We start from the raw sequence: 240,828 nt of genomic DNA, 5'->3' as shown, positions 1-240,828 counted from the left end.
GGAAGGGAAACTTCTGACTGCCTGAATGACAAAATCCAAAGAAAATGTCTTAGGTGATTTGACAGTGGAAAAGTTTAAATGTAGAGTTTCTTCTTGATTACATGGAAAATATCTCCCTTGTGTTCCATTCACACTGAGATGTGAGACTACAAAGAAATTTTTAATTTACCAAAACTCCATCTAGCATTATGTTCTGGTAATTGATACACAGTAACAACCATAAACAAGAAAGATGTAAATAACAATGCAAGCACTCCACATATTCCTAAAACTGTGTTCTACTGTACCTTAGACAACACAAACGTACATTGAAAATACAAGTGGGTGATAATAGGGAAAGACAGAAGATTAACTCCACAGAGACAAACATAGAGCACACATGAAATACACAGGTAGTCATCCTGGCTATTAACACGTTAAAAGGCACAAAGACTCTAGAGATTTCTAAGTTTCCACAGAGACATCTGGTACAACCAAGTGTTCAAATCTTACCCCACGACATCCCAATGTGGGGGAAAGAGAGGGTCAGCCCACTGACAGATCCTGGAAGTCAGAAAGGTATCCTTCGTGATGGTATCTTCCCTAACATCCCCTTTCTCTTAAGCCAATTTACATTATCCACTGATCTATTCTGTTTAGTGACCAGTGACAGGACCCGCAGGAATGGTGTCAAGCTGAGGCAGGGGAGGTTCAGGCTAGACATCAGGAAGAGGTTCTTCACTGAGAGGGTTGTTGCACACTGGAACAGTCCCCCCAGGGAAGTAGTCACTGCACCAAACCTGTCAGAGTTTAAGAAGCATTTGAACTGTGCACTTAGTCACATGGTCTGAATTTCTGGGTAGACCTGTGTGGTGCCAGGAGTTGGACTTGATGATCCTTGTGGGTCCCTTCCAACTCAGGATATTCTATGATTCTATATTGTCTCGGGGGTTTTTAAATTAGAGATCTGATGAAGAGATGATCAGGTTTGAAATTCAGTACTCATACTAAAATGCAAGTCTGCCAGCCTATCTTATTGAGAAAGGTACAGTTCTTGAGAGCTGGCTGAAAACCAGCTCTTGTTGACAAGCTGTTGTAGATATCAACTGCTGAAAAGAACAGGAAATAGCTGGATAAGGAACAGGAAGTCTCCAAAACCAATTAGAATCATAACATACCCTCAGTTGGAAGGGACCCAAAAGGATCATTGAGTTAACTCCTGGATCCATACAGGACCACCGAAAAATAAAATCATCTGTCTGAGAGCATTGTCCAAACACTTCTTGAACTCCTTCGGGTTCGGTGCCATGACCACTTCCCTGGGCAGCCTGGTTCAGGGCCCAACCACACTCTCAGTGGAGAACCTTTTCCAAACATTCAGCCTGAACCTCTCATCTCAGTTCCATGCCATTCCCTCAGGTCCTGTCGCTGGTCACAAGAGAAAAGAGATCAGTGCCTCCACCTCTGCTCCCCCTTATAAGAAGTCTGTAGGCCATCATGAAGTCTCCTCCTCAGTCTCCTCTGCTCTTGGCTTAACAAAACAAGTGACCTCAGATGCTGCTCATTCATCTTCCCCTTTAGACCCTTCACCATCTTCATAGCCCTCCTTTGGACACCGTCTAATAGCTTCCTGTCCTTATTATACTGCAGCACCCAAAACTGCACACAGCACTCGAGGTGAGGCCACACCAGCACAGAGTAGAGCAGGACAGTCGTGAGCCCAGCTCTCTAATTCACCAAGATCTCTCTGCAAGGCCTTGACAGAATCAACAGCTCCTCCCATTTTAGTGTCATCCACAGACTTATTTAGCATACCTTCAAGTCCTACATCCAAGTCATTTATGAAAACATTGAAGAGAACTGGCCCTAAAATGGAGCCCTGCAAAACCCCTACAGCGACTGGCTGTCAGCCTCATGTAACCCCATTTGCCACAACCCTTTGAGCCTGACCCATCAGCCAATGGTTCACTCATCATGTTAGGTATTTGTCTAGCTGTATGCTGGACATTTTGTCCAGAAGGATTATGTGTGAAGCAGTATGGAAAGCTTTGCTGAAATCCAAAAAGACTATGTCTACCTTCTTCACCTGGTCAACTAGGTTGGTGGCCTTGTCATAAAAAGTGATTAAGTGTGTTAAGCAGGACCTTTCTGAACCCATTTTGGCATTGACCAATGACCGCATTGTCCTTCAAGTGTTTTTCAACAACTCCCAGAAGAATTTTCCCCATAATTTTACCAGGCACTGAAATGAAACTGACAGGCCTGTAATTACCAGGGTCTTCCTTCTTGCCCATCTTGAAAACTGGAATAACATTTGCCAACTTCCAGTCAACTGGGAGCTTTCTGGATTCCCAAGACCATTGAAAAATAATTGAGAGAGGTCTCGTGATGACATCAGCTGGCTCTCTGAGTACCCTGGGATGAATCCCATTGGGCCACATGCATCTAGCTGGAGCAGTAAATCCCGTACAAGTTTGGGGTTGGCTGGGAGTTTACCATTCATGCAGTCACAGTCCTCCAAGTCAGGGCACCTACATTCCCAGGGCCCATTATTGGTGTTGAAGACAGAGGCAAAGAAAGCCTTAAAAATCTGCTTTTTCTATGTCCCTGTTTGTGACATGATCATCTTTAATTAATGCACTAATGTTAATTTTGGTCCTCTTTTTGCTGTTAACTTATTTTAAAAACCCTTTTTATTGTCCTCCACAGTACTGGCCAACTTCAACTCTAATTGAACTTTGGCTGCACAATTTTTTTCCCTACAATGGCAAACAGTATCTTTGTTGTCCTCCCTTGTCGCCCAACCTTGCTTTCAGTGACCATACACTTTCTTTTTCTGCCTAAGTTCTAAAAGAATATCCCTGCTTAGTCAAGCTGACCTTCTACCCTGCATGCTTGGCTTCTGATATTTTGGATTTGCTTGCTCCTGGGCTCTTAAGAGGTGGTACTTAAAAAGTCACCAGCACTGATGGACACCAATGTCTTCAAAAGCAGTTTCCTAGGAGACTTTACTAATTAGTTCCCTGGACAGCCTGAATTCTGCTTTCCCCAAATCCAGGGCTGAAGTTTTGTTGGCAGTTTTCCTCCTATCACCAAAGACTTTACACTCAACTACTTCATGGTCACTATGGCCAAGATGGCCACTGATCACCACTTCACCCAGTAGACCCTCTCTGTTCACAAGAAACTGATCTAGGAGGGTGCCTTTCCTAGTCAGTTCTCTTAGTACCTGCACCAAGAAGTTATCAACAAGGTGTTTTAGGAATCTCCTGAACCTGTTCATATCAGCTGTGTGGTATTCCCAGTTCAAATCTGGCAAGTTAAAGTCACCCATAAGGACAAGGCCAGCTAATCCAGAGGCCTCTCTTAGTTTCTTAAAGAATATTTCACCAGTTTCATCATCCTGGCTGGGTGGTCTATAGGAGACTCCTACAACAACATCCCCTTTATTTGCTTGTCTTTTAATCCTTACCCAGAGGCTCTCAACTGTGTCATCGCCAACTGTAAGCTCCATACAGTTCAGGCCCTCCATTACATACAGTTCAACCCCCCACCACACCTGCCCTGCCTATCCCTTCTGAAGAGCCTATAACCCTCAATCATAACACTCCAGTCACAGGATTTCTCCCACCAGGTTTCACTTATGCCAATGATATCATAGCTCTGGGACTGAGCCAAGGCTTCTAGCTCCTCCTGCTTGTTCCTCATGATGCATGAATTGGTGTAGAAATATTTAAAACGTGCCTCATTTTATCCAGCACCTTGTGGAGATGAATGAAGGATCGCACTAGCATGCAGTCCCTCAGTGTGGCATGCCACCCCATAGCTTATCACTGGCAGGCCTGGTTTCATCCCTTTCCCCCTTCAAATTTAGCGTAAAGTTCTATTGATCAGCCCTGCTAATTCTGTGCAGAAATCGTTTTCCTCCTCTGAGAAAGGTGCAATCCATCAGATGCCAGCAGTCCTGGTGTTGTGTAGACCACCCCATCATCAAGAAAAAAATTAGGAGTCAGAAAGCCTCAGGTGAGAAATTAAAGGTTTTACAGAAGCCTGTTTTGGTGATAGTTTTAATGGACCACATAGAATATGAAGTTTTTCTTGAAAAGAATTTTTCTTTAATGACAAACTAGGTGAAGTGTGGAATACATTCCAAGAAGCCATTCAAAGCAAGGATGGGGAGGATGCCAAATATATATGCAACACCTTTTGAGAGATACACAAATGTTGTTAGCTTTATGGGACATCAGTAAAATGTTAACATGAGGAAGCACTTGACTGTTCAGTTGTCACATATAAGTAACAGTTTGCATAATGCAATATTTGCAGTAAAATCTTTGGCCATGCTCCAGAGAAACCTGCATTTCCATTCTTGTCTCTTGGGACTCCTCTTCTCCCCAGACTCCTCCTTTTTAACTGGTCAGCCCACATCTCTTTCTAGTAGTATTAAGAGGAGAGTAAGCTCACCATCTCTGACTGTCCTGCTGGTATTTCAACACTCAGATCGGGTATCAGCAACCTGTCCTTTCTCTGCCAAACTCTTCTGTTGAATCTTTCTTGTCTCAGTCATAAAGAAGACCGAATCAACACAAGGAGGACTGAAACGTCTTTTAGCTACAGGAAAAGAAATAACTGAATCAGGATCTGAAGCTATGAGTGGTGCTTAGTGAGTTAATCTGTTTTAATCCAAGAAAATAAAAGTCAAACCGTGCTCATTAAGAGGACTTGAATTTTTAATTATTTTTAAAACAACCTAGGGAACATCTGACCTCCCTGCCAATAATTTCTCTGCAGTATTTATAAGCATTTTTGAAGGTGCTGATTACAGTAGTGAATGTCAACAGGATTCTGTATACTATTAATGTTATTACAGGACTGAATGTCAATAGGATTCTGTCTACTATTAACGTTATTACTATTGCTGTAGCACTCTGAAGCTGTAATTATGGAGCAAGGCCTGCCTCTTCTATGTGCTGCACAGATCCAGTGTAAATGACAGTCATTGTCACAAGAACAGTATGAGAAACATTAATACTTAACACAGATCTACATAAGGAAAAATGTAGAATAGCGCTGGTCAGCATGAAAGAGTGCAGTTAAGTCACCAGTGCCTTTATTGAAAAGGAGAATTTTAAGGAAGATTTGAAGCATGATAAAAAATTATTTTTTCAGATATATGATCAGGATCATTGCCCAAGGATGAGGACCATCTTGAGAAAGATTTGAAAATGTAATTAGTGCTCAAAGGAGGCTGGACACTTCTGCTGCCTAGAAATAAACATGTGCATCTCAGTAACAATCAAGGTGAAGATGAGCAGCTTATATTTGATGTAATACAGACAGGAAAACCAGAAGAAGACAACAAAGAGAAAGGTGATAATACTTTAGCTGTATGTTATGACAAGAATTTAGTGTCATATCAACATGTTAGGCCTGAAATGGAAAGATAGCTATTAGAAAAAATGGTATTTGCATTTGCTTGTAAACTTGAGGGTATAGAGAGTGGAAGGAAAGACAGCAAGCTCTCTTTTTCATTGCACCCTCCAGATAATCAGAGAATTCACATTGTGATGAGATGTGTAAAGACTCATACAGAATCCCAGGAGTATACAGAACCAAGGAACCTTGGACAATTTCAGTAAAAATAGATCGTTGTCAAAAGTGGTTGATATGTCAAGAAGAATGAAAGCTGAGCAACAGTTCTGGACTTTGCTGAGAGAAAAGGTGTTAGTAAATTTGATGGGAGAGGTCTGATAAAGCAAAAAGGGACAAAAAGTGATGGTGTAACTGGGAAATGGACCTTCAACATTCTAAAGAGTACATTCAATTAAACAGGAATGAAAAGGAGAAAGAAAACTGAGTATGTACTTGTACAGGCACATGAAGAACAAGGACAGAGTAAAGAAGGGAATATATACAGATGCAAGGCAGACTGAGCACAGAATAGAATGGTATTGATGCAATGCAGGTAATTAGAGAAGGAAGACTGAAGAACTTGCACCTGAATCAGAGAAGAAGATGACAATAAAAAAACTGAAAGGCAGCCAGCAGTAGGGCAAATGGACACTTCATGGGAGAAAGGCACATACAGTTTTCACTGGAAAAAAATGCTGCCAGTTTGTGCAGAGGTGTCAAGAGCAGGGGTGTAGAAGGTTTAAAACAGGGAGCCAAGGTGAGAAAAATGTGACTGAGGTAGTAGGCATGGGGTACAGTTGAGATGGAAGAGAAAAACTGCTTAGTCAGAAAGACTATAGGAAAGAAATTATTTTGCAGTAGGGGAAGACAGGTGTGGAGCAGTGGCTTTCATTGAAATGCTGCAGTGTATATGTATAAGTTCAAAAATGTGAATGCTGAAAGTGATTCAGAGTTGCAGCATGGTGGGGCAGACCCTGCAATTAGAGAAGACATTGGTAGAACTTACAGTAGAAAAATGGAAAGAAAACAACATGTAAGTGTACATGCTAAAAATAATAAAAATAAAAAATAATTTTAAAAAGCCTGAGAATAGATGATAGGTTATTAGAAATTATGGGGGAAAAGATCACGTAAGAAGGCCTGTAGGTGACACTGACCTCAGTATCTTGAGAATAAATACCTTCTTACAATGTGTTCTCTACTTCTGTATTTCAATTCTATTGATGAAGAACAGGAATGCATAATGATTAAATTATTTGTGTGATGCCACACAAATTACAGTCAAACACTGACCCCAACACTCTTGAATCCCAGGTCAAGCAGTTCATGAGCTAATTGCTGTCTGTTGGCTGGTATGAACAGAGGCCTCATATCCCCCTACTCTCTGCACAGCATCTATTTCTTTTCTCAATAGAGGTCTATTAAGAGAAGGGTGTCCTAATTAAGATGCTACTCAAGATATAGAGTAGAATAGACAAAATACTTCCCCATTTTCTATATTCCCTATGAACTTAGAAATGGTAAGAGCAAAGGCATACCCAGAAACGGCTCATTTTTTTAATCTGTAGAAAGGTGGGCAGAGAGGAAAGCAAACTATGCCCCATCACATCATAGACTTTAATGCTTCCCTTAGAATCATAGAATCACTTAGGTTAAAAACCTTAGACCTCTAAGATCATCAAGTCAAATTATTAACCTAGCACTGCCAAATCTACCATTAAACAATGTCCCTAACCAGCACAGCTACACATCTTTGAATACTTCCAGGGATGATAACTCAGCTACTTCCCTGGGCAGCCTGTTCCAATGCTGCACAACCCTTTCAGTGAAGAAATTTTTCCTAATATCCAACCTAAACCTCCCCTGGCATAAATGAGGCCACTTCCTCTTGTCCTATTGCTTGTTACTTGGGAGAAGAGACCGATCTACACCCTACCAGAACTTTCTTTGAGGTAGTTGTAGAGAGCAGTAAGATCTCCCCTGAGCCTCCTTCTCTCTAGGCTAAATAACCGCAGTTCCCTCAGCCGCTCCTCATAAGACTTGGTCTCTAGACCCTTCAGCAGCTTTGTTACCTTTCTTTGGACACACTCCAGCACCTCAATGTCCTTCTTGTAGCGAGGGGCCCCAAACTGAACACAGTATTTGACAGACACAGTATGGGGCCCCACACTGACCCAGTATGGTGCGGCCTCACCAGAGCCAAGTACAGAGGGACAATCACTTCCCTAGCCCTGCTGGCCACACTATTTCTGATGCATGCCAGGATGCTGTTGGCCTTCTTGGCCACCTGAGCACACAGCTGGCTCATATTCAACTGACAATCGACCAAAACCCCCAGATCCCTTTCCACCAAGCAGCTTTCCAGCCACTCTTCCCCCAGCCTGTAGTAAATGTTGAATGGGGTTGTTGTGCCCCAAGTGCAGGACCAAGCATGTAGCCTTATTGAACCTCATACAGTTAAACGGCATAAACAAAGGGTAAGAATTCACTACTCATGAAGTATCTACCTATGCCAACAGGCACAATTTAGGCACAATATACAACACCATGCAAGAGAATAAATTCTTATGACACATCGAGTCTAGAATCCAGGGCAGCCTGCTAGTGATATTGAGGCAATACATTGCATGCATACTGATTTCTATGCCATTGCTCTTTGTTTTGAAAAAGATCTATATGCAGTTCCACTGGGAACATAGGTGTCATATCCAAATAAATAAGGAAATCTAGAAACTAGTTTGTTAACAGTTTGTTATGTAACTAGGGAGAGACACCTTCTATGGTTTGGGGGTTCAAGTTCTGTTCTTAAAACATAAGTTAGGGAAAACTTTTATTTTATTTTATTTTATTTTTAGTCCCTTCAGATTTTGGAGATTTAAAATATGTCCTCATCTAATTTTAAAGATTCTGACTGTGTACCCTATGGAGTCATTTTGCATATTATTTTGATCTATTGATAATTTGCTGAACATTTAGAAACAACATAATTCACTAGCTTTTTTTATTTGAAGGATCTTTGATTGTGAATGTAGATTGTGAATGTCACACACCCTCTAGTCTCTATGGAGAACTGCAAGATCTTCCCTTCAGAAATCTTGTATAGTTACTTTTAAGTATATTGAAGAACATAAGACATTGCTTCTCAAGATCAGGGTGATGGGTGCAGTCTTTCCTGGATGTTTGTAGTTCACCTGCTGATAGAATAAAAGGGATCAATAGACTTCCTATCTGTTCAGTTATGGATGACACTATAGCATGAAATGTCTCATACTAGCATACTGTTAAAATAAAAATGTTTTGTACTATTTTATCCTATTTCTAACCATACAAAACAGTCTGACCACTTCTGATCGTTAATAATGTTTTGCAGCTTTCCACAGCATTAGAGCATTTCATCAAAATGTCCTTTGAGAATTCCAACTAATGTAATTGTATATCACCTAACTACATCCTTATTTCACCAGCTGTGGGGTTCTATCTCACGTCATATTCCAAGTTACCATGTAATTATACTGAGTATTGCTCAATAGTAGCAGCTGCTAGCTTCCAAAGTAAAGGAGTTTCTGTGTTGGAAGGAGCAAACGCATATAGATACACATCAAATAACAGCAATGATAAAGCACCTGTTGGAATATAAATACAGCAGTGAATCTGAATAATTTGTCTGCTTAATGTTCAAAGAAAAATGTCTCTAAAAACACAAATGAAGGATGCTTAGAATGACCATGCAGAGCAAGTACTTTGAGACCTTTGGGTCTAAGATATACAAATGTTGAAGTTTTCATGTTTTTTCTTATGTTTTCTTTGTTTGTGGAGTTTTTGAATAAACTACTTTTATATTAATTTTAGATATATTTTCCAGTGCTAGGCTATCCCAGGCATTGGGAATGAGTCCTGCTGAAGAAAGACGGAAAGAAATTGTTGGGTACTTAGGTTTGTGAAGATACTGTTCTTTTCACAATTAAAAGATAAAGAACTTGGTTTTCAATCAATATTATGTTATCATGATGAAACAACTCACCCTTATCTTACACTTAAGTCAGGCCTAACAGCCCCAGAGTAACTGTAGCAAAAACAAAAAACCAAACCAAACCAAACCAAACCAAACCAAACAAAAAAAAAAACCATGGGGAATGAACAGCCGAGAAGAGGCATGGCAACTGTTCCAAAGTAATGGTACAAATGCGTCATGATTTGATAAGTGATAAGACGAGTGGAAACAGCCTTAACTTGAACCAGAGGAGATTTAGGTTGGATATTAGAAGAAATTTCTTTGCTGAAAGTGTTGTGCAGTATTGGAATAGGCTGCCCAAATAAGTGGTTGAGTCACCATCCCTGGAATTCTTCAAGAAACATGTAGATTTGACACTTAGTAGCACGCTTTAGTGGTGGACTTCAGTATTAAGTTAAAGTTGGACTAGATGATCTTAGAGGACTTTTCCAACCTGAATAATTCTATGATTCTATGATGCAGTGCTTGAATAAACTTCTTTCCTAGCATTTTTGCATCATCAATTATTAAACTGAATATTCTATACATCATGAGTACTTTGGCAGACAGCCCATTTTGTTCATTTTTATACCAATTTTGTACAAACAACATATATAAATCTCAATTTTAGAATAGCTCATTAATCTTCACTTGGCTGAAGATCTTCAAATCTTCACTTTGACCAAGCTGGCTTGTCAAAGCACACTCAGTAGCTGTATCATTTGTGTTATGACATCATCCCAAATTGTGAAGATAAAAGCAATAAGAATTCAAATAAAGGTGTTATAAATCTTACGTTTATATATTTGACCAGTAATCTTACACCGTTAAAATGCCTGGGTCACCACTTTCCAGAGATGCCCATGTTTCTGTTCCTGGTCAACATTGGAACACATTCCAGTGCCTACTCATGTGGTGTTTTCCCTGCTGACATAATCAGCTAGATAGGAGAGAAATATAAAAGCTATAATGGGACACAGTGTTTTCCATGTGGCAGTAGGGCCCATAAACATATGTTACAAATTAAACAGTTTTAAACTAGCCTTTTTTCACTCAAAGAAACCTCCAGTGTTTCTATTATACCCTCTTGATTTAGTTGTTTTCATTCAAAGGGCAGGTTCTGACCTGTTGTGACCAGAGGCTGCAGTGCTGTTAACAAACTGCATGCATTTTTTTAAAAATGCTCTGATTCTGGGAACCTGTATCAAATTTATGACAGCTATGTGGTTTACCTGTCAGTTACCTCTGTGTGAAAACCAGCCCCAGACTTTTTAAGTGGCTCAGTTCTATATGTTAAAGTAAGATTGAAAACTAGCAATGACACAATTCTTTCTGTGCCTTTGAATTGACTGTTGATTTTGGTAAATAGCACTGACTGCAGTGAAGGAGGTTTTGGGACTAAAAACTGGTTATTGAGAACCATCTCCCTTACAGAGATAAGAACATTCATCTGCCCCCCTTGGCTTTATTAATGCTTCACTGAACCCAGCTTCCAGGGCCCTCTTTTCTTAGAAAGCTTTTGTCTATAAGGACCCGCCATTTTCCAAGTGGGACTGTATCTGTTTCTATGAAAACTCAAAGGCAGGTGTAGCTTATAGTTATTAAATACTAATTTTTTGATATGCAATCATTATGGTAATAAATAATAATAATAATAATAATCACTAATACCTGTGAAGTCAGTGGATGGAGGGAAATAGGACAATTCCTAATAGATCTACACACTCATTAAAAAGTCTTCCTGTACTCTCCTTGCAGGTGAGTTAAAGTATGAATTATTTACAGGAACAATCTTACAAATAATTTAAAATAAGGAACAACTGAGAAAACTGTGACCTCTTCCACACAAAATTCATGAAGAAATGTACAGAAAAAGAAACTTTAATCACTTATGTTATTCGTGAGTAATTTTACAGCTTTCCTCTTTGTCCACCCCACTGCCATTGGGAGACATCATAATCACAGCCAAGTTTTTCCCATTTAATATTTTTATCTCCTATGTTCTTCCTTGTCAGACTTGAAACTAGTACAAATAGCTATCTCTGACTTCAGTGAAGGAATGTCCTTAGACAGTGTAAATCACATATCTCCAGGTCTATTTCTCTTTTCTCTCCCCCTACCTAAGTAAATAATTTGCTAACTCACATGCACAATTCACCTAAATTATGCACCAGAGTGAGCAAAGGCAACATGATTAGACTCTGAGGATCAGACTTCTGATGTGACTTTAGTTGCAGACTTTTTCTTTCAAAAAAATAAAAAGTGTAAGGAAAATGAGATACATACTGCATAAGCATATCCTAAGCAGCCATAAACATCCATTTGCTCTTCCCTTTTCTCCTTTTGCTCTTTATCCAGCTCTCCTGACTGACAGCAGCTGTACTTGTGGAAGCATTTAAGTTCACCGAGAACCTAGAAGAAAAGAGATCCTTTGAGTCTTACGGATTTAATATGAGGTTTTGAGCTCTGTGGAAATCTCAGTAAGCCCAAACTGTGGTATACTCTAGAGATCATGACTCATCTCACTCTCTCTATCTCTGGACAGGTAAATGCATGTAAGGTAGTCACTCCTAGCATCAGTACTCTTTGCAGGATTTCCCTTCACTTCCTAGAGAATGGAATGCAGCACACAACATTTGCAAAATGAGTCCCCTTTCCCATCATGCCTATTGTCACCGTATCTGCCAGCATATCTCATTCAGGCATTTAGCACTCCTTGCTACTGTGACCCTAAGGAGTATATAGAAGGCTAGGTTCAGAACTGTAAAATGCTGCCAGATGGCCGCAGGTGAGCTCAAGTTGTATTTCACCTGCAACATTTAATTCCATCCTCCTCATTTAAGATGCAAAAAAACTCCTAATAAACAACACTATGAGATACAAAACTTTTATCTATTTCTTCTGGGAGAATTATCCATCACTTGTAGTCTCTGAAAAGAAGCCTGTCCTACGAACCTGTAGGCACAAAGAAACCACAAGTACCAGAGGATTAGATATTCATGCTCATAAATGACAAGGCCAGAAAGAAGACACTACACTAAGGAAGCAATCCCCTACTTAGGTCTAATAACTATCCATGGTCATTAAGCATATTAATGCATTTGCTTAAAGTGTCTGAAAGGCACTAAAACATCAAGAGTCCGTGAGCCCACTGTCCATAGGTCTTGTAGCAGTTACTGAAACCTACTTCACAAAGTTGTGCCTTTTTTTTTCTCCCCTCCAGCATTACCTTTGGTGACATTGCTAAGGGAAGGGAATCACTGGATTAACTGGTTAAACAACCAGAAGCTACTTGGAGAAACTGAAATACAAAGCTGAACTCAAGACCCAGAGTTGCAGGTGAAGACCTCTTTGAGACAGGGCAGCTCTAAGATATCTTGAAGCTATGCTGAGTTGCTTCATGTCAGTGCATCTTACAGCTATTTTAAATTGGAGTCTGCCAAAACCTCCAAGGGGCCATTATGACAGTTAGAGATTACCACTGAATAAAGATTTCTGGTATGTTCCCTTTGTAATACTTGCTGCAGGGTTGCAGGATGAAAATTAAGGACACTATCTCCTTAAAGCTCTTCCACATTTTCTGACTTTTCAGATAATCTTTCTCTTCTCCAACTCCCTTTATCATTTTATCTCATTTCCCCTGGCTCCTTCCACTGGCCTCACCCCTAGTTTGTTCTATAATCTGCATGCTTCCCTTCTCTTCCTGCCCTTGGCTGCTCCTTTTCTCACTGAAAGCCCTCTCCAGGTTTAAAATTCAGCTTTTCCAGGTATGCTTTAGGCCAGTGTCAGCTTTATTCACACTCAAGGCTCATCTTTCTCCCTATTCCATGTCTTCCTCCCCACCCCCATCAGCCACCAGGAACTGCTATAAATTTTCACATGTATTTTCTTCCTTCAGGAGCTTCTTCAACATATCAGCTACAGTTTCTTTCACTTTATCCCTATTATTTTTGATAACCCATATTCACTCTTCTCCACCTCTTTTCTTCTGTAGTGATCTTTGAAATTATCATTTGACTTGAAACACTCCTTACAGCCCAGTTGTCTCCTGCAATTCCAGTTTTCTTTAGTGGATGAGTTGGTGTTGGTACAGTCTAGTTTAAACCTTTATTTTATCTGTACCATATATGTGTCAGTGGCCTCAATTCTATTCAACAGCAATGGTTTCCAATGACAGTTAATATTCTGAAGCATGCACTGTATTTACACCTGTCTTCTAATGTAATATATCAGCTCTCTAACCAAGTATGTTTTCACACACCTTTGACATCGGAGAAACTGTCCCTCATTCCTTGTTCCATGCTCTGAAAGTATTCTTTCTACCTCACTCTAGTTTAACTTTCTGTTTCAATATAGCTATTCTGGGAGAAAGTTATCCCCCAAAACACACTGAATCAAACATATCACGCCAGAAAAACAAACAAACAAACAAACAAACAAACAAGCAGAAAAATCCCTGCTCAATTAGATACAATACTACTACTAATAATAATAATAATAATAGAAACACAAACACATCACTAAGTGACAAAAAATACCCAAGGAATTGTGTGCACTCAACTTGTCTTAACCCCTTCTGAAGCCCTCTCTCATTCACAGTCGCAAAATACCTTCAACACTTTCCCCAAGATTAACAGAACACTGCAGTAATGTTTTCTGTCCTTCTTTCAGTGGATTTATTCTGTCAACGATTGTTCTCTGCTCAAACTAAAAGCTTCTTCTCTGTTCAGCTCACACGGGGCTGAACCCTGCAGTACTAGTCCCACTGAAGCTGGTGGGGGTGCTGACTCTGCAAGAACCAGATGTTGCCCGTTGAACAATCACGTTAGACTGAATGAACCCCCAGAAGTTGTGTGTTCAGATAAACATTCACATCTGAAGGTTCTTAATCAAAACAGGAGACCCACTAAAACAACCTTCCCCACTACCTCCCAACAATGCCCTCATCTACCTCTTCAAATAAATAAATATGCCCACTTAAAAAAAAAAAAAAGAGATAGAGATAAGATTTCAACTGTTTAATGTCTTTCTCTAACACCTAGTGGGGTATCCGCAAAGGAGTTCTTTTTCTCACTCAGTGACTTTTTAAGGATGAACACTTCTATTTTACGGTAAATAGCCCCAAATCTGACTTTATTAGAAATGTCTAGTGCTGTCTCTTTCAAAAGGCAAGGCACTTGCTTATTAAATCCTCCCTTCTTTTTCTCCTTTTAACAGAAATTGCTTAATGCAAGAAAACACAAAGAGAAACAGTTTCAAATTAATCAACAAAAGATTGAAGCATTAAATCTTTCCCAACTGCATGTCATTTGACTTTTAAGCATAGAGGCCAGCTGTTTTTATCTGCTGTGGAAATACATGCAAATATTTCTAGTGGAAACTCACTTTCTGAAATTTTAATAAACCAATGTATGGTAGAGATATGGGGAAGTAGAGCTCCTAGTAATATTTAGGAGACTGCAGTACCCACAGCATTTAGAATTGTAGCTATTGGAGTGGTATCTCATTGCTGTCTAGATGCTGCCTTATTGACACCTAGTTTCTTACTTATCTTCCACATTTTTCTTTCCAGACGGTGCAGATACATTGTATGAGAAAATGATGGGGAAGACTTGTTCTCCTAGTGAAATCACAAAAGACTTAGTGTCTCATTTTATCAAGAATTTAAGATACACAATCAAATTTGATGTTAAAATCAAAGAGAGGCTTCTAATTTTAAAATGTCCTTTCTGGTGAAAAATAGCTTGAAATATGTAAAACCCCAGATAGTCAGAAAATGCTTCAAAGACACTTGAACTAAATCCTGGTGATAACGTAACTTACTGGTAGATAAGGGTGCCATTCGCATTTTTTTCCTTGTTCTAATAGGAGATGAAAACCATCAACCTGGAAGAAGACAAGCCCAGTAACACTAGTTGGATAGGCGAGAATACGGAAAGAGAAGGCCTAACATAAGGACCAGGGGTAGCTCCTACCTTGGAGACAGCAGTGTCCACTCCCAACCAGGACTTCAAAACCCTCAGGAAGCCTTTCTGAGTCCTGTTTCCCTCTCGCACCAAGCCCATGCAGCAGCACACATGCTGGCACCAACCCAGCACCACGGCACAAGGCTTCTGCTTAGTGGCCCTCGGTAGGGACGTCCACCAGGTAAAAATCATTAGACCTGCCACCAACAAAGACAGTTTCAGAAACAGATGAAAATTTGGCACCAGCAAGAACCCTGCTGCAGCTGCATCTGACCAACCAGTCAGTGACAGGTCATCTGTAATTACCCTTAGAGCTTGCAGGAGCTATATGATTTATTTATTTATTTTCCCAAAAGTTTCCATAAGAACATCTAAAAGGTAAAATGCAAAACAAACTAAATTCTGCAGGGAGATTCATATTAGCTCCACTGACAAAGCCAAGAGGTTATAACTCCCAACAGAGTCAGATGCTGCAGTGAGAGGGAGGAAGAGGTGGTCTTCTCATGTCATTGAACAAGTGCAACTCATATTGGGACAGGTGAGTTAAAACTAGAGCTTGAGTTTCAGATCAGATATTATCGACCCTGTTCTGGTTTACTTGAAAACTAGGGACTAAAATCTGCATGGCCAGGGATACATAGGTCAGCATAGAAGAAGGTGGCTTTACTGCTATCTTGGTCAAAATGACTCCCCAGCCAGGGCAAACACAAAAGGGTACGGGCAAAGGGTACAGACAAAAGGGTCAGGGGAGAGTGGTCGTGACTCAGATTCATTCTCTGATCTCTACCTGGGGCAGTGCTGGTATAATCCAGCTCTTAATATGCAAGTTACTGGTGGAGAATACTATAAATACGGAACATCAAAATGTCATTTGCACAGTCACTTTAAACAGATATGTCCTAGCACTCTCTTCCTCCTGTGTGGAAAAGATAATAATCTGTTAAACTTTATCCTGGAACCATATTTTCGCATTTTAATTAGAGACCCAACACATGCACTAAACACACCCTCAATAAAGGGCACACCTTCATAAAGTCAGTACAGCATGCTGCTGTAACCCAGCAAGGTCACTACCTGAGAGGAATTACCAACAAGGGAACTGGCTTACTGCCAGGACAACCGGCAAAGGTACCAGGGCCCACTTCTGGAGGCCACTGCTGCTCTTGGCCAATGGAGATGTGCAGAGGCAATGTGCTGCCAATTATTTACACCAGTGTTCATCCGCAATAGAGCAAATTAATTTAACTGTCGTTTTTATTTCTTTCCAATGGAGGGCTGCTACTGGTCTGAACGCTAATTGCTGGGTGATTACTGGTGGTGGCTGTGCTGTGCAGGCAGCCTAATCCTTTCTTCCTCTTTTGAGCACTATCTCCCTCTGCTGTCATGCCACAGCTCTGCACTTTGACTGCAAAAGATGACTTCGAAAGCATAACCAAAAGAAGTAGAAAACTTGGACAAAATCCTTGTAAAATTTTTGCTTACTAGTAGTTTGTTTCATCAGAAATGCTTCAATGTCAGGAAGGGTCAGTCCAAAACACTGGAGGCTTTCCAGTGGAAAATGCATAAATAAAGAACAGCTAGGAAATACATTTTGTTCTTACATAGCTCCCCAATCAGGTTTCCATTACTAGTAAGAAATAATAAGAAGTAACAGCTTCTTCTCTGGGAGGTAAGTAACATGAATTTCTAAGCAGCTTAGATCCTCTGAGGAGAAGAAAACATGAAAAGTTTTCTTAGCTTTTTGATGGAAAGAAAACATGGTGGAAATGTCTGTCCAAGGCAGCGATAATTCTTGCATGTCTTTGTATTTATACACAAAATGTGAGGACTCAGAAGGGCCAATCCTGAGCATGGTCTTTGAGGTCACCTAAAATAAAAAAAAAAAAAAAAAAAAAAACACTTAAAATAAAGCTTGAATAAAGGTGTTACTCTGTTGCTTTTCATTGGCATGGATGCTTAAGTTCCTTGCAAGTTTGATCTTCGTTGCTACTTCAGATAGCATGTTAGCAACCTCTCCAAGAGACCCTGGTTTCTTTGTAGATTGGCAGAACTCCCAAGTCAATCTCAGCTCTGAAAGGTAAAGTGATGACACTGTTAGGATTTTGCTTTGATTGATATTTTTCCATCTTTTTGATGAGAAAATCCAAAAGTTTATTTCCTTCCATAAGCCCACAACGAGTTTGAAGCAGCAAAGTGATCTCACACTAGGTTTGCAGTGTCAATAGCTATTTTTATGTTCTCTGTACCCAGGTGGATGAACCATGACAATAAGGTCCCGAGTGATAAAAATGCGTATTAAATCACAGATTGCAGGCATGAGGCTACAGTCTTGATAGTCTGTTTTTCCAACTCAAAATGAGGTAGATTTTTTTTGATTACACTGCATTGAATTCTTGCAAGCATTATCCTAAGTTCTACTATGATTTAATAAGGACCAAAATTTATTCTTATTTGGTTATGAATCTTTCAAAACAGTCATTGTATGCATAGGAGAGCAGATTTTTTTTGATCTGGATAGGTTGGAGAGCTGGGCGATCACCAACCGCATGAAGTTCAATAAGAGCAAGTGCCGGGTCCTGCACCTGGGACGGGGAAACCCTGGCTGCATGTACAGACTGGGCGATGAGACGCTGGAGAGCAGCCTAGAAGAGAGGGATCTGGGGGTTGTGGTAGACAGCAAGTTGAATATGAGCCAGCAGTGTGCCTTGGCGGCCAGGAGGTCCAACCGTGTCCTGGGGTGCATCAAGCACGGCATCGCTAGTAGGTCAAGGGAGGTGATTGTCCCGCTCTACTCTGCGCTGGTGTGGCCTCACCTCGAGTACTGCGTGCAGTTCTGGGCACCACAGTATAAAAAGGACATGAAACTGTTGGAGAGTGTACAGAGGAGGGCTACGAAGATGGTGAAAGGCCTGGAGGGGAAGACGTACGAGGAACGGCTGAGGTCACTGGGCCTGTTCAGCCTGGAGAAGAGGAGGCTGAGGGGGGACCTCATCACAGTCTACAACTTCCTCGTAAGGGGGTGTCGAGAGGCAGGAGACCTATTCTCCATTAACACCAGTGACAGGACCCGCGGGAACGGGGTTAAGCTGAGGCAGGGGAAATTTAGGCTTGACATCAGGAGGGGGTTCTTCCCCGAGAGGGTGGTTGCACACTGGAACAGGCTCCCCAGGGAAGTGGTCACTGCACCAAGCCTGTCTGAATTTAAGAAGAGATTGGACTGTGCACTTAGTCACATGGTCTGAACTTTTGGGTAGACCTGTGCGGTGTCAAGAGTTGGACTTGATGATCCTTAAGGGTCCCTTCCAACTCAGGACATTCTATGATTCTATGATTCTATGATTCTATGATTTTGACACTTGCTATTTAATGTACATATATACTTCAAATTATTCTCTTAAATGATCACTTAGTGCAAGACACAGTGAATGTTTTATTTACACTAGCAGTAGGTTAGGTATTGAAATTTTCATTATCCAAGTTTTTAAGATTGTTGAAAAAGTAGCGTCATGTTTTTCAGTCAGCTCCATTTTTTTATTACTTTTTTTTTTCTTTTTTAATGATGTCTAAATAGAAGCACTGGGAGAACATAACTCCGTAAAATTTAGGGCAGAGACTGGAGCAGAGATTCGGTATCATTCTGTAGCTCTGTGCTGTGTGCCATGCATCCTGCAATTAATTAATGATATCTGAAAGAGAGAAAAAAAAAATATTTCTTTGCATAACATTCCCACTTTGCATCTGACCAGTGTTCAGACAGCAGTGGCACTGTCCCGCTGGAGTTACAATGTAAAGTAATAAACCAGGGTTCAGTGTCAGACTAGAGAAACCTGACCCACAGAAATTAATCTGTCTGTGTGAATCCAGGAGAACATGGAATTTTCAAAATCTTCTGCCTTGCTGTGGATCCAATAGCTCTTTGGCAGAAGTCCGAACCCCATACAAGAGCCATCTCAGAACAGCTTCCTGAGGCTTCCGGTGCCTATATAAGATAATAATATTGTGCTCTTTCTGTCAGTATAACAATTGTATAGCTTTTAATTTGGGTAATGGTTGACAGGTTTAGCATTTTTATGTTTACTCCATTTCTATGTTTACTCCATGTACATAATTCCAGAAAAATATAAAACAACCAACAGAAGCAAAATAATTGCAATGTTTCTCCAATACGCACAGACCCAACATTTACATGCTACTAAATTAGTATGCTAATGATGTTACTGCTTTAATTAACCATGCTACTGTGCCTGTACTGGACTCTTTTCCAAGAACTGTTCAGGTTACTGCATAAGGCAAGGACACTGATTTTCTTTTAATTCTTTTTTTCTTTTTTTTTCCCTTTATTGACAGGCCTGCCAAGTTCACAGAAGAATCAATAACCAAGGATATTCACATAGGATAAGATTTACAATGCATGTTTCACAGACAGTAACAACTGGGACCTCACAGCACTTACTGAAACCAGCAAAATGACAATTGATAAGTCCTCCAGTGCATCCATGTTAAGACATTCTGTCTTTAGTAATTAAAAACTAGGTAATCTCACTGTGTGAAAAGCACACCATAAAATCAGCTCCACTTAGTAGTGTAACTTGACATGCTGACTTTTTACATCAGCTGTTATGTCCTCAAAGCCAGATTCCGGCCCCTGTATGCTACGTAGCACCTTGCTCAATAAAGAGCGTATTCAAATCAAATAAAGGAGAGTAATGTGCTATTCACTGTTTGTATTCTTCTCAAGTGTTCCTTCTTGCTTTTCCTACAGTTTCTTTTACTCAGTATTATACGTGTGATGGTCTGATAATCCACTAATTACACACAAACAAAATATTTTTTTCACTTAGTTATTTTTATCTTAGACATAAATTTAGTACTAACTATATTTCTTTTTCAATTATTTGAGCGTATTTAAGCAAATATGCCTGCTGTCTGCAAAGAAGCCAAGTTTTCTGTTGTGCACTAATAGCTCTGCAAGGTCTAGAGATCACTGAGCACAAGGATTCCTTGGGCATTCAGACTGTAATGTATCCAATGAAATTGATTGTATTTCTTCCTATACTCCAAAAATATTCTTAGCCTTCTGTCAAAATCTGAACAAGCACATTGAAACAAGGAATCCTTTCCATATTTTTCATATATGTGTTTGTACTGACTTCATGCAGCAACTTTTATGCAAAGAAATACTGAAGAAAAAAAAAGGAACTAACCTTATCATAGGTTACTACATGTAGGAAGTATTATAAAAATTATTAATTGCTTGGCTCTCTTCCTTCTCTGTCATATTTCCCTCAGGTCTCTGTTCTGTGCTCAAGGCCATTATTTGATGGGGGAGGTATAAAGTCATAACAGACTGATGTAAATTTCCTTTGAGATGTCTTATATATCACAGATACCACAAGGGAGATGAAACAGCAATTTTGTACCCTTTCATAAGTAAGGATGGAAGAAACGCTTCATCTAAAGAGAACTAAACGGATGCCAGTTCTCTAATTGAGGCCAGTATAGTATATGATTCTTCAGGTAAATCTTTGATAACACTTATTGCCTTTCTCAAGACCCCTTCTGGAAGGAGGGCTTGTAATTCTGAGGAGGAAATGAACAACTCCGAAACTGAAGGAGATAAAGAAGATGTGTATGTCAAGATTCTTAGACATGTTCCATCAGTGTACTGAATTTTATGTCTCTGCTAAATTAAAATCAGAAACTCATTACAGATATGGAAACAGGAAAGCAGCTCTGGCAGTCACTTTTTAAGATCACCATCAGCCTCTGAAGAGTTCAGAAATGTTTTACCAATCTAGTGTGGATACCTGAGTTGTTGGCAAGAAAAGGTGCAGATCTAGAACTCTGACAGGGATATTTTTAGTATCATGGCTTTCCTAAGCATGCCAGGAAAACCACTCATTGATCTTTAAAAGCTTAATTAGAAATTTACCTGGACAAGTTTACAGAAGATGATAAAAACCTGGGGAGAATTCATTTCACAAATACTATAATAAAACAACAGTGCAGGTGAACATGTTCTATACAATAAGTGAGTTCATGCCCAATATCCATTTCATCTCCACATATTGCCTTTAGAAATCACCTATTATTTAGCACAATTTAATAAACTTTTTATAAAACACCAACTAAGTACCATTCAAAAATATTTCTGACTTAACTACAGTGTCTAACTTTTGATGAGCAGCATGTTTGTGCCTTTGAACTGGTACTAAAGAATTTCACCATCCACATTAGAAATAAAGCAGATCCCATGCAGATGCAAGTCTACTGCAGACAAGGGAGGTACCCTGCTTCTTAACACCAGTCAAGGTTCTATCCCAGAAACAATTTAGGCTTTGATTCATTTATAATTGTCACAGCTGTTTTCAGTTGAGCCAATTCATTTGAATAAATTCATAAGGGGGAATGACACTGCTATCCTACAGCTATCTTGAAATTGGGTAATAAATATCAACTTTGGTGCACCGTTCAACCCTGTTAAAATTGTATAGCACTGCTCAATAGGAAAAGAATCTGCAGAAATCCAGTTCTTGTTCAAAAGTGACCAAGAAGCTGCTTATGTGTAGTTTTTGCTCATGGCAATTCAATCAGTAAAACAAAAATATCTTTGCTCAGCTAACTAGTAACTTACCCTTGATGGGAGGGATTGTTGTATATTCAGTATACACAGAGATAATCACAGTGTTTTGCTGTCAAAATCAATGGTAGTAAATTATGAGCAGACCAAAGCTAAGGATGAGAATGAATATCAAAGTCTAAGTGGGTTAATACTGGCTGAAACATAGAAAGGAGGAGAACTACACAGTAACTTAAAATAGAGCATCAGGAATTGATGAGGAATGAGTTGGGGAGCCAGGAAAGTGTCTCAATAGATGAAGTTGGCATAACTAATTATTGAGCTACATAATCAAGATGATAAAATATATATGTATGGTTCCTGGAGAATGGGTTTCCCAGAATTTTGTGTGCTATTGATTTTTATTTCACTCTAAGTGACATTTGGTTTTCTAAACTGCTTTCACTGAGACACTGTAGTGGTAAAATCAGAATTGGCTGGTGGGGAAAAAAAAAAAAGGTGATGCACTTCATATGACAGCGAAATGGACCATATAAGCACTTGCACAGGCAGAAACTGGCAATGTTGTAGATGTTCTTAAAATTTCAAGGGTCAGGCTCCACCAACACATTTAATCCTATTAATTTCAGTGGGAGTCTTCACTGATAAAGATACTAATCAGGAAAACTGTGGAGAACAGCAACCAACCTTTAAAGGGTGACACTACTATAAGACTTCTGGGACTATTACAGGACCATTATAACAGTTCTAATACATTTATCTTTCTTGGTATATAACATTTTTTAAAATTACTTTACCTTATATTTTTGAGGTCTTAGCCCTATATATTTTCAATCTCAAAATTAATCTTTTGTACTAAACATTTTCACTGTCTGATGCTGAACTGTAGAGGACTATCGTATCTCCATCTTCAAGACATACTTTCAAAATGCTGATAATACTGTATGATAAGACTGTCATATATAATTACCATGCTAGCAGTTATGAGGACATTGCTATCTGATTCCTTTAGGTCTTAAATATATGACCATAATGTTTGGAAACAGCTGTCCATCAACAAATCTGCTTATCAACATCTATGTGGAAGAGTTTTAATACATTCTCTCAATGTTTGCAAACTAATATTATCTGCTGCCTTTTCTGTAGCACACAAGGGCCAGCCTAACTGCCAATCCATGCTCTAATCCTAGTAAGACCTGAGAAGAAAAAAACTTACTGCCCCGTCTAGAAAGAGTGAAGGTCAAGCTAATCAATCTAAAATAAAAATGACACTACATGAAAATGCTCACTTTGTCTGAATCCATAATCATTCGTCCCTAATAGAACACTGATCTCCTGCTTTCCCCTTCAAAAATCAAGTCTTATCACTGTTTCTAGGAAAGAACTTGCAGCTCTGTTATAATCAGTTGATGAAATATCCTCCCAGTTTATTCAGTGCCTGTACTTCATCCCATTCCATACAAAATACCACATTCCCTGCAGTGTGGCATATCATCTATTTCAGTCACACTGCTAACATTTTCTCCATTTTCTCTGAGCCTGTCCTGCAGGAATCTGAGCTTGTCAGTGTATAACAGACAGGCAGCCCCCAAGTTCTCAGGCTTTTAATAAAGTAGTTACTCAGAACACCGAGAAAATCAATTATTTTAGAAATGCATTAAATAAAGAAAAAAAAATAGTTACATTTTTACAGCTAACTCCTTAACTGGTGTGAATTAGCAAAGAGCAATTGACTTTGTGTTAATTCAACCCTCACTGGCCTTAACAGGGTAATGCTAACTGGGGATCTGACCCTGACCAGCCAATCCTCTGGAAGCTGAAGAACCTCATTTAAAAAGGAGCAGCATTCTGAAAGACGTTAAGTTCCAATTAAGTTCCAAAAAAATGTCATGAAGGGAGGTAGCTGTGTGGAGAGATGACTGCCACAGTGGGACAGCTGTAGTAGAATTTACTCATTAGGCTACAGCAAGTAATTCACATGGGAGAAACTATGTATGTTTCATCCCAGAGCAAGTATTTCATTAAAGACCTTCTTAGGTCCAAATGAATCCAATCACCAGGCTTGAAGCCTGGGAAACCAGACTTCACATGTTTTACCACCTGCAGACCTGCTTCCTGTGTTACCTTCTCATTATTTGTTTTGATCAATAAAGCTTAGCTCACACTAGCTACCATGAAAAACATCCTTCTATATGGGTTCTTCCTTACTGTTCTCTGAAACATCATCCCTGTGGGGGTCCAACACATCTTCCATCCATGCTATAGTTGCTAACAAAAGCCTTTTCTGTTTTCAGCATTTTTGGTGGGTTTTGAAATATATTTCTATAACACTGAAGTCCTGGCTTGGCAATTTATGAAGAGCTTCTTTAAAATCCAGATATATTATGAACTGTCAATGTCAATCTTGAGTGCAATCTTATCAAAAAACTTGAGGTTAATTAGGAAGGATCCTTCTAAATCATCCTAGATCATCCTTCTAAATCCATGTAAGCTTAACATAATAATTGAGAGTTGAGATCAATTACTCATGTTATGTCAAGGGTATGAACTTACATGGTAATGATTGAGTGCTTGGCCTGAAGGTTCAAAAGTTAAGGTCAAAAAGCATGCCAAATATGCATTTAAAATTTTTTGAAGTCACAAGTTGGAATCAGGACAGGGGGAAGGGGGAAGTTTGGTGTATAGGACTAATGGCTATGGTGCATACTGATCTGAAACTTTGAGGCCAAGTTCAAAATACATTGTAATAGCAAATACAGAGAGAAGCTGGGAATTACTGAGTCTGAAAAGAGGATTGGCAATAGTTTAGAAGCATTTTCATATATTCAGAAGTACCACTTCACAAACAAGAACAAATGTATCTTGTTTTCCCAGTTGATTAACAACTTTAACTAGAGTAAGGCCCTCTGTCCTATGCAGGGCATGAGACATTTGTTGTGCCACAGACTGTCATTAACATGACACTGACCCTCCCTTCCAAGTACGATCTTCATAACACTCTCCAGTCCTCTGGAAACACACTGCCACTCCTACTTTAATCATATCAAGACAAGGAGAAAAGGAGAGTCCTAAAGCAGTCTTGCTCACTCTGGAAGACAACAACAAGAAAAACAAACAAAAGAAGAGATTGGAAAAGACTCATCTTGTTTCCTGTTATTATACTTTTTTTTAATTTTTTCACTTTTTTTTTTTTGGGGGGGGGTGGAGAGGGGGGAGGGGGGTCTTTTTACTGAAGTTATTTATTTATTTTTCTTATTTTTAAAGAAAAACCCACATACTGTAAAAACATATTATTGCCAATACTCTTGAAGGAACTGCCTCCCAAGACTGGACTGGATGTGTATGAATATATCTTTCTAATTGAGACTTAAGTCAGGAATAAAATCTTCAGGAAGGGGATACAAAACTATAACATTACTTAAAGCCTTATATATGTCACCAGACTGCAGCTGGGATTTTCACTGTCTTAAGCAGGCTCTGTAGACTTATTCTGTAGGTCAGAAGAGATAAAGGATTTCTGGTAGGGGATTCATCCCAAACCTCTCAGTTTCCTGTGCCTAATTTCTCCCATCCTAAGAATGGGATGATCTAAAAGGGAGATTGTGAGACTTGTGACCCTGAGTGGATCTCTCCACTGATATAATGCAGTCTACAGTAAGAGATCAAAAACAGACTTGAACAAACTAGCTCAATTACCAGGAGCAATACAAATGTGTTAGCTCAGCCTGCATTCCACCATGGTAATTTGCATAGCTGACAAATTCCTGTTTCACAGAGCACTGCACTGACAGGGCTACACTGTCCTGGTACCAGGTGAAGTAAACCGTCCCTCCAAGGTAGCTCAGGACTCTCTAATGGCAATGTAGTGTTGACATAACCTTTAAAGAGTGAGGTGTTTCAGTTCTGCAGCATACAGGGACCATATGGCAAGATAAGTACATGTGAGACTTGTGGAATATTTAGAATTTTTGCAATCATATGCTAACCTTTCTGCACATGAAGACTTCTGGTGAGCATTCCCTGGAAGCTTCTCCCTCAGTATGCTCACAAAACCCGTGTAACCTGAGGCCACTACCTCAAAGAGCATTATGGCTACAGGAAGTTTGTCAACTCCGTTATTATGTGTAGGCACCTGTGGCTAGAAATTTCAATGAGCTAACTTCCACATTGCACATTATGAATACAGGCTGCCACACAAGAACCCAGACTTATGACCAAGTAACTGCATTCCAGCTGTGCCGATGTGGCTCTTGGTTTGTGCATTCCCAGCCATATAACAGGTTTACCTTTGCATTTGCCATAAACTAGGAATGCATACAGTGATGGCACAGCTGATACCATGTAATTCATCAATACACAGTAGCTTCATCATGTGTTCGCACTGTAGGGAGCATGGAGAATGAAAGAAATACACTGTGAAGAAAAAGTGGTACAGGAGTGAGAACAGGAACAAGGGATAAATGAGGAAAGAGAAGAAAAGCATACTGTGTCAAGAAAGAAGTAGGGCAAGTGATGAATATTTCCTAGTAACCCCCCTCTGAAGCAACATCTAAGGAGCTCTTGATCCTCAGAGGTGTATTTTCTGTTTCTTTTTGCCCTACAGATCTAGTCATGGTATAAAATTCATGTCTTCATTTCCCAACCTATTACTTCAAACCATATAAATGCTTAAATATTTAGAACAATAACTCAGACAAAGCAAAGCTCTGAAAAGCCTTTTTGGATATCCAGAAAATAAATTTATAAAACTGCTATGTGAAATCCTTTTTGAGCCTATATACTGTTGGTAACATTGCAAATCCTCAGTCTATAGCTTGGCTCACTAAAGACCTCAAGCAGGTATTTATTAGAATAGAGCCACCTTACTCTGTAGAGTAACTGTATTTTCTCAGCAATCGGCTACTGCATGTAAAACCATTATGCATATCCTTTGCAATTAGGCTAAATCTGTAGATTACTGGCTTCTTTGTCAAAGTTCCTCAAAATCAGATGTATGTTGTTATCTACTAACTCAGCATTTGCCAGCCTATGGCATGATTTGTTATTTAGGTCTACAAAACAGTTTTTGAGTGCCATCCCATGCTAACACTTGACAGCTACTCAAGACCTATGTGAGGGCTGTGTTGGACAGCTATTGCAATGATTCTTTGCCATTTTCCCTGACCATTACTATCCCTTACTCTTACAGTTTCTGAGAGACTAGACAGAGAGGCAATTTTTCCTTCCAAAATAGGAAACAGTGCATTGTCAATCTGAGCTGACCATTGTGCCTGCTCACAAGGCTCTTTTAGGCATGACAGTGCACTAAGTGACCTTTTCCTGGTAGCAACACAATACTGTAACAAAGTCCCTGGGCCTCCTGGAAAGCCAATATGTCATCACCCACTATTCTGACCAGGCCTTCTTGCCACATTTACTATGTGGAATAAAGGTTGTGTTACTTCTCTGCAAATTTGCCAGACATGCTACAAGTATGTGCCAGCATGTTTAAGTGGAAGAGTCTATACTGTGACGCTTGACCTGTAAAGATACAGCTGGTCTTATTTCCTTTAATAAGGTCAGTTGTGATACAGTCACAACGTTTTCACATGTTCTTTCCCTGGCATCTATTCCAAACACCCTTCAGAAAACAAGTCCCATTACTCACTCTACAACCATTTCTGGCTTCCAGAGTTGTACTGCCACATTACCAATTACCTAGAGCCTTAGGTTCAAGACGGATATTTTGATGCTAGAAGTACCATCAGAACTGTGCTCCATTCCATTGCTTCTAGAGTGGATTTTGACACTAGTTTAATAATGGTTGACTCACAAATCAAAGATTGTCCTTGAGAAAACTTTCTGCAGAGTTGACAGACAGCTAGCATACTCTATGACATTTTCTTCTGTATTAATTGGCAAGAAGCCTGAGACAGTTTGAACAACACTGTTCGCAACATACCCAGCTTAGCCAAAACTCATTAAGTGTCGTCTTCTCTTGTGTGTTTTGTGAAGTCCACCCTTGATGGGCAGCAGTTATGCTAAGATTAAAGATCACCAAATACCTTTAATGTACCACTCAAATTGTATTTCTCAGCTGCTTATATATTGGTGAATATTCTGCTGCTTTATCAGATGAACAATGAAGATATAATTGCTGTTCTTCAGCTTCTGAACGTTGGTAAGGACTTGCTCTGAAACGCATTTCATGGGATGATAATTTCAGCAAAATGTGAGACAGTTGCCAAAAGATGCTCAAGTTCATGACTACATTGACTCTGGTTGCTACTGAAAGATTCCTCCCTGTTGAACAATGTAAGACATATTCATCTTTGATCAATTTGGATTATATTTTTATAGAATTATGCTGGATTTTGTCCTGGGAGTCTCACTGATTTGCAAAGCAATCAGTTAGTTTAAACTCCATTCACAGTTAACTTATGAGCACTGCTGACTTACAGCACTACAGATTTGAAGGAGAATGCATTTTTTCAAAAGCAGAATGTATTTTTTCAAAAATGGATGTTGCATCTTTCCTCCTCCAAGGACTTTGCTTTATTTTTAAAGTTACTGAAGTGTTCAGCTACTGTAATATTTGCTAACAAATCAAACTGGTTTAATTGCTTTAATATTGCCAAACAACAACCACTACCCTACTTTCAGACGTTTCCAGAAGTAAAGTTCCCTGCCTAGGTCAGCCAGTTCATGATAGAGGGTCCTCATGCAAAAACATCCTTCTTGGTAAAGAATAGGCGCCAGATCTTGGCCTGATAATTTGATCTTTTTTTTTTTTCCCCTAAATTTAAAAAATAAAGTAAAAACATTTTTGGAATCGGTATTTGTGAAATATTCCCACACTGGGCTTACATGCTTCTGTGACTTACAGCATTTGTATTCAAGCAGCAACTGAGTAACAATTTAAATAATAATGTGAAGAATATCAAGACTGATATTCAAAACTGTTAAAGCTGGTTGACACAGCTCAACAGGTTTAGGGAAGGATAATAGTTCACAATAGGGACTTTAGAATAAGATACATTTCAGCAACAGAAGTGGATGGATTGGCCTTATATAAACTCTGTGTCTGATAATACACAGGACAACAACAGATGAACTGGGGGAGTGAAGAGGAGGGAGTACATTCTGTCAGAAGGATTTGCTCTAGCATTCTTACTTTTCCTATTTTTGCTATCACAAATTTCCCTCTCCTCCTGCCCTCCCATCTACAGGCCAGCTAGGGTGAGAAGTAACTATAGGAGACATCACATCGATAACTCTAAATTCACTTTTTTTTTTTTTTTTTTTTGTTAGGAAAGTAACATGAGCCTGGTCCTTCACTCAATGAGTCTACACTAATTAATATCGGTCAAGGCCACCCCTTGAGCATCATTCACACACAGTGATCCTACTAGTGGTAAATAAGGAGAATAATTAAATGAGTGCTCAAATGCTATGAAAATGACAGGTGAAAGCAGGCTGCTTGAGGTATCAGAGGAAGTATTTTTGCTTTGACTGGCTAAATCATGGAACAGAGATATAAAAAACAGCTACATGACATCTGAAGCAAAACTTGCCAAGAAATGGACACAATTCAAGAACAGACAAGTCAAGGAGATGTACAATATGAAAAGGATTTCAGCCAAATATGAGTAGCTCAAGAAGAGCCAGAAAGCATGACAGAGATTATTAAAATGAGATTTGACAAGGATCTTCAATACACACCACCTTTTTCAGTAGCTGATATGAGTCCTGTCAAAGCCAAGTAGCAATGGGCCTTCTTCACCATATAGCTCAGAAGGTCCTCACTCCCAGCATCAGCAGGCTGACACAAAGTGCCCACGGAGCTTATCAAGTTTATCAGCCAGTTTGAAAATGAGTCAGGTTGGAAGGAAAATCAGAAAGGGGAAGATGGTGTTACTAAAATTGTTCTTAAATAACTAAACTGAGAAAAGAAGAGAGGAAGAGAAAACATAATTGTTTTAATAATACAAGCATTGTTGTTGTTTTGTTTTTAGAAATAAAGGACTTTCTAGGTGTTAGAGTAATTAATTAACAAGAGGCAAAAAAGAATTAGTTGAGGTTAGTAGCTGCATTCACCAGTCAATTTGAGTTGTACACAAAAGCAACAACCAAGATGCAGTTTAAAAATTGTACACAAGATGGCATGAGGATGCTCCACCAGAATTAGCTTAGTATTTGGTGCACCAACCCCAATGCCCTTACATGACTCTACTGTTGGAAACATACAAGGACAGGAGCTTAAAGAATAAGCTGTTTACTCAGAGCTGTACCATGGTTTACAAACATACATACAATAATATCCTGAATCTACCTTGACCTTTTAACCAAGAGGCTCTGTTCTGTTTGAGAGATCCAAACTTGTCATTTGCAAGCACAGCTAACCCCAAATTGTGTGTGGTCTACAGGTTTTAAGAATGCCCTGCTGAAAGCAGAACCAAGGGTTATGCTAGGCAGAGTCCTGGGTGTGAAAAGCACAATATATTTTGAAATTATTAATAGCCTCATGAAATAATTTTGAGAATCAAGTAGAGCAAAGTGGACATGAAAATAATTGACTCACACTAAGATTAAACTTGGAAAATAACACCCAAGAAGAAATATTAATAAATAATAAATAATAATGGAAGATAATAAATCTTCTTAATAAAGAAGAAATATTACATACAAAAGACTCAGCTTTAACTACAGATAAAACTTCCAAACAATGCCAATTGTAGTGCTTCTGCTAAGCTCAGACAAGAACCACAGATTCACATAGAACAACTGGGGCAGGAAGGCATTTCTTGAGATCACATAAGCCAACCCCTGCTCAAAGCAGGGTCACCTACAGAAAGTTGCTCAGGGTCCTGTATATCTCCACAGACTCTCTGGGAAGCCTCTTCCAGTGTTCGACCACCTTCACAGTAGAAAAGTTCTTATGTTAACTGGAATTTCCCAAGTTTCAGTTTCTGCCCATTGCCTCTCGCCCTGTCACAAGGCACCACTGAGAAGAGTCTAACTCCCTCTTCCATCAGGTGTTTACACACATTTTCCAGATCCTCCTGAGCCTTAGGAAGCATCTGTAAGCCTTCACTACTCCAGGCTGAACAGTCCCAGCTCTCTCAACCCCTCTTCATGTGACGGATGCTCCAGTCTCTTGATCATCTTTGTTGGCACACTCCAATATGTCCCTCTCTCTCTAGTACTGGGGAGTCCATCACTGGACCCAGCACTCCAGATGTCTCATCAGGACCAAGCAGAAGAGACAAAATCACCACCTCTGGTCCTAATGAATACCAGGAGGCTGTTGGCCTTCTTTGCAACAAAGATGCATTCCTAGTTCCTCGTTGGTCTGATGTCCACCAAGACCCAAGTTCTTTTTCTGCTATGCTGCTTTCCAACTGGTTGGCCCCCAGACTGCACAAGTGCCTGTGGTTATTCTTCCCCTGGTGCAGGACTTTGTTGAACTTCATAAGATTATTGTTGGCCCATTTCTCCAGCCAGCTGAGGTCCCTCTGGCTGCAAGCACATGTCTATCGACAGCTCCTCCCAGCTATGTATCACCTATAAACTTGCTGATAGTGTACTCTGCCCCATCGTCCAGGTCATTAATGAAGATGTTAAAGAGCACTAAACCCAGGACTGACCCCCTGGTGTACAACACTAAGGACTGTCCTCCAGCTGGACTTTGCACCACTAATTACATGAAAGAAGAATGTACCAGTAAACAGTTACACTTCAGTCAGCATTGGAAAGTCAGCATCACTGTTACTTTGGAAGCATCTTTGAAAGACACCTGGTTTCTACGGTCATTGTTTTAGGTGGGAAGACTGGAAAAAAAATGAAGCTAATGTCCTCAAATATCAATTATGTCGGACTAGATGCGGTAAAGATAAATGACAATGTCAGGATTTGTGAAAAATAAAAATAATAAACACATCTGGATTGTTAATAGAATACTGAGCACAAGCATGTGGGGACTGTCTTTTATCTCAGAAAATGCTAAGCTTTCAAGAGAAACAAGTATGTCCTCTATAGTTTTAGACAGTAATAAATTTGTTGGTTATTCACCAGATAGTCGTTTTCTCCAAAAACGATTATCTCTATAGTCAGATTAAATGAAAAGACTTGAAGACCTCAGGAAACATATGGATTTTATAATAAGACCAAAAACATCAAGTGACTTATTCACATTTAATTCCCAGCAAGGGTTATAAATTTCATAGAAAAAATAAGGTTATTAACTACAGCAACATAATTTTCCATGTTCATCAGTGAACTGTGTAAAACATCTGAAGAGAAACTTGCTACAGAGGAGATTGCAGGCCAGCTACATTGAGAAATCTTGTGCTGTCCTTCCCTACCTATCCTTTAATAAGCTCTGCTTCACATCACTGAAACATAAAATATACGTGTTGTTATTTAATCACTTAGGAAATATTTGTAATTGGAGATGAAGGAGAGGAAAACTTGTAGGAAGACCAGTACACACAAAGTCAAGAAAAGTAGGATGAAAATGATATCAAAATGCAAAAGCACCTTACCCTACCCTATTATTTTCATTGCGCTTAACAGCATAGGTTAAGAACACCCTAATGTCCTTGACTTGCGAGTGTGGTTTTGTGAAATTTGGACATCAGTGACAAAGCCAGTTTATGGAGTTTCCACCTCCCCATTTCCATTGCCTCATCCCCACTTCATACCTATTCCTTGAGTACCTCAGTTGTGCTGATACCTGGGTGTGTTTCAAAACCCTTTCTAACCCAGAACCAAACAAGGTTGTTTCACTCAGTCCCGAGGAACTGCAGCAACACTCCTGGCTCTACTGAGGGGTCAGTGCTGAGGCAGAGTTAGGGAAAGGTGGGAACTTAAGCTAAGACTATGCTTATAAAGCTAAATCTTAAGTATCAACTGTATTGGCTAATGTTTGTAACAGAAATCTGGTCAACAAAAGACTTCAGATACTGGGTGTCAGCTCAACTTTAAAAGGCAACTAAAGTAAGACCCAACCTAAAACCTCTGAATACCAGTCTCTGCCCAGCATTTGCCTCAGACAGGAAAGTCTCTTTGTAAGTCATGCATGAGGTGACATCAGTTATTACCTAGCCATTTCTATAGCTTGAGGCACAAATAGTACTACCAACCACAAACTCCCACTTCTCAAAGATTTCCTGAATTAGGAGTACCATTAAAGAATCCATTAATCTTTACTTTGATTTCATACTTCGCTGAAGATTGGATATTACTTAATGATTGGTTTGTGAAAGGTAGCAATCCAAAACTTAGAAAAATTTATGTATCATACCCTTGCCAATCAAAACACAATGGCAAGACAGAACTGGAGCAAACCTTTCTTCAGTCACCCATTATATTTGAATAAAGCAATAATTTAGTGGGATATCTAAGCAGCTTGTCATACTTAACATTATAATTACTCTTTAATAAAAGCCTGGATAAAAGTGATATAACTAAGCACAGCATACTCCTATTTCTGTTGAAGGTTAAAAAAAAAAAAAAAGTCAATTTGACTCAATAACAGCACAAGAACACCTGAAGAACACCTGATTTCTGTCAGAGTTACCTACTCTCATATCTAGGCATATACCTGTTGCTCTTGAATTTGCTGTCTCTCCAGGGAATATCAGCATGAAGAAAGCATGAATGAAGGAATGAGTAGAGGTCTGCCTTCATTTCAGAAAGTGTGACTAGTATATTTGAACCAGGAAAAGGTACAATATAATTGGCTAAAGATACTGGTAAGCACCAACACAGAAACAAGAAAAAAATAAATAAATTGAAGGAATCGTACCTTAAAGCAAGTTCCCAGAAACCAATACTCTACAAGGCTGCTCCCAGGGGAAGATGATTTATGTAACTCGGGGTTTGAGACAAAAGTATTATTGTAGGCTGTTGTCTCGTGCAACATAAGGGAGTCCTCCAGGCAACCTGCTCCAGTTTTCACAGAATCATAGAATAGTTTGTGTTGGAAGGAACCTTAAAAACCATTGAGTTCCAACTCCCTGCCATGGGAAGGGACATCTTCCACTAGACGAAGTTGCTCAAAGCCCCATCCAACCTGTCCTTAAACTATGAGTTAAACTGTTTTCTTCTGTAACTTAACTAACTGTTTTCTTCTAATTCTTTCAGCAATTCTCTAACTTTCAGCTGAACTTCTTTAACTAGTCCTCCAACTCTAACATGAAAATCCCTTGCCTCCTCTCACATTTTCCAGTTGCTGAAATACAAACTTAGGTGTCCCCCAATCTTCCCTAACAAAGCATATTTTGTGTATCCATCATCTGCAATCTCTGTCCCAGCTCTTCCTTTCTAGCAGCTGTCAACACTCCAGAAATCTATATAGTCTGGGCATCTGCTATTACTCAAAAATAAGTCATTCTAGAAAACAGCAGGTCAAAGGCAATTCCTACCTACTCCTCTTTATGGCTCATCCACCCTGGGAACTGTGGTAAAATAAGGTTAGCAGCTTCCTACATTTTTGCTCTGTTTTGTCTTTCCAGTGCCATTTCCTAAATACGTACTCCTCTCTTACTCTCTGTCTCTACCAAAGCTGTTTCTGAAGTCCCTCCTTATTTTGATGTCCTTCTGGATAGTCTTTGAATGTCTCTCACTCATTTTTGTCTCTTTGTCTTTGGAAAGAGACAGTACAATTCTCCTTTGTGACTGTTTTACCCTTGACAGACTTCCCCTTGGAGTCATGCCACTGTTAGTTCTTCCACCTGCTGAGCATTAGAGCCATACAACCCAATTCCCAGTGAGCTCTAGTCATCTCTTCAGTACTTTCTTTCAAAGATGCTACAACATGGACCCCATTCTTCTGACCCTAGGGGCTCTCAAGAAAATACTCTGTTAAGAGACACAATTGGTGAGTTAGGCAGAGTTGATTCCTTTAAATTAGTCACTCAGTTAAAATTAATGGAGTGAAAAAGAGAAAGTGGTTCAGAAGTAAGTCATTTCATCCAGAAGTAGATACATAAATGTGATGAGGTGATTTACACCCTCAAAGTGCTTGCTTACTACTCAAAAAAGGCACAGTGTCTGGCTTAGATGAATACCTCAACACTGCAGACAGCCAGAGATGTGTGAAAAGAATAGAAGCCAAAGTAATACTGAGAACAGGCACTCTGCCTCTTTCATCAGCATTTTCTCTTTTAGATGATTAATGATCATATTTCATGTTATTTATTTGTAGAGCTTTGTATATGCTGCTGGAGATGGCAGAAACATTTAGGATATTTTTATTGTTTAAGTAGAATAGGGACATATTTCAGAATTGTTTTTGGACTTCTCAACTAGCTCTGTACACTACCATATATGCAACGCTGGTTGAGTACTTGTAAACACATTCACTGCTTTATTTTATGTCCTTATAGCACTCTTTACTCACCAGATGTTATGTCATGTGGGTATACTAGATACTCATCTGTCCCACATACATTGCTAAAATGCAAATGTCAAAGGCTGAGTGCTCCCACCAGTATGGGTACACAAGGTTACTGCTAAGATGTGCTATTGTTATTTTTTAAGCAAACACATTCAGACCTAAAAGCCGATTACAAGGCACTCATGTAAAAATGGTTATACTAAATCTAGATGCTTTGCAAATCCAAGATTTTTACAATGTAGATGTAACTCAGTTCTCAAAGTCAGTGGGAGTTTCACCACACACTTCTGGAATGATCAGAAGCCTTAAAAACATGACATTTGAGAGAGCATAGAAAGAACTGAGCTTGTTTAGTCTAGAGAAGTGAAGACTAAGAGGTGACATGATAACAGCTTTCAAATATGTAAAAGGTTGCTACAAAAATGGAAGGAAATAAACTGTTCTCCTTATCCATTGTGGAGAGGACAAAAAATAATGGGCTTAAATTGCATGAAGGAAATTTCAGTTTGACACTGGGAAAAGCTTTTCTAACTGTAAAGCCAGATTGCCTGGGCTGGCTGTGGAGTCTTCCTGCTGGCAGTTTTCATGAATGTCTGACAAATATCTGTCAGGGCTGGTTGAGGTAGGGCTGATCCAGTGTCAGGGCAGGGGGGAATGACCCTTCAAGACCCTTTCCATCTCCATTTCCTATTAATCTATTACTCATTGAGAAGCAGCATTGGGCAAAACTTGATTATCTTCTTGAAGAGTCTTACTATGCTTTTCATTCATATATCAACATTATCACATTCCATTAATTATCATATTTCATCAGACAAATATAAAGCTGTCTGCAACACACAATGAAAGTTGTTGCCCCAGAGGAGCCACCTGTTCGATGATCATGGAGCCACCCCTGCCCGTGGAGCTCAGCATCTCTCAGCTCATTTGCCTCCCTGCTGGGGATGCTCAGAAAGCTCGACTAGTCTGTCAGATAAGATCTGCTGCCCCTGAGAAGACAGATAATTCTCAGATATTATTAAGAGAGACCCTTCTATAAAATCCATGTGTGGCTCTGCATCTTTATGATCTCTAAACATCCACTGCCATTTCCATAACAAATTTTCCTAAATTTGAAGGCAGACACGTGGTAGAAGACACATACATAATATTTACGCTCATAAATATCAATTTGTAGTATTCTTTGTTCTGTAGACATCTCTGGTTTGTAATGGTAAATTTGAAGGGTAAAATAAAAGCTATTTGTGCCAGGCACAGCAAATGCTCTGAATTTAGAGTGAAAGCATTCTACTGTGTATTTTCTTAAGAAATGGAGCACGTGCAGTTCAGTGATAGAAATAATATTTCTTAACCTAATTTAATGATGCAGTCAGACTGACCTCTCCAACACACAGTAATTGAGAAAAAAGAATAGCCTCCAACAGACTAAACAGAAGCTACCCTAGTTTTTAGTCAATAGTCCTATTCCCACTGGCTATGTATTTCAGTTCAGAACATTGTAATTAAACATAGTGTTGAGCTGCATTTCCTTATGAATGAAACCTCTTGCTCTCATATATATATATATGAGAAAACACACACACATATATATACATGCTGTAAAGTATTTACTACAAAAATCAAATCACAATGAGTCTAAACAAAAGTATATAAATAACCTTTGGGAGGAGTCCTTAAATTTGAAGGATTAATGCTATTAATTCTATCAACAAAATACCATGTTTTTGTTTTTGTTTTTTTGTTTGGGGGGGGGAGGGAAGGGGAGGTTCAGAGTACTGGAATGATATAACAGTATTATTTGAATTCTTAAAATATATATATTACATAAGTATATTATAAAATTCCTCAAAATTATATTTAATAACCTACAGATACACAATGTTCCACCCTCAACTATTCAGTGATTCTGTGATTACACACAAAATGGGTGAATACAGAGAGGTCTTAACCTTTTGAATCTGAAGTGGTCCCACTGATTCCCAGTAAGTGTACATACTTAAGGTGAAAGGGTTTCAGTCCTACAAAGATATTTTGAAGTCTTTTTCCTTTAAAATATACAGGTTTAAAATAATTCATAAGAACGGTCAAGCCTAAACAGTAATACTGGAAAGTTCACATACAGCCTAACGTTTTGCCCATAGGCAATTTATGAAATCATAATTAGAACTACTATTGCTTAGCAATCACATGCACAGAAGTACTAAAAGATTTAAGAAACATAATTGCATTTCTAATAAAGTTTGACCACTTTGTAATAATAGACAAAACTGTGGTTTCTTCTCATAAGCAAGGGAAAATAATCCTTGTCATTTTGCTATTTAAAAAAGGCTAAAAATCCATATGAAGGTGCTATAAGGACAGGGATATCCTCATTCTAATCCTCAGTGATTAGTTGCATATCTCCAGTGATTCTGCTTTGCATAAGAATATCCTTTTGCCATTGACTTTATCACAGGCTAAAGTTAATGGGCCAATAGCATCTGTTGACTACAATGGTCTTACTTCAAGGATAAGTTTGGCATACCGTAAAGAAACATGGTTGACAACAGCCTAGAAAACTGTAATCATAAGAAAAAAACTACATTCTGGCAACACCTCTTAAGAATTCTTAAGAATGTATTCAAGGTCAAATATGCAAATCAGAAAGGACAAAACTTATTTTCAAAATATTACTTCTTGGTTTAGAGTAAGCAATACATTTATTTATTTATTTATTTATTAATTTATTTTCAGCTCTAAGGCTCTCAGATCTAAATATTTCTTACTTAGGGTTCACTTCTTTAAGAATCCCATGCATAGAGCTATCCTATATGTACACATGCACAGGCAGACTGCATGAGGAAAATTAAATGGATAGTTCATCCCCAAATTAGACACATTTCAGAGGCTGGTTTCTGCCACACGTCATATAACTTTGATAATATTGCAAATTAAATAGCAGCTTTTACCAGGTATGTGTTTGCTGAGAGACTTTAATCAGCCAAAACTGCTTCTGTGTCCACCAATATCTCCACTGAAAAATCTTCAGTAGTCTGTCACAATGGAAAGTTCAAAACAGTGAAAGTGATGCTAGCTTCAGCTGCTTTTACTTCAGAAAAGAGAAGTGTATTGAAAGTTTTTCCACTCATAACAAAGAAACCAATAGATATTAGACTATTTATTGAAGAATAATGCAGCATTTAAGTGAATATCAAACATAGGACACTGAAGCCTCTGTTACTTTTGATTCACTTGAAGATTTTTTGAAAGATAGGAAGTTCAGAAAAAAAAAAAGAGAGAGAAAAGAAGCTTCTGGGAAGAGTTTGCAGAAGGATGCATTAGAAAGTAAGAACACCATCATACCAAACTTTTAGTTGTGTGGGTCTGGGCAATCCTTAGCTTAAAATGCAGGGTTGTGAGGATGCAGTTCCAAACTAAAATATACTAAGTATCTCACAGAGGGCAAACCAACAGAGAGGACCACAAAAGCCATTCACTTCTAGAACTTATGGAAGGATCAGCTTAGTTGAACATATAGCCGGCAGACTTTTCTAGGTCTCTCTAAGATCTGGAAAATCAATCCACCAGAGGTTGTACCAAAATATAACTTGAAGCATTATGAACTTTCTTTGCAAATTACTTCTTTTGATAGATTTAAATATAATTTAAAGCTTCCTTAAAAGTTTGTTGAACTACTAAAACTTTTATAGCAGCTAATTAATTCCTTGAGAGAGAGGAACAAGAAATAAAAGTCACACATAGTGTTTTGAGATGTTATACCTTGGTTGTGTCTCAGTTAAGGACCACACTTAGCAGCAGCAACTCAACCTTATCTCCTTGGGAAAAAAGAAAAAAAAAAGAAAAAAAAAAGAAAAAAAAAAAGACAATTTTTGGATTCATTTAAGAGAGCTCAGTCAGCAGGAACAGGGACAATGAACTCAGAAAGGAGTATGTGGCCCAAGCCAGACAATAGCACTAAAGTGAATGGATCTAAATCTAATCAGCTCCCCTAAAAGCTAAAAATGCTCAAAAATACAGGCATTATTAAAAATAATGGGCCTGCTCCTCTGCTGCGCCTTCTGAGGAGGCTGTAAGGCCACCATGAAGTCTACCCCTCAGTCTCCCCTTCTCTATGCTGAACAGTCCAAGTAACCTCAGCCACTCCTCATACATATTCCCCTCTAGACCCTTCACCATCTTTGTAGCCCGCCTTTGTATGCTCTCTAATAGTTTTATGTCTGTCTTTTATATTGTGGCACCCAAAATAGCACACAGTGCTCAAGGTGAGACTGCATCAGAACAGAATAGAGTGGGACAATCACTTTCCTCAGCTAGCTAGCAATCCTGTGTTGGTCTGCTCTCCAGCCTTTCATCTCCCAGTCTGTACATGTAGCCAGGGTTGCTCATTCCCAAGTGCAGAATCTGGCATTTGCTCTTGTTGAATGTTACATTGTTAGTGATTAGCCAGCTCTCTAATTCATCAAGATCTCTCTGCAAGGCCTTGACAGAGTCAACAGCTCCTCCCATTTTAGTGTCATCCACAAACTTATTTAGCATACCTTCAAGTCCTACATCCAAGTCGTTTATGAAAACATTGAAGAGAACTGGCCCTAAAATGGAGCCCTGCAAAACCCCTACAGCGACTGGCTGTCAGCCTCATGTAACCAACCCCATTTGCCACAACCCTTTGAGCCTGACCCATCAGCCAATGATTCACTCATCATGTTAGGTATTTGTCTAGCTGTATGCTGGACATTTTGTCCAGAAGAATGCTGTGAGAAACAGTATGGAAAGCTTTGCTGAAATCCAAAGACTACGTCCACTGGCTTCACCTGGTCAACTAGGTTGGTGGCCTTGCCATAAAAAGCGATTAAGTGTGTTAAGCAGGACCTTCCCTTCATGAACGCATTTTGGCGTTGACCAATGACCGCATTGTCCTTCAGGTGTTTTTCAATAACTCCCAGAAGAATTTTCCCCTTAATTTTACCAGGCACTGAAATGAAACTGACAGGCCTGTAATTACCAGGGTCTTTATTCTTGCCCTTGAAAACTGGAACATTTGCTAGCCTTCAGTCAACTGGGAGTTCTCTGGATTCCCAAGACCATTGAAAAATAATTGAGAGAGGTCTCGTGATGACATCAGCTGGCTCTCTGAATACCCTGGGATGAATCTCATTGTTCCCCATAGACTTACATGCACCCAACTGGAGCAGCAAATCCCATACAAGTTTGGGGAGTTTATCATTCCTGCAGTTACTTTCCTCCATCATCAGTGTAGAAGACAGGCAAAGAAGGCATTCAACATCTCTGTTTTGTCTATTTGTCTCAAATAAAATGTTGTGTTTTGAGTGAGAAAACTAGAGGTTTCCTAATAAAAGGTTGAAAGAAAAACAACAACAACAACAAAAACACCAACAACTCCAAACTTATTTTCTTTAAACCAAGGATTCCAGTTGTTATTGCATATTGTTACATGAGACTCCTATGGCAGATCTGCCAGCATATGAGTAGAAAAATCTGAATAATTCTCATATTATCAGATATTTCTAAAGGAAGGAACACCATGACTTCTTATTATTTATTTTAAATCCAGAAATAAACACACAAGTATACTCTATTTCATAAGTCCTTAATGCAGGAGGAGGAGGTAGGTCATTCTAATACTGCTGTTTAAGAAGTGAATTTAAAAGATCCCTCTGTTAGTAAATAACGGTACTGTACCCTCATTCCTCAGTGGATCTGTCACTAAATGAAAATGCTATGCACACTTAGCATAGCATAATAACAATAATATATGTAAACTTGTACGCCACTATCTGCTTTGGAACCCCAAAGTATACCTGTTCCCTTGTCGGCTCAGAGAGTGCTGCCTCTTCTGCTCACTTCCCCAACAGAAGATGGCATTTCCACTGAACCGTGAACCTGCTTTGGCATAACAAATGTTCCTGGATGTTTCTCAAAATGTGTCACAAAGTGAACATCCTTTGTCTACTCCAATTATATCACCATCATTCCCTTCTTCTAGCTGTCATTTGAGTATCTTCTGTTTTCAGCCTTTCTTCTAAACATTAAGGCCTTTCTTCCTCAATCATTACATTTGTGTCTGATCATAGAAAAAGTCACCATGCTGCACAATGAAGAAAGGGGATGTTGCCATTTCCTTAGCCTTTGTTATGTCTTTTACCTATGAGAGGATATGGTCCTGCATTACTAATGGATCAAAGGTCTTCCATTGATTTCACTCAGCATTTCTAAGTCTAAAAATGCATATAGGCTGAGACCATAAAACTTCCTACTCATTTTGAATCAGCCAAGAAGAGTTCAGTATTTGTTAGAAGAATATTTTCCCCTGGTACTATCAAGAGGGTGCTTGGAATAATGTAACATTTCTATATAACAATGTAGTTTTATTTACATGTCCTGGAATATTGCAGTCTCATTTATGCTGAATTAATTCAGTTAGTTCTGTTACCAGAACAACTTGTTTAATTCAAAGGGCAGGCCTGGCTGCCACAGTGCTGTTCAGGAGGAACAGCCGAGTAACCAAAAGGCTGTGACTATTTCACATTACTGGGGGCTCACTTGTACTGCTGACACAGGGCTGGGGATTAGAGAGGAGGTGATCTGGACATCATAAAAATAATTTGCCTATATAGGGGATATGGGAGGCTAATTGCAATTTTGATTTCCTCTCTCGCTATACACACGCTTTTGAACAAAATCTTTGAGACAATATGAGAGTATTATTGTATTTTTCACTGTAATGGTTAGTTAGCAGACACTGCTTCAGGGTACTAAGAACAGCCCTTGAAATACCCTGCTGTGGTGATAACAACAGTCCTCCTGGCAGCAGGTCTCCTGTAGCTTTAAGGCTTACAGAACTATATGACGAAGAAGTAGTAAAGAGCAGAAATAACTCATCCATACATTCTCATAAATCTTCCATATATTCTCATAATCCATATTCCTAATACAAGGAAGTTTGAAGAGCATGTAGCATTTTACAGTCACCCAACAGAGCTGAGTCCAGCAGCCTAGAACATACCACCATCACTGCCCAGAAATCTTGTTTTTCCAGGTCCCGAGATTTTACAGCAAGGTGGGACCCTTGTTTATTTGCAGAGCACAGGCACCGCACAGGGCTGTCTCACCATCCCCATAGACCAAGACATGGCCTATGCCTCTTTGTATACTGCAAACGGAGTTTTTTTCTGCATCAGACATGGGGAACTTCTCAAAAAAAATCTGGCAACACAAGCTTCAGAGCATCTGCTTGGACCTCCCAGGCCCCAGGGTCCCTTACTACAGAGAACATAGATGTTCCTAACCCTCCTCTGCACCTCCAATACCCTGAGCCCTTCAGGCTACAATCTCAGGCCCTCTGTTTCATTCTAGTGCACCTTGACACAAGACAGACCTGTAGCAAAACAAGGGTAAAGTTTATTTAACCTGGCTTAAAGCCAGGGTTCAGAGGTATGCATTCAAGGGTTGGAAACAAAACGGCTACAGGAAAAACGAAATACAATCTCGTTTGCAGTACTTACTACTCATTAAGGATATTTACTCAAAACATAGCCCTTAGATTGCTGATAGTAATTTCTGTATGCTTCCCCAACTCTCATCTCCTAGTCTAAATGATTTCCTTCTGTGACATTTTTGATGGCTTTTCCTAGAGACTTACACTTCAGAGACTCCTTCCCATTCTTCCATCCTCTGCTTTATTTCAGATTAAGTTCCCTCGTGTAGGCTCACGTGACTTATATGCATCCATGAGAACCTTTGAGCTCAAAAGCATCCCATATATCACTTATTACAAACTGTACGTATTATAAGTGTATTTTGTCATTTTCTTATCAAAACTATTCCAGGCATAAGAAGGGGAGTCTTGATGAGATGAATCTCAAAGCTGATGGCTCCCTACTGCTCCAATTTCCTGTTAGGTTTGGAGACTTCTAGAGAAATCAAGGAGGTAGTAGATATTACATGAACTCAGTTATTTCTGGCTGAAATAGAACTATCTGCTTTAGACAGCATGTATTTAATAAAAGATCAAGCTTTAAATTACTTGAATTATCTCATTTGTAATTTCTATATTCAGATAGCTTCCCTGTGCAGCTATTAGTATATTATGTCCTTGTTTTTAGAACACCTGAAGTATCTGTTATATTTAATTAAAATACAAGGAATATGTTAACAGCTCCTCTGTGTGACATATTTTTCTAACATCCTCCTTTAAAGCTAAGGAGTAATGGCACGTATTCAATAAAATACCCTTTATTACTCAGTTTTGCATTGTAAACTCTAAAACAATTTAAAATAAAGCAGGATAAAGTGAAATATCCATAATGTTAAAGGTTTCAGACTCTCTAGAAAATGAGTTATTTCTTGAAGTTGTAAGGTTAGGAAAAGGCTCTTTTCACCAAAAGACATAGACATCAATACAGCCAACTCTGCATTGCGTTTCCTGTACTGTAAAGGTTATGATACACCAGCTAGAATCAACATAGAGTCAAACTGCAAATTAGATTACAGAGCTGAAAATAATTAAGCAATAACGACAGAGGAACGGGGTATTTCCTGGGGCTTAATGACCTGCAGGGAGGAGCTGAGGTCTTTAATGCTAAGCATCAGGAAGAAAACTGCTACAGTATATTTTTCCTGGCCCTTGCATGTACAAAGGGCAATGCTACTCTGCTGCTACTCCCAGAGAATTAATGCTTACAGTGCTAGTCAATCAGATTTATTTATTTGTCACCAGACCCAGTCTGGGACATTGCAGGGCCCTGGCTATGACAAAGTAATTGGAGATGAGACAACAGAAAGACAGCTGTCCTGGCCAGTTTTTGTCATGTAGGGGTGGAAGGATTAAATCAGTTGTCTACTGCAAGCTTTCCTGCTATATGGCATAGGTGATTCGAGTCATTTCTTCACCCACCACCCCTTCCTCAGGCACCTCACCTGACCTTTCTCTAAATCCCACGCTCTAGGAAGTGTCTGATTCCCAGTATTTGTCATCACTGGCAGCTCCCTGCTCGTCATCCCACTGTGTAGGGCTCACAGGGTTTCTAGTCCCCTTTGCCTCCCCTCCTCGCCCCCAGCAGGCTCCTGGTGCTCGTACCAGTGCTTTGCTCTCTCTTTGGGGTGCAGAGCACCTCCTCTGGGGGGTGCTCGTGTGAGTATATCCTCACTCTATGCTACTCCCTCCCCAGTGCTGCCAGCTCAGAGAGGAAGCAGTAAGCCAAAGGGACCCAACTCCTTCCTTGTGTTTGCAGCAGAACTAAATCTGTGTTTTCAGCAGAATGGTATTACAGATGAAGAGATAGCTAAGATGCAACAATTATTTTCTCTTCTGATTTTGGTTTTCTTCCTACACTTTTTTATCATTTACAGTCTTAAAATTATTTCTACACAATAGATAGAAAGCAGATAAAATATATGCTTTTATGCTGTTTTATTTTCTTCTTTTTAAGTGAACAATTTTCATGCCAGCTCCTATTAATGTCCATTAAAAAAAAAATCTACTATGCCAACAAGAAAAAGACTCCGTGCAAATACTATTTTTTATCCCCAATCAAAATAGAGTTATTCTACAGACTTAATGAGCTACAGTCATCTCTTGTGCAACTGACTGTGCTGGAGTCAAGGGAGTCACACTGGGAACGGATTTGGCCCATTCTGTGGAAAACAGAGCTCAGAGGTCATGGTGACCTGATTTGCAGCAAGAATGTAAATACAAGTGATAGAGTATTTTTATTTTAATCACTGAACTGCAGAATAATAATCTAATTTCTAGACCTGGGTTTTTGTTCAATTGGGCTCAGTAACAGAAGCCCAAGATTTTCTGCATAACAAACAGATAGCAAATTGCACATCAAAACATGGATCATAATCCCTTTTTACCAAATTATTATTGTAAAATCAGTATTATTAAGTACTATTTACACACCTGGATCTACAAAGTACTTCACAAGCTGGTTGAGCAAACTGTAGAGCAGAAATCTCATTGCCTATTCCTAAAATGCAGCCATTTCTGTAACAAAAAAACAGCAGCTGTTAACACTACACAGCTGTACTAGACAAAAGCTTGGGGCATAAAATGAACATGATGACTCTACTTATCCTAAATTGCAAGTGAAGTGTAAGTAGGTAGAAAGCATGGTAATAATCCAAATACAGAGAGTAATGCACTGCCATTCTCTTGCCAGAAGCAAGAGATTGTACTTACGAGGACATCAGTCTTATCCAAAACCCCTGCAGATCCTTGCCCATTAATGTCACAGGCAGAGATTAGCTCTGCACTGGTGTAAAGAGAAGATCACAGTGGCTAACCTGATAACTGCACTGTATTCTTAGAGCACCTCAACGTTTTCCCAGGAGGGCCTCCTACAAGTAGCCCCCTTAATTAGTGAGTTCTCACAATGCAGTGCTTCCACGGACCACAAAAATGCAGCCTGTGAGGAACAAAATGTGTTTCCTATCTCTCTGTTAACCACAGTCTCTTCCTTTTTTTGGTTAGCTGGGATGCTCAATGGAGATCTGGATGATGGAGAAGGCTTTCCATCTTCTCCAAGCCCCCTCCCTCCAAAGGTAAACAAATTGTTCAGAAACAGCGACAGTATAAAGGGAAAAATCTGCCATCTTTCTTCCCCATTAAACCAGTTATCTTAAAGTAATATAAATTGAGACTGTATTAAAAATTTCCATGTACGTTAGCATGTATGTACTCTAAACACAGAGTGCTTTATCTTACAGCCAGGACAGCAGGCCCTACTTCAGATATTGTTACTGTCACATCAAGAAAGAGGATTCTCTAGTAATTTGAACACATTTAGATTATTTTTTTTGAAAAAATATAAATGAAAAAAATATTTTTCAGCCTCAGTTGTAAAAGCAGCCTGCTGCTAAAGTTTTCATTCAGCATGTGCCATCTCCAGATGCAAACTGTATAACATGATATTTTACCCATCTCTCTTCATATCCTGGTTGTCATGAAGTATTTTCAGCAGGCTCACAAGACGTGAAAACACAAAAGCCCAGTAATGTTTTCAACATCAGAGGCACAAGCTCCCTAGATGTCCCTGCAACATACAGTATTCCTTTAAGTTCTCTCTTCTCCCCTCCCCAGTGGCTCCGAAGCCTCCAGAGAGACCCTGTCCTCCTCCATCTCACTGACAGATATCTCCACAGTGGGGGGTACCTAGCCATTAAGCAGCCTATTAAAAAAAAAAAGAATCTGCTTGCCACGTTAGTACGAAGAAAGGCAAAATTTGCCTAAGAACTATGTGACAGACTAAAACGTCCTTGGGTCTGTCAGGCTGCAGAGAAGAAAGCACCTTACAGCCAAAAAGACAAAAGCAGGGAGTAAAAATGCCGTGCTGGCAGGTGAGAGCAAAGCTTTTTGCTTCATGTCTCCCAGGGATAGGGTGGAAAGACCTGCATTTCTCTATGGGTTTTGTTCCCCCCTCTCTTGTTTATGCACCTCCAACTGACCTGATTATGTCAATGCCTCCTGAAACTCTTTCTAACAACTTCCCTCCATCGCAGTGACACGTCTGATGAAAGCAACATTGAGCTGACCCAGGGAGCGGCTGCACATTCTTGGAACTGGCTGCAGCTCCCGTGCCACCGTGAACTTTGCAGATAGGGATTTTGCTACCCTAAAAGGAGAAAATGGCAGTAGGTTGGAGGAGAGTGCTGCACTGTGCCCATCACCACCAGGGAGAAAGGGCAGGCTCAGCCTGGTCCTAACCAAGGTCTCATGCAGTGCTTTTTGTGTTCTTCATTTTTTTTCATTTCTTCCTTAGGGAGGGCTGTTTACTTTAGATCTATCAGTGCTGGAAACAAAACATGAAGTTTCTTATGACATTAAAATTACCCTTCTTCAGGGAACAGGGTACTTGTAAACAAGAACATGTTAAGACATAACGTAAACCCATTTTGTTAAGTGTAATGTGCAACAGCTAATAAAGCAAGTCAAATTTACAGCTGTGACTAGCAAATGTGAGGGGATGATTTTTTTTTTTCTTAGGTGGTAATGTGCTTTAAAAGGAGTGTAAATCTGCATTTTTTGGTGGGAAAAGCTGGATCACGGGCAGAATTCAAACCAGATGAGGACTCCTGCTGTTCTTTCACTGGGTCATATTCTCAGCTCCTTTTTTTTTTTTTTGTGGTTTTGTTGACATGCTTACTACAATTTACTTCAAATTCCTTACATAGTGACAAGTTACAAAACTCACCAATCCTTTAATTTCCTTTAATTTGCTTCTTTTCTGTGTTCCTTCCTTCCATGTATTGTCCACCTTCCAATACGTGATGGTGGACAAATATTAACTCATTATAATGATATATTTCTACAGTATAACAAGAATATTTTACAAGGGGAAGTAAAGCAAACATTTTTGAGCTAATAACAGCAGTTTTTCAGCACTGTGGAGTCCATATTTTTTCTGTACTACCTGTGACCACTTATTTTATCTTCACCGTGGACAAACACCACAGTTTTTTACTTTGATTTGACTTTTATGGCACATCCAGAAATTAAGCCTTGGGAATGAGTAGCAAACATTCAAAATCCAACATGTCCAAACAGGTATTCCTTGAGTATAGTATCCAGCAGTCCTGATGACCCTGTGTCTAGTAAGGTAGGACTTGAGGCTGAGATGTTAGAACAATAAAAATTCCTGAACTACTTCCAAAATACCAACCTGTACTCCTCATACCAAATAGAAACAAAACCATTAAAATATGAGCAACTTATTAATGACTCTTTATATATATTATTTTCAGTTCCTCATGCTAATACTTGACACTAGGAATACTAAGGGTATGCTATCTACCATATGCAATAGTGTACAAGGGACACTGAAAAGTCTTTAAGGATTTTTCTTAATAAAATAACTTGTAAGATTTTACTTACACATCTGAGAAAAATATTCTGTTGTCTCAATAGACAAATTGAAATCATAGAATCATTGAAGTTGAAAAAGACCTCCAAGATCATCTGGTCCAACCATCCCTCTACCACAAATATCACCCAATAAACCAAGTCCCTAAGTACCACATCCAACCTTTCCTTAAACACCCCCAGGGTTGGTGATGCCAGCACCACCCTGGGTAACTCGTTCCAATGCCTGACTGCTCTTTCTGAGAATAAATTTCTCCTAATTTCCCCTGGTGGAACTTGAGGCCATTACCTCTTGCCCCATCAGTAGTTATCTGTATCAGAGGAACATGTTCTCAGGTGAACTAAGCTATGCGCTTATACCTTAAAACAAAACAAAACAAAACAAAACTGATGTTTTCATATTGAAGAGACTGTGAAAAAAAAGAAAATTTTATAAAAATAAAATGGAAAGCAAACAGGAGATATGTTCCCTATCATGGCACTATGAGAAGTTCAGCTTCATGGGATGAGCTTGGATTTTATTTTTTCTTTTGATTTTTATGCCACTGTCTGCTTGTGCATTTCACAAACACATTGTTCTCAATGCCCATAGCAATAAATCAGCCCCACAAACCTAAACAAATAAGTAAATTAAAAAAAAAATAAATCAGCCCCACAAACCTAAACAAATAAATAAATTAAAAAAAAAACACCTTTTCCCAGCTCACCTTAAAGTATGAAGGCTTTGATGAGAATGCAGTCTTTTTTGCCAATAAAATGCCTGTTCGGCTTACATCTATTTACTGTGTTGTCTTGCCATCCTTCATTATCAAGTCTCAAATTTGATTGCAAATGCTTTTCATCAGACATCACATATTTATCCCTGTAGACACTCCAACATCGTCTAAGCAGAGCCAAAAGAAACAATGAAAAACAGTCACACACATCCATCAACCAACCCAGCATAAGTACCAGTCACTGCAGACAAATCTTGCTAATATTATTAGACTCATGAATAATCCAAGAAAACAACATATTGGGGGTGTAAATGCACACCTTCAGAGAAGCCTGATTTCACGCTGTCAAGCAATCACTTTCTAGATCTCCAGTATGGCCCCTTTTTGCTGGCAGGGCTTCATCCTTGCACTCCTTCTTGCAACCACTCCTCCTGTCTGGCACTTGGAATCAGGGTCTTCCCATGACCATGGTATGAAGCAGGCAAAATGGCTCATCTGAAAAAAAAAATTTAAAAAGAGCTGCAGGGGAAAGCTTTAACATGATTCAGTCCCACCTACAGATTTGGCTTTTGGTACTCAATGTGTCAGTTAGATACTCGCGGCTGTGCTTAGGCCAGCCAGCAGCTGCTGCAAGCAGCACAGAGCCATGCGGTGAAAAGATGGATGTGTGTTCCCTGCCAGTTTTTACAGCTATTATGTTAAAACTACCATGATGTGACTGGTTCAAAAGTGCACCCAGCATGGTTAAGTAGACCAGTCAATTCACAGTGGGTGAAACCTTAGTCACCTTGAAATCAGCAAAATATTGCCTGTGGTGGGCACAGTTTCACCCACTCTCTCCAGCAGTGGGAAGTACCCTGACTAACTGCTTGCATTTAGAGCTAGGTCTTTCCATTTAGCCATGGCAAGTAGGGCACACTCCATCTAAATGCCCAAGCAGGGACTGTTGCTCACTAATTGCTAATCACTTCTGTCTTCCACCTTGACTAGAATTAAACTGTAGTATTGCTTTGCAAGGTGGAGCAGGTTTTCTCTTTCTCTTCCTTCTGTGCAATACATTTCAGCCTTGACCATTTGGCTTTGAAGGACTCAAGGGCAGAGTGTGTGGGATGTGACATTTATCAGGATTCCTATTTTACTCTTTGTTCAATGCTCAGGGCCAGGTGAGAATTTCCTTTCCAATTTTGACAAACTCTGTCCATCACACACCCACATAGAACGCAGTGAAAAGAAAAACTACCTACATTCACCATGGGAGAAGGATTATGCCATATGGGTTGGGTGCAGGATTGAGAAAAAGGCTTTGACTTTCTAAACCTTGTTCTGTTAGTTTCTTCCTGAAGCGCAGGTAAGACATTTAACATTTGTATACAGGAGATAATAATTTGAGGGTTTATATTTTATCTTTTTCCATAACACCTGCATGCTCAGTCCAGGAAAATATACACTGCAGCCTTGCCCCCATGTTTCCGTATAATATAGTTACTGTGAGATTAACTGAATTTCCTGATGATGCCCTATATGAGTGTTAAGTATCTCTATTGCTAGTTTTTTTCTGCTTGCATCTCCATCTCCAATAAATGCTGAACACGTTATCTGTGCTCAGGAGGTAAGTCTGCAAAAACAGATGAGTTTGCTCTTTGCTCTGATGAATGGCAAACACAGGTCAGCCAAAATGAGAGTATTGCCACAGAGAACAACCAGTATTTATCCACCGGTGCTGAAATCTAAGGGAAAGCAGAAGTTCCACAGGAACAGTGGTGCACAAAGACAGATGAATTTGTAGAGGTCTGATAGAGGAAGGCACTGCCAGTGTCTAAACATGTGTCTAATTGCCATCCTTAATCCATGCCTGGGGTAAGACTCTGATACTTTCTCACACAAGTAGCTCTATAGTACACAAACACATGTAGGTTGACACTTTCCATCCATCCACACACTTACATGCATACATACTCATGCTGATTTTACACAACTTATGTCTGTGCGTGAGCTACAAAATTGCAGGAGGGGCTGATAGCAAGGTTTCCTAATGCTTGTTATGATAAACACCCTGCTATCAATTGCCTGTAACTTTGCCAAATTTCTCCTGGAATTTTTCAGTGAAATATTTCAGACTGTTCAGTGATCTGAATCAGGCAAAAAATGCACTGTTATGTCTATGAAAAAAAAAAACCAACAACAAAAAAAGAAAATCTGGATAATCTGCTAGTAGAGATGTTTTTACTAGCCCCATATTTTTCAACAGGAATTTAAGCTTCAATGGATGACATGGACCTTTATTTCAAGGGTGCTTTTGCTAACCCCATGAAAAACAGCCCACATGCGTCCTAGTCACTGGTCTCTGAAGCATCCTACTGTGCAGTGGAAAGTCTGGAAAATCTTCAGAGCTAAAAGATGTAAAAGGAGCAGGGGAAAGCCTGTCCACTCTCACAGTCTGCTGCATGTGATGAGCCAGGTCAGCCTAACCATGAGACTTTGCCATGATTTTCATGCTCCCCCTCGAGGTCAGGGCGGGATGAATGGATTCATCCTGGGCCAATCATGTGGAAGAAGGAAGCTAGCTCTCACAAACATAAATGACTTCTCTTTACAGGCATGGACTGGGGTGGGCTTACAAGGGCCCTGTAGCTCTGGCTTGCTTTTTGTCCCAGTTGTGCCAGACTTCAGGGCCAAGAAGTGGGGACCAGGAGGAGAAAAAGGCTGAGTGCAACCCTCCATTGCCTTCAAGGAAATGGTCACTGCTGCCAGCAAAATTCCCCTTCCCAGCCCCTGTGTCCTGCTGGTTCTGTTGGGGGAACTGACATGAGGATGAATGGGGGGCTCAAGCCCATGGGGGCCATATTTTTCAACCCTGGCATGGTAGGGACTCCACCAAGTCACAGAGACCTTCCTCCTTCCCTCCCTTCCCCTCCCTGCCTGCTTTCCTCTTACTGTGGCCTGAAGAGCAGGCCACGTCCCCATTGAGGAGGAAAGGAGGAAGGCACCTGGCTGGCTAGGTGCTCAACAAGACCCACTTCTCAGCTGCAGGCCTCACAAAAGAAAATGTATATTTATACCTGTTTAAAAAAAAAATATGAATTTTCTTACATATAACAACTAAAGTGTTCTTTCCTCCACTGTGGGTTTTGATTAACAGCAGTGCCTATTAATAATTTCAGTTTCCCAGTGCATAAACAGTAGCCTTAATGCTTTTCTGAGTCAAGACAAAGTAGATACAGGGCAAAATTCCTTTCAGATTTAATACAGGTATATTTAATTCAGACTTGCTGGGATAGTCCTACCCCGTATGGAAGCTCACCACTGAGCCCAGGTGTCCTTCAGCATCCCTCTACCTACAGATTTGAATCCCAAACAACCCAGTGTAACTCTGAAAAGTACTAAGGGGCATGTATGATGTCTGCAGCTGGTGGTAAGATTAAAATTAAATAGCTGTTTATTAATCTGTTCACATATCAACCCTTACAGGCACACCTCTGGAAGCAGGGCTACGAGGCAGCTCCTTCCCAGCCGCGAGATTGTACAGCAAATTTCCCAAGGACGACCACTCCTCCATCCACCACTATAGGCGCTGCCCCGTCTGCGCATTCCCACACCCGCATGGACATGCTGCTGCTGCTGTGGGTATTCATCACATGGGATCAGACCTGAGCTATTCTGAAACATACCCCCACATACCTACAGTGTGAATGCCAGGCCCTTCACGCTAACCATTTCACTCTACAGAGCAGCTTGAATTGCATCACACTATCTGATAACACAGCCAATGTTCTTAAGCAGTAGAAAAACAACTATAAACAATAGCTAACCAGGCTAATCTGGTGACTTTCCAAGCAAATGTGCTTTTTTTTGCCAAAATTTTCAAGACTTGTGTTTTCAGATTTCTTTTCATTGGGATATATAGGGCGATTCCCTAAATAACTCATTGATTTCTGTATTGTTTTTAGAGGGTTTCTTTTCTCTCTCTCTCTCTTTTTTTTTTTAGTGCTCATCTGGCTTCAATCAAGAGGTTTGAAAAATCGTTCAAATTCAAAACTTTCAAAATGCATGCATCCATCCTTACTGTAACATCCAGCCAGTCTCTAAATAAGTAAATAGATAGGTAGATAAATCCTGGTAATCTTCTAATAATCTTAACACAGCAATTTCATGCTCTAGCACATCTGCTTCCAAAAAAATGCTTTGCATGTTTTTCTGATTGTGTTTCTACATCTAAACAAAACTGAAACAAATTTTACAGTTCCCATTGAACACTGTTGAGTTCCTCACAGAGTAGATAAATGATTGCTATGACTGGAAACACCATGATATGCAAAAAACATTTAGAGAATCAGAAGACATTAACTCACTTGTGTTCTTTCTTTTGTTATTGTGAGAATGCCACTTATTGAAATTTTGCCCCAGAAGCTTATAGCTTTCTCTTAGAGGCAATATTTTCATTCAACATTCTTTGTATATTTTTTAGCTAAGTTATTTTATATCCAACTACATGGATTCAACATAATTTTGTTTTACACCCCAATAACACTAATGCTGGGAGGTTTAAATGAAGTTCTTACTGCTTCCCACATAGTTCCCCACACTAGTTGATAGTAAATAGTATCCCTGATGAACAGTTAACAGATAATTTTTGTGTTGCTGATACAAGAAGCATAGATTTTTCTTCCATTTATGTAAAGGGTATGAGAAAGTATAATTTATGTGCTCAAATACAGAACTCACAATACTACTTGTTTGGTTATTTCCTAGTTAATGAATCCATAATCTCCTGGGCTGCTGAGTATCACTATGTTTAAAGCTTGAGGAAGTAAAGCGCAGTTGAATAAAGAGATAAAATACCCCCACTTTGCAAGGAAAATTTTGCTCAGAGGCAACACTAAAATATTGTTGCATGTCCTAGAGGTAAAGCCTAACGCAGTCTGAATTACAAACTTTATTGCAGTGTCTGACAGATTCATGGCTTCTTCTCCCTTTTGCTTGCCTACTGTACTTGCTAGTTCCTGGAAAATAGTTGTCTGTGTCACTTCTTGTATCCAAACAATATCTCCCTTGAGTTTTAACTGCTACACAAATAAAAATATGACACAAAGGACAGAGGATAATTTTGGCCTGATGGCATTTTTTGTGTCTGTGGGTTAAAGAAAGTTAATAAGAGAGTTTACTGTGTATACCACTTGCACACTAAAAATGTTCCTCAAGAGGTTAAAAGTTCAAAGTTGAGTCAAAGTCTGTACTGCCTCCGCTCTTCCCTTTTAATTATCCGAGGTCAGGAAGTTAATAATACCAGAAATCCCCAGTAGAGACCTCTTGCTCTGTGTATGAACTTTAAACTTGTTCAGTTTTTTTCAAAGGGTAAAAAGTTCAGTGAAAACACAGTGGATTTTCCCTCTGGTCTCTACAAATTCAACCTCAAGGGTTAAAAGTTTAACTGTAAAAGAGAAACCTTTGTTCTCTGAGCTACATTTAAAGAGTTCACTTATTAGAAGGTAAAGATTTCAAACAGAAGTTAAAGTCCAAACTTATTCTTTTCCATAATGACGAAAATATTGCAATAAAAAAAAGTCCTTTGATCTGTTATCACTTCTCTCAGAAGCGACTGTCAAAACTTATTTTCTCTTTATTTTGAACTTTGGATGAGTAACGGAGTCACGTGGGTCCCTAAGGCCACGTGTATCTGTTAAACAGCAACATGCTGCATTTGTGAATTTGTCCTACATTTTTCAGCCAGACAGTATCTTTTTTCCTGCTGAAACATTTACAGTAGATGTTTATCCACCAAGACCTTTTACACAGTTTATTTCACACAAGCTCAGGTAAACCAGTTGTCAATGGTGAAAGTGTCAAGTATAGGTGTTTTTATTATCTTCATTCTGTAAATAAGAAGATCCTCATGCTTTCTCTGAATAGTAAGATCCTCATGTTGACCTTTTAGCAACTATGCTGGTGGAAAATATACAAAACAGAGGTAATTAAAATATATTGTTTTTTATATAACACTGTTCAGGTCTGTGCTGTCAGAGGTCCCTGAGGGGTATTCAATAGGTGCGAAGAGACTGATACTAATCGTCAGGGGTCAAAAGGATTCAGAAAAGAAGAAAAGCCAATGAAAATGTTACTTCTGTTTTTAGTATTCGTCCCATGTTAATGGACAGAATAAGCTCTTATGAAACTCAAATAGGAAATGCCCTTGGCTTGAGAGATAACAGTTAGCTGTTCATGAATTTGGGACAACTGCAGTCTTGCAAAACAACAATTTCTAATTTGGACTGTCATTAGGGAATTTCTCATTATATGAATTTCAGATTACTATGGCATGAGTGGTCTTTTCATTAATGATCATTTTATTAATGTACAAATACATAACAGTTTGGTCCTGCTTCATTTATGAAGAAGATGAAGCTCAGCATTTCAGTCTTGCTGTATATGCAAGAAAAACCTCCCAATGTGCCTGAAAGCATTGCTCTGACCAATAACCGTGGCTGTGATCTTTGATTCAAACCTCAGCAAAATCCAGATGAGCTCTACCTTCAGTTTTCTTTAGATCTGACCATCTCACTCTCAGAACATAGCTGGAGATTTTTTTTCCTCCTCCTGCTCTACCCAGCCCACATTTTCAATTTTGAGAAATGTGATTTTAAATCTAACTTAACTCTTGAAATTCTTTCACTTGGATGAAACATACACTTTGCCTTTCTTGTAGAATAATGTCTAATGCTGTTTCTATAAAATAAAAAGCACCTCACAATCTACCTGCAAATATTCCCTATTAAGAAACTTGTCCTAAACTACCCCTTTGGTTTTCGTTCTCCTACAGACTTTGTATGACTTTTTATTTCAGTTAATCTATCATTCATTGAGTATTTCTACTAGCATCTTTCCTTTATCACTTCGGTCACTATTTTTTACACTGTCAGATGAGGACTAGAGCAAACAACTTTTCTTTAAATATTTTGAGAGATTTTATGTCTCTTTTATGTGGTCAGCAATCAACTATGACACATGAGCCATTTCAAGTTAATTTCAGTAGGACAGGTTTGCTATTTTGTCAGAAGTACATTACTAGGTTGAGAGGTCCTGAAGTTCAGCTAATGATAGTGACCTTATGAAAGGGTGTATTTGGGCCAGCTCAGCCACATTTGTATCAGTCTCTCCAAAGGGGCTTCTGGGCATTAAGAACAGAAATATACGTAGAAGTCATTTTGCAAATATATATATATATATATACATACATATGCCATGCAACTAGCTCCACATGACCTTCTCAGCAAGCTCCGTTCAAAACCCAAACTTACAAATTAATAACAGATTCTGTGAGTTACAGGCCATCCAGATGGAGGAAGGGATGACAGAATCTGATTATGAAAACATTTGTGAAAGTTGCAATACGCAGTATAGCATAAATTTTTATTGGAAGATATCTCTTTTTTACATAATTGTCATTTTACTCAACTAATTATAATTATGTTTAATATGGAAAGAAAAGCAGACTGTTCAATACAGCTGACATTAACAATATTTGTGCAAAGCATGACTGTTTCACAAATACAGTCTGTGTTCAAGTGATTCCAGGACCAAATTGAATACCTGGCAATCAAACCTCTGTGAATCATCATTTTAAAAGGAGCATACTTTTTCAGCTTCACTGCAACAAGAGCCATACCAGTTCACTTTTGCTTCTGTTTCCACATATACCCTTTTGCCTTTAACTATAGCTGTTTCATGCTTCAGCTCCACCTCACTACAAGCTAACTCAAACAAGCTTTTGCTGTGTCTTAACCCATAAGCTAAAAAATTAAGTTGATATTTTTCTTGATAGTAAAATAAACTTCATGGGCAAAGTAGCTAACTTACACTGTACTCTCTTGAATTTTCATTTTATTTTATTTTATTTTATTGTGGGGGAGGGGGGTTGTAGTGCAATTTCAACCATAGAGTTCAAAAACAGTACTTCAGATAGCTTTTTTTACTCATTTCTGCAATCATCTCATCCCCTTCACACACATGTATCCCATACAAAAGCATTTCTGAGTGTAAAATTCAGCTTCTGGCCAGCAGGATAGTAATACTTTCTAAAATAAGAGCTCTGAACCCCAAGAACCATCAAGTTGCACTGGGAAGAGAGCAGGATTAGGCTTCCCACTTGTCCACTTAGTTGACAAAATATTCAAGTGTCTCTACTCCCGTCATCTCAATCTACAGCCCTGTGTATTAATATACTATGCAGCAGTTTAAAGTAAAACAACCAGCAACGAGATGTGGTAGCTTATATGCCATCACATATGCAGATCTGCAGCCTCTGCACCAGGGGTGATGACCTCCCACTGAGGAACTGGGAAGGGTAGAAAGCTCTGCAATTTCATCAAAATGAGTCACCAGCACTTGTGAGAAGTGCCCTGAAAGACACAGCATACTTGGGGGTAGGAGGAAGCTTGGTTTTGGATATTTTCATTGTTTCTGTGCTTTGTCAAGACTCTACAATTTGTTCCACCTCCAATTCCTCCTTCTAATTCTCTGCTCAGCCATTATGCACTACTTGTGCCCTTCTACTGTAAACTTAACTGACAAAGCTCTGTCCCTTGCCCTGCAGGAATGTACTGCCATGATAGAAACTAGGAAAATTGAAAGTAATTTGAATGTCTTTCCTACAGAGAGAGCTCTTCTGGAGGAGCTGCTCCATATTCTGTATGAGAAGAGAAGGAGAGAACACAGATTCAATCACCATACGTTACAAAGAGTTACCCACAGATAAAACAAAATCTGACGCTATAGCTCCTAAGCTTAGTCCTAATGGGTCCTTTGAACAAATGAACGTTTCCTCATGATGTAGCCTCTGCTTATCTAAAATGGAAACGGACAAGAAAAATAGCTGGATGCCAGCTGCCCACAATACATTTCAGATAAAACCTGTTAAAAACAAAAATCAGTCACAAGGCAGCAAACAGCACACTACTACCTACAGACAGCTCTAACAAGCACTTTGGGATCTTATTATTATTTTATTGTAGTATTTTCATGGCTATTATTTTACTAGGCTGGACCCACCTAATGAAAGGATAATGTATCTTGTGAGTGGATGATCAGATCGTCTATCTGACAGCTGTAGAGAAAGGTGATGTGAAAAATTAGAGCCTCCCTTGCACCTGAATCCTTCCACAGGTGATTCATTTTATGGGATTAAGTTAATATTAATTCAACGATTGACTAATTTAAAGGAGAGAAATGTCTTATTCCCTTATGAGTTCAAACTCTGAGTTCAGAACCAGGTGTGCTGACCACCACTAGGACCATGGTTACACTTGCCAAAATTACATCTTATGCAACCAAGAGGAAGGAAAAGAATAAAAGAAGAATAAAATGTGAGCTTTCAAGTAATCCCTGAAGACCCAGGGCCGTGAAACACTGAACCTTTTGTCTTTCCAAGAACAGCAACAAAGGTTCTGAAACAAGCTTTGCAAATAAAAACACATGGCATGTCCCTTTTCCCCCATGCAGGGAACACACATGTAGGGAACAACTTGGTCCAGTTTGGAATGTGTCAGACACTGAAACAGCTGCTTCTAAAGACATAGCTGAGTTAGAAGACCTCAATTAAAACAAAAGGATGAGCACAAACAATACAAAATGGCTACCTACTCTTGTCAAAACCAGCTGTGAGATGAGTAGTCCTAAAACAATGGAGTCTTTCAAAAATAATAATAATAATAATAAAAATGCACACAAATTAACTTAAGCACACAGCTTTTGCAATTAACTTGTGTGTTAGCCCTCTATTCCTTTTACAGAAAAAGAACATTGAAGGTCACTAAAGCAAATGGGCTAATGGGAAATTTGCTCTGGGCAAATTTCTCAAAGAAGTTCGCAACCCCACATGAAGACAATTCACTTACGTAAATTATTGGGTGATAACTAGTATGAACATTGAAAAGATTTGGGCAGTACCCAGTGGAAGAAAAAAATTTGCTTTTAACTATCCAAAAATATGAGCAAACCATGTAGAAATAATTAATCATATGCAACCTATTACAATTAAAAGTGTATTCTTAAATAGCTTCTTGATTGAGAACAAATGCCTCATTAATCTGGAACACATCAACTTAGGAACACAAGAAATGTCAAGTAGAGAATGATGACTGACATGATATGGGACTCCACATGCTGCATGTGCTCCATCTCAAAGGCTCACAAAGAACAATCAACACAAAGTTCAGTGGACGTGATGAGTTGGAAAAAATCCACTGAATAAAAAAAAAAAAAAGTCATACTATTTCATTGTAGAGCATTAAATATTACAGGAGCTCTAAAGTGGTCACATCATCCCATCTGCTATTTTTTTCAAATGCAACTTCTGTCTTGATATTCGTCTGGGAATGTCTCTACTATTGTTAAAAAAAAAAAAAAAGCACTGTTATAACTGCATCTTACTGTATGTCCACATAATACTTTCTAAGCAAATGTGAGCTTACTCTGTCCATGATAGAAGTGACTTAAGAGGGGTACAGGCACACCAGAACAACTCCAAACCTAATGCCACACATCTTACCTCTCGGCTGGCTGTTCTGTCCTGGGCTTGGTATCATGTTATTCAGGAGGCAAGAAAGTTGCTCAGCACAAGGCAAGTTTCTGGAAAGCTCTAGGAAGATCGAAACATATGCTTTAAAATGAACTTCACCTTTCAAATTATTTATATAAGTTCACTGCTGATTTTCAAAGGCCACACTCTAACATAAAAATATTTTACTGTTACAAAGCTGCAGTTTAAAGAAGAAATTTCAGTAATATTTTTACACTAGAATCTCTGGTTCAAATACAATTACAAATAGCTTAAAAGTGTTTTTCCTTGAAGACTTCATTTTGTTGGTGGATTTCATTCAACAACTCAAAACTGTCTATCGTGACACAAAAACTTGTGAGGTCTACATTGCACTACCACCACCAGCAGGACTCGGCAATAGCTGTATCAGCAAACCTCTTTCAGCTACAAATTTAGCCTTAGCCAGTTAGGCCATTAGGTCTCCATAGCACTGTTTGAGATGAAGAGGGTTTATATAGCTTCTCTCCCCTCTCCTCCCCTCCATAAAGAAAGCCCTAAAGCACTGTGTGGCCTGTAACTGCCACGATGCATATGCTGCTATTACCTCTCCATGGCAAGATGTCTCCTTTGACAAAAGTGCAGATTTCTTGGCATTAATTAAGTGTCTTAAGGGAAAGGGAAATTTCTGTAAAAACCATAAGCATAGGTGGGGGAAAACTATGTTTTCCTGATAAGTTATTTCTTTGTTCAGAAATAACTCCACTGTACTGACATTACCCCTCTGACTGAACTGCAGCAACAAACCACAGGAGTTATTTGGTGAACTGCTTATGGGAGATGACGGTGATCTTTCTCATATCTTTAATCTTCTGTATGTCCCAGACTGTATTTCCTATTACACAGTGTGAAGTTCAGGAGAGTTGTTGGACTAGGGTAAATCTTGCTTCTGTTTCAAAGTGTTTTAAAATTGATTTGTGTGTTCACTGTAAATGTATGCTTACAATCAGGTTTATAATTAGTTGAAAGGGATTAGGTTTGTAGGGAAAAAAAATTACAGGCATGGGAGAACTGTCTTGACTGCACTTACTGTCCAATCAGAGAATAATGGCAATGCAACATAACTTACTTTTCATACATAACCAACAGGACTTCAAAAGCAAGTACAAACATAAAAATCTCTCAGAGTGCTTGATTGAAATGAACAATGAAGTAATACTTTGTCAAATAATTCTTAACAACAAATGCAGCAAAGAACATTGCAGCTTTCACAGAACTATTCCATGAATGGAGAGAAGAGTTACATTCATCAAATAAAGTACTAATTGCATGTAAGTCATTTTAACCTCTCTGGATATTGCAGCAGGAAGATTTTTTTTATTAAAATTTCATTTTTCAATGACAAAGTTAAAAATAAAATTGTTTACAATGATATTCTGAAAATAGTACTATAATTGGATCATGCTGTTTATTTTACTGCATCTCAGCTAGCTGTGCCTCATGCTTTTCCAGCCTATCAGTTCCCTTTGGGGAGAGGTTTGGCTCCCAGCACTCACTCACCATCTCAGAGGTTGATGTGTTTTGACTGGTGATTGAGGAAAAGGGGAAAATTGTCAAGAACACTGCATTCTGAGAACGCTGGGTGCCTGCAAAAAGGTTCTCAGGAACCATTGTGCAGGTAGATACTGCCAGGTGAAATGTAAGACCAAAAGAGGGCTTAGGTAGCTATTAGTTTATTGATAATATGTTCACATTCCTAACAGCACAGAAAGCCCCAGTGGCAAGGCAGGTTGCAAGGGAAAAGTGTCAGGTCAGGTCGAGGATCTGCTTAGGGATGTTCCTGCCTCAACTTACACACTTTTCATTTTGTCAGCAGATTAAATACATCATGCCCACGTTATTACACATCAAACGATAGAACACTGCAATAATTAGAAGCTGGGGTCATTGTGACCTGATGATCATCAGTGGTGGCAGGATGTTCACTCTGTGAACTGAGGATAAACCATACACATCAAGCCATGTCCTTGACTTCTCGCCAACTTTCCGAGTCCTTCCTTTCCACTGGGTGCCACTGTAGAGGATGTATCTAACTAAATTGAATTTAAGTTTTCAAACACAGGGCAGGGAAAGTGAATGAAATTGTGAGCTATTCCATATATCTTAATCTGTAACATTCCCCTTGGTGTACTGGATCAATCTCCCTTGCATTGCTCGCCTTCCAAACAACCTCCAAACATTGTCTTTCCTCTTACTGCAGTGTATGTTGCCCAGCGGATAAGTCTGTTTTGGCTCTATCAGTTCTTCCCCGTGGACTAATCAATTACCTGCCACTTGACTCCACCAACATCTAATAACATTTGTTAGGAATTTAAATATGTGGGTATATTTTAAAAACACACTTCATTTTCACGACTTTGCCTAGACTATAGTAAGTTGTAGTTTAAAGTAAGTCCTCAGATAATCTGTTACTTCAACTAAAATTAATCCTTTAAATAAACTGCAGAAAATCAGAGACAAAGGTGAGAAGGCTGCTGAGGCTGGAGAAATTCTACAGGGAGATTATATGCAAATAAACTAGAGAAAAAAACTTTCTCGTGTACTACTCACATGTCACCTGCTGTTGAATCAGGGTCTGAGTGTTTTTCTGATATTTGAGTTCTAAGGAAACAATATTTGACAGCCTTTAGAAATGCTTTCTCACCATACATGCTGATGTTGCTGGTGGTCCTTGGGTGGTTCCAGACTTGGTCATGCTGAACACAGAGCACACACACCCATCAAACCATATGGAGTGCCTCTCAAGCAAGAAACATGTGTGCCTGCCTCACCAGAAAGGATCAAACTGCAGGACTTTTAAGATAACCATCTTGGCTATTCAATTTTGGTCAAATCCTTATCATTTTACTAACATGAATTTTAAGGGGTGACAGATTTTTTTTCAAGTTGAACTTTTTTTTTTTTTTTGTGCTGAACTATCTTCTTTTAGTTGACACTGTCTAATAATTGGTCTAAACTTTATTAATACCCTTGGTGTTCATCATGGTTACATTAATCATGACAGCCTCATTTCATATTAATCTAGATGTCATACACTTTTGTAGGAATTCCATTGTAATTCACCCTTAATTAGTTTACTGTTCCTGCCAATTTTGATTGAAAATTTAAGCAGTACAGCACAAAAATCATTCTGAGAATTGTCAAAATCTTTGGTACCTTCTGTGTACTTGGTAAAAAGTTTAATGAATATTGCTGTTGCTTCTATTAAATTATTTGCTTACAATACTTCTCATAAATCAACATTTAAAATTTTACTGTTACTTGCTTCATAGTGACATAAGTACATTAGTTGTCAATTACTGAGGCATTTTAGGAGAATTTGTTCCCCTTGAGGTGCCTCTGCTCTTCTCACTCAGCCTGACGTATGGCCATGGATGGGGCAGTAGCATTTTAAGCATGCGTAGTTGTGTTTGCAGGCATTGGCTGATCATGGCCTTAGTCTCCTAAATATTCAACTTAATTTTAAATCAGAGACTTCAAGTAACAATTCCAGATGGCTTTCAGCAAATCAGGGACTTAAGTACTGGCTGGTTGAACACAGTACTTACAATTTCTTACCTTTTCTTCAGTTCATAGCTTGTCCCTCCAATTATTAAACCTGAACCACTTAAACCACCAAATAAAACTCTGCTTTAGCAGTCTCTGATCCATTGTTTGCTATTAGCTTCTTTTTCCTTGCATTATACAGTTGTCCATTTGATGCTCCAAATCCACTAATAACATTTCTCAATAAACCCATGAAAATAACATATTTTTTAAATCTTATGGTATTGGTGTCATGGTGTCTCTCAGTATCTTTCATATGATGTTCTAATGGGACTAAAAGAGATTTCATTTTTTTAATTAGTTTTTTTGCATAACACCAATGTATCAATGCAACAAACCCTAGAAGGCACATTATTACAACATGACCACAGAGTAAGGGAAGACATATCTATGGAATAGGAACCAGGAAATAAAGATATCTGAGATAGACTTCCTATACATCATGATTCATTCAACCATACAGCCCTCTCCAGTGTAATGGATTTTGCCATCTAAAATGAATAAGAAGTTATGTTGAATTCATGGAGTTTCCATTCATCCGTCAAAGTAGAAAGATCATCAAGCTTCTGCATCTGAGTCCATACAATTCAAGTGCAACTCATACGGCACCTTGAAAGAAGAATGCTCTGGTTATGTCTAATACTTCTAAGAAGTCACCCAAGCTTGAATAAGCTGTAATTTTACATATAGTCCCACTCAGGACAATAAAACTCAGCACTGCATAGAGACCACAGTCCAGCTTCCACCTTCTAACTTTGGTCGCAAGGTATACCACTTTGGTGTCCTGCATGTGTTACACTGTAGCCTAGAGACAATGAGAAACACAATGGACCTGCCTTTTTGACCTTCCACTACCCTTACAACTTACACATCTAACACACTATAGTCTCAAACTACAGAGCAAAATTCAGGCAAAAGTTTTATGCTTCAGAAAATGCATCTGAACTAAGCTGGGCCCAGTAATCTCTGCAGTTTTTTGAATAAAATTCTGTCAATTTCCAGTTATTTATAGCTATGTAATAGAAAAGGAATAACTGTCTCTTGGCTAGACAGTTTCTTTGTCGTAGGAAAATGAACCCCCAGGAATAACAGATTCTAAATTCTTGACCTCTCTTACATTGCTACTTGTGATAAATTATTTCTATGACACCCAGATACACTTACGCTTTTTAAATATAGCAACTGGTAAACTCAGGTTAAAAATGTACAACTCTGCAACAGAAAATACACTCATTTCTTTTCATGTATAAAAACATATAATACTTTGGACTGACAAAAGTGTTTCTACAACATTCAGAAAGAGTAACCAGACCATGAGGTAGACTGACAGCTGACTTAGATACTCACCAAAAAAATATTTAGCTACACAATTAACCTAAAATGGTTGGGAAACTTTTAAATAGCCAAGTATAAAGGAAATTCACTCCACCCTAAAACACTTCTATGTAATTCAGATTGTATCTACTTCATGGGCCTTCCAAGAAGAGGGTTGCAAGAAAAAGCCATTCTCCCTCTTGTCAGCTTAGCATTAGTTGAAGGTCCCCAGCCAGAAAGACAGTTATATGAGAAAAATCGTGCCATCTTGTAAGAATATGACAAATCATGATTTTATGGGGAAAAGGCTAATGGATGCTACAATGGCATAGCAATAAGACATTTAGCAAGTATTGCATGAAGCCATACATTAAAAGGTACAATGCTATCCATACATTAAAAGGAACAATTCTATCATAGTAATAAAGTATAATTGTACCTTCATACTTATATCACCTCAGATTGGATACTACGAAAGGTAAGAATAAATACCTTCACTTTACAGTTGGCATACCAGAGAGCAAAATATCACTCTCAAAGTTGCATAGGAGAGCACATAATGAGTTCAGGTGGCCTAAACAACTTTGGCTTCAGTATATCATTCTGATTCATCACCAACAAAATAAATGAGATTTTGTGCAGAAGAAAAGTGTTTTATGGATCTCTGTCTGTATGATGCATAAAAGAGCATCACTACAGAATTCCGCAATCTAGAGTACCTGCTTGCCATTCTTCAGAGACCAGGGAAAGGAAACAGTTTAAAAAATGACAGACGAGAAGAAACATTTTGCAAAAACACTCAAGACGTTGCAATAGTAAAATTGTATTCAACAGTACCTGATGTGCCCCAGTATTTGCCCACAAGTGTAACAGAGCTCTTCAGGGATCCCATTCTTGCTGTATTTTAGGATACCCAGATATAGCAACCTGCTTGCTTTATTTCCAAACATGTTGTTTAGAGATTTATATATACTGTATTTACTGGAATCTTAGTGGAGAAGTAGAATATAACACTTACATGCCTAGAACAATAGAGAAGTAAATAAGAAGGTTAATAATCAGCTACATCCTAAGACAGTGTAATTACAAAATGAAATCTGTTTTGCAAAGTATTTTGCAATTTTTTGGATCTAAGTGTTGCAACAGGGAAAGGGTTATTGTTCTGATGTCTTCGCTGAGGGACATGGTAAAGTGCCCTTTCTGGGAGCTAAAGGCACATCAGATGCCATGTGCCTCACCAGCAACCCAGGAAGACCAAATATGTAGTCAGGTCATGCTAGACAACTGAACATGGGGTTATAGACCTGGGAAAGGATTTGGGCAACTTCACAACCTGCAGGGAATGGCTTGAATGACTTACAAGCAGCAAGAAAACTCTAAGACTGAAATACATTTTAAGCATGTAATCTCCCATCATGTGGTATAATGCAGGAAGCTGCTTGAGCTTGGAGGTGACAGGGCTTATTCTCTTAGCCAGAGCTGGCACGTTAGCAGGAGATTATTGCTGTGCATGTAACAGGAAAGGAAAAGGATTGCAGTGCATGTGACGTAGGAGAGAAAGGAGGTTACGCAGCATGAGCTAGAGAAGGAGAAAGATCTACAGGCACAATGGAAGGAGAACGTGACAGTCCCCGTGACTCATAATGACAGGGCTGGCATCCTCTGTAACAAGAAAGATCACTTATTTAAAGTTGAAATCGCAGCAACTGAATCTCAGAGGAAACAATCACTGAACATTCATTATGAAAAATAAATAAATAAATAAATAAATAAATGTTAATTTGTGAAATATATTAGCACCTTTTAGAGTAAGCTAAGCATTTCTGTGCAGCCCTGTACAGTTTACTTTACAGTAGTGATTCGTTTGGATATGCGAAAATTCCAATGACCTCTTGATGTATTGCTGAAGTCCTCAAAAGCTAGCTGACTCCACCACTTTCACTAGCACTGAACCTTGCCATCATTTTTCAGAATCAATACCTAGAGATGTTTCCAAGGCATCACAATAAAATTTTGGTATTCTTACAAATGAGAAAGCATCCTCTTTGGATCTGCATGTGTGTGCTGCCTTTTAGGTAGACATTAGCTTCTAAATCTTTCGTACCTGTTAGAGGAACAATAAAGAACTATGTTACTTACTATTCACTTCAGACAACCATTGGGGATACAGAAGGTATTTAGTAAGGTTCAATGAAGTATCAACACTCCATTTATATTTTTCCAAATGATATAAAAAGTCATAAGGTTGCAGATCCCCCCAGTGAAGACTATCACATCACAGCATGCATCTAAGAATGAGCAGCTGGTAATTCATGTCACTGATTTACATTTACCAGACACATGAAAGTCTAGATTTTTATTTTTCGTTTTCTAAAAAAATTGATACATGAATTAGTAAGTGTTTTAGGCATGAAGGTTCTTGTCATAGCAATTCCAAGTGCTCTTTTGTCATCTTGGGAGGTGGAAATTGACTAAAAAATGGCGCGCTCTTTTATTATTATTTTTATTATTTTTATTATTTTTATTGGAAAAGACAGCAGTAGCAGCAGCATGCCTATTTCTTCTACAGGGATTTTCCTGACATATTTTCTATCTTTATTTTCAGTCTTTGGCTTTTGCAGACAATTTTCCTTGTAGTTCTGCTACATCCTCTGCTTTATTTTTCTCTGGACTCAGTAAACATTATGACTCCCAAGACTCTAAAAGTCTATCTTTTATAAGGGCATGTAGTGGTTTTAATACAACAAGTGATTTCCAGAACTTCATTGTCACTTCTTGACTGCACTGCACTTGACCATATAGACCATAACTTAAATTTAATTCTGTTAATAAAAACTGTTTGACTTTTTGCCTTATATGCTTCCATGCTCTGCTGGTTCTCTCTTGGTGACATGCATTATCCCTAGTTTAGTCTGAAACTGCTCTTAGTAGTTTATCTGTACTCCTTAGCTTTTATTGTTCTGGAGTTGAAATACTAACATAATGCCACTTGCAGACTGAACGCTGACCAACTGGTTTTCTTGAATTCCATGTCTAACACATCAGCTTTGGTGTTTTTTTGGAGGCTGGTAAGGAAAAGGTAGGAGGACAGGGTAGCAAGACAACAAACAGTTAAACAGGAAAAAGTACAGAAAAGATATCTAACAGTTCTAACAGAACTTTAGCTAATGTTGTTATCAGAGCCTCAATTTAACTGTGCTACACTGATTTTCACAAAACTAGCTTCTTACCTATTAAAGATGAAGCTGAAAGCCTCATTTCTTTGGCCTAGTTACTTGTTAAAGCTTTCTCTAGAGATGCATCATTCCCAGTGACTTTAGCAGCACCATTCCATCAGAGTTTCTTTAAACCTTAGATATTTCACTTCATATTACCTCCACAATCAAGTTGCTTTGTTCAGCAACTTTGAAATATTACGTAACTCTAATTTGTCTTGTCCCCTTGAACAGAAAACATTGCTATTAATTCTTTTGCAACTGTGAATCTAAGCTATATCACTTCTTCTATAGACTTTTTCTAAAGTTGATAGAAAATGCAGCAAAGGTCTTTTCCAAATTTAAATTTAGTATTTTTTTCCAAATGTAGTTCTACTCTATGGGTCTTTAGGTAATATATCAACTAAGACAGATATATCAGATATATTTAAAGAAAACATCGGATGCACTGAAACTGACAAAATGCTGATACAGTCTTCTGGGCATTGTCAAATCTGTAGACTGAAATCACTACAGAATTTAGACATGCATTAAAAATGTAAGGCTGAACTTCTTTGTAATGAGAAGCTTGTTTGTTTGGTTGGTTTGTTTGGTTTTGTCATGGTATTTTATAGAATCTAACTTCAGTTTTGTATCTCTTCTCACATATTGCTCAGAAGTTACTCAGGTAGGAAAAATATACATTCAGCCTAATTGTCTCTAACACATGAAACACATGTTAAGATTTTGTGGAACAGTGTGAGAAAGTTTATAACTATATCCTCTATATTCTCATTAAGAAGCATTTTAATCTAACCAATTAAACTAGCGCTGATAAAAGAAATTCTATTCTTATTCAGGATATACATCTGAGGGCTGCTAAATGAAAAGTAACTTTGACTCACTGGGCAAAACTGCTAAAAAAACTTAAAGTTCTGCAGATAATGAAAAAAAATGAAATCTTTCTCTGTACTTTGAGTTTAATTCAGATCCCTGTTCAGTTCTGAATAAAGTCAGTGGTCATTCTTCGTTTAACTTCAGTAATCTACAGATCAAGCTCAAGAATCATTGTACTGCCAAAGTAGAGATACTGTTGTATTGCCATTGTCTCTGCTGATGTAAGAGACCTGCAACTGAATAACCTTTGTTTCTAAAATTTCATACACTGATAGATCAACTATATGACTTCTAATTTAAAAAGTGAAAAGAGAGACCTTCTTAAAGTGTGAAAACAAACAGAAACTTTCAAACATTAACAGTACAAGAGTTGTAAGCATTAAGGATCTTTGATTTTGCTTCTGTAGTGGAGCTTAATCAATAATTTATTAGTTGTCCAACACAACTGACAGTCACTGCTTGGCAGTCAGTTCTAACTGTGTTTACTTTTACCATCCGTGCATACAATGTCAAAACAAGCCAGTCTAGGATGAACAGGTATTATTTCAGACCAAATATATAAATTTCAGGTGACCAGAACATTATTATGTCTTCTCGTTAGCTTTTCCTCTGTTCTGGCCAATGGCTTGCCTGGGTGCTTCACCTAAGAAACCGAGCCTGCATTCAAAAGATTTGACAGAGATACCTGAATCCAAAGACTTTACCTGACACACAATGGTAACCTTACCTTTTGGGCTGAAGATTTTCAGGGTGTTCTTAAAAGGTTCAAGTGTCATCCTCAAGGTGATCTTCTTTATAATAACAGACTGTGGAAAAAGACAAGCTGGAGAATGCTGCAAACCCAGGAAGGATCGTGCATTGGCAGTTTTGCTACACGGGAAGTTGCTGCAATGTAAGAAGCTCAGTGTTTGTTACAGAGTTATGCTAGTAAATATCCAAAATTAACAGCATTGATAGAGCTGTTGGACTGCTGAATATGCTTACTGTATACCATCCCACCTGTGGAAAATAGCAGAAAGTAAACATCAGATCCTTGGCAGAGCACTGGATATCTTAATTCTAAATAAGACTTAACTGATGATCAAAACAAGCTTTATTCCCCAAAGCAAAGAGATGTTTCATCCTCCTTTACTGCTGACCTGGAAAGAGTGCTATAAAGGTAAACATGTCAATCACTTTGAACCTTGTTTCATCAAATTTGGCTGTGCAAAAGCTGAATAGCTGCCTTGGGTCAGCTCATACGATGACCTCCATCTTCTGTATACTACTGGAAAGACAATCGTCTCTGGATGACAAGGCAACTGAGGATAGCCTAAGGTCTTCCAGCAAATAGGTATGCAATCCTGCATTCATCAGTGAATGAAAACTCCTGGATGATGCCTCCCTGGGTTGGGCTCTCAGTCAGATGAGGTTAAGCTTCACTAGAGACCTTCAGTTCTCTAGTGAAGGTGCATTCCTTTGTCATGCTCTGAGAAGCATTACCAAGGACAGAAAAACATATAGGCTAGGTTCAAGTACAGAACCTTGTTTGAGTCCACTGGGAACAAGTAACTATTCTAACATGGAGGATTATGGGCTTTTACATCATCTTGAAAGGAGCAGATGAGGTTACAGATTCTATCAGACTAGCCTGGCTTACTGAGGACTTGCAGACTGCTGAGTTTTGAACAAGAAAATCAAATAGTTTAGTCCAATTAGCAGCACTTACTTAGAGTATGGATTCTGATCTTAAGAAATACTAAGATGCTGATTGCTGAAGCTCAGAACACACTGGGGGAAGTAGTAACATATGTTTTCTCTCTTGTTATACTCACCCGTAAAAATCCACTAATAGCCACTCCAAGCCAAAACACTGGACAAAGATGGATCATTTATCTTAGAAAGCACTGAACTCTTCCTAAGCTCTCTGTTTTTCCTAGGTTTGCCTGTCCAGAAATAATTATTTCAGTGTTACCACAGACCGTCCAGAAACTGCCTGCTCATGAGGCACCACTATCAGAAGGATAAGCTCACGTTGCAAACAATCTGCACCAGTAATTTCTAGAGTATAAATTGGAGGAAGATACAAGACTGTTCTCACATATTGAACAAACACATTTCTTTTATTTTTCTTTTTTCCTTTTTTTTTTTCTATAGATATGCAATTAAAGCATCCTTAAAGTCTTCCACCACTCCTCCTTTTCTACAAATGTGGGTGAATAACGAAAGGACAACAGACAATAGTTTCCTTCTTCCACACTTAAATGTGCTAGCAGCTATCCCACCATCCCTGGGGATGTATCTCCTTGTAGCACTATTACATATAAGATTTTTATTTGATCACATTGATCCTTGCATGAAGGAGAGGAGAGGTGGCTGACTAAATGGAAAAGACCTTATTCAACTGCCAAGATCAACTTCTTTTTCACATGCAAAATGCTACTCCAAGATCTGTCAAATTAGTTAAAGATGGAAATGGTAGTACCCCATACAAAGATCCTTGCAGAAATATTTTTGATATTGTATGTACCAGTAAAGGCTTACATGTCCTCAGGATTGTCTTTCTACCATGCATCTTTTATTTCCCGAAGGAGTGTCTTTTTTATAATGTTCCTGCTTCTTGAGTCCAGAAGGATAATTGTGAAGTTCAACATGTGATCTGTGCTAAACAGAGCCTGTTTGAACTCTTCATAATTTGAGTCAGTCCATTTTGATGTCTGCTTTCAATATAGCCAGTAGCTGTTTTGGGTAAGACAAGTGAGATATCTTTAAGATGTGCTGCCAGTTTTTCTACACTGCTGCCTTCACACCTGTGCTGCTTGAGATGGAATAGAAGTGGTGTTTGATGTTAGGTGTGAGGGCTGCCCCCAAGGGTGAGCTCTACCACACAGAATTACAAAGAACAGTTGAGGTTGGAAGGGATCTCTGGAGGTCATATTGTTCAACAATTATGCTCAAGCAGGGTCACCTAGTGCAGGTTGCCTGGAACCATGACCAGAAAGCTTTTGAAGATCTTCAAGGAAAGAGACTCCACAACTCTCTGGGCAATCTGTGCCAATGCTTAGTCACCCTTACAGGAAAGAAGTGCTTCTTGATGTTTGGAGGGAATCTCCCATGTTCCAGCTGGTGCCTATTGCCTCTTATCCTGGCACTGGTCACCACTGAAAAGAACCCAGCTCTGTCTTCTTTGCATCCTCCCTTCAGGTATTTACATACATTGAAAAGATACTCCCTGAGTCTCCTCTTCTCCAGGTTGAACAGTCCCTGCTCTCTCAGCCATTTCTTTTAGAGAGATGCTCCAATCTCTTCATCATCTTTGTGGTCCTCCACTGGACTTGCTACAGGAGCTCCATGTCTCTCTAGTACTGGGTAGCCCAGAACTGGACACAGTGCTCCAGGTGTGGCCTCAGCAGTGCTGAGCTGAGGAGGAAGCTCATCTCTCTCAACCTGCTGGCAACACTCAGCCTAACGCAGCCCAGGATACCACTAGCCCTCACCCTCCAGACCCCAAATGCTGGGGGCAGCTGCAGGGCCTACTGGCAACCCCAAATGTGGTGATGAGCAGGACTGGGGCCAGGGCCCATCTCAGAGGTCCTGCCAGGACCAGAGACTGGGCTAGGGACAGGACTGGAAACAGGTACAGTTGCCCAAAGGTGGAATGGGGCTCCTGGGTCCATGGGGAGAGGGTGTGGGTCCTACATGAGGATGATTAAGACCTATTGCTGCCCGTGGAGCTCCTTCAAGAGCTGGAATAATGGGTTTCTATTCATTTTGATGAGTGTAACTACAGCTTTGGATTCCCATACATGAGATAAAATACACCTTGCATGTTATGCATTTCCCACTCTAGATAGCAGTGAGATCTGAAACAAAAGATTCTCAGTCATGAAGGGTCTACCAAAGTAAGTAGCCAGACAAGAAAAAAAAAATCAAAATCTTCACTCACCATAACAAAAATTAGCTGTTATGGCTCCATTGCCTTTTCACCCTAATGTGCCATTTAACATAGGTAGCCATGGGGAAAAGAAAAACCCTTAAAGAGAAAGGTTCACAATTTGTTGTCTCTCTTAGTCTGACTTAGTCTTCAGAGGAAAACAAACAAACAAACAAACAAAAAAACCACCCTGCCTCACAAGAAAGTAGCAACAACAGCCATAGTATGCATTCTGTTGAACAGGAAAGCTTAACCCGTAGGGTTAGCAGCACATATCAGTTTGTTGACACTGTACAGCAAATGGGAAATAAGCATTTGCCCCTACCACCTGTACAGTATGGCTCACTACCCCACTGCCTGGGAAGCATGAAGGGACTTCTGGTGTTTTGCTGCTGACTTTATTATAATCCTCTATTTTCCAGCTTTCACCTGTAATCCTGACAAATGAGATCTTACTGGATGCCTCTAGTAAGATCTATGGCTGATCAGCACCAGAGTAACCTGTAAACTCTAAAAACAAATATATATATATATATAATTTTTTAAACAATAAACAAATGAATTACATTTTTTCCTGGTATTCAGGATACTTGCTGTTACCATTAGGCTCTTTTGAGTTTTCTTCTATGATGTTGATCCTCACAGAATCTTTCAAATAGCTGCAAATAGCACCCCCTGTTTTTCTTTTTCTTTTTAGATAATATTTTTTCTTTTCTACCATAATGATGATCCCAGTAAACAACTGGCATGCAAATAGAAGAGGAATAGCAAACGGCAATGTTTGTGGAGATCTAGAAAAAGCACATTCTTGATTAAAGTACGAAACAGGACTTGCTATACTAGGAATGTGTGACTGCAAGTATCTAGGCTGAGACAGATATTTCTCTCCTAAGAATTCAGTGTGAAACACATGGAAAGTTATATATCAGGCTAAATTTTGAAATATCTAAACTGAAGATATCTACAGAATAATGTGTGACCCAACCAGCTGCTGTTTAATTTATATAGTGCAGCAGATAATCAATGTTACCTGGCTACAACAGGGAAATAAAATGTTAATAAAAGTGACTAGACCAAGGTATTACAAGAAAGAAACTTTCACACATTCCTCTATCAATGCAAATTTCTGCCTTTCTGCTTAATTGGAGATTGCACTACTGGTTATATCAAAATACACAGATTTGAACCAGTTCTACAAATGAATATCTTGCACAACATGAACTGAAATAAACAAAAACATGAACTGAAATAAACAAAAACCTGATTCAACAGCAGTTACAGTAACTTGCCCTCAAGCATAATGAGTTTCAAGAGACTATCTTAATACCAACAAATAACTTAATAACTACCTCAGTTATATGAAGATCTAACAGTTTTAAGAAGTGTTGTATGAATACTTGCTAGAATTCCTCACTATTGGTTGAATCAATGGGCTGCAATTAAAAGTGTGGGCTCTGGAAAATATGTATAAAACATAATATGACATATATTTTTACAGCTATTTGTTGCAAAAGTAATGTTTTTAAGAATCTCCAAGGAGAGTAATTTTCTGGCATGCACAACCTTCAAACATCATTTCTGTTTGCTTATGAGAATATTTTCACACTAAGCTTTCACATTTGCTGTGGCTGATTGCATCCAATTCAGCCATTCCCATTGACTTCTAATGGCTTTGGGGAAAGTGATCAGTGACCTGATGTGTTCTACCTCTTCTGTTTATGTTTCTTTGAAGTCCAAAATAGTTTTTAGTGATGTGGGTACAAGGCAGAGTTTTCAGTTTTATTCTATAAGTTGTGCTTCTGTAAATAGAGGATGATAGCTTATTTTCCAATAATTATGAATCTTAAATAAAGCACCACTAACTTCTAATGAACTTCAGTAAAGGTCAACAAAATAGAGCACTCTCCCTTTCTACCATTAAGTTGTCAACAGCAGGTTAACTCTGAGGAAAGGGTTTGATGATCTCCATTTAGATACCTACTGACTGACAATCTTAACAAAGATCATAGTCTTATACTTACAAACTACTGATAATCTGAACTACAGCAGACCAGCATAGCATTCAACCAGGGAATTCATATGACACATGCCAAGATGCTCTCTACATAAACTGAACTGATATGCTCTGAGGATACAATTACACTTATGATCCTAAAATAAATAACCTTGTGGAGAGTTCCTGTGAAGGAAAGACAGAAAAATGAGAAATCAACAGTTTCTCTGGGACAATTATCTCACTTTAGCTCACACCCCCCACCAAATACTCCTACAACCAGGTTTAGCATGCATTGGAGATTCATATACAAGTCTGAAATGTACTTCTTTTTTTCTTTTTTTTCTTTTTAATATATCATGTAAGTTCATCTTACCAGGTAACACGAAGCACTAACACTATGATGTTTTGCAAAATCAGAGCACATTTATAGAACGTTGAAGCACAAGCCTCTTTCTCTGGTCTTTGGGTTTGGGATTTAACTGATTATGGTCAGCGTGAGGTTTGTATTTAGACATACAGAATTAGAGAAATCATTTGTTTGGTCTCTAGTGACTAAAGGCATACTTTGAACCAACCATAGTGAAAGAGAACACATTGGTGCTAAAATAAAAGCTGTTGTGTTTGACCAGGAGCTTCTTTTGTAGGAGACAGGGATGAAGAGGAGATGGCACTGTTGCATCCATTCTGTAGCAGGTGACAATCAATTATTCAAAAGAGGTCAGGCAATAATTCATATCCTCTCTACAGCTCTTTCTTTCCTGCCACCCACCCCAGCAAGCAGTCGCCCCTATCTGGGTAGTGACAGAAGTTGTGAGATATCTCATATCTCTCTCAACATTGGTAGTTTTGGAAGATAACTTGGCATTTCCACATGCAAGAGAAACAGCAAACATGCTGAAGTCAGCCCAGGGGTGCCTGCTTCATAACAGTAGTTGACATTTCCACTGGGGGCTCTACAATCATGAATGAATTTACTTACCCAACACCCCAGACGTATATATGCAGAACTTGTATTATACTACACTCCATTTACTGATTCAGAGTGAATTGTGATACAGGCAAAAGTTAATGGAAGATACTGTTAAAAGCCAGTTTATGCTGCAGTACACATCAGAGTTTGGAAAGCTTCCATCTGTTTCCAGCAAATTTCTCCTTTAACATTCACACAGCAATATATTTTTTTCTAACTCTGAATTGCCTCTCAGAAGTTTTCTGCTTGTTCTCTTTTCTATAGAGAAGTATACTTAAGAAACTTAATCCAGTTTTGATCCTTGTCAAATTTAAATCTTAGTTTCCAACTAGTGACAAATTTAAAAATGCTATTTTTTTCCCTCACACTAAGACCACATAAGTTGCTCCTTCAGTATGGTTGTTCAGACCTGAAGTGTTTTCCAAAAAACTGTGAGGCAGTCTTTAGTAGGATTAAAGAACTGTAATAGGATAACTCCTCAGAAATCAATAAACAAACATCTAATAATGTAATGCACACCACTCAACTTTTCTATATCAGGTGAAACATTTCTCAGTAATTGAATTTACCTCAGATCCTTTAGGAATGCTGATGATCCACACAGCTGCCTGGAATTAAAAATTGGAATATGATTCTAAGTAATTTTATTTAATACACAATAGAAATTTATCACTGAACAACTTGTGTCAAAGGTTCTTCATCGTCTTATCTAAAAGGATTGTGAGGAATTTTCACTTGAATCAGCAGTCACCTATGTTTTTACTACTAAAGCCTCCCAAATACCTGGTGAAAACATCACTGACGTGATGAAGTATCACACAGTGAAAGTGGTGCTGCATACTAAGAGAAAACCAGGCAGGGGTATGTTCCCTGTGGAAAAATCTCACGCCAATTCTCTTCTGACATATCATTTCTTTCACTGTGTTATAACATGGGATTGAAAAGGAGAACCTTGCTCTTTAATTTCAGGCCCTACAGCTGGATTGGAGGTGAAAATAAAGTAAAGCACTATATTTTGTATTTTGATATTTCAGGATTTTATTTTTTTTTCCTAAAGAGTAAATACTTGGAGATAGGAAACAAAAGAATGAACCTGGTAGGACTGTACAATTAAACACTGTCTTTGAAAGTAATCTATGTTTTTGTTTCACAGAAAAAGCAATTTTACAAAGTCTCTCTTTTCACACAGCATCACTTTTTGGATGGCTGCTGTATAGGTTACACTTTCAGAAAACTCTATTTTAGCTAAAAGATGTGTTATTGTAATTACCCTGCTAGCTGAAAAGAGAGGGACTGGAAGTGTCAACCAGGTGATGCAAATCAGCAGGGCTACACCAAAAGAAAGAACATACCAGTTGCTTAGCTAAGACTTTTATCCCAGCAAGTGTGTTTCATGACTATGTATACCTTTGGCATACATAGAGAGAGCTGTTTAAGGGAGTTGTTCTATGAAATTTGAAATGGTTTTTGCTCAAGGCATGAGGGATAACAAACAACTACCCCTCCACAGCTGAAAAAGGAAGGTGTGGACGTAGCACAAGGAGCAGCAGCAAGCCTGTACGTGGGCTTCCTACTGAAGGCACATTCTCAAGTTCAGCTACTTACATGGGATGCATGTGACCACTGTATTTTAACATGAGAGTTGAACAAAACTAACAAGGAACAAAAACAAATCTGATGTTTTTAGAAATGAAGTCATGGCCTACTTTTACTTCCTGACCTCAGGCACATGATTGACATTGGAGCAGACTGTGACCTGTTTAGACTGGTTTAGTGTGTCAACTGCCACCTGGTTTTATGTCATTGAACATGTAACGAGGCTCACTAAATAAGGCAGACCTAACCTAGAAAACTGCATCAGTCTTCACTTATATTTTTAGGTTGATTTCTTCTCAAATAAATTTAAATACCAACCTGAGTCATTCACTGTGAAAGCCTGTACAAGCTTTCCTGTGCTATCAAGAGAGATTAACGATTCTAACTAGCTACATGGTGTCATTTCAATTCATTCTGTGTTGTAGGGGGTTGTTTGTTTCTTTGTTTGTTGGTTGGTTGATGCTTTTTGAGCTACTCTCTTGTTTTGGGCTGAAAACCTGCAGCCAAACAGCATGCCAAAAACAGAAGTTTCTGTGTTTTCAAGAGGGAAGAAATACCAACTTTTCTGAAATGCAAAAAGGGAGAAGTCGCCTGCCCGCCCCTGTAATTGGCCAATTCTCCTGCTCCTCCCCAGTAACAAATTAGCAGTTACTCTATTTTTATCAATAGCACTGGAACCATGTGAGAGAACAGTGATCCTGCAGCTTGCTTTTCTAATGGCGACCAGTATACTTGCATCCAATAGCAATGCCCCAGCCTGCTGCAATTCTGGGTGTCCTGCTGGGCTCTCAATCAAGGAGGCATTACCTATAAATATATCAGGGTGACATATTACTTAAGTCTCCCAGTAGAAGCTGAATACTTGCTACCTTTTATTCTCCACCATCTAACACCCAGAGAGTATCAACCTTGTCACCTGCAGAGAGGCTTTTGGTAGCCCTGGCTGTAGGTAGGCTCTGCCCTTGCTCAAAGCAACAAGTGTTGGTTAACACTGTGCTAGAAGAAAACATTGTGGCCCTGCACAAACCCCAGATAGGAGCATAATGTTACCACTCAAAAGGACAAAATGAAATTCCATGCTTGTTTTGCTCTCACATGGATGTATTCCTACCACTGTTCCTAATAAGTTCATATTAAAAGTATGGTGTGTGTCAGCTGAAGCTTAACCCTTTACAATTTTTTCCCTGACTGAACACTTCTTACATAAAGATAATGATTTAGTATAATTTTCTGTGTTATTGCAGCATTAGGTCTTGGATCAGACTTAACAGATGTTTAGTTGACTTCTGGATCTTCTGCAAAGCAATGGCTTTAGGCAGTGCCTATGTTTTGAAAAATATGCAGATACTTTCTGCAAGTTATTCAAATTGCAGTGCTGGGTTTAAACTCACTGACCTACTTTAACTTGCCTTTGAGTGGCTGAGTTTCAGACTTATCTTCATTTTATCTGAATGTTAAATATTGCTTGGTTTTCAGAATTATTGTGCACAGTTCCATCTGTAGTCAATCTCTTCTCTAGGTAGGTGGTTTCCTGTCTTCAATTTTCATTACTAAATGTAGTCTTTACTCATGTACACAACAAGCACCATGCCAGGCTACAATATCATCCATGCATGCTCTCATCCGTAAGAGGCCTTCAGACATCTGGGGCTTTATGCAGTTAAGTACTTCCACATCTAAACATATTATAACAAGCACATGGAAAAAAAAATTAAAAAGTGTTTGTCTTTTCCTTAGAATCCCAGCAGTTGACAACCTATCAGAGCACCCAGTCAGTTTGCAGCAATGGATCAAGTGCATGGGGAAAGGCTGGCCACCAAGAGTATTACACATGATAGGGCTGTCAAATTGCAGAGGAGAGATGCAAATCTTCAAGCACTCCACATCTGAAGGCAGCTGACCAGACTCTGTCAGTTCATTTCATTTGTTGGAGAATGTAGCCTCAGCATTTCATTCATGGTGCGCAGATGTTAATATTCTTGTTCAGTGCTCCTGTTCACTTCCTGAGAGCTGTCTGTCAGCATCCCTGTTCTGTGAAGCATGCCAACTGTTATCACAAGTTTTTCTTGCGAGGAATTTTCGTGCTCCTCTGCAGACATAGTTGTGCAGACTTGAGTTTCACCAGCATGAAAATAAGAACAACAGTTTCAGACACCACCACACTCTCTTCCCTGGGTGTGTTTCAGTCTCTGCCACTCCCTTGGTTTGTGCAGTTTCTGAGATTCCTCTCTGACCAGTGACACCATTGAGTGTATTGCCATTTCCCTACACCCAGCACATCCCCCCTGACTCTTGAAGAGAAAGGGGCTGTGAAACCCTTGGTCAGGAAACCAGGAAACCCTTGGTCAGGAATGCTTGTGCATTGTTGCCCATATTTTGCGAGTGTCTTACTCCAAATTTCTCCATGGCAGCTCTAGAAGTTGTCATGTTTTCTTAGACCATCTCACCTCTTGATTAGCTCATAGACTTGGGCATGGTACAGCTGCCATGCTTGTTGCATTATTTGATTTTGTCCTGTGAGACTTTGTCAAGACATTTGTGGAAAAAAGCTGCACTCAGCAGGACCACTCCTCTGACTTCCCATCCTCACCTTTTGTGAGGAACCCCAAAGTGCTCCTGCGAGATCTGGCCCCGAAAACCCATTCCTTCAGTGCTGTATGGTGACTCCCTATTTTGTTCCCAGGACAGGAGGACATGTTGACTGAAGCATATTCCCACAGTGGGCACCTGTTTGTTTTTTTATGGCTGCATCATGTCTGTCTGACCTGGTCAGAGAAGCAGCATGACCCAGCTGGAGCCATGTATTGGTACATTTGGTGCCAGGGAAGAGGGTGTGAAATGGCTTGACGTAATTCGGGTGAGCCCAAAATAATCTCAGAATGCTCTTGCCAGAGATGACAGAACTTAAATCAGGAGACACAAGACTAGTCATTACTAGTCACAAAACACAACAGATCTGCTGCAGTTAAAAAAAAAAAAATGGAAAAGAGAAAAAAAAAGCATTTGAAAGACATGTTGTTGGAAAAGTTCCTCTTCTCTCTTCTTCATCTTGAGATCTTGGGTTACGTGGTTTGTTTTCCCCTTTCAGGACTTACAAAAAGATGTCAGAGGATCAGGCACGTCTTGCAAGCACATCCCACCCATCTCCCAGCGCTTTCAGACATCACCCCCAAACGCTCTGCTCATCCTGAACCAGGAAAAACGCCACAACCATCTGCTGGACAGCCATTACTTGTTATAGCCCTTGCGGCTGCCCAGGCTGGACCTCCCCATGGCCAGGATCTGAGGGAGGCCGACTGAGGCCTGGCCAGGATGGTGCTGGGGGGTGGCAGGGCCCAGCAGCTGGAGAACAGTCATCTATGCCTGAGAGAGTTTGTCATGGCAGCCCCGATTATAGGTGTTCTACAATGAACTATTTCACAGAGGAAAATACTGGAAATTTAGTGACAGCAATGACTCAGCTAAGCATGTAACCAAACGGTCAAGACAAATACCCTACTGCAACAGTGCCAGCTCCTGTGCTTCCATATACATATGCAGAAACTGGAATCAATGGTAACTTTAATTAAAATACTCCTCCTGGTAAAACCCCTCATCAGCTCTAGCATGTTAGCCACCAAAATCTCCTCACAGCATAGCTGTCGTGTCACTCAAGATGCAAACCCTTCATGCAGAGTAGCCCCAGTTATTTTTTTGTTTTTAATTAGGACTGTAAGCAAATATTTCTTCAGCAAACCACACGATTTGAGAAATACGCAGGCTGTGAATACTTACCCACTTCCCCCTTGAGCACCCACTTTCTCAAAAAAAATGGGGGGGGGCCGAGGGAGTATGAGGGCTGGCTGGACCAAGCCAGGAGCAGACAGACACCAGTGCTGTCCTGCTCCCCAGAACTGCCCCAGAAATCTCCTTTTGGCACTCAAGCAGTTGTTCATCTATACAAATAGAAGGAGTTCTGATTAAAACACAGGTGTTGTCAAATCTGGGGGAAAGGCAGATATACTTTCTGTATGTTAGAGTAAGTGTCTCTGGATGGTGAATTTCTCTTACTTTGCAGAGAATTGCAGAGGACAGGATAAGAATGTTTGTGCTTGAATTAACTTACGCCACTGGGTGGAAAAAAAAAAAGAAGCTTTTTAAAAACTTGTAGTAGCATTGCTAAATCACTGTGGCAGGAAATGTACAAACATAAAAGAAATATTACCCTACTTTGCAACACCCGCATGCTCAATACAGAAGCTCTTAAAAATTGTTTAAAATAATCTCCCAAATCGTATATGCTGCAGATCCATTGGAAAGGTACTGAATTTACATACACAGATTCAAATGCCTCCTTTGCAAGGAATCCTTGCAATGACACAGACCTCAGCAGAAACACAGATGTGCAGAGGTTCCAGCATCTGCCCATGCCAAGCTATATGAGAGCTCAAGGAGCTACCCACAAGCATGTCTGAGATACAAATTTCACAGCTTTCATACAGGCAGGATGGTCTTATGCTTGACTTCCTTAGTTTTAAGTCAATAATAATCGATCACAATAGAGTATATGAAATCTTTTCTTGCTTACAGAGCCATAATTTACTTAAGTATAAGAATATAATATGGAGAAGTGCTTGCGTGTTTAATGCTAAGTGTGCTTTTTTCTGTTTGAGGCAGCAATAACCAGTAATAAAATCTGAAGATGCAATTCAGAGCGACATTGTACAATAAATATATATATATATATATATAACAACTGGGAAATATAAAAGATAGGACTGGCAACACGAGTTGAGATTGAGATTCACAAGCACAGCTGAGTTTGGAGTTGTCATGGTACCAGTGCTACTATGTGTGAATCATATCACACTCTGAAAAGCAGCAGTTTTGCCTGCATACAAAGCAAGCAAAACCTTGGAACAAACTGTTCCGTACCTTCAAGGAACTCAACATTCACTCTGATCTAGCAGTCTGGAGTCAATGTTTAAAGAGGAGTGAAATTTTAGATAAATTGATAACTTTCTGCAAGCTAGGCCTCACTTCACACTGCTGTGACATTACAGAGTTGCAACTCTGCAACCTGTGGATCAAGTCAGAAGCACCAGAAACACCACAGTTCTTCTCACAGCACTGGCCTTCATACAATGTTAAAGAAACATGGTGTTCTTAGGCAATTGCACTTGCAACCTGGCAATAAAAACAATCAGCAGAATCCCTATCTGTAATCAATGTGTTTATTACTATTAGCCCTTTTGTACTCTGCAGAGAACCATGCACATTGTAGCATGGATAACACATCACTATCCTGTTAAACATATTTTGCAAAATTTTACTTGAATATGTAGGCTAAGCTTTGCTCCTTTTATTGCTATGCTCCTAATAATAGTGTGCAGCCAAGTGTAAAAGATCTTCTGTCTTCTCAATTAACAGACTATTAAGCCTTCCCCTAAGAGTAATAAACTCCTGTAATTTGGCAGGGGCAGCAGTCCACAAATGCAATTTTTTTTTCCCAAAGTGCAACTTTGTGTTTCTAGATCTGAGCAGGTTGTTCCAAACAGATTTTGCTGAGGAGACACACAGAAGATACATTTACATTAACTAGAATGTTAAACAGGTGAAAAGTCATCTGGCATACAATTAAACCTAAATTGTTTCAAAATATTTCCTTTCATCAAGTATTCCTGCACCTTTTACTTGTAGTACATAAATAATCATTAGAGACTCTCTACAGCAGACATTTTTCTTCTAGGACCATAGGGATTTTAAACATCCATGGAAAATATAAGAAGCCTATGAAAGACAGTTGGAAAAAGCAAATTTTTCTGTTAGGATGGTTAATTTCACTGACTTAATAGTGTCTGCCTGCATTGTTCTCAGAAAGAAAAAAACAAACAAAAAAACAGACAAACATGCAGGAGGCCATAAATTCCAGAACCCCTGCTCCAAAAGGAGGAGTTGAAGAATAACTGAAGATAATAGAAAATTCCCCCCATATACAATGTCAAACATCTGGAGAATCTGGAGAATAACATGCAGTTTACCTAACTTTATATCTAAATGCACAGTTGTTTATTCTAAATCTCAGTCTTCTCCATGAAAAGGTAAGGAAGGTCAGTCTGCAGAGGTGAGGTGTCACCAATACTCTTTAAGTTACATCAGAGAAGAACCAAAGATCATACCCAAAGAAACAAACCTGTTTTGTTTTCATGGTGAAAAGCAAAGGCTAAGGTTTCATAGCTTGAGAAAACCAAGGCCAAGTTCTTAGGTCATTTAGAGGAGGACAAAGAATTCTTTCCTGAAATGTATGGTCTGTAGATTGAAGAAATACCATCTGTACTTTTTCTCCATCATTTGTTCTAGTGAACAACCAGGTTCATCTGCCACCTGTTGCTGCTTGGCTCCACTCTATGTGGGCAGCCCCCATGAGTCCCCAAAAATATTATGGAAGGAAAGATGTGTATAGGTTCTTTCACAGTTTATATGGAAGATAAGGTCATTATCAAGATCTGTATAAAATCATGGTTGGTTTGAAACCTTCCCAACAGCTATACCAGACATAACTTATTATTTGCTTGACCCTTGCAACCATATAGAAGGAAAATTCCCTAAAATTTGCTAGTAGAAAGTCTCATTACATTTTTTTTCCAGCTTGCAGTGATAAGATGGTATTGTCAGCACTAACCTTTAGCTAAGCAAAGACTAGCCTTGGGTTGCAGTGTGGGGACCACCCACACACCAGACTACACTTCTGTGCTAGTTAAAAGCAGCCAAGTATAAACAAAGGGAGCACCCAGGGACTTGGAGTCAGCTCTCTTCACATAGCTTTGCCTGTTTTTACCTCGCTACTGCTCATTTTTCAGAACTAGATGACATCCGCTTCTCTGCTAAATCCTCAAGGCCAGTCTGCATAGCCTCCTACTGCTCTGCCTCTGTAGCTGTGCAGACATACCCACCCTAGCTGTAAGTGAGTTGGCATGGGCACCTGAAGCATTTCCAAGAACATTAGAGCTTTTAGCTAAAGATGTAAACACCTCCATACATATTTTAGACTTTTTAATATATTAAACAAGGCTTTTTGCATTTTTTTTCCTCTCTTGGCAATTTAATAAGTTAACTTCTTTCTCACTCCACTTTTGATCTTCAGTTTTTACCTATACTTATTCCTTGTTTCACAGAATGTTTTTTAGGGGACTACTGGGGAACTCCACAGTGAAAGGTCCCTTTTCTGATCACCGATGTGGTACAGGCTGTAGATAATCATTCTTGTTTCAAGTTTAGAAACAAAACCTCTCCTCCAGAAATTAGGAATACCAATACCTAGGTAGCAAATTTGCCATTTAAATAAATAATTCCCCTCCTCCATTCTTGTTCTATTTAACTTTTTTTTTTTCCCTAAATTTTAGAAGATATTGAATGCTGTGGTTTGCTTCAACTCCTGAGAATTAGCTCAGCATTATCTGTAAACAGTGTTTCTTTACTAACTCCAAATCAAGCTCAGGTAGTTCCATAGTAGTTCAGTTCCATATATGTGCATTTTTTTCTCTTCCCTTTCCTCCTGAACTCTTATTTTTTCATTGTCTTCAAAAGCCTTTAAATCCCCCAAAAAACCTCTCTTCACCAGTTCATCCTGTTTCTCTTTCCTCCTCCTCTCCCTCACGGCCTCTTCAAATGGGAAGTCATCTTTCTCCACCATCAAGAATAAAATCCACCCCGCACAGGAGAACTGATGCCAGATCCACTTCAGTCTTCCAAAGAATTTCACCTCAGATGACTTTCCCCCCTCCTCCTCCGAGCTTATTCTCTTCACAATACTTTTCAACAATGACCTCAGCCAGATTCCTTCACTACTGCTAACTTGTACCAGCACTTAATGTACTTTAGGTGCCTGCAGTGTTTTTTTCTGAGTTTGTAATAGGCTGCAAATTCCTTGAAGCATGTCTCATTATATTTTGTATAGCTCCAATCACTCTGTCTGTACTTAATAAATAATGGCTACTCTACAAGAATGCTCACTGTACACCCCTACTGTTTTAAATATCTGCCCTTGTATTGTCAGATTTCTTAATTTTTCTTTTATCTGCATGAGTCATTGTGCCCATCTTCTGCATGTGTTTATGGACACACGCTCATTCACATTTCTCTCCACAGAAAGAAACGCTAAAATAATCCTGTGCACTGAAATTTCTCATTTTTGCAAATAACACCAAACATTTTGGATTTGCTGGAAACTCAGACAGCTTCAAAGGTATTCTACTTCTTTATTCTTCCTAGAAAAGTACCCTTTCTCTACGCAAAACATAATCAGAAATTATAAAAGCACTGTTTGTGTTATTCAACAAAACCTATCCAGCAAAATCTATTTTAGACACAAGGTCCCATGTTTAACTTTTTATGCTGTAGACATAATATATGGCAGATGATAAACAACACGCTAAAAATACGCTCAAATTGTGATCACTGGAACTAAGCCTAAGAGAAAGAGCTTTATGTTGAGGAAAGCACAGTGATGTGTAGCCCAGCTGAGAAAAAACAGTCATTGAGCTCCATAAGCATAATCATAACAAGGCTCTCACTGCTGCAAGGTCTTATTTACTTGTCCAAGCCTATTAGGGGTTAGATCTGCAGTACAGTTGCAAGCCTGGGGTCAGCTTTCATGGGTTTCAGGTAAAAATCATAGCCAGTCCTCTGCTTCCACTTTGGTTACTCTCTGGTTTCAGAAGACTTTCTTCCACTTTCTTTATCATTATCTGCTTTTAAACTTGTTCATTTAATGCCTTGTAATTGAGTTATATTTCCAAAATATTTCTCTTGCATGTACATTTTAACCTAGTTTTACTCAAAGGTCTCATGTGAGATGATCAAAGGGGCAGGGTTGCAGAGTGCGGTTTCAATATCTGATGCAGAGACAGGAAGCAAAAGAGACAGGAGCTGCGGAGTTGACTTTCTGCTCTGTGACCCTTCACTTGCAAAGACATCTCTGATAGACAGGTTACCAGAGCACACCAGTTCCATCACATCCAAGGATGTTCCCAACCAATGGGAACATTCGCATTTAAGTGGTCTAACTAATAATGCCAAATCACATGCTAAGCATTTTAACACACCAAACTCAATATAGGACAGATTATACCTTTTTGTCTATTTCGGGTACAAATATAGTTGATATTCCACTAGCATTGAAGTCTCCCTAAAACAAGGAGAAGTCTTTTTAGGTCTATTTAACTCCTGACATGCAGTATAACCTTATGCCCTACCTGAAATTTTATGAAAACCCACAATGCAAATCTGAGGGTTCTGAATGAATTTCGGGACTATCCCTCCTTTCCTGGAGAGAATGGTGGTAGGTAACAATCAATCTTGACAGGGTGCAGGCTCAGCCTGGCTTGATTTACTTGACTACCTATGCTGTTTATTTCCAAATACTGTGGCAAGAGCAACCCTTGATCATGGCAGGAAAGCTGCACTGATGACAACTGAACTTGAGTAAAGAGTGGTGCAGCAGCTGTAACTTCTGGTACAGAAAAAGAAAACAGTAAACAGGGACTTCTGCTTTTCCAAAAGCCCCATAATTTTGGCTCTGTAACTAGACTTTGCTTGCTGAGACTATAACAAGGTCTTCTAGTACCACACTGCTTCTCCTGAGTTCCCTTCCTGAATGTTCATCTTACCCTGGACTTTTTCAGCAAGCCCAACCCAGCCAACATTCCTTTCAGACTCAGGATGCTACCATCTATCTACCAGCTGGCCACTGTGGACCCTCCACCCCACTGAGCAGCAGGAGCCAGCAGGGCTCAGTTACCAAAGCCCCTTTCTGGTATCTTGTTTACTCTCTGCCAGATCCCAGATGAAACCAATCATGACAGGAATTTGCATACTATCTAGAAAAGACATAGAGCACCATTCCAAGTGCTCCTCCTTTCACCAAGTTACTACTACGACTGTCTCCTGGCCTTGATATCTTTTTTTGACAGAGGTTGAGACTGCGCTTTACCACCTTCTGATCTGGTCCCTCACTCCAGGCACTGGATTTAGCCCCATAAATGCCATTCTCATTCATCCCTTTTTTCTCTTTCTGGTTCCCAGTCCAGAAAAATACAAGTGTATCTAGCAGAGGAGCTGAGCAAGCTCCAAATGGCTAGCATAGCTGCTCAAAAATAAAGGAGCTCTACCTTGTCCTATAGTTGCTGCTACAGCTATTAAGAGTTTGATCTTGTATGCTGAATCCTCTACTTTCCTGCAAAGCACGGGGCTCTGCATTACAGGCAGCCATATTCCACACCAAAACAAACAGCATCAGCTTAGCTTCAATGTAATCATGTTTGCTTTGGGCCAACTGGGCACATGCTTGCAGAGTGGCACTGGCACAGCTTTGCCTCAAATGTGGGGTAACATGAGTATTAGTGGATGGATGTCTGGAAGCTGCCTGCTACTTTTGCAGTCTATGCTCTATGTACTGCCAAAAATTTCTGTATCCCCTTGATCCAACCTGGGAGATACAGGAACTGAACTAGGCAGAAATGTATACAGTGCTCAGTATCTCATGTCACTAACGTTACCGCTTACCACTCCAGGCATCCTAGCAGTGAGGAACAACGGTTAGCCTGGGTCAGAGGAGACTTCTGAGCAGGAGGTTCCCGGAAGTGTCAGGAGATATTTTGCATGCAAAGTTGTAGCACATTACAGGTGTACTTTGAAACCAAACAAGGGACAGCAAGCCATATCTTTTTTTTAGCATAAGCATAGCATAAATGTTTATGTAAGAACAGAAAAAGATGACAAGAAAACTGCAATAGCGCATTTCTTACCAAAGTAAACCCAGTTTTCAAATGCTAAGCAGATGTGCTAAGAACAATACTAAAAAAAAATCCACTGAAACCACTGGATATATAAAAAAGCCCTCATCTTTTTATGTAACTGGGTTTATCCTTACACCTTTGATGCAAGCTTGAAAGAGGGGGATGTATTCAGTACAATAGCTGCTGTTTGTTTCTTGACAATCACTCCTTTTGCTTCTAAATCAATAACTGCAAACCTGCAAAATCCAGGATGATTCCTTGGTCTGCTGACATTTTTCAGCTGGGGATTTCAGTGCCTTCTCTTCTTCCATCAGTAGCTGCCACTGTTTTGTTCAGAGAGAGCAGCCGCCACAAGCTCTCGGCTCTCTGCGTCAGATCTCGTACAAATGGCTGCATTTGGCCCCCTGGGAAGCAGCCACGGCCCATGCCGTCCCAGTGCATCCCCTCAGTGAAACAGGTGGTGGCACAGAATGGGAGCAGCAACAGGCTGCCAGCTGGACCACACTGAGGACACCAAAAACAAACAAACAAACAAACCAACCTCTCTTTCTTTTTCCTTACAGACCTTCTTTTATTCTGTTCTTGGACTTGCACCTTTTATTCTGTGACATTTCAAAAAATCTTAAAAAGCAATTTTTTGTTTTCATTTTAAAAAGTGGCTTTGTCACTTGCACTTTGCTTCTTTCTGTCATAGTAAGCAGTGTTCCAAAGTTAGGGAAAGAGATACTGGGTGGGTAGATGCTGTTAGAGGTCATCACCTCTCATCCCAGTGTGCAGGCATTATACAATGTCTTGGGTAAATACTTTCAGCAGGAGAGAGCAAAATGTTACATTCAATATAATCATAATGAAGTACCTTACCCAAAAGCTCATTTCAAAACAGGTTTTTGTTGTTGCTGTTTTTTTTTTTGTCTAAAAAAAGTATATTTTTCCCCTTGCCTCCTCTACCATTCATGGGTGCTGACTGGGCTACCATATAGTTTAAAAATAAGATGACTCAAAATAATAGGGAAGAGGAAGGGGAAAAAATAGCACAAGAGTTAACAGTTGCTAGCATGAGAGACAGACTCATTACTACTTGCAAAGCTAAACTAATTCCTTTCAGATTTACAAATATATTTACAGATCAACCAAACAGTTATTGATACTTCTGCATAATGAAAAATAAGGCTACTTTGGCTTTGAACCAGGAAGTAAAGAGCATCTATACACTCTAAGATCTATCCAATTCTTGCTTCAGATGCTAATGAAGACTTCCTCCTTGTGACCATGCTGAATAGAGGAAAATGAGTTGGGATTAGAAAATAAAAAGCACTTGGGAATAACATCACTGTAGTTTTCTACCCTAAGGTTCTCCTTTCCTCTCTTTCTTCCTCCTCCTCTTCTTAAATTAATTGTGGCCCATGAGGTGAGTAGTTGCTGGTTTGCCACAGCGCACACAAAGGACAGCGATGCAGACACATTCAACCACTGCGGAAGTCTGCAGCAACCGAGGGAACACAGACTTCCTGTGTGACCAAAGACAAATCACATGCTGAGCTATTTGTAAGGCATGTGAGAGATTCACACAGGTTTCTTTAAACAAAGCAAAACATACACAAGGGATGTGAATAAAACATTTTTTTTGGGGGGGGGGGGGCGGGAAAGCAACATTGTAATGGTCAATAGAGGTATTAGAGGAACTTCCTTCCTTCACAAAGCCTTAGCAAAGCTTTTCCCAAGTTATCACATACGAGAGGTTAAGTGTCAGGGCAACCAACTCCAAACCATGCTTGAAGTTCACCTCTTACTCTGCTTCCCAGTACTGGTGATGACATTTGTATGTCAGTTCTAGTCAAGCAGAACTTGGAAAATTATGACATTCCACTGGAGTTACAAAGGTGCAGAAAGGCAAAGATGAAGAAGTGACAGCAACAGGTTGGATATATCTGTGTCCCAGTGCCAACCCACAATTAATTTGCAGAAGTTACCTTTGAAGCCTGTACAGAAATTTTCAATTTCTGAGCATGCAAGGGTATAACCTAGAAGTTAACATCAGCTTCAGCAAAGGCTGGAGTTGGAGAGCCTCAACTAACTCAGAAAATAATCTAGCTTGCCTCGTGAGACATCCAGTGAGGATGTGTCCTCACCTCACCACAGTAGACTGGGCAAAGAGAATCAAGGTCATCTAGTACTGAAAAGAGGGACAGGGAGGTATTTCTCCATCTCTCTCCCCAACACAATAAGATGCACTGAAAGCATATGTTGAGTTTAATTGTGAAGGCAGGCATCAAGCTTATCTAACAGGCACAGTTGCAAGCCAATAATGTTTGTTTCATTTTCAATTAAATTCTGTGTGGTTTAATCAGAATAGTAACCTGGAAACAGTGACAAACCTCTTTATTCATTAAGAGCAAGCAGTCCTTAAAAAGTAAAATCAAAGTGGGCTACTGTGAGCTCAGATCAGCATATGCTTTCATAGCTGCATTGATATTTACCAGCAGAGAACTTGCCTGCATTCCTGCAGCATGTGCCATGCTGTCTCTCAGTCACTCTGATAATCAAAAGAAAATAAAAATACTATCGACAGTTGTTACCTGCATGTCTTAGCCACTGCTCAAGGTCCATACCAAGTCCCTACAGATGCTCCCACTGGTGTGCAGCGTCCCTAACGTGCTGAGTGGCACGATACAGAAAAAAAAAAAAAAAAAAAAACATTTTCATTGTATCCTTCAGTTTCAAAAATCCCATTTTTCTTGGCAATGTTTAAGACCAATCATGAACCATTTGCTTTACTTTTATTTGCAGATGTGTGTTTGTATTACTACTGCAACAAACTTTTCTACTCTGATACAGGCTTCCCCAATACACAGGCCTGCATAGCACACATCACCTGAGTCAGCATCCGTCCCTGATGCCCACAATACCAGTTTCACTGAGGAGCACAAGATAGGGCTGCCAAGTCCTGTGCACATGGGTTGCTATTTATTTCCTACGTTTTGAAATCTCTGAAGCAGAACTTTTGTTTCTTTATCCAGAGGCTGTTTTGTAATAAATCACGAACATCACATGCATCTTTTGTGAGGAACAAACTGAAGATCAAGAAGATTCTGCAGAACCATGGGTCTGTCTGAAGAGTTCACTGGTGGTTTGAGGCATTTTTGAGTGAGTTTATGAATTACTAAGCAAATGCTGATAAATTTTCACTTGTAGTGAAACATCTCTTAGAAGATTTACACCCATTTAACATTTTTGTCACTCCAAAGGCTGTTTAGCATACCATACGCTCAGCTCCACAAGCCTATTTGTTCTGGTAGACACAAAACAAGTTTTACGTGGTGTTACAGTATATTGTGAATAAACATATTGAAATTAAAAGTGCCTGAACTCACCCTGAGTAACAGAACAACAAAAAATGGTGATACTCAGGTGCCCTAGGAAACTGCCCTAGGACATTTCACGTAAGAAATAAAGGCATACCATTGTTTTTGTTTCGTTGGTAGAATTAAAATTAAATGAATCAAGTCAGTGAGGAAGCACGTATTTCAGAAATGATTTCCCAGCTGTATTACTAATAGAAGACTAGATTGTCTCCTTAGGCATACAGCATTTTCATGTGGCTGTATTTTGGCTTAGCCATTCATCTCTGAAATCAGGTGCATGCCTATTCATGGAGAGAAGAGGCTAAGCAGAAGCTGGGTATAAGGGCCTTTTCCCTCCAAAGCACAGCTGAGCATCTCTGGTGGCACCATATGTGGACTTTAAGACAGTCAGTATCCAGACCCTATCTGATTTATGGTAACAATCAATCAAAATGCTCAGCAATACACGTCATGAAAACCTACCTGAAATCTATGGAGTTATGATTATCATTTTAAAATTAAATTTATGGATTATAATTTATACTTTCCTGAAAGCTTCCAAAGAACCTCACAGAAGCACGTTTATCTGTCTTAAGAAATCAGAAATTATGGATGATCCATGCAAATCGCTGCTACTGTTACCTAAGACAGTCATGGCCCAATTGCTCGCTTGCAACTCTACAGCTCTAGACAGTGCACCTGTATGACCTCGAACAAAAATTCTCTGGGGAAACGCCACTTGCACTAATGTTGCAACCCACCAGTTGCACTGATGTCATAACCTAACTTAAAAAAACAGTAGAATACGATGCAAACACACAGTTAGACCTTTCTACAGTCTTAACAGGCAAATTGTGTTAATTTTTCCACATTTGCTTAAGAACCTAAGCTCAACGCAACCGAAAAGTCCCTTATGTGATGTGGGCCAAAGTAGATTTTAATTGGAAAGTACACATTTCTTGCCCTGCACAGGCAACCTGAAGATGTTTCAACATTTGCTTAAAAAAATTTTCAAATTAAAAATTCCATTTAAAGGTTTCTAGTTTATGGTCACTGATTTCAAGTTAATAAGGAGAAGGATATTTGAACAAAACATAATGGAGTACATTGTAAAGTAAAGCTGCTAATCTGATTTAGATTGTTTCAATTCCAGCTCCTTGATTGTTTCGAGTCAGTAGCCTTGCTGAAGAATACATCCCCCTAAGTTCCTTGAGATATTTTTGTTGTCAGAAATTTATATTAATAGCACTGATGCAGAAAGCCCACTAGCACTCCAATAACAAAACGTACCCATGAAATAAAGCAGATTTAAAAACCATCAAGACAATGCATTTTTCTCATTTATTCAAATCTTCTGCAGGAAGTAAACACTGAAAGATTTAAAAAAACTTCACACTGCAGTATATACAGTTTTGTGACATCACATGAGGAAATTAATTTCTAATAAAAAATGAGACCAGTTAGATAAATTACTGAAAACACATCACAATAAAATTGGTTGTGGTAAAATCCCAAATTCTTATGTACGGCAATGAAAAATCAATATTCCTTTGTTTTACAGCAATAGAATAGTCCTGGTACAATATTTCAATTACGTAAAATGGAATTCTGAACTTACGTGACTGATTATAGTTGTATGAGTACTTCATGTTTTAAAAGTAGTTTTGCATTTTTTTCCCAGACCCTTTTGATTTGAAGCACATTCTTTCACAAAGCTAAAATACCACAGCAGAAGTCACGTCCAGAAGTGGAATACTGTTGTGTTTTGAACTGACCTGACTTGTTAAGACATTTTTGCCAACGCACAGATGCACAGGGTCCCCCATGCACTTTTCATGCAGCAGGTTATCACAACTTTAAATAAAAGTATTTTTCTATACATTCTTCCAGACTTGCAACTGTATACATACATGCAAAAGTTTTTAAACCTATCTGATCATATTTACAGTTATACATGGAATATACATAACAAAAAAAAAAAAAAGAAGATTAAAAGGTTTTTCTTTTCCTTTGCATTAGAACAATACAAAATATGTATTTTTCATTAAGGAAACCACTATTTACATCACCTTTTAAAAACCAATTTCAACATATTATAGGTGTAACAAGTCAATATATTTACATTATATATAAATATATATAATATATACTTACCAGTTTACTCCTCTGTAAGATGTGGCAGAGAACAAACTGGTAATATCATGTCACTGACGTCAATGAGAGCTGTAATACTTTCACCAACATTTAACAGGGAAAATTTAAACCATTCATCTCTTTCTTTTAAAAAGATTTGTAAATCAAAAATTTAAAAATATTACTAAGAGAAAATGACTAAGAAAAGTGAAAGTTATGGCTGAATTCCCTTTTGATCTAACAGTGTTTATAAACTTCTCAAACTGTGCTGACAGGTTAAGTGGTATCAGCAGAGAAGCCCTCTAGCAACACAGCTTTTATTCTGTGGTTGTGTCACCCCCCTATCATTGCTTCACACTGTGGCAGAGGAGATGCTAAAAATCTGGTTACCTCAGTCCCTTACACTTTCCTCTGGAAGCAAAAGGCATATCTGTGTGGGAATTACAAGTCAAACCGCAGACCTATCTGGTTTGAGCACTGCAGCGACACAGCAGATGAAGCAGTACGAGCCTGGAGATCCAACCTCGATCAAGGCATTGGGCACTTAGCATCACAGCTGCTGCTGCTGCTGCAACTACTCTGTTAAGGAAGGTTCAAGCTAATTCCAGTACAAGTCTCAAGGGGCTGCAGCTACAACTTTAGGTGTGGCATACACACATTCCTATCTCACTTCTTCACTGCTCCATGAGGTGGAGGCAGCTTTCCTCCAGAAGTCTCCCCCGTTTACAACTGCAGTGCAACCTCCTCTCCTCCCTCCCTGCTCCTCGGATGGGGAAGTCATGCAACAGCACCTAACAGTCCCGCACCACCTGCCTACAGAGCTACTGCTTCCCTTATCTGACATGGTCCTGCTCCTCTCCAAGTCTACAGTCTAAAGGCCTAGCTGCAACCTCAACCTCCTGAGCTGACTTATCTTTGAAGCCTCCACTCCCACAGGCTGAGGAAGCATACTGGGGACAGCTGAAATACATATCCTAGCAGTAAATGTCTACTGAACCAAGGAGACCAGAGTTGATGAGAACACAGAGTATTACACAACAAATGACCTTGGTTTGTCGCAGGGACCAGGGGAAATCAAGGATCTTTTGGGTTGCTTGGGAAAACGTGGCCAGCCCTACCAGCCCTTCTGCTGGGGCAGCAAACCCAGCTCCTGCACCTCCCTTTTCTGATAGAAGAACTGAGGAAAAATGTCCCAAGGATGACAACAGTGATTCCTTTTCACTCACCCAAGCTACAAGAAAAAAATAAAGAAAAAGCCTTTGGTCCTCAGGTTTGAAGGCTGTAAATGTGGATGGGGCAGATTCTGAAAAAGAACTCTCTTCCCTAGGGAGCAGTAACACTAGTGATGCTGGTGAATTTCACACAGAAGACTGTTGCCCTTTTAGCAGCTGACTGAAGAGCATTAAGTTAGCATGCCCTTCCCTCTCAAGGGCCTCATCGTTATGCTACACACTGCTTTGAGATTGCAGTGACCACAACAGGCAAGATTCTTCTATGAACAGCATGACCTACAATTAAATTCTTGTGTATTATAGTCTAAAGATGTGTGAGAATTGTAATACCCTTTCATTAACACCACTTAAAAGAAAGCTAAATCATTAACTGGTCAAACTTAACATTTTAACTTAAATGTTTTATAAAACTTTAAAAATTAGATGTTCAAAAGTATATATTATAACAATAGACTACCATAGAATAAATACATAGGTAAAGCACACTCCCAAACTCCAATATTACTTTTTGTTAGGGTTAGACTTTCTTCCCTACTTTTCATCTGAACCTTGCTTTGATGAAATTTTCACAAACAGATTTTTTCACCTCCATTCAAGTTGCATCTTTCTGCGGAGCCCTTCAAACAAATTATAGCCCTGTATTTACTCCGGGGAGCATCTATTATTCTATATTGTACATATTTCCTAGCTATATACATGTTGTTTCAAGAAAAATAATCAATTAAGACTTTAAGAGATGTTTAATGGATGGAACAAATGCCTTTTTTTTTTTTTTAAATATTTCTGTTGGGTTGACTCATATAAAAAGAATTCAGTTCCACTGTCAATGCAAAATATACTTTATATCATTAATGACTATTCTATGAGACATCTGAATTGTCATTGGGCCACTTATAAATTCAAATATTAAAGACAAAATTTATTTCTATAATACACTGCAGACAATGACATTTAAAGTGACATTAGATTTGTGTGAAGGCTTTAAAATATAAATCTTTGTAGAGCCCATTAATATATTACGCTTCACCCAAATAACATAAAAATATATCTTTAAGTTGCTCTGTTATTTCTCATATAAACCAGGGGAATGTTTTATATTGGATACTGCCAAACATTTGTGTTCCCTAAAAGAAGGTATCCCCAGGAGGGTTAAACAGAATCGTGCATTTTCCAGCTGGCAGACAGAAGTCCTTTTCAGTAGGGACTGCACTGGAAAGAAGGGAAACTAATCCCAGGCAGTGGGCAGAGGATGAGAAAGGGACAACAGCTCACTCTGTCTAGGTGAGCCAGAAGGCTGGGAAAAGGGTCTCTGAAACAAAACCAGGAAGGAAGAGAGCAAAATGCCCCACCACTCATCTCTGCAAACTTGAGTTAAACAAGAAACAGCAGAGTTTTGTCATGTCATCAGCTCTCAATGGTGAAAATGGTCAACATTAAAAAGAGTGCAGCTTTCATTATCTGTGCAAGCCAGCTACTTAGCTGTTTTCTGATAACATAGGGAATTATCAATGAAATTAAAAGCTACAGAGAACATTTTTTTCAGAGGAGTGAAAAGTTCAGTAAAACTTTTAATGCATATAATTTAGAGGAACCAGATTTTGTCCTCCTCTTCCCCCGGGAGAAGTAAGGGCTCCAAATGGAGTTAACACTGACAATGTTAACAGTGCTGCTTGGCTCTTCCCCAGTCAGCAATTCTTTTAAGGTGTCTCAGCTTTGACTGCAATTTTCAGTTATTCCCATCTCAGGCTGATATTGCCAGATGTTACAAATCACAGCACAGGTGGGGACTGATGAAAAGGGCAGAGGAGAATTTCTGAGACATGTCCCACTACCCACTACAAAACATGACAAAACTACAATTTTATCCTCAGTGCAACCTCAAAAATTATTCTGAAACCAAGTTTTCTGCAGAGAAAAGGCAGTGCATTATACTGTGCATCAGCTGTTCAAAGAGTAATAAATATTGGCAGAATATGGATTCTTTCCAGAGGCCAACACATTTTTTCATTAAAATCCTATTCTATATTTGAGTGGAAGCCTGATATGCTGCTTTAGTGCAGTTGGTATTCTTCATTAAAAGAAGCAAGATGGTGCTAAACAAACAATTCCGATTAGCTACTTCACAAACTTTCCACCACTTTCCTCACAAAATCTGTGTGCTAAGCTTTCTGAACTGCAGTACTCCAAGAGGCATTTGACTTTCCCCTTTTAAGGAGGGAAATGACAGGAATGCACCAACAAAAGACTCATGTAGTATTTCCACAATATATGAAAATCTGCCTTTTATATAAAAACCTAGAAAAAAAACCTTAATCGTAACTAGGAACTCTTAGCTATAGCTAAGGATTTTGAGGAAGCCTTTTGTCAAAAGCAGGGCAGAGAAGAAAAATAGATTTTACAGCGCTATTCTGGCAGGACCACAAACAAGGTTTTTAAAAAAAATAAAAAATTTGGAAGCACTAAAAATTACATTTCAGTGCAGTTCAGTTATTAACACTGGCACAGGTTTTCGCCGTGTGACAAGCTAATACCTTGGACAGACTGCTCCATTTCTTTAAAGTTATTCTTAAAATTTCACAAAACTTACTAAACATTCAAAAAAAAGGTACACTGTCTCTATGCTCAGGCTTCCAAAAATAAGGATTATTTTCCAGGAAAGGGAGGAAACGCAGCATTACCACCACCTAGGCTGTACGGTTACACTTTATGTTATACCAAAGACTTGCAGATCCAAATAAGACTGATCAAAGAGTACTCATAACTTAATTTGATGCATACAGAAATGTCTTGTACAAATTACAACCTAACTTCCTTGTGACGATCTATTGTAAAGCAAATTTTATCTACATGTATTTTAAATAACATCACCAGAAAAATAAAAAGTTTTTCAAATGAAAACATGTTTCAATTAGACCATGCTTTTCTAAAATCATGCTCAATTTGTACAGTAGTCAAGTTCGTATTCATTTTTATTTTTTTTTTTGTTTTTTCCTTTTTTTTTTTTTTAACAAAGATTCAAAACCACTGATTGTAAACTCATTGATGAGACTGTAGTTTATTCTGGCTCTTTTTTGATCGTTAGCACTTTTTCCAGAAGTCCATGAACTTCACCATTCACACCATGTTGATGAGAGGTCTTATTCCCCATATGGCTGTTGTAAAGGCTTCTTAAGTTATTAAAAGGAGTTTCAAGCTCTGCATCAGATGGTAACTCCTCTTTGATTGTAACATGAGTTGAACTATCAGTAAATGAAGATTCATTCCAAATTTCTTTGTCGTGTGCTCCTTGGCTGCTAACAGAGTTACCGCCTTTCTGTAACATGTAGTACAATATCGGATTGGTTTTGGTCAGTCTTGGAGAGTCTTTTTCATAATCATTCTTGTCCATACCTGTGATAACCCATCTGATGGGACCTTTCTCACCGGGCACAGGACACACACTAAACTGGTCAGATTCGAGCCTAGACACTGTACTCCCCAAATGTTCAGGGAAGGGGGAACTGGCAGGACTTTTTACCACTACTGGATAGTGAAATGTTCTGTGATCTACACAACTGCTCTGTTGCACAGGACTTCCCATTAATGTGTTTACTGAAGAAATGCTGAATTCAGGTTTATTAATTGTTGCATTGCTTTTGTTTCCTCTTTTCTTGCCCTCCATTAGTAAGTTATTCCTATGTTGTGACAGATCTCTCTCACAGTTTTCTGAGAGAAGCAGCTGTTTCAACACATTAAAGCCTTTACTATCTCTAGACCAACTCCTATTTTCACTTTCATTATTTGAACCATGACTTACAGCATATTTAAATTCAGAATCACTTCTGCTGAATTTCAGTTCTTGCTGGTTTAGCAAAGGTCCATACAGTGCCTCTGTAGGAGAAACATGATTGTTTGCAGCATCAGACACATTAGTTTTCATCTTTTTTAATGGACTTTCCAAAGGCTCAGCATGAAGCTTCCTCTTCTTCGGTACTGTGCAAAGACTCTTTGATTCCAGGTGCGTTAGCTCATTGTTTCGGTGACTTCTGTCCACCTCATCTGCAGGGTAACTGTCTTGATTTTGTCTCAGCAATCTACTTAGCAGACCATTTTTGGAAAAAGAAAAATCTTGAGGTGAAAGAGGCTCAGATTTCATCTCCTCAGATGCTGGAGAAGCAGCTGTGTTTCTCTGCAGTGAATGAATAAATCCTTGAAATTTGTTACCCTTGCACTCTCTTATTTGTTGTGCATTTGAATTATAAGGAACATTCGATTCTTCAGATGGTTCAGTTTTTATTTTCACTGTCAATATTTGCTCATTCAAAGCCTTATCTGTCTGTTCCTGAGAACCTTCATCTCTTAAAAGCACCCTCTCTTTCTTTTCACTTTTACCTTTATTGGGAGTTCCCAGAAGCAGCTGAAGGACAGTGCGCCTTTCAAGGAGATTTTCTATTTCCGAACCTGGAAGTCCTTGTTCAGTGGGTACAGACTGACAACTGAATATTTTGTTATTTTCTTCATGTGTACTCAATTTATTTGTAAGCAGAGGGCTGTTCAATCTATCAATCAAGCCTACAGGTTTATCTGTGTTCCCTGCTAGCAGATGTTTGCTAGGTCTTTGTTCTTCACTTGACATGGAAGTCTGCATACCGCACTGAGCAAGATTCTGCAACAGCTTGCTGGCACTGAAAGCCGAAGAGTTTTGTGGACTATCATTTCTGCTCAGCTTGGCTCCTTGAATTTCTTTGCTTTTAGAAAGGTCTATCAAATGTTTAGATGCAGGATTCACCAGCCTATCTGGCTGGATGCTGCAGGCATACGGCGGAGAGTTACGCTTGATGGCTAACGACTGGTGAGAGAGATTTATAGGAGAGTCTGCTTTTGTAGAAGCAAGCAAAGGTGGAGTGCTTAGTGGAGTCATTCGATTTGCACTGGGACTGTCAGTAACAGGAGTCCTTTTACCAGTCTGTACAGTGAATTTTGCCACATCAGCTGCACTGTGTGGTCCCTGAGGCTCATTACTTTTGTCAACCTTTTCTTCACTCTTATGTCCAAGTAACAACTGAAGTAGTGTTACTTTTTGATGGGGATTCAGCTTAGACGCCTTTGGAGTGTCTTTGTCTTCCTTGTTCTCTGGACAGGAAACTTTTGGATCCCAGCTATGAAGCAAAGACTGAGTCAGGTTATCCAGTGATGCAGGTGGACCTGCATCTGGTTTATCTGTTCTCTGTTTAAAGGATAAGTCTATGGGAAGACAGTTAGAATGGGAGCTTTCATCATCACTGCTATCATCTGTAAAGCTAGGGTTGTTGTCTGAATACTCATCAATAGTTGTCGGTGTGCTGCTCTCTTCATGTCCTTTTAATTGTTTGGTGGTATTCTGGCTTTTCAGGAGATGTAAGAGCAAACTGTTGCTGGGAGAGGTTTTCACATTACTCCTTTCCAAAGTACTTTTGAATCCCACATTTTTGGGAGGCGAATGCATGATTCCCACTGAACTTTGAAATGGTGCCATATTGCTTTTGCTTGATACCATTTTGGTTGATGATCCTGTTTGACCATTGAGATGGCTTGTCACTCCTTTTGCTAAACTGAATTGGCCAATATCTTTCTGAGCACTTTCTTGTAATCTGGCCATAGCTGCAAGTCTCTCACTTGCTATTTGATTTGCATTTTGTGCTTTTAAAGCATGTTCCCTGGAGTACTGCTGCAAGTGAGCTTCACTTGAAAGGAGTAAAGCCAGCTGGCTGCATGCTACACTGGGCTTTGGTGAAGCAGCAGGACTGGATCGTTTCTCTACCATGCTTGCAACAGCTTGTAATCTTGCAGCACATGACAGTGGCTCATTTATCACTTTAGGTCCACTCTGCACTGCATGAGGAGATTCTATAAACCTCTCATTGGGCAGGTTCTTTGTTATATCTGGCAGGCTGTTGTCCAACTTCTGATCCTTTGCTTTGCTCTTCTTCAGAAGAGTCTTCAGGTGACTGGATGCAACACCATAGCACCTTAAATCCTTCTCCACCTGTAAAGAATCATGGCTAAGGGAATATCCTTGCTCCTTAAGGCTCTGCCTAATCTGCTGTGACAGAGCAACACTCTGCAGCCTAGAGCTGAATGACTGAAGCAAAGAGGCTAGTAATGTGCTATCCTGTTTGCCTTTAGGCACATTTTCAACCATGCCAGCTAACAAAGCTTCCTTTTTTCCATTTAAATCCACAATGGAATCAGACAACCGCCTTCTCTTTGCTGTATTCCAGTCTTCAGAAGACTGCAACAGTCTTGCTTTTTTGAGGTGCAGCATGCCAGATCCCTGATATGTATTTGTCTTAAGAACTGGACCATTACTTTGACAGTTGGGAAATATATTTCCAGAAATCTTAAAGTTTTGATCCTCTCCACTATGCCCAGTAGACTTTTTGTCAACTGCAGTAGCTGAGCCTCCTGCTGCTTGATGCATTAGTAATCCCTCTAGGTAAGTTAGAACAACAGAATCCTGGTGCATCTCAGAGCCAAGCTCTTCTCCATGAGTCATGTTCAACAAAAGTATCCAAAAGGGCTCTGTTTCTATTCACTTCAAAGACTAGTTTGCTGCAGCTGAACTGAGATGTAGAGTTAATAAATAATAGGTAGATGTCTATAGCATTTTCTCACAAACTCTTAGAAACAATAGTCACATTCCAAGCAGGCTTCTTCCTGTGTATGCTGTTTGATGAGCCAGATTTCCAATCACGTCACTGTGTTGATACATAGAATATTTATGAAAGATGTCTAGGAAGAGTATTTAGAACACGCTTCTAAGGTAATAAAGTTCCATTAAGTATTTGCCTTCTTCACCCTTCGCCATGAATCCAGTTTGTTTTTCATCTTTTTCCATCTGCATCAAGCATGTAGAATTCCTAAGTGAAACAAAGACAAAAAACCAGTGGTCAAGAAAAAAGAATTAGGGTAAGATCTAAATAAATTGCATCAGATTTTTTTTTTAACATACTGTTTTAGACAGATACAGGATATTTCAGTGATAACCATGTGCTAGAATAAATTAATAGTTGAGTAAAGCAGAGAGTCCATGCCACCTAATCTGAAGAACTTAGTTTACTTTAAACTCAAATTCTACATAAAGTTTTCTGTCTCAATCATTTTGACTATTATAAGCATAGCTACTAGAAGTGATCGTTGAATTTCTCTCTCTACAGCTCAAAACAGGGAATGGCAACCATGGAAATAAAATCTAAACATTGCTTAGAAAAATTTACAAAGGATTTTATTTCACAGTTGCATTGATCTTTCTTCTTACTATGTAAATACACAGGTATGAACACCATCACTGTGAAAGAGAATTAATGGGAAAAGGCATGCCTGAAGTCAGTGTTTAGGTTCATGTTGAATCTGTTTCAAATACCTGTTTTCAAAATAAGTAGCAACATGTATGACCACACTTCTGTTTAGCAGGTAGGTGATACTGCCAGAATTAGAAACCAAAGTGTCACTGCTGTCCAGGATTATCTAAGTAATGCAAAATCTAGCATGATAGTACAGCATGGAGGAAATCTTTATCTTTAAATCTGTTATCATTAGAAGATAAAGGCAATAGAAATGGAGAAAAAGGTGCTTCCTTGTAGATCTTTGTTGGAAGATATTTATTTTTACATCATTTCCATGTATTAAATGTAAAATGGTGAAAAAACAGGCCTTCCTTGAATACTATTATTTTCAAAGCAATTCTTGTAGAACATCTCTACACAATACTTCCTTGAATAAGACATTATGCTGTAAAAATACAACACAAAATCACAGCATTGAGACACCAGCAATTCATTGTAGTGTAGATATGTATACCCCATGTACCTAAATATCAAATTAAAAGTTGGTAGCTATTACTAAGGTCTCAACATTTCTCTCAGAAATACAAGTGTACATTGACCAGTACTTACATAATTACCTGGAGAAGACACTGTATTTGTTCAAATACAACTCAAACTTGGATTTGTCTAATCAGAAATTACCTATCATCTCACTGTTCCTTCAAAAACCTGTACGTCTCTGGGTGGACTTTTACAAAGTTTCAATCTAAAGTGGTTTAAATAACAGAAATTTCAAATCCTTGAACAGAAAATCCAACAAATACATTATGCTTCTGATGTATACATCAGGTGTCCAGCAAGTGCAATGTCAATACAGCTAAGATTCTTTCCTCAAATATTTGGGAATGCACTGTATCTAGAAAATGAAGTTTTTGAGCTTCCGAAAATAAACTGTTTATCTGCAGCTACATTTTCACATTTCAAAATGGAATTAAGTTCACAGCATGCTGTTTGTATAAAGGAGTAAATAGCACTTGATACCTTGTGTTTTGTGTTTAAGAAAATAAAATTGCATATCTTTCACTGTGTTGTGCCTTGCAGGCTACCTTTAAGCCAAAGTCCCAACCAAATGCACCATTGTGTATGAGTAAGACATTATTATTTGCAGCTCTAGGTAATAAAAAAAATAAAATTAAAAAAAAAAAAAAAGACAAAGCATTTGCGCAAATCCCTCAAGTTCTCAAAAAGACTACTGCAGATGACACTTAGAGCCAGTACAGTTTATATTCAGGATGTACTCTAAGTAGCATTTTGCCACTTTCATGGTTTTTGTTTATTTGTTTGCTTGGAATTCCTAAAGGCCCAGGAAATATGCATAATTTTACAGAAGACTGATGCAAGGGAGTCTTTATTTAACAGAATTAAATCTGAAAAGCATGTTAACATAAGGAATAGGACATCACCAAACACTTCAAAGAATCTGTTCTGATCTAGTGCTGCAACAGCTATAACAGCATTATAAAACCCTGCACAACCTGATGTGCAACACACAAATGTGATGAAGTCACCTGTCAAGAATCAGAAATTACATTTCAATGAAAACCATCTCTAAACTTACACCTTATATGTGATGGGAAGCCTGATAGTAAATTTCAGGGTTTGAAAGCAATCTCACAACTATGCATTTCTAGTAAGTTTTGAACCTAGTATGCTTTTCATTCTCTATCTGATCTAAAGCGTAGTCAAGTGGAAACAGAACCAGCTCTGGAAATTAATGTTTAGCTTGACACTAAGGCAATCATTCAGCAACCCTTTTAAAACATACAGACTAAACCAAGGAAATTCCCTGGACCCACCGAAATATGCTATTAAATATTATTCCAGAAACTACCTGAAATGAAGGGGGGGGGAGGGAGGGGAGGAACGGGGTGGAGAGAAGTGAAAAGCCCTACAGAAATACATCTCATTTCTCAGTAAGGACTTATTGCAATGAACCTCTAAAATTAGCATCTAATAACTATGAATCTCTAGACCTAAAAATTGTATGTAACTATTGAGAAAGAATTGAGGAACTATAAATTTGATATACATTCTTTACCATGCAACTATTGTATATGAACTATTTTTTTGTTGTTGTTATTGTTCCAATCCTTTCTTTACAGATTCTCATATCCTGCAAATAAACAAAATGCTTGTTTTCTGAGGCTATTTTCAGAACCTACATGAACACAAACCGAACACAGCTCATTAAGTCATGTTTACCTAGACAGAACTAAAGCAGCAGCACGATTCACAGCACAAAAGCTGTAACCTGGGGAAGATGCTCCCAAAGTGGAGAGCATACCATGGGAAATCAGTCCTACATCCTTTTAAAAAATGCCTAGGGAGAAACTGTGAGCAGAGTAGGAAAATAAGAGAATATTAAAACATACACTGAACTACAGAAACCATCGTTGTCCAGAATATTAATTCTACTTTTGCTGTTGTTGGAGCTCTTCTTTGTTTGCAAACTACAGATATGCTTATCAGTTACAAAGATTTCAATGGAATGATAACAATAAACTCTAAGATCCTTTAGTTACCATAAAGTATTAGTGCTTCAAAAGATAATTAAATTTGAGAACACATCTTCCAGGTTAAAACGACAACATCTGAGCCAACGGCTTTTTCCCATGTGTGTATACATACACATTTTTTCATTTATTTATTTTTTAAATTGATGAATACCTCATCTATAAAACCTAAATGGAGACACTAAAACAGCACTTTTGCAGTTAACCAACAGACAACCAGTTGCTGTCATTTAAGAAATTAAAATCGGTTTACAACTTAAACTAGCTAAATTTCATCCTTAAGTCATTTTTCTGATATTTCTGACTAGCATTTCCAGATAAATCTCTCTACTGTGGCCCCCTGTTCCACTTAGCAAATTAACAATGCTAGACTGGTATTATTCAGGCAGGAGAGCTACATGCTCTAACAGAGATAACTGATAAAACTCAATACTGTAGATGTATCTTCTGTAGTCTTAATTCAAGACATTATGGAAAAATCTTACAGTAACTATATTAAGGCATTCGTCTAGGAAATTAACAATGGCTAGCAGATCTCCCACATGAACATTCACTAAAAGAAATATTATCTAAACTTATGCACATTGTTAAAATGATCAATACAGAGTCTGAGATGTGTATATACACACAGACGAAACACTTATTAACTGGATTCCAGAGTCCTTTAATAGTGATTAAATTCATGTGTTAATTTTATTTTCCAATTTTAAGTTGAGCTGAAATCAAAACATGAATTTGTAGAACTGAAATCAAACTGCTATGTGAAACTAAAATCTTTAATTATTTAATGAATTCAGCATCTTAATGGTTAGAAGAGAAAGTCTCTCACTAGAGCTCACTGCCTGCCCATTCTCATCTTCCCAAATGTAGTGGCTACAGCTCACCACATCAAGCAATGGTTTAGAAAGTTATTTTAATTGTTACAGATTTAAGGAATACAGTACAATGATTGCAGTGGCAGCTTGGGATCCCGGGGTCCAATTACTTGCTGTACGGCAGGCAGGCTCTTTGACTTCTGGTTTTGCTTTTCTGTATTGTATTTTCACAGATAGATTAATAATATATGCAAACTTCAGAAAAATAATTGAGGATGTATTACAGGCTGTGGGTTTCTCAACAGCTCCAATAATAGTAGTAAGAAAGCACCTTTTACATAGAATTTTGGATGATTCCTGATCTTTATAAGCTGTCAGCAGTGAGATGCTGCAGAGCACAACGAAGTTATGGTCTACAGAAAGATTTCTAGATGCATTAGGAATGGATATTGCAGGAGAATCATTCAGTGAACTAAACGTGAGCATGGAAAGTGAGAGTGGCTGTCCCAGAACTACTTGGTATTGAGCTCAATTTGTATTTCTTTGACTTTAGCAGGCAGGCAGGATGTATTCAGAGTGGTGGTATAAGCACTTTAGTTGACTTTTTGCTAAGGTTATAAGCAGTGAAAGAGGCCCGATTCATCAACCCACTGTACCAAACCCACAGAGCTGCACAAACGTGCAGGTACTTCAACAGCACTTAAGCATGTGCTTTAAGAGAATCAAGTTTTTAAGTGTTTGCTAAATCCCCGCTTCATATCAGAAATCTATTGAGATGAATGGAGCAGCTGAGACCTCTTCACAGATTTGATTCAGGCTGTCAAGACATTTTGAAGGTTCCATTTGATTTTTTTTTTTTTAAGGAGAAAGGAGCAAAAGTAATTAGATTACTGAGAAAAATTCAGCAATAGGTGACTTCTTCCAAAATTGCACACTAGAGAGCTTGGAAATCAACAAGCCTTCTTCACTACAAATTCATAAAAATGAAACTTGTTCTCTATGATTGTAGGATACCACTGAGAAAGCAAAAATAGGCTTCCTCCCAAGAGCCTGGCATGTTGTTCATGCCTTCATCGGGCCTACTGACTCCAAAAGACATTTTAAACATGGAAAGGATAGCCGACTGCTTTTAAAAGGTCCTGTCAGGAGAGGGCAGGCCAGGGATCGCATTGCAGCGGGAGGAGCTGCTGCCAGGCTTTCCCCAGGGGCTCCCCAGGAGAAGCTGGGCCCCCAAGTACCTGGGGCCTGGGCTCTTCCCTCGGCGCTACCTAGCGCAGTCCTGCTGCGTGCCGGATTACCGCCTGCTCTTCAAAATAACCCTTTGCGTTGCGGCAGGGTTAGCAACAGCAGTAACTTCAGGGCTCTGAAGTATTCACAAGCACACGAGGCAGGAAAGCCTTTTCCCTGCTGCTTTGTAGGCTGTGAACTGCCAAACACTAGTGGGGCCTTAGTTTCTCTTGTTCAGAGCTTTAGGCAGCAGAAGGGGGTTGAGTTGAAGGGAAGAATGCCAAACCAGCCCCGCCACGGCCTTCTGACAGTTTCAGCTGCTTAAACAGCTTTTTAAAAATTCTGCAAACTGGTCCCATAACAGTTGACTCAATAGCTTGAAGAGATGCACAGAGATAGCATTTTACTAAAGCACACAAAACACTGAGAAGTCTTAAGTCATGTAAAACTGGTGTAAACACAGAACCAACACCACAGCAGACACAAGAAATGTTTATTTTCCTGGGGGAATTAGATAGGACAGGCCACTGGACTGAAAAATAACCCAATTGTTCTGGCAATTATGGACTAGTTAGGTTTACTTGGGCTTTTGTTTTAAAGCCTGTTGAAGTATAAATGCTAACGAGTGTAGCTGTTAACCGTGGCCCCAGTCACACAAGGAAGGGGCAGCTGTTCATGCATCATCCCTGTGGGGTGTGAAGCGGGGGATCCAGACATCTAATCTCAGCGTCATTCCGCTCTCAGACTTCACATGGGCTTCTCCACAGTCCGGGAATCTGTGACCCACACCCAGACCATGCCATACCACTGCACGGCAATGAGGAGCTTTGGGATGATACATAATATGTCAAGGGGGAATATAATATTTCCACTGTCTGTTTAAATGAGGTGAGGAAATGTCAGAGAGATTTTCATGTTTATGCAGATACCCTTTCAGGGAAGCAGCAGGGCAGATAGGAGACATCTACGCACATGGAAGGAGAGAAGCAGGAGCTGGAACACCTCAAACTCTGAGGCAAAGTATTTTTACATGAAAGACCAAAGGCCTGAGCTGCGCTGGCTAACCTGTGACTTTTACAGACCCTGGGGAATTGCTCTTTGCAAAGGAACCCCATTTGACTTGGAGGTGTGCCTCTCCAGGAGAGGGGTCAGTAAGAGCATAAATGACAGCCATCTGAGAACAGTGGCTGTTGGAGAGAAAGATATGTCCGTACTGCAGCCTGACATGTACAGAAGACAGCCAAGATAGCTTGGGTGCCAGAGTATGTCTAGCCTGGCGGCAAGGAAGCCCATAAAGCTTAGCCTGGGAAGCAGGGTATAGAATCATAGAACCATTTAGGTTGGAAAAGGCCTCTAAGATCCTCAAGTTGAACCATTAACCAGTGCTGCAAAGTCTACCACTAAACCATGTCCCTAAGCACCACATCCACACATCTTTTGAATACCTCCAGGGACGGTGACTCAACTGCTTCCCTGGGCAGCCTGCTCCAATGCATCACTACTAACACAGTGCTGGTTCCAGCACTCAACCTCTCCCAGCAAAATCCTCCACAACACAGTGTGCAGGCACTCTTAAAACCATAGCGCATGTCAGCCTACCTTAAACCAGTATTTTTTAATCTAGTAAGTAGAAGCACTGAACTTCACAGAAATGATCATGCTTATGTATGGGAAGACCCCCACCTTATTCACGCAACTTTTATTTTACACCTGTAACTGAGTATTTAATGGAAATTTCAGTCAATTCCTCAGCACAGACTCATGCACATGTATTTCTTCTCACAAATACTACTGGAGGAACAGTTCTTTTTGCAACACTTTTACAGAACTAAAGAGTGTCTTCAAGTTCATTTCTTGATCAGGACCTGCTGTCATTTAGACATGAACTCAGAAACACACTCTTTGCCAGTTCTAGTAAGAAGAGGAACAGATGTTTGGTCTACAGATACCACCTGTGAAGGAACTGAGTATTTGACATCTAAAACTGCTTTATGAAACACTGCTCAATGATCTTTTCTGCTGTTGAAGGCAGGACGGGCAGGAACTAAATGCTAAGGCTGAAAAATGAAAACACTCCCTCCTCCAAATTAAGGGTAGAAATCCCAGGTAGCCCATATCACTAAATCCCAACTAACTTCGGTAGTATTTGGAACAAAGCTCAGAAGTATAGTGTACAGAAAGGCCTTTGTTAATTGAGTCTTCCTATTCAAGACACCAAGAGCAAATGGGCACAAAAAATATACCAAGATCTGATTGTAGGATAGAGCGGTAGATATCAAACAAAATACACTGGTAGGTACAGCAGAACAGACAGAGGATGCATCTTTTCATTCTTTGTAAACCACTTTCATAGCAATTAGCAATTAAAAGAAAACTGACAACCAGATTCCCATTGTCCTTTCCTCCCTACCCCCACAAATGTTTATCACTGATTATACATTTAACTGTGTCAGTTCCCCAAGAATGAAACTTGATTAATATACAGTGAAGAAATCAATGTCCTCTTAAGGACAATCGTGCTTTTGAGTTATGATCAATGCAGATAATGCACTTCCACACATCTCTGACCTTCCCTCTTGTTAAAGGAATCTGAAGATACAGCCATTTCTTCACAGCACTACAATAAAATTGTGCATTCCTTGGATTTGGTGGAATAACTGTACATACATGTTCAGTGATTTGTCATGTAAGTAATTTTATGTTATTTTAACCAAGAATTGGTTTCACAAAGGCCAAGCTACACCTGATTAAAAGTAAGGCACAGTTTTTATTGCCAGTAGTGGTTGTGTTCCACTTGGGACCACGTGTCCCATGGCTAGCTGTAAATAAGAGCCACTTTCATGACTTTCAGCAGAATAGGTTTCAACTAACAGAAAACACACACAGTAATTTGACAGTAAGTTGAAGTATAGGATCACACTCATGCAGTTTTCAATTATATGTTTTTTTAAAAAAAAGTATAAATCCATGTTAAAAGTCCAGGTGATTTTTTATTTTATTTTATTTTTTTAAGTGAAAGGACAACATAGTTTCCATTTTAATTAGAGATTTCAGCCTTTTGCGGGTCATGTTTCTAAAGGCTAAGGACACAGAAAAAGCTCATATAACTTCTGTTAAGTGGGAAAGGAAAAATCTGCATTACCAATAAAGTTTCTTGTAGTTTAATTACAATTAAAAATATATATATTTTTTCTCTAAAGCAGCAATAAAATCGAGCAAAAATGAATATACAATGTAAGAACCAACTTTAGTGAAACCTGGAGAGAAAAAGCTAACAACATCCTGTACAGAACATCACAAATTCCTCATTTTACCAGTGGGCCAGAGTTAATCTGCAAACATTCATAGCAAATCCCCAACTAAAACAATAAAAACCTTTTAAGTCACATAGATGTATACAGAGATGAATAGACAATTAATGATACTCTCAAACTTTAGGAACTGGGTTGCAACTCATCCTGAGACATGAGTCAAATTGACCTAAGTCATGAGTCAAATTAGAACAGTTAAAATACTGACTTCACTAAAAAACAATGCAAACTATGACTCTGTATACACTTCAACAAAATCGTGGTAGGAACAGTGGAAGGCTGGCAAGGGCAAGTGTTTTAACTACCCCTTAATACACGGGCATGAACTTTGAAGTAATTTCTCAAATTTTATGTTGATAAAAATGACAAGCATTTTAAGCAGAAAGATGATATGCTGTCATGAAGTTGTGGAATAGAGCTTTTACTAATATGTTTTATATCTGTCTTTCATGAGTGCTATATGAAGGACATAATTACAAAATAGCAATATATAACTGTTTATCATTACTGATTGTTCCATTAATGTCAAGAAAGTTGAAATACTTATACACATTTTAAAACAATATAAAACAAAACAACACAGATGTGCAATTGATTCTAAGTGTGTGATTTTCCACATGCAAGAACATAGCCAGCAAAATGAAAGACCTATTAAAAATAAACCTATCATCTCTTACTTACATGTAAGCATTAGCTAATTTGGGACCGTCTTTCAGAGTACACGTCAAACCAACAACTTCACTAAGCCTTTATAAAGCCATATGCCTACAGTGTCAATTACAAAACCAGCTTCACGTCCATGTTAGCATATGTCTAAAATTAAGCCTGTGCTCAAGAACCCTGCTGAACATGTGCAGCACTGGTGAATCATTAACTGTCTGCTTGTGAGTCCCATCCCTCTGTAGAAAAAAAGAGTCAACCTCAGTCACCATGAAGAACTCTAATGAATAAAACAGACTAGTTCAGAAGCTGCACATTTAAAGGCATATAAAAACACAGTTCCACAGGAATTTGTCTGATTTAAGCATGAAGCTACTGCCAAAACATGTAGCATTGTCTTGCTCTATAAATTTTCAGCTGCTTGCTCCTGCTCCCTTCCTTACATTGACACATATTCCTATAAAAAGCTCCTACAGGACAAGCAGGACTAAGGACCTCATTGACACCAAAGTGAACCCCAAAGAAGCTGTTGACTGGTTGTTTCACAGTCCTCCATGTGGGGATGTGTGAATGCTGGAGTGGTGTGGGGAAGGACAAAGGGCAGGACCTACGTCTATAAGTGCCAAACCACACTTTTGTCATATGAAAGCAAACGCAGTATTGCCACTGCTGAGATTCTCTAGATGGAAACCACCATCTCCAGGCAGAATGTCTCTACTGAACACTGAAGAGTTCAGTAGTCAGACGAAGATACCTTTAAGAAGCATTTCCTGAACAGAATTAAATATATATATATATGCATATATATCTCCAATGTGTTCTTTTCAGTCACTGTGAAATTTGAAAAGTTCACTGAAAATAAAATAAATCAAATTACTTTTATTTTTATATTATAGTGAGGCATCCCCTGAAGCCGCAGTATAAATCCTATTAAACTGAACTTAGCTTGTCCATCCCAAAAATAGATTTGACATACAAACACAAACACAAGGTCAAGGTCACAGATCAGCAAGAAAGACTACAAAGAGGACTGATGTAAGAGCTGGCATTTGATCAAAGCTCCTAAATTATTTATTTATTTAGTATGCTTACCAGAAATACCACATTTTCTTCACATTGGTGCATTACATGTTTTAAGTATTCCCCACCTTTGAGAGCAGCTGACCTGGGCTTATTTATGTTAACAAGAGATGTTAGGCAGGGTATCAAATAAACTAAGGAACGGCTCTTACGTTAAATGAAAACAAAGTGGAAGACACCCCTTTTTGCCATCTTTTTTCACTATTTAATACATACTAAATCAGAAATTTGAAAGGAGAACCCTCTCAGAAGTATAGGACATGGTAGTAAGACCACTGCTAAAGAATAAGATTCTCAAGTTTATAACTCTGAGTCACTTAATACAGCAACTGTATATTTGGATGTGCACTCCCAAATACAACATTCACTCATCTATCCTAACTAGCTGTGAGCACAGCATATATTTTTCAATTAAAAAAAAGAACCTTGTAACATAAGGTCCCTGCAGAATACAATCAAACTAACCTCTTCTGTAATCAGGACATTTGCCTCCTAGAAAGCTGCTTTAATACTGAACACTGAGTAAGTGAGCAGATTAAACACAGTAGCAACAGTTGAAAGACTCATTCAAACTCAGCAGCTGAAAATAGTTAACAATGGAGGTCATTTACTGATCTATCCATCCATTCACTCACTCAGTGATATGTTCCCAAACCTTTAACCACACACTGATAAATAATCATTGTACAGATCATGTCCACCAGACACACCTTCTGACACAAACAGAAGAAAGATGAGGAGTCTTGAGGAACACAATGTCATAACGTTCAAACATGTAACACCATCACAAAGTTTCTGTAAGTACATTATAACTAGCAATCTGAAGAACAGGATGGCTTGTACTCTGAGTCTCCACTTTCAACACCAGCAGCTCCGATGTTAGTCTAGACATGACTGGGAGCAGTTTATATTTAGACAGAGCGCTATGTCTATAAATAGGACTGTTCGTGTTGGTATAAAGCTTTCGTTGGAACTCATTTGGGCTAACCTGTTTAACTCATATGTGGGACTCTCAGGCATCACCGGTAAAACCTTTATGTCATTACACATCCATCTATCATCTCATTTCTGTTTCAAGATTTGTTTACTAATTTTTCTCAGTCTAATTTTTGTACAGATATTACATTTGTAGCACTCTACCTGTTTGATTGGGTTGGCTCAGTTACTAATGAATAGCCCTTAAAGGAAAAGGGCAAGAAAAATAATGCCAGCTAAGAAGACTGCTCCTTTTTAATAACATCCTTCACGTGAGTTAGATTGTCACTCCTTTCAGCTATAGTCAGCTATAGTATTGCCTGAGCTACTGCAGACACACAAATCACTCCTGAAGCCTTGCATGCGAGCTTCTCAGCACAACAGTATAGGTGTTTTTAGCTCTGATACTGATTCATGAGATCTTAAAACAGTCACTGGTTTAAGATCAAACTGAGCTAGGTTTTAGACCTCAGGGCAATACAATTCTGCTAACCCTTTTCTAACCCCTTTGAGCAAAATGGGAGAAAAGTGGAGTAGTTTTTTTTTTTTTTAATGGAATTTTTATCTTTCCTATTCTGTAAAAGTTTGAGAAAGTTTCTCAATGCATTGAAGTGTTATAAAGAAAAATAAATCTGGTGTCCTACGATGGGGTTACAGCATTAGTGGATAGGTGAAGAGCAACTGACATCATCTACCTGGACTTCTGCAAAGCATTTGACACTGTCCCCCATGAAATCCTTGTCTCTTAAATTGGAAAGACATGGATTTGACTGATGCATCAGTTGATGGGTAAGGAATTGGCTGGATGGTTGCACTTGAAGAGCTGCAGTCAGTGGCTCAATGTCCAAATGAAGGGAAGGGATGCCATCCAGAGGGGCCTGGACAGGCTTGAGAGGTGGGCCTGTGGGAACCTTATGAAGTTCAACAAGGCCAAGTGCAAGGTCCTGCATCTGGGCCAGGATAATCCTGATCACAAATACAAACTGAACAGAGAATAGACTGAGAGCAGCCTTGAAGAGAATGACTTGGGGGTGTTTGTTGACGAGAAGCTCAACATGAGCTGGCAACGCGCACTTGCAGACAAAAAACCAACCATATCCTGGGCTGCATCAAAAACAGTGTGGCCAGCAGGTCAAGGGAGGTGATTCTCTCCATGCTCTACTCTTGTAAGATCCCATCTGGAGTCCTGAGTTCATCTCTGGGCCCCCCAGCAAAAAAAGGACATGTACATATTAGAACAAGTCCAGAGGAGGTCCACAAGGATGATCAAGGGGCTGGAGCACCCCTCCTATGAAGACAGGTTGACTGAGCTGGAGCTGTTTAGTCTGGAGAAGAGAAGGCTCCAGGGAGACCTTATAGAGACTTTCCAATACCTAAAGGGGGCCTACAGGAAAGCCTAGGGTATCTATTTCTCTATCAGGTAGTGTAGGGATAGGACAAGGGGTAATGGCTTTAAACAAAAAAGGGTTGATTTAGATTAGACATTAGGAAGAAGTTCTTTACTCTGAGGGTGGTGAGGCCCTGGAACAGGTTGCCCAGAGAAGCTGTGGATGCCCCATCCCTGGAGGTGTTCAAGGCCAGGTTGGATGGGGCTTTGAGCAACCTGGTTTAGTGGAAGGTGTCCCTGCCCATGTCAGGGGGCTTGGAATTAAATGATCTTTAAGGTCCCTTCCAACACAAACCATACTATGATTCTATGAAATAAATCAGGCAATGATTATGATTCAAGATCAAAGGTACCAGAGGTTCATTCAACATCCGCAGTCAGCTGCTTTCTCTCATTTGTCAAGAAAAACACACATGAAAAATATACAAGACATTTCACAACCAAAAATATTTAAAGAAACACATTAGTTTATATGTAGTATTTATCTGACACTTTAAACCAAGTCTACCTGGAGCCTAATAGCTTAAGTTTACAAACACAAAAATTCTAATGCACAACATTTATTTTATTTTTTTTTTTTTTTTACTTTAATTGAGCTATATTACTGGGAACAATTGTTGGTTCAGTATCACAGTAGGTCTCCTCTAATGCTTATGTTATAGAAACTTTTTCTTTAATCATTATAACCAGATCAAATAAAATCACAACTAAAACAAGTCAGCAGCACTTTTTTTCCTCTTGTTAAATAAAAGTTCACATGCTACATCCTCTGCAGGAGCAGGGGGCTTCAGCTACTTCTCAATTTGGGATCAAACCCCGTTGTTTTCAAGTCAAAGGGATTTTGTACACTGCTGTCAATGGGCAGCGACTATTTTGAGTTTTTCTTACTGTGACAACATAAAGAGAACGCCCAAAACACAATTTTATTTCTATTCAGAGAATCCTAATAGGCAAAACCACTGCACTCAGCCGAGAGCCTAAAAATGGAAATGTAGGCCATTTTGAGTGTGCTGCCTTTTAAAAGATGGTAATGACAAACTACGATGAGTGACTAGCCAATAGAACAAAAACAAATATGTCGGTTATCACAAAGAAGAAAGTGTTTCTGATCAATTCAGCAGTAAAGTAGTCCACGACAACGGATTATCTTGAAGCAATGGCTGGCTGCTCATGACTGATTCTGTAAAGGTACTATTTTAATTTTATTTTTAAAGAAAGAAAATATTGTGTTTACATGTGAAACATCGAATCAAGAAGTATTTTAAAATATTCAAAATGTCAGTTAGATGAATGGTTTAATAGTAACTCCTCTGCATTTTCTTTTTACCTATTTATTTTTACTAATAAATTAGATCTTAGGTTTGTGTTTGTTATTTTGTTGTTGTTGTTGTTTGTTTGTTTTTTAATCTTTATAGGACATCAAAATAATGGAAAGATTAAGTAAATATACCAATTCATGCATCAGAGAAACATTAAATTTTATGCAACATACATTAATGTTGCAGAATTAGGCACCTGGATAGATGGATATATACCATACTGAAAAACAGTAACAGACCACCAGTTTAAGGATCCTGACTAATAAAGTTGAAGCTCTAAAAGTTAATTCAAACTGTTTCACATTCAAGATTCGAATATTTTTCCTACTATAACCAGTTAAGATTTCCTTTTCCAAACTACATCTGCAAGATTGATTATTCCAGCTTGCCTGTTCCTTAAGTTGTTCCACACACACCAACCATAACAATGGATCTGGTATCCCACAAGCTGGAAGTCTGATACCAATTCATCATCCAACAAAAAAAGCTAGTGGTAACAATGAAAGACAATGGGAGCCGGGTAATAAATCCGCTTCTGTAAATCTTCTCAGTTTTGAGGGCAGGGATGGAGAACAACACGGGAATATCTCAAAACTGTAATTAGAGTTTTAGTCTGTTTACTTAATGTCTGTTGATAAAGTGCAGAGAGAAGAAAATTTTCACAAAACAAGAGAACTGTCATGAACCTAGTAAATAAACACAGAAATCTTCAAGTTACCATAAACTGTGTGTTATGTAGTAAAGTCATTATCTAATAGTATCCAAACCCACAACTCTATCAATTCAGCCAAGCAGGCTAGATACTATTTGCAGCTTAATCTGCCCTGGTCAAGATCTGAGCATGGCTGAAGGGTCACAATCCATGTCCTTTGTGTTACACAAAGCCGTCTTTCCTTGACTTACCTTGCAGAATCGTTTCCCAGCTCTATATACCAGCATCAATAAGTAACTCCAGTGTTTTCTGGATCAACAGATAGTAAGGCATTGTCAGTGACCTGAATATAACTGATAAGTTTCATTGGCTGCACATGTTCTTACTAGCCTGTAATTATATATATATATTTTTTTTATTATTTTTTTTAAAGAGCATTTATAAGAATCCTGCCATAAAGCTAGAGGTTTTTGTTCAACCTCCATTGCTAAATTTGGTCAATGAATGATACCAAAGATCTTCATTGAAGATTACATCAACCTGGTATCTTTCAACAGCAGTTCAGGTTCATACATACCTGCAGAACCTAACAGGACTGCAAGATGACTCACAGATACCAAATTAATGCAGAAGTCAATCATGCTGGACAGCTGAGGTGCAAGCCAAACCGCGCAACAAAGAAAGACCAGTAGGGATAGGAGGGGAGCAGCTGCCACTTGTCTCAAACAGTATTTATACCCTAAAAGCATACAATTTAAAATCCATTCGTCAAGAAAAGGCGAGAAGGTCTGGTGGTCAGGTGATGACGTCTTTAGCTTCCCAGGATACTTCTAGCAGATTGCTGAATAGGGTGCCAAGCTAACAATCTCACGAGAAAGAGATCAAGGACTATCTGGGCATGTGAAATAAACCATCATCTGACTCAGAATTCTTAGGAGGCAAAAGGTCTAAAGCTTGTGTGAATTAGATATAGTTACCATTCTATGCCTGAGATGAAAAAAAATTTCTTCTCAAGTTCATGGACAGAAACTCATACCTTGAAAGTGTCAATGCTGGAACTTTGTGCATCTGCTTTTCACTCCACCCTGCCAAAAATAAATACATTAGAATCAGGATGTGGAAAATGAAGATGGAAAACAATTTTATTTCCACTTTAACAGTAAAGTCATTCTCTTAGTTTACTATTATCCCATAAAGGGAGACTGTCTTACTTAAGAAGGCATCAACAGGCTAGATTAAAATAGAGTTTCCCCCTAAAGCTGGTTACGCTTGTGGTCAGTTTCTGACAATAACAGAGCTTGACCACTGTATAAGAGCTGAACAAGGTGATAAAGGTAGCATTAAAGGTAGTGTGACATGGAGGGGATAGGTCTCCTCACCTCATTAATATTATCCATTTTGTCCCAAAAAAAAGTTGTTAAGAGGAGATTATTATTATTCTGACATTCCTGCTATCCACTTACTCATGATGACTTAAAAAAGACACTGTATTCTGCTTTTCTAAAGTTTTACTTGTCTCTTCCTTAAGTTACTTTCATTCAGCTTTCTCTCAAATCCCTACAATTCCACATTACAAACATCCAGCAACCCTTCTGCATCACACAAAGCATAGCTGTTACTGTAATCCTTCCCCTCAACAAACACTGACTGTATAACCCTTCAATTGTTTTTCTCTTGCTTTAGATGAGGTTTAAAATTTATCATCCAAGTTATACAGACATTAATAACTCTTTCATTTCTACCCACATAGCCTAACCACTTATTGCATCCCTCTTCCTTCGTCTCGTTTCCACAAACACCCATTTTAATCGAAATATACAGGCACCTTTCACACAGGAAATTCCATTATGCTCCTGCACTGCTCCCCAGACAAAAATCAGCTACAATCTTGAGGCTTACTCTCAACAACAGTAAGTCATCATAGCAAAAATTATTCCAAATCCACCAAAATACCTCCAGGAAAACCACATGCCAAAACACAGATGATGTATGTTGCTTGCCTTTCTTCACAGATTCTAACCCTACTATTTGTCCTCTTTCCTTCATCATAGTCTACACCAAGTTTAAAATCAATACATCTTCACCCATGAGACGCTGAGTGTATGAATAATTTGAGTTCAGCTGGACAACAGCTAGATGAAGCCTTAGAGCAAGCCTGGCCTCCAGAATAAGTGTTTTCCCTTCCTTAGGAGAGAAGAAAAGAAGTAAATGCCTGTATTGTTTTTGCAGCAGTATAACCATACATGTTGCTGTAACAATGCAGCAATGTATCAATGCACTTGATAGCTTTCTTTTTACCACATGTGATTGGAAGGGAAGAGTAAGACACAGAAAAATATCAACACACCAAAATAGTAATGATAAGGAGGAAAGGGTACAGAAGGGCTAAAATTTACCATGAAAGGGCTCCCATTCCCTTGAGCTGCTGATCTTAAAAGGAGTTAGCAGCAAGAGCTCTTTCCCTTCCCTGGCTGGCAGAATGAAAATCCCCCTGCCCTGTTGCAAGCTGTTTCCACGTCAGAGAGCACTGGTCAAAGACAAACCAGAAAGACCAGATGAGGAAAGGAAACACTGCTCCTAGAAAAACTTACTTTCAGAATGACAACATTTAGTTATTTATTTATTTCAATCATGACAGAAAACAGTGCCAAAAACAACATGAACAAGGAAATTTTTGAGGAGGAACTTGAAAGCAGAGAAAGTACCTGTCCCAGGGAGCAGTTAAACATAAACCCAGACCACATTCAGTGAAACAAAGGGAGCTTTCTGTCTCAGCTGCCTTAATAAAATAACCTTCTGAGCCCAAACAGCAGACTTACATTCTGTGAGTTCATCTCCCGCGCCCCCTTTTTTTTTTTTTCTGGACATATTTTCTCCTTCCACTGCTTAAATCAGAGAGATTGGATTTACTGGGTCTAGCTCAGATTTCAGATTTGCTGCAAATAAAACTTAACCTGACTTCCTTCCAAAGTCCCTTTGGTGTCTCTCTACTAAATCATACAAACCAGAGTATCGCTTGTAGCGCTTCTGAAGGTGAACAGTTTGGCTTACCAAGAATAACCTACTGGGATGCCAATTTCACTTGCCTTCTTTATATTCTGCCAGGTTTATGAGAACAAGTCTGTCTGTGCTTGACATTTGCTGGGATACACTGTCTGGCATAATTACTATTGTAAAACATTTTATATTCCCATAAATTCAGACTATAACCCCAAAGTGATTACAAACTAAGACCAGATACCGGCATAACTAAGCAGAAAAGAAGGTTTATAAGGAAAAAAAAGGTAGATTTAAGGAAGAAAAGCAGCAACAGTTAAGTGAAGGTATAGATCTTATCCAAGCTGCCTGGGAAGCTGTCTCACAAGCAGTGTCCTGAACAGTAAGAAAAAGAAGAGCAGGAACAAGATTACATAGGATACTGCGGGCTGCAGAAAGAAAGCAGCAGCCCATTTCATTAAAATATAAAGCCAGAGGTGAAATTCTAGGTAGCTTAGTTCCTAAAATATCAAATGCATTTCTTCACCATTGCAGAAAGTGTTTCCACTGAACTGCAGTAAACACTGTGGTGCAACGCATACAGATGAAAAGTCAAAATCTTGAGATGTTAGCATTAGTTTTATTCTGATCTTGACCAACAGAACAGGAGGAAGGATTGAAAATCTAAAACATCTTGACTCCATAATCTGCTGCCGAGAAAGGGAAGGCAGGTGAGGGTAGAATCAATAAGTTACTATCTGTTAAATCACCACTCAGACCAAATGAATCAATTCATATTTGGAAAACAATCCAAAAAGAAAATTTTAGACTAAACACTTTTTTTAATTTGCTTCTACATGTGAGAAGCAAAATGTACACTGAATGCAAATTGTTTTGTCAGCTGCCCAATAAAACATGATCCATTCAAAAGAACATGGAACAACAGCATGTGCCTTTTTGCTCACACACCTGAACACAGTACTGGAAACACATCTCAATTTTTTCCACGAGTTATTTTTATTCACCTTTGATTACCTTTCTTTAAAGCAAATAGATATTGTCAAAGAGCAAGCATGATCCTCACAGTTATCAATCACGAGAAAACTAATAGTATTTACAACAGCTTTGCACATCCAAAAACCAGACTATTTCATGGAGATATTCAAGTAACATTTTTTGTTGCTCCAAGCAGTGCCACTAAAACTGCTCGTTAAACATTTCTCTTTGACTAGCAGATTTGATTATGAGTTTAATTTTTGCATAGTAAAGCTCATCCAGCCATTTTTAACTCCGAATTGGTTTGCACTCCATGACTAGCTGAACGCTACAAAACCTTTTGACATAGTGACTTCATAAGCCTTGCAGAACACAAGAAATGCTCTTAGAAGCACAAGACTGTTGATAAAAGACTTTTTCCTCCATTGTCTGTACTGTCAGCTTTAACTGTGTAAGAGTCCATACTTACAAATTACACGAAACGTGCATCTGAACTACCCTTCCATGAAATGAAAAAATTCTCCAAATAATAGTCACAGGTAAAACAGCTGAGAAGAAGAAAGTGTCTGAAGCTGAACATCCTGAGCAGCTTGTTTTTCCTTAATGAAACATACAACCACAATTTAAAAACTCCATAATAAAAACAAACCTGGTATACTCCACCACCAAGCTGCAGATAGTAAGAAGCATCCTAACTGTAGAACAAGTTTTCATAAGCTATCCATCCACTACATGAGTCTGGAAAAGAAGAAAATCTCAAGCTATTTAAAGACTTTCGTGAACTAAAGAAATTCAATTCCATGTTATTTATACATGTAGTGAGATCATAAAAAAACACAAACAAATAATAATAATAATAAAAATGATGAAGTATTTCAGCTACCAAAGACCTATTTCAATCTGACACCTAAGTATCCAATATTAGATTGCTGCTGCTCATTGCACACTGATCATAGTAATTTCTCTCCATTGTTGTTCACCCAGACCCCGATCATGTGCACTGTATGCGGCTAAGCCATGTTGGAGGCTATTGGGCACTATTAAAATTGCAAGAAAAGTGTTATTCTGTTTTTGTAAAAAACAGAATACCTTACAAATAACACGCATTTCACCATTTTATTTATTTATTTTTTTACTCTTTCTAGCTGATCTGCCATGCTGAAACAGTCCTAATGAGCTGGCCAGAGCCTATTGAGTTTATTGGAGCTGGAAGGACCACTGCACAGCAGAGAGTTTTGCAGCAGTGGATCTTCTCATCCACTGTCCACTTTCAGCCTCTTTCCTACCCAAGAACAATGAAGTCCATTTTGAAAGGTCCTTGCTTCTGGATAAAAAGTATGTATAGATGTGTATATACATACTTAAGCACTTCCTTTCAGAATAGATCCATTTTTATTTCCTTGCTTTAGAAAGCCGTCAAAGTCTGCTTTTTAGTGGTCTAATTCAGCTGCAATACATTCAGCTTTGGATTGCTGGGATGGATTAGACACAGTTTGTGAATTCATCCACACATACACAAATGGATAAACAGAACTCAAGTAGTCCATGCTCAAAGCGGAGCTACAAAGGAAAGGTGAGTGAAGCTGAAGGAGCAAAAGTGAATTCACATAGGTGGCTTTTCTGAGAGCTGCTGAACTGCTCAGTGGTGTCCAGGTCCTGGAACCCTGAATTCTGCCATGTTTGACCGAGATGATCCTGTGAATGTTGCATCAGTAACTAGAACTAAGCCTGCAGAAATGTGTTTGCCTCCCATTTAAACAGAGCCAAAAGGATAGGAAGTATATTCACCTCTCAAAAATAAACATGAACATGTTTCCTTTTGAGTTCTTAGAAGCTCAAATTCCAGCTTTGGAGCTGGCAAGACTGGTTTCAAAGGACAAACATTTTAAATTGATCTTAGAGTTGTATTCAAATCAGAAGTTTCCAAATTGACCAAGCCTACTAAAAAACTTAGTTACTGTGGTTATTCATTTGTAGAACTTGCAGATACCTGCCATACTTAACCCTTTCCCAGAGGGTGAGAAAATACATCAACTAACTGCCATCAGCTTCGCAAAAAATGCAAGTTTGGGAGGAGTAGCGGTATTTCAAACCCTAACTGCTAATAGGCAGTGCCACCTAAGGTTGATGTTATAGAAGCAAAGATCCATAAAAAAAAGTTAGAAAAGAAAAAAGATGGTTGGAACTTTTAATAAGCTCCAAGGTTTCCAAATGGCTTCAATAGAATAGATTTAACAAAGAAGAGGATTATTAATCTTGCCTGTTCTAAATCATTTACCATGATAGCAACAGGGCATTCATGCTACTGCCAGAAACAAGTCTCAATTCTGTCTATGACTATACAACGAGAACATCTTAAAAAAACACTTTTTTTTTTTAAGTGCAGTTTTGCACTTCCTTATCTTACCACACTTGCCCCTGCAAGTAACCCTGATCATGCTTTTATTAATGGTTACACTTCAATCATTCAAACTGATTCTGCTGCTGCGGATGCTCTGTCCAGTAGTCAGGAAAAACAATGCTGGAGTTTATTTCATCAGGCCTTGAAAAATCCTCCCCCATCACCATGACAGAGTATCAGCAACACTTAATTTTCAGGGAAAGTTAACCAATATGATAGACAAAATAATTCCCTTAGGAGGTTTAGCAGCAGTCTCAGTTCAGTACACAAGGCCATTAATTACACAACTGCCTTTAGCATTAAGAGGAATCTGGTAGCTACAGCACTTACTGAGTTAAGACTACCTTCAATATCTGCACACAAAATCTGTTTACTTAGAAAAGTTATGCAACACCTCAACTTCCTTTTCTTTACCGTGCTAAAGCATGATAACAGAAGGACAGGGGGTGGCAATGGGGGACAGGCATTTCACAGCCTCAAGGAGAGCACAACTACCTTTCAAAAAGCGACTAAACTAGAATTCTCTTCTAAAATCTGCCCAACTTGATGATGTGTTCAAGCATCAACTCCAGCTTAATACTTGATTAAATACCTCCAGAGGAAAGACTTTGCTACACAGTTAACCAATGGTGGAATCAACTGCCTGCCTCCATTGTAAGTAAGACTGTTTTTCAAACATTTTATATGTTCTTTCTAATAGAACAGTCCACTCCAGTACAAGTTTTAGTCAGAAACCATCGTGCAGATTTTAGTGTTTTCAGGCATGCTGATTCAGTAAAGCTGGCAGTACAAGTTTTAATTCTGCAGACAGCCTTCTACTTTCCATTTAAAAGAACAAACCCAGAAAAATCACATGCTATCCATGCTGACATATTCCATGGCACTAGCAAAACTAAGATACCAAAAGCACGCACATCTTTCCTCTTAACTGTGAGCTCAGGAGCCTACCTCATATCTCTGTTGATACACTAATGACTGGGGGGGGGGGTGGGAGGGAGTAAAACCACAACTCCCAAAACTGGATTTACTACTACTACAAAAAAAAGAGTTACAAGAAGTCTTAAAGCAGTCAGAGCAATCCTGACTGTTAAAATGTTTTCAAGGACTTGGATTTAATCGCATGTCATTTTCCTTTCCTCTAATCATTTATTTAAAGTCACAGGTTGAATTATTTATGAACAAAAGTTAATTGCATTGAAATGCAGTATTGCCTTGTATTTATTTAGCATCTTCTTTAGAGCTCAGAACCTTCCACTAACCAGTTAAAGTCTACAAATATCAATACAGAATTTAAGATGCAATTTAACCGTTTCTGCGTTAGCACTGCAATTAACTTTCAATACCTTGTTAAATATGGCCAATTCCTTTTATCTTGTGAACTGCTCTGTAAATTGTGCAACTTTTTTTTTTTAAATCGACTTTTTTTTTTCCCTAAATGTTACAACATGTGTTTATACAATTTTCCAAAAGAATTCCAGGAGAGAAGAAAAGCTCACTAACAAAACATTTGCTTTAAGTAAGTTTTGATTAATTCGTTTTAATGAAATTAGTCATCATTTGAGTACAAACAATCACAACACAGCATCTGGGGTTTTCAGAAATTTTCTTAGCTATCAGAGGATGGTAAACTAGCTATCTAGATGGTAAACAACTTACATGCATAAGATTGTATTCATACCCTTCACAAGGTGTAAAATGTAAGCTCGAGCTTACACTCATAAATATACCGCACATCTATAAAGTGTTAATCGTAAGTCTGCAAGGCCGTATGACGGAAGTAACTATTATAGTGCATGACTGCTCTTCAGCATACATTGCTTCCTAAATCCTTCATTTCCTTAAAGCAAGCCATTTACTTGTCACCTGCCCAGACAATGTGCAGAGAGAAGATTTCAGATACATCTGTGGCTCGTGTATAATGATAACACACTTGGAAAGGTGGATTTTCATTTCCTCTTCAAGTTATTCGATTAGGTTTGCATCCAGATTTAAATGTCTAGGACAAGTCTGCCACCTGTCCTAAACTTAATTAGTTGGAAATGTCTACATGACAAGAGCAGACACTTCAGATGTTTTGGAATGACCACAAGCTAACATCCAAATAATCACAAACACAACTTCAGGGATGCCAAGAATGAAGCACTACTCACAGCTCTCTGTGAAACAGCCTGAATCTTATTAAAGGAGCACTTCATACTTCACAAACACACAACCGAGATCAGCAGAGCATCTATAAAACCAGAGAATCAACTGTGTAAAGTCTGCAACAGAGTTGAGAAAATGAAGAGCGCTAGCTTTCTCTTTAAAAAATGGGTGTGTATTTACATGGTTGGAGGAAGAAGGACTGAAGGCTGAAATACTGTAAAGACTTCTCAGCTTTGTTCTTGTCCTGTTTATCGTTAATAGCATGTCTAAGATTTCCCTACCTTTACACATTCCCTCACATACCCCTCCATGCAAGACCAGTGCAGCAGATCAAAAACTGGGAAAAAAAGACATTTTCATTTAAAGAGACAAACACATCAATGTTCAAATATAAGTATCTCCCATTTATCATCTTACTAAAAGCTCAAAAAAAATCACACTTACAATATTGACCGGAATTTTATCTGTATAAGTACGTAGCAACCACTGACACAGATGTGAGAAACTGAATATAACAGAGAATTCTGTTACCTATCTCCTTATGTTGCCATTGGCATACGCAACATATTTGTCTCATTAGCAGGGGCTACTTAGTTCACTGTAGTAAACAAAGCTGCAGATATGACAGGCTCACATACTTTTCATTCATTCACGTATTTTTCTTTACTTAGACTTCTAGCATGTGCCACAGAAGAGCTGAATGTTAAACATTCCTGGAGTGTCACAATATGTAATACAATAAAACAGATTACAACCATACCTTTCTTTCACAGCAGTGGTGCCAAGCACAGGTACACTGTAGCAATCAATTTGTTCTGCAGACAGTAAGGCTTTCATAGAATACTAATGCAAAAATCTTTTCTTTCTCCTTCGACTTGACTCCCCAATGCCCGGGTCCCGACCAATACAAGGAGGAGGGCGGAATGTCTTCTGCTGAGATAACCACAACTACTAATCAAGCATACGTGTACAAGGGCACAGGATTAAACCTCCACCAAGCTTGACACAGGCACCGAGAGTAGCTAAACACATGCACGGCAAGGTCAGAATTAAACACACGCACACACACGCACACACACACACGTCTACTTGAGTGAACTAATTTATCACACTTTACCACTGACGGCTTTTTACCTCAGGGGAGTAAAATTACATCCTGGTGAACTGACGAGATTCAGACACAACAGCATCCAACACCAAATCAGATTTCACAGAAACGCGAACTGCATGCTGAGGTGAACACTCCCCTCTGTACTTAACAGGCTGTTTCAGAAACTCTGCTTCTGCTGCGTGTGTCTGGACGTGCCTGTGTGTTTGTGCACACGTGTGGGTGCGTGTGCAACAAAGACTGCTAGGCAGAGGCTACAGCTGAGTGATCCAATTAGCGTTCAGAAATGGGTAGTAACTTGCTTCAAGAGAGTTTTCTTTTTGACTGTTTTTATCTACCTCTCTGCATAATCAATCTATCAAGTCTAATTACTCCAGAAGAAAGCATTTTATTATTGTCTAACATAGCAAATGTCAAACAAGCTGTTCGTTTACCTTGAAGTTTATTAGCATAGAAATGCAACATGGAGATGCTCTCAAAATATTGTCACTTGTATTCACAACATATTTTCTAAAACCCACTTAGCAGGTTTTTATTGGCTGGCATAGCTGGATACTGTATTGCTACTTAAAATAGGCAGGACTATCTTCACTGTATCACCCCTGAGCTAATGGAAGAGTTTTTCTTTAAACACACGATTTATATTTAACTTTTCTCTTTGGCTCTTTTTATTTAAAGAGTTTCCCCACATTTGAGTCAGCCATACGTATGCGGATACACGTTTTCATAAAGGTTCATAGGCGTGCCTTTTCAAGTAGGAAAGAAAAGTGAAATACTGAAATTTAAAAGCAGGGATTTTCACCCTTCCTGGTATTTTCCTCATAGTCCTTGCAGATGTACATTTTGCCAAAACCATCAAGACAAACCCTGTAAATTATTATTGACAGGGTTTTAATAACGCTGCTTTTGTATGTGATCTGTACTTAGAAGAAAAAACTGTACAAATACTACTAAAAATAACCCTGAAAATAGCATTTGGCACTTCACCTAGAATAAATTAGCAAAATAGTTTTGAAATATCAGTGGCTTCATGGAGACACCATAAAAAAGCAGCATAATCAATACTGATGAGTTTGCCCTTGACATGCTGACCGTGTCACCAGGCTATTGTCATGTGATATCATGTCATTTCCCCACCTGGCTCATGACCTTGTCCTTTAAATGACCCAAAGCTTCCCTCAAGTAGCAGGAGGCCCCTCCCCGCTGTCTCAGCAAGGTCGAATGGGTCAGCGTGTCCTCATCTATAATCCACCACCATTTGTCAGCAGGGAGGCTGGAGGAGGCAGGCTTGCTACAAGGGGAGAATGCCCAATTAGGCAGCTGTCACACAAAGCATAGGCTGCAAAATTATCCCCTGTCAAAAGAAAGAGCAGCTGCGGGTGCCAATTACAGCAACCTTTCAACCCTTTAGGTACTGGAAACTACACAGAAGTAAATGAAGTACAATTAGTGATAACAAATCGATGAATTAGGACAGTAAATTAGGAATTACTAGCAGGTGAGCTTAGGTCTTCCATAATATTAAGGGCACAGCACACCCCAGGCAAGGGCAAGAGCATACAAATTTCGCACAGCAGATCCGCTTTGTCCTATCCATTTTTCTTGTGTGGAACCTGTTTTCCTCCACCCTTTTCTCCTCACAAGCCTCATCTGAGACAGACAGCGCAGGGAAGGGAAGAAAAGCAGCCTAAAGGGGAAAGAAGTTGTAGTGCCTGCTCTTTCCTCCCTGTCCTGGCAAATGCAGTTTCCTCCTTTCTCACAAGGAGGTTCTGGGAGCCAGCACAATCTGTCTGTAGTAAGCATACTCCATTTCAGCCTGACATTTGACATTTGCTGCACCTCCTGTTCCAGCTGAACAAGATTCACCCAGGAAAAAAAAAATAGAAAGCCTAAAAACCATAAACAGAAAAAACAACAAGAGATTTTCATACATTCTCAGTATAATCTATGTCATTTACACATGAAACACTCGGCTGGGAGATTTCAGTGCTTAACTTCTGACTGCAGAAGGAAGACTTATTCCTCCACGTTTCAATTCCCCGATGCACCATGCAGTGGCATCTCTGAGCGCACGCACAGCCCGTCTTCTAAGTTGGCTAGCAGAGCCCCTACCCAGTGCCTCTGCTGCTGTTGCTGTGCGCTAGTGACAAAAGCCAGGTTCTGCAGAGCACAACAGGGCAGGGCAGGGCAGAGCAGAGCAGGGCAGGTCGCGCTTCCCCTCCGGAGGCTGCCAGCACAGCAGGTGCCATCGGGATGTGCTGCCAGCGGGAGCAGCAGCGCTACCCGGGCAAGCTGGACGGTGGCTCACGGGGTTCCGCACGCATGAGGTGACCGCGGAGGTGTGGGCACCTGTTCGGTCACAGGGAATTCACAGCACAGGAAGCCCAAAAATCAGATCGGGGGAGGAAATATAGGAGACCGGATTAAAAGGATGGACAGGTCACACACACAGCCACCCCAAACCACGTCTCAGACTGTTGAACCAATGCCTCTGCACTTCAGTGCTTCAAGACACACAGACAAACCTGGGGAACACAATTCAGATTCCGAGATCCCTCCTACAATTAGGTTTTCCAGACAGCTCACAGTACTTTAAAACTAAGTGAAGTTGCCATTTATATTGCCAATTCTCTCCTTTCAAGCTCCATTCCTTTATCTCAAATCCGCCTTTATAATAGTCCAAATTTCTTCCCGCAGCACTTCTGAAACAATATGTGCATGCTTGCACTGTAATTCACACACACACATTTATGATAATACATTCACTAAAATATGAAATATGGTAGAAATTAAGTCACTCGTGTCTTGGAAGCAATTTCCTATGGCTATCTCTTGATCTCTAGCCAGCACAGAATATTTCACTGTAAATAAATAAATACCTAGCTTTCATAACTCAGATAAGAAAATGCATAATACAGTCCCAACTATAAATGGATGTAAAAATGTTCATTTAACAGCAGTTGCAATATTGCTCATCAAGTTTGACATTTTCTTTTGAGTAGCATATGGAAACTGCAGCGTACTGAAAGAGTTAATGTGTTTAGAATTCAGTTTCCATCATACTTGGGTGACTATCTCTTTAAATAATTTAAATCCTCTCCATCAACTACAAAGCTGTTTTGAAGCCATTTAGCTTTGTTCTTTACATGTGTTCTAATTAAGAAATGACCTTGTCATCACACACACCAGAAATCCTGGATTATTTCCTGCAGCAAAAATCTGCGAAGCCAAAAAAAAAAAAAAGAAAAAAAAATACACACTTCTTCCTTTAGTGAGGAGCTGAGGAAGTTGTTGGTTGGCTGAATGCTGAAGCAGTTTCACTGCATAATTTTTTTGCTGTTGTTGAATGTCACAGGGCGGGTTAGCATGACCTTGAGCTGCATCAGCAGCACAGCAAGGGTCGAGATGCCTGCAGGCGCCCTTGTACTGGATTTGCAAGACAAAAACCTTCAAACTGGCTGAAGGACATCTTAAATCTCTTCAAAGGTTTTCCGAACTAATCTGGGCTGCTCTTAGCCGGATCTGTGCCCGTGTGAGAGGCAAAATTAAAAACAAGGTCTTTGACAGGATGTTGTCTGCTCTTAACCCTTCTCCTGCAGCAGGCAGCGTATCGCAGGCGCGCTGAAGGGACACTTTCATAAGCAGCAGAGATGAACACGGTTCAACCTGCAGCATTCTTTCGTAACAAAATTATGTAAGCAACCATTTACTGGAAAGGGTGCTGTTATTAATACAGAGCAGGCTCCCTGCATAGCAATGGCCATCCCTCTCCTCCCCCAGCACAGTGCCCTTCCCCACGCGGCTGTGCAGTCCGGGAGCACTGCGGTGCCGTACCCTGGCTCAGGCTGCTCCCAGTGACACAGGTGGACAGAGGGATGCTCAGCTCCTCAGGGCCCCAGGACCCCTGTCTGTACCTGCTGGGGGCCAAGGGTTTCCTCAGTGACCAGGCAGCACCCATCTCAACAGGTTGTGAGTCTGGTGAGGCACGTAAGAGGAGGAGGGTCAAGAACATGAGAAGGACTGCTTTGGCATGCACCAGACATGCTTTATGAGGAGAAATTAAGAAGCGTCCACTCCTCATCTGACCCTGTTATTTCCTTCTCAGTCATCCCGAGTCGGGAAGGAAGGAGAGAAGAGGATATTAACATGCAACAGGCCTACCAGGAGTTTCAGAGCATGAGCGCACGTACTGGGGAACTGAAATAAAGACAGCCAGCCTCTCTGCTCTTGACTGCTCATCATCTGACAAGTGACACAGAGGTTTTCTAAAAACTTGAGTGAATGCACAGAGATAACCAGTAGGAAAGGCCCAAGGCGCACATGGTTACTCTATGAAACCACAGATTTACCCAATGGATGTGGCAGCATCATGCAAACGCAACTATCAACATATTTAAGACATAGCCACTTTCTTCAGAAGCATACTTGCACACACAACCTCCAATTTCAGAACGAAAGAATTTCCCAATGAATAACAACTTTTTGTACTCCTACTGAGGAAATAATACGGATTCCCACGTACAAAAGTAAAGAAAGACCATCACCACCTTATCTTCATGTCTGTTTTAGTGGTGGTATTATTCAAACTATCAAATTTCTGCATGCAAAAAAATACAAATGGGGTAAAATAATCTCAGCTTAATCAAGATAAGTTATCACACTTGAGAACCATCTTTTACTATTTCTAGGATATACGCCATACAAGTCCTTGTGGAGAAGAGGAAAACAGAGCCATTCACACCAGCAGAGGGTGTTCTAGTTCTTTTCTGGTTGAACATTAACGGCTTAAGTCAGTCTGGTTTTGTATAGAGGGTCTTTAAAGTACTATGTACTCCCTCCCAGACAAGAGCAAAACACATTTAAGTTTACTGAAGAAGGACACAGCTTTGGCAGTTATGTCACAACTGTTATGACACTATCCTCCACCTACCACTAAAACAGACTCACTTCGTCATTCCCAAGAGTCGTGGCTTTTCTCACAAAATATCCTCCTTGTTAAACAACTAACAATGTTACGTGCTAGATTTCAAGTAACACTAGTGAGAGCACCTTTTATATTGGTAGAGGAGGAACTTGTACAATACACATAGGCCTTCCCACAGACTCGCCAAGGCTTCTAACGTGTTTATTATGCTTGGACAGAGGGCCACGGTGTTCCTGCAGCGCCTGGATGTCAGAATAACCTCTGCCATTATTCAGAATGCTCTCAAGGTTTGCCTCCCAGGAAGGTCCCAGACCGGCTCTGGTTCGCAGCCATATGGGAATGGCACACAACCAAGAATGTCTTCTCATCCATTTTGGGACTCTGGCAAACGGAGATTGATCAGATCCATGCATGTGGTTCATTGATTGTTCTGCACAAATGTGTTCTTTTTGTGTCCCTTGAATAACAAAACACCAGACAGGCAGCCAATTGTGGTTTAAAAAAAGTTTTGTCTGTTGGCCTATTACACACTTTTTTTGAAGTAATGGGTCCTACACTGTGTTTCCTAGAAAACTTTCTAGTTTACGCCAGAGTTACCAGGAAAAGGGATTAGGTGAGACCCAACTTAAGTAGTTTATATTACACGTCAGTCTAGCAGAAAATACTGAGAAGTACTTTCATGGTATGCACAACTGAACATGAAACATCAGTGGTTTCTTAATTTTTTCTCCAAACATGTAGCAAAACAAAAATATATTACAGGTTCTCCAAACATCAGGAATTGTGAAAACTCCCAAAACAAAAACAAAGAACTCACGTTGCAATGTTCCAGCTGAACAGGGCGATTAAAAGGTGCAATGAAAGCTTTCAAGCCAGGTAGTAGTTACTGCCAAGCATGGGACACATTGTGTGGCCCTGCCAAAGCCCCCAAATACAAATCACCAGCTTTCTTCCAGGGCTACAACATTCCAGCAAACACTTTCCAACTCAGACCACCTTAAGAACTTCACACAGAAGGCAGTGGTTTACACAGCATCTAACCACAACCCAGAAGTTACAGCAGCAATCTGTATGCCCATACGCAAAGAATACAGCCATCACGGCATCATACCATCTATGAAGGTGGACAGTATTCATTTCTAACCTTCTGATAAATATGGTCTTTGGGACTACAATTTCTCATGGCCAGCAACTGCACCAAGGCACACTGTTCTCAGAAGTAACACTATCCACTTGGCGCCTTACACAGACATGCTTACACAAACGCACGCAAACCCAGTAATGGACAAGACCAGCACGTTACAACCAGTCCAAGTACAGGTTGTCCATGCAGCCTTAATTGTACCATTTTCTAAATGCTGATTCTGGCTATACTTTAAGCATAGGGCAGTTATTTTATACACACTGTAGCTCAATGCAGCAAATAAAGTAAGTTAAAAAGAAAACAAAGATGGCAGAGTTTAATATAATCTGTTCTTTTCGCACCTGGACCGCCTAATTTAATAAAACCGTATCTGCTAACACAGAGACGCTACTGATTAAAAAAAAATCTCTTGCAAGCAAACACAGATATGCTTCATTGGTACCAGTATTAACAAGTAACAGTTGTAAAATTGTCCTGTGGCCATGGCACACAACGTTATGACCTGTGTTCCTAGCAATATCAGAAGTAGCCCAAGGTCTAGCACTGCACATGAGAGTCTTCTAGAGACAGAAGTTGTAAATTATGATTCTAATTTTCTTTGTGAGCTGTGGTGTAAAAACAGTGACAATTTTTTTTAAAGTGCAAATCAGGTAAGTGGGGCTACTTATTTTAAGTAACCTGAATAAAGAGGAATTTTGATAAATTAGTCTTTATAGTGCTAGTACTATTAAGTAGTACTAACACAGTAAAAATAGGTGCGCTGTCATGAAAATGGAAACATCACCAGATACAAACTCAGTACAGAAATAATATAGACAAATCTTAGAACAGTTAAAGAAAAACTGAGTGCATGTGAAAATGCACATGAACACAATTATGAAGTGCTAGGTGCATCTACTTAAGTTCTACCCATCTTAACTGAAGTCATGGAAAACATGTAAAGAAGTGAAAGTAGAGAAGCCTTATAATTAGTGTATTAGTTTCAAACATACTTAATAGAACGAATATTTTTTTCTAGTATAAGAATACGTTAGCTATATTAACTTCCTTTTGCATACTAGTACAACTGTTACACTTAAGCAGTAGCTAAGGAGGATACGTACTGAATATTGTAGATTGAAGGAAACAAAAGTTGCAATTCTTTCCAAATCCACAGGGAAAGAAAAAAAAAGGTCTTAACAGATTATCAATGTTTACACTTAGAAAGGATATAGCCTTATTCTACCAAGGTCTCATTTAACACCCAGGCAATTTCCTTTACAAGTCATCTTTAAGTTTTCCCTCTGCTCTGCCCCTTGCTAGCAAAACCAGTGCTTTAATTCAGTTCTCCCAATGACTTGAGCATTCATGGCAACAAATCTTCTGCAGGTGTTTTTCCAAAAGCACTGTCTTCCAATTCTGGGTCTGGGGACACCTCTCCACAGGCTGCATCTCAAAAAAAAAGCAGGGCTGACTACTTGCAGAGATAACACTGTTCATTTGGCGGGGGGAGGGTTCATTTCCTGCTTCAGACATCTCAGATACCCATCTAAGAATATGAGCAACAGTTCACATTACACACACTCATGAGTTTGGTTTATTCTAGTATTTAACTTGTGTACTGATCAGGAATTGCATGTGCATTCACAGAATAGTGACTATATCTGTGTTTAAGTGTATTTTGTTAAATCAGGGCCATGAAACTTCATGCAGCTTTTTCACATTGCTGTGCCAGTTCATTTTATTCAGTACAAAACCACCAAAAACCTTTGAGTTCTTCTGCTCAAGGTCATTTTTAACATTCACAAACACAGCTTTTTGGCTGTCTGCAGACCAAAGATTTTTTTTTCTTAAGTGCATTTAAGAGCAAAGTGATGTCTAGAAACATCTTTAAATGGTGAAAAACATCTTTTAAAGTTGCCTTAATCAATTTGTCTGTTAATAATTCTACTTGGCTACCCGTATTAACCATAGGTTTTAATTTAGTCTTCAGTCTCTGCAGCCACCCATATCTAGAAGGTATAACCACGATACAAAATCAGGCTCAACTCCAGCAATCTCAAAGTCTAAGCTACACCTCCCACCCTTAGTCTTTGAAGGCATCCAGTAGAGAATCAGGTCCTCGAGTTCCTCTCCCTACTCTGCCAGATACAACCTTTTCTAAATTTCCACTTAAAAGCATGGGAAGTAGAGGGGAGAAAGCTACTTCCATTCAATGATAATTCACAATTTGCGAATATCCATTAGTTTGTCTATATCATAAGCAGTTAAGAAAGATTCCCTGGTCCCCAACCTTTTTCTTTTACCACTCCAACTGATCTCTTCAGGCTTCTCTATCACTTTTCCATCTTATACTTAAGGATGTGGGACTGAGAGGGGAAATACTAGCACTTATTTTGCCTTTTTTTTATTGTATTATGTATTAGCCATCATTAATATTTTGTCAGCACCTGACAGCTAAAGTAGTATCAGAAACATGGGGTATAAAAATGTTTTGTTTTTCAAGTAGAAACATTGGTCTCTATTATCACTTAAACATCACACTGCCAATGCTCACCTTCAAATATTCTCATTTAAAACTCTATTATCTTTGGAAATCTGAGATATCATTACCAAGTAAAAAGCAGCATACTGATTATGGAAAACACAGCAAGTTACAAAAAGTCAGAACCGGATGTGTCTGGCAGGCAACAATCTTTTGTATACAATACACTGTATTTCCATGTATGTGCATGTGTGGTAGACATGCATACTTTTACTGGTAGTCCAGGTTATTTTAAGAAAAGAGAGTAAGAAGCTGACAACCAGAAAAGCCCAACAGAAGAATGAATCATACTTGTACAGTTCCAGCAATGATCACACTGTAATACTGTTGCCAGGTGTCCAGCAAAATAGCTGAAGCCAACATGAGTCAGCAGTGGTTCCTGGTTATTGAGTTTGAGTATTCACTTGCCAATTGCATTTCCTTCTCTCAAACACGCTTCGTTTTTATCTTCAGTGATACAAATTCCTAGGTCAGACAGTGACCCAAACCTCTTCTGTTCTCCTGCTAGCAAGAGTGTCAGAAATACATCTAACATGCATTCTCTTGCTATTTTTTTGTTTTGTTTTTTAAACTTTACGGAATTCTTAATTTAGATTCCCAGTGCTTTGCCTTACACTCAATCAGGGACTCCTACTTCACTGCACAAATCTAAGCCTGAAACACGTTAGATTTTTTTTTCTTTTTTGTTTCCTAATGTTCAAATGCTTATGGATCTTCTTCCTTTCTGAGAAAGGCTAGACAGATCCCTTTAGAAATGAGTCCCCTCAATTGTCTTACAGTAAAGATAATCCCTAAAGCCAAATACATTGCCTCAATAAAAATGAACAATAGCTTCATACTTATGACAAAATTTGAAACTACAGATCTTGTGAAACTACTAGTTTAGGAAAATATGGAACACAAATTCTTACGCATTTCAGAAGATGCATTTAAGCATTCAGTGCATGCCACAAAATGTAACTCCATTTTTTTTTTTGCCATGAGAAACAGTCCATTCAAGTTTCCCTAACTTTTAATATTTTGACAGTGATACAAATCTACAAATCCCTCCCCTCCAGGCTGACTCAATTACGTAATCAGAACTATGATGCTTTCTAAAGTTTTTTTATTTTTATTTTTATTTTTTAAATGCACCCAATATTTTCAAAACGTTTACAAGGCCTTTGTCACTTCTCAATTATATTCATTTGTGGATGACTAACAATACACCTGCATGCCAAACAGACGTGAGGCACATTCTTCAGGAGGCATGGGGCTACATAAAAAACAAATTCACTAAATGAAAATACTGTGAGAACAATTATTTTCCTCAAACAAAAAACAACCTTGAATTAATTTTTTCAGCTTTCCAATCTTGCATTAACATTGCAAAAACGGTTTGAGCTACTAGAAATCTAAATGAAGTCCATAAAAATGGAAAAGTATTGTACCCTTATTTCATCTTCCCTGCTGTACACAAATTACTATTGAGAAATCATGGATGAGCAGATGATGCAGTGATGCAATATTGGGAAAACAAGCTGAAAACTAATATTCACAAGGACAAAGGAGGTAGCATATTTTGGTCACTACTCTAAATGTAGCTTATCTCCTTTACAAAATAGTTGTATAAATATCAAATGTCATCTTACAGGTTGTTTCAACTTACAATGGTTAACAGATCAGCCACAGGATGGGTGAGAACTGACAGAAAACTCTGCAGCTTTCCTCCTTGCAATGCATTGGGTATTAGTAGTAACAAGTGTTAAACAAAGCATGACCGTTGCAAAAAAATAAAGGACCCAATTTGTGTGCTCACAAGAGTAAAACTGAATGTTACAGTAAACCACCACCCCTGCCCCCAAAGCCTAAGACCGCCAAAAAATATCTTTGCATAGAGGGCACCTGCACAGAGGGCTCTACATTGTGGCTAGACTCCCTGGATTCCAGGCATTACCCACAAGACACGTCTGTGACAAGAACCTCATGGAAAATTTCCTTCTCTTGATTCTCTTCCTATGAGGTTTTCCAGAGCAGAAGCAATTTGGCTCTGGAATATTCATGACACTGCCACCTGACATCAAGGTTCATTTCTCTGTGAAAGAGCCTCCAAAGGATAATAAAGTAAAAGCCTGAACACTTGCAAGAAATATATAATAATGCAGGGAAGCAGTAAAGACTACTCCTCCCCTAAGCAAATGGAGTAAGCAGATAATCATGGAAAAGAAATTAAGATCTTCCAAAAGCCTTTTTCCTCTGAGGAACAGAAAAACAATCTGATCTTTGATTATAACAAGTATCACAAATATGCATGTGTTTCAAAGCAAGCTGGGTACAAGAAACTCATAAAACCTAAAGTTATATTTTGTAATCCAAATTGGAAATCTCAAATTGCAACTTGCAGACCACATCCAATCCACTGGAAAAATCTGCCTGGCCTGCAGACATCCCTTACTGTCTTCTTCCCATATGGCTAATTAGATATGGGAAGAAAGCAGACAAGGGTTAGAGGAATTGCCCTCTCATTGCTGTGCTTCATGAGAACCTGGCAGCCTCCACTCTATTGAAAAAAAAAAAAAGGTATAGGTTACCATGCAGTAGTGCTGGTGCTCACATAGCTGTCACATGGAGCAAAGTTCACATACATTTACAGGCGTATCTATTAGCATGGCCAGTCCTACATCAGGGTGATCGCATTTCCCAAAAAAACCCATGTTAAAACATACACATGCTCAGTCCTTAGGCAGTTATAAACACAGCTGTGGACATTATCATCTGTGGCCCAGACACTCCATAACAAGTTTTGCTCCCTAGAGCGGCTGGACTTTAATTCTTCAAATCAACAAGCTTCACATCGATCCAGGCAATAAATGCCTCACATGGCAGGAGTGAGGATGGTGGAGGGGTTCCTCTCAAAACAGGTACAGCTCACCAAGGAGGGCTCTCTGTGCTGACTGAGTAACATTTGCTCAAGAGTGACTGCTAGCTGCCACCACAACTACATCAGGGTGTGCATACTAATGTTCTTGGACTGCTGCCATATTATCCATATATGTTTTATTATAGCTCATCTCCTTAATGTGCAAGACATTTATCTTTGATTCTTCCAAAATGAGAAAAGGAAAAAAAATGGATACTGTAGAACTGTTTTTAGCACAGTTCAGACTATTTAAATTGGGCCATTGTAAGCTCTTTTAGCAGATTTTTCTTTGTCATAGACACAAGTGACAGCACTACATTATTTTTGCCCTGTAAAAAACAAACACCAAATATTCTGAAATATTAGGGCTAAAATTTCTAATAACAGTCATGTATCTTCTAGTCATTGGGAGGTTTCAAAATTAAAAATACAGAAAAATGATTTTGTCTACAGAATTTTATTCTCCGTTTTACTAAACATTACAACAAGCATATAGATCAATAAGTACAAGAACCAGCAGTGACCAAACCTAAGCAAAAGAAATCTATCCACAATCAACCAGTCCACTGGCTTCAACACTAGTTACTTACAAGGGGGGAATGAAGGGATGAACAAAACTTGCAAGATTTAGTCCATGAATTCAAGACATTCAAATTAATGACCTAGATCCACAAGGAAGAAAAACACCCACAAGCAAACATCACAGGAAATACAGAGATCTTCCCATTCCTTAGGTAGGCAGTGAAATTAAGGAGCACAATTGAAAAGGCACAATTTCAAGCACAATGAAGGCTCATTAATATGTGCTTTCAGAACAAAGGCACTTGGATGGTATTCTCTTATTTAAAATGTTTGTCCAATGCATTTCCTTGAGAATGAACTGTATCAGACATCCTGCAAAAATATAATTCATGGTAAAAACCTGAGTATCAGTGATGTGGGAAAAAAAAGGATACTCAAATTAACTTGACTAATTACTCATAAAAATTTACCAACCCACATGCAAACAGGATTTACTAGTCTTTCATAATAGTTAAGAATACATACTAAATCCTTTAATCCACCCATCAAGAAAACAACTTTCCTCTGTTGCTTCCTTGCTTGCAGATTTATTTCCTGTTTAACATTAGATGTGAGCAACTTTTAAAGTCTTACTTCCTTGCAACCACTAACATGACACAAATGTCACACAATGTCATTCACCAGCACAGAAATGCTGATTAGGTTACAGGCATTATATATGCCATACTGTCAAGTCCCACAAGAAAAACCTGCATAAAGTGGCCAAAAACTCTGATTAGTTTTCTTCTGTCCTTATACAATTGAGCTCTTCTATCAGAGTAGTTTGTGTTTCAGTTTGAGTAACAGGGTCTGTATGGGTTCACTAAAAACACAGTACAAACCTAGACATGTATTTGAAACCAGTTCCTGGGTCTATCATTACACAGTAGAAGTGGGTGAACTCTTCTCCTTTATCAATTGCACACAGCCTTTACACTCTCATATCTTGTTCTCTGTTCCTGCTCTCTCCCTCCTTAATTTGTTGCAAAAAAGGGCATGGGAGGAACCATTTCCACACTCTTAAAAACAGAGAATTCTAACAAGTAAGGTTTGAAGGTTTACAACCTGCTGAACTTGATACCATCCCCAAAGACGGCTTTTCCCCTTCACTCAGATGTTACATACCACAGTTCTAGCCTACCTGCATATTTATAGTAGAATATCTTCCTTATAGACAAAATCAGCAAGTTACGTTACTGTTGCAAATAAAAAAATAAAGAAAACTGAGTAAAAGGAATGATTTAGATCTTAAATGTCTGTGCATCATCCCACACTGGTAACCACCATTTCAAGTTTGGAGATGAAGCAAGTTCATTGGATCATACTCCAACACACATGCATTAAGCAAAGTTCCACAGTAAATCATACCTAAATATTTAAAGCAAATGCGATTCAATACTTTTTGTTTACATCCACAAAGGTTTAATTCAATGTGGCCTTCTCACTTAGTGATTCTTCTACTTACACTCAAGACATTACTCATTGCAGAAAAGAGTTCTTGCCACTATGTAGCTTGATGGATATATGATGGCTTCACGTGCCAAAAAGAGAAAAAACTATTTATTTCTAATAGGGATGCTGCTGGCCTGAATGTTCCTTTTTTTTTTTTTCTATGATATCTATGACAGAGAGTAAGTTGTGCACTGTTGCCCCCTTGAGAAGGAACGTTGCTACCTGGAGAGGGAAGTGACGTGGGTCTAGTAGGGTGTCAGGCCACCCGTCCACAGCACCCTCCTGCCCAGCTGAGCATGGTGTTCTGGTGTGATGGCCAAAGACAAAAGCAGAAATCAAACTGCAAAGTTACAGTTTTCAGCTGAGTTCTATCTCACAGAGCAAAACTTATGCCATGGACAAACATAGGCGCAAACCCTCCAATGAAACTCGGATTTTGTCAAGTCCATCTTCACTTTTCAAACTACAACAGATTTTTTTTATTTATTTTTGAATAAGTTTCAAAAAATATATATACTCTGGAAGAAGATTAGTTCGGATTATTTAAATTATACTCTTTCCCTTAAGTTGAACAGCTGTATCCGACAGATTTCTTTTCCAGGGCAAGCCAAAGAAAAATTGTTGGTTCTCATTTTTGATCTAAAGAAGGATACAAATGTCAACGAAACCCAAAAAAGTGATACACAACCTTAGAAATTTACAACAAAGAGGTTCAAGGATCCAGGGTCTTTTTTCTCATGAGGAAAGAGGATACTCCGAGATGATTTAAGAGGTTTTCAGAGTTAGATAAAGCGACTGACGGAAAATGCAAGTAAACAGGTAAGTCTGGCAGAAGTATTTAATGCTAGAGGTAGTAGAATAAGCTATAACAGGTAGTGACTGAAGCCAAAAGTTTAAATGAGTTCACGAAAGACCAAAATTAGTTTCCAAATTAATAACAGAGCAGCAGCTTCAAAAACAGCTACTTTGTTTTTTTTTTCTTCATGGAAGGGAAATCTTAACCTTATGTGCCATCTTTTCAGCACATTTTTTAAGTCTTTAATATTGTACACCATTTGTTTTTGTAATAAAGTAGGTTGTACATACATTTTATTAAAACAAAACAACAATTAATCTCGAAAAGAAAAATCTGACTCCACACCAACGAAGTGTGATCCACACCAAGTGTGGATCAGACTGGCCCTCCCAAAAATCACATCTTATAAATGGACGCAAGCCACACAAGGATTCAAACATGACTGAAAGGCCTCCTGAAAAGGACACTTCCCAGTACCATAGTTGCCTTTATCCCCTAAACTGAAACCCACATGCCCAGCCAGGTCTCCTATAGCCAGCCAGCTGTCCCACATCCCTTTCCTCCCATCAGTTACACAAGATTACAAGATCTCCAATCAGTCCAAGGCCATGAAACTATTTCAGCTTTAATCTGTGCCTGCAAGAGAGCATGAACACAGATTTCATGGGCTATACTGAGCTTGGGCAGTGTCAGAAGTTTGTCCTGAGCTCTCAAAACATTTGATGCTGCTCCTATTAACTTCAAGGCAGAACTCAACAGAAGACCTGTCTGAATATGCCTTGAAAGAGATGAAAAGGATATCCAGGAAAGAAGACAATCTTCATGATTACTGCTAGGTCAAATAGCACCAACAGAGGAAAAAAAAAAGTAACAGATTTGGAGAAAAAACAAGGATTCAGAAAAAAGCATATCCCCCCCCCCCCCAAAAAAAAAAAAAAAGAAGTACACAATCCCAAATAAGTAAGAACACAAGCAAGGGCAAAATGAAGAACAGGGAGATTAAGAAATAAAAAAAGTAAGTCATCTTTAATCCAAATACTTTTTCAGCCATGCTGCAAGACAACAGTTGCATTATTTCCTACATTTCAATCATCATGTATGCACTCACCTAAATAGCTAGACCTTTATCCATACCAGTATGTTTTTGCTAGTTGACCCTAGATTACACCCTTGTCTTTCCCAGGACTGAGAGACTTCATTAGGGTTTTGTCACAGAGCATGGCTCACCACCCTGTGCGCTTTCTGGAGTAACAGAGCCACAGAGCTCCCCAGGCTCCTCAGCAGCAGCATCTTCAACAAACCTCAGGTTGGTGCCTGGGTTGCTCTCAGCTCCAGGACAAAAGCAATTCTTTACTGGCTGAAGGAAGATCAGAATGCAAACCTGAGTGTGGGGGAAGAGACATCGCAGGGGGGGAGCAATGGCAGGAGGGAGGCAGGACAAAGAAACACAAAGTAGTGGTGTTTCCACACATGGAGCGCCAATTAGAAAATGAGAACCACCGATTTAAAATGTAACTTTAGGCTTTAAAATACATTAGGTGAGGAGTCAGCTTTACTGCATATGCATCTGGCTACTAGTATTACTTGAGCTTTCCCAGTCTCCACCCTCCCCCCAGTCACAGTTTCATTGTGAAAGAATTTAATTATTATTTTCATTACCAGACGCATACATTATAAAATGAGCCTACACAGACAATGAGCACTCTGTAAGAAAACAGGTGTAATAATTAAGAATGATCTGTTTATGTATGAAACTCTTCATTTTTATTGCAAACAAGGCTATCATTTAAAACATACTTTAATAAAAACATTCATAACAGTCATAACACTAAAACTGACGCCCTCCTTTTTCTTAAAGGATTACCCCAGTGCTTTAAATTTTAATATAACCAGAATGAAAACAAATGTTTTGATTTTATTTCTCTGCTGAAGTTTCCTGAAAATTTTAACTTGAATGCATTTCAGAGAAACAGAATACTAAACACTTTTTGATTTTTTAAAAAGTCAAAGAGACATCCATTATATTGTGTACCCAGAAAAAATAAGTTTGCGAGTAAAAGAAAGATATATGTATTTAAGTGTTCAGCAGCTTAATAATCTCAAAGCCCTGAAGCTATAAGAGTAGCATTGTATGGATTCAATAGTAACAAGCGATAGAAGAGTAACATCTGCATATTACTTATCATCCAAAACTGGAGTCAAATTACTGTTTCTAGCATCAACAAAATGTGAAGTCCTGTGTTTTATGTGGCCCTATTTAACAATATAGTACTCCACTACATTTTCACACAGAAAGCAGCTTAAATAGGTCATTTACTTTCCATGCTCCACCAAACGTGCCAGGTGATTTACCGTAAATACCAAGCCTGTCACTAGCAAATACACCCTACTCTGTAGTAAGCACGTCCCCATGGAGCTTACAGTTTGACCACTTGTTGCATTTATGCACACCCACCTACAAATCAATCCCTGTTAGACCAGGGGAATTCAACAGACTGCTACTTCCAGCTCTTTGAAGATGTTTCTTGCTCCAGAGCTGGGCATACAATACGTGTACTCACTTCTTGCCAGTGATTCTGCAGAACCCAGTCTTGTAGTAAAATCCACCACTGGTACTCTGCCAACTCAAGAGGAAAGCAGCAGAACACACTTGCTTCTGCTGCCCCAGCTGCCCTTGCAGTACTTCAGCATGCATTGTTAGCCCTACCTGGGCAGATCTCTGTAGGCCTCAGGATGTCAACCTCCATTTAGAAAAGGTGTCAAGTCTTTACTCAGCTAGCATTTGACAGTTAACCACAAGCTGTAATAACAGAGCACCCTTGTCTTTCCATTCTTAGATGTGGAATCCAAGCCAGAATTCACTTGACCAAATGAATATGTTTATAGTGTAGGTGTCAGTACCTGAACAGGTCATGTTAGCCTCCTTTACTGCCCAGGAAAGAGCTAGGCTCTGCTATTGAGCTCATCCTACAGCATGTGCCTAAAGGAGGTCAAACAATACACACCCCCTAGGCACCCACTGCCTGTTCTACAGGGTTCCTGCATACCAAATGTGTACAGGGTCTTCTCCCCTACCCTCCCTCCATTCAGGGAGTAGGCATCTATCTGTAAAACAGGTGAGATAAATCCCAAGCTATGTCCTAGCTCCATCATAACCATCTCCATTTAAGAATCAGCAACAAAACACCAATTGTGCAAGTTCTCACAGCTTCCCACTAAATACAGTGAATGCCTGCTACTGGGTAACACCAGTCCTTCACATAACTGCTTTTATTTACATGACATGAATTACTATGTTTATTTCAAAACATTCAACAGCTTGCACTTACTCCTTCATTTTTTCCTCTCAGACACCACAAACATTGCCCCACTCTGGGTAGTAACTCTTCGCATTAGCATAGAAACTTCCCCTCTTCATTACCAGTCTTCAAAAAAGAACCAAAAAAACTTAGCAGAGACCTTTCCCTTTTGGTGTGACCTATATATTTTCTTCTAGTCTATTTCCTTTTATTTTTCAATTTCTTAAGACTTCCCTTAAGCCTTTTTTCTTTAAAAAAAAGCGAATAAAAGGAAGCACCATTAAAATCTGCTGAAACCAGTGAATTTTCAGTGGATTTTAGATCGAGCCAACTGATCAATTTGATCATGTTACCTCTTAATTTTTCTTATAGCACCTTCATTTTTTTTGAATCATCACAAACTAAAATTATGAATATTCTCAAGTGCTCTAATTTTACTTCTCTATTTCCTAATATTTTCCAGATTTGTTTGTTCCCCTGCATTTCTAATCTTTCATTCCTTCCCTTTCTTCTCCACAACACTGTTCCAGAAATTCTCTAGAAAACAGGCTGACTGGAAAAGTTTTTTTTTGTTTTTTTTTTTAATGGAGGTGTTCAAAGCTTTCCTGTCAAGTCCAAAGCAAACATGCAAACTGAATTCTATCAACCTGGAGAAATATACAATCTCTCACCTGACAAAATGTGGCATGATGTAGAAGTTGGTCCCAGCTCCTTGAACTGCTCTCAGGAGAGCAGAGCAGAAGGGGAGAGTCACTTCCTTTGGCCTGCTGGCCATGCTGCTTTTGATGCAGCCCAGGATAAGGTTGGTTTTCTGGGCTGCAAGAGCACAGTGCCAGCTCATGTTGAACTTCTCATCAACCAAAACCAGCAGGTCCTTCTCTTCGGGGCTGCTCTCAACCCATTCTCCACCCAGCCTGTATCTGTGCTTGGGACTGCCAAGCAGCTGTTATACAACACACCAGATAAAACCAGTCCTTCTCAAAATTACTTTTGTTCCTGAACATTTGTCTTCTCTAAACTGACCAACTGCTTTGGAAATTGCAAGGCTATTAAAAAGCATCAAACACCTTCTCATGGGGGCAAGGTGGGACTACTACAGTCTATGCAGCTATACGTCTCAGTGGGGTACTGTAAACTTAAAGAACTTGGTGATGGTTTGACAAATCTCCTTCCCTAGCAGGAAGGAACCTTTCTGTGACTGGCACTGAACTGTAGCATCTTCCACAAAACTGAAGAAAAGCTGTGTATCTGAATTTGACTTACCACACTTTCAAATTGCTCTCTGTGAGGAAGCATCTTTTGATTTCCTTTCCATGCAAAACATTCAATAAAATTCACCAAAAGCAGCCCTTTTATGTCCACACCCAAGTATGCTGCTTTTTTTCTCTAAAATATGCTTCACATGTCTTCCTACATGGCTCAAGTGGAAAAATATTAGTTTAGCCATCATAAACCAATATGAACCTGTCTTTCTTCAGGGGCAAAGGAAAACAGGACAAGCACCGAACAATTCTCATCTTCACAGGCATAGAAATCAGATATGCCTGGCACCGAGCCCTCCCAGCAAACTGACTCCATCAGACCAGGTTGGGAACACATTCCACAGTCAGAAGTCCTTCTCGAAGAACTTCCTGCCAATGGCTACTTGACATTAAAAACTAGGATGATCTAGGTCAAGTATCCCAGTTGACATTAATTGCTATGTTGGATCAAAAAAAGCAGGCAGCCTCTCAGCCGGAGCTCAAGTCATGTTAAGGCTTAAAAGCAATCAAGGCCAAAACCTTGAATTACACCCAGAAGCCAAAAGGAAGCCAACGCAGCTGTTGAAGAACTGCCCGAGCATGTTCTTGCCATCTATGCCCTCTCTGCAGACAGGCAGCTGCCTACTTCTTAAACTGGGGTTTCGCAGCAGCGGTCAAGTGCAGCCTCAAGACCAGGCTACCCTGTAGCCTCACATGGAGGTGACAGAGATGGAGATTATTATTCTGAAATGAAACCCCCTGAAGTAGACTTTTTTTTTGTCCTGATGCAGAAGGCTGAGAGACTGCCAGCCGAAAATGTCTCAAAACCAGCAAGTTACAAAATGGTTATATAAGATGTTGGCTGCTAGTAAACTAGCATCATCTGTCTCTATAGTGCCATACTTCCATTTGCTGATACTTCCACTTCTATGTACGCTGAAGGTAAATCTTGTGCTATGTCCAACTGGAAAAGAAAGATGACCTGGAAAGTCATCTTTATATTGTCAAGAGTACAGGACCGAGTCAAGTCACTCTTAATTATTGCCAAGAGAAAATTAGTATTTCAGAACACCATGCACAAGACCATTGGCTGAGAACGGGAAAAAAAAAAAAAACACTCCCACAGAAAGAGACTGCATTCTTTGCTTTTCTGTTTTGTAAACAGAAAATGCAATTCTATCTATCTATTACATGGAATAAAAACAACTGCATGATTTTCTGAAAGCAAAGGAGGTAACATTTCTGAGGAAGAATCTGGAGAAAGATAAATGAGCAACAAGATGGATCAGCACGCTAAGTCAAAGAAACAGACAAGTTTGGTGAGTGGGCACCAACAGATAGTAACAAAGCAGTCAAATGTCACTGTTGACCAGACCAAAACTCGAATAAAGGTTTTAAAAACCTGAAACATTCATCTGATAATAGATATCATCAGATTATGTTTTCCTTGCTTTCTTTACGGGAAAATTGATTAGCAGCAGTAGCAATTTTCAGAACACACCTTAACAATGCAAACAAGGAAAGAATTCAAATTCACAGTTTCAATCCCAGAGTTAACTGATGGCCAATGCCAAGAAAGTCTTCAACATGAAAAGTTATTCCAGAATCTGACCATCTCCTTCTACATATTCTTCCAATTATTTCCAAAATATTACTTACAGAAGAGGAAGAAAATGTCAAAGTGAGCTCTTGCCATTAATGTGTTTTCCAAAGCTACTATTTTAACAGAAAACCAAGGGGCTCACCTTATGTACCCAAACAGCTTGAACAACACAGCCTTTTTAAGCAAAAGAGATAAAAAGATTTATTTTTTTTAAACAAAAGATGAAAATATATAGCTGTAATCTATAGCTCATAGCAGGCTTCCAAATCATAATCAATATTTTCCTTTGCATTTAAGCATTGCTGAATCTTAATGCTTTTTAGATGTTCAAGTGACAGAAAAAAATAATACTGTAGATAATTGTATTAGAGTCTGTCTGTAGTTTGTGAAGCTCCTGGCAAATCCAATATGGCTTGTGTCCACTTACATTGTCACAAAATTTCTTTACAGTGCAGTAATACAATAGCTCAAGCAACTGACACTGAGCTAGTATTTATTGGGCATGAGCCCTATAGCTGCATGTAGACCCAAAACCAGCTGGAAAACCAAAAGTCTACAGCAAATCCAACATTTGCATTATTTTATTCAAAATCTTAAGAATGCGGGTGTTAAAATACACTTTTCAAAGCAAAAACAGTATTTGGAAGAAGTCATTGTCAGTCAAGCCAACTACTTGGCAATTATGGCACATGCAGTCCTGTGGACCATTGGCAGCTCACTTACGTTCACTGACAAAACAAAATGATTCCCCTCCCACCCCCCTTCAAATACTATCTGCTTCTCCAACATATATATTTAACACTTAGTCTAAATTTTCTTAATTATTTACAGTTCCACATTCAGTTCAAAATCGTTTGTTTCAAGGATCATTTTCTAAAAATCTAGCCAGCACCATTTAAAATAAACAAAACAAACAAAAACCATCCTAAAACATAAAATGCCTTACAATTTTTTCCCCTATTCTATACTGTGCATACTGTTCCACACCCAGATAAGGAATAAAACATTCAGATATGACAACTGTCAAAATTAACCCTAAAAGTACTTATAAGAAGTACACAACATTTCCTCAGGTAAGCCAACAGGAATCATTATAGCCTCACTATGTTATGGGGAATAAAAGCCTGGTGAGTCTCCCCAGTGACCAAATTTTATGAACTAGAGCAGCTCCTTCCCCTTCCCATGATATTTGCAGTCAATAAAATGTTGATAACCTATTAATGCTTCCAATGAGGCTTTCTGATTTAGAAACTCCCAATCATTCCTCTTGTGCTCTTTCATTCATCAATACTCTGTGTTGGGTCTCCTACAATCTTCAGAGCAAAGCTCTGGAACACTGCATACTGAGCAGGTATTACATACACAAATTCTTAGTGTAGACGACAGTTTAGACAGCTGCACAGATTAAAGATTGATGACAGGAACCAAGAACACCAGCACGACCAACTTCTGTGTCAAAGGCAAAATGCCTCCAGATCTGGGTGGCCTTTGCTCAGTCCCCTGATGTGTGGCAGCCAGCTAAACCCCAGCAGGTTATAGAAGGATAGACTGAGGTTTCTTTCTGTTTTTCAACAGCCTGGCATCACCTTTCTGCATCAAGCAGAGAACCTAAACACTACGACTATCCAGGGCCTTTTACGATGGCTAAAGGAAGAAAGTTGGAAAGGGCTTCTTGAATCCAGAGCACAGGTGCTGAAAACACAACACACGCGCACAGCATGCAAAACTCCACATCTCCCTTCACAATCCACATCTTAGGAAATGCCCATTTCTGCACATAGCTTTATTTAGCGCGACCTAACACCTGAACTCCTACCCCCATCTCTCTCCTGCTACTGCAAGTGATGTTACTATACCACAAACACTCAGAAAACAGCAGTATTTAAGGAATATTTATCTTACTTTGATTCAGAACAAGCATTATAATAAGCTGTTAATAATATGTTAATAGGTTAAAAACAAAACAGTACTTCAAACTATATTTCACTAAATGTGCTATCAGCATTTGTAGATAAATTTAATAAATACATTCTACAGTGAGCATTTTAATAATTACTTAAAAACAGATATTGCCTGTTTTTGTCATATCTCACTAATTTTTTTTTACTTTAGCTAAAATAGTGTATTTCTAAGCTTTTAAATAAATTTATACACTTAAAAATTAGAAGAAGTTACTAAAAAGCTCCAAAACCTAAGAAGTGGTAAAGTACAAAACATGTTTCCATTTTTGTCATCTTAATGTTTATTCAATTTGGCTATTACTTAAGAATGTTTTTATGTTCCTGGATCAGAAAAGTCTCATGAACCTCAAAGTTGTGAAACTAGATCTGCTTTGGCAATTTCATAAGTAAGCCTTTAAAAACAAACAAAACAAACAAACAAAAAAAACCCACTTGTAAATAACTTCAAGCCTGTCCTCTTTTTCTGTTATTACAAAACTTAAGGGAAATGAGTGGTCTTTGTAAATTCAATTTTGTTTAAATTAGTACAGACTGTCCAATGCATTCGGAATTTACTCTGATAACCTGTGCCTTTCCATACAGTATGAGGCTAGAGTAGTCATTTATTAACCATAGTACAGATCTGCATTCTACACTGAAAGTGTAGATTTAACAAAATTTCCTTTAGGAAAACTAGAGTAGAATCTCATAACCCTGACTCCCAAACATCATTGTCTGATCTACCCAAATATCCTTTTTCTCTTTATTTTGAAGAAGTGCCAAAATAAAATATAAAATTAGAAAAGGAAGACAAAAAGAGGAGAATAATAAGAAGCTTTGAACACTGATACAGCTTCTTGCAATGAAAGACTATTCTTGCTCAGAGAATCTCCTAACATACGTAAACTCATGTTTTCTTTATCTATCTCTTGCTGCTGTTCTTGGTTATCTGTCAATAGGTTCAGGTAGGCCTACATGAGATGACGGGGAGGCGATTAAAAATAAATAATAATAATAACAATCATTCCCAGTCTCCCGCTTTCCCTTACTTTTACTCTTGCAGAAACTTCTCACTACATATCACATCCTCCATTTCCCCCCAGCTCTTTAATCAATAAAAGCACTCTTTCCTGATCCTGCAATAAGCTGGCTCAAGTAACTAACACAGCAGATGTTTTTATTTTTTAACAGGACAAATAACTGCATCTCCTTAAACTGCTTCCAGCAGGTTAATACCATTGTCTGCGGCTGTACTAGTGAAGTGCAAAGACTGATGGGCAGAAGAGAGGACTTCCTTTTCAGTGAAACCTGGCTGGAGTATCAATCTATGTATTTGGTCTTTACAGGTAATGCTTCACTCTTACTGCTCTCCTGTATTTCCATACCTAATGAGGTGAGTATGCCTAAGCTTTTCCCTCATATACAACGTCAAGCTTCTGTACATGAAAAAAAAAAAAACAACTCGCATTATTTGATGACAATGGTTCAAAATGAAAATTGGTTAGACAACCCTCATTGATACCTACTTTGAATCCCACCTGTTCTACTACACCCATTAAATAATGCCTCCACACAGTTAGAATCTGTGTTTTGACAGTTCTAGACTGAATGATCACCTGGGAACGCTGGCCTGACACTGTGGCAGTCTGGGCAGGGGTATACCATTGCCACAGAACTCCCTAATGGATGCTCAGTCCAACTTATGTCCCCGTGTTTTAGTCCCACACCTGTAAAGTTACAGTAGCCCCATTCTTCCCCTTAGCATATGCCTGTGTTTTACACTCCAGAATGCTGTGAAGTTCTACTTCCAGCTACAGTTTCTGCATACCTGTAATACAAAACAGTCATTATCATACGAAACAAAAAACATAGTTAAATCTTTGGAGTGGATAAGGAAGGAGAATCACGTTTTCCTTGGATATAATCTACTCATTCCAGCAAATGAAACTGCAATAATCAAACCACCAACTCACAGGAGACGCTACAGCTTCACCGATTTTTGCGCTAAGCTCCCCTGGAATCAGCACACTTAAAGGACAGACTGTTCTTCTTGCAAAAGGCATATTTACTACTATATAGCTCTTAAAGGGAATAACTAAAATAACACCTTTTTTTTTTTTTTTTTAGTTGTGCTAACTTAGATTTAACTGTTCGGTCACAACCTTGGTCCCTACCTCCAAATAAAGGAGATGGCTTTCAGGGGGCAGTAGGGCTATTTCCCTAAAATTTGTAAGTTTCACTTTAGTCTGATGTTCTCTCATACTCAAAGTCGAGGTTTACAACAGGAACAGGAAGCAACAAAAGCAAACAAAGACAGATTTCCCTCAGAATAGGGAATAAATATTTTAAAGCATCACAAATGTCTAATTTTACACGCTGAAAGAGATGCATATAGCTATCTCTTTAAAAAGCCTCTTTTAGGACCAAAACCTTTTACATCATCTTTCTCACAGGTACATGTTTGTATGTTGTAATCTATTTATAGAATGTCCTTCCTAGGTTAATTTTTAAACTTAGCTCTGGGTACTTTTTGCTGTCCATACTTCTTCCAGCCTCCTTCTGCCCAGATATACCCATGGAGCCTGTATATTCCACAAATATTCCACTACCAAAAGCAGCAAGGATACAGAAGTCAGGTTTGCATAGCACACTTGCACAATCAGAACAGAAAGGAAAAAAAGAAAAAGAAAAAAAAGATTGAAGAGTAAGCCTTGTATACAAGAACAGGGCACAGCACTTACAGGCCAAGACCCATAACTTCCTGCAGCACGCACGCTATTATACGTATTTTCTATCACAGTAGGTGACATACAGCCATCCAATTGAGTGCTAGAAGGCTTAAAATAAGAAAAAAAGAGTCAGCACTGTTCCCACACTTTTACAGAAAGAATACATAAGCATACCTGCCTTCATTCATGAGGTAGCCAGCCTGAGCTTGATAGCATCCCTGTAATGGAATAAACCCACCACAGGCTTCACTGTATACACATGTAACTAAACCTTCTGGCTGTTTTCTTTTTACTAGATGTATTTCAACTCCCACAGCTTTAGCTATGCCTGATACAGCTCATGAAAGGTACATTTTTAAACCACGGTCTGTTTATTTAGAAAGGTCCTGAACTGTATATAGAACACACACATACATCTTCTGAAAGATGCAAAGACTTCAGACATCCAGAGATGACAATGTGAACTATGAAAGGAAGAATTAATTTCCCTTAGACTACATCAGCTCTTCCCATTTCACTTGCAAACAGCTGGAAAAACGATGGGGTTGGCTGGGGGGTGGAGAAGAGGACTTAAACCAGCTATTTTATATCAGCTAACCAGTGTGCACTATCTACAGACCAGAACCCAAGCAGCCACTGATAGACAAAGTCCCTCTCCAGAGCTGGGAGGTAAGGACAAAACTGTTCTTTCATGTAATAGTTCTAAACAGGAAAATATTTTCTGTGACACGTTGCATTTTGATACTTTTCTATTTTGTTCATGCCCTGGACCATCAGTCTCAGGGCAGTTCCAGCACATGATATAACATTTTATAAAAATATACTGTAAGATTATTATTACAATGATCATATCAACAGAGTAAAAAAAAAAAAAAGCAGCAGTGCGGAGGGTAGAATAGTCTGCAAATTCTACATTCAATTCACATCATTGCTCTTCACCTCCACATCATTGCTCCTTCCTCTAAATTGTTTAACAACTTCTAAGATCAAAGGTTACTCAACCTAGTCCAAAGGGATTATTTAAAACTCCCATCATCCATGCACTGTTAACCAACAGATTACTTTATGAAGAATTCCTCCCCTTCACCCACAGAATCAAATAAGTCACATACAAGTTAGCGTGCAAAGTTTTGGCAATATCCTTAGTTCTCCAACCAGTGGTTGCAGTGACGTAAGTAGCAGAGTCCAAGTCCCAAGTATTCAGGACCAGCAAGTCTCAACACCTCCACTGCATTCTTAGGCTCTGTCTTTTGATTAGAAAAGCTCAGGTATCTTCCTTCTTTCTAAACAATCAAGGCAGGCCAAACTTCTCCTCACAGCATTGCTTCTAACTCATTTGCTCCATCACTATGCCTGAAAATGATTGTTACAGAATATATTAAAACAGATTAGCACATTTCTCTCTCACTTACTCAGTGGTAGGGGTACATATAAGTGGGTATAAACCCTCGGGCACAAAAAGACTTATTTTGTTGCTGTTATTACTATTGTAATTTTTAAATAATAACAACAAAAAATGTTTTCTACGCTAGTTAGAGCCACTGAGAGGAGAATATTTAAATTTTTTTCAAGTGCAACTTAAACCCAAAGTCCTTCAATAACTCCTAAAACGCGGCTGAGATTAGTTCAAACATATTACTTACGCATGTAGTCCCAACAGCAGGAAAACACTGTTTGTAATCTGAGAGAAAACAATGCCCAGAAACCACAAGAAGTATCAAAATATTCAGTGCTAGTCACATCCAGTGGAAGACAAGCCTCCTAGCTGTGCTGTAGTCACTGAACAACTCAACATAAATCACTCATGCATTTCAGAAGAAAATGTTTTATGTACATTACACATGAGCAAACTGAAATGACTAAATAGCACACACAAGGTAACAAAGGAGAGCTAATAAAAGCATCCACAAAATATACCTTTTTTCTCCTCCTCTGTGATCTCATTTGAGTAATTAACAGTTATTTCTACACCTCTTAAGTGAATTGCTTGGAAAAAAATAAATGCAAGAATACACTTTTGGAACAGACAGATATCAGAAGTCAGCTTATGAATTGTGTTTATATTTACATACTTATTTCTGTGGTCTAGCAATTGAATCAAAAGAGAAAAATCAGAAATATCTGCCCCTATATTAATTGATATGCAGGCTGAAAGTTAAGCACGTATTTGTTTCTCCAACTCATTTTTAGTTATATCTGAAGGCCATTGTATTAGCCATACTCTTAAAATCACAAGAAGCTTTCCAACATAAGCATTTCACATTTGATCAATCAGGTGAAATCTGTTTTACCCAGAAAGTGCAAGGCTTTCACTCCTCGGAAGTATATAAAAGCATGCAAAATTATCATGACTTATGCCCTCAGGACTTCTATCATTACATTTTTTCCTGAAGTTTCTACAGGTAAGCTTCAACTTTGCTTCAAATATGTCACAAGGTAGACATCTACCCTAATTCTTTCTAATGAGAATGTATGAAGTCTTTTGATAGGTCTTAAATGCAGACTCTAAATTAGGATTAAAAAAAACCTCAAGCAACCAGAAGCCTAGCCTCTTGTTACAAGCTTCATCACCACGTGTTCACAAACTGAAAAACAAGCCTCATCCACTACTTCCCTCCCAGTTTTAAGAGTATGCAATGCTCCCAGCATCACCAGCTCTAGCATACATGCTGTCACATGCCCTTCTGATAGTCTTTCTCCTTTCTATAGCTTTGATACTGAAGCACAATAACTGCAACATTCAGGCATATTTGAGTGTTTTGTGTTACTTTTATGAATTATTTAAACAACCACCATTCTTTCAACAATCTGGGACATGCTAGGACATTTCACTAGAGTTCTCATTTGCAGAGCGTCTGCAGGAGCCTGAGAGGGGTGAGTTACCACAGAAATACACTGTATGCTCCACATGGAACATCTCCATTTTTAAGCTACTCTCTTTGCTCAACAAGGACTAGCAACAGGTGAGGAGATGACAGCACGCACAATTCTGCCATACTGCTACAGGGAGGGGACTCTTCCATAAAGGAATGGAGCGAGTAACCAGGGTCAGTAGTACCATCATAGATACACTTGGCAAAGTCCACCAGCCACAGCATCAAGCAGTAAACTAATAAGAATTAGATCAGATGGCAGGTCTACAAGTGTTTATTGCCCATGACTCAACTTTCCCTCCTGGACAATGATGTAAGGAGGACAGAAAAAGGAGACCAGCATGCTGGTTATATACGTTAAATTCATACAATCCATTATCCAGAGTAATGGATATCTGAGGCTCTAAATCTACTTAAGTAGTAGAACAGCAATGCCTTATGATATCCCAAAAGACCATAAAAAGGGGAAATTTGTTTTTTTCTGTTCTCCCGTCATCTCATGAGGCACACACAGTTTTCCTCAAAAAGTAACGAAAAAAGTCATAAGGTAAGAACCACAGAAATATTATCATCTGCACAAATAATATTTTAAAGGCTGCTTTCATGCTTAAGTTTAGTTTTGCAAAGGCAAAAATACAGGTAGTATTTGCCTAGACAAGGGTCTGAAAACCTCAGTACAGGAACTATATAGGATTGTAAACCAAAACACCACAAAAGTGATGTCTGAATACTGTTCATCTCCATTGCACATTAAAACACTTGGAAAACAAAACCAGAGCTGGATGATGCAAAAATGAAAATCAGGTGTCCCTGGAAAGCCTGAAAAGCACAGTGAATACATCCTTTTTGAATTCAAAAAAAATCACAGTAGAAAACAATTAATGACAATATTTTGAGTCTAAACCATAAAGTTTGGGAAACTATTTATTTCAGATCAAAAAGCAGTTCATGGTCACATGCATACTAAGATAGTCTTGACCATGTGAAAAATTCTAGCAAAAGAAAAAAAAGAATTGGTGAACAAGAGCTTAAGACAGATATGTTGAAGACTTATATTAAAAAACAGACACTAAGCTTGCACGTCTGATGTTGCAATCCAAAGCCAAACCAGAGTTCAGTAAACAGCAAATGTGATTCTGTGCAACCTTGTTATCTCTTCACCTCTACAGTTAAGCCTATGTCAGGGAGTGCAAAGAGGTTACAGTATGATATCAGCACAGTTTATTAATGTTCTTTCTTCATTTATTTGTAGCAGGATAAAACTTAAGGTAGCAGAGAATAAAACACCAACAAATTTAGAGTACCAGGACTAAAATTGAGAAATCACCTTAACCACCAGGCAAAGACAACCTTTTCTTCAAGACATTTTGCACTCCTACATGGCCACTGTTAAGAAGTTAGGATCAGATTTGCTCTTAGTATGTTAGCTAAGCAAAAAAGAGCGACAAAAGTGCATGGATTTTTCCCTTATCTTTCATAAATAGGACCTAAAGTAACAGATAAAGGACATTGTTCAGCTGTTTTTGCCTTTCTTCCCCATAACCATATACCTCTTGTCCATTATTCAGGAAGCTCTAGAATTAAAGTGAAATATTGGCCTTACTGAAGTCAACAGCACAATACCGTCTAACTTAAAAAGGCTAAGTAATTCACACTTACTTGTTGTGCTCCTTTTCCCCTCTCTACATTCAGATTGTTATATTATGATTTTGAACGTTACCTTCTGTATGTGGGAAAAGGAAGATGAGAGATGTTTGCTTATTTGTGTTCTGAAAGCATTTTTAGATCTCATCCAATTATGATTGTTATTATGAATTGGAGGAAGAAAAGAAAAAAAAAAATCAAGCTACTATCCTAGTTGCACGTTTGGGAAGCAAGGATCAGACCCCTTCGTTAAAAGGGGGGGGGGGGGGGAACAGAAAAAAAGAAAGCTCTTGGGCAGGAGTCATACGGCATCCCCAGAAGCTAGAAATAGTCACATAAGACTTTTATTGCGTTAATCAGCCTTTCAAGGATATTAATTCTCATTGCTGCATAATTTATTTAGCACATAATATTCTAGTAAGCAGAAGAAAGTTAGCTACCTCCACAGCAAGTAGCCTACTACTTTTGCCACACAAAGAAATTATAAAAGCAAGTACTCTACAAAATAAGGCAAACAAGCCAGCAACCTTGCCGTCTAAATGATTCCAGAAAGAGCTGTGCAGAAAGATGTGTTTCCAAGCTTCATGTAGCTTTGTACATCCTCACTGAAATCAGCCCAGTACAGGTCTGGCAGAACACACTTGCTTGGACACCATCACCCACCACGGATGTATGCTTTTCCAGCTGGGAAGTACATTTTTAGAAAAATGGCCATGAGCACGGGATCAGAAAAGGTATGGGAAAAGAGTTTCTTAATTGACACTTGCCATGTATTTACCTTTCTGATAACTACAAATTTTCTAAAGAGAGTGGAAAAAAAACAACACTCAAGCAGATGTTATTTTCATAAGTGATAAGCAAAGCAACTCTGTTCAAATTAAGCTGAGGAATACAGACAAGAACACAGAGATTTAAGCCCTGTTCTCTCTACTACCTGAGTGGAAGGAAGAAAGCAGTAACGATGTTCTTCTCTGCTGCTCTATACTGCTTTTTCACCTTATTGTGGCAGCAGTAAGAATAAAAACAAGATAAGTTACTGAAGAAGAAAATATAAATCCCATTCTTCCAAAAAGGGGGAGTGGGAATAAAAGACTTAAGTGGAAGTGGGTGGACTACTTACAGCAATTATTGTCAAATATTTTTGCAGTCCCTTCTTTAATGTAGTTCCTTTCCTACATAAGAGCTGACAAATAAGTGTGTGAGGTTCCCTTTGTAGAAGGAGGAGAAAAGAAGAGTGCAATAATAATACACAATGAAGATAAATTTTCCCAATAATGCAAGCTACAGAAGACATACGGAGGTCAGATAAAACTATTATTTGGCTTTTCAAGCACTATTTTCTTCAGCTGCTAAATAAAAACATTATGAAGCCATTTTAAACAGCAAAATTTAACCTTATATTAACCTTCCATATTAAGTAAACAAACCTTTCTAGCCAATAAGCCTCTCTGTGAACTCTCCAAGATGATAAGCAATACCTTAATTACATTCATTTACATGACTTTGAAATTGTTCCAGATCAAAGTCAACGACTACAAGGTCAAAGAGTATGAAAGTCTGAAATAAGGAGAAATCTACAGCAGACCAGTTCACATGAACATGGCACAGCATCCTTCCTAACCAGCATGGAAAGGTCAGGGGTACAAACCAAGTGCTTGCCTTTGCCATTTCATCAATTACATGGAGAGGAGAAAAATAAAATAAAAAGCAAAGTCTTCTTTGTCCACCTAAGACTGGGAACTTTTTTTTTTTTTTTTAAAAGACTTTCAAAGTTGAAAACAATAGACAGTTTTGAATTGCTTTTAATGTCTACTGGCCAATCAAGCAGTATGAATATTTTATGCAAATATTTTATATCCTAACTGAAAGGCACAATACAAAAGATGCCATGTTCAAAAGCAGCAAATTCACTGACAACCACAGAATATTTGCTATAGTGCACTGTTATATTCAGTAACACCAAACTGAATGGTTTTGCACAAATTCATCTAGGAATGAAAAATGGAATGGTAGAAGGGAAGCCACCATACTGATTTCATGTCACCGTACTTCACAAATTGAGCAGACTGAGAGAAGCCCAAGCCCAATAAATATCACTTTAACCCTCATCAACAAAACTAGACTCTAGCCTTAAGATATAGGGAAAAAAGTATCTTGCATTGTAGTCTCAAATAGATTTTTTTTATCATGTTATCTGAAAACCTCTCATTGAATTTGTGCTACACTTAGAGCAGGAAATGCTAATTACACAAATTGCAGCAACTATAAAGATTTTAATAATGACCACTGCAAGAAACTTGATAAAGTACCTTCTGCCCTGAAAGAGCAGAAGAGCATACACAGCATCCACCCCATTCCCAAGATATTAGATAATGGCTCAGGTATGATCAATAGCAATCCAATTAGCCAAAATATAGTATGTATGCGCACTGCACTAATAGGTAGTTTCAGGATTATATTTTGTGTGTTATAAACATGAAAACATCACAAATATGTATATATAGAGAAGTCTGAATTACAGCTTCTGGATTTAAGCAATCACATATCAACACACTACAGCTGATATTTTCTTAGTATTAAATTAGATAAATCTCCCTGCACCCTCACTTTACTAGCCAAGCACTTTTTACACAACTCTCAAGCCAACAACCTTCTGCAATTTAAGTATGATTTAGTGCAAGAGAAGCAATGAGTATTATAAAATTTATGCTTGTTCACCTTCTCTCCCCACAGAGAAGGGCAAGATGTTTTTTCATGTAAATATGTATTAGATCCAAATCATTTAAACAGATATTATTCCATAGAGAACATGATGCTGCATATGCCCATTCCGGCTCCATGTTGCTAAATAAACTGCAAGATGATGATGCCTTACTCATCCTAAAGGACACTGAAAATATGTCTAAGCTTTTCAAAGAGAAATAGGGGAAGAGACTTTCACAAGATAAAAAAGAAAAAAATAAGGTGGCTTTTACAAAGCTAAATGAGGTGAAGACAAGCCTTTCTTAAGTCATGAATCAGGAAATCTCTTCATGAACAGGCCACAGCTGTTACAGTTAAAAGTATAGTTTAGGTGTGTGGAGCAGACTTTAGAATATGCATATAGAATCATTAAAAGAGTTGAAGATACTAAACTGAGTGAAATAAAATCATGCTTGCAAGTAGAAAAATATGAAATTTTAGACAGGTGTCAATTTTAAAGTTAATGTTGGAATGTTAAATGTAAGGTGTCTAATGTTAATTTCATGCAGCTTTATTTCTCAATTGTATTTAGCAGAAAGTGTCACTGCTTGAATGGACAGGAGATAGGGAATAGGGAAAGCTTAATAGCTTTTAAATACGAAATCTTTAGTCCTTAAAAACAAGTAAGCACATGTGTCACTGCTTTTCACAGAATCAAAAGTTAATCAGCATGTTACCATAAAGCACACTTTTAGTTAACAATTTAATTCAAAATCACTTTTCTTTCAAGTGAGGAAGACTGTCATTGGTCATGAAGCTATCAGATATCATTTGGGCCAAAGTCAGTATCTTACAACAGTCTGACCTCTACTTGATTTTAAAATAGGATAATCACCTTCAACTATGTATGAACCTTGAACATTATCAAAAACAGTTTTATTACATCAACGATTTATTAATAGTCTCATATTAATAGTAATGTAACTTTGACTTTACAAAGTCATAAAGATGACAGGAAACACAGTCAAGACTTAATGTGCTACCTATTTTATTCTGGGCTTAAGGCAACCTCATGTTACAATAAAAAAAAAAAACTATCCAGAGAATAATAGCTACAAAAGAAAATCACGAAAAATATGCATGTATCATCCCAGTTAAGTAATGGAATAGGAAGGAAACATAGAATGTAATGAAGTCAGGTATAAACACTGAATCCTTTTAAGTACTGAATTTCTCTTCTATCCAACTGTGCTAAGAACTGAAAAACTGTTAGTGCTGAGGCAGGTAACTTCAGGACAAATACATGAAAAGTGACGGTTATAAAGAAAAGCTGCAAACTTTTGGTAGGAGCACACGAAGACAGATTCCCCTTCCAAGCGCAGCATCACAGAACGGCCAAGGCTCACAGGCCAAAACTCAAAACAGACCTGATGAGGAAACTTTCCACCCAGACCTTTCTGGTTCAAAAACACTTGCTTCAGAATCCTTGTCACGTTTTTCATATTGTACGGTCACTTTTATAGCTGTTATCCCCATTACAAAACAGTTGACAGTTTAAACAAAGAGCAACTAAGAAAGTACAATATTCTATAACTGGCATTTACAGCACTGGCCTTGGACTTGTAATCTTTACCAAACGGGCACACAAATCAATCTATCAGCTCATAAAGGTGTGCTTTTTTAACCTCTAAAACAGATGGGATTGGCCAGAAATGTCTGGCATGTCAAACTGCTAATCACTGCTGCCCTTTGCACAAAATAACCCACTTAAGTTGAGGCATGGTTGCACTGTAACAGACATTAGTCTGTGAGAAACCCATTTAACTGTCACATACTCCTGCCACTCCTGCTCTCCCTTAATTAAGCCTAATGCCTCATGCTTTGACCTTTTGTTCTAGCCTATTAACCCTATCTAGTAAAAGTTCAAATACGTTAAACTAAAAAGTTTTGCTGTAAAATATTAAATGCCAAGCCACTGGGAGAATGAGGGACATCTCCACCCTGCACGTTACCCATCCCTTTACCAAATTTTCTAGATTGACACAACAGAAGCACCACCTATGTTAATTCCCAAAGACAAAACACACCCAAATGCTTTGCAGCAAAAGCACAGTTCTTTTCACTTCCATGAAGTCTTTCTTTTCCTCTTTAGAGGGGAAAGGAAAGAAGAGTGAAAGTTTTGTTTGCAACTTCATATCCTCAGGCTTTCATTATTTCTATTTTTTTACCCAACAAGGAAAAAGCATGCTATCAGTCAAGATCACACTACACTCATTTGCTGTTCTCTGAAAACTATCATTAAAAATAAAATGCAATCAGTTTACAGTGACCAATTCTTCTTCAATTAAGGGCTGCCTCTGCCAACCTCACTCACACTGAGTCAGCACCTTGTTCTTTTGACAGCATAGTTATAATTACTCCAAGTTTTTAATCTTCATCCGTATCTTTTTGTGAGTTGCATCTTTTGAACTTTCATGTAAAAACAGTATATCTGCATAAACTTGAACATAGTTTATGAATTTTAGCTCAATGCTGCAGACTTTTCTTTGATGTATGCTCAGATTTAGACAACATGACTGCCTTCCCCTCCTGTAAGTTACGCAGCCCCAGCCAGACCAACAGTTATGTTTGCAAAGCTGTACTTTTCTGCAGGAATCCAAGTGGCCTAGAATTCTGACTTAAAAAAAAAAAATCTCTAATCAAGAAAACTACTGTGCTCCATGTTAAAACTATTTACAACACCATGCAATCCAAAGTTGCATACCAAGACAGGTATTCTACAGCATAATGCTGGTTAGAAACGGTGGAAGGAATGCCATCTCTGCCAAAATTACCAGACAACTATGCACTAACAAACATTTTCCTCCTCAAATCTTTAGCTTAACCACCATACTGACAAGCTGATACACACAATCCAAGACCCTAATTCACAGACGGCATAAATTTTTGCAACTCTGAATAGAATGACTTTTAAACACAGGTAACAATTTGAGACAAAGCTTTCAGTTACTTAGCTATTTTTGAAGACGTGAAACATTTCAACAGCATTGTTGCCAAAAAAGCCACTGTCTATTAAGTACTATCAGGGTTGTTTAAGAAACCATCTCTTGCTGACCATAACAACTGTGAAGTTGTAAATAACTATTAATTTTGTTCTAATTCCAAGTGTCTACCTTACCAGTTCTGAGATCAGCAAATAATGCAATTAACTTGCCTGTAAATACAATTGCTCAGACAACTAAGCACTATAGCAGTGTTATACTTTTTTTTTTTTTTTGAGTCAAACAGGAAGCATCACAGAAAAAGAAATGGATCCCTCATTTTGATTTATCTTTATTTCCAAAACACTGCTTTTTGATAAATCCAGAGCTGCTCCGCAATTTAAAAAAGCACAAACATTTTCTGATGATTTCACTATATTCAACTATTTCAGATGCTTAAACTGCAGTACATCAACCAATTCTATACTCAAAATGAAGTCAAACACCACATTTATGAAAGAAAGAATATGCTATATATGTTGTGTAGTTACAGTGGGTATGCTAGAAATTTTTCAGGCTAGGATTTGATATGACTGCCTCCAGCGTTCTAGGCCTTCCCTACTAATGCTCCCGAAAATTGCCACTGGAGGCAACACAAATGAGTCCTAAGAGAGACCAGAAACAAAACAACAACTGCTTGTCAACCGTTACATGCCCAAATTGTATTCTTTATGCTCATCAGCATTCTCAAGTTCTTAGGCATGCACGTACGGCCCACTGAGTACAGCAGGGCTACTCAAGTGAATAAAATTACTCACAAACCAAAGTACATATACATAAGCAATCACTGGACAACACTTGGGGAATTATTCCCTAGCATCAGAGAAAAAGAGGATTTAGAAAATGGGAACCAAGGGAGCACATACAAACAAAATGACAGTGGTGTTAATGTCTGCAAGCCATTGTAATGTAATATCTAATAATGATTTTACTGTGACAGTCCCTTGTCACAGAAGCTCAACTTCGATCTGTTTTATTTAAAAAAATAAAAGATTGTAACACAAGTTTTATTTTATCTTTTCTTTCACTCTGAAATTACAAGCAAATCTGGTTCTTCTCTATTTAGCAATTACCTCCCAAACAAGTAGGCTAAATCTTCAGAACTTACCAGCAAATTCCATATAAAGCACTCAAATATTACCAAAAATATTGTCTTTAATCAGCACACACTTCAAAAAAAGGAAGCCTGACATCAAAAGAGAGGGATTATCTTGAAAATCTACTGTTTTAAAACATACTGTAATCTTAAAAGACTCGTACAGGGCAGAAAGTTATATGACAGATTTGGCAAGACAAAGAAGAAACCCAAAACTGAAGAAACAAAGGAAACAATTGAAACAAATCATTTACCTTGAAAGTGGTCCCATCAGGAAGGCTCCTCCTTCAGGAGTCCAAGGATGCATTAATTTTCTTCCTCAGCAATTCTATGCTTCACCTGAAAGAAGGAACAAAAATTACCCTATGAAAATCTGCATACCAATTTCTCCTCTTCCAATCTATGTCTACCTTCTCATTATTAGCGTAACAAGAAGGGATGTTTTATTTTGAATGTTTCAAAATAAAAATGTAGCTCCAAACATCAGAAACCAAAGTTTTCCAAATAGAACCATTCGTAAATCAATTACAAATAACTTGCATTGCCTATACTTGTATTGTCTAGATAATTGGAGAGCATTTCTGCAAGAACAAAGTCCATGTTCAGCTTTGATTCAAAGCCACAGTCTTGTTTTTCTTCATTTTATTCGAAAAACAGCCGTGACATGAAAGCCCTCCTTCCTATATAGGAAGTACCACTTAACACTTCAGACTCACACCTATGAATCTCAGTCATATTTTTAAGAGCCCTTTAATATATACAAGAAAAAGATGAGACCATAGTATAATTGGTGAACAGAATGCCCCCAAAATAATTAGAAAAAACAAACCAATAGAAATGAAAATACTTGTTTTGAGATATTCAGGAATTAAATAGTGTAGAACAGTATACTTAGAACATGTTATCCATCGCAAGTACCACTTTAAAAGTTGTTCTCAGCGCTTCTCTACTATTTCTAACTTGTGCTAAAAGATGCAAACTTACAGGTAGTGCAGGTCATTGTTATTTGTACTACTTAACCTTCAGTAACAGGGCTTGTCACAAGAATAATGCTCATGTTAACTCCTCTGTTTCCAAGTTGCCACCCTAAGCAGCAAGTTTATTATGCATAAACAAATTTAACTATAATAATATAAAAAAAAAAAAACTCTGGTTTTGCCGAATTTAGCCCTTCTCTCGTTTCGCACAGGTAGGGTTCCCCTCCTCCTTCCCTCACTTTCAGCCTCTCTTCTCACAAAGCCTACAAACAAGAGCTTGTTAAACACAGAATTTCTCTAGCATGGAGGACTCCAAGGATGGCTACTGGGGCAGTGAGGTAGAGGGGAAAAATGTGTGCTTTGCAGGCAGCTTACAGCATTGCCCCCTTCTACAAAGCCATTTGGGCTAAAGTCAGTTCAGAGAAAACATCTGACTACTGTAATGTACTACCTGGGAAAAGAGATACAGGTGTTGACAGAAGGCTCATCATCCAAAGATCTCAGGTCAGTGAAACAGAAGCACAGTGGGCTACTGTTAACATCAAGATCCAACAAAAGCAGTGGATCTGCTATGCTGAAAAACAAGTAAATACCCTGAAATACTACATGCAGAGACTATTTCAGATCCTTCCCCTAAATACATCATGAAATAAGTCATTTTGCACCACAGAACAATAGCAAGCCTCAACATTCATATTCAAGTAGGAAAGAAAAGATTAAATTACCATTGCAGTCAAAATAAAGAGAGAAGTGACAGAGGTACAGTGACAAATGCAGCAATAAACATCATTCAGAAGTCTTTCCAGCCCCATTTGACTGAAAGAGGAGGTCAGCTGGATGATGGAGCCTCTCGTGACCAAAGAAAAGAGGGACAAGAGCAGAACATCCATGGAGCAGAAGGAAGCTGTGCTTTTAAATTTATATAATAAATTAAGGCGATCGGAGAAAATTATATGTATTTGAGAAAAATAATTCATTTCAGTGGTTCTGTGCTATACTATAGATGTAGACAAAATGTTTTCCACCACTGACAGGTGGTTTTATTTAAGTATTCCTACTTCCATGAGAAGACAGATTTCTATCTAAGGGAGAAACCAACCAAACAAGAAAGAACACCACTGTATTGCCATCAAGGTTCAGTGCATACACAAGATTTCCTTTAGGTCAGCATTGAGCAATTTTTGTATTGTTCCTTGTGACTACAAAATGTTTATAAGAATTCAGAGAAAAGAACAAAAGAATTTGCTATTTCTGGGGAAAAATAAATCCACATTTCTTCAATGACATTTGAAAAATTCTTTGCTAGAATGGTATTTTATTTGCAAAAGCTTAACAGCTGGATACTTGGGTTTGCGCACCTTAGTGGTTGACTGTTTCTCTCTTCCCTATTATAAGTTACTGAAAGTGTGATGCCATTAAAAATGCAACCAGAACAATCTCCTGGGACGGGACTGATCATTTATTTTCACCTCTGTAGAAGGCTGAGCTCACTTCATCACTAAACAAGTGTTTTCCCTTTCCCTTCCAACACCATTTTCACAATGAGGGTTGGGCAGGTAAAAGAGGTAAAAAGCCAGCAGCTGTGGATTACTTACAGATCACTGTAAAAAGAATCAGCATCAGAGCAACAGCATCAGCCTAATGCCACACGGAACTAAAATACTGTTTTTTTCTGACAGACATGTCTTGCACTGTTCAGCACTGACATTCATCAAGTGCTTTCTGAGGTCACTTAAATGATCTCTTCTTTGTTTTTAAATACAAGGTGCAGTCAAAACTCAAACACTTTACACCCAGCATCTGCCTGGTCTGTTATGATCACCTTCTCGCAGCTTTCCTTCTTGAGAGGAGGAAGAACGTGCCACCCGAGTTATTCTCCCAACACTCAACTTTTCTACACTAAACCTCTTAGAAACACACAGCTAACGGAAGACATGCAGTTTCTGCTTTTAACCTGATTTTGTCTATAAGCAAAAATGTTCTCTGCCAGAGACAGCGATATTTAGAAGTGAAATGTGTGAAAGCAGAACTTCTCTCCAGACAGGTAATTATTAAACAGGAGTAATGAGTTCCAGGAACGATTTCAGCAAGAGACTGCATCCTATTTTGGGACAAACTCTCCTGATGGCTCGCAACTGCTTCTTCCCCTTCCACACCACACAGATGTTTACAGGAATATTAGCTTCTGTTCTTCTTTAACCATTTAAGTCAAGTGACATGCAACAGACAGCCAAACAAATTACCACATTAATTATTCCAAGTGCTATATAGGTCTGGTCACATTTCTCAGTGTACTTGAAATAAATAATCCAGAAACACTAAAACATATGCATTCATCTTTAGCAAAAGAATTCTTCCCATTTTTCTGGAGGCAAATCTTCCCATTATCAAATTCAAGAGTTTATGTGATCACTGATGTCCACTTAAAATATCGTTTGCAAATCTTAGCGTATTATTTTCTAATTCAGTATTTTCAAATGCAATTATCAAAATCTGAACACCATCATATCCAAAAGATGTCACACACACTTGTTAAATACATTACTTATATGTGCTGTGGGCAGACCAATACAGCTAGTCACTGACTGTATCATGTTGGCCTGTTCGCAGGAAGAGAGAGCAAACCACAAATGCTATTACTGTTACTCTTCTTTCTTTGGTTTATGGCTATTTAGACAGACTGTCAAGTTCATATTTTTAATATTTTTATCCATTTGTGCATATTCTTTTGCACATTTTCCTCCTGTTCAGACTTCACTCCCTACCTGCATTATCTTTTTACTCGCCTGTCATTAAGCCCCTGCTGAGCAGTAATGATTTATACTTCAAAATTCACTCTTCTTGTCCCAAAAGAGCATTTACCCCTTTTTCCCATCCACGGGATGTGCATCCTGTTCATCCCATCCACCACCTGTAACCCAGCCACACACCTCACACATCACGGAGCCCCAGGGGTGCCGGGCAGCTGCCACCCCACCACTCTTGGGGCCGGTGCCCCCACGCCGGGTGCTCAGCTGCAAACCCCACACTCTTCCCTGTCTCCCTTCTGGAATCCCCGTACATTCACATGCAGGAATAAAAACGCAAGCCGTTTTGGTTCTGAGGTTCAGGCTGGTTCGTAAGAGCTATTCTAAAATTAACAAAATATTAGTCTTCAAGTCTTCTCTTGCAGCGAGGCGTCAAGCACTACCACTACCGTTGAGCAAGACAGCTGACTGTGGGAAATGCAACTCCCCAGCTTTGCCTTGGGCAAGTTTATACATGTGCTTGGCACAATGCAAAACAGAGTTTATCTTTTAATATAGTAATGTGCTGCACTGTCACCGGTAAAATTAACAGTGCTCTCAGTGCTAACAATACTACAGGTAGCATTACAGAAACCTTATGCCAATGTTCAAATACAGGAGGAAAAAAAAAGTTCTCTCTGAAAAGTCAAAATAAAGCTTTAAAGCAAGCCTTGGTCATTTATTTTAAACCAATCCCACATTAAATAAAACCTACCAGCACATATGATCACTATTAAGTTAATCTGTGTTTGAGTCCTGTAACCTTTACTGAATCAGTTTAAGAAATATATGCATCTTCGATGTCTTTTACATAACAGGAGTCATCCTAAACACAGCTGACTATCAAATGCTGCAGGTGACACAGCCTACATTTAAAGCACCTGTTTTTTAAGCTTATGATATAAAAACATCTGTTCACTTCTTTATCAACATAGTTTCTATGATTATAATAAGTTTTTGTTATTTTTACTCTCCAGTTTTGTTTAGCATTATCTATCGCATTAGAAGAAGAAATAATTACGGAGAGAAAAGAGGAAGGGCACATTCTCATCTGTTTATTTTTATATTTTTTTTTACCCTAAGACCACTAGGGGAGAGAAAAAAAAAAAAACACAACAGTCCAATTTGGTTACTTAAAAAACATCCATCCTGCGTGGTTCGGCATTTGAAAGCATCTTATATTGTGTGCATGCATGATACAGAAAAATCTTAAAGCCACTGACAGATCTCCCTCATCAGATAACTCAGAACTGCAGGCCAGTCAAACAACAGGTCAGTTTTCACCCCAGCCTAAAACATGCAGTCACTACTTGTTACTTCTTCCTTCCTGCTCAACAAAACTTATACCTGTGTATGTGTACATGTATATACACACATACATGTATTAATATATATACATAATATATACATTGATATATACACACACACAGAACACATGCATTTAACTCACAAAAAAACTGTCTTGCCTTGTAGTCTATCCCTGGCCATACAAACGCTGATAAAATAACAAGAGAGCCCTTCTCAACCACAAGTTTGGGAAGACAAATGCCCCAGACAGCAGAAGTCACAGATCTGCCCAAGCACAGCTCTGAATGAGAACTTTTGCTCTCCGAGACGTCCGCTCCGGTTGCCCATACAACAATTACTCAGATGCCACTAGATCAGATTTAAACCACAAAATACTCCCAGCTCAGAAAGCATGTGTCATACGGCTTCTTAATGTGTCACTTTATAGTGTGTTCAGCCAGGCCCACGAGCAGCGCTTCAGGTTGGACTATTAAAGGTTTCCAGCACTCACTCAGGGATACCCCATCTTTCCTCCCTACGGATCTTTGTAGGCTATATCTGCACGCTTTGTTAAGTAAAGCCTTGTAACATCTCTGAACATTTATTGTGCCATGACTCAGTTAAATTCTGATCAGCCAAGGAGCTCTCAGGCACCGCAGGCAGGTCCTCCTACACGAAACGCAGAGCGGTACGGTCTCCAGACTCCAGAAAGATGATGCAGAAGGGGACAACTTCTACTTCAGCTCTCCTAACACCAGCACACTGCCAAAGCCAGAAATTCCCCCGTTTTTTCAACACCTTCAACATGCATCAAACATTTCAGCTCGATTCTCCTTTAAATTAAAACATTGTGGATCGGAATCCACAACAAGATATAAGAAAGGAACAAAACCGATGCAGCAGAGGCACGGTGCTGCCCCTCATTTTGCCCACGCTCTCTTTTTACCCTCATTTTGCCCTGCGTCTCCTCGGGCTTCCCTTTGCTCCCAGTTAATTACCGAGCGGCACTCGCACAGCACCAGCCGCCTCCACCACCTTCCGCAGGGATACGGCGGGGGGGGGGGGGGGGGGGGGGGGTGTGAAGAAATCACCTTTAAAGGGCTTCGGGGACAGGAAAACACGCCTGCAAAGTAACCTTTAGTCTAGAAGGGAAACAGCGACGTTCCCGCGGGGCCGGCGCGGCGGAGGCGATGAGGCGGCATCTTCATGGGCACCCGCGGCCGCCCCGACCGGCGGCCGGGGGAAAGGGGGCGGGGGGCGCCCGCAGGTGGGGCTGGGCGGGGAGGCAGGACCGAGAGGGAAGGGAAGGAGGCAGAATACGGCCTCGGCGCTGCCCCGGGCGGAGCCTCGCCGACCCTGGCCTCGACCCTGGAGGTCTCCCTCCAGCCAGCGCTCGGGCTGTAAAAGCCGCGGCCTCCCCTCGCTCACACAAACACACACGGCCCCCCAAAACTTCCAGCTCGCCCCGTAAGGGGGGCTCCCCCCCAAGAAGCCGTCCCCGCCGCGGCCACCCCTCGCGGGGCTCACCCCGGTATTGTTCGCTCCCCGCCGCCGCCCGGCAGCGCCGGCACGGACAAACACACGGACAGGCAGGCAGACAGACAGACAGACACACGGACACCGCTCCCCTCCACACACTTGCACACGCAGCACCGCCCGCCCCGCGGCGGCTCCTCCCGAGCGCTGCCCGCTGGCCTCCCCCCTGCCTCCGCCGCACGGCCGCGGCGCCCGGCCTTCCCCATCGCCGAGCCTGGCTCCGCAGGGACCCCGACCCGGGCACCCACCGGGCCGGGCCGGGCCGAGCCAAGCCGAGCCACCCCGCTCCTCCCCGTCCACCCGCACGTACGCGGCGAGCCGAGCCCGGCGAGGCGCCGCTCCCCTGCGCGGTTCGGGGCTCTGCTGCAATGCCTGCGAGGCTGACTTTCAAAGCCTAACCCGCAACAGCGATCCTCCCCGCCTTCCACCTCGCGCGGCGCAGCCCGGCTCCTCCTCCTCCTCCCCCCTCTCGCGCCATTCATCTCTTCAGCCAAGTTTCTTAACCCTTCTCTCACCCCGCCCGCGGGCCGGCACGGAGGGAGGCCGGCAGGGATGGAGGCAGGGGAGGCAGCACCCCGGCCCAGACCGGACCGGCCCGCCGAGGCTCGCAGCCCCCGGCCGCCAACGTGCTTGCGAAGAACGGCATAACGGGGAAGGGGCTTCTCGTGGTTACCGCTTCTTGCCGGCTCGGCGCTGGCATTTTCCGCCTTTCCTCCCAAAAGCACCAGCTGGAAACTTTTTTGTTTTCTTCTTTCTTCTCCTTCCCAACAAGCCTCCCGGAGCCTCCCGCGGCCCGCCCGGCACCCGCGGCGGCGGCTCCCGGGCGAGCCGGAGGCGGAGCGGGCCCGGTCTGCCCCCCTCCCCGAGCCTACACCGGCCTCCCCCGGGGCCTCCCCCCGCGGCCCAGCCCTCGCGGCCTGCGGCGCCCCGAGCGCGGCCTCGCCTGCCGCGGCCGGGGGGGCTCGGCTGGGGGCCGGGATGTGCCGCGGGGGAGGCAGCAGCTGCCCGCACCCCAAAAAAAATGCGGATCTGGGGAGCCGGGGCTGGTGGCCCCGTGCCAGTAAACAAGGAACGGGCGGCCTGGGACAGAACCTCCGAGAAGAGGCGGCCTTCATCTTGGTGGGTGGCATCCACGGCGGCCTGGAGGCAGCCTTTGCTGAGGGGGCTGCACTGGGGGCTGCTTTGCCGTCAGGCTCCGTGCCCGCCGAGGAGTGGGAGAGCCCCGAGACACGCAGCCGACTTGTCTGCTGAGACTAGACTGCAAAAAAAGTGCGTGACCCTAGTCACATCATCCATGTGCCTCTGCAGTGCCCGTGTTTAATACGAGTCTCGATGCTTCGCGTGTTGTTTGACATAGGCTTTAGGAGACACATCATACTTCGCTTCTCTTAGATGTTAAAGACTGGAAAAGGAGAAGCAAATTTGTTTATGAATCAGTTATGAACTGTGCGATAATATCTGTGTCAACATATGCCAGTATTTTAGTTCTAAAAGTCATGTAAAATAATTACAAGTGGTACATTCAAACATCTTTTCAGGAAAAAAAAAAATACCGTTAAAGAACATATTAATTTCCACTTTAAAGAAAGCAAAAGGGAGTCACGCTTGTGAAAAGCCAAGTGCTTTAGCTTACAGATACCATGACTGAAAGTAGATGTAGGAATGTGAAGCAAAACCTCTTTTGCTTTGGAATGCACGGATTGTGTACAGGCTTAGAGCAGAGCGAGTAATGCACTACTTGACCTATTTTTTGTAAGCCAATGAAAGATTTAGGTTAACTTAATCATCATGTGATTTTAACCACTTTTTTTCCAGAAAAGCAGCAGCATTTTCTAAAGCTACTGCGTGTCACATTATATATACATGACAGTCTCTTTGAGGGAATGTCTCACAACACAAGCTGATCGTGCTTCCAGTAAAACACTGATTTTTGCTCTTCATTTGCATAGTAGTGTCATTAACTAATTCTCATAAAGAAATGATCTTTAATTTTTTTATTTCTCAAAAAATCTTTATCTCAAAAATGTTTCATTGTTAAGCAGCTGAATTGTCTAGGGGAAAGGAAATTTTCTCATTACTGCAGCAATTTAGCTGCTATTTCAATCAAGAATGTCTGTAGTAGAGACCTCTTTCATTCTTAACCTTAGGGAACTTATTGCATAGATGAGAGACCTACAAAACGAGGAATCCTGAACAAGCAACGGAAAAAATGCTCGTGTGAAATACTTGTTAAAATGCGTTTTGTTAGATAAAATATAGTTGGCTGAGGAAACAAGTTCTGTATGGTAAAATGAGATGAGATTGTATCAAACAATGCTATATATCGATTTAGCAGATTATTTCCAACCCTTAATATTCATATCACACTGAATTTTGCCCATTACAGTTACCTAAAGTATGAGAATCAAAACAAGTTAGGAAATAAATGCTCTGTACAAGTGAAGAACGTACTGCAGCACACAATGAAATCAGTCTCTCAAGAAGTATCAAAGTGCTGATGTGTATTTGTTGGCTTTTTCTCTGCAGTCTTCAACCAAACTTAAATGCACGCTCACTCTCCAAGCATAAAAGATGCGCGTCTACCAATGCACCTACCTATCTACTACCTGGGGGTGGTGCCTGTAACTTCACTTCACTATAGACATCGCAGAAGGAGACATTCTTTCAGTTCTTCAAGGGGAATTCTTCATTATAAGATCATCTGTAAATTGAAGGCCAATTATGACAGGAAAACATATTGGTTTTGGATTGGTCTTGGAAGAATTTTATATTTATAGGGGTTATGTTAGAAATCAATCCTAGAATTGCAAGCATGTAGATCTCTCACCATGTTTTGTTAGTCATAAATTCACATTTGGTAATAACAGTGAACCAATTATTTTTATATTCATAAATATATATAATAATATACATGTGCACTCACACACACTTTAAAATTGCTAACCATCAATCTCAAAACAGAAAGCCATGATTTTGATCTATGAGAAATTCTGGCAAAATCTAAATGCAATTGTAATTATTACATTCTTGCAGTTCAAAAAATTAATCTTTGTGACTGTTTTAAAAATGGTTAAATAAAAATCTTGACTTACCCCAACTTTTCCTCTGGTTGCTGTGGTGGCTACAATAATGCATTTAAAATGATGAACAAAGCTACAGTTCCAGTAATGAAACATTGTCTTTATCTTATCTTGCTAAAAATAAAACATACGTCTGTGCCATACAGTAACAAGAAATATATTATTTTCAAAAAGAAAATAAAAATGCCATTACATGATTTCCAAATATGTTAATACTAATTATATCATCTTTAAATTGCATAAAGTGTTTTGAAGAGCTTGGGTGAACTACAGCTGCTTTTATTTTGGTTTTCTTTTCTCAGCCTCTCAAAAAACTAACGGCTCTGAAACTACCTTTTTCAATCAAAATAATTAAGGCCTTGCTTTATGACATGCAATCATCATATGAAAGGCTTGGGACATGGTTGAAAAGCTAGCTAGCTTTACTGAAATTCATTTACAGCCAAAGTCTTACTCTAAAATACTATGTCAGCCTTACATAGACCAATAATGAAATTCCATCCTTGACTCAGCCTAGTTCAATTCATGTAATATGTCAGATTAGCCACTATTTGGAAGGTACCTTCACAGAGGATTAGATCACCTAATATTCCAGAGTTTATGTAGGCACACAAAATAATAATAAAAAAGGCACACAAAATCATCACTATTCAATAATTGACTTCAAAGGAGGTTTGCCTAAATAAGTGTTAGTTGTAACTTCCTCCTCTGTCTGAACAGTGTTCAGGCATGAATCAGAAGTAGGAAAAGTCTCCCTTTCTTCAGTGGTACTGTCTAGGAGAAACTGAAATGAGTGGGAACCGTACTGTGGGAACTGTATCAGAGGAAAAACGTACAGAGTGATGGCTTCTATAGGGCATAGTATATAGCACATATCCCATTTTGTTCATGACAGCAGCAAGTATGCTGTCAGGTGAGGTGGAGTTTAGTTACACGTAAAAGAAAAAGTAATGTACTCTTCATAAAAATGAAAGACATCAAAAGTGTGTATGCTTGTGTTAAAAAGTTACTTTATCTACATTTAAAATGGTAAATATATTAGTGTGCTTACATAATTCATATAATTTCCTCCTGGAGTTGTTCAGTTGTTTTCTGTTCGCTTTTTTTTTTTTTTTAATTACACAGTTTAGTTATGTTTTTACAAGTACTTTGAAGCAGGTCATTTCACTTAGTTACCTTAGCACCTTAGTTACCCTTAGCACCTCAAGTTCTTTTTTTTTCTTTCTGTGTTTTTTAAAAGTAGACTTCAGATCATGACAATTTGATCTCAGAGTAATAAGCACAGGACCAGATGCTAGAGTCTTTCCAATTACAAAACATTTAAAGACAGCTGTAACATATAAGCTGTCATGAAGTAGTCATATGCTTTCAGCATCTGGTTAGTTTCGGCCATGCCTCTAGTGTACTGTATCTGTTCGGAGGCATGAACTAGAGTTAGGCTTACTTTCCCATATGCATTTCTCGTGTATGTGTGTGTGCCTTTTTTGACAGTACACAGGAACTAACACTTTGGGTCTTATATTTTCTGGCAGGAAATAAACACTACTTTCAGACCCTGTAACACTTTTCATGGAAGAATCGAAGTGGTATACGCTAAGTTGATGTGACTACTTTACAGTAATTGTTAGCATTTTACCAGAATAAAAGACTTGTGTTTTTAGCCAGAAGAACACATCCTGTACTTGTGAATTTTCTGCAATTTCATCCCACTCGCACAATGAAAAACACACTTTTGAGAATGTTCCTTTGATGAGTCACTCATTACTGATAGCATGAAGGCATGTCCAGAAAATGGGTAGCCTTGCCTAGAGTTACCACTTCCAAAATCACACAAGGAAGTACCAGGAGAGCAGGTGTAACAGTCAGTGTGAAAATATTATGACTTGTGGGTCAATGACTTTGCAAAGATAACATTTGAGAAAGATATGTGTGTAGCTGAAACCATTCTGACCATGCAGGTTCTTTCAGACTTCATATTCCTGCTTCTCTCTCCTCTTTTCTTTGACAAACACGTTCCTAATGTCAGCAATAAAGAATTGAATAATAACTGAAGTATCTTTCCTTCTCTGAGACTCAGTATTTAGAAGCTACTGTCAGTACAATATTGTTTCACCAGCACCATTTTTCTGGCCGGCTATCATTAAATCTGGATAGCCCTTTGTCGTGGTTCTCATGATGACACAAACCATGTTGTTGAAACAGTATGTTCTAAGATAAAATGAACAGTACGTACAAATTATACATACGGAGAACAGGCAGTCAGTACCATACTGCAAGGGAACAGAGTTCTAGAAATGACCATTAGGAAGCAGCTAAAAAAGAGAAGCTAAAGTATCCTGTGTGTTGCCCTTAAAAATAATACAGGTACTGCCTTTTTTTTTTTTAAACAGATGAACATTTTAATTACATCTTAAAATTCTTATATTCTTCAATACGAATGATCTTAAGTGCTCCGACTCAAGTAGATGAAACTGCTGTGATAAGTTAAACTGTGTATCTCGTGTATTTTTATCAATATATTTACCTGCCCATATATTAGCTTATGAACAAGAGGAGGTTTCATGGAAAAATAACAATATAAGATGCAAGTTATTTAATACACTGAAGCCATGGAAGCCACTAACTTGAAACATTTACTTGAGTAACAGAGTCTTAATTTATATTTCTTTTTCTCCTTTTAGAAGAAAAACAATACTGTTTTATCTAATAACAAATAAAAGGAAAACTAGCAAGCCCAGATTTATTTTATCTGATTTCAGTTACAACAGAGGAGAAGATGCTTTTCCTCTGTTCTAGTGGTATGGTGACTGCTTTCACTTTTACTCTGGAAAACAGGAGAAGGACTGTTGGCCTCTGGTGCCATCTTACACACCTTACACACAGCCTGGCCTCCAGCTGCCTCGCCAAAGTGCCTGCCTCCCCCCGCTCCCAGCCCTGTATGGACATGCTGGACATTATCACAGTTCTGAAATAACATGGGGGACTTTAATTTAGCCAGCTCAGTTACATCCTTCATACCTCAGAAAAATGGACTTTTATTGATGAAATAATACAGTAGCAGTGCTTTAAGTGCCAAAGTAGCATCTTATCTTTTCCATTTGTCTGTAATGTTTTTTGTTCTAAGTTGCTAGTTGTTTTTTCTTTCTTTCTTTTTTTTCATGTGAGAGCGGGAGGGAGAAGTGAAGGAAAGAGAACTCAGAGGATTACTGGAATTCAAGACTACAGAAGGTCTTTATCATATGCTTGTGTCATAATGAAAAGAAAAAATATTGTTTTGGAAAAACCTACACTCAACCAGTTTCAGAAATCACAAAAACATAATGGAAAGCAAAAGCAAATGGACTACAACCCACCATTTCGTAACGTCATTCGTAAAAGCCTTCCAAAAGGTTAAAAAGTTAAGAAATTCTGAAGAAAAAAATTTCTCTACTGAAATTCTCTTTCCCAGTTTCAGAGACTACTGTGATTACAGTAATATCCAATACCTGGATTTATGAATAAAAAACACAGTGTAAATCATGACATGAAGACATGTAGTTGTTTGCCATGACTCTCCATGACTCTCTGTTATTAGGTGTCTAAAAAGTGACTGTTTGGAAAATATGGTCCCAGTTCTTAAGGATTAAACATTCTCAAGAAAATTGCTGATTACCTACCTAATGTCACAGATTTAGTCACAAGTGATTACTGGTTCTGTTTACCTTCTGATGCCTAATGGGAAAATCTATTTAAATTGTGCATCCAAAAATTTAAGGAGCTCAAATCACTGGGTCTTGTGCTTATACATAAGTTTCTTACATTTATTTTATGTGTTTTATGGGATTAGTTTATCAGAATCAAATTAGTTGTGGTTTTATAACTCATCCAACTATATATCTTTGCAGAGTGTTATTAACATACAAATATCTAGGTTTTATTAGGAGACATTAGCTTCACTAAATGTTAGATACATAAAAAATCCAGTTTTGATACTGTTGATCATCATACCGATATTTCACATGTGATGTAAAGCTGGCAGATTTTAAAGAGTGATTCAACTCACCATAAAACAGATAGCAACAGATATGTTCACATAAGTTACAACCCTTTCATAGAGGTGGGAAATTTCTCTTGCTACTTTTTATATATATTTTAAAGAACTCAAGATTACTCTTGCTTTGAAAACGAGGGAGTAAGAACATGGCATACTTCCATATATAAAAAGCAGATAGTACAAACCAATGCTATATGAATAATTTTGATTTTGATATGATTGCATCTTTTATTTTTCTTGGATAATGGTGTAATTAAAAATAAAAGCATACATGAAAACGTCTTCTGTGGAGAAGAGAATTCATTACAAATTTTGATGACTCAGCACAGAAAATCTCTGTGTTACATTCTTCATTTGAACAACATCCATTCTGCTGCATTACAATGGCCAACATAACTTTTTAAATGGATAAGCTTGTGTGGAAAAAAAAATACAAAAAAGTTACATTTTGTGAAAAATTTGAAAGGGTTGTTTCATGTTTATTTGGACTGAGAAGCAACATTCAAAGTCCTACAACATTATAATTATTGCCCACTGTGCAATTTCCCAGGTGGAAAGCCAGGATTTTTATACTGTTCTTGATAAAATACTACAAAAAGCCTCAACATGGAAGCCCTATTACAAAGGAAGGAGGAGTCTGTACACCTAGGAATTCCTGTTCCTTGTTTCCTCTCCAGCCTACCAGATGCATCCCTGAGGAATCAGATCATTGAGCAGCAAGAAAAAAAAATGTTTTCAAGTTGAATTTTATCTAACTTGATGCCGTGAATCATTTTTATTATTATTTTGTGTAAGCAGAATACTTCCATCACATACAATATATAAATGGATCCACATTTTTCTGACAAACACTATTTAAAATTACTCCCCTCTCTAAAATCCCTTCTTTAACGTATATGACATCTAAACCCTTGTTACATCAGTTCTTCAGCACTATTGCCAACTTTCTTAATAGAAGGGTAAGGACTCACACGACTCCTTACAAGTATCCTCTAAAATATGTTGCCTTCTATATTCCTCGTAACTTTTACTGGTCAGTAGCACTATTTACCTAGCAGAAACATATAAAAATGTTAGTTGAAAAATATATGTGCAAAGATAAATGTGTGTGTGTGGTTTGTCAAGGGCAGATTTCAACTCTTGAAAATGCAAACACTTGACAAATATTTAGCATATACAGAATCACAGAATCATCTAGGTTGGAAGAGACCTCCAAGATCACCTAGCCCAACCTCTGACCTAACACTAACAGGTCCTCCACTAAACCATATCACTAAGCTCTAAATCTAAACGTCTTTTAAAGACCTTCAGGGATGGTGCCTGAACCACTTCCCTGGCCAGCCAATTCCAATGCCTAACAACCCTTTCAGTAAAGAAGTTCTTCCTAATAAAGTCGTTTGGTTGATATACGAAAAATTAATTAAATACATAAACATTTCTTCAGTTCTCCAAAGTCGCTTTATATGCTAGTTATTTGTAATTTGCTACTCTTGCTGTCTGATTGATGTTGCTCATATGAGTGCTATAAGAAAGCCAGTAAACAAGCAAGTAAATGATTTTAGTATATGATGCAATAATTTATATGAATTCTTTTTTTTTCTTTTTTTTTTTTGTCATTTTAACAAATAGTTCCATGTGATTTTTAGAGTTATTCCTTTGACGGTAAATAGATTTTATTTATTTCCTTTCTATAGAAAAAAGGAAAAGGCAGAAACAGATTGCTGTGCTATGACCCTCAATATTCTCTACTGAAATTCTCTTTCCCAGTTTCAGAGACTACTGTGATTACAGTAATATCCAGTACCTGGATTTATGAATAAAAAACACAGTGTAAATCATGACATGAAGACATGTAGTTGTTTGCCATGACTCTCCAGCTTTTTCTCAGTTCTCACCTTCTATCCCCCCCAGAAAAATCTTTTTTTTTTTTTTTTAATTTAAACTGAAGTGTGGATTTTGTCTATTCCATACCATGAAAAAGACGAAGATACTCAGCCTTTGCTTCTACTGTACAGCTGTTCTGTTAAAGGTTCTGGTAAAGGTTTCCCTTCCTTCTTTCCCGTGTCTCTTGCTTGTGAGTTGAAATATGAATGAACATTTTCAGCAACATTTTCCAGTTCTGCTAGAATGCTTCTGATAGAAGGAAAACCTGTAAACCAGAAGCTAAAAAAATAACCTATACAAATCTTTTCTCAAATTTTTAAAAATTGGAAAAATCAAATTTACAGAATGTTTCACTGAATTATTTTAATTAATTGACTTTTTTGCTGTCTCTTCAGGGGTTTAGTGAAAAGTAGTAATGGTAAACAGTAGTTGCTGGAATCAAAAAAAAAAAAGCAAGAGATGCAACATCACATACAAAGTCTGTTTGCTATATTGGAAAAAAAAAAAAGCTACATGAATGTACAACAAAAAGCATAAAATCCTTAGTGAATTACTGTCTCATTTTACATCCCCATAATCCAGCATCACCAATGTAAGTAAAAGATTTACCATTGGCTTCAGTGAATACAGAATAAAATTTATATATTTTAGGTGTTTTTTTACTATTTAAAATTTTCAGCAACACAGCAATGAGACGTAACCTTCTCCAAAAGACAGGTTCTCATTCTACAGCTATTCTCATTTTGCTAGATCTTAATGTTCTTGAATGCCTGAGGGACTCTATCTTCCTGCTTGGCACAGTTCTAAATTGGCTTAAATCATATTTATCCAACAGTTACCTGCATTATATTTTCAAGGGTAATTTGTGTCCTTCTCCTAGAGCATTTTCTTATGCTCTGTCGGGCTCCATTTTGGCCCTGTTCATATTCAGCATTCCAAAGCTGCCTGTACACAGGATTATTCATTGGCTTGATGCTGGTTTTCATTTCTATGCCGATAAGACACAGACCTATTTGTCAACCAAACCAGCAATTTCAAACTACACTATTACCATATTGACAAGCTGGTGACTACAAAAGCTTCTACAAGCATCAATTTTCTTCACTTAAAATCAAACAGAACAGAGCTGTTCATGACTGGCTCATGCCATCCACCCAAACCCACTTGAACTTCTAACCCATCTTTAAAATTCAACCCAGGTTCATTGGTTTAAAACCTTATGTGTTTTTTGATTGTGAGCTCTTCTTTCATTATTGCAGACAAAAGATTAAGGCTTCCTATTATTAGTTGAAATAAATGTGCTTTACTTATTACTCATTTATGTTTTTATGTTCCCTAGACTAGGATTATTTTAATGCCCAGCTTGTCGATCCAATGATGAGACCGATTATCAAATTTCATTTTGCATAGCAAATTCTGCTTCCAGGGCAGTGTATTGTTACAGACTAATGCACACTTCATACCTGCTGCTCTCTCACAGTGGCTACTATACACCACAAAATCTATTTAAGCTGTGGTTTTGTTTGTTTGTTTGTTAGTTTGTTTGTTTTTTCTGTTGCCCTACCAAGTTTTTCCACAAACTTTGACTTATTAGTAGATACTCATCAGGGGTCTGATCCTACCAAATTGAGTTAATGGAAGCTTTGTCACTGACTCCAGAAGAAATGAGCTGTAAGCTGACATAGCCTCTACTTGTGTTCTTAAAGCTTTAACATGCTGGGTGATGGCCTTCTGCTCATATCCTCTGACAAGAGAACATCATAAGTCTCTACCTTCTGTATAATTTTCAGAAAGACTTGTTGAATCTAAACTCGCAGATTCAGAAACCCTTTTCTGCCCCTGGATCCAGATGTTTGTGCACTCTGGCTATATCCTACATATTGAAATGAAACCTGGGTGTATTCACTATTTCTTAGCAGGCTCTGATTTTCTTCTGAAGGAATCCCATGTGTGACACAACAGGGCCTTCTCTCAGGGTGGCCAGACTACCAGCGCCAAGAGACACAGTTTAGCTGTGTCTGGTGAGGGCCTGAATATGCCACAAGCTGCATCAGGTTTTTCTTGTGTTCTGATGAGTTATGGCTTGTGAACGTGTCTTGGCTGTCAGCTACCAAGGACTAACAAGCCATTTAAATTATTATTATTTTTTTTGAATTATTTGTAGGAATCTGGACTAAGCATTCTCTACTATTCACTAATAAATCAAAAACAAGATAAAACCAAAACTACCTACCAATGTAACCACCCCAGCAAACAAACAACAGTAGTGCTAGCAGCTTGTTTTCTCAGGTAACCTTACTCAAACAAGGTTCTTACTTCTTGGATGGTGCTACTGAAGTCAGTGAAAATTCTTCACAAGAAAACGTACCTTAATTTAAGTAAGAAATGTTGGCATAGCAGAGTTGCCAGTCTACCCTACTGGCCTCCCTGATGGCATGCATTTCTGCTGTAGAGTTGATTACTGATTCTTGTAGTCACTCAGGTTTATGCACATTTGCTCTGATTTGAAGAGAGATCTAGTTTAAACCCTAATATTTCTGGTGATTTAGTTTTACAACCAATATTTTCTGACCTTTTTTTTTTTTTTTAATGAAAATTTGAAGGGTTTTGTCCTCAGGAATTGGCTTTTAATAAAAGACCAGAAATTAGACCTACCAAAACAGTGATTAGAACATTTCCTGAGAACACAGAAATTATGAGGTGAGTAATGGGGAAAGGAAGGATTTATGACTATCTCGCCACTGAAAATGAAGAGCGTTTCTCCTTTACATTATTAGGATCAGACTGCAAAACTTAATTGTTTATTGAATGTCTTTAAAAGGGTGAGATTTGCTGTACAAAGGAGTGCTACTTCTTAAAGGCAAAAGACCAGCTGTAGAACCCCTAAAAGTTGTAGCTAAGAATATGGTCCTACAGGGATTATACTGAAGATTAAAATACTTTGGCTCTAGTGACTGCTGTAATGAGAATATGTATAGAGATAAACTGACAGAGCTGAAAAGTATTTAATTTAGATGAGAGCCTACAAAAATTAATGTGAAAATGAGAATCGCTTAGAGGTAATAGACTGAGGGTACAGGATTCATTTTTGTAAGTGTTAACCTCATATTACAGTGTTATAATGTAATTAAAATGGCAACATTCTTTGTTTTGGGAATTTATTTTAAATTTCTAATTGCTTTATAGTTCCTAGGTTAGAAAAATTTTCAAGCAATTTCAGAGTGACAGAAGTCAAGGATTTTTCACAGCAATACAATGGAATGAGTGAGCTTCATTGTACTGAGCAAAAAGATTAAACAGCAACTTGTTTTAATTGTTGTCATTAAATTAAACTATTATTGAATATTAATATTTGTTCTCATCTGCATTGAATATGAACATAGAAATTCAATGATTTTTTTTTTTTCTAATAACCCAGTCCTTAAGAACTTGCCCCAAACTTCGAGCAGCATTGTTGTTCAAAGGCTTTGGCTGAGATCAGAGACAAGAAGGAAAAGAATGCAGACCCCTTCACAATGTCACAATGTTTTTACCTTTGAAGTCTCTGGGTTAAAGGTACGATTACTATTTGCTTAAAGAAGTGAGAGAATGAAGGATAAGATCATAAATTATAATAACAGACAAATGACAAATGTTTTGCATGAAGTGTATTTCACTGTCAGGAGAGAGAACGTTCTTCTAACAGATTTCCGAAGAGATTGGCAATTTATAGAGAGTCAATTAAAGGGATTTAAAACAAAACAAAACAGAACAAAAAAAAAAAAACAAACAAAAAATGATTTAACTGGGAATAAAGAAGTCATTCAGATTTTTTCCCTTTATTTTCCTCTACATTTCATACTAATGGTAGTAAATGTGCGCATTTTTATCCAAGTGTCAATAAATCCCCTAGACTCAAGCCTTGTACTGTACATCCGACATCTCCCCCATGAAAGCCTTTCATGAAAGCTTCTCTGTCATTCAAGATCATACTATTCCCTCCTTTATTTATTTCAGTGTCACTCAGCTCCATTCCACCAGCTTGGAAAAACGTCAAGAACTTTTATCTTCAGAGTCAGTTGCCAGTTCTGTTTAGTGAACAAGCCAGCAGGGACCTCTGGTGCCATCAATGCAGTTCAGTCAGTGCCCCTCTCTTTAGGGATGGAGTATATCATTATCCCGGTGGCTGGACAGAAAAAGTTGCATTTTTAGAATAGTTCTCAGGGAGCAGTTACTGGAAATCTCCTCCCTTGAGACAGCCTATTGGCAACAAGTTTTGCTGCTATGACATGAGGTATTGCATCAAGGCCCAATCCTGTCACTAATAAAGTCAGTGGGAAACATGCCATTCTTTTCAAGAGATTTCAACAGTATTATCATAGCAAATAGGAACTAAAAAATATACCTTGCATCTACAAATGCCAATGTAAAGCCATGTCACAAGCAAGAACGTCACTTTATGTCTGTTTCCAGACTTTGGTTTAAAGTCAGCCCCTTCCCCCAAAAAATAAAATTCACAGTTAAAAAAAATCCATATTCTTTCTTTCATATTACAGTATTTCCATTTTCAGATTTTGATGTGTTTAAGTTTGCATCTAAAAATGTCAAGAACAGGCTGTTTCAATGTTTGCAGGTTCGCCCCCCCAAAAAATAATAATAAAAATATTTTTCTCTAAAACAAAGCATAGACATTGTAAAGATTTAATTATTTAATGTAAATAATTTCTGATAGAAATGTTTACTTGAACCTCTTCCTTCATCAGCTCTAGTAGGCTTTTTGATTGTCAATAGACACATTACATAGCTGTGCTAGAAAACACTGATTAACTTGCCCAGGTTGAACGGAGAATTCAAGTTTATAGCAGATTCCAGACACACATTTTCTTGGCTGCAGTAACAGGTAACAGTCCCACTATCTTGGAGAGTAAAACTTTCCTTTACAGAAATGACATGGTCCTTGGAGACGTTTTAATTTTTTGTCATCCCCTTCCCCCCCCCCCCCCCTTTTGTGTGTGGGTGTGGGTGTGTTGGTTCCTTTTTTTTCTTTTTTTTTTTTTTTTATAGGATATTATCGTACTTGGCAATACTGGGTTTAATTCCACTTAAAATGACAAAACTGAATTGTCATCATTTTTAATGGGTAAAATCTACGCAGTTCATCAGAGGTGCTGTAAAACCTAATCAGAAATTAGACTGTAAAGTTAATAGGCCTATATTTTGTATAATGCTATTTTATAAATTTGGAGCTGCAGCCATTTTTGAGCTTCACATACAGTGCAATTAAGCAGTGGTGGAATCTTCAGTTTAGATGAATAACTCACGAAATAACTGGTACTCTGCACTCACTGACTGAGTGGCTGCCTTTTACTTTGAGTCACACAAGATCAAATCAATCAATTCCATGCCTGAGCTTTAATTTTAGTGTACTTACATACTGTAGCTGTAACCCATGGCATAATGTCCCCAAAATTTGTTTTTACACAGCAAGCATTAGGGATGTCTGCAGCACACGGTGTTCTTGTGTGCATCCTCTCCTGCCAGCCGAAACCAATCCCTTCCATTCAGAAAGGAATAAAGGGAAAAATGGAAAGGAGAGGAGAGACATGCTAAGGAAGGAGCTGGCACATACACACATGTAAGCATAAAGTCCAGGCCAAAGTTTCCCATGCCCAGAAAACAAAATTGGAAAATCCCAGGCGGGACTCCTTAGGGTTTTCCTCCTACTCCCAGCACGGGGGGGCTGTGTTTGTCGCTCCCCCAGCAGAAGCAGCCAATCTGGCTCAACATATATAATGTTATGTAATGCTGAAAGAGCCACTGCTGTTGACAGTGGAGGATGAAAAGGCGGCAATAAGCAGATAGCTAACCTGAATTCCCTATACTGAAATGATTCACTTCTAATGGCAATTTGCACCATTTTAACTCCGAGTACCTCCCATGTACTGATTATACAGTGTTACTATAAAACCTCAGGGTTCATCTGCAGAAACGTTTCTTACACTGGAGTTCTCTGTGGAGACATTCTTAGAAAAATTTGTATGAGAGGGAGATTAAATAGATAAGAGCATAAAAACAGATTATAGAATACATAGTCTTGTAGGTCGGCTTCAACTGGGGGGCAGAAGCTTAAACTCCTTCTACTCCTGCAGATCTCTGTAATACTGGACAAATTGCTTAGTCTCTTTGCACCTCAGCTTCCTAGATTTGAAAGTAAAGTAGTATCTTTTTCAACTCTTTCCCTGCCTTACCTAAACACACTGCAATACTGCAATGTTTCTTGCTTTGTTAGAGACACTGGCAGGCTGTCTAGCTATGGGATCTGGACATCAGTTCAACCTCCTAACATGAAACAACTAATTATTAATGTATTCACATTTTTCCTTTTGGATCTGATTTGACTTCTCTTTTCCTATAAATCCTGCTGTTCATACCAGCTCTATTTCCATCCCAAGAGAAAATAAACACTATTTGCCAAGAGCAAAAGAGCAAAATCAGGATTTTTTTTTAAACAACCTGATAGAAAATGTAGCACATTGGAAAAAAAATAAAATCTACTTTGAAATAAATAAATAAACAAACAAAGTGTTATCTCTTTATATTATTAAAGCCATTCCCTGAAGTAACCTTTGCTTATACCGTTAGTGCATGGTAATGGAAAACAAGGTGAAAGCCCCTGAAAAAGTACTTAAAGCAATAAATCTGCACAAAGAATACACTTTCTCTCTATCATAATTACACAGTTAAGAGGCCTTTGCTTTACTGGCAACAATTCAGAGCAACAGATTAATGCTGTCATCTTGTAGCTACTATTATAGAAATCACAGTTACACAATTTTCAAAGTGAGCAATTTTATGAAGTTAATTATAAAACATTGTTTATAATTTAAACCACACAATTAATATTATTCATAGGCAAGCATAATGGACCCTTTGTGTTGAATGATACTTTAAAGAAAAAAATATAACTGATTTTGCAGCTAAAATGATTGATTTATGAGGTAAAATTAAAAATGCTAAATATGTATCACTTGGCTACTCACCAGCTAAGTGGATGGGGGTAGTATGAGAAATGTCTATATATAACTAACTGCAGTGTGTGAGTATCAAGGAATCAGAGAAATTATTTAAAGTGAAACAAGGGAACTAACCTAGAAGTAAATGGTGAAGATTTAAGAAAGGCAATTGGCTATCAAGGGAAACTAGGCAAGAATTAGATCTTCTTGCCTGTAAAAATCTTCTCTGATGTAAGGTAATGGAAGCTTCATTCTCTGCAAATTTAAAACAGATGAATCACATGCTATCAAACTGAGAGTTGACATTCCAGTAACATTCTCATTAACATCTTGCCTTTTAAGTAGGTGGTGGGATTTTAAATGGTACCTGGTATGAGTAAGGGAAACTACCTGCCTCTAATGAAGGAAGGACCTCTGCTGTACCAAGGGACCCGACTTCTTGATACTTACCAAGAAGTACTGGAAGTACTTTCCATTTTTAATTCATTTGAGGAAGAAGAAAAAAAAAAAAGACCCAAGTGATGTCATTACACATGATGAATGTCACATCAGTTCACAGGCAGTTCCATTAAGAAGCTTTACACCAAGTAAAAATTCTCAGTTTAAATAAAAAACTATGCCCTACTGTTCTCTAGCTTTTATGGTGACAAATTTTAACTCAACAACAGATTGAAGAAGTCACTTGTTTTATTTCACCACATTTCTTTCCCTGAACTGATAGTTTAACAAAAACATATAAAATCATATTAATGTAAATGACAGATTTGGAAGAAACACACTGAAGCAATCCACTAAACTTGTTTGTTTGTTCCCCCCCCCCCCCCCAACAGGCTCTTCATTTACACTAACCAAAGGAGAATCTCAGTGAGTCACCATTAACTGAATTCTACAAACATCCCCCTATCCCTTATTTAAACCAGCCTGCTTCAGAAAAAAAATATATACACATCCATGAAACTTACCCTAGTAAAGTACAGTTTTTCCTGTCAAAGGGCAGAAAGAGGTGCATTTAGCAAGCATGTCTATATAATAAAAATTTGATCCAAATGTCTCCATATCAATAGTTCTGGACTGAAGCCCTAAAATTAAGGAAGTACCACATTTCTCTGAGACAGTGATGAACACTGGGCTGTAATCTGCTTTTAGGCTAAAACAGGCTAAAAAATATTTTTTCTAGATTGATAACTGCCACATATTTTGAAACAGAAGCAGCACGTATGGATCATACATTACCTTGATTTTAGATACCTGTGTCAAAACATCACGAAGCAAAAACTTTGCATCAACACAGAGTTTTTTATCCCTGATGATCCATACAAATCTTGTAATTATCTGCTGTTGAGCATTTGTATATATTCATCTATACTACATAGTTTTGCATATAAATAACATACGTAACATATATAGGATATAGAAAAGCAGTTGTATTTTCACTCAGATCCACATTACTGCCTATTCGAAGTTACGTTCTAGCTGGTTAAGTAGTAACCATAAGTTCATTTTAGAACTCAGCTTTGCATTTGTGATCCATTAACTCACTTGTCAAAGGAACTTGACCCTTCTCCCACCTGAACATTGACATACATTACAGGCTTCAGCTCTTCCTCTTTTGTCTCAATTTTTTCCCTCATACCTTATCAACTTTCTATCTCATTTTTTTTCATGGATTTTCGGTCACAAGTCTATAACGAACTTTCTGCATTTGAGTGTGTTTATACTCTTATGCCATGTGATGAAGTAACATTGTGAAATTCCAGAAGAAAAAGCAGACTAAGTGTACAGTATATCAATAATGTTTATAATATTTCATATATCAAACGAAATGGAAGTTCATAATATGCTGACACTATTGCCTTTTCTTTGGTACCTTGCAGCTTATCAGACCTGTAGCCACCAATCGGAAATGTCCATACTTACTGACAGTTCTGTTCACTCACTCTACTGGCTGAGATATGATTATAATCTCCCCAGAGAAAGAACAGCCACTAAGCACAACTTGATAACTAAGAGAAAGGAAAAGTTCCATTTATCAGTCTAACAAAATACTAATGTAAGACCAGTTTACAAGTAAATGGCCGTAGTTGTGAAAAAACAACAACAAACAAAGCCACACCACATGCTCCCCTAAAAAAGGTAATGTATCTACTATTTTAGATTTCATTTGTTATTGAATAGAGTACAGTCTACTACAGATGACCTGGTGGCCTTCTAGGATTACAGACTAGAGCACGGGCTATTCAGCCCAAAGGTTAGGGCCCATGTCCAGAACTGGGAAAGGAGCCGAACATTCATAGCCAAAAATCAGGATCCAGAAAGTCAAACCAAGGGTCAGCAGCCAGAGATAGGAATAAGCATCGACACTAGAATCATGAGCTAAAATAAGAAACCTACAAGAACTAGTACAATCACAGGGCACAATGCAGAGGTGTTTTCAAAAGTGTATGTTGCATGATGGGATGTGCTCAGGTTCTGCCTCATAGACCTGCTTCTGAGTGACCAGCAGATGTGCTCCAGCTAACCCCTTAAAAAGGGCCCAAACTGCTGAGAACCTGATTAACTGCTGCGGAAGAAGGTCTTATCCCAGATTAGCAATACAGAGGATAATGTGAAGATAAGGCAGCCATGTATCAGTGTAAATGGTGCGTGCAGTATATATTTGCTTTAATCATGCTGCAAATAAGCCAGCCATCTACCAGTCCAATGCTGGTGGATAAATAGTCTGCATTAGCCAACGGGCATAGTAAGTTAGTTGAGTGTTCCCACTCGGTTCTCACAAACTTGACGGCTGGCTGTAGTGGATGTACTCGTGCAGAGGCTGAGCCCGCATAAAAATCCTTCTCTCTGCATCACAACTGTGATTAGTCTTAAAACAGACTCTGGGTTAAATGAGCTCTTCTTTGACCATTATGATTTGGAGAGGAGGTACTGAGGACCTGACAGTGAGGTGGAAAAGCTTAAAAACCTCTTGGGATTTAAAAAAATAATAATAATATTCATATACCTTAAGCATATCTACAAGAAAATCCAAATGGATAGTAAAACAAGCACCACTATCTTGTTGCATCAAGATACGTGCAACTGCAGGCATTTTTTCCAGGAAATATAAAGCAAGTGAGCTAGCTTTCTACCCTTCTGAACTGACGAGGTGTTGAAAGAGATGGAAACTCTTTTCTCTATATTATACCTGTTGGATAGATTAATAGAAGGCTACTATTACTGTTACTGCTGATGCAGCAAGTTTCAGGAGCATTACATCTGCATACCACTATTAAATTAATTACTAACATGCACCTTCAGAATCTGTTAAAAGGAATGAATTAAAACAAACAGATCAATGTTGCACTAGCATGAAACTTCTGAGTTCTGATAAGCCTTTGACCTTCCTAAGACTTAGTATTGCTGCAGAGAGCAGTGCCAAATTGTCAGACTGGACTTCCACCTGTAATTTTGTACGTGTGAAGCAGCAGTGGAGGACGTTTTTTACGCAACAGGACCCAGAGTGAAAAGTGCAGATTAGAAGATAAAGGATAAATCCTCTCCCTTTGGATTTCCCCAGTGAAAAGTTTGCTTTACCTTGGGCTAATACCTTCACCCTGCCAAATCAGAGGCCTTTATGCTACTGGGCTGCTAGCATGCAAGGAAGGACAGCTCTCCCTTGTACACTTCTTGCAAGGACCAGGAGAAATCCAGGCCCTGCATGCTCATGGGCATAGTGACTCTCTCGCTCCTTAAGAATGCAGTTTTCTCAAGGAAAGCAGCAACTTCTTTGCAGAACAAAGCAGGTTGGAAATCAAAGAGGAAAGTCTGAAGAAAGTCTGAAGAGGAAACAAGGCTCCGTCATGCTGGATTGCATTAGATTCAGGGGAAAGAGTAGCTTCTTCATCTGTTCCTAGGCAGTGCATAGTGCTTTCTAGATTCAGGTGGAAATGAACTGTCCACGAATGAAAAAGTAAAGCTAAGGCAAGTGAAGAAGGAATTAGTTGTGGCTGGAGTTGGAGGGCCTGGTGTGCAGGAGCATAGGTTACTGTACAATAGGTTTTGTGAGGGCTGGCACAGTGACCAGTGTGAAGGACTGCTGCCTGTGCCGTAGAGAGAGCCCAAGGGATGGGGCAGCCCTCATGGCCCTGAGCAACCAGCTCAGCAGCAGAGTGATCCAGGACTGTCCTGAACCCTTTAGTGTAGCATCCTAGGTCCAAGTTCAAATTCCTTCCTGCCATGGCTCCAAAATTCAACTACCTCTGACTGAGACATCAAAACCAGCAGCTATGAAGCACATCCCCCTAAGAAGAAAGGGTGGAATGGGCCATGAGCTTCTCATGAGTTTTGGAGCCACTGCTTCAGAAAAGCTGCATGTCCCTGACTGGGGCATTCTCCACTGCAGCAGTGCAGCTCCTTACCATGATAGTTCCCATTAAACTATTGTAAAATATTAAATTTAGATTAGGTATATAAGGTATTTTAGGCACCTAAGAAATTAAATATGCAAATATTTTGCTGTGGGTCAGACCAACAGCATCTATCTTCAAAAAAAAAAAAATCTTGAGGATTTTTTTTTAAATGACCTCACCCTATTTTTCCACATGAAAGAAAAATATTGTCTGACTTCCTTCATAGCATATTCTACATCTTATTGACAAATCACTTATGACACTAATTTATTAGCATAAAAATATTACTACACTCAAGACAGCCTGCTTTGATTTACTACACCGTATGTTTTCATATGCCAAGGTCCTATCATCTCTGCTTGATCATTAAAAGTTCCATGGCTTGCCTCTCTTTCTTTTTTTTTTTCTTTTTTTTTTTTTTCTCTCCTTCTCTCAATAGACAGAGTTTTGCCCCGTTGCCTTGGCTAAAATCCTGAGTATCAGACTGGCTTTGCAGCTCAGAAGCTGAACTGATGTATAAGAAACACAATATGGGTTTTTCAGAGCCACATTCTTTACAACAGCACCTTGCCACTAAAGTCTGTGGCAAAGTAGGGAGAAAAAGAGGTGTGTAAATACAGAAATGTAAAATTTAATAACAATTAGGGACAAGATGCTTAAGGTGCAACATGTTTTCTATCCTCTTTATGTGCAAATTAATTCTATTACATGGGGAGGAAAGGGATGAAGTTAAATACACATATCACTGTTGCATACATGTCTCAGGGGGGATTTCTGCTTATTTCTGCTTACCATTTTGTGCAAACGTTAGCAGCCACTTCACATAAGCCAGACCCTCTGTACCCAGAGACACCTGATGAATCCCATGGGAGGCAGAGACATGGAGAAACATAGGAGTGAAAGCCTTTTTGGATTTGGCATCATTTTATTACAAAGGAGATGGCTAGCTAATCTGATAAATTGCTGTTCCAGGATCTTTTCTCTTTCACAGATGTGCCTCCACCTCTTTCACTTCACTATGCCAGTCATACACAGCTAGTGACTGACTGCTGATACTAGCCAAGGCAAGTAACTCCTGCACTGCTAATATTACAGGCTAAAAGAATCCACTCAGAAAGCATATCAAATATAGAGAACCGGAACTAACATTCAAACCTAAGCTGTATCCTTCACATAAATTGATCTGGTATTTTGAAAAAGAAATCAAAGTCTCATTGACCTACAGCTTGTGGCTCAGATGAAATCCATGAAAAATCAATTGGCTTATATTTAATTCAAGGCATTGTTTGTTTTGATTTTTGAAGGAAAAAGAAAAAGATACATCTTAACACTCAAGTTAACCCATTATTTTATCCACACTCCACTACTTCAGCCAATAATAACTGAAACCAAATAAGCCCAAACAATTTCACTATTTAAATGAGCTATATAAGTGGGATATGAATAAAAAGTTCAGAGACATTTTTAAATCTTTCATGCATTCTCAGATATTTTTATGCACATTTCAGCAAATGCAACTTTAGCCATAGCAATAAATTTGAACACCCACTGTTGGTGTAATGTATACCTACTGGACTCTCAGCCAGATCAGACCATGCTATAGTTTATTTCCAAAGAGTATTTTCTTATTTTGTCTGAAAAGTAAACAATTCATTTGCTTACAAGGAAACAAGTTTGTCTTTGAATAGAGAAAATAAAAGCACAGTGAAGGTATACATTCTGCATAGGAAATAGCACAAAGTTTTTGAAATATAAAGAAATATATCAAAACAGTATATAGATCTAAGCACAGTTCATGTAAATAAGCAAAGGCTAACTAGCTAGTGATGGTTTAAGTCACATTATGAAACACACCATATACATGCAGGCACGCACCTTAAAAGCTGCAAGGAGTACACTTTCTTATTGGTTTGGATCTCCACGCTGCCCATCAGGAGGCTGATAACATACTGACATGCCCTAATGTTCTCCCTCCTGTCTCCCATCCCCAACAAATCTTACAGCGCAATATATACCCAGCTGCTTCAACCTCTTATTCTGAGACAGAAGCTTTAATAGGAACTTTGTACACGTATATATCAAAAAAGTCAGCACATCTTGCTGTCACATACTCTATGCATTAGGAAGCTTATTCTGTCCTAGGACTGCTGAGATATTTGGCAAGACAGACAGCCAGTCTCTGTGTCTCTGTGATGGCGTCTGCACTACTGCGGATTTGTCATGTAATTCATTGAGTTGAACTTAGCACATAAATTTTCAGTTATGACTAAAAAGTTAGAAAATTCTCCACAGATCAAAACTGCACATCCATACTGATAGTCAAGGAGTTTTCACTTTGGGGAACAAAGGATCAAACCCAGAATGCAAGAGTGACAAAGAAAGGAAGAATAAGTGAAAAGAAATATTGGTAAGAAATAAATTGTTTTAACTCTTAAAGATCTTCCTATTTCTGCTCATTTTCCAACAAAATATCATTAAATATTTAAGTCACTGCCACCTTAGATGGCATTTTACAGAGATTTTTTTGATAACTGAGATCCCAGTAAACCAAAAGCTTCCACCACAGTCTGAACTCTGAAATGAAGACTAGCATCTCCACAATAAACTACAGAGCTCTGTCCTTAAATACATCACATCGGTAACTACAGCAAACCAGAGCCCAGGTCCTGACAACAAACAAGTTCATACAGAACCTTCCACTTGACACAGAAGTAACACAGATCTGTGTTCTTGCAGTAATCTCGTGTCAACCAGAAATACCAAAAGCAACAAGGTGCTTTCATAATAAAGATTTGAACCTCTCGCCAATATTATGCCATAATTAACATATTGCAGACAAAATTGATCATTTTGCTTAGGATTTGTTTTTTAAAGGAAATATTTTGGTCATTATTTTACATAGAATAGGCTGTGAAATAGGACTGAGGGAGGTTCTGGACAGTGTAGTATTTAACCTAGATGGAAGCAAAAAGCATTACTGTTTGAACAACTCTTTTGAAGAAGTTTGTCAAAGTTCTTACCGAGCAAATATATGTATACCTATAAAAATCATTTCATTTCAATTCACTCTTTCCTTCTAATTTTGTAACAATGTGTTCGCTACTCTAAGTGAAGGTGTATTAGTTTAATTATTAACAGCTTATAAAGTAGTGAACTACCCAGAGATTTTTCTTAACATTTAGCCAGTGTACCTTTTAAAAATCTGAAATACAAATATATGTATTTAAATTAAGTGGTTATGTCTAAAAGTCTTTATGAAAAAAAAGGCATAAATATAGCATCAAATAATAGATGTCAGTTTGCTGTACAGAGCATCTTAAGTATCTGTACCAGTACTTCCTTCCTGTTACAACACAACCTGCATTAGGAAGGAGCAAGGAGGGCTTGGGGAATGGGGGGGGTGGGGTGGGTGGTACCTTAACTACACCAGCAAAATAAAGCAGTAAACCTTCAGCTGCATACAAGCCTTCTTGCTCCAACACTCCAACATGGAGCATGGACAAGACTGATTGCAGAAGGCATGCAGAAAAGAAACTTTCTGAAGGTGGAGAGCAAGAACAGCAACAGCAACAACAACAAAACCAGAAACAAATATAATGCCTCACTGCAATGGCAGCTGTGCCAATCCTATTTTGCACTAATCTTGTTTGTTTTCTTCCAGTATACCTGCCAAAGGAAATTCATTTGTATTTTGTTAAGACATCTGAATTTGAATGAGAAGAGGGAAGCTAGACTGCAGGAGGGCTTTTCTGGTAGTCATACTTGAAGGGGTGAGAAAGGGGCCAGGGAGTGTCTAATCTGAAAATAAAGCAATTCACAGGCACATGTTCTTAGTGCAATGATAATAGGTTCAAGATAGTAAAAATAATAATGATAATAAAAAGCAAATCATATCTGCAAGCACACACCCTTTATCTGTGATTTCTTTTTCCAAGAGAGGCAAGTGACTAAAGTACTCTTCTAAGGGACTCAGCCCCTCAAATAAAATCTGATTTCGACTTACCTGCTAGGTTGGTCTCAGTGCTAGGATCCTGGTAGACCTTCAGCCAGTCAGTACCAGTGCAGTCCTACTCCACGCTCTGGTTCCTGGTTCAGATAGGCAACAGGTGGGATGATTCTCAAACTATCTGCTGAGAAGGTAAATATGTAATTTTAAATAAATGCAGATAGACCTAGGCCAAAAAATATTTTTTTTAATTATATTTCTGACTCAAGCCTTTCCTTCAAGCCAGTGGACATGGACACGGTCATGAAAATTCAAGGTGGGGTGGTGGGAGGAGAAGATACAAACATTCATCTATCTACTTCTGAACAACTTCTACCTTGCAAGCCTGGTCTAAGTTCCTGTTTTGCCTGATTTGGACTATGTACCTTTACTTCAGCTTACTGGCCTTGCCAACACAACCCTACTAACCACAGGGCTATACAAAATCTTCTTCCTCCCATTATACCTTCCCCTATAAATATGCTATTAATAAAAGGTGGCCAATGCCAAGAGAAAGGAATGAAAGAAACCCACTTCACAGTAGATAATAGCCTGACAGGGCCAAATTTTTGGAGGAGGCAAGCCAAGGCTCTAATCTGCAGTTACCATCTAGCAGAACTATGTCATCCAAAAGACTTCTAAGAGTGCAGTGAGAAATATACATGCTTTATACCTGTTAATTTCATCATCTTTTCCTTACCTTATGTGTGTTTTCAGTAGCCTACTGTACTGGAGAGAGTAATGACTCTAGTCAGATTTTCTTAGGAAACAGAGATTTCAAGGCCAGATGTAGTAAGTCTAGCAAAGAGATGCCAAAGATGTGACAGACTAGAGTGCAACTTTGGCAGTAGAAGCCACAGAAATTCTTATTTACAGGCGCTGCTATGTCAAGGGTTTGCATCACTGCAGACCAAACTAATTATGGATATGCACCACCAGAGTCACTACTTACTAGTAGTCTCGGTGATTTAATTTGATCACTATACTGGTTGCATGGAGACAGGAGACTAATAGGAAGAAAAAAAAAAGAAAAAAAAAAGAATACTCCTGAGTTTATCAGCCTAGGACAGGAATGGAACTGCTTGTTATTTCTCCTTCCACACATCCTCCCAGAAAGGGCTCAGCCATCATAATACTGCCAAACACTGGAGAAAAGGAGGTAATATCTCGTCACCACTAAGCTCATATGCCCATCAGAAACCTTGCAACACACAGTCTGGAGCATTAGCTGTATCTCCATGGGCTCCTAATCACCAGATGACATTTTGTCTCTGATTAGCCTCTGAAGTAAATTGCTCAGAGGTAGAAGGTTAGATCTGGGGTGATAATCAAAGGGTAGGAGCAGCTCATCAGGGAAGGCTCCTCTGGTGTTTGATGGGCACCTGAATGTTTGTGGGAAGGGAAAAAATCATTGTATCTAAGCACATGTCTTTTGGCCCAGAAATGATGTTTTTGGCTGCTATCATCGTTCCTTGTGCCCTGCTTTAATTGTAGCTCTCAATGTTTACATTTACTGAATCCAGAGAAAGAGAAGCTATGATATGAACAGGGCTAGCCTCTGCTGTCTGAGAAAGCTTTCTGAGCCTCCATGTTCCTTTCAGGGTAGTGAGATGACAGCAGTCTGCTCAGACCTGTGACATGCCACGGGTGCTGAGCACTGAAGACATGGTTTACCACCCATGGTTTCCCATTCTTTACTTGAGAAAGGATATGGTAGCAGATAGGAAACTTTTCTCCATCTCCAATACAGCTACAGCATTGCCTGATACAAATTTCTGCAAAGGTTTTTGTATCAGCCTTTGCTCTCAGGCATCAGTGCTGAGGTTTCCATTCTCACTCAGGATCCCTGCTTGGTAGAGGAACCTTTGATACAACCACAGCTAATCAAAAAAAGCTGCAAAGGTGGGTTTTGCACGGAGGCATATCCAGCCCTTCTGAATAAGAAAGTTGGGGTTAGTTTCATAAAAAGCCTTTGATGGAGGAGAAAAAAGGAGGATTTGAAAGCAGGATATCCAGAGATACTAAGTTCGCTGCACCCCCACAATGTGCAACACAGTTACCAGGACACAAAGGAAACACATGAACTAATGGATTCTGTTTTTTTTTTGCGTGTGTTTTTTTTTTTGTTTTTAATTTAAAGAGTTCAGTTTTGCATCTGTGTGTACAGAGAATTAGTTCTTTTGCTTCATTTTCCTTCATTTAAATAAATTGCAGGAGGAAGGAGAATGAAAATAGGCACAATTTCCTGTATGCATCATTTTACTAGTGCTCCTTCAGTGGGTTTTGTTTAGGGTAGACTATTATACAGCACATTATTTTTAAACAATTCAGTCACTCCTTCCCCAAATGTTCCTTCTTTAATGAAATGTGACACATCTGAAAACAGAGTGGGAAGTTTTTGTTGTTTGTACTTATAATCTTAAAACAACTATTGCTCATCCAAACAGTGCCAGATAGCAGAGCAGACAGAGCCAGCAACCCTTCAGACACTGAACTTTGAACTTCGGCCAGCCCTTGCCCTGGCCAGCCCTGTGACAGGAAAGCAGGCAGACTTTGAACCCCGGGTTCGGAGGCCGTGGCAGGGCTGCGAGCAGAGCAACAGCTGCTCTTTGCCACACGAACTTTGTACTCGGACACATGCACATTTAATCTCTATAACAGAGCCTTTGTTTTATTACTTATTAACATCTCCTCCTTAAGTAAAGTTCTTTGTTAGTGAGGCTTTAAAGCATGGCATAGGGTGCCTCCCACCCTCCCTGCCAAAAGCCCAACACTCAGCTTGATAGGATTACATTAACTATTAAGAAGTGCAGACAACAGAGGTTAGACTTTGTGCACCTTCTGAACACCATGGATATTTGTTGTCCGTGCTCTTCTGAGTGACTCAGTTGTAATAACCAGAGCTAATTAGGGAAAGCAGGCAATATTCTGGGGCTTGCCTTCACAGAGATCGCATCTTCAGATGATACCCCCAGTAATTCAGCCTGCAGCAACATCCTGCTTTATTTTACAAATTAGATAAAAAAATAAAATAATGGCAAGAAAGTGTCCGCCCACTCACATTTACTAGCTTTATTTTACTAAATTATTATGGGATCTCAGAGGCCTTTTGAAGCTGTTTTATATTTGTACAGCATTTTGCTATTGCTTTTACTATGGAGCGGTGTTGTGCTTAGCTTCTGTGTATTTCACCATAACATTTGCTAACATGCACAGCACAGCACATCCACGGAGAAGATATTCAAGGCCCAGATCCACCTGTATGCCATCCGTTTGTTAGCCTTCACTGAAATAAAACTTTGAACAGAAACAGAAATGAAGACCAAGGGGCCAAAGAAGATGCTTAAACCACTTTTGTGCCACAAGTGAAAGCTGAAAACATACATATGCATTTCTTGCAACAACACCTGGGAACAGAAACGTACTAGAAGATACTGTCAGTGCAATACTGTATCTTTTTTGTCATAACAATACAGCAAAAAAGATTAAGAAAGTAAAGGTTTCCTGAGCAATTCTTCAAATACAACTAGAATAAAACAAATACTAGAAGTATATCGCCTTTGGCTACAGCAACCACAAATATTTGTCACATCCTCTTTGAAAGAAATTATCTATAAACAGAGAGATCACAGTTACACTACTCCTATTTTTCATCACAACCATCTTTTCAACGTGATTTTTTTTCCATGCCTCCTTGGTCAGCTTTTTCTCCCGTTTTTCTCTTCCATATGAGAGGAGAGAACTCCCCACCCCACCAAGCTATTCTTCCTTTTTGTTAACAGAATGATTAAGGAAAAAAGAAAAAAAAAAAAGGAAACTTTCAACTACTGTTTAAAGACAGGAGAGAAGAGAATAAATTGGGTCAAGAGGTTTTGAACCATTCCATTTCATGGATCTGGTCTGCCAGGTCTCTCAGGTGCTGTTGGGCAGTTCCTGAGTTTCCCTGAGAAAAGCCTATGACTGCGTATTTAGGTTTCTTTGTTTACTCACAAACTTCAGTTCACCACTTTGAAAGCACCTCACTGATCTAACCCTAGAGTTTGATTTGCATACTTTGCAGAGAGCAGAGTGACAGAATTTGACAGTATTTCTTTTCTTGTGTTGACACTGACCTCAGTAACAGTACTGCCAGCCCTTCAATGGCTGCAAAGCAGCTGGCATAACTACAAGAATGTTATGCCTTATTATTTTGCTGTTTCAGACCAGTAAGCCATGATCTCTTCTCTTTAAGGTGCCCCCATTCACACTGTTCATGTCTTCTCACCTCACCTCTGGAACGCTGCCCTCCCATCACATGGGTCTATCATGATGATCATGAGATTTATCTGTTGCTAAGAATATACGTGATCATTTCGAATAGATCCTACTTTACTTCTGGGTACAGGTTCTGAATGGTGATAAACAATTAAGCTCTTAGGTTGATTCTGGATAACATCTTCCTGCTCTTTGCATCACTTCATCAAGGGCGTTGGGCCCTTGTTTACGAGGGCAGGCACAAAGATCTGTGCCATTTGCTTGGCTGAGGACAGTCAGAGACATGAATTTGAATAAAGTTAAGCAAACCATAACAACCCTGTGAACAAAGCAGGAAGGCCTCTGGTAAACCACAATACCTTTAATTAAAATAAATAAATAAAGAGGTAAACAAACTTGGAAAGAGTGCAGAGAAGAGCAACAAGAATGATTTAGCTCTGGAAAAAGAGAAGACTCTTTCCAATGAGACATTGAACTAAATGTATTTTGCTTCAAAGAGAAGATTATAATCTTTAAGAGAGTAGACAAGAAGATATTTCAGAAGACTGTAAATTAGTGGGCAGACATGCAACACAATCCAGTATTTGCAAGTTCAATCTAGAGATAAAAAGCAGTGTTTTAAGTATAATTAGCTACTGAGGTGAATTGTCAAAAGATGCAGTAAATTTTCCATCACTAAGAAAATACTTTAGTCACTGTATGCTTAGCTTATACTAGATCCCAGAAGTCTCAGTCAACACAGGCCCAATAAACTTTAAGCACAAGCAATCCCCTCTCTCCAAAAATTGTGCCTGTTGCTAATTCCAAAGTAGATGATTTTTTTCCTGAGTAATTTGAGATGGGAGAATCATGACAAGTGGATAATTAGTGTATACAACACCAGGTCACGTAGACATAATATATGTTACACTAGCAGTTCTCAGCCCAGTGCTTCCATAAAAAGAAAAAAAAACCCTAATATCTCAATTCAGATTAAAATAAATAAATAGAAGAAAAAACAAAACAAAAACAAAAACAAATAAAAGAAGAAAACAAAAAAGAGTGTCACTTTATATATAATTTTAAAAACATACAAAATTGTGTATAGTGTTGTAATACGTTTATTAGAGCCAGAATCCACCACAGACTGGAAAGGTTTCAGACTAGCATTCTCAAGCCCTCTACCAAATCACTCTCAGAACATTTCATTATTGTTCTACACTCTAAAGTAAAAATATAACTAACAGAAAATTATTTTTCTTTCTGGTCCTCTAGGAGTTTATATGGATGGTTCCTATTAACACTAATCAGAGTTAAGGGCAGAAATCCCCTGTAGACAACCATGTTGTCTGGGGATACATCCATAATTAATATGTTCTGAGATTCTAATTTTGAAATAAAGTAATCAGGCTTAAGATGAGTTATATTAAGATCAATAAATCTGTGACTGAATATTTGCCTATATATATATACTGTATCCGATGTCAGACCAATGTATAGTTTACAAGACAACTTCAGATAAAATAAGTTATATCTTAGTTGTATTTGGAAGCATGAAATACAAATACAGAAGATGAAAAAAAAACCATGGTGGGGTTTATTTTCTTCTTTTTGTTTCTTGCTCTTCTTTGCAGTACATCATTACTGTAAGTATTAATGTTCATCATTGTTCTTTTTCACATCATAGTGCTCAGACTCAGCAGAGCTAACATAATCCTAACACTTCTGATTTTACAAACTAAAATTACCATGCAGCATCATGGGAATATTTGTAATATGAAAGATCTGGAGCAGGGACCTTCTGACAAGTACAAGGAGGAGAGAAGAGAAAGCTAGATGGCTTGAACATGAGTGGCTTTGTGAATAAGTGACACTGTAATGGGATAAGGAATGCAAAATAAAATGATGCCAACAGAATTTGGTTTCAGTATTATTTAAGATTTCTGTCACTGAAAGAGACATTTTCAAGTCTGTCGCTGCTGAAGCTCCAACACAATTGATGCCCAAGTCATACATAATGTATTATACAACACAGCATATTAACTCAACTTCAAAGTGTTAATATGTCATGAAACTTAATTCAGATATCACAGATTATGCAAAGGAGATAGAGATGTGGAAACACTCTCTTGTTTCTCAAAAGTGTCAGCCAGTCTTTGCTTTGTGTCCCAGTCCAGGACACAGAAGTAGCTCTCTCCATGCCTCTTTCACAAGGTGAGTACTGAGTGGCTCTCTACCCCTGTATTTTTGGCAAATAGATTCTCTACTGAGGGTAAAATGATGCATTCCAAAAAAGAGCAGAAACCTTAAAATATGAGAGAACAGCCCAGGTTTTGCTGTGCCACAGATGCAGATACATTTTATGATGTGGAGGTGGAAGTTGTATAATATGAACACAGAAGGATTCCTTGTTTTCTTTATCTCCAAAAAATCAAAATCCTAGCTTTAGTGCTGTATGGGTAAAGAATCCCATAATCTCTGAATGTCCCTGAATCGAGGGCAGTGATGCATACAAACTATTTTCTTGACTGGCACTTGGGTATAAAGAGTGCAAGCCTTTGTTTCATTATCTCAGCTGGGAATGGCGTTATGTGGAGAGTCACCTAATGTCCCCGTCAGCTGAGAATGGAGTCCATGACAAGGCACAATACTTAAAACGGAGGTAGAGATCTTCTCTCATTTCCACACACACTGTTTCCTAGTCTCTAACTAAATTATCTCTCCCTGTGACCTTCCAGACTTCTTTATACAAACCACTACAAAAGGAGACCATAAATAGCCTCAATGAAAATTATATCACAAGCAGCAGAGGGAAAGCATCCATAGGAAGCTTTGGCTTATGGCATGAAGTCTGAAGGGAGGATGCAGAGAAAACAGAGCCAGGCTATTTTCAGTGGTGCCCAGTGACAGGACAAGAAGCAGTGGGCACAAACTAGGACACGGGAGGTTCCCTCTGAGTGTCAGGAAGCACTTCTTAACTGTACGGGCGACAGAGCACTGGCACAGGTTGCCCAGAGAGTCTGAGGACTCTCCATCCTTGGAGACATTCAAAAGCTGTCTGGACATGGTTCTGGGCAGCCTGAACTAGGCTTAAATACTAAATACTTAATATAGAGTACCCTGTATCATCCATTTTCTTTTGGTGCGTTAACTTCTGACAAACCAGCTAAGGCTTTTAAAGAATGTAATTATAATATACTGCTAAGCAAAATACTTCATGATTTCATTCTGAAATTCTATAGGATTCCTGTGGTTTGAAGCAAGAATTCAAAATATAAAACAGACTGTTAGAGAAGTGCCTTTTTCTTTGTGAGGCAAACATCAACGTATTTTTAATTAAAACACAACTCACACACATTCATGCACAAAACCCCACAAAACAGCCAGAACACCCCAATTCTTGAAATTTTGAGGAATCTACTTACAGTTAATGAACTATGTGAGTTTAAGCCCTCTTTTTATTCTTCATAATAAACTGATGCTTTCATTATTCAGGCTGAGGGAACACACTCACAAGAATAGATTGAATTTAGACTAGCTGGACAGTTCAGTGGATTTAGAGGCAAAGTAAAATAAACTGGGACAATAGATGAAGGCCAAGATTCACTGTAAGAAGGCAGGCAATATATACTAGCTGAGACAGGACGTATCCCTCAATGGCCAGTGTGCACAGAATGGGGAGAAATGAAAGCAAAAAGATACTGCCTGCAGAAGACAGCTCATGGAGAGAAGCTTTGTATAGGAGAGAGATCCCACATGTAGTAGAAAAATCTTGATATTACTTAAGAATACTCAGAAGTAGCAAGGAGTTGTATTTTGTGTCCTTTTGTAATCCTATGTCTTGTAAATTGGAAAACCTACATGATTAAAGCTTTGACAAATAGGGTGTTTTAGTTACTGGGACCCCTTAATTCTCAAGGACTAAGGCTGCTCGACCATGAGTTTCCACACACAGAAGGATACTTGACTGTAGGCACACTCGGAGCCAGGTCAGGGTAGGGGGTTAAATAAGGAGCTCCGAAGACAAAAAAAAAGAAAAGGTCAGAATTCACAGGGCCCACAGACTGATAGCAAAATTCAACCAAAATACAGGAGGAAGATGTTTACCACAGATTCTGTAGGCACTCAAGTGCATTACAACCCATACTGATGACTCCCTTTGCACTGCTGACATCTACTAAAAACATTCCTTCTGTAAACTCACCTTTCAATACTACCAATCCCCAGAAATGCACTTCTAAAAAATATGATTCATAATTTAGCAGGCTCTACCCTGTTACTAATACACACCACTAAAGAGATTGTTTTCCATAACTTGGCCAGATTATTTGAAGACTCCATCTAACATACAGAAATATGGGAAACTAAATCATATTCACTCTTTGATAGAAGTAAAGAAATAAACACTAACAAAATGAGGAAACATCAAAACACGTCACCAGATCATACTTAACAGTCAAGTTCTCCATCAGGTACTTCACCGGGCATCCAGCTCCAGCCTGCACTCGCCAATGTACTTCTTTCTGGTTCCTTCCTGGCAGGAGCTCCAGGTTCTCCTCCTCTCCCTTCAGCCAAGCAGAGTGTCCTGATCTCTCTTACACGTTCCTCACGAGAGCTTACTTCCTACTTTCTCCTCTAATAGGAATCCCATTCCAGAGCTTCTGCCAAATATGGCTGTGAAGGCTTAGTTTTCCTATCCCCTGTTTTCTGCAATTAGACTTGGGATTTAATAGAAGACGTAGGATATGTAATTAAGACTTAGGGTGTAATAAAAGGGATGCTTTTATTTTGGTGTTTAAATTTTCTGCTCTACTGTGACTGTTTTAAATTTGTATTTCTATCATTCTCTAATTAGCATCTCTCTTCTGTCTTTAGGCTGGCTTTTCCTGTTTATAAGACTGTGGTAAAACATCATAAATCACTTAACCTACAAAAAATGATTGTACTAACAATTTACAAAAGTTGCAATTATAAATTTGCTCTCAATACTATATAGAGAATAAAGATGACAATAATTCTAACAGAAGATGGATATGAGAAAGGGGTTGCTTGAACAACTGAGACCTTTTCCCACATAGAGAGTAAAATTTCTGGGGACTTCCTCACAGTAAATAAAACAATCTCTATGAGGCTAATTAGTTCAGGTGTGGCAGTGGGCTGATGAGTCTAGAAGGTGGTTCACCTGTAGTCAGTTCAGGTATTCACCCACCACCAAATAACTTGAACATGTTTCCTCCATCTCGCATGCTCCTAACATAGTTTCTGCACACATCCTAGCATGGAGGAAAAGCAAAAGCACAGGAACCAAGACAGTAGGCTCACCAGGACCAAAAGCAACCAATCAAAAAGGTAGAAAAGGCAAAAAAAATAATGGTGATGAGGAACACATAGGTGTAATTTCCCTCCAATTCCTCTAACTCATCCATTTTCTCACATCCCTCCCCTTGCTCCTCTGTGACAGTTATTCAAGTTGTACAGTCTTCATTTTCCTTTATCCTATTAAGTGCTTTGATTACAGCTGTCTTTCAAAATGTTGCTGCATGTTTGAACACTAAGCACAAACCTAGAGAGAACCTATATAAGGCTGTTTCCCCAACATCAGACACTCTGAAAGGAAGCCAAGTCCCCAAACAAGTCAGCCATCAACTTAACAACAGAGTGCCACCAGACACTAATTCCTTCTTTATCATTTGTTTCAGTCCAATAACACTACCATACTCAGTATACTCTTCAAACAAGTAAAAAGAATCACTGTCAAACACACTGAACCCTCTTTTTCCATCTGAAGTGCACACATCTTCAAGCTTCTGTTCTCCTCTGCAACAGAGTGTGAAGCTAACTACATGTTAAAATGGGCTTTCAGTTCAAAAGCATTCAATAAATTCATACATAGAATATATACCTTCAACTTCATGATAAGCCAGTTGACTATGCAGTAAGCACTGCTGAAGGAAACCAGTCATAGCAGAGCTCTGACAGGCATTTAAAATAGATTACACAACAAATGAAAACATCATCGTCGACTTCTGCATCATGACATGACTCTGTTCTTTGATGCTGGTCCATGAAGTAATGAATCTATTATGCATCTTTGATCCTTTACACCAGCTTCTGCCAGAAAATCCACTTCGAGGATATTCCTTACATTCCAAGTCTTGAGAAGCTTTAGTTTGTATTAATTAATTAAAAAGAAAAGAAAAAGATATGTGCGTGCCTTAGGGCAATATGCAGCCTGATCCCACTGACAGCTTTCCTTATGGCTTTGAAATCCATTACTTTCTGCAAAAATAGGAACTCTGTGGCAGTCTTCAAAAAGAAGCTTCCACCTTCAACGCAGGAACTGCAGTTGCTTCAGTGGCATATCTCCATGCAGCACCGAACAGCAATTACACAGTGAGTATAATGAGTATGCCAGCAAGCATGTATGAAAAAGAGTGTATGTAAAAACAGAAATCACTGATAACAGCTATTCAAAGCTCATCCCACAGACCCTTTTCTGAGTAATAATTCCTGGGAGAAGGGAGGGGAGAATCAAAACAAGTCTGGCCGCACATCTTGCTGTTGATTTTTGAGTGTGAGGTCTGCAGACATTTATACCAAATATGGTAATTTACTCACAGGGGCTGAGTTCTTCACTTGGTTTTTGCAATCATTGGACACAGGAGGAACTCTTAAGACTTTCTTCTCCTGGGTCAACAAGATCTAAAGGAATTTAAGAGAAATTGGCTGTCTGTTCTAAGGAAAGCCATTGGTGCAGAAGTAAGATCAAAACATAGACTTAGGGGAGCTTTGACCCTATACACAGATGCTGGTCCAGAAAATTTGACATTGACTCCTTTGTAAACCTCCTGCTAGAAGAACAGCCCCTTTAGCTAAGTACAATTTAAATCAAGTCAAAGCCATGCACATCTTCCATTCACTCAGTAAGAACACAACTGTTAGACTTTCTCTTTCTTGGGTACACTACCAGTTGTGGGCTTTACCTCTCACAGTATTTGTCTGTGCAGTAAGGATGGATGGATCACACACATGACAGCTTTCTCCCTGCCCATCGTCCCTTCCAAAACAGAGACAAAGGCTGTAAGGTCTGTTCTGAAAGCTGGCTGATAATTGCATAGACTAATTATTAGTCTTTCATCTTAATAAGCAGCATTTCAAAAGCATTTTATTAACCAGTCTTGTTACAGGTAGGGACGGTTGTAAGGTGTGGGTTTTTATGGTTTTAGAGTCCTTTTCATTATTAAATCACTGTTGAGGTTTCTACAACTTCTGTTACAGGGCTTGTAATAGCTTGACACCCCCACTGCTTTTTCAATTCCAATTCATTTTCTGGGTGAGTCACTATCTAAAATTATTAGTATACTTTCCAGATATCACTATCTAGAATAATCAGTCTCCTTTTGTTAATAGATAGAGTAATAACATACCTATTTTTTAAGTTCTGTGACAGCATCCCACTGGGATAGAATAGAAGGAAGATTGATGTATTATTAATGTTATAAATAATTAAAATGAACAAAATATGCAAAAAGAGGAAAGTGTTAACCATAGGAAAAATTATCACACAAGCTTTAATGCAAACTATTGGTTCCATTTCTACAGAGTTCCACCCATATACACTCTGTACTCATTTATGTCCCTGCAAAGCATATGTAAAACCTTACCAGATCAAAATGATATAATTTCCCACTCGTTTTCCACACGTGGAGTTATCTACAGAAGGTGCAAGGCAGGGGAGAGAGTGGTCAGTCAATCGTGCTTTAATTTCTAGCTATTTTTGCCTAAGCCCTGAATGGCCTGCCAATTACAAACAGTACCAGCTGGGCTGTAAGAAGAGTAGGCTAAGAAGGACACACAGAAGAAGAAAATATTGATGTAAAAATAAAGAGCTGAGGACAAGTTCAGAGTGGGGAGACCTGATGAGGATCCCAGCTCTGTTGTTCGCATGCCTCACTACAGCCCTATCCCCTCCCCAGTTCAACCCTCCAAAGAAAGGAAGAAGAATTAAAAAAAAAGAATCCTGGTTGCAGAGCAGACATAACTTTCATCTGACAGGGAGACGTTGCTGACCCACAGCTGCCCTCCTGGCCTTGCGGATGTATCCTCATAGCTACAGTATGGAGGCGCAGGGGAGCCTGAAGTTCATTGTAGCTCTCTGCCCTTTCCTGGTAATCCTGCCCTAGTAAGTCAAGATGGAAATAAACCTTGCCCACCTCCAGCTGAAGGATGAGAATGAGGTGTCCACATCCACTTCCAGGTTCTACTCATCAGGGCACATAGTTCCTGAAGGTTCCCAGGCAGAAAAGGGTGGTGGGTTAAGGAAGCCTCCTGCATCCCTGCCCTGCCATCATCACTCCCCTTTCAGGCCTGTTTCTCCTCTGGCCTCACAGTTGCCTGAGGGGAACAGCCTGCAGAACAGAGCTGCCCATGCAGGATCTGCCCGCATTTCCATCAGAACTGCCTTGCTGCACAAGAACAGCACTGAGGTTTTCCTGCACGGGAAGCTACTGGCAGCTGCATGTGGAAGAGGAGGATTCTCTGCTCTGCTCTGCTCTGCTCTACTCCCACAGCCCTCACCAACAGCCTCTTCAAACAAAACATTGAGAGAGACAGTCCCCAAGAAAATCTGGGAGGTGAGGAGGCTTGAACTTTGCAGTGGGATCATCATCTAGATGTAGCCTTACAGCACAGCGAGGACCATGTCCTACCCTTTTCAGAGCATAATCCAGATACCTAATAATTAAAAAAAATTGGGTTTATCTATGTAAGAAAAAGTAAGCAGCAAAAAAAGGAATTGCAGATGATGATGAGGAAGATCAAGCTCTTCCGAAGGGTCTTCTTTTTCGTCTCAGATAATTAATAACAATACAGTTGGGTTTTCATTTGTTTTTTAATGATCATCTCATGTGAGCTTTATTCCAAATGCCAAAACCCAAAGATTTTCAGGAACATGGCAGCCTTACTGTTTTAAAAGCTCTTTCCTTATTCCATGTCACAGGGAGAATATAGCAAATATCTCTGCTAAACAGAACTTGATGAACGCCTATTAGCAGAGTCACATCCTGAGCAGCTACTGAGAGAACGAAGTATAAACACTAACATTAGAAGACAAAGATTTTGTTCCATCACTGTTAGGATGTCAGCACTGGATTCACACTGGTGTATATATAGAAATTTCACATTTGGCAAAGCAGTTGTTTTGGAAACTGATCTGCTTTCATGACTACTGTTATCTATGAAAAAAAGAAGAGTTTTACCCCATGCTTTACTGTAATCTGCTTATTTGTGGATGCAAACCAGTTTAAAAAGAAGTATATTTATACACACGCATTTCACTGTGTATCAGCATCATACCAAAAACCTCTAGTTTCTTCCCTGCTCTCATTTTCATGGCCTTGTAGGAGAGGCAAGGCAGAGGAACCCAATATGAGAAGCCAGCAGGCCATAACTCCACAACTACAGACAAGCAACAATTAATCACATTTACCAGCTAGGCAGGTAGATCTTGTTGTCCTTTAACAGTGAAGGAAATACAAAGCTCCTCTCCCTGAGCACTGATTGTCCAAGTGATATCTGAGCTCTCAAAAGCAGCTCCTGAGCCACTGAGATACTTACAAATGAAGGAAACCAAAACCCAGATATGCCAGTCTTCAGCTTAATCCGTATTTTCAAAGAAGAATTGAAAGCACAACCAATTGCTAAAGTAGAAGATTTATCACCATTTTTCCATGCTACATCATAACTTACTCCTCCTGTGCCACAGGTCCAAGTCCCTTGGGGCTCATTTGGGCTGTGACCCCAGCAGCCTGCTCAAAGGAGGGCCTGCCCCAGCTCATGGCTGTGGAAGTGCAGTGCTGGAGACTGACAGACTCTCCCTCCCTTGGAATAAGGAAGAGAACAAGGCATAAAGCTGTCAAGTATGTCTACTGCAGGAATGAGGAAAAAGAACACACACACACACAAACCCCACCAAACTTGTATTCATCTTTTAGTCTTGCTCTCAAGCTACTAACCTTTCTGTTTTAGCTTTCTCCATACATGCATAACTCATTGATTCATTCTGACAATTACATAATGCTTTTGAAGTGCAAAGAGAGACCAAAAAGCATATCCAAAATCTAGGACAGCTATAGCTCATCTGTTTCTTATGGTTCCTTAGCATAGGTTTTATTTCCAAGTGAGTCAGTCACGTTTCAGTGAGTCTAATGGAGTTATTTTTGAAACCCTTCCAAAATGCTTGGACTAAGATGTGATGATATACTGACCCCTTGGAGGGGGAAGGGGTTACAGACATCATTTCATGAGACCACACAGAAATGTTAAGATTATCTGTGGAATCTCTCCCTGAGTCACTCAGCAGAACTTAAGCACAGAGAAATCCACCTTTTTGAAAAAAGATATGGGTCTTATTTTAGCTGCTGAAGATGATTTAACCCAGGACTGCTCAATAAAAAATACCTCCATATTGCAATTTGATCCCTGAGTTGAGGGAGCCCCTCACTGGCTTTGTTAACTCAACTTAAAGCCCCCTGAATGAAGAAAGTTGCAACAAAGATGCATGGAATGCGAAGTCTTATTTGTTATAGCAGTGCACTGATCTCAACCTTCACACAGACTCCAGTCTCCTGTTGACCCAAAAGATGATGAAACGAGCATTTCAAGCATGTAGGCAGAATGTGTAGGCAGAGTTGGGTGATGACTGGGGCATGTCAATAATGTCACACAGCTGGAATGCTGCCTAGTCCATGGCAAACAGCTGTTCTCCAAATAAGTAATCACATAGAAGGAGGTAGAACTTAAATCCTCCATTTTCAGAGAGGGGGACAGTACTTCTCCTGATGCCGCCTCTTAAAATTATTTTCTCTTTTCCCTTCTAATTTTATGCTGAAATGGTCTAGCCATGATGTGTAAAGTGACGATGTGTCTCACACATGTAAGTGTGAACTATAGGCATAGCAGTATTTCGCCTTCACAAATCATTTAACAGCAGTGTCACTCCAGATGCAGAAGGATTCAGCAATCACTGAATTAACTTCTGAGATTCTTTGAAAGCAAAGTCAAGTTATAAGAGTGAAATATGCTTTTTTACTACTGTTCAGTTACAGGCAGAATATAAAGTTGAGGTCAGTTTCTAAAAAATCCAAGACCAAAGTTAAGTGCTTAGTCTATGTTAGTGCTTAACTATCTTAGTTATCACTTCAGTAAAGCACACACAAAAGCCTAGAGCTAGAGGCCTCAAGGTGGGAGATACATTGGAAACCAAGCCATGAGGTACATTGGTTTGGATGTACCTCATCTATGAAGCCAAAAAAAAAAAAAAAAGAGAGAGAGAAATACAGAAAATGCTTTTTATAAAAATCTGAGTTAGTCCATCTAAATGAAACATTATCTCATAGATGCTTAAAGATAATAGCAGGCAGGATAACAACCATAAGCAAAACAGAATATAGCTTTCATCTTCTCAGAAGTGTTTGAAAACCCAGCCCATGCCAGGACAAAACGGCTGGTATTTGCCTCTAACCATCCAGTCATCCTATTTTTGAGGATCACAGAGATAAACAATTCCCTGAAGTATACTGTAATTCTGCAGCACTGATGAGCCCAATATCAATTCCTGTGTTAAGGGCAAGTTCAAAGACTATTCAGTATTTGCTTGATAAGCTTCTCAGAGAGGTCATTAACTAGGACAGTTAGCTATCCTCCTCACTGTTTTTTTTTTCTCTCATTGAGATCTCCATTTTTGAGAACTTTCCCTAGTTGCCTAGGCACATCCAAAAGGAAAGGTACACGTACAGCTGTAAGCTGATACGCACATACCTTAGCCTGGACTAGGCTATGACTTGTTTGAGGTTAAGCACATATGGGGCCAGGAAATGGGTTTAACTAGCTGAAGGATGAAGCTCTCACAGGGCTGAACAGAAGACAGGAATACAATGGAAAACATTTGCAAGGCTTAGGTCTAGTGAGAAAGATATTCCAGGAGGTGATTTGGGAAGCTCCATGTGTTACTCATCTCCATCACTCAAGCCTTGGGAACAAACAAAACCCACCAGATGAGAACTGTAGAGGTGCCTCATCCTGCAGAGTTAGCTGCTGCTGATTAAAGCTCCAAACCCACCAATGGTTTGGTGCTTTCCTGCACTGGCTCTGCAGGTGACCAGAGTAGTCAAGGGGTAGTGAAGATAACCAGCCCCTAGACACAGTTATTTGTTGCACAGGGCATTCGTCAGGACAGCTCCAGTTGTCCCAGTTAACACACCTGCCCTTCAGACAGCCTACGGAGTCTAAAATAACACCAGAATAGCCCCTTGCTGATACAGGGATACTGCTCCACCACAGCAGCAGTTTTCACCTGATGGAGCAGCATGACAGAAGCAAGCCTTTCCATCACGACCTCCTCACTCTCAGTTGCCAGTGAGCTGTTACCAGCAAACTGCTCCAGTAAGAAGCTTCAGCTGCGTCTATGCAAGGTGTCTGCCAGTCAAACACTAATTCCTACAGCCCTGAGCAAGACAGGCCTACTCAGGTCTGTCACGTAGGCACAGCTCCATAAGTCTGAACTAATGGCAACTTTGCCATGGATTAGCTACTGCCTAATGCAGGACCCAGAGGCTCCAGCAAACATCCCCAAGCTTTCTAAACCCAGAAGCACCTGGATTTGCCTGAGGCCATCACAAGCTGCAGATGCAGACTATTCATTGTGGCAGGTTTCAGAGAGCACCCAGGGAGCCTTGGAGCAGTGGTTGGCTGCTCTCTGGGCCCGCGGAGCAGAGACAGGAGAATGCTCCAGAGGCACCAGGCATCAGGACAACCAGGAGGTACAGGACAACCAGGAACTACAGATGCCTGAAAGGAAGTTAAAATACAAAAGATGAAAATTCAAAGCTGAAGGTATTCAGAGCCACCTCTCCCATTTTAAAACAGGAAGAAAATTCAGCTGACAAAACCAGCAGGATAATACCAAAGAGAAGAAAAAGGATGAACCCCCCAGCACCAGACAGCTCCTTCCCCTGTGCCAGCAGTGGCAGCACAGTGCCAGCAGGGGACAAGCGGTGGCCCTGCCAGGACATCAGCACCCTGCTGTGGCACCTGTGCCTCCCTCACCAGTAGAGATTTTAGCCTTAGGAGTTCTGTCAGGGGACACACAGACAGCATGGCTCCTGGAGGAAAGAACTAGTACAAATCTCTCTGTTTCTTTGTTTTTCAACATGCCACATACAAATGCCACTCTTTGTCTCAGAAGATCCCACCTGAGTAACATCATCAAGGCACTTAAGTGTCACCATGAAAACCGTGCCCTTCTAGCACATATGCATATCCACTTGCAGTAGATGGGATATATAAACTTTCCTGGGCTAATTACAGGCATCACCCTGCCAATGGTAGCAGTTACTCAGATAACACACATCATTTCAAGAATCACATTTTCCAGCCACAAGGAATAGAAGAACAAGGGAAAGCTATGGCTACTTTATCTGTTGGCATGTCATTTTCTTCATGCCTAGTGGTTTTTTTTTGTTTGTTTTTGTTTGTTTGTTTGGTTGGTTGGTTTGGTTTGGTTTGGTTCTTGTTGTTGTTTTGTTTTATTTCTTTAATTTTGTTTGTTTGTGTCTTGTTTGTTTTTAACTGTTTTGTGCAGTGCCAACTCTACTGTAAAAAACCTGCTCAAGTATGTGCTTAAAAAAAAAAAAAAAAAAAGATAAAGAGCTATTTTAAACAACCTATAGCTACTCCAGGGAATCTATTTAGAGCATAAGTATCCTAAAACTTCAAGTTACATGTACATGCTAATTATCAATATAAAAGATAGTGCTGTCAGTCTCATTAATTCAAATATCCCCAGTTCCTAGGACCCCCAAATACTCCCTTCCAAGAAGAGAAATGAAATCAAAAAAAGGGAAGGGAGGGGAAGAGAAAACCATCGGGAGCACACAGTTCTTCTTAGATTTCCTATCAGATGCTCCTCAGAGTGCAGCCTGAATAGTGGAACAGCCAGGATTTTTTTATTTTTTTTTTTAATCCACACTTCCCCACCAGTCATTAGAAAAATGTGGATCCCAAGGAACAAGGCTTCTTCCCAGAATGGCAGCGTTGTGACCACATTCTTGTCTGTAATATTTTTAAGTTCTCAAAATGCCAACACATTCTGAGGTTTCAAACTGAAACATTATATTTTCCATTTCTACGGTGATATTGACTACAGTGAAAGTTGAACAATTTAAAGAAATATATAATCAAAATTGAAACCCAGCAACTCAAATGCCTTGAGTTTTACTTGTAGGTGGAAGAGAAAAATTGAGAGAGAATGTACTGTTGGTTCATTAATTTGTTGTTTCCAACCTTTTAGTTAATGCTATCAAAAAACATTTTTTGAGTTCTTCAGGACTGTTACACAACAGGGAAGAAAAAACAAATAAATCCCCCAACCAAATCAATCACCATCGAGCTGATACTATTCCAGACTAAAATTCATTCTGAGATCTCCTGGAAATAGAGCAATCATTCTGAGTTGCATCAAAACAGATTTGGCAATGATGCGGGGAGGGGGAGGGGGTCTTGCTTCTTCCCCCCAATGACAAAGTGAGGCACAGGGTACCTAGTACAGCATACAGTTGAAGGAACTTGAACATAGGAAGTCATTTTTTATTACCAGCCTGTATTTCTAAGGAAGACAGTTTTTGCAGCTGCCTGTACAGGTATTTCTATGCATTTGTCTATACTGCAAAATAACTTTCAGATTTCCAGGGCAATTTCAATAAAGTTTTGACAGAATGGTAGCAGCTAAAAAAGTATTGTGTCTGATCAAGTTTTGTACACTTATGTATGCTAAATTGTACATTTATATATGCTTTATATATACAGCTATATGCTGTATAAATAAACATATTCAGCACAAACCTATGGGAAATCATCTTTTACTGCTTATGGCACTATGTTTTTCCTATTCTTATGAGATACACAAAAACTCAGTTGAACAGAAAGATGTATTTTGCAAAGTACCAGCATTATCTTCTTATATAAAATAGCAATTGTAGAATATAGAATTAACCAGGCTGATGCAATAATTTAACACATCTGTAATGAAAGTACATATGCACAATGAAATAAGAGAAGGGTCCAACAAAATCTCCCTCTGTTTTTTATGGTCTCCAGTGGCTCTATGAATGTTTTTATTCAGGAATGTGGCTTAGAACAGTTGTCAGCATACATGTAGGATATCACAGAGAATGATAAAGTAATGTATGTCAAGATGATGACAGTATTCATCGGGTGTCACTTTTAAATTACCAACATGTTCAAGGAAGTCTGTTCAAATTCTTTTTTTTTTTTTTTTTTTTTTTTTTAAATTTTAGGGAGTAAAACAGAAGCCAAGCATTTTATTACGCCTGTATCCTCCAAATTAAGGTTATTCTACTAGGTCTCCAAATACACTGTAAGTAGGGAAAAACAAGCAGAAGTAAATGAATTTTTAGTTTCCATTTCAGCCAAAGAATCAGAACTCTCAACAAGTTTGTGAATATTATGCTACAAATTATTATTGAAGGTCAGATTTTATTTTATTTCCTATGCAGGTTACTGGGTAAAGAAAAATATTTGATTTTTGTATTCCATCAATAAGTGTATTTAGTCTGCTGAAAAAACACCAAGCTATTTTAGCTAAAGGCAAGGTTATCTAGCCATCCTTGATTTGGGGCAATCAGCCATCACAAAACAATTCCTGGGAGTAAACACTGTAGTTAGAGACATGTAAACAAATACTAGAATTATAAACGATAGTACCACACATGAAAGAAAAAGAAATCAAAGGGATTACTACATGAAGCAAATCTGTATCATGCCTCCTACTGAGTTGTTATATTTTCCATGTGCCCCGTTTTAGGGGGTTGGTTTTGTTTTTTGTGTTTGTGTGTTTTAAGTGAAATCACATGTTCCAACAGGGTAAATAAGGTAAAAACAACTATTTTTGTTTTTAATTTTTGGAAATTAGAGAAGTTAGTTATATAGGGACAGATCCTAAATCCTCTGAGCTACCATTAGCAACCAGGGATGTCCTGGGTATCAAAGACTAGACTCAATACATAAAATAGCATAAATATCATTAAAACTTACAGCAATTTCAGGTACCAGTAAAAATTGAAATTTATTAGAATGTTCCCCAGGAAATGTATATGTATTTGCTTTTTGAAAGACTAGTACAAATCTACAATATAGTCCATCAGTTCAGTTGCTCCAACTACACCGTCAGAAGTGTAAGGAGTAGATTTACTATAGAAAAACACCGAAAAACCAAAAAATGACAATGATGTACGCACACATCAAAAGCTCTTTTCCCCACACAAAGTCTACATAAATTGAAATTGTAATTCGTGAACAACATCAATAACAAATTAACATTCCTTAAAATTTTGCAGTAAATTGGGACACAAAGTGGATGCTGTAAAAAGAAATGCGGCAGAGTAGAGTCCCTTTTCAGTCAGGCACAGCAGCCCCATAAAAACTACAAAGCACCAGAGGCTGCAATGCTGTAATTTACTTGTCCCTCGCTTTCTTTTTATGCTACCAAGCAAAAGTGACACTATACATTACAGAACAGACAGAGCAGAGCCACACAGACTCTTAGGTGTGGTAGCAGTTTCTGTGCAAAAGTAATGCTACTTTGCCTGATTTAACATTTCAGGGCATCACAGAGGGGACCAGCTTCAGAGGCATATGTGTATAAAAACAAATATACAAGTATCAGTATGTATATAAAAATAAAGGCAATGAGATCAGACCATCCCTAAGTGTACCTAAACTTAATTCTATCTACTCAGAACATCAAGAGCTATAATCTAAATTGGTGTCAGCTACACATCAAGCAGCCAAAGGCAGTTGCGAGAAATGTATGTTTCTGAGTATGGGGTAATCTATTTTATGATATGTTCTCCAGTTTATTTTCTTCCCACATCTCCTTCTGGCTCTACATACCCAACAGCTGGATATTTGGGGAGACTGATTTCAAACAAAGGAAAAGTATACCTTGTTTTTCTAATAAGTCACTCTTCAGATGGTATATAAGTCCTGAAATTCACATAACTGAGCCAAAATATGTCTTTTTTTCAGAAAAAAAAAAACAACCAAAAAAAAAAAAGAGAGAGACCATTATTTCCTTAGCAATCGCTCCTCTACCTAGCAAATCAAGTAGGCATATGTCCTGTAGAAATCCATTTGTTTATATTTCCTTCTGTCCCCTAAAATAGTGTCCAGATTTTTATTCATACCATTCATACACGTTTGTCATAACCTGTCATTATACCTTTGTGTACTGGAAAGCAGCTGAACCAGCAATGGGGATTACAGTCTTGAAAGAAAAGGAAAGGAAATACGCTGTGGTCCATAGAGAGGATGGCGGGAGCCAGGTTCCTTCCCTGAAAAAGGATAAAGATATCAACCCCAGGGCAATTTCAACCACTGTGAGGCTGATGCTTCTCAAAAGGCAATTCTCAGGCAGGGATAGTGACCATGACAGGAGCACATCACCATCTACACAGAAGAGTTGATGGAAAATCAGCTCCTCTGAATTCCAAGCCTGGGTATTCCTCATTGCTAAACCCTGGGGTCCTCACTCAAGCTACGTTATCAGTCAGCTTAAAAGGAATTACCATTAGGGAGATATATAGCGAGGATTTAAAGATCAAGCATAATATGAAATTGTTATATATGCCATAACTGTAATACTTCTGTAATGAAAACTGAATAATGTACATGTTTACATTTTCTTGCATAACCATTTCATATTAAAAGAAGTGAAGATACTGAGAAAGTGAAGATACTGAGAGTGTTACACAAGGAGAAGCTTCTTCTGTCCATTATGTACATGTGCTCTTTATGAAACTAACCAGTGGTGTGAAATTAAAATCAATAAAATCTCTGCCAAATATTATGGATTCCATAAGTTTAACACCCTTTTCATAAACTGTCTTTCACAAAAATCATAGTGTAGCTTCACACCTCATTCATTAATTGCCCTTCTTTAGCTAAACACCAGGAAGCCTTCAGGTCTTTTGGTTGTTGTTTTGTTTGTTTGTTTTAAATCAAAGGCTGACTAGGACATTTAAGTTGTTTTAATAACAGCCCTGTGCAGAGTCTAATTTTTCTAGTCTGTACAGCTTGACTGTTTTGATTTTTGAAGGGACGGTATTCTTTGTGTTCATATGTAATAAAAAATGGCCAGGCAAGCAGAGCGGAGTGTTTGTTTTAAAGAGACTGTACTGACCAAAGCCTATTGTCTGCATAACGTGACTCTTGCGTATGGTAGCAGCATACCAGCAGTACCGTGTAGCTGTACATGTCTGACATGCAGATTTGCATATTGCACGTATCAATTAGCTGTGCACAGTGGGCATCCGGTGAAACCTCACAACCTGTCTGGAGAACACAGTTTTAGGCAGCCCTTGTTCCATAGCATATGTGCAGCCTAATGCTTGTCTAACCCTGCCACAGCTTTGAGGAGAGCATATTTCACCACAGAAGCCCATGATGCAATTTCACTTGTCTCCACCTCTAACTTCCCAAAATGCTAAAAACTGTTTGAAATCAGGTCTGTTGGTTCCATTAAAAAGCAACAAACAACAAACCCAAACACAACCAAAGATTCTGTCACCATCAGTATAGACCCACAGAAGGTCTTGCCTCATGCCAAATACCAGTGGCCTTTGTATGGCACAAATACCCAAAGGCAACCACAAAAGCAACTCAATCTCATGAAAAAAAAAAAAAAGAAAAAAAAAGAAAAAAAAGGAAAAAAAAAAAAGAAGCCCAAACCCAAACTTTCTTGACAATGATGCTGCAGATGGGCTGGAAAGGAGAGAGGTTTGTGCTCTGTTGTTTGCCTAACCCTCATTCCCACTTGCCAGACTATGTCTGTGTCTTTCAGTATGCCTAGTACAACATTTTGCAGCTGCTCAAAGAGAAATTTCCCTCCCCAAATAGTGCTCAACAACAGTAGCTGGGAAATTCTGAGAACCAGCAGCTGGGGAGATCAGTGTTGGCCAGGCTGAGCTGAAATGCTAAAGCATCTCTCATCACAACTGCACAGAGCCAGATTCCAGAGTTGTTAATCAAGCATAACTCAATGGGAGCTTTGCCCAATTAAGTAACGGAGAGTTTGGCTCATTCAAGCAAAGGATTACAGTGCAACAGCAGAAGCCCTTCAGTGCTCAAGACTGAGGTTAGCACCCTCTTTTAGCAGGCTGGGAAACTCCCTTCCCCTATCTTCACCTCCACCAGTCCCTCTGAACAGGAGGCCTTAAAGGCAAAGTGAGGGTGAATAAAATGATGCTGAAAAAAAGCAGGGATGCCGTCAAAAAGCAACATGGGGCATTTGCTTTTTCATTCTCCTTATTCCAGTTTTACTACTTGCCCCTGTACCATGAAAATCCCTCCTCCCACCCCCTCAGTAACTAGAAAGCAACAGCATTTAGGTCCACTCTGAATCATAACCCTGGTACACTCAGGTATACCCTGTGTAGCCTCCCACTCACATGCAACTTTGACCAGTTTGCATTTCCACTGCTGAGATCTTTCTCCTCCCTTCTAAAGAGGCTCTCAGGTCAGCAGCTAACCTGATGAAGCCTGGTGTGCCCACTTTTGCAAAACTTCAGCATTTAGCTCTTTACAGGATGCAGAAACTTAGTTGGGAGAAATCACTTACTTATTGAAGAAATCAAAATATTTTTAAAAAGAGAGAGAGAGAAGAAAAAATATGTATTAATTTATCCTAGTGAGTAGGTGAGGTATTCAGAAAGCATCCCAGGGTGGAGAGGATATCACAAGAAGGTATCCCAGGCAGTAAAGCACATACTGCACAAATAAATATTAGCCATCCCACAGTGTGCTTTCTCTAATTTCATGTTACTCCCTCTCAGCTCCATGATTACTCAAAAAAAAAACAAACTCTACTTTCTCTCAAGATCCTGAAGATCTGATCCTGCAAGATAAGAAATACAGGGAGGTAGTGAAATTGGACCAGACTGAGTGGGAAAGGAAAAAGTCAATAGTCCTCACAGAAATAACATTGTAGTTTTTGTTCATTTGTTTTTGAGGTTTCTACATCTAGTCACTGAGAAACTAAGATCTAGAAATTTTTATGATCAACTCTATTTTGTAGTGAAATTTATTTTAAACCAGATCCCTACACCAACTTTGAAATGATGCCTAAATGCAGAATTTTCAAGCTCTATTTTAAAAGGAGAAAATGTTTCTTCTTCCCTTCCTTCCCCCAGTCCCCACATAAGACAGTTGCATAACCAGCTATCCATTTAAATATCTTTTAACTTTACACTGATTTTCACAAGCAAAGTCTGCAATGACTTACATTTACACATTGCCTGTGGTCCCACTGAAGCCGATGAGATTATTCCCAGCATACAGAATGAAGCATGTGCATAAATCTTTGTGGGATCTCAGCCAAAGAAACTGTTTTATTAGGAAACAATAAAGACACATAGGCTTGCGGTAACTCCATGAGCCAAATCCTGTCCTCAGAGACACAAGTTCACTTCTTTTTGGGGACAGGCAGTTGCAAGACCCACCAGGAGCATGCCCAGGCATGGGAAGAAGAGCAGAGGCACACAAGACTCCTGCGCCCCTCCACTTCCAAAGGGGAGTTGTATTTCAAGAAGGAGTTACCAGTGTGAAGACATGAAGGCACTTTGGTATAATTTAGATACTTTTTAGCTTAACATTCCAGCCAAACATCATCCTCTCTAGTCTCTCCTGCCATACAACATTGTCTTCCATAGTGCTCATTGCAATGGGGATCACATAAAAGGAATATATCTAGATAGGTTTGGGAAGCACGTGCTACTTTTTATAAAGAATAATGGATAGCCTACATTATTCATAACATAACTGATTTCATTTGCATTATGCTTTACTTTCCAGACTTTTAAGCAAGGACATCCTAATAGGACTGTATAGGTATGTTTTTTCCGAGATTCATGCTCTACGCTAGAAATAGATGTCTTCCACATAAATAGTTATTAAAATTATCAGTACACATTGTTAGATTGTGGCCTAAAATTATATGGTTAAAATATTGTCTACAACATTTGCATCTTCTAATTCTCTAACAGAGAATATAGGATTTCAAAATAATGGCAAGGACAAAAAATAAAAGGAAGTAATATAGATCTAAAAGCTCTTGTAGTGTAATGTTTGATGACTGCTAAAAAAACAACAACAACAACAACAAAACAATATGCCTCTGAGGCACCCCAAACAGAAAAACCTATGAAAAAGCTCCAAACAAATCTGACAACATAATAGCCAAGGCAATGGAGAGCAGCTTTGAGCATATAGGAGTTGATCCTCTTCCTTAAAATTCATAACCGTGCATTTCTTCCCCAGAGATATTCTTCATGTGCAGTAGCTTCACAACTTTTCCTTTAGGAAAAGAAAACCTTGCAAGTTAACACACTGGCATTTGTCACTGTCTATATTGGGACTCAACTAATTCAGGTGAGTAAATCTGTTTTAGAGACCAACATCGATAATCCACTGAGAAGAAAGCACTGATCTTCATCTTGAACCTGAAACTCATGTGGTCTTTTGCCTCTTCCACTGGAAGAAAAAATAAACAAAACAAAACAAAACAAAACACAAGGAAATTACTGCCCCCCACACAAAGAGGATTCTTCATTCTGTATACCTGTAAATCTATCCTCTTCCCTGTATTCATGTAGGATTTTCTCAGAAGAGAAAGCAGAAGAAGGGAGCTCTCTTATTAGGCATTCACCTTCTCTCCTGTCTTCCTTCAAGAACTGCACCGCTGTTTTAATAGACTGGCAAGCATTTTTTTTTCTTGCATTCACAAGACAATATTAGATGTTGTTTAAACCCAATTCAGTTGATTGCAAATGGCCCACCAATGTCACCACCACTTGATCAAGCCCTGAGAGTCTATTCTGAAGTGCTGGAGAAGAAAAAGAGACTCCTTTAAAATCAGCTGAGCAAAAAATGTGTAAAAACAGGCATTCGAGAAATGTTATTGTCCAAGATAGAACATCAGAGGCTGAGGAGAACAAACAATATAGAGAACATGTTTTTCCTTGCCTGCTTCACAATGGCTAAGATTCTTTTTTTTTAAAAAAAAAAAAAAAAAAAGAATAGGTAGAAAGATAAGACATGCATGCCTGATATTGAAGAAAAGACTGTGTGTACCAGCCCTGCTGGATAAATTGTTCAAGAACAGTTCAGCCATGTCAAAAAAAGGACCCTCTTGTGCTGCCAAGGTCAGTTAGACCTGCAGCCCGTGTTAGTCAGAAAGGTCATCACCACTGGAATATTTAAAATGTATTCACCTGGTTTCTCCTAGGACTTCACAAACTTAGTGCAGACCAGTTGTGTGTGGGATTTTAGTTATTGTATGCTATGGTGTGCAGGTGTTTTATTGATGGATCAAGAGCTGCAGACAATATTCAGCCCAGTGCTGAAGACTATCAGAAAGCCTACATACTGCTGGAAACCTCAGTCACAGCCCTAAGTGGAACTGTGATAGGTACGTGCTGGGCATATGCACAAGATTTCCTTGCTCACTCACACACTTACACATCACTGAGTGACACTAACAATACATTTGAGCTGTCACTGCATGGCCAACAGTCTAACTCTCATGCACCATCTGAACCCTTTACAACCAAGTTAAAATCACCACATATTTTTTAACACCAAGAAAAGGAGAGGTCCCTGGTTAAAGTCCCACTGAAGTCCTAGATTTCAAGACATTTTTTTAAATCTCAGCCTGATCTCTGGAAGATCCTCTAATGTTTCCACAGCAAGGAAGAAAATCACAGAAGACTATTTCCATGGAAATTCTTTATACAGGTGCATACTGACACATAGTTTATTGAATAGGATAAACAACAACACATTAAGATGTAAATAAAATGCATGATGGTAGTCCTTCATTCAAGTAATTCCCATTGTTATTTTGACTTACTGATCATCAGAGGAGTGCTGGAAAGCAGCAGCTTTCAAACACCTGCTAATCAATTCTAGTATTTCTCTAATCCTATACTTTTATTTAAGAATACTGATTTCAGGAGCAATTTTATAGTCATTTTATAGCTAAAGTAGCCTGACCCATGCATTGAAAACCTGATGGAGCAACTTTGTGGCAATAAATAAATAAATAAATAAATAAATAAATTGTCTTTATTCCTTATCTGTACATGTAGAGTTACTAAATAAATAAAAAATAATAATGATAATAAAGAGCAATTGGATTTTCTAGTGGTATTTTTTTTTTGTGGTGGCTCTTCCTCCCAAATTTGTAAGCTGTTTTCTGAGAAAGACTACTTGCAGAATGTACAAGAAAGAGAATGCTGAGCTGGAACACATGAGAGGAACAGAGTTCAGCTACGGCATGATCCCTTGGCAGTTCTGGGAAAGACTCTCTCAGTTCTTATGGAACTCTTGCCTGTGGACAGTAAGGACCATGGCTTCTGTTTCTGTGCTTATGTGTTTTTTCTAAACAAGAGCTATGTGTAATTATACCCACATGTCCATTGTACACACTAACAAGGCGTTATCCCTATCTACTGCAAAGAAAAACTGAGGGCAGGCAGTGGAATTATGCTGTTTTAGACTAGCTGTAGCTTTGTCCCATGATGTCTAGTCAACAGATATGCATCATTGCTAATTGGCTGTCTGGTCTCATCTTTCCACGGTTGAAAGATAAAAGTGTGAAATAGACTCCTCTAGGTTTTAGGGCCAGAAAAGACTAAAGTTCAAATCATTTCCATGTGTTTTCTTCCCAGTGTTTTCAGAACCTGGATACTAAATAAAGCTGCCAGCACTCCTTTTAAGAAAATCACATGGGAAGATTATTTTTTTTTACTTTTTCCCCTCAAATGAACTCACTCCCCCCAGCCTTTTTTCTAGGAAAAATAAAAAAAGAGTGCCCTGGAAATGGCAGATCAAAATTTTCTATCTTGTATTCCACAGTATGTCAGCAGTTAATGACATTGCAGTAGCTTATGAGAGGGTAACATCACATCATATCTAGCACTCCATACAGAAAAAAAAGAGAACGGACAGGGAGGGAGAAGACCTTTTTCTCCAGTGAATAACAATGACAAAAACAAAATCAAAGTGAAATTAAATCAAAATGCTCTGTGATCCTGTAATTTTTTCAACTGCTACAGAACCCAAGTACTCCTCCGCTGAAGCCAAGAGTTGTTATTTTCCAGATTTTGTTATCTGTACCTGCCCACAATTAGACACTAAGTTTTTGTATGTATACCAGAACTAAAGTGATAGTACACTGCATTTACTGTCCTGCCTCAAGAGTGGTTTAGCAGAGCTCAAGAGATGAGTAAGTGGTGCTGAGACTCACTCTACCTTTCATTGGCTCTTCCTTCTAATACATGCTGAAAGCACCATCCTGTGTTATCAGAGCACAGTGATGCAGAGGGTGCTTAACATCCCGCACTTGTATTCCTATGCTGTGTGCACACAGTTCTTGTTTGCTTTGAACACTGATTTCTAACTTCAAGCTTCAGAGCCAGCATGTGCCACTTTCTGCACCCGAGCTAGGACACCCAGTTCTCTGCACAGCTCAGCTGCAGAAGCCATCTCTGCTAGCATAGGTATTTTCCCATTTCAGAAGCCCTTTTTTTTTTTTTCTGACCTCCTCCGCTCCCAACATGTATGGGCACACTGCTATCAGCAATCCCCACTAAACACATGCTGGGGCAGGGAAGGCAAAAGAGACATCCTTTAGCTGAGGTATGGCAGAAGGGACTTTCCTGGCTGGGATGGGGTCCTGAGGGGAGGAGAGGTTCAGCGGGGATATTATGAGCATTTTTATCAATGAGGACATGTTGGCACTGCAGGAGGCTGCCAAGAAAGGCTGTACAGGCTCTGTCCCTGGAGGCTTTCAAAAGCTGCCTGGATGAAGCCTTGAGCAGCCTGGTCTGATCTCATAGCTGACCCTGCTTTGAGTGGGAGGTTGGACTGGAGACCTCTCCTTTCCAACCTAAACTCTTCTATGATCCTTTAAAAGGAGTAAATTCAGCAGTTTGGTTTATGTGAGCATCTGTCTTCATTGTTACATTAGAACTATGATCTCAAGACAAAGCTGGCATTTGCTTCTTCCAAGTACTCCCACTCACCTGTTATAAAGGTGGAGGCTTGGGTGCTGCCGGCACCTCTGCACAACGAAGAGCACCCTGGGGTCTTTCAGGAGAGTGGGTTTTGAAACATGGGGAAGCTCAGACTTCTATCAGACATACACTGACCTCTCTGTATCTCAATGCAGGATCTTCTTCCTGTAATTGGCAGGTGGTTATGTCATTTGTTGCTGACAAAACAGAACCTATACTGGCTACAGACAAAAGCCTTAAAGGCTTAATTGTTTAATGGAGAGATTCTCAACAAACACCTTACAATGCAATAAAAATACATTTTTAAGACACTTTTGCAATACCAATATTTAATAATGGCTTTCATATGAAAGGTGCTTGCAGATGCGTACATACTGTTTCAATTAAAGTATAAACAGACATAAAACTATTTAAGCAAAAAAATACAATGTATTTTTGAGCAGCTCATAATTCAAGATCATAAAACTGAGTGTGACTATATGGTTCACAGCCTGTCATTGGTTTAATTTCAAGCAAATGTTAACAAAGTTTACAGTCTCAATTCAGTAAGTGAGTCTCATGCCATTCTCCATCTACATTACAGAGACCATCACCACACTTCGTATCTTTGCCATGACTCTCCACAGAACAGCTAGAATCCAAAAAGCTGGAGTCTCAAAAAGGCAAAGTGGTTTAAGGACCAGATCAAGGCTGAAACAAAACCAAAGGAGTGTCAGGGGAGACTTGAATTCATTTTCCAGCCACTTTATTCGGTGGATAAATACCAGACTTAATTTTCTACAGAGATGGATTCTGAACACAAACATGTTCTTTGGCAAACCTCAAAATAAGTGAAGGGGCTTTCCATAACTCAGACCAGAGAAACATAATGTTTTATAATCTTAAAGCCTCAGATCAATGTCATTAGTGGTAATAAAAACTACTATAGTTTGAGAGATGTCATTCTTACATGCATATATCAAATGTATTTTTAAGAGGAGGAGGGGGAAGTGATCCAATACAAGTACATACCATAATCACCATTTATCCTCAGGGGATATATTACTCATTTCTTAAACAACAACAACAACGACTAAAATAAAATAAACCAACCACCAAAATAAATCCAAGCAAACACCCGCCATGCCCCTGTAACCATTACATCCACTGCATTAAGGATAGGTGCAGGTAGGTATGTTACCTATCTACACGCCGTGGGTGGCCAAAAGCATTGTCATTTGGCCATCCTCTGGAGGTAAGGAGGGGCTCTGGGGAGGCTGTTGGCTTGAGCCTCCCCGGTTAGAGGTGGCCCATGCTGGAGGCTGGTTCAGGCTGCCTATCTGATACCAACACATTGGCTGCTGGGGCTTGGGGCAGTTCCATGAAATTAAATCAGATAAAACCAAGCTTTTTAGATATACAGCTGGGGATCACTTGGAGCAGCAAAACTACATAACTGATTTAGGTATAACATGTAAGGGAGCCTAATACCTTTGAGGATGAGAAAATTGCCACTCATTATGATAAGTAATACCTTATATCAGCATGTAAATAACTTTTCTTTGAAAGCAATCACCAAAGCATTCTCAACAGAAAATTAATATATCTGTTTCGTTTATGTATTCATCTAATATGTCACTAAATTTTTCCTGAGTTACATGTTCGTATCCATATATTTTTACACTTGTACACACATACACACACAGCGTTACATACTCTGTCTCAATGATGGGCTGGATCAGATAAGATGTTTAATATACAGTTCTCTGCTGAATGTTGCAAGAGATTTCACTCATCTCCCTGTTTCTGACAGTCACAGTTTTGGTAGGAAATTAAAAGTTAATTTTGCTTTTGTCCTTTTGTCTTTCTCCTTATCAGTAGTGCCTCCCAGGCATTCTAAAGTATGCTGAAAGTGACCTTCAGTTTACTCATATCATCCTGACACAAGTGATTTAGCCTCCATACTTGTAGGAGTAAACATAAGAAACCTCCACTGACTGACAAATATTTCATCAGAATTCACATATAGCCATACACTCGCTCCCTGGCATAGCAGGGAGAGGGTGTTGGATGGTGACCTCATTTAGGAAGGCATTATCATCTTTTAAGTTCACCACCATTGTCTACACACTACTAGTACTTCTTGCACTCCCAATCTCTATCTTCTTGTCTTCCATTTAAAGGTTGCTGACCTATTTTCTGGCCTATTCCATGCACCCAATTGCTAAAGTTGCTGTGATTTTGAACATGGAGACGGATCTTTAACTAAACCTGATTATATCAAGAGTTTTCCCATTTCTTGCTCTCCCAGAGCAAGCAGACAAGCACATTTTGAGTGCTTAAAAATACAGAAGTTTGACAAGTGATGTAGGAAAGAGGACAACTTCACAAACTATACCCAGCAGAGGCTGTGCAGATGCACAATACAAGACCTTTGAGTCATCTATTTTCCAGAGCAGTAGTGATCGCACTGGCTTCAATGCTCAGAAACACTGGGCCATTCAGACCAGTGGCATGATCTGTGTACTCATGGCTGGTCCAACATGGACATCCATTGCTGGACTGGAACTTGAAGGGCAGCTGAAGTAATTTTAAATGTGTTTTAATATGTTAAGTAGTTTATCACTTAGAACTTTCAAGGCCTGTGCAGTGAGGCAATGGTGGTAGCTCAGTAGATACGATGCAGATGTGAAGAGCAGCAGAGATGAAAAAAATTTATGGAGATAAAGGTTTTAGTCACTGACTGGGCATAGAAAAATCAGAGATGCAATAATAAACTGACTCAAATAGGTTACTGAAGATACAGAACACCTTTCTTTGAAAGAGTCTAACACTCAGAGCATCAGAGAATATATTCTGTCTTTTACAAGACAGAAGTCACAGCATTATTAGGAAAGGTGATTTCAGCAATTTCACATTACCCAGACTAGGGTCAGAAAAACATGTTGAAAAACAAAGAATATTGTAACAAACACAGCAAAGGTCATGAGAGTACAGATACAGAAGGAAGAACAGGTGGACTGAATAGGATTTATGAGCGCTTTAGTGTAGCCTAGAAAAAAAAAAAGCAAAGTGTATATAAAAAATAATAGACAACTTCAGAGCCACCACAAGCTCAGAAACAGTTCTCCAACAGCAACTGAACAAAAATTCAGCTTTGACTGCAGATGACACCAATACAAATCTTTATCTGTCAACTGCCATTTTTACGTAGGTTCATGCCCCTACGTGTTCTCCTGTGCACGGTACTGCTGCAGTATTCATCTGGATGGCACCAAAATGGCTTTATCACACTCACAGTAGAGAAGAAAATAGTTATTTCTCCCTTTTGGTTTGGTAATTTAGTGTTTAGAGTATACTGCTTACATTTGTCTCAGGAGTTTCAGTGTTGTGCCTTATTTACCTGTGTTGCCTCCCCTGCTGACTCCCCAGCAGATGAGGAACAAACCCAGCTAGACATGCCTGCTTGCTTCTAGCCTAGCAAGAGTGCCCCACACAGCTCCCTGGATACATTAGCAAAGCAAGAAGCTAATAGATCTGACCCAATGTCGTTTTAGGTCTAGGTCGTCTTTGCTAAGAGTATCTTCCATCTTATGATGAAAGCGTTGTCAGAAGACGCACAGTTTGTGTCTTTAGAAAAATATCTTGCTGTGCAGTGCCTTTCATCACATACAATGAAAAAGAAAAATCTCCTAAGTCGACGTGATCTTCTCCTTCTGGCTCACATTTACCTACTCCCAAGAACTTACATGCTGTTGCAAATCTTGACACGCTATTTTCATTTTCATGTCAGATCTGCATTTTAAGTCAATACTAATGGAAGAAAGGGTTACAAAAATGTGACCTGGCTACTCAACCTTTTAAAAGAGATTTCCCATCACATTTTAGGGTGGAAAAAAAAAATATATATATATATATATAGGGTCAGGCATTGATGATAAATAAAATAAAGTAAATCCTCAAAAACAAAACAAAACAAACAACAACAACAACAAAAGCAGCCACTGGTGACCAAGTGCAATACAACTGATATACAAAGAACCAGATGACTTTGATTTGCACTTAGTTTAGCACATCGTGAATAAAGATCTGCCACATAATGAGGACTTTTCATTGCAAAATACCTTGGCAATTTCATCATTCACCACTGTTATATGTTTCCTTCCTTATTACCAAGGAAAAATACAAGCTTGTGGATTTTGTGGATTATTTTATTTTTTTTTTAGAACCCAACTTTTGGATTGGTTCTACCTATCAGAGCCACCTCATCTAACAATGTGAGAATGGGGTTCAAGGCCATGTATATGTAGCAATTTGGAATACAAGGCAACTTCCCAAACTTAAAGATCCTACTTCAGTGAGATTGCACAACTTCTTAAAGTGTTTGAAGGACCCAAGGCTAAATCAGCTGATTCTCTAGAAAACTTGAACTCTTTAGTCTCAAAGCTTCTCTGTTACTATTTTGCTATTATTATTTAGAAAGAAAGTCCTAGTAGCAAAATCAATAGATATGCAACCAATGTAAACTCATATGTCAACTCTGCTGTAAGTGTTTCAGGCACACCAATGTATCAGAGAGTGAGAAGATCACCAGCTGCTGAAGGTACATTCCTGAAACAGGGCACAGACCATGCATACAAAGAGCCACTTCATGTTTCAGTACAGAGTTGCTCTAGAAACACTTCTCTTGTTGCACGTGTTCCTTACTGCAGAAAGGTCTTCTTCAGTAACAGGACCATTTAGGAAAATCTTCTTTAGTAACAGGACCGTTTTGTTTTTAAAACCAGAACCTAGTCTAAACTTGTTCACTTGAAACAGCATCCTTTCTTCCTATTAATGAAGTCAGGGATCAAAAATATAGCCTGTAACTAATCTGTGTAATTGAACTTGTAGATTTAGTTTTGAATATTACACTCCTACAACAAATAATTGTTTGCAGAAACTATTTAGCAAATTGTGCTATGTAACAAACAAGCAAACAGAAGTAGAAGCAAAGCTAACAAAGAAATCACAGCCAGCAAATTAGTCTCTTAGTACTAGCTGGTGACTTGTCTTCAGCTGAAGAAAGTGCACACATATGAATAATGGTATTTTTTTTTTCCCTTTTTTTTTTTTTTACTTTTAAGGGAGATGATTTTTTAAGGGAGATGATATCATCAGCTCATTACTAAAACTAACTTTTATTACATTTTACATATATTTTATGCATACCCATATGTAAAATATGAGCACATACAAACATAATATTTCCATCTTCATTTTGACAGCATTATCTGCAAATTCTTCTTGAATGTTTTTATTTTGTTAACACTGATTTTTGAACAATTTCTTCTCTCTGTGACCATCTGCCACACTCCTACAGGGTTTACACTCTATAAAGGACGTATACAACAGCAAAAGTTATATCTTGGAATATTTTGACAAATATACAGCAGTCAAATCCAACTTAATAACATTAAAAAAAAAATCTTATCAACTCCCTTAAAAAAGCTTACTTAAAAAATTTAGATTTAAATGTGGGAGATCAGAATACATGACATATAATAGAACATCTGTTAGATTAAAAAATACAACCATCCTTATTAACTCTTTTATTCCATCTACTTACCTTTTTCTTATTTCTTGCACTTGCTTTACCGATTGTCTCTGCTTCTTTTCTCCTTGCTGGCCTACCCCACATATTCCCATACAATAAGATTTTCCCTCCTTAAAAGCCTCCTCCTTCTTTTAACCTGTTTTCAGACAATTTTCCCAGGTTCTACCTCCTCTTATCTCTGTTACCCAACACTTCCTTTCCTTCCTTCTCCCTCTTCTTGCAGTCTGCCAACTGCAAAGGATGTCTCCCTGCAGTCACAGCCATCTTATTTTCTAAAACCACCTGTGACCTGACAGATTAAACATCCCTTAAAGAAAATGGACAAATAAATGCATAAATGCAGCCAGAGAACTATCTTAGCCCTATATATCTATTACTTCACAAAATATTTTTCCAAAGTTCACCATAGTGAACACTCAGTTTCAGCACACTAGTTCCTGTTTGCCATTTAACACCTCTGTGCAATAGTCTACATTATCTTATTTTCTTCAGGCAAGAAAGGGCAACTTTTAAATTCTGTATAAAGAATTGAAACAGCATTGCATAGCACATTTCCAGAGCACTATCTGGAATTCCAACTGTCACTGAAGAAATTATTTGTTCCCATTCAAGCTCAAAGAAACAATTCAATATCCTCTTAACATCCTTACACTCCTGAAAAAGAAAAAAATTCTCAAGAAAAATTCTCAATGTATAGTTTTCTCCATTCACAGTGAGATGCATTCCAGTGAAAGTAGAGCTATTTCAGAGGCTGTTCAAAGTATGTCACCCCCTGCTTCATCTCCTGCGACATCAACTTGGCCATGCATGCAGCTGAGGGACCATCCTGCATGAGACAGGTTTCAGACTCCTCTACTGTCCATGTGGCACCACAGGGCAGGTGGTCCATGCAGGGTGTCCTGGCCATCCCGATATTAGCACACCATGCTGACTTTGTGGTCAGGAGCACCACCTACACACATTGGTTTCCTTCTTGCACAGGCAGGGAAGGACCACTTCTACTCGAGATTAAAAAGCAGAGAAGTGCTCCTGGGGAGCATGCTGTTGGCTACCCCAGCCTTGAAGATACAAGAGCTGGGTCTCAGGCTTCAATTGCAAAGGCTTATTCTTCTAGTCCTTGCCCTATCCTAGCTCTGGTTTAATTTTGTGGCACGTATCTCAAAATCTCCTCTGAGGTTTCAGCAGGTTGTTAACGGGGCATGCTCAGAAGGGGAGTCTGTGCAGTGCTGTCTGTGACCATGCTGTGGGACCAGAGACACTGCTGACAGTGAGGGGCCATCCCTGCTTTGCAGGCACCGAGCCACCACAGCTGGCACCCGCCTACTGAGATGAATTCCTGTGGAGCCTTCCTAGACTGCAAAAGGTTGCTTGGGACCAGGCAGTGGGGGTAAACCACTCTGTTGCAGGTGGAGCAGAACAAAAAACCTGGTTCTTACACCCAGTCCCCTCCCAGTAAAAACTCTTGTACGTTTGTGAATGCAAGCACAATGTGATTCGTTACATTGGCTTTCTATGCAACAGCTTCAAGTGGTAGTTTTCACAGACCTGTGCCCAAATTCAAGCTCACTAAACTGGAGGAGTGTTCTTATGATCAGATTAAGTGACAGTGCTGCTAGTTTGCCTGTACTGGGTATGTCCAAGTAACCTAGTTCCACAGCAGCTAAGCAGAGAGGAGAAAACACCATGCAGCAAAGCAGATTAGACAGCAGTGCTTGTAAGACAACCACAAGACTGTATGTCACATCCTCACTGGGTTGCTGCAATGACCCATTTATGATTTGTACTCGAAAGCTGTACAATATGAAAAAGTTTTTTTAACATACCCAAGCTACAGTCTACAAAGATTTTACACTTGCAATAACAGAACAAGAACACAAGAGCTGGCCAGAAAATGGTAAAGAAATATTTAAACAAAAACAGAAAAAGAAATTTCATTGAAATTACCACTGTAAAGTACATTACAGTTATCCAGTCGAAGAGGAATGCACAAAGAATGCCTCAAGCAACTTCAAAGGGGGAAAAAGAACACATTTAAACTGTATACAGAAGCAGCTCAAGGTTTGTCATCAGCACAGAAAACTGAGCAGTGGAAAAACACAGGCTGGACTGTAGCAGAGGTGAGCGTGCCCTGGGCAGGTGTAGGTCTCCGCTGCCCTTTGCTAGCTGGGGCTGTGGCCCTCAGCCTTCTCGTTCCCTGTGGTGCCTTGCTGAGCCCTGTAAATCCACCCTGCCTCCCTGCAGCAAGCATGGAACGTCACCCTGCTGCCTGCACGCTGCATTTTAAACAAGGCAGCATTGCTGCGGGGGGCTTTCTGGGGGTGTTTTTGCCGCTTCAACAGCTTGCAGCTTTAAGCAGGGTGCGGCAATACTCATGTTTTAATCCAGATTAACAGATCCCCCAACCGCCTGCACCTGACATGCAGGTGTTAGTTCAGTCTGCTGGAGCCAGTCCGAAGCAAAAGCCTTTGCAACATATGCTGGGGATCACTGGCTCCTCAGCACTACTTTTTTTTTTTTTTTTTTTTCCCCTCCACAGATCCACTCCTATTGCGCAGCACTGCCCACCTGAGCCCAACATTTGGGCCCCCCAGGACATATATCACAAGAGAGATTGTGTCATGGACACTGCTTGTGCTTCAGCTCTGAGGCAGTCAGAGTCCACTGTCTTCTCATGTACAGCAGAGCCATTACGATGAGAATTTGGTCCAAAATCAAAGCCAAAGGGCAGAAGGCAGGTGCATCTCGGGAAGCAAAGAAATACCCTAGAGCTTTCAGGTCCTCTCCTGCTTATTGACTTAAAGTCACACTTCCTCCTTTTGTACGCATCGACAGTCTCATCAACTATTAAACATGTTACTGCTATTTAATACATTCTTTGGCTATTTTTCTCAAGGGAAACAGGTGACCTGACAGCTAAATGCTGTGGTAAATTACAGACCTGTAGTGAGCTGTTTGTAGGAGACAGCACCAGTGACCAAAGAGATCAGTGCTGGCATTTTCAAACAAATGAGTGAGAAAATTCTCCAATTTTCCCTCTCAGATTTCCTGGAAACATCGAAAGCCTAAGATTACAGTGGGGTTTTCTTTTTCCCATGTCTGATTTTTTCCCCTAGAAGCAGATAAAGAACCTGATCTGTGCTGCCCACACATTCATATAAAATTTGAGAAAGGCAAGGCATGTGGGTCCTGAGATGCCGAAGGTTCCCCCAGCCTATGGCACTCCAGATTCCTGAGCAGATCTGTTGGACGGGCCCTCTCCATCCAAAGTAACTACAGGCCTTTGGACACGACCAGGAGATCTCCTAACCCCAATCAATCCTTGTTTCTGCCTCCTTTACTAAGAAAAAGGATTAACTGGTAGGATAATCAGACGTTGTTTACTCTGCTTTAGCTCATGCAGAAAAAGATTAAGGCCAAGATGTTAGTAAGTAAGAACCTAAAGTTAGTAAGCCCATGCTGAGGCACTTAAATAAACATCCTGGTTTATTTATTTATTTGTTTGTTTAAATCACTGACCTCCTTGGTGCTCCCAGAGACTTGGTTGTTGCTCTCTGAATGCACACGCTCTGATAATCTGACCTGCATATCTTGAGCCAAGATTAGGAGAGTATTATTGGAATAAGAAAATTATTCTAAGGAAGAATTAAAAGTTTTGAAAGAGTTAAGAACAGACGATAACACTCCTCTAATGCCAACCAAGTCAAAACTCCAAGCAAAGTGAAAGAACAAGGAGAAGGAACAGTGAAATATTAAGTGCAGATGTTTCTTTTATTTGTAGTTTAATAATTCAAGAGCTATATTTATTTATTCTTACTAATTGACCGAAGAAGTTATGCTGTGGAATAGCTGAAGAGAAACTAATTGCTGTCTCATTTTATTTTAATAGTATATTAAAACTCAGGCTAGACTGGAGACCTCTTCTCAACTTGTCCTGATGTTATCTGCCCTGAGACACTAGCAACTGTCCAGGGACTCACCTACGCTGGTATTTAGGACTAATCTTAGGAGTCAGATTAGGTGATTGTGCCTTTGGCTGTAATGGACCACAAATGTGAAGCTGATTTCTTTTTGAGATCAATTTTTCCTCTTTTCCATTTATTTTTTTTTCCCCACTTACGTTCTGTTATCATTTGCTCAGACTGTGCAAAGGGGCCTTAAAGCAGATGTAAATGAATTTTGCAAAACCCACACAGGACCCTTTAATAGCATTGGAGTAACTGGGGCTTAACTGCAGTGAATCCTGAAGCACGCTGTATAATACAGGCATTCCCAAGCATTTCTACAGCTTCATAATTAATACGCCCACAAGCGAACTGAGACCAAAAAAAAAAAAAATGTGGAATACACATCCTGCTGTACAGAATCTTCCATCAACTCCTGATCCTTCAGCATTTTCCCTGCGCAGTTCCCATGCCCTCCTGATGGCTATGCTGGTAGCTCTCAGCACGGAGAGCCCTTTTCCCTCTCCATCCTGGTCCTGGGGAGCCCAGGCCCACAGGGAAGCCCCCCACTCACCCCTCCCTCTTTCTCCCCCACCCCAGCCCTATTTCCACATGCCCCTGGACTCCTTCATTAGCCAGTGGGCCACCACTATGGCTAGCAATGGAGGGGCTCTTCTGCTCTCCCCCCTGCTGCCACAGTAGAGGGGGAATGGGGCGGTGGGCAGTAGGACAGCAGCACCGCGCTGTGGTCCTCAGCAGGGCAACAAGGCAGCCACAAAAAATCTGTCAGTGTCCCAGTATCTCGCCTCGTGTGTGCTTGCAGACGTAGCATTACAGATATACCATCCCATGACAGTGAGGAGATTCACACCCCTTGCCAGCACAGCAGGCAGATGGCACCATCAGCAGCACGCAGCAGGATATATGAATCCCCATGTACGCTGGGCCCAGCATAAAGCCTGACTCATCCTATATAGTCAGGCAACAAGCCAGTGAACAAGAGCCCTGGCAATGTGCGTGCCCTTTGCATAGATACAAATAAGCTCAGCAGGTGAAAGGCAACAGGAAAGCAGGTCCTTTGAGTGCAGAGTCTTTCATCTTCCAGTTTGCTAAGGACAGACATAAAGGCTGCCTGCCATCCAAGTTGCTCACATTCCTCCTTTGAAGCTCTACTTTTCTGCCAGACCAAACTTTGCCATTTCACAGCCTTATTACCTATAAAGATCTTCTCCTCCCTTCAGCATTTAGTTCCTCTACTGAGTGGCAAGCAGTTTCCCTCCCCTCCCAGGAATCTTAATGATCTTTATATATATATATATATATATATATATATTTAAATCTCAGATGTACCAATATTTTCAGTTACATTTGTTTCAATGACTTCAAAGTTCTCTTTAATAGTAGCTTTATTTTGTATAGGTCACTAGATGATCTTACACAAAACATAGTGCATTCCAGAATTTGAGCATCCACATTGTGCACACAGCATAACATGAAAAGCTAAACAGGTACTCCTTTTTGTTTTTTTTTTTTTTTCTTTTGAGAAAAATGGCACCCACTATTTTGAACTATGTCAAATCTATATTAAAAAAAAAAACAAACTGTCAATGACTTTCAACCCTCTATACATACTTGTATGATGCTGAAGTGTCTTCCTATGATCCTTCCAGCCCTAATATTTAACAGCAGGGCCAAAAAGGCTTCCCCTGGTTCTTTATTGTTGTTTGATTTCTCTGAGGCCATCTGGTTCACATCAGTCAAAAGGTCACTTCACTAAGGACTATGGCTCATAATTTAAAGATCTGCGGACTTCTTCCCTTCTGAGGTCTAAACAGGAGTTGCAAATATTTGGGAGAGGATGGATGTGCAGGGACTTGGCACAGTCCATGGCTCCAAATTTGAGTTTGCTCATGCAGCAACAGCTAAGAATGGGCAAAACCAGCGTAGGACAGATTGTACTCCGTGTAAGCTAGCTTTACATACATCTTATCACTTTGCTTTTACATGTACCTTCTTGCTTTTCTCCCTTGACCTCAGGGAACCTTAGCAACCTTCCTCAGGACATGCTTTTCTGGGCAAGGACAGTGGCCCCCTCTGCCTCTGGCGCCCATGATTTCACGATTTCTGGTACCAATGGTGGAGAGCCTGGAAACTCATCCAGAAGGTGACAAAATAAGCCCTAATCCCTCCTGTGGTGAAAAGACCATACGAACACTAGGGCATGTTTAGGGATCAATAACTTCAGCAACCACTTTGTTGAGGACAGGCTCCCTTCTTATATCATTAGCTCTACCAGCGGTACTTTTCCACTAATTATTCATTGGTCAACAACTTTGCCCATCAACAGCAAACACTTAGCAACTTCCATATCTTAAAGGTTGGAGAAAAAGCAATTTGAGACAGCAAGGCTCTCGTGGATCACCACTTCTTTGTTCCTTCTAACTTGTTTACATTCCTCATGGCTTCATCGTCACCAGTCCGATGGTATCACCAACCATGGGGCTTGTCGACCCCCATGACGGTACACCCACAGCCTCCTGCTTGCACATTCTGCTAGAAGTCTCCCTTCTAATTTACCTTTCTCTTCCTGGGATCCCAGTAGGAGTGGGGGATGCAGACTGCTACGCACCCTCCCCATGGGCCGAGACCACCCCCACGCTGCAGCTGGCAAACAAGGCCTCAGTCCCCAAGCCCACACAAATGTAGTAATTAGGGGCGTATTTGTTCACAGAAAGCAGATTACAAGTTACCCACATTCAGCACTTGGAAACGAGATTACCTGGGACATAACAGATGTGTTGCCATTGTAATCCAGAGCCTGCAAACACTGATTTGTTGCCCACAGGCAAGCACAAAACTGTGCCAGTGCTGCTTTTCCTAGGTAGCGGTGACCAAGAATTACCAGATGCTAACATCTGAATCCTCTCTATGCCACTAATACTGTATCCTGAATGCTTTCCCTGCTGAGCTTAATCTGAACGTTGCCTTCACCTTCAACAGCAACAGGACCTGGTCTTTGTGGAACTCCTTTATAAAGCAAAATTAGGGCTTACAATAGTAAGATGGAATTTTAAGGGCATAAAATAATTTCAGAGTAAAATGAAGTAGCAGAAATGACTAACTTGGTTTTATTTCCAAGAAACAATTGTCTGTATTATTAAGAGATTAAAATACAAAAATAAGTAAATAAATGTCAGAAATCAACATTTCATGATTTGTTGACATCAGGCTTCTTCCAACAGCTCTTCCAGCATCTCATTCCCAAATCAGGAAATTTCAAGGGCTGACTGATTCCAGGGTGGCATCTAAGGTTTGTAATGAACTGCAAAATTGCTCATCAAGAGTAAATCTCTACAGAGCACCTGACTTTTCAGGTCATCGTGTAAGGCTGAATATAAACCCACAAGTCCCGCGGGTGAAGCCTTGATGCAGTGACACTGTGCCACCTGGATGTAAGCAACAGTTTCACTGTGACTGTTTTAGATTGGCAGCTGTGCAAACATAGACATTTCCCCTTCAAGATGAATGGCGAGAGCCAAGGTAACAGCATTCTACGAGGTGGTGTGACAAAAACACGAAGGGGCTAACAATATTTGTTGAGGAAAATAGATATCACTAGTTTATGAAAACAATGAGGTATAAATCAAATGCCGAAGGCATTTTCCAACAGTGCCACCATACCCTCACCCATGCACTGGCAGCCTGTCGAGAGCAGAAGATTCCAATTTTGCTGCCAACAAGCTAATAAATGAAGAGCCTGTTCCTGCCCATTTTACAGCAAGGAAAGATTTGCCATGCGTCTCCCACGTGACCACACTTGGGCTCACCGCTTGAAGTCTGGGAATGGTAATGCTTGCTTACATCTTTGTTATTTTGGATTCGTGGAAAATTTTCCACAACACCAAGAGGATTTAGGAACATGATAATTATGTTTTAAGCCATGATTTAATCACACTGAAGTACTCACGTGGCACACGCATTTGCAGAAGTAATGGTCCGTGAGAAGACCTCTCCTGTGCAAATCTCTGAAAGGCAAGGTAAATTCTCTCAGCGTCAGAGGCTCTGACACAGAGCTCTCTGCAAAAATGATGTGAACAGGGCAGTGGGCTGGAGGGAAATAGACCGGTACCTCCCAAACAAGAGTAAAGGTCATGTTCTGCTGTTAACAACTGCTACCTAGCAAAACAATGCAGTACGTTTGCCCTCTGAAAAGAAATTGCTCATTTACTTCCTTGACACAAGTTTTAACACATCTGTAAGCCTGAAGAAACTGAATAAACCAGTACTAGGGAGCATTAAAATAATTCCATTGCTTGCAAGATTTATGCATAATGCACATATACTTACTTCAGTGACTATTTCAGGTCTTCTATCAACATTGGCTCAAGAGCAGTTCAAAAGTGACCAATGGGTATTTCTTACTTACGCAGAGCAAGCAAACATAGCTGATCCCACCTACAAGTATGGGATATTCAGTGCATCCCAGCAAGGAAGGCACTGAAGCTTTCTGAAGGTTTTCCCGCTCTTTCCTGGCCCCGTCCCGGGCACGGCATATGCCAGGACCCTCACGGGACGCTGTGGTGTGTGAGGGGTGCCGGGCCATGCAGTACCCATTCAAGCTGAACTAGGACAGCACCCTTGGGCTGCCCAGGGGTTCCCCTGTACGGGATGAGAGGTTTTTCCCAGGACCAGGGCAGCTGGCAGAAGCAGGAAACAACCCCAGCAGGCTGTGAAATCAGGGGCGTAATACTTTGGTGTGAAGACTATTTCCAAGTAATCTTTACCATCTGTTGTCTCATGCTGATGTTAGTATTAATAATTTATGGTCCTTCTCTTAAGGCTGAGGTGAAAGCAGAATGCTAAGTTCTAACAGAGAGACAGCATCAACTTTTTTTAATGAGATTGATGTTGCTCTATTCTGTAGCCTCACGCAGGGAATATATGGCGCTCTTCAGCTTTCTGTTGCTGCTGCTTTTGTAAATCTTTTCCTGAAAATTGCAGTGCAAGATACTTATTTTAGTACAGTTCCTCCATTGCTTCTTTCCAACTGAAATAAGGTATGCAGCCTGTCTGGTACAAAAGCAAAGTGCATGCGGAGGTCACAGGCAAAGTATAAGCAAACAATATAAGAAGTATTATAGGATGCAGTCACTGCCAGGCAAGAAAAAGCAGGGTTCCTGCCTCTGCTACCTAAGTGACTGTCAGGCTGAGGCGGCACAGTTGTGCTACCAGTTTAAGCCAGCAGAATCTCCTTGCTATATTTAACCTTGATTTCCTCAGAGACCAAATATGCAAATCATGAAATGTGATTTACAGCAAACACTGCTTGCACAAGGGAGAGCTAAGTTATAGTTCCAAACAATCAAATCATCCTTTCCTACTCACAGGGCTTTGCTTTAATCCCTTATTAATGGCATTAATAGCAGGCTTACGGTTCGTGCCATCTTACTCCCCTTTTACACAAACCAATCTAGCTGCTCTCACAGAGGGACAGGTGGATTAATAGTCTTCGTCAAAAACTATGGTGATAATGCACAAAATCAGCCGAAGGGAGGGATTCCACGGTGAAAAGGGACAGCTGGAAGATTGCTATCACATCAATGCAGCGCCCTAACCTGCAAACCGAAATGCGAAATGCGTGGGAGACCCTTCTGCTTCTAAATTGAAAAACAAAACAAAACCCCTGAAAGATAAACAAGTACAGCAAAGGAATAAGTCTCTCCATTAATAAATACTTACCAGAAGGTAAACAAGTAAAGGCATAAAGAACCTGTGAAGCTCAGAAATGTGGAGGCATTTGATGAAACACAACTCCACTAAGAAATGCAGGGCTCTGACAAGCTGTTACACAACCTTTGATTTCTTTTAATAACACTTGAAGGTCAGATGCCAAAGCTCTTCCTGGAAATCCTAAAAAGACCGGGCGGCTCCCCACGTGAGGCGGACAGCGCTGTGTGGCAGCGCATGTCGTGACAGGGAGCTGTTGGCCGGCAGGTGTTAGCTTACCCCTAGCACCTGGCTCAGTGCAGCTGCCACGGGAGGCCCCCGTGGAAAGCCGATGGTGAGGGCAGGAAGCCAGAAGGGAGGCTGAAGCAGGGGAGGCCAGCCTCAGTGCCTCCGCTCGCCCTGCTGGGTCAGCCAAGTTGACGGCTTGCCATTGGCACTCAGCGGCGGTGCTCGCTCATCCCCTTGGAAAGTTGGCAGGGGTGGGGGTGCCCCCTGTGAGGAAGGTGCCTCTCGGTGGAGCCCCCCACGCCCCCGGGTGTCCCTGGTTCAGCTGCCTGCATGTGAGGCAGGGGCTGTTGCTCCTTCTCCCTCCAGTTTGCAGACGTCTGTGGAATCGTCACCAGTCCTGTAACAGCATCTCTTCCTCCATAATGGGTCTGACCCCAATAATCTGAAAACTTCAGCATCTTTTGAAGATAACCTCCGGTGCTCCTGGCTGCACCTTTCAGAGCCCATAATCCAAAGTATGAAAAGACTCCAAAAAGGGGTTGGGGGTGGGGCAGGGATTATTCTTGGTACCTTGTGGTCCTCTTAAATCCTTCCTGTGGTTTCATTGAAATAGCATGCAAATTTATGGATTCCAACACATCATCACAGCACGCTAAGATACTAAGTTTATTCATTTTATCTGGATCTTAAAAATATAATCTTAAATATTTCTACAGTACGTAATAAAATTAAAAAGAATGATTCTCCCTTTTCCGTCAAGTCAAAGGTCCCTCTGTAAAGAGAGTCTGTATCATTCTGTCACTGAGAAGAACAGATGGTGAATAGCAGGCATGCAACATGTCCATACTACTCTTCTTTATTTCACCTTCTATTGTAATTATATTGCATGCCAGGCTCCAAATGAAGCACTGAATTCAAGTACCACCATTTGGTGGAGACGAGTTTTGCAAAGCTTTAAATGGTTAGTTCCATTTCATGACATTTTGAGTGTAAATTATATACATCTCAAAACATGCCAGGTGCTTAGAAAGCGCATCAGAAGAGACGAAGGTCTTATCACGGTTTATAATCACAAACGAAATGTTCATATAAACAATGAAATATAAGTAAACAAGCATGAGAGTTTGCTTGCATCTGGCTAATGCTTCCATTTGTCTTTATTAATAATTTCTAATATTGAGGGCAGGGAGGGTAAGATTTATAGCTCTTCTCAGAGACAAGCCAATGAAAATTAGATGGATTGGGCCAATAGATCGTTTCCAAGAATATGGAAGGAAAAGACAGGACAGGATCTTTGAAAGTGGGGAATAGTGTTTCTGCAGATGACATCTATTAGAAGAAGATACAGAAATGCTTTAAATTGTGCGAGTCTGTGAGGGTGAGAGGGAAAGAACCTAAATTTAATAGGAAGGCCAGTGAAAGAACTCGAAGAAGAGCAGGATATGATCCGAGTGGAAGGAAAGATACAAATGGGCTTAAGTAAAATATCAGGAGATGAAAAAAGAACATATCGCTTATCTATAACCTAAGTGCTTGCACATTTGTTTGTTGTAGATGGTAGGGGAAGTATTACTGTGTTAATCTGAAGAGTGAGTGACAGTGAAGAAATTGGATGAGAAGCAGTGAGTCAAAAATAGATGATAATTTTGCACGCTTAACAAGCATTAAGGAAGAGAAGAAACTTAATGAAAGTGCTTGAGATTTAGTTTTGGCTTTCTTTTTGCAAAGATTCAGGACAACCAGCTGACAAGGTAAAGCAAGCAGTTAGCAAAGCAAAGTGGAAATGAAGAAGTTGCTGAGTTTGAAAGAGGTAGTTGAAGATATGGAAGTGTGTCATGGCATGGGAGTGGAGGAAAACAAGAAACATGAGGTGTTTCTGAAAGCTGGAGAACAGGTGGTTTTCAGGAAGGGAGGGTGTGCAGTCACCCTAAAATGGAAGGGAGGAAGAGCTCACTGGTGACTTTGCTGGTAGTGCCAGAAGGCACTTCTATGGACTAGAGGGAACAGAACGCAGATTTTACAGGGGGAGAAAATTAGCTGAGTCAGGCCAGAAGAAGTGGGATTTTTTTTTTTTTTTTACATGTTTAAGACATATGGAGGCAAAGAAAGGAAGCATATGGAGTGGCTCTTGAAAATGGGGCTGGGGTCAAAAGAGATGATAGGGGAAACAATAACATGTTGCAGAAGCAGAGAAGAGTGGTTGAAGATGTCTCATTGTCTCTTCATGCTTCTCCATCTGTCAATATCCATCTGTTGTTTTTTTTGTTGTACGCTCAAATGTCAACTCCAGTAACTGTTTAATGTGAAATGGATAATCATGCCTCTCTTCCTCACCCATTTTTGGAAAGCTATGGGGGGAAAAATAATAATAATAATAATAAAATCTTCCACACAGCACTGGAAGGGTGGGGAGAACCCGTTTGTTCTCTGTAGCCTAGAGCTTGGTGATTAAAGGATGCTGTTCTGGGAAGCAAGAAGGGTCAGATGTGAATCCATGAACCTGAGAAGGGCCCTGATCTTGTGTTTCCTGAAGCCCATCAAAGTGCTTAACTACTGTCCCATTCTATAAAAGGCATTGATATCATCACCAAATCCCAAAGGAAAGGTGTAACAGGAGTATGAGCACCAGGCAAAGTATTCACTACCTCCCTGCAGCCAAGGACACCCAAGGTGAGGTGCTGAAGACACCTGCACTTGGTGACTCTCTGCAGTTTCCTCTCTCTTTGGTGCCCTGACTGCTTTGAACCAAACCTTGAGGCATCAAAGCCTAGTACATTGAGGCTGATGAATCGGGCTGCAGAAACAGTATCACCGCTGGCTGCCTATCCCATGCCTTTGCTGTAGGTCTCCTTTTGTGTGGCAGAGCGGGCTGCTGAACATGTGTGCTGATGGTGTGGTCACTGCAGGTCCCCTGCCAGCTGAGGGGACGGTGCTCCTTACTTGTGCTGCCAGAGAGTTAGAGGAGGAGAGGCTGTGGAAAAATGGTGATGTGTAGCATAACTCCATCACGACCCTCTGGAGCTGCTCGCCTCTCCCGCGTGTGTTGGGGGAGCAATGACGGTACCCCATTGTCACTGCACTGGCTGTGGCTCTGCCAGGCAGGTGCTTGCGCACTGTCAATGATCCCCCCACCAGGGCACAGCAAAAGATGTGCCCCTATGTCACCACCAGCTGCCAAAGACCCACGAGGCATATCCACCCCACCGCTCATTTTCGATCCTGGCCAAACGCAGTGACTGTAGCCTGGCTGCTTTGTTGAGCTGCAGCGC

The 240,828-nt window shown here is 39.3% G+C and overlaps 1 protein-coding gene and 2 long non-coding RNA genes across 37 annotated transcripts; 2 read left to right on the top strand and 1 right to left on the bottom strand.

Annotated features, from left to right (window-relative positions):
• Positions 1-92,356: 92,356 nt before the first annotated feature.
• NRIP1 (nuclear receptor interacting protein 1) lies at positions 92,357-202,006 on the bottom strand. Of its 35 annotated transcripts, none has more exons than XM_080607410.1 (7): positions 168,656-168,813; positions 162,014-162,098; positions 120,307-120,395; positions 118,082-118,212; positions 116,722-116,770; positions 115,937-115,994; positions 92,357-101,281 (listed from the first exon to the last, which is right to left on the bottom strand). In XM_080607410.1, exon 7 carries the CDS (start codon positions 100,915-100,917, stop codon positions 97,459-97,461), a length of 3,459 nt encoding a protein of 1,152 aa, XP_080463536.1. In that variant the 5' UTR covers positions 100,918-101,281; positions 115,937-115,994; positions 116,722-116,770; positions 118,082-118,212; positions 120,307-120,395; positions 162,014-162,098; positions 168,656-168,813; the 3' UTR covers positions 92,357-97,458. The 35 variants fall into 35 exon arrangements, 29 of the variants coding, with proteins under 29 accessions (XP_080463536.1, XP_080463537.1, XP_080463534.1 ...); XR_013955899.1 differs by lacking the exon at positions 92,357-101,281 and adding an exon at positions 113,537-115,627 and having other exon boundaries at positions 168,656-168,849; XM_080607411.1 differs by lacking the exons at positions 115,937-115,994; positions 168,656-168,813 and adding an exon at positions 169,019-169,158.
• Positions 120,356-140,531, top strand: LOC308201079. The gene is made up of 2 exons (XR_013956024.1): positions 120,356-122,712; positions 129,417-140,531. It is a non-coding gene; the product is annotated as an uncharacterized lncRNA (long non-coding RNA).
• LOC308201046 lies at positions 169,367-171,973 on the top strand. Its single transcript, XR_013956011.1, has 2 exons — positions 169,367-169,614; positions 170,872-171,973. It is a non-coding gene; the product is annotated as an uncharacterized lncRNA (long non-coding RNA).
• Positions 202,007-240,828: the final 38,822 nt, after the last annotated feature.

Source organism: Anser brachyrhynchus (genome assembly GCF_964034855.1).
Source record: "Anser brachyrhynchus genome assembly, chromosome: 1".
Lineage (NCBI taxonomy): Eukaryota > Metazoa > Chordata > Aves > Anseriformes > Anatidae > Anser > Anser brachyrhynchus.
This window is presented reverse-complemented; position numbering and strand designations above follow the sequence as displayed.

What these genes read in the sequence shown, in the direction of transcription:
- NRIP1 (XM_080607425.1), bottom strand. Translation starts at nt 100,917, where the DNA reads ATGACTCATGGAGAAGAGCTTGGCTCTGAGATGCACCAGGATTCTGTT.